The sequence below is a fragment of the Drosophila suzukii genome, chromosome 3 (assembly GCF_043229965.1).
Source record: "Drosophila suzukii chromosome 3, CBGP_Dsuzu_IsoJpt1.0, whole genome shotgun sequence".
Classification (NCBI taxonomy): domain Eukaryota; kingdom Metazoa; phylum Arthropoda; class Insecta; order Diptera; family Drosophilidae; genus Drosophila; species Drosophila suzukii.
The window spans coordinates 26604549-26812500 of record NC_092082.1 but is presented as its reverse complement, the minus strand read 5'-3'; the positions used below and the strand labels follow the sequence as shown (position 1 = coordinate 26812500).

At 41.3% G+C, this 207952-nt stretch overlaps 2 protein-coding genes across 6 annotated transcripts; one reads left to right on the top strand and one right to left on the bottom strand.

Moving 5' to 3' along the window:
• Window positions 1-37160: 37160 nt before the first annotated feature.
• On the bottom strand, window positions 37161-45587 carry Spf30 (Splicing factor 30). 5 transcript variants are annotated; one of them, XM_065864364.2, is made up of 4 exons: window positions 45408-45464; window positions 45129-45149; window positions 37581-37999; window positions 37161-37528 (listed from the first exon to the last, which is right to left on the bottom strand). In XM_065864364.2, the coding sequence occupies exons 1-4, from the start codon at window positions 45447-45449 to the stop codon at window positions 37258-37260; spliced, it is 753 nt and encodes a 250-aa protein (XP_065720436.1). In that variant the 5' UTR covers window positions 45450-45464; the 3' UTR covers window positions 37161-37257. The 5 variants fall into 5 exon arrangements, with proteins under 5 accessions (XP_065720436.1, XP_036671621.1, XP_016940159.1 ...); XM_036815726.3 differs by lacking the exons at window positions 45129-45149; window positions 45408-45464 and adding an exon at window positions 45498-45587; XM_017084670.4 differs by lacking the exon at window positions 45129-45149 and having other exon boundaries at window positions 45408-45559.
• An 11778-nt stretch (window positions 45588-57365) lies between these two features.
• On the top strand, window positions 57366-207283 carry spok (spookier). Its single transcript, XM_065864197.2, has 2 exons — window positions 57366-57927; window positions 205816-207283. Exons 1-2 carry the CDS (start codon window positions 57525-57527, stop codon window positions 207120-207122), a joined length of 1710 nt encoding a protein of 569 aa, XP_065720269.1. The 5' UTR covers window positions 57366-57524; the 3' UTR covers window positions 207123-207283.
• Window positions 207284-207952: the final 669 nt, after the last annotated feature.

Here is a 207952-nt window from a genome sequence, read left to right as displayed (position 1 = left end):
GATCCGAATACATACATTCCACAGCTAGTTAGTGTTTCCAGACGACTAATTAAAAAAATCGGGACGCTGATATTTGAGTAATTAATGAAAACAGAATATAATGAACTCGAATGGATAGCAACCAAGGGTTACAATTTTAACAAAATATTAAAATACAAAGGGGAGTGTGGAGTAAGGATACTTAAAGGGCAAGTATAGTTTGTGGCTTTAGCGACTAAGTGGCTCGTTTAAAATGCGAGCCGTTTTTAATAAAGATACGTCGAGATCGCTGAAATCAGCAATCGCAATGGGCCAACTGGTGGGTCCTTTGAGCATCGTTTAAACTTCAAAACGCAACCCTTCGACAGCCGACGGAAGTGAACCAGAAGCTATTAGCCCATGTGGTGCAGCTTTCCACACCAAAAATATTGAAGCATCCCACCTATAAACACTAAAACACTCACTCAGTAAGGGTAAGTAATGAAAAAAGTAACTTTTCATTTTTTAAGACCCTGGAAGATCAACAGGACGAAAATAAAACAAGAAATCTCATAAACAATAACACCGATTTTTTTTCATCAAAAAAAATAAATAATTTTAAAATTAAGTTTTTTTAGTATACGTATATGTATTTAAAAATTTGACATTCACTTAATTGCTGAAAAATCGTATTTGCTTTAAACCTTTCTGTTAGATTTTATTGATTACATTATTCCTTCTTCAATTTTATGAACCTTTTTAAAGTCCGGACTGATTCCAAATGAAAAGATTTGTCTACAAAAAGCGTTTTAGTTTTACATTTAAACAAGGTTGTTAAACTACTTTTCTTATTTCGTTTTCAAAATTATCATGCGCGTTCTGCTCTACGTGTACTGTTATTTTGGAGTCTGAAATTAAAAGAACCTCATTACTTGTTGTCTCAGCATGACCAGCTCATCTTTGTTCCCGAAACGCCAAGAACAAAAATTACCTAAACTCGTAAAAAATACTGAAATTAAACTCTGAAATACTGAACTGATTTGCGTGTTCGGTCCCATTTTCCGCTAATGCGAATTGTAGCGATTTTTCCCGTCCTTTTCCTACACGTGTATTTCTTATGGACGAAAAAGTCGCTGAAGCGATAACCCCCTCTGCGTGATAGGCCTTAAAACTATCGTGCTATTCTGAAAAATATCGATGGCGGAAGATGGCAGCGGTCTATTATATTTAAAAAATATTGCCTTTATATTTGGCTACTTTTTGAGTACAACCCACACGTATGTTTCCCTTTTCCTGGTATTCTGCAATTATTTACTTTTGAACATTTTAGAAAAGAACCTTGGGGCTTATTTTTCATGTGGGAACTCAGGTTGCTGTGTTTCCGCTTCTATTGCTTTCCATTCCGATTTTGCGGATGTGGGCTTAAAGTCTTTGTCGAACTCTTTTTACGATTTTTCTTTTGTATTTTTACCGGCTTAAGAGTGACCAATTTAAAATGTAACGCGTATGCATGTATATTTCAGAAAATCACCGAAGGTAAGGGTGACCAGCGACAGCAACCGACGATGCAAAAAGATTTTTGGGATGGAATATTCCGTATTCCACAGCCCCGAAAAAAGGAGTCTCTAAAAAACGCATGCTTTCTGGGACACCTAAATATTTTGCTGTTTTATGTGAATTGGATAAAAAAGATTACTACTAAAATAATAGCTAGGGCGTTATTTAAGCGACTCGGACGAAACCAATGAAAGCCTAAAGCCTAGTACTCAGATCGGCTAAAAGTTTCACTAGTCGAAAAGTCGTATTCTTTGTAGTGTGACCGAAGTTTTCAAAGTTCACCCGCAATGCATGTAGCATGGTCTTACTGTCAAGCAGTTGGGCTTGAAATTGAAATTTAAAAAGAAGGAGTCTGCTGGTACACAATTAAATTAAAATAAAAATAAATGGAATGTTCAACGAATGTTTTTATTTATCTAAATTAGTAGTTTAAAGCTTCATTCTCGTCCCACGGATGCTGCGCCGTCTTTCCCGCTCCACCGCAGTTCAGCTCCGAGTCCCAATAGGCATATTGGACCTTGAGAAAGTGGGAGCCGGATTGGGAACAGGGTTGATCCGCTGATGCTGCAGGAAGTCGCCCAGCATCCTGGAAGTGGCTGGCTAAGGCTTCTCCAACTGTTCCCTAGCGGGCGCTACATTTTCCACCTCCCTATAGAAGCCAGCGGGTCTTTCAGCTCCGTTTAAGCTGCCAAGTAGCTGGTGGTGGTGGTGTACGGAGTACTAATGGAGAGGTCGTCGGAGATCACTTTCTTTGGCAGGATGTCCATGTAGAGAGCCAGGTCCCACTCGGCATATTCCTTCCCACTGGGATTCTCTAGTGGATTTCCTCCAGCACTTCAACAATTCTGCGGATTTGCCCCTGTTGTTTTGCTTTCTGCCGGTGAAATCCCACAATAAAGGGCAACAGCGTGGATTAGGCGTTCTACTTCATCTGCACTGACCTCCTGCATCCTATTTTGGGGTTTTCCTTTCATTTTTAATATTTAGTTTCCACATCGCCTTTGCACGAACACCGCCAAAGATTAAATTTCTTATTCTTTGGGCCGCGGCTAACGGTGTTCATCGAAAATTTACTCGCGAAATCTGGTATTTTGTCTGGTATTTCCTTAGCTCATCTGAGTACCGCGCTCAAAAACAGACCCGACGAAAACCTTTAGCCGCCTGGTTGCCTCTCGCTCACTCCTATGGTTAGCTCGCGGTTTTCGTCGATCTGAGTACTAGGCTTAAGCCATGTCACCGCGTCCCTACTGCAGAATTGAAGGGCAGTAAAAAGACCGACAATTTGTGCACGTATGTCTTTCTGTTTCCCATTAGTCTACGACTTACTATCGTATGGCGAAACCCGTGTGCCTAATACGTTTTTTTGCGAATCGAATCGTGTTCCAATTTTAGAACGGTCATCTTAAGATTTTAACTTAGCTCTTATCAGTTTTGAATTTAAGAGCTGAGTAACGGGTATCTGACAATCAAGACACTCGACTATAGCGTTCTCTCCTGTTATGCATTAGAGTCTGGTAGTGATTATACCCGTTACTCGTAGTAAAAGGGTATACTAAATTCGTCGGAAAGTATGTAACAGGCAGAAGGAAGCATTTCCGACCCCATAAAGAATATACATTCTTGATCAGGATCACTAGCCGAGTTGATCTAGCCATGTCCGTCTATCCGTATGAACGCTGAGATCTCGGAAACTATAAGAGCTACAATACTGGGATTAGGTATGCAGATTCCTGAGATTCAGCATACCTATCGATTTACCCAAAAAAAGTTTGCCACGCCCACTCTAACGCCCATAACGCTTAAATCTGTCTACCGCCGGTATCTGATAGTCGACGAACTCGACTTCAACGTTCTTCCTTGTTTTTTTGGTACAATTAATAGTGGAATATTATATACTGAGACTAAAGATTCTACTATATTTTTAATTAATTTTTCAACTTGTCTTTCTACTTATTCTTTTTGACATTGAGGAATTCTCTAGTTTTTGGTGTATACTGGTTCATCATATTTTATCCTTATCTTTTGTTTGTAAAAGCTATTGGTAGATATTTATTCTGATTCTATACCAAATACGTCTGTATATTTGGTACACAGTTCTGTAAGTTTTGATTTAAATTGAGGTGGAAAATTTGTAATTAGTTTGGCTAGGATCTCATTATGGTTTGTGTTTTGATTGGGTTTTATTAAATTCTAGTCTTCTAGTGATTCATTCTTTATGTGTTTAAATGAACTATTATATTACTTTTGGTTGTGTGTAGGAATCGGACAAAGCTGTTTCCAGAGTCTGTAATGGAGTTTCTAATGAAAGTTACATTTTCAATTTCTTGATGTGAAATAAATAAATACATCTCTGCTGTTTATACCCGATACTCGTAGAGTAAAAGGGTATACTAGATTCGTCGGAAAGTATGTAACAGGCAGAAGGAAGCGGTTCCGATCCCACAAAGTATATATATTCTTGATCAGGATCACTAGCCGAGTCGATCTAGCCATGTCCGTCTGTCCGTCTGTCTGTCCGGATGAACGCTGAGATCTCGGAAACTATAAGAGCTAGGCTATTAAGATTTGGCGTGCAGATTCCTGAGCTTCTTACGCAGCGCAAGTTTGTTTCAGCAGAGTGCCACGCCCACTCTAACGCCCACAAACCGCCCAAAACTGTGGCTCCTACAGTTTTGATCCTAGAATATAAATTTTAACTGAAATGTATTGTTCTCATCAATACCTATCGATTGATCCAAAAAATTTGCCACGCCCACTCTAACACCCATAACGCTTAAATCTGTATACCGCCGGTAGGTGGCGCATTTTAATCTCGCTTTGCTGCTTGCATATCTCTATTTAGCTGAGTAACGGGTATCTGATAGTCGAGGTACTCGACTATAGCGTTCTTCCTTGTTTTATATTTTGTTTATTTATTTTTTGGGCGACTTCGGATCTAGCTGGCAAAATGTAAAGTATTTTTTGGAGTGTATGATGTATTAGAATGTTAGTTGTTATACCCGTTACTCTTAGAGTAAAAGGCAATACAAGATTCGTCGGAAAGTATGTAACATGCAGAAGAAATCGTTTCCGACCCCATGAAGTATATATATTCTTGATCAGGATCACTAGCCGAATCGATCTAGCCATGTCCCTCTGTCCGTATGAACGCTGAGATCTCGGAAATTTGAAGAGCTAGGCTATTGGGACTTGGCATGCAGATTCGTGAGCTTCTTGCGCAGCGCAAGTTTTGATGCTAGAATAACAATTTTAACTGAAATGTCTTGTTCTCACCAAAAAAAAAGTTTGGCACGCCCACTTCAACGCCCACAAGCCGCACACAAACTTCAAAAAATCGTAAGTATGAACGCGATTATCTCGAAAACTATGAAAGAAAGAGAATTGGGATTTCAGATTTAGATTCCGTAGCCTTGTACGCAGCTCAAGTTTTTTCGCAAACATGTCATGCCCACAAACCGCCCAAACCTGTGGCGCCCTCAATTATCATGCTGATAAAAAATTTTAACTGAAATGTATTAGTATTGTCAATACCTATCGGTTTACCCAAAAAATAGTTTGCCACGCCCCTCTAAAGCCCATAACGCTAAAATCTGTCTACCGCTTACATATCCATACATTGAGACCGCGGGTAGGTGGCGCATTTCAATCTCGCTTTGCTGCTCGCATATCTCCATTTCCCTTTGGTCCCTTTAGCTGATAGTCCAGGTACTCGGCTATAGCGTTCTTCCTTGTATTTTTTCATGAAGTCTATGCCTATTGTTCCAACACATGGAATCTGAAATTCAGCATCTACTATATGGAAATTATTTGGTTCTATTGATACTATTCCTTTCAAATTGGTTGTTCCTTTTTTAGAAAGACAAAATTGTTGAGATTAAGATTTAAAGAGTGAACCGTATGTTCTGATGTTTTTCCTATCTTAAGGATCTTAACTCGGCAGTTTTTCCTTTTTTGGTTGTTTTCTCATTTTTGCTTTTGCACGTCGGATGTTTCACCGACTAAAGTCTCTTGCATCGTTTGTATAATGGTGTTTATAGTAGTTTCGTTTTGGACTTTGTTAAATGTATCTTTAGTGTTTGTTACACTTGTGATTGAGTCTTACCCTTTGTCTTGTATCTCCTCTTCTGTTTTTGCTTCTCTTTCCGGAAATGTTATTACCGCAGGAATTATCAGATCGTGTAGATCTTTTTCTTTTATATCAATATCAATATCAATTCCTTCTAAATCTTCTTCTTCTAATAGATCTATTTCTTTCTGCGTTGGTTCTTCTCGTTCTTCACTGGGATCTATTGTCAATATTGTCGGTATTGTCTCTCCTTGACCTTTGAACGTAATTTGACCAATAATTTAGATATTTTGAAAAGATCGTTATAGTTATTGTTTCCTTATTTTGATGCACTAATATTCTTGCTTTATTAAATTATTCGACATGTAATTTTGCATGATTATTTTTTGTTACGTTTTATATAACCCTGCTTTAGCTTACGCATTTATAAGATTTATCAAATGTTTCTATTATTTCACGGATTTGGATAACTATTTGCTCCCATTGCATGCTATTTCTTTATTACTATTTCTTTTATAGCCGAAAGCTCCAGACCGGTATAAAGACCCTAGCCAAATAGATAAGACAGACCGAATTTATTTTGATCGCCCTGGCACTTACAACCAAGTCATCAAAGCTACTCACCAGCTCCGACGATTTAAGGTAAAGTACAAGGTCCAGCCGTAAAATCTGGCCTTCTTCATAGACTGGATGAATGGGATCCATAGGAGTATAGGCATTGATGAGGAGAATAAAAAAATATGTATAAATAAAAAAGTTTTTTTAAAATATATATATCTAAAAAAATATATATATATTTATACCTTCTTATATTTTATCGGTAAATGCGAAACTTTTTTCGCAATGCAGCTAAGTAGCCCCCGGTTAAAACCGTGGTAATCACACTCAGCATTACCTTTTTATACCCTTGCAGAGGGTATATTGATTTCAGTCAGAAGTTTGCAACGCAGTGAAGGAGACGTTTCCGACCCCATAAAGTATATATATTCTTGATCAGCATGACTAGACGAGTCGATCTAGCCATGTCCGTCTGTCCGTCCGGTTCTACGCAAACTAGTCTCTCAGTTTTAAAGCTATCCGGCTGAAACTTTTGCAAAAGTCTTATATCTTTTGCAGGTAGTATATAAGTCGGAACCAGCCGGATCGGACAACTATATCTTATAGCTCCCATAGGAATAATAGGAAAAACAAATTTTTAGCATATAACCTCCTAAGCTTGGAAATAGCATTTTTTAATTAGTTTTGAATTTCGAGTTAAATTTTATCAAGATCGGAGGACTATATCATATAGCTGCCATAGGAACGGTCGTAAAATTGGTGGAAAAATAATATGAAACAAATTATAGCTTCGGTGTTTTTCAACATTTAACCTCCAACGCTTGGAAATATCATTTTTTAATTAGTTCTGAATTTCGAATTTAATTTTATCAAAATCGGACGACTATATCATATAGCTGCCATAGAAACGATCGGAAAATTGGTAGGAAAATAATATGAAACAAATTATAGCTTCGGTGTTTTTTAACATATAACCTCCTACGCTTGGAAATAACATTTTTTAATTAGTTCTGAATTTCGAATTTAATTTTATCAAAATCGGACGACTATATCATATAGCTGCCATAGGAACGGTCGGAAAATTGGTAGGAAAAAAACATGAAACAAATTATAGCTTCGGTGTTTTTTGACATATTATCTTATACTATTGGGAATATAATTTTTTGTGTTTTTAAATTTAATAATTATAGCTGCAAGGGTATATAAGCTTCGGCTTGCCGAAGCTAACTTTCTTTCTTGTTTTTGCTTGTTATTATTGTAAACATTCATATATATTTTTCTTTTGCGCTATATTTTCTGTTTACATGTTCAGGAAATAATTAAATAATAAAACAATTAAAGTAATAAGCCCGACTAGCTCTACAATCTAAAACTGGCTTACAGGAGTCGGTCGAGGCCAGACGTAAATTGGCGCCTGAAAACAAAACGGAACAAACAACTAAGATCTTTCGCAGATTTCTTTAGGGAAGTCATTCCATGCCTCTCGATACAAAAAATTCACATAGAGACGCAACGACGAGTCTTGACTCGAGGACGGGCGCAGTTGACTAACCTGACTCTGACTGATAAGGGAAGACGAAATTGCAAATTCGGCAATTCACGGGTGTCGCGTGGCCAGAACAACGGCCACGATCGACCTGCGGGTAACCATACCCCGGCAGCTGGCTAAGTGCACCATCCGTCCATTGACTCCTAAGATAGGGGAAATAGCGAAATGTAAGCACCAATGAACGAAAGTTCTGGTGAAATCTCGCCAAAGGACCCCAAGATGGGCAGCAAAACATCCAACTTCTCCTAGTTCACACTCACAACATTACGGCCTGGAGAACAGGACCGTCGCAGCAAAGTTCACAAAAAGACAATAAGCTAACAAAATGCGAATAATTTTCTATGAATTACAAGCAAAAGCGATCCACCGAAACAATTAAAGGCAAACCGCTAATTCAGGCATTTATGAATGCAAGTGCAATAGAACCAACATGGGCATTGAACAAGAAATTAAAGCTGCAGCGAAGAGCCCCCACCCCCGTGCCATAGGAACCGAAGTGTGCCGCATTGGAACTTCCATACGATGCATGCATTCATACATATTTATACTGCCATAGTGTTATGTTTTTGTGTAACATAGTTTTTGTATTATGATTTTTTGAACCGCAAACTAATATCGCACGTACATATATATATAAGACCATTATAAGCGTCGAGATCTCATCGCCCTAATTTAAAAGAAGGGTAAGTGTGTCGGAACGAGGTTCCCATTTTACATAAACTCTTATATACATATATATATACTTTACTTTCGACAATAAATACTGAATTCTTACATTGAACTGTGGATCTTTATATATATATAAGAGTTTTTGTAAAATGGGAACCTCGTTCCACAGTTCAATGTAAGAATTCAGTATTTATTGTTGAAAGTAAACTTACCGATAACTATATGCGAGTTGAAGAATTTATAAATTGAGACCTTCCGTCTAGATTTTTCACCTCTCATACATTGCAAAGAGGTTGACAAAGCTATTTCATCATCTTCAGAAGCCAAAGTCATTGTCCTTTCTCGTTTTGATATAAACATATTGTTGGGTAATGTTAATTCGTTCATAGTTAAAATCAGGAATTAATATCTAATAAATAACTTTTATATATAGTAAGCATATTTTTATAAATGTACATTTTAATATAATTAAATATTAACTTTTTAGCGGCGAGTATCAGCTTTGTAGTTGCAACTTGCTACTGCCCTCAGAGCGATATTTGTAGTCGTGGCTAGACAGCGTTTTGCTGATGTGTTTACCTTTATAGGTGGTAACTTCGATACTCTCCGATAATAATAATACAAACAAGTCGCCCAACGACACCAAGCACGTGCTTGTTACGCGCGGGGCCCTTTTATCAATTTGGGAAAAAAATAAGAGTTCGCGAGGAAGATACAAAAAACAAATAGAGACGGGACACAAATGAAAATAAAAGAAGCAACTAAGAATGAAGCAAATGAGTTAAAATGTTAGTTTTTAATACCGGGACAGAAGTTGAAGTGCAAATTAAATGGTAAAGGTTGTTATAATTATAATTATAATACATAGAACGCGAAAGGGCTCGTGCAGACAAAAATTAGATGTACATCGTGGCAAATTTAGGGTATAATAATTTCGTGTTAGTCTAAAAGGAACATTGAAAGTTAGGCGGTTTACAAGTTCTACAGAATCAATATCACCTCTTATAAGATTTTGCATAAAAATAGTACCAAGCATTGTTCTACGATTTGCAAGGGTAGGTAAATTAAGCAATAGTAATCTACTCTGATAGGAAGGTAGCCTTATGTTTTGATCCCAGTTCAAACTACGAAGGGCAAAAAGAAGAAATTTTTTTTGTACCGACTCAATACGGTCAATATGCACTTGATATTGTGGACTCCAAGCCGAAGAACAATATTCCAAAATAGGACGGACAAGGGAGGTAAATAATAATTTGGTTGTATAAGGGTCATCAAATTCTTTTGACCAACGCTTTATAAACCCAAGAACACTCATGGCCTTGCTGACAGTGGACATTATGTGGCAGTCAAATTTAAGTTTTGGGTCCAGAAGAACGCCTAAGTCATTAACTGAATATACACGGTCGAGTGGCGTATTTTGAAGAGAGTAACTAACAAAAGTAGGAGTACCCCTATGAAAAGTCATAACGTTGCACTTAAGGCAGTTCAAATTTAAAAGGTTATACTCCACCATCCCTGAAAACAATCAATATCTGACTGTAAGTTGAAACCCGACGCTTTATCATTATGTGATAAACAAAGCTTAACATCATCAGCATACATTAGTACACGAGAGTGTGTTATGATAGAGGGAAGATCGTTAATAAACAAAGTAAACAGCAAAGGGCCCAAATGACTACCCTGAGGCACTCCAGATGTCACATAAATCAGTTTTGAGGCAGCGTTCTTGAATATAACCCTCTGAGTCCTACCATTCAAATAACTTGAAATCCAAGTTAATAGATTACATGGAAACCCAAGCTGATTTAATTTGAATAAGAGAAGAGAGTGGTTGACAGAGTCAAAGGCCTTACTAAAATCTGTGTATATAACGTCAGTCTGCATTTTATTCGTAAATCCATTTATTACAATAGATGACAATTCCAGAAGGTTGGTGGTGGTCGATCTTCGCTTAACAAAACCATGCTGACACGGTGATATTAGCGAGGAACATAAATGTTGTAAATGAGAAGTAATAATACGTTCAAATGCTTTAGGAATTGCCGACAATTTAGAAATACCTCTGTAATTCTGGGCATCCGCCTTCGCACCCTTTTTGTGAAGTGGAATGATAAACGAGTCCTTCCAGATAGTAGGAAAAACTGACGATGATATAGACAAATTAAAAAGTTTAAGAATCGGTTTACATATGATTGACGCACAAAACTTAAGCACACTCCCGGGAAGTCCATCAGGATCGGGAGAATAAGTTGGCGTTGTTTTTTCTAAGTCTCTTACGAGAGAAATTTCCGTAATTTCAGGGGTAAAGATACAATTTGCCTTATTTAAGGGATTAGGGTAGTTAGAATTTGACCAAGCAGCCGAACTATAAGTAGTTTGGAAAAACTCGGCAAATAAATCAGCAATTTCAGAATCCGTCGATGCCTCCATTGAGTTAAAACGTACCGATGAAGGCAATGCTGACGACTTACGCTTGGCATTGACAAAGTTATAAAACTGCTTCGGATCATTTGAAAATTCAAATTTACATCGACTTAAATACATAGAATAGCAATGACTATTGAGAACATTAAAATCCGATCGAGCCACCACATTTTTCGAAAAATCAGATGGCTTACCCGATTTCTTATACTTTTTATAAGTGTTTGTCTTAAGGTTTTTAAGTCTTTGAAGCGCATTGGTAAACCAAGGTGGCCTGTTTGTCTTTGAAGGAAACCTATCAGGAACGCATTCATTAAAAAAGGTATTTAACACTATATAGAAGTGTTCAGTGGCACTTTCAATATCCATACAATTGTACAATTCGGTCCAATTATATTGAGAAATCATGTCGTTAAGTTTTTTATAGTTACATTTTCGGAAACATCTCACTTTAGTTTGAGAAACTAAAGGAGAGAGGGTATCAACGCATGGGAGGCAGATTGTCAATTCCATTGTTGGATGATATCGGTCTTCAGGTACAACAAGAGCGTCAATTCTAGATACCGTGACTTCAGACGGGTCTGAAACAAACACAAGATCTAGTTGTCTATTTAATGAATTCCGTATAAAGCTTACTTGCTGTAACGATAATTCTAGAAGACCATCTACAAAATCATGGGCGGATAGAGGTATAGCGACTAGTGAGTCAGTAGGAGGAGACCAAGAAATATCAGGGAGATTAAAGTCACCCAAAACAATCAAAAGGTCACTGTTAGAAAGAAGGGATAGAACAGATTTTATCGCAGACAGGTGGTGCTCATAAATTATTAAATCAGAGCCAGGTGGAATATAGGAACATGTAACAAATATTGAGAATGATTCCAAGGAAACTTTCACACTAACAAATTCAATTTCATTAGGAGTATCAGAGTGAATTCTCTCGGATGTTAGGCTAGTGCTAACGGCAATCAGCACACCGCCTCCCCTGCGTGAGGAGCGATCGGTCCTATAGTCATTAAAATTGTTTGACAGAACTTCATTGTCAGATATCTCTGGTTTCAGCCAAGTTTCCGTAAAAGCCAAAATATCAGCAGTAAATGCAGAGGAGTCAGCATAAAGCTTGGGTAGCTTCATATTTAGTCCCCTAACATTTTGATAAGCCAAAAATAAACTTTTTAGTTTTTTGGCGCAGTGGAAGGTCTGTTATTTGTTCTCGGTTTATTGGGAACAAATTCTTTTATTACTAAATCATCATTAAGCCAAAAGCTTTCAGAAAGTAGTACCTTAAACACATCAGGCGGAGCAAATATTTTAAAAGACGATATACTACGAGCATATGAAAATCTAAATTGCTCAACTGAAATATTCTCGGATGGGAATTTTTCTCGAATAAATTCCAAAACATCCTCAGATGTGGTATCTGGGGTGAATGTCGAAACAAATAATTGTTTTCGATGTGGAACAACTGATAATTTCTTACGTCCCCCAGTAGCAGATTGCACCTCACTAAGCTGAGAGCCAGAAACGGTAACTTCTGTACCTATAGGTACGGTCGGCACCGTAGCCGGCACTGAAGGTTTTTTTACCACCCGACTTCGAGAAGCAGTGACTTCACCTAAAACAGCTGTATCCATAGGCGCAGTAGGTTCACTTACCACAGTGTCAACAGAGACTGCTGCAGCCACCAAGTTCGGATTTGGGTTGGATACCGTGACCGTATTAACTGCCGCTAAGCTGGTTTTTTTACGTTTAGGCGACTCAGTTAGTAATTTTTTATTATTAAATTGGGCACAAACGGAATTGAACCCCTCATTGAGCTGTTTAAAAGCACCAGAGGGATTCAAAAGGCTGTCTCGAGTCTGCTTCATAAAGCCGCTCATCTCAACAACCATTTCCTTGCAGGATCCACATGACCACATGAGTCCAGAATTCTGATCAATAAAGTCTTTGACTCTGCCAGTAAATCCTGCGCATTTAACGTGCATCATCGATTCGCAGAGCCAGCAGAAAATATAAGGGTCTTTAGTTGAAGATGAAGGAGTACAATTTTTCTTAGAGCAGACAACAGCCATTTAAAGGAAATGAAATAAAATAAAATAATATATGAAAAATACCTCAAGTAAATTTGGCACTGGGATCAAATTCCAAAACCACAAAGGCACAAAACACGAAAAAAAATAAGAGCGCGAGATCGCGTAATAATTTAAATGTAAGGGAGCACGAGAGAAAAAATCTTCTATCGATTGAGCGTTGCTTGTGGGACACTGACAACTTTACGCAGGAACAGTTACCATGTAAAGCAAGCAAGAGAGAGAGAGAGAGAGAGAGAGAGACAAGAGAATAGCACACCAAAAGTCTACCAGAAATTTTGCAGGTTCAGGGAGAGTTTAAGTTACAGTTGTAATATAGAGCGGGAGAGAGAGTGAGAATCAAAGAGTTTTAGCAAGTTTAGTGAGTATAAGAATTACACTAACAAAGCTAGGAGATTAAACGAATCTAATATAAATGTTAAAATAACTATAATCACTGGGAGATCTAGTAAAAAACACTAAACACACTAACCCAGCGGTTAGACTAAGCTTTGTTAATAAAAAAACACAAAACACTCGCAAAAGAATCACAGAATAGACAAAAATTCAGAGCACAAGAGTAAACACAACCGTTCACAAGCGACGCTAAATCGACGATAACATAGTTATCAATTTTATCTTTAGCCGCTACTACGTTACTCCTCCACGGCCAATAAACTAATAATAACTAATAATGTGAAAATGTGCAAAACCTTTAACAACGGGGGTGTGCTGACGCAAGAAGTGGAGTAGATTAAGATCAATGACTTAACTTTCGTGGGACAACCTTGACCATAGGGGATCGTATTGCACTACCCACGACGATCCATTTGGCACACGAATGTGTGAAGGGGAGGGAATATGGCTGAAACACAGCCCGATCGTATTACGATCAAGCGACAGCTAAGCTTGTGATGCATTGTGTACTGCCGACTGACGAATTTTACGCACTAATATTATATTCCAGGCACTCTAAATATTTATTCTCGTTATGTTTGCTTAGCGCAACTCGATATATAATTAAATACATGAAGATACCATAATTTTCATAAAAAAATGTTTAAAAGCAAAATTATTTATTAATAATTTTTTTTAACCTTTTTTTGTTATCTACTCTACCAGGAACTACCATCATACTTCTTGGGTCATTTTGGCTGTAAACTAGTGTATTCGGTGACGACAGTTGATTTGTACTGACATTGGAAATAATAAATACCTACACTGAAGTTTCAAAACCAGATGTACATGACGAGAGCAAGCATTGAACTAGTTTCTGTGTTTATTTTTCCTCCGATTCCAGATATCTCAATCGGTAATGGCATTTCCCGATGGAATAGCAGTTCTGCCATCTTTCTTGCGATAAGATAAACCTGTGATCCGGAAACTAGTACAGCGCGACAAGTTTGTATGGGACCGGTTGGCACCTGTAATTATATCTTGGCGGTCAGTTCATTACAAACAACTATTGTTAAAACTTACGACAATAAAGAATACATTTAAATTACAACCTATAGTGTTAGATTATTAATTAATTGTTGTCGAAAAAGCTCGGCAGCTTAGAACATTTTGGTGTCCTCGACATCCGACATGATATCCGTGGAACTTTGCATTTACTTAAAACTTTAACAATTTACACTCACAAAATGAACACTTAAAAAAAGGCACTAAATAAATAAAAGCTTCCTCGTTTCCGCGTTGCCGCTAGTTCCGTTATCTGGTCTTGTGCAGTACTCCTTGCCGTTTGTTTTGCTGGCGAATTTCGCATTGAATGAAGAAAAGGAATCGCAAGCGATTTAACGGAAATTAAAAACTACTTAGTAGCACACCAATGGACACAAAAATAGTTCAGTCACGATTTTAGAAATTTCCAATCGAGCCTTAAAATAATAATTTCAAAAGAAAAATGGCTGATGGGAATATTCCAACTCAGGGTGGCGGATCTGGTATCCTCCCAGCCAATTGACGTAGGGCAGTTTCGGTCGTAGATGAGTATGATTTGAAAGTTCACCTGGTATCCCTCAACAAGTTGGAGTCTTGTTTTGGCATCGCTCAATCTAGCTTGGAGGAATAAGATTGTTATTCCATAGGCTAATAACCCTTCAATCGACTTTGCAAAGGGAGCAGGCAAGCAAAAAAAAATCATTGTTCAACGATGGGATCGAACGCAGCTGACGCGCCGTCAATTATGGTTCAATTATTATCCCGCTTGCCTCAATTGAAACATCTTAAAACACGGATCACATAACTTTACATCTTCGGGCAATGAATTCTCTTGCCATTAAGGAGGAAATTACTGGGTGCGTTTTGGTTCTCGCCTTACATTGGAAACTCGACGTAGTTCCATTATGCCCGTCGCGGCACTTGCCTCGCCATCAGTGTCAATGTCCGTCTCGTCATCCGCCTCGCAACCCCCTGTATCTCAATATTCCGTTGAGCTGGTTGAGGCACCGCCGTTGTCTTAATTAAGAACCACGCAGGCTTTTAAGTACCCTGTCGTACGCTGTTGAACTCAGGATCTCAAGTTCATTTAATTACAACTCTCATCGTCAATCAACTTAAACTTAGAAAAACCAAATCGTTGACCGCAATAACTAACAATGGAGATAATAGCTTTTCAACGGAAGGATACTCAGTCATCGTAACTTCGAGAGTAACTGATCAACAACCTATTCACGCACTTGCCACTGACTCGTGGAACATCCCGTCGAACGTACAGCTCGCTGATCACTTCTTCTTTGTACCGCAGTGCATTGATCTACTGATAGGCGCGTATTTGTTGCTATGTGTCGGCCAGATTCACATCTATGTTGAATTTTGTCTGGAGAAGGGCAGAATGCCCCAAAACATTCGTCATTCATTGCACCTAATCGCTTATTGAAAGAGCGTGGTAACATTTCATTAGACGAGCGCGCAGCTCAAAGTCCTCAAATAAAATGTACCTACTCTACCTTTATAACTATTTCCTCCCGCACCATTGCGTTTTTAAAGAAGATAGCACGTCCCCTAAGTTGAGGGTAGTATTTGATGGATCGGCAAAAATTTCATCTGGGTTCTCGTTGAATGAACTTCTCTTATCGGGACCTACAATCTAAGCTAGTCTTTTCGACATTTGCAAAATGTACCGGTGTGTACGCGTTGCACCCCCTAATGCCATGCCTCAGTAAATCTGAAACTCTACACTGGCGTATTCTATTGATGGTCTGATTCGATCTATCATGGCTTCGCGAAGAGCTTGCAAAGTTTAATGTCTTCGTCGCAAATAGGATCGTAACCGTACAGCAACAAGCAAAGGATATAGATTGAAAATATGTCAACAGGATAGGATCGCCTAACCTTACTGTGGAGAATGTACAGTACAAGAGTACAAAGTCCTACATAAAGGAAAAGCGTAGGAATCTTCAAGCAGCATTTCTTCATTGTGGCTCGTGATTCTGTGATTTTGCCTAAGGATCGTCCAATAACGAACTCAAGACTGTATCGCGTGCACTTGCATGCAACAAAGTCTGATGGAGTTCATGTCACCTCTCATCAGACCATTCGCCAGTGCTAATAACTCGTCTTCAAAGCCCAAAAACTACAGATCACCCCTCAGGCTGACATCGCACAAAACCAACTGCTTAAAATATAAAAAGTATGTAAGTTCACACATCAAAGTAACCCCTCAGTTCAACATCGAAGCGGACATAGACTGCTCTACCGACACTCTTGAAGAAGTATTCGTGGAGGAAGCCACTATCTCAACACCACAAGGCAGGGACGTGAGTAGATAGGTAATACGGGAGCTGGCTCACTAGGTAATAAATCATGTCAAAAAAGGAGGTGGGGGTGACCCTAATTAGTCACGCATGGTTGCACACAGGTGTTCTTATGACCTAATTAGCATAATTAAGTCAAAAAGGGGGGTGTTGCTGACCCTAGTTAGATGAGCATGGTTGCACACAGGTCACTTAATGAGGTTAGAAAGTGGTGTGTAGGAGTGTGAGAGAGTGGTGTTTTGATATGTCTTGTTTTGTCTTGTCTTTTTCTCACGCTAAAGGTGCGTGTGTGATAGGGGTGTTTTGTCATGCGTGGGATTTTGTGGAGTGCAATGGTTGCACACAGGTCACTATGTTGCTTCTAACTTGGGTTAGAAGGCGTTATGCGTGGGCGTTTTGTTGAGTCAATTAGGGTTGTAGGTGACACCTGGCTTGCGTGTGTGATAGGAGGTGTCTTGTCATGCGTAGGATTTTGTGGAGTGCAATGGTTGCACACAGGTCACTATGTTACTTCTAACTTGCGTTAGAACCCGTTATGCGTGGGCGTTTTGTTGATTCAATTAGGGTTGTAGTGACACCTGTCTACGGTCTTGTAGTCAAAAGGTGTTGGTTTGAGGGATATTAGACCGCATACATTTGTGGTGTTGGTTTGAGGGATATTAGACCGTATACTTTTGTGGTGTGAAACAAGCGTGAGTTCGGTAACCTTCTCCTCTTTAGCGAGCATTATATGGGAAAGTGGGCGTAGGAGTGTAAGAGGGGTGTTGTTGGTGGTGGCTCCTAACAAAAACGTTGTTTTGTTATGCGTAGGCGTTTTGTTGATTCAATTAGGGATAGTTTTAATAGGTTAGATTCAATTAGGGTTGTAGTTGACATCTGTTAGTGTAACCTGTCTACGGTCTTGTGGTAAAAATGGTGATTGTGGTGGTGGTTCCTAACAAAACAAAAACAAATGAGATCGTTTATTTAGTCAAATACGTTTTTCTTTAATCAAATTTGAAAATTTTTTCTCACGCGCTTATAGAAAGAGAAAACGGTTACCTTCTAAGTTTTCAAAAATGTATGTGTTAAGGAAAAATGTGGATAGTAGTTCAGTTTTAGAAAACTATTCGTTTTACAAGGGGTGTTTTGTCATGCGTATGAATTTGTAAAATTATATTTAGGCGGAGGAGGAGGAGGAAGGGAAGTTGTTTTGTTATGCGTGGGCGTTTTGTTGATTCAATTAGGGTTGTAGGTGACATCTGTCTACGGTCTTGTGGTCAAAAGGTGTTGGTTTGAGGGATATTAGACCGCATAATTTTGTGGTGTGAAACAAGCGTGAGTTCGATAACCTCCCCCTCTTTAGCGAGCATTAGATGGGAAAGTGAGCGTAGGAGTGTAAGAGGGGTGTTGGTGGTGGTGGTGGTTCCTAACAGAATATACACAAAAACGTTGTTTTGTTATGCGTGGGCGTTTTTTTTTTTTGTTTCAATTAGGGTTTTATATGAAATCTATTAGTGTAACCTGTCTACGGTCTTGTGGTCAAAATGGTGGTGGTGGTTGTGGTTCCTAACAGAATATACATAAAAACAAATGAGATCGTTTATTTAGTCAAATACGTTTTTATTTAATCATATTTGAAAAGTTTTTCTCATGCGCTTACATGAGAGAGAAAACGGTTTCCTTTTAAGTTTTCAAAAAATGTATGTGTTAAGGAGAAATGTGGTTCTACGTTCTGACTTTTCCTGGTTGATGAGTTTACAAAACCTAAAACAGTACAAAATTTAAATCGAAAGACAAAAGATGACTGAAATCAACAGCCAAATCAACCACTCTGACTTTAAAATAAATGAAGATTTGTTGATTGAAATAAAAATCTTTAAGGAAATTTTAAAGGTTTCCAAGGAGTTGCGACGGTAATTCGGTAGTATCTATTACGATACTATAGAAGAGTTGGAAATCCTGAAATGGCGCTTGGTGGATTTGCAGAGCGAAAACAATATCGATTCCCATCTCTTTGATATTGAAAACGTGGAAAATCGAATCACCGAGCTTATGATGGAGACAACCAAATTACAACACCAAATTGATCTTCACGATGCGGAAATCGAAAATAATCCGCTGTCACGACTGCTACTGGAAGTTAAGGAGATGATTTTTCGTATAAGGGATTCAATATCAGACTTAGAATGTCTTAAACTTAATGGTGAGGCAGACCAATGTGAGTTGGTCAGCGCTATGTCTCGCGAGGACGACCCTATCTTAATATTTAATCTTAAAAATCTTAATCTTAATCTTAATCTTATTCATGCAATATCATGTAATATTAATAATTGGGAAACTCTATTGATAAATCTAAAAAATTGTAAGATATATTATGAATATTATTTGAATGCGATTAATGAATAATTTTCTGAAATAAATAATTTTGAAAATATACAAAGAAGAATTATGTATTATTCATGGGATATTATCACAAAAACATTATTATCTCTGTTGGCTTAATAATTTTTAATAATTTAATTCTAAGAATAAAATGAACCCCAAAACCAGTTTTTGAAATTTTTTAATATTGATTAGAAGAAGAGAGACGGAAATATATTGTGCATTACAGATACCTTGAGAGTCAGTTCTATGAGGTTGTAAACCAGTGTCTGAATGGTATGGAGTTGGCAGCCATTTGTTAAAAATTGGTATTTACCAGCGGGAATCTGTGAAATCAATAGATTAGAAAATTAAACTGCAAATACTAAACTCTTCTCCAGGGATTGTAGATGGTAAATTGAATAGTAGGTAAATCTTGTCTTTTTAGAGTCTGATATTTTTGACTATATTCTGCTAGTTACATGTTATGAGTTATTATCTGGGATTTCGGGTGCTCAATAATCCCATAAAATTATAAAAGTTTAACAACCTACTGTTAGGAAAAGATCAGAAATATAACGAAAATAAAGTAGAGGATGCCATAAAAGAGGGAGGTCAGAACCAGTTTACAAATTGTGTACATTGCTTAGAAAGAAAAAGAGAAAATCAAAAGAAATGTACAGTTTAGGTAGCTGGGGCAGCCATTGGAAAAGTGAAATCTGTTACAGTGGTGGTTGTGGCTAGGGGTTGAAGCATGCAATACAATTCTAAACCTGTTTACATGATGGATAAAAGGATGTTAGTTAGAGAAGGATGGAAATATCTTAAATATGAATTACAAGTATCCATCTATGTTGCGGAGGTTGGTCGGGGTTGACAAACCATCATTATTAAATATGAGGAACATACATTTCACCGGTGGGGAATAAGAGGCATCCAAAAGATCAATTTTATGAGAGAAGACTAATATTGTTTTTGGTAAATTTAATAGACACATGAAAACTTATTACTTCATTAGTTAGTTGAGAATAGTTAGAGAGTTAGTTAGTTAGAGAATATCATACAACTAGATTTATCAAGCATTTTGATGGAAAAATCAAAGCATTGAATTAATATATATTTTTTTATTATCCAAATAGAAGAAATTTCGTATTTGGTCAAGGGATAATATTCCATGAATTTTTCCATTACCTTGACCTTGCGCCTGCATCAAGGCATTTTAGCAATCCTTTGTAACAACTATTTGTGTTGTTGGTAACAGTTATAAATTGTTCGCAAATAAAAAATAATTTCCTAATTATATATTTTATGACCTCTTTTATGAAGGGATAATATTCCATGAATTTTTTCCAATACCTTGACCTTTGCGCCTGCGTCGAGGCATTTAAGCAAATCCTTTGGAACAGTTATAAATTGTTCGCAAATAAAAAATACTTTCCTAATTATATATTTTATGACCTTTTTTTTATGACCTTTGCGCCTGCGTCGAGGCATTTTAGCAATCCTTTACATCACCATCGGTGTTTATTGTAGGTAACCAACTTGACTCTGGGGTTATGGTACGGTTAGCAATGGGTGGTTTGCTTAATGGGATTTAAATTATCAGTGACATTTTTGGAGAAAGGATACAATTGGTCATTTAGGTGTGGGTATACACATTTGTTATGGTGATAGAAAATGGGATAATCACAGTGTTTATTGTTTTTTACTGTATTACGTCGGAGCGATTTCAATTACTTTCACAATTATAGTTAGTTTTAAATCGTTTTTGACATTCATATATTTTGTTCTTTCTAGACATTTTATTGTAGCTAATAACTATAGTTATGGGATGTAAGGCTAGCTATCGTAGTTAAGATTTAATTTATTATACCTACATAAGATGAAAGAACATTAAAAATGGAAATGTTTTATTTTAACAATATACTAGTTAAAGTGGATGATATTAATATATATTCTTAGTATCTGTCATTATGAATCAAAATTGTTTATCAAAACAGCTTCTAAACAGCTTTTAGACAGCTTGTGAACAATTTATTTCTTAATTAGTTTTACAATCACAGGATACATCTTCCCCCAACATAATCGGATATGTTCCTCTAAGTTTTATATATAAATCTTGAGATATTTTGGCTTTGCGTTCTTTCTCACGTACATAGCAAACACATTGAAAATCAGAGTGTAAGTTTTTACTTCACATCGAAAGTCGTCTAGTGATCAGGAATTTTTGATCGTTCTTAACAAAAGACTACAAAAGCTCGTAGACGTTAATAACAACTTGTAACCAGCTAATAATAATAAGTAAACATCAAGTAAACAGATACTAAACATATAGAAACCAGATACTAAACATCTAGTAAACAACTTGTATACATCTACTAAACATATAGAAACCAGATACTAAATAGCTAGTAAGCAACTTGGATACATCTGGTAAACAACTTGTATACATCTACTAAACATATAGAAACCAGATACTAAACATCTTGTATACATCTACTAAACATATAGTAACCAGCTAATATAAACTAGTAAGCAACTAATAGACATCTACCAAGCAGATAGTAACCATCTAAGAATAGCTCATAACAGTTAATAACAGCTAGTAATCAAAGTCCAAGCAGCTCATCATGAATCACGAAAACCAGATGAGTATTGTAATTAAAGAGTTTATTAAACTTATTCAGAATCTTAGACAATGATGTCATACTCATACAAATAGTATACAAATAGAATAGAACTAGAAAACTAGAACTAGAAAAATAGTTGACATCTGAGAAAGATTACATTGTGAGAACTATTTTACATCTATCTATGGGAACCAAGCGAAAATCTGCGTTTGGAACGAAGATTAATAACCGACATGTTTCTTACAGAGGGATGGAGTAAGAAAATTAATTATATACAAATATATATTAAATATAATTAATTATGAATTTAATGAAATATGTTTACAATAATAAAATATATAAAAAAATATTGAGTGATCCTAAAAATTTTGTTGCTGACTGTAATTAAAACTACAGGTACAAATGAAGGGGAAGTATTTTATTCAATGTCCTTGGGTCTTGGACATGTGACTTTGATGACGGTAAGGTAATGATAGTTCACTGCAAGTGTGATTGGCTAACACATCTTAGAAACTTTAACTTGTGTACTTTGATAATTCTTAATAAGAGACTATAGCAACTATAATACTTGTTAACATTTAGTTACCATCTAAAACCAAGTACTTTACAGATACTGTACAGATAGTAACCATCCAAAACCAAGTACTGTACAGGTACTATACAAAAGTAACCATCCAAAAACAAGACTAAACAGAAAGTAACCATCAAAATACTGCTAGGTAACAACTAAATACAACGTGTTCAACGTGTCAAGTCGATGTCAATATGAGTACTACCCTAAAAAATTATATATCTCTGGATAATCTTCAAAGTCAAAATCTATTAAATTCCGGATGGAGCAGTGGAAATGAAATTTTGTACGGGACCCACCTTTAACTTTTCTGTACCATTAAAAAATTTGTTGGGATTTGCTGAGGATTATAAAAAAGTTTTGTTAAATTGTAAACACGAACTAGTGTTGATGCTAACTAAGAATCTCGGTAAATCTTGAACAAACCAGAAATGAACAAACTTTTAAACTGGAAATTACGAATAAAACCTGGAAAATTCCCCATGTAACTCTGAGCGATTTTACAAAAATTAAGATGTACGATATTATTAAAAGTGGTCTAAACCTACCAATCGCATTCCAGAGTTGGGATTTACATGTTAACCCCAAATTGGGTATGGGAGTCAACAGAGCTGGAATGTGAAATTGTCGGCTAACCGCGAAAACCAAGATTTTCCATACTTGGATTTACACTAAATGGAGAACTTATCACAAATAACTTATCAAACTTGAAAGTTCACTTGAATTCTGAGTCATATCCATATGATAATCTGAATGTTGATTTTAGTAAGAATCAGTATGCTCAGCTGTATGAAATGTATACAAGATTTTAATCTAGTTACTATAGTCGTGAATCACAACCATTTTTGACCCCAAATGAATTTAAATTGAAGAACCCTATTATTGTGGTTGATCTTTCATATCAAAACGAATCAGTAAAAATTGGTCTTATTGATGTGAGAATTTCAATAGAACTAAAGACACCAAGTCATGAAAATACCCAAATAGTACAACGAGTTGTTTAACATTAGAAAAATGTTGAAAGATACTGTTTCGATTGATGTTCAAGGTTTCTTTGATAATAATAATAATTTAATTCTAAAGGAAATTGGAATTGTATTCAAAAAGATCCAAGCTTGAATAATAGTTTTTTAATAGAACCACCATATGATTTTACTTTGCTAAATACAAAATCTCGAAAGACTGCAATTTGGTTAACCAATACACATCACAAAATTTTTTGGAACGATGGAGAAAATATTTTCCACAAACTCGAAAGTATCTAAGGACAATTACAAGCGGAAAACAAATTATTTGTAAAGGTGTGGAAAAGAAACGATTTCTACAGACGTTTTTTAGGAGTCGTCAGCTCATTAATATCGAGGAAATGGGCTGTCCGTCATTAAACAGGTTTAAAGGAAACCGGTTTCCCTATTGTGAAACACACCTTAAGGGCGGAGTTTGTGCTCTTAGCAATGCATACATTATTTTGACATTTCTTAAAAGTAGCCCCAAAACAATAAAAAAATTTTTTTCATACGTCATTTTGAAGTGGAGACTAGATGTGTAAGGCCCTGTAAGAAAATAAAATTAATTTAATGAAATTTCATGAGGAAATTGACCAATTTATTATACAATTTGATATTTGTTAAACGTTGATGCACTAAGAGCAGTACAAACAAGTGGCCCAAACGACACCAAGCACGTGCTTGTTACGCGCGGGCCCATTTTTATTTCGGGCAAATACGGTTCGCGAGGAAGGTACATAGATCAAACAAGGACAGGACAAAACATAGATCAACAAGACTAAAGCAAATGAGCTAAGATTTTAGTTTTAATACAGGGATAGAGGTTGAGGAACAAATTAAATGATATAGGTTGTTATAATTATTACAAAGAACGCGAAAATGCTCATGCTGACTAAAATTAGATGAACATCGTGGCAAGTTTATAGGATAGTAGTTTCGCATTAGTCTAACAGGAACATTGAAAGTAAGGCGGCTTACCAAATCTACAGAATCAATATCGCCTCTGATAAGATTATTCATAAAAATAGTACCAAGCATAGTTCTACGGCTTACTAGACTAGGCAAATTAATTAAAAGCAATCTACTCGAGTAAGAAGGCAACCTGACGTTTTGATCCCAGTTCAAACCACGTAAGGCAAAAAGAAGAAATTGTTTCTGTACGGACTATATACGGTCAATGTGCACTTGATACTGAAGACTCCAAACGAAAGAACAGTATTCCAAATTTAATTTAAAGGGCAGATTGGTCGATTCTAAATCAAGAATGAGATAGAAAAGGGAGGGTTAGTTTACCTCAAGGTAGAAAAACTCGATCAAAAGTTATTCTAACTCACATTTAAAAACCACCTGCAAACAGTCTCAACCTAAAAGTTTCAAGCTAAAACGTTCCTCAACAGCTACAACTGCTAAAAACAGCTGAAAACAACAACAAAACAGCTACATCTGCTAAAAAACAACTAAAATTAACAACAAAAACAGCTACAACTGCTAAAAACAGGTAAAAGCAACAACAAAAACAGCTACAACTGCTAAAAAAAACAGGTAAAAGCAACAACAAAAACAGCTACAACTGCTAAAAACAGCTGAAAACAACAATAAAACAGCTACATCTGCTAAAAAAAAACAAGTAAAATCAACAACAAAAACAGCTACAACTACTAAAAACAGGTAAAAGCAACAAAAACAACGAAAACAACTAAAAGAAGAAACAACTACAAATGGTCGATCCGGGAATGATGAAAGTACTCAAGGATTTTAATGGTAACGCACCAAAACCTATTTTAACAAAGACGAGGATGGAATCGGAGGTGTACTACCCTATTCGACGAGCTCAACGTAAGAAAACCACTTACCGGAACGATACTCAACTTTAGAGGATTCAACAATTGAATATATAAAGGATAATCTTTTTTGTATTATTTAAAGAATTGATAACAATCTCTATTTAGAATTAAATAAAGCTTAAAATGTATTCATTTTTAATATTATTAAAGTATCTTTTTTGGTAAATAAAAATAAAAATAAAATTTCATAAAACTCAAACTCCAACCCTTTGTTATAAATATTTAAATTATACTACATATTTCCCAGTAGCACATGAGTATAAAAAAAAACGACAACAATGAAGAGTAAACTTTTAGAACAGTTGACGAAAAGTAGAAATTCATTAAAAAGAAAATTTGATGAATTGAAACAAATAAAAAATTAGAACGTATCAAATTTGGAGGAAACTTTTAAACCTATTACAGAACCTTTACATGAATTACTCACTGAAAATAAAAAATTGAATAAAAAAGAATATATAAATGATACACATGATATTAAAATAAGAGTACCTAAAAGTTAAAAAGAAAAAAGGGTTGTTATGTAGATAGTCTAAGGTTTTACAGGTAGTTATGAAGTTTTACCTGTACTTAAACCCTGAATCTGTTTTCGGTTTGAGTTGATATTCATATTTCATAATATTTATTATCATCATTATATATAATCACCATTTTCAACAAATATCATATAAAATATAAATAAATAAATGCATATTAGTATAAGTTCACTACTATCGAAATAGTAGTTCCTTTTAATCTGGTAATTATTTGAATGCGATAATTGAATAATTTTCTGAAATAAATAATTTTGAAAAAATAATTTATTATTATTCTTGGTGTTCGGGTGGGGTGGCTTGATTGCTTAAATTAGAACAACGGAGTCCCAAGAACGCAGGTACGAAACACACGGGAGTACGTTGGGGTTCTTAATGTCACTTTGAAAATTGAACTAGTAAAGCCTTACATAATTAAAGCGCTCCAGAGCGGAGCATAGCTTAGGGGAGAGATGGTGACGGAGAGCAGAGGGCAGTGCGAGCACGCGAGTTGTAGACATCTGGATAAATCTGCCGCTCGTCACTGCCCCCAGAAATTAAACACCCTTTTGGTTTGAACACTTAGGATATTAACACAAAACAAAATGATAATATATTTCTCTCTCTCTATTGGTTTAATGATTTTTCCTAATTTAATTATAAGAATGAAATTATCTCCAAAACCAGTTTTAGACATTTTTTAACATTGATAGAAAAGAGACGGAAATATTTTGTTCTATGACGCTGTAAATCATGATTCAATTTAGGAGTAAATGTGTCTAAATGGGATGGAGTTGGCAACCATCCTTGATATAAATTGGTATTCATCGGTGGGAATCTGTGAAATCAATAAATTAGAAAATATAACTGCAAATATTAAACGGTTCTTTTCTTTAATTGTCTGATATCTTTGATTATATTCTGCTAACTACATGTTATGAGTTAGTATCTAGGATTTGGGGTGATCAATAATAATATAAAACAAGAACGGAAGTTAACTTCGGCTAGCCGAAGTTTGTATACCCTTGCAGTTATAATTATTAAATTTAATTCGAAATTCTGAAAAATACAAAAAATGATATTCCCCAAGTATGTCAAAAATACCGAAGCTATAATTTGTTTCATATTACTTTCCCACAAATTTTCCGATCGCAGCTATATGATATAGTCTCACGTTTCTGAAATCAATTATGGATTACATAACGTAGTGTTCACCATAATTCGTAGTCTTGAAATCATGTCACCTCGATTCATGAACATAGTTTTTGTGTTTAGAAGGTGTTGAAAGTGCTGACCAATTATCTACCCTTTAAATTGTATAATAAATTGGTCAATTTCCTCATGAAATTTCATTAAATTAATTTTATTTTCTTACAGGGCCTTACACATCTAGTCTCCACTTCAAAACGACGTATGAAAAAAATTTTTTTATTGTTTTGGGGCTACTTTTAAGAAATGTCAAAATAATGTATGCATTGCTAAGAGCACAAACTCCGCCCTTAAGGTGTGTTTCACAATAGGGAAACCGGTTTCCTTTAAACCTGTTTAATGACGGACAGCCCATTTCCTCGATATTAATGAGCTGACGACTCCTAAAAAACGTCTGTAGAAATCGTTTCTTTTCCACACCTTTACAAATAATTTGTTTTCCGCTTGTAATTGTCCTTAGATACTTTCGAGTTTGTGGAAAATATTTTCTCCATCGTTCCAAAAAATTTTGTGATGTGTATTGGTTAACCAAATTGCAGTCTTTCGAGATTTTGTATTTAGCAAAGTAAAATCATATGGTGGTTCTATTAAAAAACTATTATTCAAGCTTGGATCTTTTTGAATACAATTCCAATTTCCTTTAGAATTATATTATTATTATTATCAAAGAAACCTTGAACATCAATCGAAACAGTATCTTTCAACATTTTTCTAATGTTAAACAACTCGTTGTACTATTTGGGTATTTTCATGACTTGGTGTCTTTAGTTCTATTGAAATTCTCACATCAATAAGACCAATTTTTACTGATTCGTTTTGATATGAAAGATCAACCACAATAATAGGGTTCTTCAATTTAAATTCATTTGGGGTCAAAAATGGTTGTGATTCACGATTATAGTAACTAGATTAAAATCTTGTATACATTTCATACAGCTGAGCATACTGATTCTTACTAAAATCAACATTCAGATTATCATATGGATATGACTCAGAATTCAAGTGAACTTTCAAGTTTGATAAGTTATTTGTGATAAGTTCTCCATTTAGTGTAAATCCAAGTATGGAAAATCTTGGTTTTCGCGGTTAGCCGACAATTTCACATTCCAGCTCTGTTGACTCCCATACCCAATTTGGGGTTAACATGTAAATCCCAACTCTGGAATGCGATTGGTAGGTTTAGACCACTTTTAATAATATCGTACATCTTAATTTTTGTAAAATCGGTCAGAGTTACATGGGGAATTTTCCAGGTTTTATTCGTAATTTCCAGTTTAAAAGTTTGTTCATTTCTGGTTTGTTCAAGATTCACCGAGATTCTTAGTTAGCATCAACACTAGTTCGTGTTTACAATTTAACAAAACTTTTTTATAATCCTCAGCAAATCCCAACAAATTTTTTAATGGTACAGAAAAGTTAAAGGTGGGTCCCGTACAAAATTTCATCTCCACTGCTCCATCCGGAATTTAATAGATTTTGACTTTGAAGATTATCCAGAGATATATAATTTTTTAGGGTAGTACTCATATTGACATCGACTTGACACGTTGAACACGTTGTATTTAGTTGTTACCTAGCAGTATTTTGATGGTTACTTTCTGTTTAGTCTTGTTTTTGGATGGTTACTTTTGTATAGTACCTGTACAGTACTTGGTTTTGGATGGTTACTATCTGTACAGTATCTGTAAAGTACTTGGTTTTAGATGGTAACTAAATGTTAACAAGTATTATAGTTGCTATAGTCTCTTATTAAGAATTATCAAAGTACACAAGTTAAAGTTTCTAAGATGTGTTAGCCAATCACACTTGCAGTGAACTATCATTACCTTACCGTCATCAAAGTCACATGTCCAAGACCCAAGGACATTGAATAAAATACTTCCCCTTCATTTGTACCTGTAGTTTTAATTACAGTCAGCAACAAAATTTTTAGGATCACTCAATATTTTTTTATATATTTTATTATTGTAAACATATTTCATTAAATTCATAATTAATTATATTTAATATATATTTGTATATAATTAATTTTCTTACTCCATCCCTCTGTAAGAAACATGTCGGTTATTAATCTTCGTTCCAAACGCAGATTTTCGCTTGGTTCCCATAGATAGATGTAAAATAGTTCTCACAATGTAATCTTTCTCAGATGTCAACTATTTTTCTAGTTCTAGTTTTCTAGTTCTATTCTATTTGTATACTATTTGTATGAGTATGACATCATTGTCTAAGATTCTGAATAAGTTTAATAAACTCTTTAATTACAATACTCATCTGGTTTTCGTGATTCATGATGAGCTGCTTGGACTTTGATTACTAGCTGTTATTAACTGTTATGAGCTATTCTTAGATGGTTACTATCTGCTTGGTAGATGTCTATTAGTTGCTTACTAGTTTATATTAGCTGGTTACTATATGTTTAGTAGATGTATACAAGATGTTTAGTATCTGGTTTCTATATGTTTAGTAGATGTATACAAGTTGTTTACCAGATGTATCCAAGTTGCTTACTAGCTATTTAGTATCTGGTTTCTATATGTTTAGTAGATGTATACAAGTTGTTTACTAGCTGTTTAGTATCTGGTTTCTATATGTTTAGTATCTGTTTACTTGATGTTTACTTATTATTATTAGCTGGTTACAAGTTGTTATTAACGTCTACGAGCTTTTGTAGTCTTTTGTTAAGAACGATCAAAAATTCCTGATCACTAGACGACTTTCGATGTGAAGTAAAAACTTACACTCTGATTTTCAATGTGTTTGCTATGTACGTGAGAAAGAACGCAAAGCCAAAATATCTCAAGATTTATATATAAAACTTAGAGGAACATATCCGATTATGTTGGGGGAAGATGTATCCTGTGATTGTAAAACTAATTAAGAAATAAATTGTTCACAAGCTGTCTAAAAGCTGTTTAGAAGCTGTTTTGATAAACAATTTTGATTCATAATGACAGATACTAAGAATATATATTAATATCATCCACTTTAACTAGTATATTGTTAAAATAAAACATTTCCATTTTTAATGTTCTTTCATCTTATGTAGGTATAATAAATTAAATCTTAACTACGATAGCTAGCCTTACATCCCATAACTATAGTTATTAGCTACAATAAAATGTCTAGAAAGAACAAAATATATGAATGTCAAAAACGATTTAAAACTAACTATAATTGTGAAAGTAATTGAAATCGCTCCGACGTAATACAGTAAAAAACAATAAACACTGTGATTATCCCATTTTCTATCACCATAACAAATGTGTATACCCACACCTAAATGACCAATTGTATCCTTTCTCCAAAAATGTCACCGATAATTTAAATCCCATTAAGCAAACCACCCATTGCTAACCGTACCATAACCCCAGAGTCAAGTTGGTTACCTACAATAAACACCGATAGTGGTGTAAAGGATTGCTAAAATGCCTCGACGCAGGCGCAAAGGTCATAAAAAAAAGGTCATAAAATATATAATTAGGAAAGTATTTTTTATTTGCGAACAATTTAACTGTTACCAACAACACTAATACTTGTTCCAAAGGATTTGCTTAAATGCCTCGACGCAGGCGCAAAGGTCAAGGTATTGGAAAAAATTCATGGAATATTATCCCTTCATAAAAGAGGTCATAAAATATATAATTAGGAAATTATTTTTTATTTGCGAACAATTTATAACTGTTACCAACAACACAAATAGTTGTTACAAAGGATTGCTAAAATGCCTTGATGCAGGCGCAAAGGTCAAGGTAATGGAAAAATTCATGGAATATTATCCCTTGACCAAATACGAAATTTCTTCTATTTGGATAATAAAAAAATATATATTAATTCAATGCTTTGATTTTTCCATCAAAATGCTTGATAAATCTAGTTGTATGATATTCTCTAACTAACTAACTCTTTAACTATTCTCAACTAACTAATGAAGTAATAAGTTTTCATGTGTCTATTTAATTTACCAAAAACAGTATTAGTCTTCTCTCATAAAATTGATCTTTTGGATCCCTCTTATTCCCCACCGGTGAAATGTATGTTCCTCATATTTAATAATGATGGTTTGTCAACCCCGACCAACCTCCGCAACATAGATGGATACTTGTAATTCATATTTAAGATATTTCCATCCTTCTCTAACTAACATCCTTTTATCCATCATGTAAACAGGTTTAGAATTGTATTGCATGCTTCAACCCCTAGCCACAACCACCACTGTAACAGATTTCACTTTTCCAATGGCTCCCCCAGCTACCTAAACTGTACATTTCATTTGATTTTATCTTTTTCTTTCTAAGCAATGTACACAATTTGTAAACTGGTTCTGACCTCCCTCTTTTATGGCATCCTCTACTTTATTTTTGTTATATTTCTGATCTTTTCCTAACAGTAGGTTGTTAAACTTTTATAATTTTATGGGATTATTGAGCACCCGAAATCCCAGATAATAACTCATAACATGTAACTAGCAGAATATAGTCAAATATATCAGACTCTAAAAAGACAAGATTTACCTACTATTCAATTTACCATCTACAATCCCTGGAGAAGAGTTTAGTATTTGCAGTTTAATTTTCTAATCTATTGATTTCACAGATTCCCGCTGGTAAATACCAATTTTTAACAAATGGCTGCCAACTCCATACCATTCAGACACTGGTTTACAACCTCATAGAACTGACTCTCAAGGTATCTGTAATGCACAATATATTTCCGTCTCTCTTCTTCTAATCAATATTAAAAAATTTCAAAAACTGGTTTTGGGGTTCATTTTATTCTTAGAATTAAATTTTTAAAAATTATTAAGCCAACAGAGATAATAATGTTTTTGTGATAATATCCCATGAATAATACATAATTCTTCTTTGTATATTTTCAAAATTATTTATTTCAGAAAATTATTCATTAATCGCATTCAAATAATATTCATAATATATCTTACAATTTTTTAGATTTATCAATAGAGTTTCCCAATTATTAATATTACATGATATTGCATCATATCTATTTTTAAGATTAAATATTAAGATAGGGTCGTCCTCGCGAGACATAGCGCTGACCAACTCACATTGGTCTGCCTCACCATTAAGTTTAAGACATTCTAAGTCTGATATTGAATCCCTTATACGAAAAATCATCTCCTTAACTTCCAGTAGCAGTCGTGACAGCGGATTATTTTCGATTTCCGCATCGTGAAGATCAATTTGGTGTTGTAATTTGGTTGTCTCCATCATAAGCTCGGTGATTCGATTTTCCACGTTTTCAATATCAAAGAGATGGGAATCGATATTGTTTTCGCTCTGCAAATCCACCAAGCGCCATTTCAGGATTTCCAACTCTTCTATTGTATCGTAATAGATACTACCGAATTCCCGTCGCAACTCCTTGGAAACCTTTAAAATTTCCTTAAAGATTTTTATTTCAATCAACAAATCTTCATTTATTTTAAAGTCAGAGTGGTTGATTTGGCTGTTGATTTCAGTCATCTTTTGTCTTTCGATTTAAATTTTGTACTGTTTTAGGTTTTGTAAACTCATCAACCAGGAAAAGTCAGAACGTAGAACCACATTTCTCCTTAACACATACATTTTTTGAAAACTTAGAAGGTAACCGTTTTCTCTTTCTATAAGCGCGTGAGAAAAAATTTTCAAATATGATTAAATAAAAACGTATTTGACTAAATAAACGATCTCATTTGTTTTTATGTATATTCTGTTAGGAACCACCACCACAATCACCATTTTTACCACAAGACCGTAGACAGGTTACACTAACAGATGTCAACTACAACCCTAATTGAATCTAACCTATTAAAACTATCCCTAATTGAATCAACAAAACGCCTACGCATAACAAAACAACGTTTTTGTTAGGAACCACCAACAACAACACCCCTCTTACACTCCTACGCTCACTTTCCCATCTAATGCTCGCTAAAGAGGAGAAGGTTACCGAACTCACGCTTGTTTCACACCACAAAAGTATACGGTCTAATATCCCTCAAACCAACACCACAAATGTATGCGGTCTAATATCCCTCAAACCAACACCTTTTGACTACAAGACCGTAGACAGGTGTCACTACAACCCTAATTGAATCAACAAAACGCCCACGCATAACGGGTTCTAACGCAAGTTAGAAGTAACATAGTGACCTGTGTGCAACCATTGCACTCCACAAAATCCTACGCATGACAAGACACCTCCTATCACACACGCAAGCCAGGTGTCACCTACAACCCTAGTTGACTCAACAAAACGCCCACGCATAACGCCTTCTAACCCAAGTTAGAAGCAACATAGTGACCTGTGTGCAACCATTGCACTCCACAAAATCCCACGCATGACAAAACACCCCTATCACACACGCACCTTTAGCGTGAGAAAAAGACAAGACAAAACAAGACATATCAAAACACCACTCTCTCACACTCCTACACACCACTTTCTAACCTCATTAAGTGTCCTGTGTGCAACCATGCTCATCTAACTAGGGTCAGCCGCACCCCCCTTTTTGACTTAATTATGCTAATTAGGTCATTAGAACACCTGTGTGCAACCATGCGTGACTAATTAGGGTCAGCAACACCCCCCTTTTTGACTTAATTATGCTAATTAGGTCATTAGAACACCTGTGTGCATCCATGCGCGACTAATTAGGGTCACCCCCACCTCCTTTTTTGACATGATTTATTACCTAGTGAGCCAGCTCCCGTATTACCTATCTACTGACGTGCAAACCAACATCTATTTCCCTACCACCATTGTTTCAGCCAAAGGAGATCTCGAAAGTCATCGGAAAACTGAAACCGAAAAAGTCCCCGGGCGGTGACATAACAACCCCAAAAATGATAATTAAACTTCCAAACTCTGCTATTATGGTTATTTGTAATGAAACGCTTGTTTAAGATAATAGATAGTTTAGCAGCTACATCTGTGGGTCGGTTTAAACCCAGCAGTGGCGCCACCTTTGGCAGGCCTAAAAAGGGGTTATAGGTAGCTAGTGGGTCTAGGAGAGTAACAGCGGCAAATGTCAAGCGCCCCTGGAACTTCACCTTGCCCCACGACCGAGGTTACCGGTGGGTCGGCAGCGGCGGCTGCTGTCTTTCCATTTTCGGCAGCGGCAGAGTACGGACGTAGATAACCTCAGTTTAGTTCGCGATCTTTTTAATTTGCGGTTGGATCGTGCCAAGACTGGTGAGTCTATGAAAGAAAAGGGAATGTTTAGGCAGTTTAGTTTAGCCGGAAATTATTGTAGGCGGTCGGCTCGAAGCAATTCTGGAAGTCCCCGAAAAGGCGCTGGAGAAGGAAATAATAAGCGGATGTGGATTTTGGTGCCAAACGCAAGCCTGGAAAATCGGTGGCCAAGATGGAAATCCGGCGGCCAAGCTGAGAAATCGGCGGCCAAGCTGAAAAATCGGCGGCGACATCGTTGGGAAACATATATTAACATTACATATGAAATTTCACCGTAACCTGACCAAACTTTAACCAGCTAGCTGTGACCCCATAACCCGCGGCGGTACAGGCCGCGCATAAAAAAAAGAGAGGAGAATTCTAGTTTAGATATTCGCAGCTTTAAAAGTTACAAATAAAACAATAAAGTTACAATAGAACTTAAGTTAAGCCATAAGAGACGCTGCTATCGGTTTTGAGGGCAAAGAGAGGCGGAGCTACGAATGCGCGGGAGCCTTCAGTCTTCCGCACAAATTAAACTACGCAAGTCGCCTTCGTTGCGCTCCGCCGCGAAAACGAGAACTCAGCAGACATAATTAATTTACGCAAAAGTAAACGCTTTTTGCACCAGCCGAACGCGCCAAGGGAGGCCTAAAGCCACCTCCCGCGAGTTTGTTGGCGACGGGAAAACGGTTTAAGTAAATTAAGTCTTAGAGTAGTTTTTTTGATTGTGCTTGTCAATATGTGGGCGTATATTCATATATTCATTACATAAAAAAAAGGGAGTAAGAACGAATTGAAATAAATCGAAGGGTGAGATGTAAGAAGGAGAGAATAGAAGGGACGGCCGAGAGAGCAAGCAACCAGGAGAACATGAACTAAAAAGCTGGATCGCGTGGATCCCAAGCTCTTTATTTGCTTTGAGTTTCATTTTATTTGCCAGTCGACGAATTTGTCTGACAATTTTCATTAAAATTTAAATTTGCAATGTTCGACGTAAATTAGGCAAAGTCCACCAAGCAAGACTGTAAAATCTCTCACTAGATTTTTTCGTCTAAATATCTTTAATATTGGAATTTTGAATATTCGTCTACTTATATGGAATTTTATATTGTTCACCGTATGTTAAGTTATGTTTGTATTTCAAAATGAGTAAAAAGTTTATAATGTGCTGAAAGTATTTTGTGTTGGCCGCGGCTGACGTTGACTTGTGATGTAGGATAGCCCTTAGAAAAAGGGGTCGCTCAGGCTGTTAAGCGCTGAGGGTAAGTGCGACCATTGGTAGATTTCGAGGTGACATCTGGCCTAGAATTTTTCTATAAGTGTAGCGGTTCGTTACGGTAAGCTCTTCAATGGGATCATAAGTCTTTTATATCTATCATAATGATACCAAAGCACGGAAAATACCACACAATTCCGTCATCCTTACAGACCAATAAGTTTATTATCGTGTCTGTATAAGTTGTTCGAAAAATGCCTTCTAACTCGCATAGTACCAAATCTAGGAGCACACAATGTTACCCCCGCTCATCAATTTGGCTTCCGTCAAAGCCATGGAACAATCGAACAAGTTAACAGAATAACATCAGAAATTCGCACAGTCTTTGAGCTTCGGGAATACTGCAGCGCATTGTTCCTCGATGTATCCGAAGCCTTCGATCGAGTATGAATCGATGTCCTTATGCACAAAATCAAAACACACTTGCATGATTACACTCACAAGCTACTTAAATCGTATCTCTACAACAGAGTCTTCGCAGTAAGGTGCAAAACAACATTTCTTCACCGTGGATATCCATACGAAGGAGCAGCTAACAACATCATGTTCGAGGTCTCCAGGCAACAACCCAGCTAGCCAATCACCTCCTCGTAGCATCCAAATCGTCTCGAATGAGGCTCGACATAGGTTTCCAGCAGATCCCGCCTACAACGCAACGACCTCCCAACCCAGCAATAACTAACAATATTAGTCATATGACTGTTACTTACGTTAATAGTATACGATTTGACACACTTATTGTTAGTATCCAAAAGGAGAAGATTCAATAATTAAATAGCAAAACAAAAATTTGTTATTACAGAATTTGTTGTAGATCTATACCTCGTCTCATCAAACATATCATGATCTGCCGAAAGTCCGCATGCAGGGAGCGCCCGCATTGGCAAGCGGTCTTTGCGTTTTATACCCCCCGCTCTCCACCCTTCGAAGTTTTATGGGAAGCCGCCGTAAAAATGGCTAATGGATCGCTCGTTGGGATCATCTATCTTTGGTTTTGATAAGCTACGCACCCTGGTTTGCCAGATCCAGGCGATAATTAATTCCCGTCCTCTTCCACCACTTTCAGATAATCCTGACGACCTTGACGTGATTACTCCAGGACACTTTCTCGTTGGGAGACCTCTCGAGCGTGGTTAGAGTTGCGGTTCTACGTACTTCGTCCGGCACAACAAAAATAGCGGTTACCAAGATTTGCGTCCTGCCAACGGGCAGGACTCAACGGAGTCCAGTGTTGAATACCCAGATCTTTCAACAGGGGGAGGATGTTCTGAGCTGCAGCTGATACAACTCTCTGTAAATAGCGCATCAATCCGCTCTTTCTACCACTCATCCGAAAGCTCCAGTTAAGTCTCTCTCTCTCTCTCCTACTGACTGTCGTAAGTTCTCTCGCAGAGCAGTTGCAACTCGAACGCAGAAGCTGCTAACGCGCGATAAAGGAAATTCTACGGATCATCAGAAAAACTATTGTTAAATCTAACGAAAATAAAGAGTATATTTAAACTACTACCTAGAATGTGTTAGTTTATTAATTGATTGTTGTCAAAAAAGCTCGGCAGCTTATAACACAAATCGTTAAATAAAAATATATGTATAATAATAAATAATAATAAACATATTAATTTTTTAAGAAATGCAAGTATTTTAAAACCCACGCAAATTATTGTATTTACATTAAGGGAAAATATCGCACTATTCTAAAGGCAAGGGTGCACAAAAGTCTAACTATCTTAATTGTTGGGCCTTTACCCACATATTTCCAGCGGAGACATGGCGACAAGGAGAGGAAAAAAGTACTTTTTGTGCGCTCTGACTGAGAGCGAGTCTGCTTTGCCGCCGTTGCGCTCAGCTCTGGCTGCTATGCCGGCGTCGCTGGTTGCTCAGCCGACGTCGCAGTCGACTTCGTGATGATTGGGAGCTTGTGCTCAATTGTGGAACTGCATGCAAGTTTATTTTGAAGTTGGTTAGATGAGTAACGGGTATCTGATAGTTGATGCACTCGACTTTAGCGTTTCCTACTTTTTTGTTTCTATAACAACAACAAATATAAATATCTAAGTGTTTTTTACATTTTATTTTAACCGAAATTAAAGACCCTTTCTATATTTTTCGCCCACAGTAAAATCAGTCATTCCTTTTCCTGCAGTCCCACACGTACCGACTCCTACTCTGCCGCTTACGTTATCTGGAGAGGCGAATATACTTTTTGCCTTTATACCGTTTTTTTTTTGATTTTTAGTGGTGAAGTTTAGCCATTTATTTTTGTCGGATTCACGTTCCTCTTCCAAGTCCTTGAATCGCTGTTGTTTTTTTTGCTTCCGTTTTTTTAAGTATTCTTTTTGATTGGGCCTATGACGCCTGTAAAAAATGAGTTACAAACATACTTTTGATAGCTGATATAATGTAATACTTGTTGGAAGGAAAAACTTCGTTGCGAGTAGTGCGTTCTCGCAGCTCGTTCACATTTGTCGTAGATCTATTTTGATAGGCATCAAATATTACATTGACTTCGCCTTTGCTTGATATATCTTCAATAGTTGCGTCGTAGTACTGACGATCTTCTTTCCATTTAGCTTGACACTTGTCCCCAATCTTCCAAATCTTAGCAGCTGAGACTAATTTTTCTGCTTCTAAAAGTGCAGCTTCAATTTCGTCGAAATAATTAGAGGACGCTGTTTTACTTGAAGACGGCTCCACATATGAGGATTTATGTTGTTCTTCTAGTTGAGTTTGTATTAGATCGCGAGTAAGAGTAATGACTTCGCCAAGATCACTTCTGAGTTTTAAAAGTTCGTCATTTTCTGGGTCAGTTTGAAGAGCTGCTTCAACCTAAAAATTAGAACATTTTTAAATGAAACTTATTTTTATTTTACATTTTTATAATAATAATTGGTACCATATGTAGGTATTTTTCCACACAAAGAAATATACTCCCCTCACCATACGGTAAGAATTTTGGACGAAATATTGAATTCTAAAAAAATCATCTTGATGTTGAGCCCTTTATATGTTATATTATCTTGGGATAAAGTTACGTAAAAATAAAAATATATTCTTATCATCGTATAGTAAAGAATACAATATTCAAAAGAATATTGAGGTATCAATTTGATGTTTTTGCTTATTAGACATCACTCAATAGTGTTGAGTCAATACCCAGCGGGAAAATAACTATAGGATAATGTCACGCTTTTCCCCTAACAATGCCTAAGCTGGATGGACAAAAAACCCATTGCATCCTTATCCCTTCTGCTTGCGAAATCGCAAAGTTGACACAAAAAATCAGGGTATGTAAGGATGTTTTCTGGCTGCTCGAAGCAGGCCTTGCAGTTACAGATTTTCCACACCTACTGCGAACATTTTTTTCTCTTCCCTGCAGTGGCTGCTGTTACTCTTCCTCGCATTATCTGCTTTTACACTCCCTGGCATTATCTTCTTTTTATACCCGTTACTCGTAGAGTAAAAGGGTATGCTAGATTGGTCGGAAAGTATGTAACAGGCAGAAGGAAGCGTTTCCGACCTCGTAAAGTATACATATTCTTGATCAGGATCACTAGCCAAGTCGGTCTAGCCATGTCCGTCTGTCCGTATGAACGCTGAGATCTCGGAAACTATAAGAGCTAGACCATTGGAATATGGCATGCAGATTCCTGAGCTTCTTGCGCAGCGCAAATTTGTTTCAGCAGGGTGCCACGAGCACTCTAACGCCCACAATCCGCCCAAAACTGTGGCTCCTACATTTTTGATGCTAGAATTAAAATTTTAACTGAAATGTATTGTTCTCATCAATACCTATCGATTGACCCAAAAAAGTTAGCCACGCCCACTTTAACGCCTACAAACCGCCCACAAACTTCAAAAAATCGCAAGTATGAACGCGGATATCTCGGAAACTATCAACGCCCACAAACCGCCTAATCTTTGTATGGCGATGATGCTCCATCCTATACCACTGTGAAAAGCTGGTTTAATGAACTCAATCGTGGTAAACGCTCGCTCGAAGGCGAAGGACTTCGAGTCATCCTTGGGCATTACATCATCATACCATCATACATTCGCTATTGCATGAGCACATGTCAATTGGATTGGTGGCTCATTGACTCAAGTGGATTGGTGCAAAGAAATCGAAACAGCATTCGACCGTGTGGGTCTCGAAGACGATCCAAATCCAACAAAAGTTGTTCGTAGAAGAAGCACTTCAAAGCAAAAGTTTGCTAGTTTCTTCCGCTTGAGGAGGTCAATTTTGAGTGGTACACCACAATTTGAATGACTGAAGTCTTCGGAAATATTCGAAAAACGAACAAGAGAAGACGGATCATTGTGCACCATGACAATTCGAGCTCTCAGACATCTGCTCAGACCAGCGCCCTTTTGACCGGGAAAACATCAAATTGATCGGTCATCCGCCGTATTTCCCTGAGGCTGGCTTAATCGCTGAAATAAAGGAAATCCGAGGAAAGAAGGTACAAACAAGACGGGAGTACTTTAGGGTTGTTGCGCGACGTGTGTGTTCTTCTTGTGACACTTTAAAATAGGATCTGCTTAAGCCTAACTTAACTAATGCGCTCTTGAGCGGAGCGGAGAGTTGGGGAGAGTTGGCGTGGGAGAGCGGAGGGCAGTGGGAGCGAGCGCAATGAAGCGTCCTTTCGGCGTGAACAATACTCATAATTTAACTTACTTCATGTACATTTTGGCATCAATGGAAATGTTTTTTAAATTCCGTTTGAATTGTACAAGACTTATCTTAAACCATATAGAACTTATTGAAATCGATGAATTTTTGTGAAGTCTACATTTTGAACATTTTTTTAGGCTTCAATAAAATGTGTTTGATGCAAAAAATATGTCCAAACAAAACTAATAGTTACTCCAACATTAAAAATAACAATCGAAAAGTGAACGAAAAATTATTGTGTTTTGCGAAATACAGCAATCTATACACAAATAGGAACTTTTTTAAAATACTAGCAAGGTCGTCCGCAGCTTCGCCTGCGGAAATCAGAATTGAAAATGTCGCGAATAGATCGGCTATATCTTGTCTGTGCCACGTAAATCATTCCTCATCTTTGCTCTGCTGATCTAAGTTGACTTGACTTTAACGCTTTTGTCTGCCGCATCCACGGTAATCACTCTGCTGTTCCACAGCCTAATAACGCACTTTTAATTCCTGAAATAAAGCCTTTGGTTAGGCAGAAGAGCTCTTTATGATGCTAAGTCGGACTTTTTCCCCCGTAAACTTAGTGCTATCGATCCGGATGCTGATCGAGGCTTCGAGCTCTGGAAATGCACTTACGGGCTTAAGCGACAGCCTCTAAGAAGTTTTTCAAAATAAAGAAGATGAATTAGGTAAGGAACTTGCTGATTGTGGGAGATAGATTTAAGCCTTTTGAATTGGCCACAGATGAAGAGACTGGTCCTGCTTCTGAAATTATACTTATTGATACAGAAGAAGTTAAAGACTAAATTAAGCAGACATGCTAGAGTTCCTCAAGGAAGAGTGCTCTACCCTGTCCTATATACCATATTCACCTCGGATCTTCCCTCGACCAGAAGCAGGCATGTTCTAACATCTACTAATGCAGATGACACTGCATTTCTGGCGACAAGTGATCTGCAAATAGGGGCGATAGATTTGGTGCCAGACATGTTCAATAAGTTTGAGGACTGGCGGCGAGGTGGAATATCGGTGTTAGTCCTGCAAAATCTCAGCATGCCAACCATTGTGAGGTTGCCCAAATGTTGCAGAAACCAATAAAGAAAAAACTGCGAACTAAACCAGAAAGGAAGTTAACTTTGGCAAGCCGAAGTTTGTATACCCTTGCAGTTATAATTATTAAATTGAAAAATACAAAAAATTATATTCCAAATATTGGGTTGGCAAGAAAGTCATGTCGTTTTTTTTCAATATTTTCAAAGATGATTTATTTATATCAGGACTTATAATTAATCAATTATGTATTGGCCGTTTTGTTCGACCACTAATGACCATCTCTCGGGCAGCTGCATAATTCCGCGCTCGAAGAACTTTTGGTCTTTTCCAGCAAAGAATCGAGACAAGTGGTTTTCGACAGCCTCATCTGAATCAAAGTTTTTACCATTCAAAGAGTTTTGAAGAGAGCGAAACAAATGGTAATCTGAAGGTGCTAAGTCCGGACTATAAGGTGGATGTGGTAGCACTTCCCAATTCAGCTCCGTTAATTTTTGCCGAGTGACCAAAGATGTGTGGGGCCTAGCGTTGTCATGGTGAAAGACTATACCCTTGCGATTAGCTAGTGCCGGCTCCTTTTCTTTAATTTTTTCCGCCAAATTGGATAGCTGGCGACAGTACACATCTGAATTGATGGTTTCATTCCGTCCCAGCAGCTCAAAGTGCACTACACCCTTCCAATTCCACCAAACAGACAGCATAACTTTCCTCTGATGGATATCGGCCTTTGATGTGGCTTGGGCTGGCTCATCTTTCTTGCTCCATGATCTTTTTCGTTGGACATTATTGTAAACAACCCACTTTTCGTCGCCAGTAATGATCCGCTTCAAAAAAGGATCGTTTTTAATCCGTTGCAGCAGAGAATAGCAGATGTTGATACGCTTAGTTAGGTGAATTTCCTTTAAGTTATGCGGAACCCAAACATCGAGCTTGCTTACGTAGCCAAGTTTCTTCAAATGGTTTTCAACCGTTGTATGCGACACACTGAGCTTCTCTGACATCTCCCGCGTTGAATAGCGCCGGTTTTCATCCAGCAAAGCCTGAATTTGTTCGTCAAAAACGGCCGATGGTCGACCAGAACGTGGGGCGACTTTAACTCCAAAATCTCCAAGCCTGAATTTGGCAAACCAGCGCTGACATTGGCGATCACTCATGGCATCTTTACCATACACTTCGCACAATTTTTCGCGAGCTTCGACCGCTTTTTTTCCTTTTCGGAAGTAAAAAAGCAAAATATGCCGAAAATGCTCACTTTGGTCCTCCATGTTTAATTTGCTATAGCTTCCACAAATGTTATCGAATAATTACCAAATTTTCGTCGATAGTACCTAAGACAATAAGCTTTAAAACGATACTAAAAAGTGTGACCCTGGTGCTCGATTAGTCGTAAATAAATTAGATTAAAAACGATTACTAAAAAAAACGACATGACTTTCTTGCCCACCCAATAGTATAAGATAATATGTCAAAAAACACCGAAGCTATAATTTGTTTCATATTATTTTCCCACCAATTTTCCGATCGTTCCTAAGGCAGCTATATGATATAGTCGTCCGATTTTGATAAAATTAAGTTCGAAATTCAGAACTAATTAAAAAATGCTATTTCCAAGCGTAGGGGGTTATATGTTAAAAAACACCGAAGCTATAATTTATTTCATATTATTTTCCCACCAATTTTCCGATCGTTCCTATGGCAGCTATATGATATAGTCGTCCGATTTTGATAAAATTAAATTCGAAATTCAAAACTAATTTAAAAATTTTATTTCCAAGCTTAGGAGGTTATATGCTAAAAAAACACCAAAGATATAATTTTTTTAAATTTGTTTTTCCTATTATTCCTATGGGAGCTATAAGATATAGTTGTCCGATCCGGCTGGTTCCGACTTATGTACTACCTGCAAAAGATATAAGACTTTTGGGAAAGTTTCAGCCCGATAGCTTTAAAACTGAGAGACTAGTTTGCGTAGAACCGGACGGACAGACGGACAGTCGGACAGACGGACATGGCTAGATCGACTTGTCTAGTCATGCTGATCAAGAATATATATACTTTATGGGGTCGGAAACGTCTCCTTCACTGCGTTGCAAACTTCTGACTGAAATCAATATACCCTCTGCAAGGGTATAAAAATAATTTGTTTCAGGAAGTCAAGAACAGGGCGGAGAGCTCGAAAGGGGATATGTAAGTATTAAAATCGACATCTGGCTCATTTTCCTCTTTCATATGATTAAAAATTCCTTTCGGCAGGCTTAAGGCTTCGATATGTTAATTATGCAGTATACTTACAGTGTCAAACTTAAGTGTTGGCACACTTTGCATCTTAAACTTCAAGTACGCTTTTTTTAACAAGATTATTTTGAACTAAGCGAATATTTAACAATCAAATTAATTTTGTTTCATTTAATTATCTGGGTATTCCCTAAACTGTTGAATTGCTGAATTGTTGAATTTTGATCAGCTGTTAGTCAGCTGTTCCATACAAAGTCAACTGTCAGAAATTTCAGCAAATCAACAGCCTCGGGGCTGTTGAAAATTTTGTTTAATTGCTGAAAACCAGAGTTGTCGCTGTTCTCGACTAAAAGTTAGAGGGTAACTCTGGTCACTTGTAAACATGGAGGAATTGCAATCGTATAAAATATGCAAATAAAGGATATCTGATAGGATGCTGCCTGTTAGCAGTTCTAATAGTTTTATTTTTTTTGCTTATTCTCGGCGTTTTCCTTAATTTTAAACATAATCTTTGGTAAACACAGCCTGGCAATTTGACAATCTGACAAACAGCAGACATCTTAAAACTTTTAGGGACGTTCCCTTAGTTGCCGAAAATTTATGTTGAATTTTCAACAATTCAACAGTTTAGAGAATACCCTGTATATCGTAACACAAAATTTTTAAAATTAAAATACCAAAAAATATGCAGGTTTCGCCGAACAAAAATTTTGTCACACTTGTGTTTTTAATAACTACATATTTCGTTAAAACTTAACCGATTTGGTTGACAAAGCCACATTGTCTTTATATCTTAGTATCATAAAATCGTTTTAGTTCCCTAAATTACACTAAAAAAGTTATATATAAAAAGAAAAAATAAATACCCTTATCTCTGCGAAAAACAATATTATATTTTCAGGATCAGGGTCAGTTGTGAATGGGTGCCCTTTTTTTATCGTTAAGAGCCCTTAATGGCGTTCTAAGGCACTCTAAACATGCAAAAATGCAAGGCCCTTAGGACGAGATTTCTAACGTGGCTTGAGTTGCCAGGGAGGCGAAAGGACCACATAAAAGAATAATGACAACCTTCAGATGTACTCAGCACTGATCTAAGTTTAGGATAAGAAGTCTTTGGCAACGATATTTGCCCAGCAGCCTTCCAAAAGGTCATGACAAGTGCTATGTACAAATTTTTTGCAGCTAGAATAAACCAACGATAATAAAGGTTAAGAATATAAGCATTTATGAATCGAAAAACGGTATCTATGTAGCACCTGACATGACCTTTCGAAAGGGTACTGCGAAAGACTACGATTATACCCTTTCCAAAGACCTTATTGTTCCAATCTTAGACCAGGCTGAGTAGATCTGAGGGTTGCTATTATCCTTTAAAGTGATCCTTTCGCCTACCTGGCCACTCAAAGCTTTGTATCGTCCTATGGGCTTTGCATTTTTGCACGGTTAGAAACCTTTAGAACGCCATAAAAGGCTCCCAACGATAAGAACTTAATATATAAAAACGATTTTATGATACTAATTTAGCATTATACCATTTAAGCTACCACTTAGGGGCAAAGCGGATTTGGCAAAAAAAAAAAGCAAAACTAATCGGTGAAGTTTTAACAAAATAGGTTTTAAAGACACAAGTGTATCAAAACTTTTGTTTCCCTTAATTAAAAATAATTTTCTTGAATTTTATAATAAATTTATAGAGGAAGAAAAGCGCACTTAAAGTTCAAGATGATAAGTGTGCCAACACTAAAGTTCGGCACTGTATGTACATATGTATGTATGTTCAATGAACACTGTACATTCGTATGCGGTGATATTGATAAGCAAAATGAGTTATTCGATTATATAGTCTTATAAGACTGTTATAACAATACCCTGCAGTTCTAAAATTCATCACTGGCACAAAATCATCACGCAGTCGACCGCGACGTCTTAGAGCTGAACGCACCGCAGGCAACACGCTTTTTAGTGATTAAAAGGTGATGAAGTGTAGGACATGCTTATGTTACCATACCAGCATACCATGTACCATGCTGAATTGTTCTGCAGGGTAGATAAATATCAAAATAAGAACGGACTATAACCAAACACAAATGTCTCAATATATTATTTTCTAACAGCGAAAGTAGTCATCTTAAAAAAAACAGTTTCGGGGGTGCCACAGAATTCGCAGGGAGCCCATTATATGCAAGTTTTTTATGTACATCAACACGACTTAACGCTGAAATGGGTTCTGTGGCACCCCTGTATACAGACAATTCAATGTTATTGTTATAATTACAATTAGGGAAATATACAAACCTGTTGCAACTGCAATTTGTAGTTTTGTAAATCGTCCGCCATTTAACTAATTATAATTTTAATTAAAAACAAGCGCTAGACGCAACAAACCTTATGAACAGCGTGACCGCACTTATACAGATAAAAATTCCATTTAATGTAAAAATAAATACCATTGAACTCCATTTTAGTTTTAAAAAATACCATTTTTGTACGATTCATTTATTCATTTAAATATTAATTTAAACAATTTTTTCGCACTGATACTTAGCAGGTAAAGACTAGTACTCACATCCACAAAAACCGCTAGCTAACAATAGGAGTGAGCTAAAGTCATGTTACATGTTTTGAAAATTCAAGAGGAATACTTTTGAAAATATACCAGATTAAACGGGTGAATTTCGATGAACGCCGTTAGCCGCGGCCCAAAGAATAAGAAACTTTATTCTTTGGCGGTGCTCGTGCTAAAGCGGTGTGGAAACTAAAGATGAAAAATGGAAGGAAATTAATTTTCTTATTCTTTGGACCGCGTCTAACGGTGATCACCCTTGTACTCACGTCAACGAAAACCGCAAGCTAACCATAGGAGTGAGCGAGAGGCAAATTCGCGGCTAACGCTTTTCGTCGGGTCTGTTTTTCAGCGCAGTACCCAGATGAGTTAACGAAATACCAGGAAAAATACCACATTTAGCGAGTGAATTTCGATGATCGCCGTAAGCCGCGGCCCAAAGAATAAGAAATTTAATATTTGGCGGTGTTCGTGCAAAGGGGTGTGGAATTTAAAAATTAAAGTCAACGAATTTCCACGAGGAGGGTAGGGTGGTGTTGAGGTAAATGTCCACGGGTGTTAGTTAAAAATCCAAGATTGTCCACGATGGTAGGAGGGGAGGTCAAAAAAAGCTTAAAATTTGTCCACGTGGTATATGGACGGCCCCTAACGCATTTCGTCGGGTCTGTTTTTTCATCGCGGTACTCAGATGAGCTAAGGAAATACCAGAAAAAATACCAGATTTAGCGAGTGAATTTCAATGAACGCCGTTAGCCGCGACCTAAAGAATAAGAAATGTAATCTTTGGCGGTGTTCGTGCAAAGGCGGTGTAGAAACTAAAAATTAGTCGACAACCTCGACTATCAGATACCCGCTAATGGAGATATGCTACCAGCAAACCGAAATTTATTTGCGCCACCTACCCGTGATCTCAATATATGGTTATGTGGGCGGTAGACAGATTTAGTGTTATGGGCGTTAGAGTAGGCGTGGCAATCATTTTTTTGGGTCAATCGAAAGGTATTGACGAGACTAATACACATCAGTTAAAATGTTGTATCTAGCATGAAAATTGTGGGCGCCGCAGGATTGGGCGTTTTGTGGGGTAACAAACTTGCGCTGCGTACACTGCTACGGAATCTAAATCTGAAATCCCAATTCTCTATCTTTGATAGTTTCCGAGATATCTGCGTGCATAGTTACGATTTTTTGGAGTTTGTGGGCGGATTGTGGGCGTTAGAGTGGGCGTGGGACCATGCTGAAACAAACTTGCGCTGCGCAAGAAGCTCAGGAATCTGCATGTCAAATCCCAATAGCCTAGCTCTTATAGTTTCCGAGATCACAGCGTTTATACGGACAGACGGACCTGGCTAGATAGACTCGGCTAGTGTTCCTGATCATATACTTCATGTGGTCGGAAACGCTTTCTTCTGCCTTTTATATACTTTCCAACGAATCTAGTATACCCATTTACTCTACGAGTAACGGGTATAAAAATGGTGCAATGGTGCAGATGAAAAAGGACGCCTAATCCAAGCTGTTGGCCATTATTGTGGAACTTCACCGGCAGGAAACAATACCACAACAGGAAAAATCCGCAGAATAGTTGGAGTTCTGGAGGAGACCCACAAGAGGATCCGAGTGGGATTTCGTTCTCTACATGGACATCCTGCCGGGCGCGTCCTCGTAAGGTTCTGGTCAAGGGAATTTGGTTACGTTGTACTAATAAAAGTATCTTTTTCGCACAACCCCCAGAACGATCTTCGACGAGCTCTCCATTGGAAAACCACGGACGCGCTGGCTTCTATAAGGATGAAGAAAAGGGGGCAAAAATGGGCGCCCTTTAAGAGGCACCTGGAGGAGCCATTAGCAGCCATTGCCGGAATGCTGGTCGACATCCTGCAGCATCAAGCGGAACAACCCCGTTTCCAATACGGCTCCTACTTCCTCAAGGTCCAATATGCCTATTGAGATTCGGAGTTGGATAGATAGGGCGGTAAAGATGGCGAAGCATCCGTGGGACGAGAAGGAAGTTTTATACTACTAGTTTACATGAATAAAAACATTCGATTAACATTTCATTTATTCTTATTTTAATTTCTTTGTGCACGGGCAGACTCTTCTTGTTTTTAATTGCTCCAATTGGACTGTTTTCCGTTTGGCAACAAACCCAGCTGCTTGACAGTAAGACCATGGCTACATGCTTTGCCGGTGAACTTTGAACACTTCGGTCACACTTTAAAGAATACGGTTTTTCGACTAGTGAAACTCTTAGCCGATCTGAGTTCTAGGCTTTGTTCTTTGGGCCGCGGCTAACGGCGTTCATCGAATATATTTCAGTAGCTGATCTAAGTACCGCGCTGAAAAACAGACCGGACGAAAAGCGTTAACCGCCTATTCGCCACTTGCTCACTCCTATGGGTTTCGTCGCGGTTTTCGTCGATTGGAGGTACTAGGCTTAGGCTAATTGTTGAAAATTAAACACAAAATTTCGGCAATTGAGTGAACGATCCTAAATTGTTCCTGTTGAGTTTTCAAAACATGTAATAGTAGAGTGAAAGGGTATACTAGATTCATTGGAAAGTATATAACAGGCATACGGCCAAAGAGCTAGTGGGATGGATCCTCCAGGGTAGCTACGAATAAGCGTGGATGTTGGTACGGCCTGGCAACCCGTTAGCCCCAACATCAAGCGTAAATAAGTAGCTCCGGACAATCGCGCTTGTGCTGCCGCCTCCGCCAAATAGCTCACACACAGCCCCCTCCCCACACGCTAAACCTACCACTTTTCTACCTCGGGCTGGACTAAAATGTCACTCGTACCGTGCCGAGAGTCAATCCGGCTGCGAGCCCGAGTCAGCAAATGACTAAGTCTCAAACGGTGGGCGCAGGCAAGTGGCGACCGGCTGTTCAAAGTCAGCCGTACCCGGGTAGTACGTATCTCTGCCCGGGTGGACCTGTCCTTTCTCCCCAGCTCGTGGGAATCATTATGGAAGATTCAAATAAAGTAAATAATGCAACCCCAGAGTACGACACTTTCAAAAAGTCCGAAGTCGCAACCAGCGACGACCAGAAGAGCGTGGGTATCGTACTGAAAGCCCACATTTACTGCTCTTAGTTCATCAACGTTCAACAATATATTTAAGCAACCTCTACACCAGCCAAGGCCGGCGGACAACGCAGCCGACTAGCTCCGAAACCCCGCAAGGACCAGCCAGTCCAACGTGACGGGCGTGCCAAGGCTGATCTTATGGTAAGCACCAGGGCCAATGAGTTTAAGGGGACACAACCCAACCAAGCAGGACCTCTGGAACGAAAGAAGGCGTACCGCATTCTCAAACGTCAGGCCACCAACCCCATACGGGAGGACCAGGCGTCGGCGGAGGATTACTAGAAAATCCAAGAAGATATAGCCTGGGCAAAGGTGGTGATCCCAGACTTCGACATCGCTAAGACACCAAGCGACATCAACAAGCGGGAGAGGTCGATGGAAGTAGCTCAACCAGCGAGCAAGAAAAACAAAACAGCCGCGGCACATGGTATAGATCCTTTGCGGAAGTTGTAAAGGATCAGAAGATCATTAGCGTCATCGACAAGAACGATGAAGGTGGCAGGATCCCAAGAAACCAATGGGCTCGGGTTTTGGACGAAAACGCAGGACCGCCCCCCTGACTGCACAGAAGCGGAGTGGTACCAGGGCAACGCGAAGCTGATCGCCTGTAAGGACGAGAGATCGGCAGCACGCTACAAGGCTATCATCACCAAGGTTGGCGAGGTCTACCCCGGGGCCGGGTATCCCGACCAAGGGACCAAGGGAATAGCCCGAGGCTATTCTTAGCCTCTTGACAAGGTTTAACCCGGTTAAGGTAGAGAGCACCGGGAAGTACAAACACAAAAGAAAGGGTTGAGTTACTCTATGACTATCTCCTTCAATTGAATCTTCTTAATTGCAATAAAGGTAATGACCATACTTTCATAACTAGAAATAGGAGGAAAGTCTTAGACATTAGGGGTCGAACACTCATTCTCAGACACAGAATTTACCATAACTGTAGAATGCCCTCCCGCCGAAAACATTACAAATCTAAGACTAAATAACTGGGGTAACTTCAAAAAACTCCTCAACAGTCAATAATTAGATAGCTTTGTAAATACTTTCACTGAGATCTGCAGTGAAACCATAAAAAAGGCTTGCCCAAGCAGAGCAGTCAAAACAAAGGACAAACTGCCTTGGTGGAACAGTACAAGTAAGTACAACAACAGCGAAGCTTCCTGGAACATATACCATACAAAGCTAAGCTTATATAAAAAGGAAATTAGTCTATCGAAACGTAGAGAATGGGCTAACTTCTCCAGTAGCATAGGATCTACCGCGGAGGCATCCAGACTCAGAAGGATCTTAGCGATCTTACTTGGACGTTTATGTACTATGGTTAGTACAAACAAGTGGCCCTTACGACACCAAGCAATGCGCGGAGCCCTAAACCGATTTGGGCGAGTAATCGAAGTCGCGGACATGGAAAAAGACGAAATAACAATAGACAGTTTAAAATACATGCTCACATAGAATGGTTAGCAAGATAGAAATTTTCAAAATACTGAAAGATAGAAAATACTTAAGTTTACCGTAATTAGTTGCATTGGGGCTATCAAACAGTACGACGTGAAACAGTCCATTATAATCGTCACAAAGAACACGAAAAGGATCTTGAAGGATATAACTCCATGACACTTTCTACGATGGTTTAGGGTAGGTAAGTCCAGCAGGCCAACCTCGCATGATTAGAGGGCAATCAACTTCCTGGGTCCCAGTTTAGTCCTCTCAAAGCAAATAAAAGGGACTCTAGCATATTTTGGTAACAGCTAACTTGAGGTGACCATATACACGAGCACTATTTCATAGTCGGACGAACAAGAAATACATACAAAAGCTATGTTGTGTATAGATCATCAAACTTCCTTGACCAACGCTTGATAAGCGCAAGGAGACTTCTGGCTTTGTTAGATATAGTGGATATATGGTCCTCAAAACTAAGTTTATAATCAAATAAAACGCCAAGATCGTGAACTGAAAAAATACGTTCAAGGGCGATATTTCCGATTAAATAAGAATACAGAGATGGATTACAACGATAAAAGGTCATAAAGTAACATTATGAATAGAACAAATTTAACATGTTAATCATGCATCACGTATACAAACAATCAAGATCTAATTAAAGCTCATTATATTAATTAGGTAAACACATGAACCAACATAGCTTGGCATCATCTGCATGCATTAATACAGTTGATGATTTTATGACATAAGGTAGATTAATCATAAAGCCAAAAAGTAAAGGTCCCAGGTGGCTACCCTGTGGCACTCCAGAAGTAACATTAATTATTTTGGAAATGTTATTATTAAAACAGACCACTTGAGTTCTATCAGAAAGGTAGGAAAATATCCACTCTAGTAAGTTGAGAGGAAAACCTAAAAGGGACAATTTATAAATAAGAATCAAAAGCTTTAGAGAAATCGGTATAAATCACATCAGTTTGATGATGTGTCAGAAAACCTCTAGTAATTAAAGACGCACATTCAAATAGGTTTGTAGAAGTAGAGCGACATATAGTGAAGCCATGTTGACAAGGTGAAATAATAGACCAGCAATGATGCTGCAACTAACAGGTAATCATTTTTTCGAAAAGTTTAGAAATATAACTGAGTTTAGCAATACCACGATAATATGAGATATCGTACTTGTTCCCTTTTTTAAACAATGGGACAATAAAGGATTCCTTCCATATGGATAGAAATCTACTTTGACTTAGGGACAGATTAAATATCAATGTTAAGGGAAGAGCAAGATAGGATGAACAATTCCTGAGTATACAACTTGGTATTCTGTCAGGACCCGATGAAAATGAGAGGAATCATAAATCTCTGGTTTGAAGATAGAGTTCAAATGAGGTAGTGGGTATGGATAATCTTTATTAATAACACTATTGCATTTCGTATATGACGTTTGAAAAATCGGCCAATAAGTTGGAAATATCATTATCATCAGATGCTACATTATTATTGAGAAATAGAGAAGGATGGAAGCAGTTAGATTTCCGTTTAGAATTGACCAAAGAAAATAGAAGCTTAGGATTGCTTTTGAAATCACGCTTACAACGAGACAGGTAATTTTTGTAACAGTCAGAATTATACTGGACAAATTCCGCCTTAGCTGAAATATATTTGGTGAAGTCTGTCTGCAAGCCGGATATTTCGAGCCGTTTAAAAAGTCTGGTTCTTTTTATTCCTTAGATAAGATAGTTGACGGGTAAACAATGGAGAGCTGTAAGAATTCTTCATGGAGGAAAGAGGGAAATGTTCATCAAATGGACGGTAAAGGACCTCATAAAAGTACCCAACTGCATCATCAACAAGAAGGTCAACTAGATAGGACCAGCGTACTGTCGACAAAGATTTCAGTAGTTTGCCGTAAACACACGTAAACACGTCCTCCTAAAACACAAACTAGGCTGTACATTTATTGCTTATTAAATTGTTTATTGATTATTAAAAAATCTATTAATACAGAGGTGAAGGGTAGGATGATAACAATCTTCAGGTAAAGATAGTGGCGGAATACGACTAACTTCAGCAACGCTACTATCAAAAACAAAGATTAAGTGAAGAAGACGGCCAATATGATTGAAAATTCTGTTAACTTGCTGCAAAGATAGTTCAACAAAATCATTAATAAAATGTTCTCATCAATACCTATCGATTAACCCAAAAAAAAGTTTGTCACGCCCACTTTAACGCCCACAAATCGCCCAAGCCTGTGACGCCCACAATTTTCATGCTAGATTAAAAACTTTAACTGAAATGTATTGGTCTCGTCAATACCTATCGATTGATCCAAAAAAATTTGCCACGCCCACTCTAACATTCATAGCGCTTAAATTTGTCGCCCGCCGGTAGGTGGCGCATTTTAATATCGCTTTGCTGCTTGCATATCTCCATTTCCCTTTGGTCCCTTTAGCTGAGTAACGGGTATCTGATAGTCGAGGTACTCGACTATAGCGTTCTTCCTTGTTTACATTATAAATTTATTGAATAATATATTTCGGAGTGCACCGTGGATAACTAACATAATATTGGCTATTATGTATCGATTTATCACCTGGGCAGGTGCGCACATCAGCAAAACGCTGGCTATTCACGGCTACAAACGTCGCTCAGAGGGCTCTTGCAATTGCACATACAATTACAAGACTGATACTCGCCGCTAAAAAGTTTATTGTAGTCAATAAAACTGTCACTGATACGGATACTGCACGAATATTTATATATGTATTTTTATATGAAAGGAACCGTGATCCGACAAACTTACCCCCTCTTTAAAGCCTGGGCGATGAGATCTCGACGCTCGGGATCCTGGGCTTTGGAAAATATTATATTGGATATACATATAAATATACGTATATAAATACGGCTGTTCTTAAATATACCAATTCACCTAAACACAAAACATATAGATGTATTATGCCTGAGGCATGCGACTTCTTCAACGGCTGGTGGAAAGACTCTTCTTCTCTAATTGTTTATCATGACTCGCACTTTATCTATTGTTTCGGTTGGTTTAAATGTATTTCAATGCATGTTTGAATGCTTCCAACGTTTTTTTGATTTTCGCTTGCTCTGCAATTGTATTATTTGAGGATATTGATATTTGGTTATGCATAAGCTCCACAAACATCATAGCATGCCGGGTATCCTTATTGTTGATCCTCTTCACGCTCTTTGATGACAATGGCGGCGCTAGTCCGACACATAAGATTCTTTCGAGCTGCGACTTGTGTCCTCCTCAAGTACTTTGGATATGGTGGCTGGTTCTGATGGCAGAAGACTACGTGGTTAACTACCCATTGGGAAAGTCGCCTTCCCTCAGAGCTGCCGGCTTCCGTCAGCAAGACACCCAAATAGATTTTCTCCTTTTCCCTAATTGTCTAAGGTCTTTTATACCAGACTAGTGCTGTTACTTGGCTGCCGGTATGGACCGGATTAAGGAGGTGTTCCCACCTAGGATTACTATTTCTGGATATCTGATATCTTGGGAGTCAACGGCCGGCTGTTGCACTTTGCCAGCTACCGGAGTATGGTTACCAGTAGGTCGATCGTGGCCGTTGTTCTGGCCAATTGCGTTTTCTTCTGCCTTTACAAGTCTGAGTCTGCTATTCAAATGCACCCCTGCCCCCGGCTCAAAATTTGTCTTTGTTTCTGTTCGTACCCAAAGGTGCTCAACATGACCACACCTAACAAATCAAGCAATAGCCAAGTTGGGAACAGTACCAGGCGCTCAGTAGCACCCACTGCATATGAGAATTGCTGATCAGCATATTATATGTCTCATTAACTTAACGTCTCACCGACTCAACAATGCAGTCAGCACATTTTGCAGTGCCAAGCCAACTACACAAGCTGCTACCATAATCAAAACTCCCTGACCTACCTACCTACTTTAGAATAAAGCGCACTTCACTAATCATTACACTAAACTGTTACCAAATGAAGAATAAATCAGTTATCAACACACCTCTTAACTCCGCGGCTCTACTTCCTACATCTGGGTATAGGGCGCGTAATACACTATCTCCACTAGCAGCTAACCTACGTTAGCTCTGCCTCAGCGCAGATCCGCATCGCCTGTGGTCCGGCAACGCAGTAACCATCGTTACCATTGCCGCGACGCGATCGTCCTGCCATCATAGCGTCCCCGTGCCAGCGACAAGTGCTCATTACCCCCTTGTCCCGCGGTGTGACCCGAAAGTGTCTTCTTCGGTTAGGCACAAACATTGGTGACCCCGACGTGATCCTTTAACAACAAAGGATCACACTCAAGCAAACCCCTTCCCACCAAAGGCTGAACCTCTGACTGGTGAGAAGACCCTTTAAGTTCACTACATCCACCCGCCCTGGAAACCATAACTCATCCAGCTTCACAGGATACTCAGCTTAATCCAGTTTTACTGGATACTCAGCTTTATCCAGCTTCACAGAATACTCAGCTTCATCCAGCTTCCCAGGATACGCTTCTTCATCCAGCGTCACAGGATCGTCAGCTTAATCCAGCTTCACAGGATACTCAGCTCCATCCAGCTTCACAGGATATGCTTCTTCACCTAGCGTCACAGGATCATAGGTTTAATCCAGCTTCACAGGATACTCAGCTTCATCCAGCTTCACAGGATACTCTTCTTCATCCAGTGTCACAGTATCGTCTGCTTAGGCCAGCTTCACAGGATACGCTTCTTCATCCAGCGTCACAGGATCGTCAGCTTAATCCAGCTTCACAGGATACCGAGCTTCATCCGGCTTCACAGGCTACTCAGCTTAATCCAGCTTCACAGGACTTACAGCTTCATCCAGCTTCACAGGATTCTTTGGTTCCAAGACACACAATATGTCTATTTCATTCATAGAGAAAAAGAGTCACACAAGATTCGGTTAACAGAATCGATTACTAGACAACCAAAATGAGCTACAAGTACAGATCCAACAGCTCATAAAGAATTATGCCAAGGATTCGGTCTAACGTCGCCACCGAGACGGCTATTATTCTGTAAGCTAAATCAGCTAAACGATCTCTGGCAGCAGTTTTGCGACCTAGATAAAGAAGTCCAACAATCGGCATTACCCACTGGAAGTGAGTACTCTTCACGACTAGTAGCATGCCGACTGGAAGCGGACTCCCGAAGGCCCCCCGACGAACTTCGGCCAACTTCAAGATCACAACAGGAGATCAAGTCAAAGGAGACTCCGCAATTGACAAGGTGGTCCGACAGTTTCAGAGAAGAAGCAACGAATTTTAATCATCATTAACATTAGCTTCTAATGCTCCAGCGGTCACCCCAGCTCTACAAAGCCACCTGGATCTCCATTGGGCGTTACTGAGGCAAGCGACGCTGGAGACGATAAGCGCTCAACCTACAGCAACATTCCGCCATCAGTCAGTTCACAACGAAGAGAGCTTTAAGATTTGTCACCTAGAACCACATCATCTTAGAGCATGCAGCCGTTTCCAGGAAATGGACCCCAAAACAAGGCGCCAAGCCGTGTTTGTCTACCGCTCATAAGGTTGAAAACTGACTAGCAATTTAGTGGCCGGCGCAGCAACCATTGGAGGCTACGACAACTCTAGAGGGTATACTCTGCTCGCGACCGCCAAAGTAGCATTACAAGGGCCAACCGGTCAACTGCAAACAGGGTTTGAAACACTAGTAAAGGTATATATTATGCCCACAGTCATTACAGATCAACCGTCAGTACCGATTGCAATCGATCTTAATATTTCCGAGGGACTGCCGTTAGCAGATCCTGATTTTCGGCAACCTGGACCCATTGACCTAACCTTAGGGGTTGAAGTATTTCTCGTAGAGCTAATAAACCTTTGGCACAAGGCACAAGGCTTGGTTATGTAATAACAGGTTTTCTCGATAAAGAAACATTATCTGATACGGAAATCAACCCAATTCTGGTAGAAGACAGAGAGGATTTTGATGAAAGATAAAAATCCGATGAATGATTTAGAAGAAAGCAAACGACAGAATGAGATTTCACTCGATGAAGAAGGTATTCATTTAACGACCTTAGCATTGATCGATCATAAAACCAAAGAGTCCGAAGATGTATGTAGCCAATCAAGAACTAGAGACACTGACTCGTCCGATCGAAAATCAACCGCTACATATAATGGTTCATTGCAGCTGACTGAACTTTATACTGCAAGAGAAAAACCAATTGATATAGAACCGATCAATTTAAAACCTAGAAGAAGTCTGACTTTTGCTCAACATATCTAAACTTAACCAAGAAATGTCTTAGTTTTGTTGCAGAAAGTCCACATATCATAGACGTGTCAAATGATCAAGTTCTACGTGGGCACAATTTCAGACGGTAATGTCAATTTTATCGCAAAGGGGAGTGTTGAACTAAAAAGCTTTTTTATTAGTTATTGCTAAATTAAAATACGAATTTCAGGTTGCTTTAGGCTTGTTAACAATTTATAGCAATTTCTCGAGACGAGAATGCATTTGATGTCGAGATCAGAATTCGTACTGATTTTACAAAGGGACAGCCAGCCGAATGCTGGGCCCAAAAATGCAAGTACACAAAAAAAACGAAAGAGCTACCTTTCGCGATGCAATGAAAATAAGGGATCGAAATAAGTTAATTAGCTGCTGCGGCTGCGTGACCCGACAGGGAGTGTTAAGCAGCATCAAGAAGATATGAAGGACCTGAATCACAAACATCAACCTCAACTAGTTTTCAGTATTCTTATTTTTATTAGTTTTCAACCTGGACTAGATTTTTTTGCAATTTTTCTTAGTTCTTTTTTAAAATCACCTTTAAAATAGTTCATGAGGTATTTTGTTAGTATGCGGGCTATTTCCATAAGCCTTGCGCTGCGCAAGGAAACGCTTCCTCACAAACTTTCCGACGAATCTAGTATACCCTTTTACTCTAGGAGTAAAGGGTATAACTAGTGTAATATAAGCCTAGAACTCTTACGAATTAGGCACCATCTTAAAACTTAAAGTCATGTATAGAATCGTACCATTTTTATTCGTTTGAATTGGATCTTTCTTTAAAATCCCGTGAGAATATGTATATATGTTTTCAGATATATGTATGCGCGTGTTCTCGTATATAACAGCATCCGTATCCATATTTTGAAATAAAATCTGTTGAAAACTTTTGAGCCCAAACATTGAAATAGCTTGTGCGGTTTATTGCTTTTAAATTCCAATAAAATTTTCTGTTAGCGATATAAGTTCTATAAGCAACTTACAACTATATTTTTCTTGAAAACAAAAAAGGACTAAGGCGGAATATGATTATTTTCGTGTTTAATATGATTATCTGTATTGGGATAAGCATCGTAACGATTTCATACACTCGTTTACTTTTAAGGGGTAAAAAAAAAGCAATGGCTTCAATCGTTTACCAAGGAAAAGAAATTCGAAAGTTTAATCAGGCACCTGGGCCACATCCATGGCCAGTAATCGGGAACTTGGATATACTAGGTCGATTTCAATACAACCCCTTCCAGGGTTTTGGTGCATTGACAAAAAAGTATGGTGATATTTACTCCATAACTCTTGGACACACCCGCTGCCTAGTAGTGAACAACATCGATTTAATAAAAGAAGTCCTAAACAAAAATGGGAAATTCCTCGGCGGACGTCCGGATTTTTTTCGATATCACAAACTTTTTGGAGGTGATCGGAACAATTGTGAGTTCATTAAAAAATATATAGATTTAAGTTTTTGTTACTAAGTCATGTAACAGGTAGCGTTTTCAACGCTATAAAGTATATATATTCTTAATTACTAGTCGACTCTGTCCGTATTAACGATGTAGAAATTTTTGTCTGTCCGTCTATCTATCCGTCCGTATGTCCAAATCTACGCAAACTAGCCGCTCATTTTCACAACTATTGTTCACAAAAGTCTTATTTCTATTGCAGATAGTATATAATATAATATAGTATATAATATAGTTTATTTATTTTATCGAAGGTTATATCATTTGTCGTCACAATAGTTGATATCAGAAAATTTTGTTAAAGGCGCGTTCGCCACTACTTTTTACCTCGTTAAGAGTTGTTTTTTTTATATCAGAAGTTTTTTTTTGCACAAGAGTTTAAGTACCCCAATACCATGACTAGGAGTCGTCCCCATGAATATTAAACTTTTTAATAACAAGTTTTATCGCTTCAATTACCTATTTTAATAGCACAAGCTTGGAATCTCAAGGACTGTATAGTTTCAGATTCCAAGAGAAACCTGTCGTTTCTTATATTTCCCGCCGAACTAGCGGGGTTTTCCAAAGGGGTAGAACAAATAGATCAAGTTTCCTATTTCGATTAGCTTCATGCAAGTAAAAGCCCCTAAAACCATAACAGATTTTCCGTTTGAAAAAATCTAATAAGAATATTGTTCATCAAATTGGTTTTTTCTTGTTTATTCCAATAAGAATGAAATATTGCATATTGAAACGAGTTGCACTTTTATCGTTTAATATCTTCCAAACGGTAATTTTTATTGCAAAAAGTGTTATAGATCAAAAGTTGAGGAATCTCAAGAGCTATATGATTTGAAATTTAAAAAGAAATCGTTCTACTCGATTTTGAGAAAATAGTCAAAAAGTGGTTTTAAAAAATAACTTTTTGTCATAACTTGAAATCTATTATATTCAGACAACCTTACTATATGAAGAGTATTTAACAAATTAAATTATCTTTTCAGAGATACACATTTCTGTAGCATTAGTTGTTTAGATACTATAAGCATTTTAAATCTGGCTTTTTTTTGATTTTCCGCTAAACTAGCGGGTTTTTCCAAAAGTCGTAGAACAAACGTTTTCTAAATCAAGCTACTTTTTACACCCATAGGGTTTCCAAAACCCTAAAACTAAGATGGGATGCACACAAACCCACAAACATTTCATTTTCATTTTGGGAAGAAGAAGAAAATCTTGTTTTTTGAATTACTTTTGAACGGGATATCGCATTTCAAGAAATGGGGTGTCATTCGACACGTATTCTCAGTAAGAATAAAACTAGCTAAACAGCCGGGGGCTTTAATCCCCACCGTATCCAGCAGCTTCACTTTTGTAACGGCGCCTGTAGCGACTGGCGAACCTAGGTTCAGCCTGAAAGCCTACTATACAGGGTCCGCTTAAACCAAAGCTTGACCTAGTGTGGCCACCTGTGTCGGACATTCGATATTTCGATAGTTTTGAACAGCTGAGCCAGGGTTGTCTTGGAAAGTTCTAGTTTTGACACCTGTCGGTCGTCATATGATATATATTTCCGCCAAAAGCCTCGCTGGTATCCAGCCGATTCCGGTTAAGTTCTTCTTATTTGAACCAGCAAGAGAAGCGGACGTGCCAACAGCTCGAAATTTAATTTTTTTATTAAAAGTCTAAAAGCCCGAAATATATATTTTTGAGTGGCATCCAGTATTTTTGAGCGGCTTCCAGTATTCTAAGTGGTGTTTAGCACTCAGTGCGGCTGCCAGCTATAAAAGCTAGCCAGCGAATAAAGCTTAAAGTAAGTGCAAGTGCATTTGTTTAGAAATTGGTGCGTGTTTAACCTCCAACAAAATTTCACTACAGGTATTTTTTTTAAATGGGTGGAAAACCCAGCCAGTGCTGCCACAAGTTGCCGCCAAAGGCGCATCTTATTGATTCGGCTTTACCACCTCAAGAAGGCCAAAATCAAATCTCGGGGCCCAATCGTCAGGTTGGCCCGCGAGGAATGATTTGGAGAGATTAGTGCCCTGAAGTACCCCTATCTACTATCTACCTATCTACGGGTCATGTAGTGCCGACCAAGAAGAGCAGTTTATATAAAGAGGACCGATGGCAATTTAATTCAATTATATATGCTGCATCCGTACACCATCCGAGTTTTAAGGGGTGCGCGTATCCGTTTGGGAGGTTCCCGAGTGGAATATCGCTGCCGCAGATTTAGGGATTTATACCCTTTTTTTTTGTAAAAGCGCCGCGTGTGTGAACGGCCTTAACCTAGCATGGCGCACTAGCCAACTGGGTTTAACCTTAATGGAGATAAGAACTCTCTTTCGTATTGGATCAGTCCTAACCCTGTTATATAACCAATGTGCTTTGAAAACCCGAGTTTAAGAATTAATGTGAAAAGAAAATCAATGAAATCAAAGATATGTAAGCCTTAAAGCGAACCATAATTTCTCGTAAAGCCTCAAGTGGCAACGCCATGTAAAGCAATAGTTATATTTAACAAATTAAAAGAAATTAACAAGTCGATCGGGTCTAAAGAGATAATGCACGCCGAGAAGCATTAATTTAATTTAAGAAGAGTTATATTTTTTTTTTGGTTTAAATGAGAAATTTGTTATTGCAAAGTATTCAAGGAAGTACGATAAATTAGGTACGGGTTACAAGTTTAGTTTAAATCGTTTGCGCGTCTAAGAGAAATGAGAGAAATGTTTATTTGCCCTTTAAATTCTACATGGCGAGAAAAATCGCTACCCCTTAGATTACAGCCTACCCATCGCGTCCGGAGATCGATCTTCAACGTTGGAGAAAATGCCGCGAGTCACACTAACTAATCACATATATATATATTTTTATTCACATTTCTCGCCGATCCGTAAAGTGAACGAAACTTGTTTAAAAATAAACCCCGAACTAAAAACAATTAATTAATTAAAAAGCCTTGATTTAATTGCATTCTCTATGAATTAATTTGCGATTTTCAAAAGAAGTTGAATATAAATTACGATCGCCTATTGTTAAGTCTTAAAGTCTCTAATTGCCTAAAAACATGAATTGATAAATTTTAGAGAAAGTCCTTTGCAGACGTATTTTTAAACTAAAGAAAATAATACAGAATACCTAGAACGATCGGAAAACTATTTCTTTAAGCTAAAATTTATATTTAGTAAAATACATTGTTATATCATGAATATTATCTTCCTATGCCTTATATTTTTTTAAATACCCTATGTTCTTTTTATATATATTAAATATGACTTGTACCGCTATCCACGGAAAATGAATTACCTTTTCGAACAGAAATAAAACCATGGATCTATAAATAACTTTGAACTGAACTAGCTGATGATTTCTCGATCGTAGGGTATCAAAGGGGTCACCGAAGCCATGTTTTAAGGTGGTGATCATATGTTGGGAGGGCCATACGCGACCACAATACCATCCGTGGATTCGCATAGCTAACTTTCTCCAAAACTTTTCTGTCCCTATAATACTTATTCCTGAATTTATTTATCGTTCTCTTCCGGTTTCAGTTTACTATTCTCTCTTGTCGCTAGCACGCTTATTTCTGATTTTAGTGATAATAATGTGTAGTCAGTACGCGAATCTGTAGGCGCAAGACCTCCACCCCCAAAGCCGACGAGCGAGTGCCGGACCCTAATAGCGTGCCCCGCAACTGCAGATTCCCGATTTCGTCCAACCGTTACTCGCTACAGATATAATTTATTATTATTAATAAGAAAAGTGGCGCTCAACGTGTGTGGCCTTAGTGAGTACAGTAATCACTCATTAAGACTCACCGGTAATTAAATTCGAATTCTTTTTTATACTTCTTTAATTTCAACTTTTAATTTATTCACTTCTACAAAATACCTTTCTTTGATCTTTAATTCTTTTGGAAAACAGAGACAAAGAACATTAGTTTTCTTTCTGGCAAAAATTAATAATCAGAGTTAGGATTTTTCTTTACTTAGTTAGTGGTGTTTAGAAAACTCAGTCCGAGGAAAATACAGAAAGTATCCAACTACGGTAGATCTTCTGACCCTTTCTGATTTGCTACATCATTACCTTAACCACACTTTGCAAATTTAAAGGTTTCTATAGGCTCAAACGTTTTGGAAAATAGGTACAACTTCAAGTGGTACACTATCCACGAAAGACCTGTAGAAATTTTAATTTCGTTTAGCCTAAGAGCGATTACGTTTTTTATTAGTGAAGCAGGAATACAACAGTATTAGTTCTCGAACTATACTCTGTCCGCAATACACTTTATGAAATCTAACCGTCTCCCTACATGGATTTAGTTTTATTTGAGAAAACGAGAAGTCCGATTAATCTGTCTCTTATTATTTTTCCAAAAAAAGTTTAGCAGCTAAAAAAAAAATAATTTAGTTATCCTACGATACGGGAAACATCAAGCAAAAGTTCAGTTTTACTAATTTTTTGGTTTATATATCGAGAAGATATTAGTTTTATATCTACTACATTGGATTCTCTTTGGTTTTTGTGTTTCTTAAAATTTAATTATTTCTAAACTATTCTAAAAATGGGGTTAGACCGATCCCCAGGAAAAGGCTCTCAGGAAGCCACCAAGCCAGTTTGTCCGATATGCAAGTCCGAAATTAAATCATCTTCCCAACTTTTCGAAACCATATGCCGTCACGAGTTTCATAAGAAGTGCATTGATGCGCATTTCAAGAAAAGCGACTTGTGTCCAGTATGCAAAGTTTCTTGCAGGCCAGTGGTCGGAAAGTGCTTACAAACTCGGTCTCGATCTAAAGGTCGCCAACAAGGAATTAGCGGTAATACCCCGGGTTCATCTGGAAGCGCTCAGAGCAACAACAATAGCGTTACTGATCAAGCAACCGCAATAAACACGGTCACAATGGTGTCCATGGAGCGAAGGCTTTCAGAGAAAATGACCGATTTAATCCAGAATTCAGTAGAAGAAAGTGTACAGAGACTGATCAGAACTCCGCCAAATTCCGCTGTAAGTGGCGAGGAAAGATCAGCAACTCCTCCTCCAGTAGACGAGGAAAATAACGAGCCAGCTGTTGTCGAGCAAATTCAAAACAGACATCGGGTCCTGCCTAACATAGGTTCTCCTGGTTCTCACCGAAACGACTTTTCCGATCTCCTAACTAGACCCGACAAGGTCGTTCATATTTTAAACGGATGGAAAATTAAATTTTCGGGATCAGGTGTTTCAGTAGATAACTTCATTTATAGAGTTGAGGCGCTGACGCATCAAACGTTAGATGGGAATTTCTCAGTCCTTTGTAGGAACGCCAGCGTTCTCTTTGAGGGCAAGGCCAACGAATTTTTTTGGCGTTACCATAGATCGGTAACTGAAGTCCGCTGGGATAGGTTATGTTCTGCTTTACGATTACAATTTCGTCAGAAAAGGGATGATATTGATATCGAGGAATTGATCCGCAACAGGAAGCAGAAGCCTAGTGAAACCTTCGATAGCTTTTACGATAGCGTAAACATTTTAGTCGATCAACTAGAGATATTATGGAGCTCGAGAAAACTTGTCCGAGTTCTCAAGAATAATCTGAGGCCTGAAATACGACTTGAGTTATTGAATGTCGATATTTCAACAGTCTTAGAGTTAAGAGAAACCTGTCGTCGACGCGAAGCTTTTCTCGACGACGTCAAACGCGCTCACGGTTATAGTAAAAGTAGCCCATTTAGACGCGAAATATCAGAACTGATTCTAGAATCTGAATCTCAGAAAGGTTCGGAGTCGGAAAACGAGTTAGAAGTAGACGCGTTTACCTTAAAATGCTGGAATTGTCGCAAAGATGGCCACATTTACCAGGATTGTTTAGCCGATAAAAGACTTTTTTGTTACGGCTGTGGAGCAGATAACACTTACAAATCGAACTGTGCAATGTGTGCAAAAAACTCCAAGTCCGGCGCTTCGAAGTTGCCGTACAAACCGAAAACTTCGAGTGCCTTTCGCAACCAGTCAACGATGACCGATTAAATGTGGATGTACCGTTCGTTGCACCACAAATTATCCCTGACGTTCCGGAAAGCAATGCCAGCTCTTTACTGCATTGTAAAGTTAAAAATTTACCTGACATTCCAAATCCAAAATTTTGTCTTAACCCTCTCTTGGAAAGATTTAAATCTCGGAGTTCTAAAAGAATCAAATCCTTTTGGCAAAATATTAGAACCTGTCGGCTAGGACTAAAATATATTTGTTCTGTTCCGCCAGAAACAAGAGATCCTCGACCGTTTTTGCCGGTTCGTTTATTAGATCGTACCGTGTACGGGTTACTTGACTCCGGGGCATCTATAAGTTGCTTTGGCGGTGATTTAGCCAGCGAACTCGTGAAGAATAATAGTGCTTACAGGTCGTTAAACGTTAGTGCTACCACGGCAGATGGAAGCCCACAACGAATAGTAGGTAAGATGATAGTTAACATAGAATATGGAAACATTCAAAAGATTTTAAACATTTATATTGTACCATCACTAAAGCAAGATCTATACTTGGGCATAGATTTTTGGAGGCTGTATGATCTTCTTCCCAAAAATCTGCATATATCCGAGCTAGAATCTGAAAGGTCTAGCAAAGTTAGCAGCGACGTCGAGGCAGATCAACACGACTTGTCTGAAGCAGAAAAGTTAAGATTAGTTCATGTTATCAATTCTTTTCCTTCATTCACTCAGGAAGGTCTTGGGTAGACTAGTTTGATTACACATACAATTGACGTGGGCAGTGCTAAGCCAGTTAAACAGCGTCATTTCCCCGTCTCACCTGCCGTTGAGAAGAGTATGTACGCAGAAATAGACCGAATGTTGCAATTAGGGGTCATTGAAGAGTCGGAAAGCGCATGGTCCTCTCCCATCGTCATGGATACTAAACCTGGCAAAGTGAGGATTTGTTTAGATTGCCGAAAGGTCAATAGTTTCACCGAGAAAGACGCATATCCACTTCCACAAATCAGTGGCATCTTAAGTCGGTTGCCAAGAGCCGAGTATATTACTAGTCTTGACTTGAAAGATGCATATTGGCAAGTGCCGTTGGAAGTTCAATCCCGAGACAAGACTGCATTTACAGTCCCCGGTAGGCCACTCTACCAATTTAAAGTAATGCCTTTTGGGCTTTGTAATGCCACCAGCACAATGTCTCGCTTGATGGACAAAGTCGTCCCACCGCATCTCAGGAACGAGGTATTCATATACTTGGATGACCTCCTGGTAGTATCGTCAAATTTTGAGAATCATCTTAACGTACTTAGGGAGATCGCCGTTCACATCAAGCGTGCAGGATTGATCCTGAAAAGGTGAAAGCAATCACCGAGTTTCCCGTCCCGAAAACCCTGCGAGGTTTGAGAAGTTTTATGGGCTTATGTGGCTGGTACCGCAAATTCGTTCCGAATTTTGCATCACTCGCTTCTCCTTTAACTGATTTAATGACAACCAAACGAAAGTTCAGTCTAACTCCAGAAGCACTAAAAGCCTTTGAAATCTTGAAGACTCGTCTTAGCGAAGCTCCGGTGTTATGTAGCCCGGACTTTTCTAAACCATTTGCTATCCATTGCGATGCTAGCAAGTCTGGTGTCGGTGCTGTGTTAGTACAGGTATTCCGGTTAAGTTCTTCTTATTTGAACCAGCAAGAGAAGCGGACGTGCCAACAGCTCGAAATTTAATTTTTTTATTAAAAGTCTAAAAGCCCGAAATATATATTTTTGAGTGGCATCCAGTATTTTTGAGCGGCTTCCAGTATTCTAAGTGGTGTTTAGCACTCAGTGCGGCTGCCAGCTATAAAAGCTAGCCAGCGAATAAAGCTTAAAGTAAGTGCAAGTGCATTTGTTTAGAAATTGGTGCGTGTTTAACCTCCAACAAAATTTCACTACAGGTATTTTTTTTAAATGGGTGGAAAACCCAGCCAGTGCTGCCACAAGTTGCCGCCAAAGGCGCATCTTATTGATTCGGCTTTACCACCTCAAGAAGGCCAAAATCAAATCTCGGGGCCCAATCGTCAGGTTGGCCCGCGAGGAATGATTTGGAGAGATTAGTGCCCTGAAGTACCCCTATCTACTATCTACCTATCTACGGGTCATGTAGTGCCGACCAAGAAGAGCAGTTTATATAAAGAGGACCGATGGCAATTTAATTCAATTATATATGCTGCATCCGTACACCATCCGAGTTTTAAGGGGTGCGCGTATCCGTTTGGGAGGTTCCCGAGTGGAATATCGCTGCCGCAGATTTAGGGATTTATACCCTTTTTTTTTGTAAAAGCGCCGCGTGTGTGAACGGCCTTAACCTAGCATGGCGCACTAGCCAACTGGGTTTAACCTTAATGGAGATAAGAACTCTCTTTCGTATTGGATCAGTCCTAACCCTGTTATATAACCAATGTGCTTTGAAAACCCGAGTTTAAGAATTAATGTGAAAAGAAAATCAATGAAATCAAAGATATGTAAGCCTTAAAGCGAACCATAATTTCTCGTAAAGCCTCAAGTGGCAACGCCATGTAAAGCAATAGTTATATTTAACAAATTAAAAGAAATTAACAAGTCGATCGGGTCTAAAGAGATAATGCACGCCGAGAAGCATTAATTTAATTTAAGAAGAGTTATATTTTTTTTTTGGTTTAAATGAGAAATTTGTTATTGCAAAGTATTCAAGGAAGTACGATAAATTAGGTACGGGTTACAAGTTTAGTTTAAATCGTTTGCGCGTCTAAGAGAAATGAGAGAAATGTTTATTTGCCCTTTAAATTCTACATGGCGAGAAAAATCGCTACCCCTTAGATTACAGCCTACCCATCGCGTCCGGAGATCGATCTTCAACGTTGGAGAAAATGCCGCGAGTCACACTAACTAATCACATATATATATATTTTTATTCACATTTCTCGCCGATCCGTAAAGTGAACGAAACTTGTTTAAAAATAAACCCCGAACTAAAAACAATTAATTAATTAAAAAGCCTTGATTTAATTGCATTCTCTATGAATTAATTTGCGATTTTCAAAAGAAGTTGAATATAAATTACGATCGCCTATTGTTAAGTCTTAAAGTCTCTAATTGCCTAAAAACATGAATTGATAAATTTTAGAGAAAGTCCTTTGCAGACGTATTTTTAAACTAAAGAAAATAATACAGAATACCTAGAACGATCGGAAAACTATTTCTTTAAGCTAAAATTTATATTTAGTAAAATACATTGTTATATCATGAATATTATCTTCCTATGCCTTATATTTTTTTAAATACCCTATGTTCTTTTTATATATATTAAATATGACTTGTACCGCTATCCACGGAAAATGAATTACCTTTTCGAACAGAAATAAAACCATGGATCTATAAATAACTTTGAACTGAACTAGCTGATGATTTCTCGATCGTAGGGTATCAAAGGGGTCACCGAAGCCATGTTTTAAGGTGGTGATCATATGTTGGGAGGGCCATACGCGACCACAATACCATCCGTGGATTCGCATAGCTAACTTTCTCCAAAACTTTTCTGTCCCTATAATACTTATTCCTGAATTTATTTATCGTTCTCTTCCGGTTTCAGTTTACTATTCTCTCTTGTCGCTAGCACGCTTATTTCTGATTTTAGTGATAATAATGTGTAGTCAGTACGCGAATCTGTAGGCGCAAGACCTCCACCCCCAAAGCCGACGAGCGAGTGCCGGACCCTAATAGCGTGCCCCGCAACTGCAGATTCCCGATTTCGTCCAACCGTTACTCGCTACAGATATAATTTATTATTATTAATAAGAAAAGTGGCGCTCAACGTGTGTGGCCTTAGTGAGTACAGTAATCACTCATTAAGACTCACCGGTAATTAAATTCGAATTCTTTTTTATACTTCTTTAATTTCAACTTTTAATTTATTCACTTCTACAAAATACCTTTCTTTGATCTTTAATTCTTTTGGAAAACAGAGACAAAGAACATTAGTTTTCTTTCTGGCAAAAATTAATAATCAGAGTTAGGATTTTTCTTTACTTAGTTAGTGGTGTTTAGAAAACTCAGTCCGAGGAAAATACAGAAAGTATCCAACTACGGTAGATCTTCTGACCCTTTCTGATTTGCTACATCATTACCTTAACCACACTTTGCAAATTTAAAGGTTTCTATAGGCTCAAACGTTTTGGAAAATAGGTACAACTTCAAGTGGTACACTATCCACGAAAGACCTGTAGAAATTTTAATTTCGTTTAGCCTAAGAGCGATTACGTTTTTTATTAGTGAAGCAGGAATACAACAGTATTAGTTCTCGAACTATACTCTGTCCGCAATACACTTTATGAAATCTAACCGTCTCCCTACATGGATTTAGTTTTATTTGAGAAAACGAGAAGTCCGATTAATCTGTCTCTTATTATTTTTCCAAAAAAAGTTTAGCAGCTAAAAAAAAAATAATTTAGTTATCCTACGATACGGGAAACATCAAGCAAAAGTTCAGTTTTACTAATTTTTTGGTTTATATATCGAGAAGATATTAGTTTTATATCTACTACATTGGATTCTCTTTGGTTTTTGTGTTTCTTAAAATTTAATTATTTCTAAACTATTCTAAAAATGGGGTTAGACCGATCCCCAGGAAAAGGCTCTCAGGAAGCCACCAAGCCAGTTTGTCCGATATGCAAGTCCGAAATTAAATCATCTTCCCAACTTTTCGAAACCATATGCCGTCACGAGTTTCATAAGAAGTGCATTGATGCGCATTTCAAGAAAAGCGACTTGTGTCCAGTATGCAAAGTTTCTTGCAGGCCAGTGGTCGGAAAGTGCTTACAAACTCGGTCTCGATCTAAAGGTCGCCAACAAGGAATTAGCGGTAATACCCCGGGTTCATCTGGAAGCGCTCAGAGCAACAACAATAGCGTTACTGATCAAGCAACCGCAATAAACACGGTCACAATGGTGTCCATGGAGCGAAGGCTTTCAGAGAAAATGACCGATTTAATCCAGAATTCAGTAGAAGAAAGTGTACAGAGACTGATCAGAACTCCGCCAAATTCCGCTGTAAGTGGCGAGGAAAGATCAGCAACTCCTCCTCCAGTAGACGAGGAAAATAACGAGCCAGCTGTTGTCGAGCAAATTCAAAACAGACATCGGGTCCTGCCTAACATAGGTTCTCCTGGTTCTCACCGAAACGACTTTTCCGATCTCCTAACTAGACCCGACAAGGTCGTTCATATTTTAAACGGATGGAAAATTAAATTTTCGGGATCAGGTGTTTCAGTAGATAACTTCATTTATAGAGTTGAGGCGCTGACGCATCAAACGTTAGATGGGAATTTCTCAGTCCTTTGTAGGAACGCCAGCGTTCTCTTTGAGGGCAAGGCCAACGAATTTTTTTGGCGTTACCATAGATCGGTAACTGAAGTCCGCTGGGATAGGTTATGTTCTGCTTTACGATTACAATTTCGTCAGAAAAGGGATGATATTGATATCGAGGAATTGATCCGCAACAGGAAGCAGAAGCCTAGTGAAACCTTCGATAGCTTTTACGATAGCGTAAACATTTTAGTCGATCAACTAGAGATATTATGGAGCTCGAGAAAACTTGTCCGAGTTCTCAAGAATAATCTGAGGCCTGAAATACGACTTGAGTTATTGAATGTCGATATTTCAACAGTCTTAGAGTTAAGAGAAACCTGTCGTCGACGCGAAGCTTTTCTCGACGACGTCAAACGCGCTCACGGTTATAGTAAAAGTAGCCCATTTAGACGCGAAATATCAGAACTGATTCTAGAATCTGAATCTCAGAAAGGTTCGGAGTCGGAAAACGAGTTAGAAGTAGACGCGTTTACCTTAAAATGCTGGAATTGTCGCAAAGATGGCCACATTTACCAGGATTGTTTAGCCGATAAAAGACTTTTTTGTTACGGCTGTGGAGCAGATAACACTTACAAATCGAACTGTGCAATGTGTGCAAAAAACTCCAAGTCCGGCGCTTCGAAGTTGCCGTACAAACCGAAAACTTCGAGTGCCTTTCGCAACCAGTCAACGATGACCGATTAAATGTGGATGTACCGTTCGTTGCACCACAAATTATCCCTGACGTTCCGGAAAGCAATGCCAGCTCTTTACTGCATTGTAAAGTTAAAAATTTACCTGACATTCCAAATCCAAAATTTTGTCTTAACCCTCTCTTGGAAAGATTTAAATCTCGGAGTTCTAAAAGAATCAAATCCTTTTGGCAAAATATTAGAACCTGTCGGCTAGGACTAAAATATATTTGTTCTGTTCCGCCAGAAACAAGAGATCCTCGACCGTTTTTGCCGGTTCGTTTATTAGATCGTACCGTGTACGGGTTACTTGACTCCGGGGCATCTATAAGTTGCTTTGGCGGTGATTTAGCCAGCGAACTCGTGAAGAATAATAGTGCTTACAGGTCGTTAAACGTTAGTGCTACCACGGCAGATGGAAGCCCACAACGAATAGTAGGTAAGATGATAGTTAACATAGAATATGGAAACATTCAAAAGATTTTAAACATTTATATTGTACCATCACTAAAGCAAGATCTATACTTGGGCATAGATTTTTGGAGGCTGTATGATCTTCTTCCCAAAAATCTGCATATATCCGAGCTAGAATCTGAAAGGTCTAGCAAAGTTAGCAGCGACGTCGAGGCAGATCAACACGACTTGTCTGAAGCAGAAAAGTTAAGATTAGTTCATGTTATCAATTCTTTTCCTTCATTCACTCAGGAAGGTCTTGGGTAGACTAGTTTGATTACACATACAATTGACGTGGGCAGTGCTAAGCCAGTTAAACAGCGTCATTTCCCCGTCTCACCTGCCGTTGAGAAGAGTATGTACGCAGAAATAGACCGAATGTTGCAATTAGGGGTCATTGAAGAGTCGGAAAGCGCATGGTCCTCTCCCATCGTCATGGATACTAAACCTGGCAAAGTGAGGATTTGTTTAGATTGCCGAAAGGTCAATAGTTTCACCGAGAAAGACGCATATCCACTTCCACAAATCAGTGGCATCTTAAGTCGGTTGCCAAGAGCCGAGTATATTACTAGTCTTGACTTGAAAGATGCATATTGGCAAGTGCCGTTGGAAGTTCAATCCCGAGACAAGACTGCATTTACAGTCCCCGGTAGGCCACTCTACCAATTTAAAGTAATGCCTTTTGGGCTTTGTAATGCCACCAGCACAATGTCTCGCTTGATGGACAAAGTCGTCCCACCGCATCTCAGGAACGAGGTATTCATATACTTGGATGACCTCCTGGTAGTATCGTCAAATTTTGAGAATCATCTTAACGTACTTAGGGAGATCGCCGTTCACATCAAGCGTGCAGGATTGATCCTGAAAAGGTGAAAGCAATCACCGAGTTTCCCGTCCCGAAAACCCTGCGAGGTTTGAGAAGTTTTATGGGCTTATGTGGCTGGTACCGCAAATTCGTTCCGAATTTTGCATCACTCGCTTCTCCTTTAACTGATTTAATGACAACCAAACGAAAGTTCAGTCTAACTCCAGAAGCACTAAAAGCCTTTGAAATCTTGAAGACTCGTCTTAGCGAAGCTCCGGTGTTATGTAGCCCGGACTTTTCTAAACCATTTGCTATCCATTGCGATGCTAGCAAGTCTGGTGTCGGTGCTGTGTTAGTACAGGTATCTCAGGAAGGAGACGAACGTCCTATAGCATTTATCTCGAAAAAACTAAATCGAGCTCAAAGAAATTATACTGTGACCGAGCAGGAGTGTCTGGCGGCAAAAGTAGCCTTGAAGAACTTTAGAGCTTACGTGGAAGGACATGATTTCACGATTATAACTGACCACGCCTCGCTTAAATGGCTTATGTCTAACCATGATCTCAGTTCTCGTTTAGCTCGATGGGCGTTAGCCTTGCAAAGATATCGATTTAAAATTGAGCATCGTAAGGGTACTATGAACGTGGTACCTGATTCCTTGTCCCGCGTTAACGAGGACGAAGTCGCGGCGACAGATTTGCGGGAAGGTTTGTTGGTCGATATGAACTCAAACCACTTTAAATCTCCTGCTTACAAAGATCTAGTAGCTAAGGTTGAAGAGAAGAAAGATAATTTCCCTGATCTTAAAACAGAGGAGGGGTATTTGTATAGAAAAGCAGAACATTTAACTGGAGAACAAGTACACGATGAATACGCATGGAAGCTTTGGTTACCATCAGAGCTGATCCCCGAAGTTCTTTTCCAAGCCCATAACAGTCCATTGGCTTCCCACGGCGGGATACATAAGACTGTCGAGCGCGTTAGGAGGTATTATTTTTGGCCTCGCCTCGTGCCTGACGTGAAAGCATACGTAAATGCATGTGAGACATGTAAGTCGACTAAACCACCTAATCATGTTCTCAGACCACCGCTAGGAAAAGCGCCAGAAACTGTGCGACTTTTTCAACGAATTTTCATCGATTTTCTCGGACCTTACCCACGTTCGAGAAGCGGGAATATCGGGATTTTCATAGTCCTAGATCATTTCTCTAAATTTGTATTTCTAAAACCTGTAAAGAAGATTAATGCTAGTGTTGTTATTAAGTACCTCGAAGGCGAGCTCTTCATGACTTTCGGTGTCCCGGAAACTGTCGTATCAGACAACGAATCACAATTCCGTTCTGAAGCGTTTCAGAAACTAATGAAGACGTATGAGATTTCACACATGCTGACGGCTGTTCATTCGCCTCAAGCTAACGCCTCTGAGCGAGTCAATCGTTCTGTTATTTCAGCGATGCGAGCTTACCTTCGTCCAGATCAGAAAGATTGGGATGAGTATTTGAATAGGATATGTTGTGCCTTAAGATCCTCGATCCATGCCAGTATCGGTACAACGCCGTACTATATGGCTTTCGGCCAGCATATGGTAACTTCCGGTTCTACTTATTCCTTGCTAAGGAGACTGAACATGCTAGATGATCGTTCTTTGATGTTTAATAGGCAAGATTCATTTGAAATAATCCGAGAGGAAGCGACTAAGCAAATGCAGAAAGCTCACGATAGGAACGAAAAGCGTTATAACTTGCGCTCGAGAGATGTTTCCTACGCTGAAGGGCAAGAGGTATTTCGACGCAATTTTAAGCAAAGTTGCTTTCAGACCGGCTATAACGCCAAGTTTGGTCAATCATTTGTAAAAGCCCGAGTTCGAAGAAATTTGGGAAGATCTTATTACGAACTAGAGGACTTGCAAGGTCGACTCTTGGGTAACTATCACGCGAAAGATATTCGCCAGTGATGCGACTCCAGGCGGTAATCTGTCTAGGGTATCTAGAGCCAAATACCCAAGCCTGATTCTAGCGGGGGGGTTTTGAAACGGCGCCTGTAGCGACTGGCGAACCTAGGTTCAGCCTGAAAGCCTACTATACAGGGTCCGCTTAAACCAAAGCTTGACCTAGTGTGGCCACCTGTGTCGGACATTCGATATTTCGATAGTTTTGAACAGCTGAGCCAGGGTTGTCTTGGAAAGTTATAGTTTTGACACCTGTCGGTCGTCATATGATATATATTTCCGCCAAAAGCCTCGCTGGTATCCAGCCGATTCCGGTTAAGTTCTTCTTATTTGAACCAGCAAGAGAAGCGGACGTGCCAACAGCTCGAAATTTAATTTTTTTATTAAAAGTCTAAAAGCCCGAAATATATATTTTTGAGTGGCATCCAGTATTTTTGAGCGGCTTCCAGTATTCTAAGTGGTGTTTAGCACTCAGTGCGGCTGCCAGCTATAAAAGCTAGCCAGCGAATAAAGCTTAAAGTAAGTGCAAGTGCATTTGTTTATATTATTATATTTTTTTATATTTTTTTTTTTGGTTTAAATGAGAAATTTGTTATTGCAAAGTATTCAAGGAAGTACGATGAATTAGGTACGGGTTACAAGTTTAGTTTAAATCGTTTGCGCGTCTAAGAGAAATGAGAGAAATGTTTATTTGCCCTTTAAATTCTACATGGCGAGAAAGATCGCTACCCTTTAGATTACAGCCTACCCATCCCGTCCGGAGATCGATCTTCAACGTTGAAGGAAATGCCGTGAGTCACACTAACTAATCACATATATATATATTTTTATTCACATTTCTCGCCGATCCGTAAAGTGAACGAAACTTGTTTAAAAATAAACCCCGAACTAAAAACAATTAATTAATAAAAAAGCCTTGATTTAATTGCATTCTCTATGAATTAATTTGCGATTTTCAAAAGAAGTTGAATATAAATTACGATCGCCTATTGTTAAGTCTTAAAGTCTCTAATTGCCTAAAAACATGAATTGATAAATTTTAGAGAAAGTCCTTTGCAGACGTATTTTTAAACTAAAGAAAATAATACAGAATACCTAGAACGATCGGAAAACTATTTCTTTAAGCTAAAATTTATATTTAGTAAAATACATTGTTATATCATGAATATTATCTTCCTATGCCTTATATTTTTTTAAATACCCTATGTTCTTTTTATAAATATTAAATATGACTTGTACCGCTATCCACGGAAAATTAATTACCTTTTCGAACAGAAATAAAACCATGGATCTATAAATAACTTTGAACTGAACTAGCTGATGATTTCTCGATCGTAGGGTATCAAAGGGGTCACCGAAGCCATGCTTTAAGGTGGTGATCATATGTTGGGAGGGCCATACGCGACCACAATACCATCCGTGGATTCGCATAGCTAACTTTCTCCAAAACTTTTCTGTCCCTATAATACTTATTCCTGAATTTATTTATCGTTCTCTTCTGGTTTCAGTTTACTATTCTCTCTTGTCGCTAGCACGCTTATTTCTGATCTTAGTGATAATAATGTGTAGTCAGTACGCGAATCTGTAGGCGCAAGACCTCCAGCCCCAAAGCCGACGAGCGAGTGCCGGACCCTAATAGCGTGCCCCGCAACTGCAGATTCCCGATTTCGTCCAACCGTTACACGCTACAATTTTCTAAGTTTTTACTTTTACACTTTCACCGTTTTTTCTCCCAAACAGTTCTATATTTCGAAAGACTTGGTATGCAATCTTCTAATTTTTTGCGATACCTTTCGATTGCTGCATCACTCGTTACGATCGGGTTTTTCCAAAAGTCGTAGAACAAACCTTTTCTAATTCAAGCTACTTTATACACCCATAGGATTTCCAAAACCCTAAAACTAAGATGGGATGCACACAAACCCACAAACATTTCATTTTCATTTTGGGAAGAAGAAGAAAATCTTGTTTTTTGAATTACTTTTGAACGGGATATCGCATTTCAACAAATGAGGTGTCATTCGACGCGTATTCTCAGTAAGAATAAAACTAGCTAAACAGCCGGGGGCTTTAATCCCCACCGTATCCAGCAGCTTCAATTTTCTAAATTTTTACTTTTACACTTTCACCGTTTTTTCTCCCAAACAATTCTATATTTCGAAAGACTTGGTATGCAATCTTCTTATTTTTTGAAATACCTTTCGATTGGTGCATCACTCGTTACGATCGGACCATAATGGCAGATTTTCAATTCTGCGGTTGTCTTCGCACGCTCTCTTGTGCGCTTCGCCACTGCGTGTACTGCCGTCCACAGTGATTATTGCATTTTTTTAATATTTTAGAATTTGGTAAGCAAGGGAGATCGCTATAGTCGATGCCATCGATTATTTAACACACGTTACTCAACTAAGGGAAGTGCGAGGGAGATGGAGATATGAAAGCAGCATGGCGACTGTAAACAAGATTGCACACTTAATTATAAGGGTATACTAGATTCGTCGGAAAGTATGTAACAGGCAAAAGGAAGCGTTTCCGACCCCATAAAGTATATATATTCTTGATCAGGATCACTAGCCGAGTCGATCTAGCCATGTCCGGCTGTCTAGATGAACGCTGAGATTTCGGAAACTATAAGAGCTAGGCTATTGAGACTTCGCGTACAGATTCCTGAGCTTCTTACGCAGCGCAAGTTTGTTTCAGTAGACTGCCACGCCCACTCTAACGCCCACAGCCCGCCCAAAACTGTGGCTCCTACAGTTTTAATGCTAGAATAAACATTTTAACTGAAATGTATTGATATCTTCAATATCTATCGATTGATCCAAAAAAAAATTGCCACGCCCACTCTAACGCCCACAAACCGCTCAAGCCTGTGATGCCCACAATTTTCATGCTAGATAAAAAATTTTAAATGAAATGTATTGGTCTCGTGAATACCTATCGATTGATAAAAAAAAAACTTGCCACGCCCACTCTAACGCCCAGAGCGCTTACGTCTGTCTACCGCCGGTAGATGGCGCATTTTAATCTCGCTTTGCTGCTTGCATATCTCAATTTCCCTTTGGTCCCTTTAGCTGAGTAACGGGTATCTGATAGTATAGGTACACGCCTATAGCGTTCTCCCTTGTTTTCTTACTAACAAGGTCGCCCGCAGCTTCGCCCTGGGAATTTTTTTTAAATAAATCGATACTATACGATCCTATACTATTCAGTTGCTCTTATCTTTGCTACTTAAACTAAATTTTAAACATTCCTCTTTTTCACACCACCATAGAGGTAGAGGTTTTGGCGCATTTATTTTTGTGGTTTCCCCAAGGACCTATTCCACAATGCAAATATTTAATTAAACTCTTATATTTTAATTTCAAAATTGTATGATTTCTGAAAGATGCTAGTTAGTAATTATATACATTTTATTTATAAAAATGTAGCGAGAAGGTGTGAGGGAAAGCCGTGAATCTTTTTTTTAAGCATATTTATGTTTTTTTTTTAAACTAAGGGATGCAATTTTAACTCGAAAATAACACACAGACGCACGCATATTTTGTTTTCATTCTTATTTTCATTAGTTTTCCATTTGGATTAGATTTATTTTAAAATTTTCTTAGTTCAGTAACCGCCTTTTTAAAAACACCTTTAAAATAGTTCATTTCCATATTCCAGAGAGCGAGACTAGGGACAAGGCGGAATAGGAAAACATTGGGGAACTTGGTAAAGGAGGCTTAATTTCTAAAAAATGTATGCAGTTACTTGCGGTTATGCCTGAAGATTATGAACAGATCATTTTAAAACCGCTTTTGCAAAATTTATAACAGAGAAATGGCAAAAGAAAAATTTAAAAAAGCAAGGGAAATTTTGGGGCATTTAGTACGGATATCTTTTTAATAAACGTTCCGATTTCAACAACTTTTTCATGTAGATGTACATATATTGACAAACAAAACAAAATTTACACATTATAAAACCATCAAATTGTAGGTGCAAGACAGGTTTTAGCATCATGGGCGTTAAAGTGGGCGTGGCACCCTGCTGAAATAAACTTGCGCCAACTCTCATGCTTTTATAGATTTCGAGACCTAAGCGCTCATACCCTGCAGTTCCACAATTGAGTTAAGCGCCCAATCATCACGAAGCCGACTGCGACGTCGGCAGAGAAGCTAGCGACGCCGGCAGAGCTGAGCGCAACGGCGGCAAAGCAACGCACTCTCAGTCGGGTCCGCAAAGAGAACGCACAAAAAGTAATTTTGGGATCTTCCTCTCTCGCCATGTCTCAGACGGAAAAGTGCGTGTGAAGGGAAGGAGGCCCAGCAACTAAAATATATAGACTTTTGTGCACCCTTGCCTTTTGAATAATGCGAAATTTGTTCGTAAATGATAAAACAACCATTTAAAATATTAGGTTTCTGTTTTGAAATATTTGTATTTCTTAAAAAATTTATAGGTTTATTAATATTATTTAATAATATGTGAAGTTTTAAGAATATATTTTTATAAACCGATTTGCATAGTCGGATATGTCTATTATTTATAGACATGCTTTTATGAGCAAGATGCATAGACCAAACGGGACATGCCAAAAAAGCAGAACAACAACGGATTAGCGGAACCGTTGTTGTTGTTGCTTGTTGTTTTTCTGGAAGGCACGCGACTTTTTTCGTCTTTTTCACTTGCGTTTACTTATGTGAAGGAGCTAGAATTGCACGCAATTACGTAGTTAAATAAAATAAACCAGTGGTTTAAAAGTGATACCTATACTAGTCGTTATACCTCTATCCGCCCATGATTTTGTAGATGGTCTTCTAGAATTATCGTTACAGCAAGTAAGCTTTAGGTCTTGTGTTTGTTTCAGACCCGTCTTAAGTCACGGTATCTAGAATTGACGCTCTTGTTGTACCTGAAGACCGATATCATCCAACAATGGAATTGACAATCTGCCTCCCATGCGTTGATACCCTCTCTCCTTTAGTTTCTCAAACTAAAGTGAGATGTTTCCGAAAATGTAACTAGAACTAACTAGGCAAAACAAGAAGAGGCTCAGCACACGTTGAGCTATCTATTAAGCAGCGGAAAAAGCACACATTCAGCACATGTTGAGCGCTCATTCAAGCAGCGCAAAAGCGCACATTCAGCACACGTTGAGCGCTTAGCAGCAAATAAAATTTCAGTTGTAATTTTTATTTTTATTTGTTTATTTTAAAATTTGAGCTCAGGGGTTTCCGGTGTTTTTGGGGTCGCTGGCACCTCCTCCTCAGCATCTGGTGCCGGTGTTGCCTTTTTTTTGGTACAACTCAAGTTTTTAACGCACCGCATTGCCTTCTGCAGCGCCTTTTTGGGAGGCTCCGAGGACTCCACCAGGCCGATTGCATCTAGTATTAGAAAAAAATTAGTTTTAAAAATAAAACAAGACGAGAATAAAAACGAGTGACCGAAAGTAATCGTTATTTGTAAGATTTATTTATAATAAAAGAAGTGTTATCTTTGGCATTCAATGTAAAAATCCCAGAAGTCTTTTAAAAATTAAACTTACAAACAATAGTTACTTTCAGCCTCAATAAAAACTTACTTAATAAGGCGCGGACGAAATTTGGGTAATCTTAGCTTCTTCTTGTTTTGCCCCCCCCTCCAAGTTGTGGGAAAGAACAAGTTCCTCGGATCATATGCTTAAGATGGAACGACTTAGCCTTCAATTTTTTTATAGACTTACCATCAGCCTTGTCTAAAAATATAAGAAAATTAAAAAAATATCGAGAAGAAATTTGCAAACTTTTTTTTTCGGTCACTTGATTTATTTTATTTTGTTGTAAAAAATTATTTCTGTATTTTTTTATTATATATTAAATTTTTTATTTATTTTGCAGATTTGGAAAAATATACCACTTTTCCAGGGACGGAAAATTAGAGATGTTTGAGATTTTTATTTAAATAGCCATGTTTGTTTACTTACACAAAAATAAAAATTGTGCTTTAATGTTATTAATACAAAAAAACATAAGTTAGAAAAACAAACATCTCTTATTTTTGGTCCCTAGGAACTTAGCACTCAATAAGATTTTCAAATTTTTTCACAGATTCATTCATTTGTTTGTTTATATGCATCATTTGTTGTTTTTCACGTCAAAAAATAATATTTTTCACAGCTATTTTTTTCCGCCACGTGTTTTTTTGGGAATCTTGTATTTTTCATTTTTTTAATATACATTAACTTGTTTTTACTCTCACTGTTTAAACAAATATTGGTCTGCGACAGACTTACCTGGGAATCGTGTAGGTACCACTTTTAAACCACTGGTTTATTTTATTTAACTACGTTAATTGCGTGCAATTCTAACTCCTTCACATAAGTAAACGCAAGTGAAAACAAGGAAGAACGCTATAGTCGAGTACCTCGACTATCAGATACCCGTTACTCAGCTATATGGAGATATGCAAGCAGCAAAGCGAGATTAAAATGCGCCACCTACCGGCGGTATACAGATTTAAGCGTTATGGGAGTTAGAGTGGGCGTGGCAAATTTTTTTTTGGATCAATCGATAGGTATCGACGAGACCAATACATTTCAATTAAAATTTTTTATCTAGCATGAAAATTGTGGGCGTCACAGGTTTTCGCGGTTTTTGGGCGTTAAAGTGGGCGTGGCAAACTTTTTTTTGGGTCAATCGATAGGTATTGATGAGAACAATACATTTCAGTTAAAATTTTTATTCTAGCATCAAAACTGTAGGAGCCACAGTTTTGGGCGGTTTGTGGGCGTTAGAGTGGGCGTGGCACTGTGCCGAAACAAACTTGCGCTGCCTAAGAAGCTCAGGAATCTGCACGCTAAATCTCAATAGCCTAGCTCCCATAGTTTCCGAGATCTCAGCGTTCATCCGGACGGACAGACAGACGGACAGACGGACAGACGGACATGGCTAGATCGACTCGGCTAGTGATCCTGATCAAGAATATATATACTTTGTGGGGTCGGAAACGCTTCCTTCTGCCTGTTACGTACTTTCCGACGAATCTAGTATACCCTTTTACTCTACGAGTAACGGGTATAAAGACGAAAAAAGTCGCGTGCCTTCCAGAAAAACAACAAGCAACAACAACAACCGTTCCGCTAATCCGTTGTTGTTCTGTTTTTTTGGCATGTCCCGTTTGGTCTATGCATCTTGCACATAAAAGCAGGGTATTTATAGACATATCCGACTATGCAAGTCGTTATATAAAAATATATTTTTAAGACCTCACATATTAATAAATAATATTAATAAACATATACATTTTTTTAAGAAATACAAATATTTTAAAACCCAAACATATTATTTTAATTGGTTGTTTTAACATTTACGAAAAAATGTCGCATTCTTCAAAAGGCAAGGGTGCACAAAAGTCTAGCTACCCTGCAGTACCATTCAGCGCTTATTGAGCTTTCAATCACTGCAAAAAGTTCATTACTGAGCTCTCAATGAGCGCACAATTTATATTAGTGCTTAAATTAATTAGTGCTTAAATTAACATAGGTATGTCCTAGGGTTCATCAGTGCTCAAAAACTAGCACGCATTGAGCGCTTTTTTAAGCACCCTTTCTAGCGCTTTTTTGAGTAGAAGAAAATGCACAAGTTTGGCACACGTTGAGCGCTTGTTTAGACAGAAAAAAAGAGTAGAGGGGTAAACTATATTGGTCGGAAAGTATGCAACAGGCAGAAGAAAGCGTTTCCGACCCCATAATGTATATTTATTCTTGATCAGGATCACTAGCCGAGTCGATCTAGCCATGTCCGTCTGTCCGTCTGTCCGTATGAGCGCTGAGATCTCGGAAACTATAAGTGCTACAATACTGGGATTAGGCATGCAGATTCCTGAGGTTCCTGTGCAGCGCAAGTTTCTTTCAGAAATGTGCCACGCCTACTCTAACGCCCACAATCCGCCCAAAGCTGTGGCTCCTAAACTTTTGATGCTAGAATAAAAAATTTAACTGAAATGTATTGTTCTCATCAATACCTATCGATGTACCCAAAAAAGTTTGCCACGCCCACTTTAACGACCAAAAACCGCCCACAAACTTCAAAATATCGTAAATATGAACGCGGATATCTCGAAAACTATCAAAGATAGAGAGTTATATTCTGGCCAGAGAGCATCCTTACAATTCAAGTGAACTTTCAAGTTTGATAAATTATTTGTGATAAGTTCTCCATTTAGTGTAAATCCAATTATTACAAATCTTGGTTTTTTCGCGGTTAGCCGACAATTTCACATTCCAGCTGTGTTGACTCCCATACCCCAATTTGGAGTTAATATATGAATACCAACTCCGGAATGCGATTGGTAGGCTTACACCACTTTTAATAATATCGTACTTCTTAATTTTTGCAAAATCGCTCGGAGTTACATGGGAAATTTTCCAGGCTATATTCGTTATTTCCAGTTTAAAAGTAAGTTCATTTCTGCTTTGTTTAAACACATCGCCAAGATTCGCAGTTAGCATCAACACTAGTTCATGTTTACATTTTAACACAACTTTTTTTAAAATCAGCCAATCTCAACAAATTTTTAAATGTTACAGAAAAGTTGAAGTGGGGTCCCGTAGAAATTTCGTCTCCATTGCTCCATCCAGAATTAATAGACCGTGCAACAACGTGCAACGACGTACAACATTGAACAAAATACTTTCCCTTCATTTGTACTTGTAGTTTTAATTACAGTCAGAAACAAATTTTGTAGGATCACTAAATATTTTTTTATTTATTTTATTATTGTAAACATATGTTATTAAATTCATTATTAAATATATATTATATATATATTTGTATATAATTAATTTTCTGACTCTACCCTCTGTAAGATATATATGGTTAACTGTACATTGTTAAGTGTTATGAGCTATTATTAGATGGTTACTATCTGTTTAGTAGATGTATACTAGTTTCTTATTAGATGTTATTAGCTGGTTACTATATGTTTAGTAGATGTTTACAAGTTGTTTACTAGATGTTATTATTTACTATTAATAGCTGTTTAGCGTCTGGTTTCTATATGTTTAGTAGATGTATAAGTCGCAGATTATTTTAAACATTCAAATTATAACGATTATTTGTTGGTATACACTTGTTTTATTTCCTAGTGTTTCTCCATTCTTTCGTGCGACGCAGATACATAATTCTGTCAACGTAGTTTGGAAGTGGGCATGAGTGAGACAGATAGTGTTCTTCATAACTCACCACACTGTGCGTGTGTATTGGAGGGTGAGAAGGAATTGAAAAGGAATCAACAGTTGTAGAGTCAGTCTGGTTGTGAAATTCAAAAATCATGCCACGCGTCAAAAAACGTTTCGCCGAAAGTCCGACGGAAGAGTCGGAGAACGAATCCACGTCATCAGAAGTGGGATTACCCCCGCCTCCAGTCAATGATGCAAATCTTTTGTCGATTTTGGAGATGCAAAATAGTAATTTCGCTGACCTAATAAAACAAGTGCAGTGCTCTCAAATTGAACAAAAAGATGCCAAAAACAGTGTACTGCCAAAGTTCAACCCTGATCGTGCAGGATCAGACGCTCTGTCCTGGTGTTCAACGGTCGACTACAACTTGTCTCAAAACCTGCTAGTGGGCAGCGCTCTTGTAATGGCCGTCAGCAAATCACTGGAAGGCACCGCATCTCACTGGCTCTCGCAGACTTGTTTTTTGGCTGCAACCGTTATGAATTTGCTAAATGCACGCCCAAACGAAGAAGAGTGCTTGTCGCTGTATGGAAGCAGAATGGTCACATCACTTATGGCCCGTTGGAAGTCACTCAACGCCGAGCAGATTGCAGTATCGGTTACGTTGGCACATGCAGCTGGGATAGACAAACGATTGTGCCGTTTGGTTTTTACGACGGATATCAAAACCAGAAACGAACTGCATCAAGAACTCAAAGCCTTTTCGTTTGACGCCAGACAGAGCCAGCATTCGAGTGACAACTTATCAGCACCACAAGGAAAAAGAGTCAGGACTACGTTCTTTTGAGATCTTAATTCACGTAGTTTTAGATTATCATATCAAATACGACGCTCTGATTGGTCGGTAAATTTTGAGCCAGGGCATCGGCGTGACAATTACATCAAGCGCGCTTACTATGTTTAAGGAAAAGTCTGTATTACCTGTCGTAGTCTCTGAATGCACTCCTGACGGGGCTGGTGTCGATACCGAGTTACATGGACAAGATAAAGATAAACTGCTATCAATATTACAGGGGTATTCAAATTCGTTCATAAACGGTATACCACAGAGCCGCGTGACTACGGGACAGCTAGAGATTCGCTTGACTGATCAAAATAAGACGGTTCAGAGGCGCCCTTACCGATTGAGTGTGGAAGAAAAAAAAAAGGTTAGACATTCCATTCAAGAGCTGTTGAATGCAAACATAATTAGACCCAGTTCCTCTCCTTTCGCGATTCCGATGTTACTTGTCCGTAAGAAAAATGTTACAAACCGTCTGTGTGTTGATTATCGGGAGCTTAATGCCAATACTGTTTCCGACAAGTACCCGTTGCCACTTGCATCTGACCAGATAGCTAGGTTGAGTGGTGCTAGGTTTTTCACTTGCATTGATATGGCGAGTGACTTCCATCAGATCCCAATACATACAAGCTCTATTGAATGGACAGCGTTTGTAACCCCAGAAGGGTAATGCCTTTTGGGCTTAAAAATGCGCCTTCTGTGTTCCAAAGGACTATTAATCGTGTCCTAGGTGATCTGACTTATACATATGCCATCGTTTAGATGGACGATGTAATGATAGTTGCACGTACAAAGGAGGAAGCTTTCGACAGACGAAAAATTACTTTACAAGCACTCGCCGAAGCAGGATTTTCTTTCAACATCAAAAAATGCTCCTTTCTTAAATCTTGTGTAGAATTTTTGGGCTTCGAAGTTAGAGCGGGTGAAATTCGACCGAATCCTTGGAAAATACAAGCTCTTATAGATTTACCGCCCCCGCAATCTGTGACTCAACTGATACAAATTATTGGACTGGTTTCGTATTTTCGTCAGTTTGTACCCAAGTTTTCACAGTTACTGAAACCTGGCTATGGCGCAATTTTGTTGCTTTAGTAAACGGACTTCGTCAGCGGAATCGCGCTATCAGTCTAAAGAGTTGGAAACACTAGCAGCTTTTAATCCTATTAAGCATTTTCGCCATTACTTGCATGGTCGACATAATGTCGTTTTTACCGATTGTAATTCGCTCAAGGCATCTCGCACAAAAGCAGAACTGACTCCGAGAGTCCACAGGTCAGGCCAGGCAATTTGTGTTATTGGTAACAGTTATAAATGGTTCGCAAATAAAAAATACTTTCCTAATTATATTTTTTATGACTTTTTTATGAAGGGATAATATTCCATTAATTTTTTTACCTTGACCTTTGCGCCTGCGGCGAGGCATTTTAGCAATCCTTTACACCACCACCTGTCTGGGGTTATGGTACGGTTAGCAATGGGTGGTTTGCTTAATGGGATTTAGATTATCGGTGACAAATTTATAAGTGAAAGTCACAGACATTTTGGACAAAGGATTCAATTCGTGATTTAGGTGTGGGTATACACATTTATTATGGTGATAGAAAATGGGATAATTACAGTGTTTTTTGTTTTAACTGTATTGCGCCGTAGCGATTTCAATTACTTTCCCAATTATAGTTAGTTTGATATCGTTTTTTAACATTCATATATTTTCTATTTTCTAGACATTTTATTGTAGCTAATAACTATAGTAATGGGATGTAAGTCTAGCTATTGTAGTTAAGGATACACTTATTATACCTACATAAGATGAAGGAATATGAGAAAAGGAAAGGTTTTATTTTTACAATATACTAGTTAAAGTGGATGATATTATTATATGTTCTTAATATCTGTCAACATGAATCGAAATTGTTTATCAAAACAACTTCTAAACAGCTTTTAGACAGCTTATGAACAACTATTTTCTAAAATAGTTTTACAATCACAACATAATCGTACATGTTCCCATAAGATTTATATATCAATCTTCAGATATTTTGGTTGTGCGATATTTCTCACGTACACAGCAAACACATTGAAAATCAGAGTGTACGTTTTTACTTCACATCGAAAGTCGTCTAGTAATCAAGAATTTTTGATCATTCTTAACAAAAGACTATAACAGCTCGTAGAAGTTAATAACAACTATAACCAGCTAATAACATCTAGTAAACAACTTGTATACATCTACTAAACATATAGAAGCCAGCTAATAGCAGCTCAACCGCCATCATGAATCACGAAAATCAGATGAGTATTGTAAGTAAAGAGTTTACTAAACAGCTACAAGTCTAGTAAACAACTTGTATACATCTACTAAACATATAGTAACCAGTTAATAGCAGCTCAACCGCCATCATGAATCACGAAAACCAGATGAGTTTTGTAAGTAAAGAGCTTATTAAACTTATTCAAAACCTTAGACAACGATGCCTAACTCATTCAAATAGTACACAAATAGAATAGAACTAGAAAACTAGAAATAGAACAAGGAAGAACGCTATAGTCGAGTACCTCGACTATCAGATACCCGTTACTCAGCTATATGGAGATATGCAAGCAGCAAAGCGAGATTAAAATGCGCCACCTACCGGAGGTATACAGATTTAAGCGTTATGGGCGTTAGAGTGGGCGTGGCAAATTTTTTTTTGGATCAATCGATAGGTATCGACGAGACCAATACATTTCAGTTAAAATTTTTTATCTAGCATGAAAATTGTGGGCGTCACAGGTTTTCGCGGTTTGTGGGCGTTAAAGTGGGCGTGGCAAACTTTTTTTGGGTCAATCGATAGGTATTGGTGAGAACAATACATTTCAGTTAAAATTTTTATTCTAGCATCAAAACTGTAGGAGCCACAGTTTTGGGCGGTTTGTGGGCGTTAGAGTGGGCGTGGCACTGTGCTGAAACAAACTTGCGCTGCGTAAGAAGCTCAGGAATCTGCACGCCAAATCTCAATAGCCTAGCTCCCATAGTTTCCGAGATCTCAGCGTTCATCCGGACGGACAGACAGACGGACAGACGGACAGACGGACAGACGGACAGACGGACAGACGGACATGGCTAGATCGACTCGGCTAGTGATCCTGATCAAGAATATATATACTTTGTGGGGTCGGAAACGCTTCCTTCTGCCTGTTACATACTTTCCGACGAATCTAGTATACCCTTTTACTCTACGAGTAACGGGTATAAAAATAGTTGGCAACAAAAAACAGATATTACCAGGTCACAACACCTCTATCATAAACTTGAATCAGAAATTAAATTAAAAGACGCTCCTATGCTACGTAATGATGCCTTCGAAATATTTTATAATGTTAATATGGGTTGGAATAAATGAATGCTTTAAAAATAATCCAACGTCTGAGAAACATTAAATTGTGAGAATTATTTTACATATATCTACCAAGTGAAAATATGCGTTTGGAACGAAGGTTAATAACCCATATATTTCTTACAGAGGGTGAAGACAGAAAATTAATTATATACAAATATATATAATATATATTTAATTATGAATTTAATGAAATATGTTTACAATAATAAAACAAGGAAGAACGCTATAGTCGAGTACCTCGACTATCAGATACCCGTTACTCAGCTATATGGAGATATGCAAGCAGCAAAGCGAGATTAAAATGAGCCACCTACCGGCGGTATACAGATTTAAGCGTTATGGGCGTTAGAGTGGGCGTGGCAAATTTTTTTTTGGATCAATCGATAGGTATCGACGAGACCAATACATTTCAGTTAAAATATTTTATCTAGCATGAAAATTGTGGGCGTCACAGGTTTTCGCGGTTTGTGGGCGTTAAAGTGGGCGTGGCAAACTTTTTTTTGGGTCAATCGATAGGTATTGATGAGAACAATACATTTCAGTTACAATTTTTATTCTAGCATCAAAACTGTAGGAGCCACAGTTTTGGGCGGTTTGTGGGCGTTAGAGTGGGCGTGGCACATTGCTGAAACAAACTTGCGCTGCGTAAAAAGCTCAGGAGTCTGCACGCCAAATCTCAATAGCCTAGCTCATAGTTTCCGAGATCTCAGCGTTAATCCGGACGGACAGACAGACGGACAGACGGATATGGCTAGATCGATTCGGGTAGTGATCCGGATCAAGAATATATATACTTTATGGGGTCGGAATCGCTTCCTTCTGCCTGTTACATACTTTCCGACGAATCTAGTATACCCTTTTACTCTACGGAGTAGCGGGTATAAATATTAAATGATCCTAACAAATTTGTTTCTGACTGTAATTAAAACTACAAGTACAAATGAAGGTAAGTATTTTGTTCAATGAGGTACGTCGGCTACTTGCGAGTTGTTGCATGGTCGTAACTTCATCTCTTATTAATGGTCTTGAGATGTATGATCTTATAAGACGTACTGCGCCTTGGGTCTTGGGCATTGACTTTAATGACGGTCAGGTAATTATAGTTCACGGCAAGTCGGTTTGTATGCTTTGATAATTCTAAATAAGAATCATAACACTTGTTAACAGCTAGTTACCATCTAAAACCAAGTACTTTATAGATACTATACAAAAAGTAATCATCCAAAACCAAGTACTTTACAGGTACTTTACACAAAGTAACCATCCAAAAACAAGACTAAACAGAAAGTAACCATCAAAATACTGCTAGGTAACAACTAAATACAACGTGTCCAACGTGTCAAATCCATGTCAATATGACAACTACCCTAAAAAATTGTATATCTCTGGATAATCTTCTAAGTCAAAATCTATTAATTCTGGATGGAGCAGTGGAGACGAAATTTCTCCGGGCTCCACTTCAACTTTTCTGTACCATTAAAAAATTTTTTGGGTTTCGCTGAGGATTATAAAAAAGTTTTCTTAAAATGTAAACATGAACTAGTGTTGATGCTAACTACGAATCTTGGCGATGTGTTTGAACAAAGCAGAAATGAACTTACTTTTAAACTGGAAACGACGAGTATAGCCCGGAAAATTTTCCATGTATTTCCGAGCGATTTTGCAAAAAATTAAGATGTACTATATTATTAAAAGTGGTGTAAGCCTACCAATCGCATTCCGGAGTTGGTATGAGTCAACACACAGAGTTGGGGTGGGAGTCAACACAGCTGGAATGTGAAATTGTCGGCTAACAGCGAAAAAACCAAGATTTGTAATAATTGAATTTACACTAAATGGAGAACTTATCACCAATAATTTATCAAACTTAAAAGTTCACTTGAATTGTAAGGATGCTCTCTGGCCAGAATATAACTCTCAGTCGGATCCAGAGGTCCTTTTACAACAAATTTGTAAAGTCACTGAGACATAGGGCTAGAGAGTAACATTCGCGGGGCGAACGATGATTTCTGATCAATTATCCCGGAGATTCTACGTCTATCCGCTTAAAGGGAGGGGTATTCCAGGACCTATGAGGTTACGGCACCGTCAGAATACCAAGTCCTTTCGTGGCCAAAAATCCCACGGGCTGGACCTTCGGGCGAGGCCGCAGCCGGGTTCTATCTTACGTAGCCGAGGGATAAGGCTTGCGGGGCCAAAAATTCCACGGGCTGGACCTTCGGGCGAGGCCGCAGCCAGTGTCTGTCGTGTTTGGGCCGGCTGAAAACAAGTTCGATTAGTCAAAGTCGGAAGGGTCTGCTCTTCCGCTACGGTGTGGGAGTTAACAGGACACGAAGGGATCTGCCGCCTCGTGGGGGGTTAATAGGGCACGAAGGGGTCTGCTACCTCGTGGGGAGTTAACAGGGCACGAAGGGGTCTGCCACCTCGTGGGGAGTTAGTAGGGCACGAAGGGATATACCACCTTGTGGGGAGTTAGTAGGGCACGAAGGGATATACCACCTCGTGGGGAGTTAATAGGGCACGAAGGGATCTGCCACCTCGTGGGGGGGGGGGGATTAATAAGGCACGAAGGGATATACCACCTCGTGGGGGGGGGGGGGGGTTCATGCGGGAATGTGAGGGGGTCTTTCGTCTCACTGTGCAGGTAGGTTAGTGGGTGAGTTTCACAAGATCGGGATGCTATATATATGTCCGACGTAACTAATTTACCGCTTCCGATTGGGTCATCGATCGTTAGTAGCCGGTCTCGCTCGGGGAACAAAGGGTGCGAGAAGGGGGGAACAAAATCCAATATGTCCATCAATATCGCTCGCCCTTTCTTTTTTCAATTTTATTTCTCGTGTTTAATCTTTCCTGGGTTTCACTGCGCCGATTACACTGATTCACTAACCTTACTTCCTACCGACCGGGCTTTCTTTTCTCCGCGTGTTTTCTTGCCTATTCTTTTCCGCGTGCGCAACCATTCACCTTCCGATACCCGAGACCAGAGAGCCCGGAAACCCCCGTGTGCCCATTTCATCCTTCTTCCCTTTGCCTTGCCGGATCGGTTTGGTATTTTCTCTATTTTCTAGTATTTTTCCCTATGGTTGCCACCTCGGGCGGATGGTGCGGAACCAAACCTGACCTATTTTGGTTTTGCACCCCAAAAATCCATATGTTCGCTTTCCACTTAATAAATCATAATCCTTCATTTCATATCACTTACGTACTAATAATAACAATGGCAAACTTAGTCAACTATCGCTTATATCTATATATTGTGACGGTCTAGCCGTCGGGCAGGATCGTCACAGAATTCTGAATCATATCCATATGATAATCTGAATGTTGATTTTAGTAAGAATCACTATGCTCACCTATATGAAATGTATACAAGATTTCAATCTAGTTACTATAATCGTGAATCACAACCATTTTTGACCCCAAATGAATTTAAATTGAAGGGCCCTATTGTTGTGGTTGATCATTCATATCAAAACGAATCAGTGAAAACTGGTCCTATTGATGTGATAATTTCAATAGAACTAAAGCCACCAAGTCATGAAAATACGTAAGCATACTGTACCCTCATACACGACCGGTTAGTTGAATATAATCCATTAAACGAACTAGTACAACGAGTTGTTTAACATTAGAAAAATGTTGAAAGATACTGTTTCGATTGATGTTCAAGGTTTCTTTGATAATAATAATAATTTTATTCTAAAGGAAATTGGAACTGTATTCGAAAAAGAACCAAACATGAATAATAGTTTTTTAATAGAGCCACCATCTGATTTTACTTTGTTAAATACAGAATCTCGAAAGACTGCAATTTGGTTAAGAAATACATATCACAACATTTTTTGGAAGGATGGGGAAAACAGTTTTCCACACTCGAATGTATCTATGGATAATTACAAGCGGAAAACAAATTATTTGTAAAGGTGTGGAAAAGAAACGATTTCTACAGACGTTTTTTGGGAGTCGCCAGCTCATTAATATCGAGGAAATGGGCTGTCCGTCATTAAACAGGTTTAAAGGAAACCGGTTTCCCTATTGTGAAACACACATTAAGGGCGGGGTTTGTGCCCTTAACAATGCATAAATTATTTTGACATTTTTTAAAAGTAGCTCCCAAACAATAAAATAATTTTTTATATAAAGACCTACAAGAAAACATAATTAACAAAATGAAATTTCATGAGGAAATTGACCAATTTATTAAACAATTTAAAGAACAGATAATTGGTCAACATTTTCAGTACCTTCAAAATACAAAAACTATGTTCATGAATCGAGGTGGACATGATCTCAAATCTGCGAATCGCCGGAAAGAAGAATATTAGTTTCAATATATAATAAAACATGTTTGCAATACCAAAATAAATGAATAAATGTATTATTATGCTACAAAATAAACCTCTGACTTTTTATTTCTAGTTAAAATTGCAGGTACGGAGAATGGAAAATATTTCCTTTACTGAGATATGTCGGCTACTTGCGAGTCGTTGCGCGGTAGTGATTTCAACCCCTATTATGGGAGGTATTAGAGCTGTCAGCCGTGAGGTCGTTGGCGTGAGGCCTATGATCTTGTCAATAAGCGTGCGCCTTCAGGCTTGTGGATGTGCTCTTTTATTGCGCTTGTCAATGAGCATGCGCCTTCAGGCTTGTGCATGTGTCCCTTTTATTGTGGTCAGGTAATGGACAGGTGCGCATGTTTGGGTAGCTCTTGCTTGAATCCTTTTTATGACATGTTTATGACCCATTTGTGGAAAGGAGACAATCTTAGACAATTTACCAGTTAAACGATCTGGGGCGGAAACAAAAATGTGTGTTTGAAAATATTCCACATCTGAGAATCATTAACTTGTGAGATTTATTTCATTGGGGTTCTTTTGATTTCTAAACTAGTTTTACAATCATAGAAAACGTTATGCCTTAACATGATCTCTAAGATAACCATCTTTGAATACTTTGGGTGTGCGACCTCACGTGCACAGCAACACCTGTGGTAATAAGGCAAAGGGGTACGTGATCACACCTTTCCCCAACATGATCGGATATGTTCCTCTAAGATAACAACCTTTGCATACTATAATTGTGTGACCTTTCTTACGTGCACCTTTCTCACGTGACTATTAATTGCACATAATGAGGGGAAGGATACATGATCAATATTGTCACATGGGGATGTGGGGGCGATGGGGGCAATTAAGTATACTCTTTATGGACACGATCGTGACATTTTTATGACTTCAAGGCCCATTAAAATCATTTTATTATTGGATTATGCTAATTGTCCTAGAACCCGCATATGTTAATGAGGGGGAAGGGGGGCCATTAATATGCTAATTGTCCCAGAAGCCGTGTTTCCATACTACTTAGTTATTGACACACCGAAACGTTAATGGGCGTTATTACATTAACATTAAATTACATTGATCCCATTACCCTTCCCGAGAAAGTAATGATCGGATACGAAGTAGGCTTTGCTTACTAAATATCCTAAAACCACACAATTTACAAACAAGAAAGCTACATCTGAAGTTCATAAAATATACAAATAGACTCATACTAAACACACCACTTAAACCGAACAATGCCACAGAGAACCAAATGGAATAAGCTGGAAAAACAACCAACTGAAAATAAGGTTCCAGTATACTTTAAAGCTACAGAAAAATTTGCTACTATTATACTTTTCGTGCTATGTCCATAATCAGAAAATAACCTTTTCCTAAATTAACAATCTCACCACCAAGTGAGGTCAACACTCAATCCTTACCAACAATTACATCAAATTTCAAACCAGCAAACAAAAATTTTGACAAAACTCAACAAAACAACACAATAAAAACATGAAGTCGATTCACAACTTCAAGGAAAACGCATGGCTTACGAATGGATACCCTACGTTGTGCAGATCCTCATCAACAAAGCAAACGCGTAAGTTACCGAATAATTTGAATTGAAAACAAGGAACAATTTAATACTCTTACAAAAACCCTAAGAACAAGACACATTTATTTAAACGATCATAAGACAGACTTCAAAACTAAGACCTAACCAAAGTGATGACGATGACAAAGAACTATAACTTAAGTAAAAATATGTCATTTAAAACAATAAATAATATAGAACATAATAATACAAATAAAAAGAAACAATTACCACGAACCTCTCATCTTTGTTTAAAAAAAATCACCCCATGTAATATGCCTTCAAGAAATACACATACTTTCCACACATAACTTATCAATATACATTAACTACACATTAAAAACAAGGAAGAACGCTATAGTCGAGTACCTCGACTATCAGATACCCGTTACTCAGCTATATGGAGATATGCAAGCAGCAAAGCGAGATTAAAATGCGCCACCTACTGGCGGTATACAGATTTAAGCGTTATGGGCGTTAGAGTGGGCGTGGCAAACTTTTTTTTGGGTCAATCGATAGGTATTGATGAGAACAATACATTTCAGTTAAAATTTTTATTCTAGCATCAAAACTGTAGGAGCCACAGTTTTGGGCGGTTTGTGGGCGTGGCACTGTGCCGAAACAAACTTGCGCTGCGTAAGAAGCTCAGGAATCTGCACGCCAAATCTCAATAGCCTAGCTCCCATAGTTTCCGAGATCTCAGCGTTCATCCGGACGGACAGACAGACGGACAGACGGACAGACGGACATGGCTAGATCGACTCGGCTAGTGATCCTGATCAAGAATATATATACTTTGTGGGGTCGGAAACGCTTCCTTCTGCCTGTTACATACTTTCCGACGAATCTAGTATACCCTTTTACTCTACGAGTAACGGGTATAACAAACACAGCAACAAACAGATTTGAAGGGGTAGGTCTTCTAATCCACAAATCTGTCCAACATACGCAACACATCATCAATAAAGACTTTAAGGTAATATCAGCTATAATTAAATCAAAACAAACCGTAATAACTAACCCTAAATATATAACACCAAAAAAGACATTTTCACGCAGTAACCTTAACTAACTCGTAACAGGGACTTTATCTTCCACCAACTGTGGGATCACCTCACACAAACGGAAGAGGCAAAATAATTTTCATCCATCTTATACTCTTAAATGATAAAACTCCTATTCATTGAACCACACACAAAACTTTTACTCACACAGACCTAAATTTCTTCTCTTCCTTCTTAACCCCGTTTGCAAATTGGACAATCTCTGACGACCTTTTCGGGAGAGATCATATTCCTTTCCTTACATCCCCATTTTCTTGTCGAATCACAAAACAGCTACAACTTAAGAATCCTATTGGAAAAAATCTGTAAACTTACCACAAACCTCAAAAGGATATACCCCATAAGAACACACATCAACAAAGAAGCAGCCACCTTTAAGAAAATATTATTTCAAAGCGCCCACTTTAAGGTACCACAACCATCACATAATCAACACTTACACAAAGGTTCTCGGTAGAACAAAAAACTAACACAAATGCATCAAGCTGTTACGTGGGCATATTAGTGCCCGAGTCCTGACAGGGACTTGGGTCGTGGGAGAGGCACCCGATGTTCAGGCACCATTTGCCGGCATATGCTACGTCATATTCGTGTCGTGGGATCTTGGTAAGCCTCTCTTCTCTCCAACATAACGAGAATAAATATTTAAAGTGCCTGGAAAATAATATTAGTTCATGAAGTTCGTCAGTCGTCAGTCCACACTGCCCCACAAGCTTAGCTGTCGCTTGATCTCAATACGACCGGGCTGTGTTTTGGCCGTATTCCCTCCCCTTCACACAATCGTGTGCCAATGGATCGTCGAGGGCCGCGCAATGCGATCCCCTATTGTCAAGGTTGTCCGTCGAAAGATATTCGATTGTTCTTGACCTCCTCCACTTCTCGCGTCAGCACACCCCCCTTGTTCGAGTTCTAGCCCACCATGGTTTCGAATTTTTTCTCACATTATAAATTTATTAGGTAATATATATCGGCGTCCGCCGTGGATGAGTAATAATAGGCTAATTCATATGGAATTAATTTAATTGACAATTATTCTGTTAGCGGAGAGTATCGCATTTACCACCTGTGAAGGTGCACACATCAGCAAAATGCTGACTACTCAAGACTACAATCGTCGCTCAGAGGGCTCTTGCAATTGTACATACAACAACAAGGCTGATACTCGCCGCTGAAAAGTTTATAGTAGCCAAGTGTTCATGTAGGATACTGCACGAATATTTATATATGTATGTTTATAAGAAAGGAACCGTGTTCCGACAAACTTACCCCCTCCCTAAATCCTAAGCGATGAGATCCTGGGCTTTGGGAAAATATAATATTGGATATATATATATAAATATACGTGCACCAAAAAAAGGATTTTCCTATGTATACCAATTCACTTAAACACAAAGTATATATATATATATTATGCCAGAGGCATGCGACTTCTTCAACGGCTGGTGGAGAGATTCGACCTCTCTAATTGTTCATCACTTTGTCTATTGATTCCGTTGGCTTAAATATATTTCAATGCATTTTTAAATGCTTCCAATGTTTTTTTGATTTTCACTTGTTATCCAATTTTATTATTTGAAAATATTGGTTTTTGGTTATGCATGAGTTCACTTTAGCTTTCGTTGGCTCGATTAACATATTTATATTGCATCACTACTCTGAACGGATGGCTCCTGAACAAATTTTAGGAGCATGAGGATCACGGATACTGCGTCCACAAACATCACAGAATGTCGGTTGTCGTCCTTGTTGTTGATCCTCTCCACTTTCTTTGATGACAATGGCGGCGCTGGTTCGACACATAAGATTCTATCAAACTTCAATTGTGTTCTCCTCAAGGACTGTCGGATATGGTGGCTGATCCTGGTGTCAGAAGACTCCGTGGTCGACTACTCCCTGGGAAAGTCGTCTTCCCTCGGAGCTGCCGGCTTCCGTCAGCAAGACACCCAAGTGGATTCTCTCCTTTTCTCTATTTGTCTAGGGTCTTTTATACCAGACTAAAGCTTTTACTTGGCTCCCGGTATGGATCAGATAAACTATGTGTTTTCACCTAGGATTACTGGATTAGGAGTCAACGGCCGGCTGTTGTCCCTTGCCAGCTATCGGAGTATGGTTACCAGTAGGTCGATCGTAGCCGTTGTTCTGGCCACGCGACACCCGAGAATTTCCGAATTGCATTTTCTTCTGCCTTTACCAGTATGAGTCTGGTTAGTCACATGCACCCCTCCCCATGGCTACAGATTCGTCGTTGTTGTACGTTGTACGTAACAAAGCCAAAAACAACGCCTGGAAATCACTTAACAGAGACATTTCACAAACCAACAAAGTTAGCTATCGTAAAGCAAACGCACTTCTGAAAAAAAAAAAATATAAATCAGAAAAAGAAGCCGCCAACGCCATTACATCGACTATTCTAAGTACCACACCAACATCGACAATATGGAACTACATTAGACGATTCTGTGGTCTACAGCAATCTAAACAAAATTTAAATAATACATTACACACAACACTAGACCAACACAATACATACAACACAATTCACGTCCCAAAAATATAAACCAATAGCTTTAAAGCACACCCCATCCACATCTGCAACAGAAATAGAAAAAACAAGGAAGAACGCTATAGTCGAGTACCTCGACTATCAGATACCCGTTACTCAGCTAAATGGAGATATGCAAGCAGCAAAGCGAGATTAAAATGCGCCACCTACCGGCGGTATACAGATTTAAGCGTTATGGGCGTTAGAGTGGGCGTGGCAAATTTTTTGGATCAATCGATAGATATTGACGAGACCAATACATTTCAGTTAAAATTTTTTATCTAGCATGAAAATTGTGGGCGTCACAGGTTTTTGCGGTTTGTGGGCGTTAAAGTGGGCGTGGCAAACTTTTTTTTGAGTCAATCGATAGGTAATGACGAGACGAATACATTTCAGTTAAAATTTTTTATCTAGCATAAAAATTGTGGGCGTCACAGGTTTTCGCGGTTTGTGGGCGTTAAAGTGGGCGTGGCAAACTTTTTTTTAGGTCAATCGATAGGTATTGATGAGAACATTACATTTCAGTTAAAATTTTTATTCTAGCATCAAAACTGTAGGAGCCACAGTTTTGGGCGGTTTGTGGGCGTTAGAGTGGGCGTGGCACTCTACTGAAACAAACTTGCGCTGCGCAGGAATCTCAGGAATCTGCGTGCCTAATCCCAGTATTGTAACTCTCATAGTTTCCGAGATCTCAGCGTTCATACGGACAGACGGACAGACGGACAGACGGACAGACGGACAGACGGACAGACGGACAGACGGACAGACGGACAGACGGACATGGCTAGATCGACTCGGCTAGTGATCCTGATCAAGAATATATATACTTTATGGGGTCGGAAACGCTTCCTTCTGCCTGTTACATACTTTCCGACGAATCTAGTATACCCTTTTACTCTACGAGTAACGGGTATAAAAATAACAAAAATAGAAAATTTCATAGCCTTACAATCTTTGAAAGAATCGAATAGAATTTCATACCCAATGATACAAAATAGAATAGTATTCCAATTTAACGTAATTTTCAACAGTTACATCCCACAATCATACAAAACGAGCCTTATATTACCCATACTCAAACCAAACAAAGTCAAAGCAGACATCCTACAGATCCATTTCTCTTAGCTGCTGCATAGGAAAAATATTGGACAAAATAATATCGCAGATTATGGTGGTTCCTGTCCACTAACAAAATCAAAATTAATAAAAATCCATGGACCATTGACACCCACATCAACGCTCCCATCCGTGCACTCTCCACCAAACTCAACATCATAAAATGTCTTGCCAGTTCAGGACTTAAATACAACACACATACACTGATAAATGTCACTGTTCACGCCAAAAGGGCGCTTAATTTCAGGAGGCAGTGGCGAGCGGCAGTTTTATCCAGATGTCTACATCTCGCGCGCTCGCACTGCCGTCCGCTCTCCCTCTCCATCTCTCCCCTAAGTCTCCGCTCTAATCTGGAGCGCTTAAGTTAAGTTAGGCTTAAGCAGTTCTTGTTTCAAAACGATACAATAAACATCTACGCACGTCGCGTAAAAACCCCAAAATACTCCCGTGTTTTTTGGGTATCATTCAATCTTGGGGCTGCAACTATTTCATCGATCAAGCCGCACCGCCCCAACATTTTGGTCCTTCGAGCCGGATTTCAAAATCTTTGGACTTTCCTCTCCTGGAGGTTCCTTTGATTTTGTCCCAGCAGGCTTGAAACACTCCAGATAAGTTCCGCTTACTATAATTGCCGGTCATACAGCCAGTTTTTCGAACCCTATTTCGACTAACTTTCTGTATGATATATTGTCTAAATCCAAAAGAGATTAATCCGACGCAACGGCATTTAATATATGTATTTCAATTCCGTTACTTGTGCCCGACAATATTCCAGTTTCCTTTGCCCACAGTTGCACACTTGAAACAATTCAAGTAAATATTTCAGTGCTACTATTCAACGAAAATATTTGTCAAATATATTTTCAATTCCAATCGTGTGTAAAATATAACTCAGCCGCAGTAAAAAATTCCCGGTCATAAAATTTTTCCTTAAGATTTGCACTCTTTATTTTTTACTGTGTTCCAGCTGCGTGTGTATATTTACATAAATATTCTAATACAGTCCACTCTAACTACTCTTTCTAATACAGTCCACTCCAACTACTTTTCTCGACCTACAAATACGGCTAAACTATTTCTAAAATTAATAGCAATTAAAAGCAATTCTGGTATCAAAAATTGACCACGGACTTCTCACATATGGACACTAAGGCGGTCCACATTTGTATGAAAACTGTTTAGGTGCTACTCTCTACCTATAAGGTACGCATTGACGAATTTAAGGAATACCAAAAGCAATTTTTTGAAAAACGCGATGTAGGGTCTGCGGATTGGTTTTAAAGTTTATACCTCATACGCACTGTTGAGGTTGATCACATATATTATTATACCCGTTACTCGTACAGTAAAAGGGGATTCGTTGGAAAGTAAGTAACAGGTATAAGGAAGCGTTTTCGACCCGAAAAAGTAAATATATTCTTAGTCAGGATCAATGCCCGAGTCGATCTAGCCATGTCCATCTGTCCGTCTGTCTATCCGTCCGGATGAACGGAATCCCCGGATCTCGGAAACAACAAAAGCTAAAACGTTGAAATTAGGTACGCAGATTCCTGAGCTCCTTGCGCAGCTCAAATTTGTCTCAGCGCGGTGCCACGCCCACATTAACGCCCACAAGTCGCCCAAAAACTTAAAAAAATCGAAAATATGAACGCTGATACCTCAGAAACTATCATAGATAGAGAATTGGGATTTCAGGTTTAAATTCCGCAGCCTTGTACGCAGCGCAAGTTTTTCACGCGAATGTGCCAAGCCCACTCTAATGCCCACAAGCCGGCCAAAACTGTAGCGCCCATAATTTTCATGCTAGGAAAAAATTTTAGCTAAATATATTAGTCTCGTAAAAACTTATCGATTGCACATTAAAAAAGTTGTCTACCTTTCATAACGCTTAAATTTGACTGCCGCCCACATAACCATATATTGATATCGCGGGTAGATGGAAGTTTCGCAAGGTCTAAGACTCAATAAAAAAGTTTAGTTTTTGAATACATTTTTTAAACACTTTAATAAACCATGTGAAGGGGTGAGAACAAGATTTAATGTTTTGGACTGCCCGACATACCGACATTTTCCTCACCTGGTAGGAGAGGCTTGGTGGTGCCCTGCCTGGCTAATTCGTCCGCTATGCAGTTGCCTACGATGTCCCGGTGACCCGGAACCCATATTAGGCTGATAGTAAACTGATTTGCCATCTCGTGGAGAGATCTGCGACAGTCTGCTATTGTACGGGAGTTGGTGTTTGTCGAGTAGATCGACTTAATAGCCGCTTGGCTGTCACTATATACGAGTATGTTTAGGTGTCCTCTCTGGAGGCTAAGGTTCCCTAAACAGGTTAGTGCTCCTTTATAGCGTGGACCTCCGCCTGAAAGACGCTACAGTGGTCCGGGAGCCTGAAAGACTTCCTGATATCTAATTGTTGTGTATACTCCGTGTCCTTCTAATTTGAAGCCATCTGTATAGAAACAGATTGCGTCCGTCGTGCCCGGTCGGCCCTGTTCCCATTCCTCTCTATCAGGAATCAGGGCCTCAAAGGGTGTGTGACTATATTCAATAGATTTGCATAGATCCGTGATCTTCGGAATCGATTTATCATGCTGGAGAATTTTAGCATGACCATAAAATTGGGCTTTCCACTGCTCTGTGTCCCTCAGTCGAATAGCTGCCAATTTGGCCCTTTCCATGCCTGCTAAGTCCAGGCTAGGGAGGTTCAAGATCGCATTCAGCGCTTCATTCGGGGTGGTTCGAAGGGCTCCACTAATACACAAAGCCGCCATTCGCTGTACTTTGTTTAGAGGAGTCAGTATGCATTGTTTGTGCAAGGCGGTCCACCACAGAGCCACTCCGTACAGTAGGATTGGCTTGACTACCGCTGTGTATATCCAGTTAACTATTCTTGGGGACATTCCCCATCTTAGCCCGATTGCTTTTTTACAGGAGTAAAGTGCAATGGTCGTTTTTTTGGTTCTCTCTTGGTTGTTTAAGCCCCATTTGAGGCGTTTATCTAGTACTAACCCCAAGTACCTGAACAAACTAAAACAAGACAAAACGCAATGCTCGATGGCCTCGAGAAATAGATACCCGTTTCTTAAGTGAAGGGAGTGCGAGAGGGTCGTATATATGCTTGAGGCAAATCTGATATTTTCATAGCGAAACACACCTAGGCTATAGAGCCACCTAGCGTATAGCGCCATCTAGCCTATATCGCCCCTAGCGGTTTGGTGGCGTTTTAGTGAAAACAGCTGATTTTCTGCTTTTGGGTGCAATATCGATTTGCAAAATATTGATTAGTATTTGGCTTAAACTTTTTAATTAATGGTCCGACCTCAATAGTTGTAAATGGGTAAATCTTTTAGTGTTATTGCCGCTTTTGGGCGTTACCGTGAGCTTGGCAGCGTTCTGAAACGAACTTGCGGTGCGCAGAAAGCCCAAGAATCTGCATGCCAAGTCCCAAAATTTTAGCTTTTAGCTTTTCCGAGATCTTAGCGTTCATACGGACAGTAGGACATGGCTTTATCGACTCGGCTAGAGATCCGGGAAACGCTTCCTTCCGCCTGTTACATACTTTCCGACTAATCTAGAATACTCTAGTACTCTAGTAAACTCTCGGTACGGCACACTTTCAAATTCATACCTCCGAGGGAAGTTTCGAAAATTTTAGAGCTTTGATCGACAGTGGATCTCAAAGCACAATAATTTTAGAAGAATTTGATCAACTTTTGAAATTACCCAAAATTCGGTCTTCAACAGAGATCTCGAAGCACAAGATTAATCTTTCAATCAAAAGAAAGAATTTTCAAAAAACGATTAAAGTTGAATTATTAATATTTCCAAAATTATTGAGGTCTCTTCCAGTAAACACAGTTTATGTTGACAAATCGAAGTGGGAGAAGTACAACTTGGCTGACCCAGACGTTAATAAACCGGTCGTGTAGATCTGATAATTGGGGTAGATCTTGTGAGGAGTTGAATAACTCCCCACAAATAGAAGCAGCAGCAGATGGCCGGCCGCTTACCAGATACGCGGCGAATTCGCGTAGTAACGGCGCGGCGAGGAGAACGAGAGAGTTTGGAGACCAAGGGTGGAGATCGAGAGAGTTTGGAGACCAACGAGGAGAACGAGAGAGTTTGGAGACCAATGAAGGAGACCGAGAGAGTTTGGAGACCAACGAAGGAGAGCGAGAGAGTTTGGAGACCAATGAAGGAGAGCGAGAGAGATTGGAGACCAAGGATGGAGATCGAGAGAGAATGGAGACTTCTCGAAAAGGGGATAACGGAACTCCACGGGACTTTGGACTCTCCCGTGAACTTTGGACCGGGAGAGGAAGTGCCACATCTCGGCAGTGGAGCGGCACACAGGCGTGCCACAAGCGGCCCGGGAATCAGCGGGACTGCAGCAGTGGGCGGAGCATCGATGGAAAGCGGTACGTGAATGAGAAGTGGGTCATCCAGGAGGCACGGACTTTGGACCCAGAGTGGAGAGATCCAGCGGGCCGTTCACAAAAGGGAAATAACGGTGCTTGGAGGCCCTATATAAGGCCGCAGAGCGCTGGCAGCTGGATCAGTCGATCATGAGGAGTCAAGCCTTCAAGATCAGTCAAAGTACCAAGTGAGCAATCAATCAAGCAAGTAATCTACGAGGGAGCTACAACCAAGCGAGTCGTCGGAAGCAGCGCCGTGGGAAGCACACAAGGAGCAAGATCGCCACGTCGAGATGTTCGGGATTAGGACATCAGGAATCTCCGAATTGAGACACAGGTGGCTGAGTTCTGAAAGGCATCACGCGGCTAAGTCAAGGCGTTTGTTTTCTATCTTTGTCACGACCACACCCTGGCGAGTCGCCCGGCGGGTCTGTCAGAGACAAGCAAAAGAGTCCTACGACGAAGAGCCGTCAGCTTGGGGAGGAAAGTTGTCTGCGACCCAGCGTACCTTGCCCGACCAAGCAGGACCTGGCGTGACGGACGAGCGGTAGATCGATTTGCGGTTTCGAAAGGCGTCAGCCTGGAGAGCCCTGCGATTACCGGCGAAGTTCCCGAGCAGCGACCGCCCAGCTCCCCGAGCGCCAGAACATCGAGATACTGGTCAGAAGACAGCGCAGAGGACATCGACAGCGACGCCAGCAGAGATTTCCGGCAGCCACGTTACCATCGCCGCGCGGAGCTCATTGGGGAGCGCAGGAGCGTCGCGGACGTCACGCATTAGGGTGAAGCCGGGTGGAACGTTCGTCTGCGCTAGGCGTAAAGCGAAGTGAACCGCTAGACAGCCTCCGGGCGGCAGCCTTGACTGTCAGCGCGAACTGAGCAAGAACCTAGCGGGACCGTCCGGGACAGAGCAAGGGACAGGTATTGCCTCGAAAGGCGTCAGCCTGGAGAGCAAGGCTTGTTCACCCTAGTCTGAGAACGGTGACGCTTCCCTAAGCCCACAAGGCCGAACTCTCTGCGGGTCTAAGGCGCAATAAGCGACCCCGAGGCAACGCGTCGGCAAGCAAGCAGAGGCGGCCACTACGAGCGTCCCGAGACCCAGGATCCAGAGGAGGACGAGTCAACGCGTCGAGGAGCCAGAAAGAGGAGCGCCAGCAGCCGGCGAAACCAGAGCCAAGAGATACCGATGCCAGCCCAGCCACACACCCGCTGTACTAATACCACGAGAATAAATCCCACTGTTACCATTTGAACACTTTGTTTTCTCACTGATCTACGGGCAATCACGTCATATAAATTTGGTGGGACGAACGCACAATCTTCTGAGCTAGCCGCACGAATCTCGTAGCGAGCAGACATACAAAATCAGTTCGTTACATCTGGCGCCCAACGTGGGGCCAGCGATCTCAGCCGCAGAGAGGCGAGCGGGGATCGCACAATGCCACCTCTCCAAACTAACGGGCGAGCTAATCGAGGAGGAGCAGCAGTTGTCCGCAGCTGTGATGATTGGTGGGAAAAGCTACAAAGCCACAATCGACACCGGAGCAACGGCAAGCTTCGTTAGCGAAGAATTGGCGGACAATATTGCTGCTCTAGGAAAGATTACCAGGACGAGACGGCAAGTTAGGTTGGCAGATGGAAGGTGCGGCGGAATTAATGCGCAGCTCGAGGTGGAGGTCAAATTCGGCAACAAACAAGTGACCATGAGCCTGTTGATTTTACCCGGGGTAGTGGATCCATTAGTGTTGGGATGGAACTTCCTGAAACAAGTCGGAACCTAGATAAGGTGTGCTGGACACGAAATAATAATACCAGCCAGGAACCGACACAATGGATGGCTCGAGGAGAAGCTATCAGTAGCAGTCGTTCAACAAGTAAACGAGTTGGACGATACTACAGCGTTCCTTGAAACAGAGCTGGCAGACTTCAGCACAATGTCGGGAACATCGAATATGGCAGAACACCAGATCAAAATGAAGGACGACAAGCCAATCAAGCAGAGATACTACCCAAAGAACCCAAAAATTCAAGGGGAAATCAACGCAAAGGTGGACGAGCTTCTCCAAATGGGGTTCATAGAGCATTCAAAGAGCCCATACAGCTCTCCCATCGTGATGGTGAAAAAGAAGACAGGCAAGTGGAGACTGTGTGTCGACTTCAGGCAGATCAACGCGAAGTCAGTGAAGGATGCCTACCCAATGCCCCGCATAAACCACATCCTAGATCAACTAAGAGAAGCGCGGTACATCAGCAGTTTGGACCTGAAGGATGGATACTGGCAGATCCCACTAGAAGAAAGTAGCAGGCAATATACAGCATTTACGGTACCAGGCAAAGGTCTGTTTCAGTGGAGGGTAATGCCGTTCGGACTTCACTCGGCGTCGGCAACGTTTCAGCGAGTCTTGGACCAAGTAATCGGCCCCGAGATGTCACCTCACGCATTCGCTTACCAGGATGACATAATAGTGATCGGTTGCACGCTGGAAGAACACAAAAGAAACCTGAAGGAAGTGTTCCGGCGTCTAAAGGAGGCAAATCTGAGGCTGAATCCAGAAAAATGCCAATTCTTCAAAAAGGAGCTGCTGTACCTGGGTCATCGAGTGACTAGCGAGGGAATAGGAACAGATCCAGAAAAAGTAGCCGCCATCGCCGAACTAGAACCGCCATCGACTGTCAAAGAGCTCCGGCAATACCTAGGAGTAGCGTCGTGGTACCGCCGGTTTGTACCAGATTTTTCCAGAATCGTCAAACCCCTGAACGACCTGCTACGCAAAGGCAGTAAGTGGGAGTGGACACCAGAGCACCAGATGGCGTTTGAGGAGGTTAAGGCAAGACTCGTGGCAGATCCAGTGCTAGCATGCCCGGACTTCAGTAGAACTTTCATCCTGCAAACAGACGCCAGCGACTACGGCATCGGAGCGATACTGACCCAGGACACCGAAAAGGGCGAAAGAGTAATCTCCTACTCGAGCCGAACACTGAACGGCGCGGAAAAGAACTACTCGACAACGGAGAAGGAGTGCTTGGCGATCGTCTGGGCGATCCGGAAGCTCAGGCCATATCTGGAAGGTTACCACTTTAAAGTAGTAACCGACCACATGGCCCTGAAGTGGCTTAACAGCATCGAAAGCCCTTCAGGAAGGATCGCCAGATGGGCCCTGGAGCTACAACAGTACGACTTTGAGATAGCGTACAGAAAGGGCCAGCTAAACGTGGTGGCCGACGCATTATCAAGACAACCACTACCAGAGACGCTACGAGGAGTAAAAGAGGCATCGGCAACAATAACCTCAGGAGAGTGCAGCTGGATCAAGGACATGGGCGAAAAGATAAGGACCCAACCGCAGAAGTACCCGGACTATGTTATGGATGGTGAGACACTGTACAGAAACATACCTCACCGAGCAGGCAGTGAAGACGTCGCGTCATGGAAGATGTGCGTCCCGAAGTCGCTACGAGAAACAGTGTTGAGGGAAAACCACGACGCACCGTCCGCGGGACACGTAGGAAGCCGAAGGACAATTGCACGGTTGGCAGCCCGATACTACTGGCCAGGCATGCATAGAGACGCCCGAGCCCACGTACGAAAATGCGAGATTTGCATGCGGTTTAAGCCCAATCAGATGCAGGCGGCTGGGAAGATGTTGACCCAAGTGCCGGAGGAACCATGGGCCACGGTATGTGCAGACTTCGTTGGACCCCTACCAAGATCTAAGCACGGGAACCAAATGCTGCTGGTCATGATAGACAGGTTTTCGAAATGGACGGAACTGGTGCCCCTACGCAGTGCAACGGCAGAGTCGCTCAAGAAGGCGTTTAGGGAGCGCATAATCGCAAGGTACGGGGTCCCGAAGGTGGTCATAACAGACAATGGAGTACAGTTTGCAAGCCGCATATTTAAAAATTTCCTGGCTGAGATGGGTATCAGTCAACAATTCACCGCGCCATATACACCGCAAGAGAATCCAACCGAACGAGCAAACAGAACGGTCAAGACCATGATTGCGCAGTTCGCAGGGCAGGACCAGAGAAACTGGGACGAGAAGTGGCCGGAGATTATGCTAGCAGTGAACACGAGCACATCGGAATCCACTGGCCATACACCGGCGTTTCTTACCCAGGGAAGGGAACCACGTCTACCCAGCAGCCTATATGATAAGGAAACCCTAGGCACTGGACGAGCTACGGAGACCCCTGAGGAAAATGCCAACAAACTAAAAGAGGTATTCGAGATCGTGCGGCGAAATATGGAAAAGGCGTCCCAGGACCAAGCCAGACACTACAATCTGAGAAGGAGGCAATGGTCACCAGCGGTGGGCGACATAGTGTGGGCCAAGGAACATCACCTGTCCAAAGCGGCCGAAGGATTCGCTGCAAAACTAGCCCCGAGGTACGATGGCCCTTACCAGGTTGGAGATTTCGTCTCTCCAGTGATCTGCAAAATTCGCCACACACAGTCGAAGAAAGAAAAGACAGTTCACGTTGGCGAGCTCAAGCAACAAGTAAACGAGCAGACAGCAGAAACATCAGATGTCTAACAACGGGTACGAGGCGGCAGGATTAGGCGTCAGGCCGAAGCGAGAGTCATCCATACGCCACACGGAAAGGACAATCAGGATAGAACAAGGACATGGATAAGGATCACACGTTGATCCAGACTGCGAGGCCACAGGATTAGGCGTCAGGCCGAAGCGAGAGTCATCCACACGCCACGCAGAAAGGTCAACCATAAGGGTAGGGCACAAGGACGTGGATAGGGATGAATGGTGATCCCGACCGCAAGGCAACAGGATTCAGCGTCGGGCAGTTGCCAGAGTCATCCGCGATAACGCCAGGCGGAAGGGACACTTACAAAACGGCACAAGGATACGGGTAACGTAGAAGAGAGTATGCGCGGAAGGAGACAAGCAACACAAGACGCGCAGTCCAGACATACACCGCAGCATCCGGAGATTCTATACGGAATGCGCCGGACGAGCTCGTCTAGTTGTTACCCGAGGAAAAGGGGAGGACGGTGCAGAATCAGATCTACACCGTAGCCAGCTGGTCACAAAAAAAAAAAAAAAACAGAAACACGCACCACACCAACAGTTGACTAAAAACAAGAAAAGGAACCGGGCATGCATGGACCGCACCAGCAACCTGAAATTTAAAGGGGGCTTAATGCAGGAAGCAGAAAGACATCATAAATACTTACCGGCTGTCCTGGTTGCGAAGCGAATGCGAAGTCCTCTCCGCAACCGCTCTCAAAAGCTGCCAATGTGGAGTCAGATGCTGCCAACAGAGGACGAGTGAAGGGCGAGAGAGGACGAAAGGATGAGATGAAAAGGAGTGAAGGAAATGCAAAAGAAACTTACCTATGAATTTCATAGTATGAAAGTTGCAAAATCACCACGAGCCAGGGAAGGGGGCGCCTCGATAGGCGATCGATTGGCACTGGACGATAGTGCGATCGATGGGCACACGACAATGGAAATATCGGCCAAGGTGGAAATATCGCAAACGAGCAGGTGGCAACGCCGCACCGTCGGTATCGATATGCGAATAAATATCGATCACGCACGAATGGTGTGACCAGGCGGAGGAAACACGGAAAGGAGTGAGACGCAGCAATGAGCAGCGAGCTGGGGATCGATAGCCCAGGAGTATCGATGTCCCAGTGGGAACACAGGAAATATCGGCGCGGGAGATTTAAAGTTGCTACGAGGAGGATGACCCCCGCTGTAGAAACTCAAGGGAGTTAAGAGCGTCGAGGGAGCAGCGAGGGAGCAACGAGCGAGCGCCGCGGGAATCACAAGGACTCAAAGGCTAGGATAAGCAAGAAAACGCCGGAGAGTAGGAACCAGTCTTAAATATTTCCCGAAGTAAGGGGGGAATGTGAGGAGTTGAATAACTCCCCACAAATAGAAGCAGCAGCAGATGGCCGGCCGCTTACCAGATACGCGGCGAATTCGCGTAGTAACGGCGCGGCGAGGAGAACGAGAGAGTTTGGAGACCAAGGGTGGAGATCGAGAGAGTTTGGAGACCAACGAGGAGAACGAGAGAGTTTGGAGACCAATGAAGGAGACCGAGAGAGTTTGGAGACCAACGAAGGAGAGCGAGAGAGTTTGGAGACCAATGAAGGAGAGCGAGAGAGATTGGAGACCAAGGATGGAGATCGAGAGAGAATGGAGACTTCTCGAAAAGGGGATAACGGAACTCCACGGGACTTTGGACTCTCCCGTGAACTTTGGACCGGGAGAGGAAGTGCCACATCTCGGCAGTGGAGCGGCACACAGGCGTGCCACAAGCGGCCCGGGAATCAGCGGGACTGCAGCAGTGGGCGGAGCATCGATGGAAAGCGGTACGTGAATGAGAAGTGGGTCATCCAGGAGGCACGGACTTTGGACCCAGAGTGGAGAGATCCAGCGGGCCGTTCACAAAAGGGAAATAACGGTGCTTGGAGGCCCTATATAAGGCCGCAGAGCGCTGGCAGCTGGATCAGTCGATCATGAGGAGTCAAGCCTTCAAGATCAGTCAAAGTACCAAGTGAGCAATCAATCAAGCAAGTAATCTACGAGGGAGCTACAACCAAGCGAGTCGTCGGAAGCAGCGCCGTGGGAAGCACACAAGGAGCAAGATCGCCACGTCGAGATGTTCGGGATTAGGACATCAGGAATCTCCGAATTGAGACACAGGTGGCTGAGTTCTGAAAGGCATCACGCGGCTAAGTCAAGGCGTTTGTTTTCTATCTTTGTCACGACCACACCCTGGCGAGTCGCCCGGCGGGTCTGTCAGAGACAAGCAAAAGAGTCCTACGACGAAGAGCCGTCAGCTTGGGGAGGAAAGTTGTCTGCGACCCAGCGTACCTTGCCCGACCAAGCAGGACCTGGCGTGACGGACGAGCGGTAGATCGATTTGCGGTTTCGAAAGGCGTCAGCCTGGAGAGCCCTGCGATTACCGGCGAAGTTCCCGAGCAGCGACCGCCCAGCTCCCCGAGCGCCAGAACATCGAGATACTGGTCAGAAGACAGCGCAGAGGACATCGACAGCGACGCCAGCAGAGATTTCCGGCAGCCACGTTACCATCGCCGCGCGGAGCTCATTGGGGAGCGCAGGAGCGTCGCGGACGTCACGCATTAGGGTGAAGCCGGGTGGAACGTTCGTCTGCGCTAGGCGTAAAGCGAAGTGAACCGCTAGACAGCCTCCGGGCGGCAGCCTTGACTGTCAGCGCGAACTGAGCAAGAACCTAGCGGGACCGTCCGGGACAGAGCAAGGGACAGGTATTGCCTCGAAAGGCGTCAGCCTGGAGAGCAAGGCTTGTTCACCCTAGTCTGAGAACGGTGACGCTTCCCTAAGCCCACAAGGCCGAACTCTCTGCGGGTCTAAGGCGCAACAAGCGACCCCGAGGCAACGCGTCGGCAAGCAAGCAGAGGCGGCCACTACGAGCGTCCCGAGACCCAGGATCCAGAGGAGGACGAGTCAACGCGTCGAGGAGCCAGAAAGAGGAGCGCCAGCAGCCGGCGGAACCAGAGCCAAGAGATACCGATGCCAGCCCAGCCACACACCCGCTGTACTAATACCACGAGAATAAATCCCACTGTTACCATTTGAACACTTTGTTTTCTCACTGATCTACGGGCAATCACGTCATATAAATTTGGTGGGACGAACGCACAATCTTCTGAGCTAGCCGCACGAATCTCGTAGCGAGCAGACATACAAAATCAGTTCGTTACAATCTATACACCACAGTTTGCAAAATTGAATGTTCTTAATTAATGGCCTCCTCGGTCAAAAAAACGATTTCGCGTAGATTGTCTCTGGATGCAAAAAATAAAAAAATAAAAAGACAATTGTAGCAACTACCAGCGAATTGATATGGATCGGTGCTGGGAAGTGATGAAAATGATATGGAATCTGAAATATGTAAAAATCCTTTCATAAAAACTAAAAAAAAAAATTCTGATGGGCTATACATTGTGTCAATTCCATTTAAAGATGACGTCACCCTAGGAGATTTAAAGAAACAGGCAATGGCACGTTTCATGAATGTGACCCTTTGGGATAGTTGGCTCCTGTGAATATTTTAGGAAAAATTTTTACTAAAAACCTTTGGATAAATAATAGTGAATGGGAACAAGAATAATCCAAAAATGAAAAAGATTATTGGGTAAATTATAAAAAAATGTATTGCTTTTAGAAAAGATTCGAGTCCCAAGTCCCACTTCCGAAAGGGCATATGCAGCTGTATTATCCTGCAGATGTAGCATATAGAGAAATCAGTTCTAGCCAATTGACCACCTGTGATTTTTAGTGGAAAGGTCCGAAATGTGCCAAGAGATCATTGGCCTCCACAGTTATCCCAAGAAAATGTAGTTTTGATAAATTCAATTTTAAATGACAAACCTAAACCAGAACATGGCAAAGGTTGTCCGATCTCAACTGTAACGACGAGCACAAAGGGGACAACGATTGCCTGGAACGGTGCTTCTTACTGAGAGACATACATATTGGAAGTCAAAACGACGAGTACAAAAAAGAAGGCGATAACAAAATAGTGACGTTCTTCCAGAACCGTACAACGGAATAGCTCGCACGTTGAGCAAATAGGTAAGTGTTTGTGGGCACTTTGTTATTTTTTGGCGATCAGAGCATCTACAATCATCAAGTATGGTGGTCGACAAGCCGGCAAAATCGACGACAGCTGAAACTTGTCCATCGATCGACGAGTTAGCTACTGTGCAAAAAGATATTGAGCTACGATTACAAAATCTCCTCCTTCGCCGAACAATACTAACGCCCAGATCACAATGGTAGCCGCAACATCATCTGTACAGTTACCCAAAGGGCCTGTACCAACGTATACTTTACCCAACTTATACTCGAAAAAAAAGATCTGTCTGACATACAGAAATTTCATTATCTAAATCAAGCGCTTCCGTCGAGCCAAGACGAAAATGTTCATCAGGTGATCCTCACTGCTGTGAACTATGCGACAGCCTTTCCTGTTATTGTCCAACGGTATAACAACCCACGACTACAATTCATGTACCACATGAATTCGCTGTGTGATCTGCAAAATTTTTCAAAGGAAAAGGCTGCTGACCTGATCATATGCTCAACGTTACAAGGGAATGCATCACCGCACGCACACAACTCAATATTGATTGTTCATCACCTGGTAAACAAGCTCCCAGCTTCAACTGTTCAATCCTGGAAGTGCAACCTTGGATTCTCAGTCCACATTCCAACGTTCTCCCAATTAAAGATCTTTTTCAACAACCGGATCGTCAGTATCGAAATTTTGGGAAATCGATGATCATCTGTACCGGTCAAGCACTCCCAGCAGACCCGCCAACATCTCCGTGTATAGGGGTAATAGTTTCCACACTATGACTCCGCATTACTGCGTAGCATGCACTGTGAAGGGCCTGACATCCTGCGTCGCTGTCCAGATTTTCTACACAAGAATTCCATTGCCTGGAAGTCCACCGTAGACAGATGTAAAGCCAGCCTTAACTGTCTCAGAAACGCGCATACACTATCGCAATGCCTGAGCAGTCGAAAATGCATAAAATGTGGTCAAAGACACCATACTTTGTTGCACTTACCTAAACACACTGCGAACAATACAAAGTCGCCGGGAAGGTCTTCCGCCGGTACAGACCATAACTCTCATTCCAGTGAACTTCCGCCGTCTGTAGCTCCAGTCTCGTCGGTGGAGACACATACAGCTCAACTCTCAGCAACAAACGCTTTGCATCAATAGTCTCGGGCTAAGCTCCTCGAGACTGCTCTCGTAAGATTATATAACAACATAAATGACCAATCTACGACGGCACAATCATCACGGAACGCGTAGTACAAGCCCTCGGGTTGAAACTATACGCTGCTGCAGCCAAAAATGCTGGAGTTGGAGGTCTGACAGCTAACCGATGCAGATACACTACATAGCTCACAATAACTTCGTGTACGGAGTCAGAATTCTCAGCAGACTTTAAAACAGATTTCATTCTCAATTCTCTTACAACTCATTTACCAACTCATTGACGATAACCATGCATAACTGTCAGCATCTACAAGGTCTAGTCCTCGCAGAATCTAACTTTTTACAATCGCGCCGAATCGACCTACTGCTGGGGGTAGACGTTATCCAATCCAATCCATTCTTCCAGAAATACGCAAAGGATTAAAGGCCAGGTTACCAAAGTGGCTGCTCCTACTTTGGCGATAAAATCGCAGCATATGCACTTGGAAACCCTAGTGCAGCTTATTTAAAAGGAAAAGTGGTGTAAGGATCACTTTCGACAAGCAAATGGGAAATATATGGCGAGGGTACCGTTAAAACGTCTGTTCGACTTATTGATGACTAAAGGCAGATCGCGACGGATCGCACTAAACCGCACTAGGTCGTTTACGACGCCTCATGCAAGCCTTCTAATGGTAAATCTCTTAAATCTATCTGCCTGGAATTGTTTTAAACTGGCTCACCCATCACTTTGTGTTTGATGCCGATATTCAGCGATATGCATCACAGCGTTCTTCACTCAGCAGGAATGGAGCTGAAGAAAACGGGCTGCCAATAACCCTTCACTGTTACATTGCATAAGAACCTCGCACTTTTTAAATCGGACAACTTTAGAATTTGACACTCAAGACTCAATAAAGACAACAGGAATTTTTTTGCACCCTCACCTCGATTACTACTACATATTAAGGGCTTGTGCAAAACTCAAGTGCAGCATTAAGACGGAGACTTGACACTGCTACATTGAGACGAAACAATCACAGGGCCCCTAAAAGACCGCTGGAGGTATCCGAGTACCAAAATTGTTTGGGTTCAATGGCAAGGATATCGACACTCTGCAACTACAATGTTCGTATCCAAGGGTGCTCAACATGACCAGCACCCAACAAATCAAGCAGTAGCCAAGTTGGAAACAGTACCAGGCGCTAAGTAGCTTCCACTGCAGATGAGAATTGCTGTTCAGCAAATTATATGTCTCACTAACTCACCGTCTCACCGTCACACTGGTACACTGACTCGCCAATGCAGTCAGCACATTTTGCGGAGTCAGCCGAGCCAACTTCGCAAACTGCTACCATAATCAAAACTCCCTGACCTACCTACCTACTTTAGAATATAGCTTATTTCACTAATCATTACACTAAACTTCCGTGTTCCAAGTAGTATATAAAAATGTATCAAATGAAGAATAAATCAGTTATCAAGGCATCTCATAACTACACGGTTCTACTTCCTACCTCTGGGAATAGGTCTCGTAATACACTATCTCCACTAGCAGCTAAACTTAGCACTTCCGCCAATTAGCATTCCGGAGTTCAACGGCGAGTATCTAGACTGGCCACGGTTCCATGATCTTTTTGTGGAATTGGTACATAATAAGCCATATTCGGCCAGTCAAAAACTACATATTCTACAGAGCTCGCTTCGTGGTGAAGCGAGGAACGTCTTGACAGAAAAGCCTTCTCACAGAGTGTCTATGACGACACCTGGTTGCGATTGAAGGCCAGGTACCAAAACGGCAAAAATTATTGACCATAAGCCTATAAACGGCTCCCCTCCCCAACTAAGGGCCTTACATGACACTACCAAAAACTCAATGAGTACTCTTAAAAACATCGATGTCAGCACAAAATCCTGGGATCCAATCCAGTGTTTTATTATCAGAAGAAAACTAGACCAGCAGTCTCTAGCTCCTCTACAAAATTCAGCGGATGCACCAACGGAAATTCCAACGTTAAGGAGTGTACTGACGTTTACTGAGCGGCGCGCTTGCATTCTGGAGACGATAAGCGCTCAACCTACAGCAACTCTCCGCCATCAGTCAGTTCACAACGAAGAGAGCTGTAAGATTTGTCATTTAGGACCACATCATCTTAGAGCATGTAGCCGTTTCCAGGAAATGGACCCCAAAACGCAGCGCCTTAACCATCGTTACCATAGCCGCGACGCGGTCGTCTCCCTAGTGTCTACTTCGGTTAGGCACAAACAGACATTTTTTCTGTGCCGGATTTTCTACAGCTTATTCGGCGAGTGCATGTATACGAGCAGAACCTAGTAACCGTCCACACGTGTTAAGATGCCTGTCGCAGCCGGGTAACACCAACGAAACCATTGACTATCCTTCGGGTGGATGTTTCAGGTGCGGTCCTGGCCACTACTTTGGCAAAATGGATCTCATCGCAACTGCGCACGATTCAGAATCCATTGTTCTATTTTGGGTGAACGGTAATCCATTACGATGGCAGACATTCGACTCCAATCGGGTTGGTCAGATTGTTTAAGTCAGCAAGCCAATAGAGGCACGTGTCCACGGAAACAAAATTAGCTGACTGTGCTACACAAGGTCTCACTCCTCAGGAATTAGCCGCACATCCGCTTTGGTGGAATGGATCTGGTCAGCGGGGTCATTTTCAACCAACGACATCGATAGGACCACAACCGATGAAAGATCAACAATGCGGATGCACACTACGCAGATTTTTGACTATTCGGAGAATATTACCATCCGTTTCTCATTCTATGACAAGGTTTTGGCCGTTACAGCATACATGTTCAGATTCATCTACAACGTACAACGCAAATCGGAGCCACAGTATGTCGGTTCTCTTACCGTAAAGGGATTAAGAAACGCTTTAATCGTAATCGTACGGATCGTCCGAAGGAAGTTTACGGCACGGAGATATCTTTATTGTCTAACACGAAAGCTTTACCAGGGAAAAACAAATTATCCCAACTAGTTCCAGAGACCACAACAACATCTTACGCATTTGCGGAAGACTTCGAAACGCCGCCCCTCTCTCAATCGGTGAAAGGAAAGCAATGATCTTACCGCCCGATCATCAATTCACAGAGCTTATTATTAGAAATTCGCACCGTTTAACTTTACACGGTGGAACTGGTCTAACACTGGCTACGATTAGACATCAGTTTTGGATTGTCAACGGAAGACAAACGGATAAACGTGTACTCAAAGGCTGCATTTAGTGTTTCCGACACCGCCCTAAATACAGTCAACAATTTATGGCTGACCTTCCGATGCACAGAGTTACTCCACCAAGTCGTCCTTCATTGCGACGGGAATAGATTATATTGGAGCCTTCGAAATCCGAGGGTTGCGACTGCGAGGGCACGCAACATACAAGGCGTTCACAGCTGTCTTCCCCTGCCACGCAATGGAACGGACGGATCCCTCCAAAGTTGGCACCGACAATTTCGCAAGCAAGTCAACGACATTTTCGTCCCGGAATTAGCTGCAGAGCAGATTCAATGGCGTTTTAATCCGCATTGTAATGACCTTTAAGCAGCTAGCTACCATGCTTAGGCAAATTGAAGCCGGTTTAAATTCTGGGTCATTATGCTCTTTTACTGATGAACCAAATGATTTGGCGTTATCAACCCCAGCACATTTCTTGATTGGCGACTCTCTGCTAGCACCGCCAGATGTTTCGACAAAGGATGTTCCTCTCAGCACACAGTTTATGGATGGTAAAAGGAATTGGCGGAGTAAATTCTGAAAGAGATGAATTGCTTTCTCACTTACAAGCACTCCCGAAATGGAGACATGAGTTATTCAAGTTAATGACGTTGATTTAATCATAGATAACCGAATTCCTTCGGCAGAATAGAAGATTGGTAGAATAATTGAAGTCCAACCGTCTATTAAGACCAACGTTGGAATTTACTGTAGTGTTTGTCTTCCTTCTCATTAGATAATTAGATTTGGTTTTAGTGGCCATCAGCCACGGTAAGATCTTTATTCTTTGATGATCACTGTGGACGGCAGTACACGTAGTGGCGAAGCGCGCAAGAGAGCGTGCGAAGACAACTACTATATATAACCGCAGAATTGAAAATCTACCATTATGGTCCGATCATAACAAGTGATACACCAATCGAAAGGTATCGCACTAACTAAGAAGATTGCATACCAAGACTTTCGAAATTTAGATTTCTTTGGGAGATAAAGCTGTAAAATTGTAAAAGTAAAAATTTAGCAAATTGGAGCTGCTGGATACGGTTTTATTCTTACTGAGAATACGCGTCGAATGACCTCTCATTTGTTGAAATCCGATGTCCCGTTCAAAAATAATTCAAAAAACAAGATTTTCTTCTTCTTTCCAAAATAAAAAAGTTTGTCCCTTTGTTTGTGGGTTTGTATGCATCCCATCTTAGTTTTAGGGTTTTGGAAACCCTATGGGTGTATAGAGTAGCTTGAATTAGAAAACGTTTGTTCTACGACTTTTGGAAAAACACGCGAGTTTAGCGGAAAATCCAAAAAAAAAACCAGATTTAAAATGCTTATAGTATCTAAAACGTGGTATATATCTCTGAAAAGATAATTTAATTTGCTAAATACCCTTCATATAGTAATCTGAATATAATAGATTTCGAGTTATGACAAAAAGTTATTTTTTAAAACCACTTTTTGACTATTTTCTCAAAATTGAGTCCAACGATTTCTTTTTCAACTTTTCATATATAACACTTTTTGCCCTAAAAATTACCGTTTGGAAGATATTAAGCGATAAAAAGTGGAACTCGTTTCAGCACCGTATACGAAATATTCAATACTTATTGGAATAAACAAGAAAAAAACCAATTTGATGAAAAATATTCTTATTCGATTTTTTCAAACGGAAAATCTGTTATGGTTTTAGGGTCAACCGGATCGTCAGTATCGAAATTTTGGGAAATCGATGATCATCTGTACCGGTCAAGCACTCCCAGCAGACCCGCCAACATCTCCGTGTATAGGGGTAATAGTTTCCACACTATGACTCCGCATTACTGCGTAGCTTGCACTGTGAAGGGCCTGACATCCTGCGTCGCTGTCCAGATTTTCTACACAAGAATTCCATTGCCTGGAAGTCCACCGTAGACAGATGTAAAGCCAGCCTTAACTGTCTCAGAAACGCGCATACACTATCGCAATGCCTGAGCAGTCGAAAATGCATAAAATGTGGTCAAAGACACCATACTCTGTTGCACTTACCTAAACACACTGCGAACAATACAAAGTCGCCGGGAAGGTCTTCCGCCGGTACAGACCATAACTCTCATTCCAGTGAACTTCCGCCGTCTGTAGCTCCAGTCTCGTCGGTGGAGACACATACAGCTCAACTCTCAGCAACAAACGCTTTGCATCAATAGTCTCGGGCTAAGCTCCTCGAGACTGCTCTCGTAAGATTATATAACAACATAAATGACCAATCTACGACGGCACAATCATCACGGAACGCGTAGTACAAGCCCTCGGGTTGAAACTATACGCTGCTGCAGCCAAAAATGCTGGAGTTGGAGGTCTGACAGCTAACCGATGCAGATACACTACAGAGCTCACAATAACTTCGTGTACGGAGTCAGAATTCTCAGCAGACTTTAAAACAGATTTCATTCTCAATTCTCTTACAACTCATTTACCAACTCATTGACGATAACCATGCATAACTGTCAGCATCTACAAGGTCTAGTCCTCGCAGAATCTAACTTTTTACAATCGCGCCGAATCGACCTACTGCTGGGGGAAGACGTTATCCAATCCAGTCCATTCTTCCAGAAATACGCAAAGGATTAAAGGCCAGGTTACCAAAGTGGCTGCTCCTACTTTGGCGATAAAATCGCAGCATATGCACTTGGAAACCCTAGTGCAGCTTATTTAAAAGGAAAAGTGGTGTAAGGATCACTTTCGACAAGCAAATGGGAAATATATGGCGAGGGTACCGTTAAAACGTCTGTTCGACTTATTGATGACTAAAGGCAGATCGCGACGGATCGCACTAAACCGCACTAGGTCGTTTACGACGCCTCATGCAAGCCTTCTAATGGTAAATCTCTTAAATCTATCTGCCTGGAATTGTTTTAAACTGGCTCACCCATCACTTTGTGTTTGATGCCGATATTCAGCGATATGCATCACAGCGTTCTTCACTCAGCAGGAATGGAGCTGAAGAAAACGGGCTGCCAATAACCCTTCACTGTTTCATTGCATAACAACCTCGCACTTTTTAAATCGGACAACTTTAGAATTTGACACTCAAGACTCAATAAAGACAACAGGAATTTTTTTGCACCCTCACCTCGATTACTACTACATATTAAGGGCTTGTGCAAAACTCAAGTGCAGCATTAAGACGGAGACTTGACACTGCTACATTGAGACGAAACAATCACAGGGCCCCTAAAAGACCGCTGGAGGTATCCGAGTACCAAAATTGTTTGGGTTCAATGGCAAGGATATCGACACTCTGCAACTACAATGTTCGTATCCAAGGGTGCTCAACATGACCAGCACCCAACAAATCAAGCAGTAGCCAAGTTGGAAACAGTACCAGGCGCTAAGTAGCTTCCACTGCAGATGAGAATTGCTGTTCAGCAAATTATATGTCTCACTAACTCACCGTCTCACCGTCACACTGGTACACTGACTCGCCAATGCAGTCAGCACATTTTGCGGAGTCAGCCGAGCCAACTTCGCAAACTGCTACCATAATCAAAACTCCCTGACCTACCTACCTACTTTAGAATATAGCTTATTTCACTAATCATTACACTAAACTTCCGTGTTCCAAGTAGTATATAAAAATGTATCAAATGAAGAATAAATCAGTTATCAAGGCATCTCATAACTACACGGTTCTACTTCCTACCTCTGGGAATAGGTCTCGTAATACACTATCTCCACTAGCAGCTAAACTTAGCACTTCCGCCAATTAGCATTCCGGAGTTCAACGGCGAGTATCTAGACTGGCCACGGTTCCATGATCTTTTTGTGGAATTGGTACATAATAAGCCATATTCGGCCAGTCAAAAACTACATATTCTACAGAGCTCGCTTCGTGGTGAAGCGAGGAACGTCTTGACAGAAAAGCCTTCTCACAGAGTGTCTATGACGACACCTGGTTGCGATTGAAGGCCAGGTACCAGAACGGCAAAAATTATTGACCATAAGCCTATAAACGGCTCCCCTCCCCAACTAAGGGCCTTACATGACACTACCAAAAACTCAATGGGTACTCTTAAAAACATCGATGTCAGCACAAAATCCTGGGATCCAATCCAGTGTTTTATTATCAGAAGAAAACTAGACCAGCAGTCTCTAGCTCCTCTACAAAATTCAGCGGATGCACCAACGGAAATTCCAACGTTAAGGAGTGTACTGACGTTTACTGAGCGGCGCGCTTGCATTCTGGAGACGATAAGCGCTCAACCTACAGCAACTCTCCGCCATCAGTCAGTTCACAACGAAGAGAGCTGTAAGATTTGTCATTTAGGACCACATCATCTTAGAGCATGTAGCCGTTTCCAGGAAATGGACCCCAAAACGCAGCGCCTTAACCATCGTTACCATAGCCGCGACGCGGTCGTCTCCCTAGTGTCTACTTCGGTTAGGCACAAACAGACATTTTTTCTGTGACGGATTTTCTACAGCTTATTCGGCGAGTGCATGTATACGAGCAGAACCTAGTAACCGTCCACACGTGTTAAGATGCCTGTCGCAGCCGGGTAACACCAACGAAACCATTGACTATCCTTCGGGTGGATGTTTCAGGTGCGGTCCTGGCCACTACTTTGGCAAAATGGATCTCATCGCAACTGCGCACGATTCAGAATCCAATTGCAACATTTGTCTTGTAAGATGCGACCATTGTTCTATTTTGGGTGAACGGTAATCCATTACGATGGCAGACATTCGACTCCAATCGGGTTGGTCAGATTGTTTAAGTCAGCAAGCCAATAGAGGCACGTGTCCACGGAAACAAAATTAGCTGACTGTGCTACACAAGGTCTCACTCCTCAGGAATTAGCCGCACATCCGCTTTGGTGGAATGGATCTGGCCAGCGGGGTCATTTTCAACCAACGACATCGATAGGACCACAACCGATGAAAGATCAACAATGCGGATGCACACTACGCAGATTTTTGACTATTCGGAGAATATTACCATCCGTTTCTCATTCTATGACAAGGTTTTGGCCGTTACAGCATACATGTTCAGATTCATCTACAACGTACAACGCAAATCGGAGCCACAGTATGTCGGTCCTCTCACCGTAAAGAATTAAGAAACGCTTTAATCGTAATCGTACGGATCGTCCGAAGGAAGTTTACGGCACGGAGATATCTTTATTGTCTAACACGAAAGCTTTACCAGGGAAAAACAAATTATCCCAACTAGTTCCAGAGACCACAACAACATCTTACGCATTTGCGGAAGACTTCGAAACGCCGCCCCTCTCTCAATCGGTGAAAGGAAAGCAATGATCTTACCGCCCGATCATCAATTCACAGAGCTTATTATTAGAAATTCGCACCGTTTAACTTTACACGGTGGAACTGGTCTAACACTGGCTACGATTAGACATCAGTTTTGGGTTGTCAACGGAAGACAAACGGATAAACGTGTACTCAAAGGCTGCATTTAGTGTTTCCGACACCGCCCTAAATACAGTCAACAATTTATGGCTGACCTTCCGATGCACAAAGTTACTCCACCAAGTCGTCCTTCATTGCGACGGGAATAGATTATATTGGAGCCTTCGAAATCCGAGGGTTGCGACTGCGAGGGCACGCAACATACAAGGCGTTCACAGCTGTCTTCCCCTGCCACGCAATGGAACGGACGGATCCCTCCAAAGTTGGCACCGACAATTTCGCAAGCAAGTCAACGACATTTTCGTCCCGGAATTAGCTGCAGAGCAGATTCAATGGCGTTTTAATCCGCATTGTAATGACCTTTAAGCAGCTGGCTACCATGCTTAGGCAAATTGAAGCCGGTTTAAATTCTGGGTCATTATGCTCTTTTACTGATGAACCAAATGATTTGGCGTTATCAACCCCAGCACATTTCTTGATTGGCGACTCTCTGCTAGCACCGCCAGATGTTTCGACAAAGGATGTTCCTCTCAGCACACAGTTTATGGATGGTAAAAGGAATTGGCGGAGTAAATTCTGAAAGAGATGAATTGCTTTCTCACTTACAAGCACTCCCGAAATGGAGACATGAGTTATTCAAGTTAATGACGTTGATTTAATCACAGATAACCGAATTCCTTCGGCAGAATAGAAGATTGGTAGAATAATTGAAGTCCAACCGTCTATTAAGACCAACGTTGGAATTTACTGTAGTGTTTGTCTTCCTTCTCATTAGATAATTAGATGCTGGACCCAGAAAAATACCTAGATTTGGTTTTAGTGGCCATCAGCCACGGTAAGATCTTTATCCTTTGATGATCACTGTGGACGGCAGTACACGTAGTGGCGAAGCGCGCAAGAGAGCGTGCGAAGACAACTACTATATATAACCGCAGAATTGAAAATCTACCATTATGGTCCGATCATAACGAGTGATACACCAATCGAAAGGTATCGCACTAACTAAGAAGATTGCATACCAAGACTTTCGAAATTTAGATTTCTTTGGGAGAAAAAGCTGTAAAATTGTAAAAGTAAAAATTTAGCAAATTGGAGCTGCTGGATACGGTTTTATTCTTACTGAGAATACGCGTCGAATGATCTCTCATTTGTTGTAATCCGATGTCCCGTTCAAAAATAATTCAAAAAACAAGATTTTCTTCTTCTTTCCAAAATAAAAATGTTTGTCCCTTTGTTTGTGGGTTTGTATGCATCCCATCTTAGTTTTAGGGTTTTGGAAACCCTATGGGTGTATAGAGTAGCTTGAATTAGAAAACGTTTGTTCTACGACTTTTGGAAAAACACGCGAGTTTAGCGGAAAATCCAAAAAAAAACCAGATTTAAAATGCTTATAGTATCTAAAACGTGGTATATATCTCTGAAAAGATAATTTAATTTGCTAAATACCCTTCATATAGTAATCTGAATATAATAGATTTCGAGTTATGACAAAAAGTTATTTTTTAAAATTACTTTTTGACTATTTTCTCAAAATTGAGTCCAACGATTTCTTTTTCAACTTTTCATATATAACACTTTTTGCCCTAAAAATTACCGTTTGGAAGATATTAAGCGATAAAAAGTGGAACTCGTTTCAGCACCGTATACGAAATATTCAATACTTATTGGAATAAACAAGAAAAAAACCAATTTGATGAAAAATATTCTTATTCGATTTTTTCAAACGGAAAATCTGTTATGGTTTTAGGGTCTTTTACTTGCATGAAGCTAATTGAAATAGGAAACTTGATCTATTTGTTCTACCACTTTGGAAAATCCCGCTAGTTCGGCGGGAAATATAAGAAACGACAGGTTTCTCTTGGAATCCGAAACTATACAGCCCTTGAGATTCCAAACTTGTGCTTTTAAAATAGGTAATTGAAGCGATAAAACTTGTTATTTAAAAGAATAATATTCATGGGGACGACTCCTAGTCATGGTATTGGGGCACTTAAACTGTTTTGCAAAAAAAAACTTCCGATATCAAACAAAAACACCTCTTAACGAGGTAAAAAGTTGTGGCGAACGCGCCTTTAACAAAAATTTCTGATATCAACAATTGTGACGAAAAATGATATTACATTCGATTAAATAAATAAACTATATTAAATGTATGTATTCGGCACGCTACCACAGAAAATTTACGTGTAGGTAAATAAATATTTACTGTTGCGGGCCGAAATCATACATTTAATATAGTTTATTTATTTTATCGAATGTAATATCATTTTTCGACACAATTGTTCATATCAGAAATTTTTGTTAAAGGCGCGTTCGCCACTACTTTTTACCTTGTTAAGAGGTGTTTTTGTTTGATATATATATGTATATGTTCTTGATCAGGATCACCAGCCGAGTCGATCTAGCCATGTCCGTCTGTCCGTCTGTCTGTCCGTCCGGATGAACGCTGTGATCTCGGAAACTATAACAGCTAGGCTATTGAGATTTGGCATGCAGATTTCTGAGCTTTTTACGCAGCACAAGCGTTTCCGACCGTCTGTCTGTCCGTCCGAATGAACGCTGACATCTCGGAAATATTCTATATATATTCTTGATCAGGATCACTAGCCGAGTCGATCTAGCCATGTCCGTCTGACCGTCTGTCCGTCTGTCCGTATGAACGCTGAGATCTCGGAAACTATACAAGCTACAATACTGGGATTAGGCATGCAGATTCCTGAGTTTCCTGCGCAGCGCAAGTTTGTTTCAGCAATGTGCCACGCCCACTCTAACGCCCGCAAACCCTCACAAACTTCAAAAAATCGTAAATACGAACGCGGATATCTCGGAAATAATCAAAGATAGAGAAATGGGATCTCAGATTTGAATTTCGTAGCCTTGCACGCAGCGCAAGTTTACTACGCGAATGTGCCACGCCCACTCTAGCGCCCACAAACCGCCCAAGCCTGTGGCGCCCACAATTTTCATGCTAAATAAAAAATTGTACTAGAAATGTATTAGTCTCCTCATTACGTATCGATTGATTAGAAAAAAAGATTGCCACGCCCACTCTAACGCCCAAAAACCGACCAAACCTGTGGCGTCCACAATTTTCATGCTAGAAAAAAAATGTTAACTAAAATGTATTGGTCTCGCCAATACCTATCGATTGATCCAAAAAAAGTTTCCCGCAACCACTCTAACGCTTATAACGCTTCAATCTGTCTACCGCCCACATATCCATATTTTGAGATCACGGGTGGGTGGCGCATTTCAATCTCGCTTTGATGCTTGCATATCTCCATTTCCCTTTGGTCCCATTAACTGAGTAACAGGTATCTGCTAGTCGAGATACGCGACTATAGCGTTCTTCCTTGTTATACCCGTTACTCGTAGAAGAAAAGGGTATACTAGATTCGTCGGAAAGTATGTAACAGGCAGAAGGAAGCGTTTCCGACCCCATAAAGTATATATATTCTTGATCAGGATCACTAGCCGAGTCGATATAGCCATGTCCGTCTGTCCGTCTGTCTGTACGTCCGGATGAACTCTGAGATCTCGGAAACTATGAGATTTGGCGTGAAGATTCCTGAGCTTCTTACGCAGCGCAAGTTTGTTTTAGTAGAGTGCCACGCCCACAAACCGCCCAAAACTGTGGCTCCTACAGTTTTGATGCTAGAATACAAATTTTAACTGAAATGTAATGTTCTCATCAATACCTATCGATTGACCCAAAAAAAAAAGTTTGCCACGCCCACCCTAACGCCCACAAACCGCCCAAACCTGTGACGCCCACAGTTTCCATGCTAGATAAAAAATTTTAACTGAAATGTATTGGTCTCGTCAATACCTATCGATTGATCAAAAAAAAATTTGCCACACTCTAACGCCCATAACGCTTAAATCTGTCTACCGCCGGTAGGTGGCGTATTTTAATCTCGCTTTGCTGCTTGCATATCTCCATTTCCCTTTGATCCCTTTAGCTGAGTAACGGGTATCTGATAGTCGAGGCACTCGACTATAGCGTTCTTCCTTGTTTTTTGTTTCTGTTTATGAGATTTTAACATTAATCTAGCTCTCTTAAATGCTTGTTCTCGTCTAAGCTTGGATTCTTTACCTTAGTCAACTATATTATATAGTGGTTTTATTTTGTCTATACTATTAAAATGTTTAGGTAAATTTGAAGTTTTTCCAAAAACTAACTCATATGGACAATAGTCATGTGCCATAGAGGGTGTTGTGTTGAAACAATATACGAAGTATTGGAGCCATACATCCCAATCTGTTTTATCTACTGAGATTTATGAGCGGGTGAACTCATTTAGTGTTCTGTGGCTTCGCTCCACGGTTCCCACAGTCTGGTAATGGTATGCGGTAGAAGTTATGTTTAAGATTTTTACATAAATCTTGAATTATCAAATTTTTATATTCTGTTCCCATGTCCGTTATGAACGTCTTCATTGGACCGTACTTCAGAATAAAATCTTCGAATAACGCCTTTCCTACTGTTTTTGCACTTTTGTTTTGAATTGGTATTGCCGCAAGGTATTCAGTTAAATCGCAGATTAGAGTTACTGCATATTCATTTCCTTGTTCGGATTTAGGTAGTGGACCGATCGTATCTACAATTACCCTGTCAAAAGCCATTTCTAACCCCAAGTACCTGGTGTGATCGCTAAAAGAGAGATTACAATTGTTTAAATGGGTGGGTTAAGTTGTGGAATTCTGTACATATTTGTAAATAGAACAAGTTCTGTTTTCGAGGGATTTACCCCGGAGTCAGTTCGCTATCGTCCATTCCGATCATAAGATCGCAAAGTGTTTGTGGATATTTTCCATTAAAGATGATGGCGAAGTCGTCTGCGTATGCCACGACCTTACAACGTCTTCCCTTCAGAATCCACAGTAGTTTATTTACTGCGATATTCCACAAGAGGGGTGATAGTACACCTCCTTGCGGGGTGCCTCTGTTCACTAGTCTAGTCTGGGTTGAGGTCCCTAGTGTGGCTGTGACCATTCTGCTTATCAGCAATTTATGGATTAGCCTCACCATTGGCGGCTCAACCCCTGGTTCTGTGAGAGATTCTGTTATAGCAGTGGGGAGCACGTTATTGAAGGCTTCCCTCCAGGAAGGCGATCAGTGTGTATTCCTTGATGCTGAGTGATTTCTCGATGCTGCTTACCACCAAGTGTAGCTCCGATTCGGTTAACTTACCTTTGGTGTAAGCGTGCTGTTCTTCTGATATTTGTGTCGGGTCTACGGTGGCCCTTATGCGTAGGCTTATCATTCTTTCAAAGCTCTTAAGCAGGAATGATGTTAGGCTTATTGGCCTAAAATCCTTTGCTGTGGTGTGAGTGGCCTTCCCTGCCTTGGGAATGAAAACCACCTTTGTTTCTTGCCATGCTGTTGGTAGTTCTCCTATCGCCAGGATGGATTGGAAGATTTTTTTCAACCAGTTTAAGGCTATTTGTCCTGCTTGTTGGATGTGAGCCGGTGTTATCCCGTCCGGTCCCGGCGATTTGTATGGTTTGAAACTATGAATGGACCATTTCATGTTGCGGTCTGATAGGAGTGGATCTAATTCGATTCCCTCTCCTGCTCCTCTTTCAGGAGGATGACCTGCTTGTTGGCTCCCCGGGAAGTGAGCGTCTAGGAGCAGGTCCAAGGACTCTTTACTGGAGTCTGACCATGATCCATTTGCTTTTTGAAGATAGCCCAAAAGGCGCGGATGTCTTAGATAGTAGTTTCCTGAGCCTTGCGGCATCAGTTGTTTTTTTGCCATGCCGTTCGTTTTGCTCTTCTAATGGTCTTTTTGTAGGAGGCTAGTTCATACTTGTAGTTCAGCCAATTAGTGTCCTCATATCCCGCCTTTGCTCTGCTAAACAGGCATCTGCAGGTGGTTCTGAGGATAGATAGTTGTTGGGTCCACCAGGGGGTTTTCTCCTTCCCCTTGGTTTCTCTGTGGGTCATGCCACTTTGAAGGCAGTGTTGCATGCCTCTGTGAATTTGTATACTGTTTCGTCCAGCTCCTGTGGGCTTGTGATGCTTTCTGACGGTTCCAATGGGAGGATATTTGTCAGAACTTCTATGTACCTGTGCCAGTCGGCTCGTCTGGGGTTAGCGAAGCTGACCGTCAAGGGCAAATCAAGGGACAATACAATATCTATGAATCTATAGTCCGAAAAGGAGTGCTCGTCAGAGACTGCCCAGTTTTTGACTGCGCCTACGAGTGTATCTGATACCAAAGGTAGATCTATGATCGTTTGGCAAGCTTTAGTTATGAAAGTAGGGACATAGGTTCGAATTTAGAATAAAATCAAAAAGAGACTCACCTCTGTCGTTGTTGTTTGGGCAACCCCACTGGGTATGATTGGCGATAACGAACGTTATCGACGAACAGATCGAGCAATGGTTGGACAAAGTTATAATCGAGGAGTCGGACTCCGAATTCACAAGCCCGGTGTTGCTTGCGAAGAAAAACGACGGATCGCAACGACTCTGCGTAGATTTCAGGCGTATAAACAAGGTAATCGTAAAAGATCATTTTCCGTTGCCTCTGATTGACGACCAGCTCGACCGCTTGCAAAAAGCATTGGTATTCAGCACAATCGATTTGCGGAATGGCTTTTTCCATGTGCCATTCGCCGAATCTAGCAGGAAGTACACCTCATTCGTGACGCAGAGTGGGCAATACCAGTTCCTAAAGGTGCCTTTTGGTTTGTCAAACTCACCAGGTGTGTTTCAGAGACACATAAATGCGATTTTACGAACTCTGTCCCGTAGAGGAATCGCTCTCCCTTATGTAGACGACATAATTATTCCAGCGAAGGACGAAAAGGAGGCGGTGTCGAATCTCAAAGAAGTGTATATCAACTTGCAGCGAATATGGTCTCGAGCTTAACCTAAAGAAATGCCATTTTCTGCAGACCCGTATCCAGTTCTTAGGTCACATTATCGAACAAAAAGCCATTTCTCCGACTCCTCAGAAGATCGACGCAGATTCGAAATTTAAGACGCCACAGAACCTAAAGCAGCTAGAAAGTTTTCTAGGTCTCACAGGATACTTTAGAAAGTTTATCCAGAATTATGCTCTGATTTCGAAACCCTTGACTGATCTTACCAAAAATAAAGCTGAATTTGTTATTGGCCCTGACGAAGAGAACGCTTTTGAATCCCTAAAGAAATACCTGACTTCCAAACCTTAGCTATTTACAACTCGAAGTACGAAACAGAGGTACAAACTGACGCCTCCATAGACGGGTTTGTCGCCGTGCTTTTGCAGAAATCAGCTGACGACGGCCAATGTCACCCAGTCTACTTTATGAGTAGGAAAACCACGGATGCGCAGCGTAAATATTCCAGCTACGAGTTAGAGGTGCTAGCGATCATCGAAGCTATAACCAAGTTCAGAGTTTATCTCCTTGGCATCCCATTTAAGATTGTCACCGATTGCAATGCATTCACCAAGACGCTGGACAAGCAAAGTCTGTGCACTAGAGTGGCACGTTGGGTATTATTGCTTCAAGAGTACGACTACAAAGTTGAACACCGTTCTGGTACATGTATGAAGCACGATGGCGCTCTCTCCAAATACCCAATAATGACCATCGTTGTCGACTCCGTAGCCCTTGGTTTTAAACAAGCTCAAGAAAAGGACGAACACTTGAAGGCTATCTGCAAAATAATCAAAGTCTCTGACTCACCCTACGACGACTATTTTCTTAAGTCCGGAATCTTATACAAGATAGTCAACGACGCAGAACTTCTTGTTGTTCCCAGAGACATGGAAACACAGATCATAGCCAGAGCAAACGACCGAGGACATTTCGCCGTCAAAAAGACGAATGAGATGATTTACAATGAATATTTCATCTAAAACATTGAAGAAAAAATCAAGAAATTCATCGACTGATGTATTCCGTGCATTTTAAGCAACCGCAAGCGTGGCAAGCAGGAGGGCTGGCTGCATCCATTGCACAAAGAAGACTTTCCATTGCACACCTACCACATCGACTTCTTTGGTCGACTAGATTCTACAAGCAAGAACTACAAACACATACTCGCCGTCATCGATTCTTTTACGAAGTTCTGCTGGCTTTATCCTACAAAGTCAACGACCGCAACCGAAGTCATTACAAAGCTACGAGGACAAAGTAATTAGGGTATTCAATTGCGTTGCAAAAGTGTAAACTTTGTAAGTTTGCCAGACGAGAATTGTAAACGCCCTCTATTTTAAAACATCGTTGCAGGATATTGACGTACAAAAGAAAGCCAACTTTTAAATTTTTGTGAGAAGAAGGCTATGATATTTTCAAATTTGTTTCTTTCCTTTCACTGTCATTACCATGGATTTAAACCCAACTTTTCAGTATATTTTTAGTATTTTAGATAAAATTCCTACCCATTATTAACCCCCTATTTCTACACAAGTACAACAGATTTGTATACATAGGCTGGGGTGTTGTAGGCATTGAAAACTATTTTGTATGGAAATTGTTGTTGGAACTGCTTACACTTTTACACTTTTCAAACGTTTGCAACGCAATTGAATACCCTAAATGTGTTTGGTAACCCAGATTGTATCATTTCGGATCGAGGTTCAGCTTTCTTAGCCCAAGATTTTCTCCAGTATTGCGACGATGAAAATATAAAGGTAGTCAAGTCTACGACAGGTCTACCACGGGTTAACGGACAAGTAGAGCGACTCAATGCCATAATTATCCCAGTTTTGTCAAAACTCAGTGTGGATGATCCTACAAAATGGTACAGACACGTTGATCGAGTTCAACAAGCCATTAACTCTACTTTCTCGAGATGCATCAATGCCACACCTTTTGAGCTTCTAATCGGTGTTAAAATGAGAAACAAAGATGACCATCAGCTCCATGAGCTAATCAACAACGAAACCATAGCGCTTTTTCAGGACTCTCGAAACGACCTAAGGCTAAAAGCAAAATCACAAATTTTAAAGCTTCAATCGGAAAACAAAAAGACATACAATCTGCGACGCAAACCAGCAAGGCTTTACAACGTTGGCGACATAAAGCGCACACAATTTGGCGGAGGTCTCAAATTAAAGCCGAAGTTTTTGGGTCCTTACCAATCACGAAAGTCAAGCACAACAACGCCTACGATGTCCAGAAAGTCGGCAACTAAGACGGTCCAAAAATTTCTTCAACCTGTACCGAATATCTCAAGCCATGGCCCACCCACGATGACAACGACGAAACATTCGAGGCGAATCTTTGATCAGAATGGCCGAAAGTGGGAGTGATATTACGAGAATCACCCTAATAATTCCGATCTAGACAACGAGAACGACGAGCAGTAACACACATTCCAGAAGAAGACGACCCAAAAAAAGTAAAGGACGAGAACAAAGACGATAAGACGAGAACGACGAGTGGAGGCAGTATTTGACGAGATCTGATCCAAAGAAGACGTGCTTGTGTGAAAAGCAAAACGACGCGACGACGGTCTTAATTATACTCACACTGTGACATACCACATTTAATCATTTAAATAAATACTTAAACTTATATACTTTAAAAATAATAAAAACCCCACATTTGGGTGCTCGTCCGGGAGGTATCCGAGAAAGGTGAAAGTGATCAGTGAAAACTTTGTACGAGGGTAAAGAGTGGACACATAATCCCATCGTGAAACATTCACTTTTTCAATTATGGCGTGTCTAAACGATTTAATTTCTAACAATTTGAAAAATGCGTCAGAGGGAAGCATTTGTGCTTTGCACAAATTTGCCTTTGAAAAAGAGGGAGACAGGAATAATCGCAAACGACTTCGCGAATTTTCTGGTTTCCAATACGACGAAAATGACGCAGTTTATAAATCCAAAAGTGTATACGTGCAGGCAAAACTGACTGAAAGAGATTTAATTTCAATATGCCTAATTTTGAATATAAGCCACGACGTCGAAAACATGCAATTGCATATATTTCAAAATCTTCGATTTGACCAACTTCTTGGTGGCAACGAAGTGGAAGATCCAGAGGAATCTGATAAAGACAGAGAATACGACGAAGAGAATCAAAGCGACGACGAAATCGAGAGTATGGTTGCAAATTCCGCAGGAACAAATCCAACGAGTGAAAGAGACCAAAAGAATAATTCGCAACCAGTACCAATTCAATACAATGAAATGCCGTGTTTCGCTTTAAGTTTTCGCGATATAGAGGAATCTATAAAACAATTCGAGGGCACAGACGAAATTCCAGTCGACGTCTGGATAAGTGATTTTGAAGACCAAGCTGTACTTATGGGTTGGAACGATATGCAAAAGCTAATCTTTGCCAAAAAATCGCTTAAAGGTGTCGCGAAATTGTTTGTTTTTAGCGAGTTCAGATCGAGAGTGAGCAGCAAACAAATTCACAAGCAACTTGGAGAGAGAAAACGACGCGGAAACGAAAGTGTACAGGAATATTTTTACCGTGTGAAAGATATTGCCTCGCGGGAAAATGTTGAAGAAGACGCTCTCATCCAATACGTGATCGACGGTATTGAACTCTCAATTAACAAATTGATGCTTTATGGAGCTAGAAACATGACCGAATTCAAATACAATTTGAAGGACTACCAAACGATCAGTGCAAAATCCCATTTCAGCGAAAACAGTGCTAAAGAAAAGAAAGCTCAAGCAGTGCACGGTGGTTCGAAAACTGGCAAGAAAGTAATCGTTTGCTACAATTGTGGTCTGCAACAACAAAGAAAAAGGCAGAAAGTGTTTTAAATGCAATTGTGCGAAATTTAAACATTCTTTGCGAAGAAAACATCCCATCTAACTTGCTAGAAATTAACACGGTTATTAACAACGATGAACTTGATATAAACGAATCAGCTGGTGAGTGCGCGAAGCAAGAAGTAAGTGAACTTATAATGAATTACAAGCCGCTTAAATCTTAGTCGACAAACATTGAAATGAAAATCCTTCTAAACGACGAATCGCCAATTTTCTCGCGTCCGCGCAGCTTCGCTTTTGCTGTAACGAACGTTAGGTTAGGTTAGGGCGGCTGTCGGACTATAGTCCGACACACTTAGACCTCAATGGGTCCATTGTGATACCGCGTGATCTCGTTTTTTCCTTCTCTAGGGTCCCGTTTCTAGTAGTTCCAGCCTGTGTTGAGCTGATCAGCATGTCTTTCACCCGGAAGATTTAATAAAGGCACTTATGTTTTTGAGATTAATCTCCGATAATTCGGTAAGATCGTCGATGAAGGGACTTCTTAAGTGTTTCAGTCTGAGTCTGCATAGGGCTGGGCAGAAGCAGAGAAGGTGTTCTACCGTTTCCACTTCTTCCTCATCCCTACAGCTTCTGCATAAATCATTTTGCGGGGCTTTTAGCCTGCCGGCATGTGCGCCAACAAGCCAGTGGCCTGTAAGAGCTCGAATCAACATGCCACAGTCTGTGCGGCTGAGTTTGAGTAACTCCGAGGTTTTTTTGTTGTTTATCACAGGCCATGTCTGGTGAGAGATGCGACACTGTGGTTCGTTTTGCTAATGGGTGTTGGCTAGTGTGTTGAAGTGGTTTTTTATGTTTAGCTTGCAAGTAGCCATGGGCATACCGACATTTTCCTCTCCTGGGAGGAGAGGCTTGGTGGTGCCCTGCCTTACTTATTCGTCCGCTATGTTGCCTACGATGTCCCGGTGACCCGGAACTCATATTAGACTGATAGTAAACTGATTTGCCATCTCGTGGAGAGATCTGCGACAGTCTGCTATTGTACGGGACTTGGTGTTTGTCGAGTAGATCGACTTAATAGCCGCTTGGCTGTCACTATATATGTTTAGGTGTCCTCTCTGGAGGCTTAAGTTCCCTAAACAGGTTAGTGCTTCTTTTATAAAGTGGACCTCCGCCTGAAAGACGCTACAGTGGTCCGGGAGCCTGAATGACTTCCTGATATCTAATTGTTCGGAGTATACACCTCCGCCAACGTGTCCTTCTAATATGGAGCCATCTGCATAGAAACAGATTGCGTCCGTCGTGCCCGGTCGGCCCCGTTCCCATTCCTCTCTATCAGGAATCAGGGCCTCAAAACGTGTGTGACTATATTCAATGGATTTGCATAGATCCGTGATCTTCGGAATCGATTTATCATGCTGGAGAATTTTAGCATGGCCATAAAATTGGGCTTTCCACTGCCCTGTGTTCCTCAGTCGAATAGCTGGCGATTTGGCCCTTTCCATGCCTGCTAAGTCCAGGCTAGGGAGGTTCAAGATCGCATTCAGCGCTTCATTCGGGGTGTTTCGATCGGCTCCACTAATACACAAAGCCGCCATTCGCTGTACTTTGTTTAGAGGAGTCAGTATGCATTGTTTGTGTAAGGCGGTCCACCACAGAGCCACTCCGTACAGTAGGGTTGGCTTGACTACCGCTGTGTATATCCAGTTAACTATTCTTGGGGACATGCCCCATCTTAGCCCGATTGCTTTTTTACAGGAGTAAAGTGCAATGGTCGCTTTTTTGGTTCTCTCTTGGTTGTTTAAGCCCCATTTGAGGCGTTTATCTAGTTCTAACCCCAAGTACCTGGTGTGATCGCTAAAAGAGAGATTACAATTGTTTAAATGGGTGGGTTAAGTTGTGGAATTCTGTACATATTTGTAAATAGAACAAGTTCTGTTTTCGAGGGATTTACCCCGGAGTCAGTTCGCTATCGTCCATTCCGATCATAAGATCGCAAAGTGTTTCTGGATATTTTCCATTAAAGATGATGGCGAAGTCGTCTGCGTATGCCACGACCTTACAACGTCTTCCCTTCAGAATCCACAGTAGTTTATTTACTGCGATATTCCACAAGAGGGGTGATAGTACACCTCCTTGCGGGGTGCCTCTGTTCACTAGTCTAGTCTGGGTTGAGGTCCCTAGTGTGGCTGTGACCATTCTGCTTATCAGCAATTTATGGATTAGCCTCACCATTGGCGGCTCAACCCCTGGTTCTGTGAGAGATTCTGTTATAGCAGTGGGGAGCACGTTATTGAAGGCTTCCCTCCAGGAAGGCGATCAGTGTGTATTCCTTGATGCTGAGTGATTTCTCGATGCTGCTTACCACCAAGTGTAGCTCCGATTCGGTTAACTTACCTTTGGTGTAAGCGTGCTGTGCTTCTGATATTTGTGTCGGGTCTACGGTGGCCCTTATGCGTAGGCTTATCATTCTTTCAAAGCTCTTAAGCAGGAATGATGTTAGGCTTATTGGCCTAAAATCCTTTGCTGTGGTGTGAGTGGCCTTCCCTGCCTTGGGAATGAAAACCACCTTTGTTTCTTGCCATGCTGTTGGTAGTTCTCCTATCGCCAGGATGGATTGGAAAATTTTTTTCAACCAGTTTATGGCTATTTGTCCTGCTTGTTGGATGTGAGCCGGTGTTATCCCGTCCGGTCCCGGCGATTTGTATGGTTTGAAACTATGAATGGACCATTTCATGTTGCGGTCTGATAGGAGTGGATCTAATTCGATTCCCTCTCCTGCTCCTCTTTCAGGAGGATGACCTGCTTGTTGGCTCCCCGGGAAGTGAGCGTCTAGGAGCAGGTCCAAGGACTCTTTACTGGAGTCTGACCATGATCCATTTGCTTTTTGAAGATAGCCCAAAGGCGCGGATGTCTTAGATAGTAGTTTCCTGAGCCTTGCGGCATCAGTTGTTTTTTTGCCATGCCGTTCGTTTTGCTCGTCTAATGGTCTTTTTGTAGGAGGCTAGTTCATACTTGTAGTTCAGCCAATTAGTGTCCTCATTTCCCGCCTTTGATCTGCTAAACAGGCATCTGCAGGTGGTTCTGAGGATAGATAGTTGTTGGGTCCACCAGGGGGTTTTTTCCTTCCCCTTGGTTTCTCTGTGGGTCATGCCACTTTGAAGGCAGTGTTGCATGCCTCTGTGAATTTGTATACTGTTTCGTCCAGCTCCTGTGGGCTTGTGATGCTTTCTGACGGTTCCAATGGGAGGATATTTGTCAGAACTTCTATGTACCTGTGCCAGTCGGCTCGTCTGGGGTTAGCGAAGCTGACCGTCAAGGGCAAATCAAGGGACAATACAATATCTATGAATCTATAGTCCGAAAAGGAGTGCTCGTCAGAGACTGCCCAGTTTTTGACTGCGCCTACGAGTGTATCTGATACCAAAGATAGATCTATGATCGTTTGGCAAGCTTTAGTTATGAAAGTAGGGACATAGGTTCGAATTTAGAATAAAATCAAAAAGAGACTCACCTCTGTCGTTGTTGTTTGGGCAACCCCACTGGGTGTGATTGGCGATAACGAACGTTATCGACGAACAGATCGAGCAATGGTTGGACAAAGTTATAATCGAGGAGTCGGACTCCGAATTCACAAGCCCGGTGTTGCTTGCGAAGAAAAACGACGGATCGCAACGACTCTGCGTAGATTTCAGGCGTATAAACAAGGTAATCGTAAAAGATCATTTTCCGTTGCCTCTGATTGACGACCAGCTCGACCGCTTGCATTGGTATTCAGCACAATCGATTTGCGGAATGGCTTTTTCCATGTGCCATTCGCCGAATCTAGCAGGAAGTACACCTCATTCGTGACGCAGAGTGGGCAATACCAGTTCCTAAAGGTGCCTTTTGGTTTGTCAAACTCACCAGGTGTGTTTCAGAGACACATAAATGCGATTTTCCGAACTCTGTCCCGTAGAGGAATCGCTCTCCCTTATGCAGACGACATAATTATCCCAGCGAAGGACGAAAAGGAGGCGGTGTCGAATCTCAAAGAAGTGTATATCAACTTGCAGCGAATATGGTCTCGAGCTTAACCTAAAGAAATGCCATTTTCTGCAGACCCGTATCCAGTTCTTAGGTCACATTATCGAACAAAAAGCCATTTCTCCGACTCCTCAGAAGATCGACGCAGATTCGAAATTTAAGACGCCACAGAACCTAAAGCAGCTAGAAAGTTTTCTAGGTCTCATAGGATACTTTAGAAAGTTTATCCAGAATTATGCTCTGATTTCGAAACCCTTGACTGATCTTACCAAAAATAAAGCTGAATTTGTTATTGGCCCTGACGAAGAGAACGCTTTTGAATCCCTAAAGAAATACCTGACTTCCAAACCTTAGCTATTTACAACCCGAAGTACGAAACAGAGGTACAAACTGACGCCTCCATAGACGGGTTTGTCGCCGTGCTTTTGCAGAAATCAGCTGACGACGGCCAATGTCACCCAGTCTACTTTATGAGTAGGAAAACCACGGATGCGCAGCGTAAATATTCCAGCTACGAGTTAGAGGTGCTAGCGATCATCGAACCTATAACCAAGTTCAGAGTTTATCTCCTTGGCATCCCATTTAAGATTGTCACCGATTGCAATGCATTCACCAAGACGCTGGACAAGCAAAGTCTGTGCACTAGAGTGGCACGTTGGGTATAATTGCTTCAAGAGTAAGACTACAAAGTTGAACACCGTTCTGGTACACGTATGAAGCACGATGGCGCTCTCTCCAAATACCCAATAATGACCATCGTTGTCGACTCCGTAGCCCTTGGTTTTAAACAAGCTCAAGAAAAGGACGAACACTTGAAGGCTATCTGCAAAATAATCAAAGTCTCTGACTCACCCTACGACGACTATTTTCTTAAGTCCGGAATCTTATACAAGATAGTCAACGACGCAGAACTTCTTGTTGTTCCCAGAGACATGGAAAGACAGATCATAGCCAGAGCAAACGACCGAGGACATTTCGCCGTCAAAAAGACGAATGAGATGATTTACAATGAATATTTCATCTAAAACATTGAAGAAAAAATCAAGAAATTCATCGACTGATGTATTCCGTGCATTTTAAGCAACCGCAAGCGTGGCAAGCAGGAGGGCTGGCTGCATCCATTGCACAAAGAAGACTTTCCATTGCACACCTACCACATCGACTTCTTAGGTCGACTAGATTCTACAAGCAAGAACTACAAGCACATACTCGCCGTCATCGATTCTTTTACGAAGTTCTGCTGGCTTTATCCTACAAAGTCAACGACCGCAACCGAAGTCATTACAAAGCTATGAGGACAAAGTAATTAGGGTATTCAATTGCGTTGCAAAAGTGTAAACTTTGTAAGTTTGACAGACGAGAATTGTAAACGCCCTCTTTTTTAAAACATCGTTGCAGGATATTGACGTACAAAAGAAAGCCAACTTTTAAATTTTTGTGAGAAGAAGGCTATGATATTTTCAAATTTGTTTCTTTCCTTTCACTGTCATTACCATGGATTTAAACCCAAATTTTCAGTATATTTTTAGTATTTTAGATAAAATTCCTACCCATTATTAACCCCCTATTTCTACACAAGTACAACAGATTTGTATACATAGGCTGGGGTGTTGTAGGCATTGAAAACTATTTTGTATGGAAATTGTTGTTGGAACTGCTTACACTTTTACACTTTTCAAACGTTTGCAACGCAATTGAATACCCTAAATGTGTTTGGTAACCCAGATTGTATCATTTCGGATCGAGGTTCAGCTTTCTTAGCCCAAGATTTTCTCAAGTATTGCGACGATGAAAATATAAAGGTAGTCAAGTCTACGACAGGTCTACCACGGGTTAACGGACAAGTAGAGCGTCTCAATGCCATAATTATCCCAGTTTTGTCAAAACTCAGTGTGGATGATCCTACAAAATGGTACAGACACGTTGATCGAGTTCAACAAGCCATTAACTCTACTTTCTCGAGAAGCATCAATGCCACACCTTTTGAGCTTCTAATCGGTGTTAAAATGAGAAACAAAGATGACCATCAGCTCCATGAGCTAATCAACAACGAAACCATAGCGCTTTTTCAGGACTCTCGAAACGATCTAAGGCTAAAAGCAAAATCACAAATTTTAAAGCTTCAATCGGAAAACAAAAAGACATACAATCTGCGACGCAAACCAGCAAGGCTTTACAACGTTGGCGACATAAAGCGCACACAATTTGGCGGAGGTCTCAAATTAAAGCCGAAGTTTTTGGGTCCTTACCAATCACGAAAGTCAAGCACAACAACGCCTACGATGTCCAGAAAGTCGGCAACTCAGACGGTCCAAAAATTTCTTCAACCTGTGCCGAATATCTCAAGCCATGGCCCACCCACGATGACAACGACGAAACATTCGAGGCGAATGTTTGATCAGAATGGCCGAAAGTGGGAGTGATATTACGAGAATCACCCTAACAATCCCGATCTAGACAACGAGAACGACGAGCAGTAACACACATTCCAGAAGAAGACGACCCAAAAAAAGTAAAGGACGAGAACAAAGACGATAAGACGAGAACGACGAGTGGAGGCAGTATTTGACGAGATCTGATCCAAAGAAGACGTGCTTGTGTGAAAAGCAAAACGATGCGACGACGGTCTTAATTATACTCAAACTGTGACATACCACATTTAATCATTTAAATAAATAATTAAAATAAATACTTTTAAAATAATAAAAACCCCACATATATGGTCGAAAATAATTTATCGCCCAGTGGATGGCTGCTAACTCTTGTTCAGTTGTATTTTTGTTGCTTTCTCCTTTAGTAAATGATCTTGATGAATAGGCTACTGGTAGCTGGGTGTTATTGTAATCTTGAGTAAGAACAGCTCCACACTCTTGTTTTCTTGCATCTCTTGTTATACAAAATTCTTTATTTAAATATGGATATTCCAGTAGTGTGGGTTTCATCAATTGAATTTTAAGGTACTCGAATGCGTTTGGACATTCATCTGTCCATTCAAATTTAACATTATCTTTAAATAATCTAGTTATGTGACTTCAGTAATAGGACAATTTTTTTTAAAAATGCAACGAATCTTCCAGCGCTGCCTGCGTCCGTTAAGACTGGGTATTTTTCTATTACATCATATTTCCTTGTGTCCAAGAAAGGTCACTTCGTGTCTGAAAAATGTGCACTTTTCTGCGTGCAATTTAAGGTTGTGCTTCCTGCATAAATGAGAAACGTTTATAAGATGACTATTAGGTCATCCATATACAAGAATGGCTGTAACGGTTCGATACCTGAAAATGCAATTGTAATCATTCTTTGGAAACAATTTTGCGCTATTTTTAAACCATAAGGAAATCGCGTTAAGCGATAGGAGCCATTGCTCGTGGAAAAGGCCTTTATATTTCTGGACGTGTCTTCAAGTTCTATTTGATGAAATCCTGACATCAGATCTAAACATTAAAAGTATTTAGCTCTACCTATTTGGTCAAGAATATCGTCTATTCTTGGTAGTGGAAATTTATCTGACAAAATTTGTTTGTTATTTTGGCGGTAATCAATTACTAAACGCCATCTCTAGTATCGCAATCTGGTAATGATTTTTTTCGGAACAATTAATAATGGACTGTTGTATTCAGAAACTGAAGGTTCTACTATTTTGTCTTTAGTTAATTTGTCTACTTGGTTTTCTACTTCGTCTTTTTAACTGTGGGGAATTCTATAATTCTTTATTTTTTGTTTGTACAAATTATTAGTTGTTATCGATTCGGATTCTACTCGTATTCCGAACATATCTGTGTATTTCGTGCATAATTCTATAAGTATTTCTTTGAACTGAGGTCAAAAATTTTTGTTCAGTTTGTCTAAAATTTCTTCCTTGTTTATATTTTTATTAGATTTAATTATGTCATAATCATCCAATGGTTCAACTTTCAGTGTATTTAATTGAACGATTGCAGTTTTATTAGCTGAAATCGAAAATTGGACAAAAGTACTTTTAGAATCTGCAATGGAATTTTCAATGAATAAGCCATTTTAGATTTCTTAGTTTGGTATTAATACAAGCGTATACCTGGTTGCTGAATTTATAGCAATTTTTCGGACTATTTCGGATCTTGCTGGTAAAATTGTCAAATTACTTTCGAGTGTATGGTTTATTGGAATATGAATCGGATTATAGAGGTTATCTGATCTCAGTATGAGCCAAACATTTTCTGGTTTTAAATCTATTTGACAATTGAATTTTTTCATAAAATCTATGCCTATAATTCCATCACATGGAAGAGGAAAATTTCATGTTACTTGTTACGTGGGCATATTAGTGCCCGAGTCCTGACAAGGACTTGGGCCGAGGGAGAGGCGTCCGATATTCTGGCACCATTTGCCGGCATAAGGTACGTCGTATTCGGGTCGTGGGATCTTGGTAAGCCTCTCTCCTCTCCAACATAACGAGAATAAATATTAAAAGTGCCTGGAAAATAATATTACTTCATAAAGTTCGTCGGTCGTCAGTCCACACTGCCCCACAAGCTTAGCTGTCGCTTGATCGCATTACGATCGGGCTGTGTTTTGGCCATATTCCCTCCCCTTCACACATTCGTGTGCCAATGGATCGTCGCAGGCCGCGCAATACGATCCCCTATTGTCAAGGTTGTCCGTCAAAAGTTATGTCATTGTTCTTGACCTACTCCACTTTTCGCGTCAGCACACCCCCCTTAATAAAGCTTTAGCACACCATGATTTCGAATACTTTTTCACATTACAAATTTATTGGATAATATTTAGGTCGGCGTGTGCCGGTGTTGAGTAACATAATTTTGGCTAATTCATATGGGGGTTAAATTAATTGACAATTATTGTTTTAGCGGAGAGTATCGATTTGACCACCTGTGAAGGTGCACACATCAGCAAAATGCTGACTATTCACGACTACAAACGTCGCTCAGAGGGCTCTTGCTATTGTCATACAATTACAAGGCTGATACTCGCCGCTGAAAAATTAACATTTAATTAATATGTATAAAAAAGGTATAAAAAGAAAAGTATATCTAAATAATTATATATATGAAACAATTATTATATGTGGATATTATATATTATTACATGTATTCCTAACAGATTAATTCTTTGTCTTAACTAGGAAAGTATTAACATTGCCCAAAAACAAATTCTTATCCAGACGGGAGAGAACAATGACTGTTGGAACGGTAGAGATAATGATAGCTTTTTCGGTCTTATTACAGTGGACAAGTGGTGAAAAACCAGACGGAAGGTCTCAATATATAAGAACTCTAATTCACTCACTGTTATTGGCAGTTTGGCTTTGGATAACAAGTATAAAACTCTTACGGTAAATTGTGGATCGGTGTCTATTGTTTTTGCTAAAGCTTCTGATGTAATCATGGCGCACGGATATATATATGTATGTATAAGAAAAGGAACCGTGTTCCGACAAACTTACCCTCTTTTTAATCCTGGGCGATGAGATCTCGACGCTCCGGATCCTGGGCTTTGGGAGATTTTAGAATTGGTTTATACATATATATACGTGCAAGACTTGAAGGCGGCTTACAAAAACAAAACACAAAAATTATGTTACACAAAAAAAATAACACTATTGCTGTATAGATATGTATGTAAGCATGCATCGTATGCGAGTTCCACTGCGGCGCAAGTCGGTTCCAATGCTCGGGCTGGGGCTGGTCGGTGCAGCTCCAATTTCTTGTTCAGCGTATGTATTTGGGGGTTCTGTTTACACTTGCATTCAGAAATGCATGTACTCGCAAATTGTTTGTGATTGTTTCTGGGCGATTCACTTTTTTGTTTATAATATTGGAGTGCAATTTATTTATTATTATTTGTATTGTTTCTATTGTCTTTTTGCTGCTTTTATTGTCTTTTTGTGGTTTCACTTCACTGTATCGGCTCGGCTTATGCTCCAATGTGGGTCACCACTTTCTCCAGGGCATGATGTTGGTCGCGGCGTCTCTGGACAGAGCGCTTGTAGATCTTTACAACCTTAAGGAGCACTATAGCCAGGAGTAGTCCAACGATGAGCTTCATGGTCTTGTTGACATCTTGAATATCATCTTGGTGGTCAACGATCTCTACTGTGTTAATCACATTGGCGGTGCTGCCGGCCACTTTAGACGTTTTGCTACCCATCTTGGAGTCCTTAGGCCATTCACTTGGTTGGCTAGTTTTGATTTTGCAGGTTGACTTCCTCCAGATTGTGGTCGATCGCAGGACCGGTTATCGGGACTTCCTCCTGGGTGAATTTGGTTCTAGGGAAACGTCAAGACATCCTTCTGGACACCAGCCTTCTTCCAGTCGTGGTCTGTGTTGGTGGGAGTTGCACTTCTAGACCACCGTCATGGAGAGATCAGAACAATTTCTGTCCCTTCTCCATTTGGCTGGGGTCTTTTATACCGGACTAGAGCTTTCGCTAGCCCCCATATTGGATGAATTAACTAGGTGTTCCCACCTAGGGGTACTGTTTCTCCATTTCCCCTATTTTAGGAGTCAATGGCCGGCTGGTGCACTTTGCCACCTTACTGGAGTACGGTTACGAGCAGGTCGATCGTGGTCGTTGTTCTGGCCACGCGACCCCCATGAGTTGTCGAATTGTTTTTGCTGTTTTACTTTTATCAATCGCAGTGTGGTTAGTCATTACGGCCCCTACCCTCAACTAATGGCAGTTGTTTTGCCGGGGTTAATCTTGGTATGGGGGAGGGCGTACGTAACATACTATATGAAAACAAGGGAGAACGCTATAGTCGAGTACCTCGACTATCAGATACCCGTTACTCAGCTAAAGGGACCAAAGGGAAATGGAGATATGCAAGCAGTATAGCGAGATTAAAATGCAATGGCAAACTTTTTTTGGTGTCAATCGATAGGTATTGACGAGACTAATACATTTCAGTTAACATTTTTTTCTAGCATGAACATTTTCGGCGCCACAAGCTTATGCGGTTTGTGGGTGTTAGAGTGGGCGTGGCAAACTTTTTTTGAATCAATCGATAGGTATGAACAAGACAAATACATTTCAGTTAAAATTTTTTATCTAGCATTAAAATTGTGGGCACCACAGACTTGCACTGCGTACAAAGCTTCGGAATATAAATCTGAAATCTTAATTCTCTATCTTCTATAGTTTCTGAGATATCCGCGTTCATATTTACGATTTTTTGAAGTTTGCGGGTGGTTTGTGGGCGTTAAATTGGGCGTGGCAAACTTGTTTCTTGGGTTAATCGATAGGTATTGATGAGGACAATACATTTCAGTTAAAATTTTTGCTCTAGCATCAATACTGTAAGTGCCACAGTTTTGGGCGTCTTGTGGACTAATCCTTTTGAAGTGCTTGATCCTTTACCAACATCTGATATTTCGGTAATATTTTTATAATCAGCATTGTTAAATGAGTCCGAAGATTCTTTTATTAAAGAGATGTGTGCACCTGTATCAACTAATAATGTATATAATTTATTTGTGTGTACATTTTTAAATTAAACGAAAAGATAGTATGAACCGTATTTTTTACTGGGTTTTTTATCTTAAGGGTCTTTATTGGTTTTTCAACGTGGTTTGTACCTGTCGGACTTATTATTGTTTTGTCTATTTATACTTGTATTGGTTTTGTTGTCATTGTATCTGATCCTATTGGTGTTTTCACCACGCTTGTTTCCTCTATAATAACCACGACCACTATAATTGTTGTTGGTCTGGTTACTATAGTTTCGGTTATAACCGTTGTTGTTACCGCGATAGTTGTTTCCTCTTTGAGAGTACAATATTTAATTTGCTTTGCCCGTCATTTCAGTACTGCATTGTATGCAATTAGTTACGGCTTCATTCATAGTTGTGAAGTTGCCTGCCTCTAAAATTATTTTTAGGCGGCCATGCTCACAATTTTTAACCATTGTGGTGATGGCTTCTTTTGTGCTGAATTTGTCAGCGTTTTCGGCTGGTAGGCCTTCGCCAATGTACGAAGCTTCAAGGAGCTTTCGTAAGTGGTCCATTTCTGATGTGAATTTTTCGGCTGTTTTGCCTTTCTGGCTTGTTTTCGCCATTTTGGCTTTGACTGCGTCGGATGTTTCGCCGACTATAGTGTCTTGCAATTTCTTTATGATTGAATTTATTGTTATTTCATTCTGTACCTTGTACAGTGTAGATCCTATAATTTTTGATTTAATGACTTCTACAGCCAAATCTTCGAATGTGCCTTTACTCAAATTAACCAACTTCAAGGCTGTTATAAATCTTTGAAGATGTATCTTTTACCAGTTAAATTCTGGGATAGTATTTGTTATATCCTTAATATATGACCGTTGGGCAACAGTATCGTCCGTCATTGTTGTTATTTGGTGTTGTTCGATTTCGCAATCGGAATCAGCTGTTTCGTGATCTGTTAGGTCAGATTGAAAAACTACAGCTAGAATTGTAAGATTATTTAAATCTTTCTCTTCTACTTCTGGGCTGTCAAATTCAGATTCTTCTACCTGTACTGGGTCGACTTCTGGTGAATCTGATGATTCCAATTTGTCCCCAGTTTCTACTTTCAAAAGGGTGTTCAGAAACATATATAAATTTTTTAACTCGTAGATAGTAGTCGGGGTCGTTGAGAACAGTGTAATTATTCTTTTACTAAAATGTTGATCCCTCATATAGGTATTAATAACTGCCTCTACGTTCATTATTGTTTTGTTTATCTACCTATACTTGTAGCCATAATAAATAAAATATTAACTTATTTTATTTATTATTAAATAAAATATTAACTTATTTTATTTATTATATTAAAAAGAAATTTTTCTTTTACTTTCAATAATGCTTGAAATTATAAAAGGCAAGTACATTTTTGTCTCTTTCTTTTTTAAATTTTGTTCAGGTCGTTTGCTCGACACTGGAATCTCTTCTTTAAACACCTTTTGCTGACATTATAATTAAGACAAGGAAGAACGCTATAGTCGAGTACCTCGACTATCACATACCCGTTACTCAAAAAATTGGGACCAAAAGGAAATGGAGATATGCAAGCAGAAAGCGAGATTGAAACGCGCCACCTACCGGCGGTAGACAGATTTAAGCGTTATGGGCGTTAGAGTGGGCGTGGCAAACTTTTTTTTGGGTCAATCGATAGGTATTGACGAGAACAACACATTTCAGTTAAATTTTTTATCTAGCATGAAAATTGTGGGCGCCACAGGCTTGGCCGGTTTGTGGGCGTTAGAGTGGGCGTGGCACATTGCTGAATCAAACTTGCGCTGCGTAAGAAGCAATAGAAAAAGTTAGCCGCGCACTTTGCTCTCTCTGAGCGCCGGCAATGCTTTTTTCTTTGCCGCTAAGTTCGGCCGGCAACTATTTACATACACACACATACACGCGTAAAAACATTTCGCATTGTCTGGCTCTGACGTCATAGCTTTTTTTCTTGGGAGGTTTGTGGGCGTTAGAGTGGGCGTAGCAAAATTTTTTTTGGGTCAATCGATAGGTATTGACAAGGCTAATACATTTCAGTTAAAATTTTCTATCTAGCATCATAACTGTAGGAGTTACAGTTTTGGGCGGTTTGTGGGCTTTAGAGTGGGCGTGGCAGTCTACTGAAACAAACTTGCGCTGCGTAAGAAGCTCAGGAATCTGTACGCCAAATCTCAATAGCTCTCATAGTTTCCGAGATCTCAGCGTTCATCCGGACAGACAGACGGACAGACGGACAGACGGACATGGCTAGATCGACTCGGCTAGTGATCCTGATCAAGAATATATATACTTTATGGGATCGGAAACGCTCCCTTCTGCCTGTTACATACTTTCCGACGAATCCCATCTTGGGAATATTTTCCCAAAATGCTATATTTTATGCCAAGTATATATGGCAAATTATTATTTTAAAATTCTTTTACTTTATTTATTCTGTTATTTATAAATAAAAACAAGGAAGAACGCTATAGTCGAGTGCCGCGACTATCAGATACCCGTTACTCAGCTAAAGGGACCAAAGGGAAATAGATATATGCAAGCAGCAAAGCGAGATTAAAATACGCCACCTATCGGCGGTAGACAAACTTAAGCGTTATGGGCGTTAGGGTGGGCGTGGCAAATTTTTTTTGGATCGATCGATAGGTATTGACGAGACCAATACATTTCAGTTAAAATTTTATATCTAGCATGAAAACTGTGGGCGTCACAGGTTTGGGCGGTTTGTGGGCGTCAGAGTGGGCGTGGCAAACTTTTTTTAAGTCAATCGATAGGTATTGACGAGACCAATACATTTCAGTTAAATTCTAGCATCAAATCTGTAGGAGCCACAGTTTTGGGCGGTTTGTGGGCGTAAGAGTGGGCGTGGCACTTTGCTGAAACAAACATGCGCTGCGTAAGAAGCTCAGGAATCTGCACGCCAAATCTCAATAGCCTAGCTCTTATAGTTTTCGAGATCTCAGCGTTCATCCGGACAGACGGACATGGCTAGATCGACTCGGCTAGTGATCCTGGTCAAGAATATATATACTTTGTGGAGTGGGAACGCTTCCTTCTGCCTGTTACATACTTTCCGATGAAATTAGCATACCCTTTTACTCTACGAGTAACGGGTATAATTAGGAAAGTAAAGAAAGTCATTTTTTCACATGTCAGGTTTTCAATGTGTCGCTCTGTCCTACTAGATAATTAAAATATCTGCCATATGATTTTAGTACAAAGCCTAACAGGGGTTAGTAGTTTTCAAGCAGCGTTTTCACGCACCGGGTTGAGTGTAAGAGTTTAATATTAAAGGTAACTTAGGCATTGGCAATTAATGCAGCCTTTGTTACGTTACTTGGCTTTCAATTTTAGCCAGCTCGGAATTGTGTATTGCTGCTTTTCCAGGTGTCTCTGGCGTCGGGACTAACTCCTTAGCCAACCTCCGATGGCGCAAGAGTTGAATCCTCTTGCCGCTCCTCTTCTTTTTGGTTTTGGTCTTCTTCTGTTGCAGTGCCCTGTACTCAGCTATTGCGAGGGGGCATGTTCCATCGTTTGGATACACCTCTAGAGCTTCTTTTAGGCTTGGTGCATCTTTTTGCTCGACAGGAGCAGCTTTATCTAGTCCAACGTCGTCGTTTATACTCATTAGATTTCCCTCGTAGGTGTAGGACGATTTGCCATGCCTCCCACACTTTTTATCCTTCTACAGTTGTCCTTGGCCTATGGGTTTAGGAAGCGTTAGTGCTGGTCCTCGCACAGGCAGTAACTGTTATTCAGTTTTGTTTTATATTTTATTTATTTTGTAGTCGTAGGCGCTTGCTTTTCCTTCTGACCAGTAGATTCTCTCATCAGCATTTGCATTTCTGTAACACTTGTAAAGTAGCGAGGTTCCCAATACCAGCTCCAATGATCGCCAGAAACTTTGGCGTCAAGTAAAGTCAATAATGGACCCAGATTTGTGGGCTGCATGGACAGTTTTGTCGGGTGCGATGTAAAGCGACCTAAACAGCTGATAAGCTGGTCGCTTTTTTCATTACCTCTTCAATTTTTAGATTCGCTCAACTCTGAATTGTATTTCATTAAAAGAAAGTAATTTGATAACATTAAGCCCATCCATCGTATAGATTCATTATTTGTGAAACTGTAGCAAAGAAGTTTCACAACAATTTTCAGTTCGCCTAAATACAGAGTTATGATTCTTAAGTACTGGAATAGATAACGCAGTTTCCTATTTTGCTAGAGTCCACGAAGCATCTTTTGAAACGGGTAATAGGGAAATATAGTCTGATATACTAAGAGATGTCAACACGTTTATATCAAAAAGAAGCATGCGTGAATTCAAGACAATTTTACACTTCTGAAAATGAAATAAATAAACCTATGAAATAAATGCACCATATCACTTCCTGATTGGTAGACCACCGTTAGAGATTGTTGAACCAATTGGAAATCAGAGAATTGGTAATTTATACAGGTGGAAATTAATCCAAACAAGGAAGAACGCTATAGTCGAGTACCTCGACTATCCGATACCCGTTACACCGCTAAAGGGATCAAAGGGAGATGGAAATATGCAAGCAGAAAAGCGAAATTGTGATGCGCCGCGATCTCAACATACGAGGGCAGTCCGATAAGTACTTAGTCTCACCACCCGATGGCGTCACTATCGCAAGAGAAATTTACTATCGTATAGTACATTCTCGTAGACGGCTACTGTTGAAATTTCAGCCGAATCGGACTCGTAGTTATACCCGTTACTCGTAGAGTAAAAGGGTATACTAGATTCGTCGGAAAGTATGTAATAGGCAGAAGGAAGCGTTTCCGACCCCATAAAGTATATATATTCTTGATCAGGATCACTAGCCGAGTTGATCTAGCCATGTCCGTCTGTGCGGATGAACGCTGAGATCTCGGAAACTATAAGAGCTGGGTAGAGTAAAAAGGTAAACTAGATTCCTCGGAAAGTATGTAACAGGTAGAAGGAAGCGTTTCCGACACTAGCCGAGTCGATCTAGCCATGTCCCTCTGTCCGTCTGTCCGTATGAACGCTGTGATCTCGGAAACTATCGGAGCTAGGCTATTGAGATTTGGCGTGCAGATTCCTGAGCTTCTTACGCAGCGTAAGTTTGTTTCAGCAAAGTGCCACGCCCACTCTAACGCAAACAAACCGCCCAAAACTGTGGCGCCTACAGTTTTGATGCTAGAATAAAAATTTTAACTGAAATGTATTGGTCTCGTCAATACCTATCGAGTGATCCAAAAAAAAAGTTTGCCACGCCCACTCTAACGCCCATAACGCTTAAGTCTGTCTACCGCCGGTAGGTGGTGTATTTTAATCTCGCTTTGCTGCTTGCATATCTCTTTTTCCCTTTGGTCCCTTTAACTGAGTAACGGGTATCTGATAGTCGAGGTACTCGACTATAGCGTTTTTTCCTGTTTTTTATTATACCCGTTATTCGTAGAGTAAAAGGGTATACTAGATTCGTCGGAAAGTATGTAACAGGCAGAAGGAAGCGTTTCCGACCCCATAAAGTATATATATTCTTGATCAGGATCACTAGCCGAGTCGATCTAGCCATGTCCGTCTGTCCGTCTGTCCGGATGAACGCTGAGATCTCGGAAACTATCGGAGCTAGGCTATTGAGATTTGGCGTGCAGATTCTTGAGCTTCTTACGCAGCGCAAGTTTGTTTCAGCAAAGTGCCACGCCCTCTCTAACGCAAACAAACCGCCCAAAACTGTGGCGCCTACAGTTTTGATGCTAGAATAAAAATTTTAACTGAAATGTATTGGTCTCGTCAATACCTATCGAGTGATCCAAAAAAAAGTTTGCCACGCCCACTCTAACGCCCATAACGCTTAAGTCTGTCTACCGCCGGTAGGTGGTGTACTTTAATCTCGCTTTGCTGCTTGCATATCTCTTTTTCCCTTTGGTCCCTTTAGCTGAGTAACGGGTATCCGATAGTCGAGGTACTCGATTATAGCGTTCTTCCCTGTTTTTTATTATACCCGTTATTCGTAGAGTAAAAGGGTATACTAGATTCGTCGGAAAGTATGTAACAGGCAGAAGAAAGCGTTTCCGACCCCATAAAGTATATATATTCTTGATCAGGATCACTAGCCGAGTCGATCTAGCCATGTCCGTCTGTCCGGATGAACGCTGAGATCTCGGAAACTATCGGAGCTAGGTTATTGAGATTTGGCGTGCAGATTCCTGAGCTTCTTACGCAGCGCAAGTTTTTTTCAGCAAAGTGCCACGCCCACTCTAACGCAAACAGACCGCCCAAAACTGTGGCTCCTACAGTTTTGATGCTAGAATAAAAATTTTAATTGAAATGTTTTGTTCTCATCAATACCTATCGATTGTTCAAAAAAAAAGTTTGCCACGCCCACTTTATCGCCCTCAAGCCACGAAATTCTGTGACGCCCGCAATTTTCATGCTAGATTAAAAATTTTAACTGAAATGTATTGGTCTCGTCAATACCTATCGATTGATTTAAAAAAATTCTTAAATCTGTCTACCGCCGGTAGGTGGCGCATTTTAATCTCGCTTTACTGCTTGCATATCTCCATTTCCCTTTGGTCCCTTTAGCTGAGTAACGGGTATCTGATAGTCGAGGTACTCGACTATAGCGTCCCTTTAGCTGAGTAACGGGTATCTGATAGTCGAGGTACTCGACTATAGCGTTCTTCCTTGTTTTGGTTTGACTGCGTGTGGAATCGGACGTGTCCGCGGATTTTAGAAAAATGGAGAAAGAGCAATATCGGTCTGCGATTCGATTATTGTTTTTGGAAGGGAAATCGCGCAGCGAAGTCAAAGAGCGCTTGGATGCTGTGTACGGTGACTCTTCTCCTTCGATGGCGACCGTCAAAAACTGGTTTAACGAGTTTCAACGTGGTCGCACGTCGGTTTTTGATGAGCCACGCCCATGTGCCCCGAGAACGGCTACCACGGAGGATAACGTGACAAAAAACCCCTAATTTCGTATCGGCAGACCGCCGATTGAATATACGCTATATAGCTGAGACAGTAGGCATGTCAAAAGACCGCGTGGGTCATATCCTGCAATAAAATTTGGGCATGAGAAACCTCCGGACAACAAACGCAACCGTGAGACCACTTCAGAGCAGTGTTTGACGCTGTTTAAGCGCAATCCGAAGGAGTTTCTGCATTGTTTCGTGACCGTCGACGAAACATGGATCCACTGGTACACACCAGAGAGCAAGGAACAGTCGAAACAGGGGACTTCACCCGGCGAACCTGCTTTGAAGAAGGCTAAGACTGTCCCAACGGCCACAAAGGTGATGGCCACCGTTTTTTGGGATTCACAAGGTGTGATCTACATCGACTACCTGGAGAAGGGCAAAACGGTCAGAAACTTTGGCATCAAGTAAAGTCAATACTGGACCCAGATTTGTGGGCTGCATGGACAGTTTTGTCGGGTGCGATGTAAAGCGACCTAAACAGCTAATAAGCTGGTCGCTTTTTTCATTACCTCTTCAATTTTTAGATTCGCTCAACTCTGAATTGTATTTCATTAAAAGAAAGTAATTTGATAACATTAAGCCCATCCATCGTATCGATTCATTATTTGTGAAACTGTAGCAAAGAAGTTTCACAACAATTTTCAGTTCGCCTAAATACAGAGTTATGATTCTTAAGTACTGGAATAGATAACGCAGTTTCCTATTTTTCTAGAGTCCACGAAGCATCTTTTGAAACGGGTAATAGGGAAATATAGTCTGATATACTAAGAGATGTCAACACGTTTATATCAAAAAGAAGCATGCGTGAATTCAAGACAATTTTACACTTCTGAAAATGAAATAAATAAACCTATGAAATAAATGCACCATATCACTTCCTGATTGGTAGACCACCGTTAGAGATTGTTGAAGCAATTGGAAATCAGAGAATTGGTAATTTATATAGGTGGAAACTAATCCAAACAAGGAAGAACGCTATAGTCGAGTACCTCGACTATCCGATACCCGTTACACCGCCAAAGGGATCAAAGGGAGATGGAAATATGCAAGCAGAAAAGCGAAGTTGTGATGCGCCGCGATCTCAACATACGAGGGCAGTCCGATAAGTACTTAGTCTCACCACCCGATGGCGTCACTATCGCAAGAGAAATTTACTATCGTATAGTACATTCTCGTAGACGGCTACTGTTGAAATTTCAGCCGAATCGGACTCGTAGTTATACCCGTTACTCGTAGAGTAAAAGGGTATACTAGATTCGTCGGAAAGTATGTAACAGGCAGAAGGAAGCGTTTCCGACCCCATAAAGTATATATATTCTTGATCAGGATCACTAGCCGAGTCGATCTAGCCATGTCCGTCTGTCCGGATGAACGCTGAGATCTCGGAAACTATAAGAGCTGGGTAGAGTAAAAGAGTAAACTAGATTCCTCGGAAAGTATGTAACAGGCAGAAGGAAGCGTTTCCGACACTAGCCGAGTCGATCTAGCCATGTCCCTCTGTCCGTCTGTCCGTATGAACGCTGAGATCTCGGAAACTATCGGAGCTAGGCTATTGAGATTTGGCGTGCAGATTCTTGAGCTTCTTACGCAGCGCAAGTTTATTTCAGCAAAGTGCCACGCTCACTCTAACGCAAACATACCGCCCAAAACTGTGGCGCCTACAGTTTTGATGCTAGAATAAAAATGTTAACTGAAATGTATTGGTCTCGTCAATACCTATGGAGTGATCCAAAAAAAAATTTGCCACGCCCACTCTAACGCCCATAACGCTTAAGTCTGTCTACCGCCGGTAGGTGGTGTATTTTAATCTCGCTTTGCTGCTTGCATATCTCTTTTTCCTTTTGGTCCCTTTAGCTGAGTAACGGGTATCTGATGGTCGAGGTACTCGACTATAGCGTTCTTCCCTGTTTTTTATTATACCCGTTATTCGTAGAGTAAAAGGGTATACTATATTCGTCGGAAAGTATGTAACAGGCAGGAGGAAGCGTTTCCGACCCCATAAAGTATATATATTCTTGATTAGGATCACTAGCCGAGTCGATCTAGCCATGTCCGTCTGTCCGTCTGTCCGGATGAACGCTGAGATCTCGGAAACTATCGGAGCTAGGCTATTGAGATTTGGCGTGCAGATTCCTGAGCTTCTTACGCAGCGCAAGTTGGTTTCAGAAAAGTGCCACGCCCACTCTAACGCAAACAGACTGCCCAAAACTGTGGCTCCTACAGTTTTGATGCTAAAATAAAAATTGTTCAAAAAAAAAGTTTGCCACGCCCACTTTAACGCCCTCAAACCGCGAAATTCTGTGACGCCCGCAATTTTCATGCTAGATTAAAAATTTTAACTGAAATGTATTGGTCTCGTCAATACCTATCGACTGATTAAAAAAAATTCTTAAATTTCCCTTCCATTTCCCTTTGGTCCCTTTAGCTGAGTAACGGGTATCTGATAGTCGAGGTACTCGACTATAGCGTCCCTTTAGCTGAGTAACGGGTATCTGGTAGTCGAGGTACTCGACTATAGCGTTCTTCCTTGTTTTGTTTTAACTGCGTGTGGAATCGGACGTGTCCGCGGATTTTAGAAAAATGGAGAAAGAGCAATATCGGTCTGCGATTCGATTATTGTTTTTGGAAGGGAAATCGCGCAGCGAAGTCAAAGAGCGCTTGGATGCTGTGTACGGTGACTCTTCTCCTTCGATGGCGACCGTCAAAAATTGGTTTAACGAGTTTCAACGTGGTCGCACGTCGGTTTTTGATGTGCCCCGAGAACGGCTACCACGGAGGATAACGTGACAAAAAAACCCCAATTTCGTATCGGCAGACCGCCGATTGAATATACGCTATATAGCTGAGACAGTAGGCATGTCAAAAGACCGCGTGGGTCATATCCTGCATGAAAATTTGGGCATGAGAAACCTCCGGACAACAAACGCAACCGTGAGACCACTTCAGAGCAGTGTTTGACGCTGTTTAAGCGCAATCCGAAGGAGTTTCTGCGTTGTTTCGTGACCGTCGACGAAACATGGATCCACTGGTACACACCAGAGAGCAAGGAACAGTCGAAACAGGGGACTTCACCCGGCGAACCTGCTTGGAAGAAGGCTAAGACTGTCCCAACGGCCACAAAGGTGATTGCCACCTTTTTTTGGGATTCACAAGGTGTGATCTACATCGACTACCTGGAGAAGGGCAAAACGGTCACAGGGCTGTACTATGCCGAATTATTGGGCCGATTTGCCGCCGAATTGCAGAAAATACGGCCCCATTTGGCGAAGAAGAAAGTGCTCTTCCATCATAACAATCCATCAACGCCAAGGACAAATTGGTCGAATTGGGCTACGAACTGCTACCCCATCCACCATATTCTCCAGATTTGGTCCCGTGTGACTTCTTTCTTTTTCCAAACTTGAAAAAGTCACTCGCTGGACAGAAATTTGCGTCGAATAAGGAGGTCGTCGCCTCTACAGAGGCCTATTTTGCAGACCTCGAGAAAACGTATGTTTCAGACGGGCTAAAGAAGTTGGAGCATCGCTGGGTGTATCGAGCTAAAAGGAGATTATGTTGAGAAATAAATAGCTACTTTTCCAAAATTTTCGTTTTTCTTTTGGAGGCTAAGTACTTATCGGACCACCCTCGTATAATTATGTGGGCGGCAAACAGATTTAAGCGTTATGGGCGTTAGAGTGGGCGTGGCAAACTTTTGTTAGGTCAATCGATAGGTATTGACGAGACTAATCCATTTCAGCTAAAATTTGTTATCGATCACGAAAATTGGGGTCGCCACAGGTTTGGGCGCTATGCCGGTGTGGAATATTCGCTTAACCAACTTGTGCTGCTGATACGGCTACGGAATCTAAATCTGAAATTCCACTTCTGTACGATTTTTCGAAGCTTGTGGGCGGTTTGTGGGCATTAAAATGGACGTGTCAAAAGTGAAAAAAGGCAATGCAATTAAAACTTGTATTCTAGCATTAACACTGTAGGAGCCACAGTTTTGATCGGTTTGTGAGCGTTAGAGTGGGCGGAATCTCTAGAATCTGCATGCCTAATCCCAGGACAGGAGCTTTTATAATTTCCGAGATCCCAGCGCTCATACGGACAGACGGACATGGCTAGATCGACTCGGCTACTGATCCTGATCAAGAATATATATACTTTCTGGGGTCGAAAAATCTTCCTTCTACATATTACATACTTTCCAACAAATCTAGTATACCCTTTTACTCTACGAGTAACGTGTATAAATAACACCCGAGAGTTGTCTGTTGTAACTCCGAGTCAAGAACAATTTAAGTGTATACTTTTTCCGATTACATTGGTTTTGCAACAAATATTAAAAAATCTGGGCGCTAGACGGGTCTTAGTGTTATACTCGTTTGTGGGCGTTAGAGTGGGCGTGTCACACTGCTAAAACAAACTAGCGCTGCGCTATAAGCTCAGGAATCTGCATGCCAATAGTCTAGCTCTTATATTTTCCGAGATCTTAGCGTTCATACGGACGGACGGACAGAAGGACAGACATCTTTCTCCGTCGGGCAAGGCGCACTGGGCTTAGACGAGTTTCCCCCCGAGCGCACGATGCCTCGTCGCAGGACTCTATCGCGCGACTCTGACGGACCCAACGGACGATATGCGAAGGTGTGGTCGCGATAATGTAGGAAATAAACCGCCTTGACTTAGCCGTGTGATGCCCTCTGGACCTCAGCTACCTGTGTTTCAATTGGGAGATTCCAATCCCAAACGTCTCGAACTAGGGATCTTGCTCCTTGTAGGCTTCCCACGGCGCTGCTTCCGACGATTTGACTTGTTGTTATTGACTTGGTTTTTTAACCTTTGATAATTGACTGATCTTGACGGATTGACTCCTCGTGATCGACTGATCCAGCTTCCAGTGCTCTGCGGCCTTATATAGGGCACCCGGGAACCGTTATTTTGCGCTCGTCCAAAGTCCACGGATCTTGTTGGGCCCCTTGTCCTAGACCCACGGCAACCACCTGGAGTCCTATGTGGCACTCAAGCGCGAGGACCCGCTGCTGAGATTTGGCACTTCTTCTACTGGTCCAAATTCCACTGCAGAGTCTAAAGTTCTGTGCTTTCCGTTATTTCACTCTGCCCTCAAAGTCTTACACTCTCTCCAACCTCTCGTTCTCCAAACTCTCTCTCTCTCTACAACCTCTAGTTCTCCAAACTCTCTTTCTCCAACCGCTCGTTATCCTACTTTTCGTTCCCTAAAATCTCTTTTTCCAAAATCTCATCTTCCATCTTCTCAGTCTCCAAACTCTCCGCAATGTTGTTACTACGCGCCATGTATAATTGTCGCTGCAATTTTTGGTGAGTTATTCAACTTTTAACAATGTTTACCGAAAACGAAATATAACGGTCTATGTATTATCGAACAAAAACACATCTTAACGAGGTAAAAAGTAGTGGCGAAAGCGCCTTTAACAAAAATTTCTGATATCAACAATTGTGATGAAAAAATGATATTACATCCGATAAAATAAATAAACTCTATTAAATGTATGATTTCGGCCCGCAACAGCAAATATTTATTTACCTACACGTAAATTTTCTGTTGTAGCGTGCCGAATACATAAATTTAATATATTTTATTTATTTTATCGAATGTAATATCATTTTTCGTCACAATTGTTGATATCAGAAATTTTTGTTAAAGGCGCTTTCGCCACTACTTTTAACCTCGTTAAAAGGTGTTTTTGTTCGATATCAGAAGTTTTTTTTTGCACAAGAGTTTAAGTTTCCCAATACCATGACTAGGAGTCGTCCCCATGAATATTAAACTTTTTAATAACAAGTTTTATCGCTTCAATTACCTATTTTAATAGCACAAGTTTGGAATCTCAAGGGCTGTATAGTTTCAGATTCCAAGAGAAACCTGTCGTTTCTTATATTTCCCGCCGAACTAGCGGGTTTTTCCAAAGTGGTAGAACAAATAGATCAAGTTTCCTATTTCGATTAGCATCATGCAAGTAAAGCACCTTAAAACCATAACAGATTTTCCGTTTGAAAAAATCTAATAAGAATGGTTTCATCAAATTGGTTTTTTTCTTGTTTATTCCAATAAGTATGAAATATTTCGTATACGGAGCTGAAACGCGTTCCACTTTTTATCGGTTAATATCTTCCAAACGGTAATTTTTAGGGCAAAAAGTGTTATAGATCAAAAGTTGAGGAATCTCAAGGGCTATATGATTTAAAATTTAAAAAGAAACCGGTTGACTCAATTTTGAGAAAATAGTCAAAAAGTGGTTTTAAAAAATAACTTTTTGTCATAACTCGAAATCTATTATATTCAGACAACTTTTTTATATAAAGGGTATTTAGCAAATTAAATTATCTGTTCAGAGATGTATAGCACGTTTCTGTAGCATTAGTTGTTTAGATACTATAAGCATTTTAAATCTGGCTTTTTTTTTTATTTTCCGCTAAACTAGCAGGGTTTTCCAAAAGTCGTAGAACAAACGTTTTCTAATTCAAGCTACTTTATACACCCATATGGTTTCCAAAACCCTAATACTAAGATGGGATGCATACAAACCCACAAACAAAGGGACAAACATTTTCATTTTGGGAAGAAGAAGAAAATCTTGTGTTTTGAATTACTTTTGAACGGGACATCGGATTTCAACAAATGAGGTGTCATTCGATGCGTATTTTCAGTAAGAATAAGACTAGCTAAACAGCCGGCGACTTTTATCCGCACCGTATCCAGCAGCTCCAATTTTTCTCCCAAGAAAATCTATATTTCGAAAGTCTTGGTATGCAATCTTCTTAGTGCGATACCTTTCGATTGATACACCATTACGATCTGACCATAATGGCAGATTTTCGATTCTGCGGCTATATATAGTAGTTGTCTTCGCACTCTCTCTTGCGCGCTTCGCCTCTACGTGTACTGCCGTCCACAGTGATTTTGACATTAATTATCCAATCATTCCATTGTCAGCTATATGCTAAAGTGGTGCGATTTATTTTAAATGTTACTACAAATTGTAAAAATATTTAAAGATTGATCTCATATATTATATGGGAGCTATAGGATATAGTTGTCCGATCCGGCTCGTTCCGACTTATGTACCTTCTGCAATAGAAATAAAACTTTTAGGAAGGTTTCATAACGAAAGCTTTAAAAATGAAAAACTAGTTGGCGTAGAAACGGACATACGGACATGGCGAGATCGATTCGTCTTGTGATATATATATATATTCTTTATTGGGTCGGAAACGACTTCTTTACTGCATTGCAAACTTCTGACTGAAATCATTATACCCTCTGGTATAAGGGTATAAAAATATGATCTAATAACTAACTACACCGATCCGTCCGATGCAGATAAATCAAGAAGACTCCTAGATTTCTATAACTACTATTATTCAAGACACATAGGTAAATTTGCAAGAAAAATGTAAAGTACGATTTAACTCAAGAACGTTAAAGAGCTTTGGAATATCTGTAAAACGCATAAATTCAACCTACTTTATTACATTAAAAATTTTGTATCACAACATATGCTAGTAAGAAAGCATGCGGAGCAGTCTTAAGGGGTTATATACTCGTACCTTTTTTTCAAAAAAACAAAAAATTTTTTTTTTGCTGAATCCTAAAGTATATTTTCTAGAGAACATTTTCCCAAATTTTCATAGAGATCCGAATAATAGTTCGACGATGACTTGTAAGTTTGTCTGCTCGACTTCAATAGTTGCATATACTCAACGTAAAACTTTTAATGCGATTATCTCAAAGTCGTGTTTTTCCAAAAGTGCCTTTGCTGTGACCGCGCTTGCACAAGAACTATTTGATCGATCTTCTTCATGTTTTTTTTTAATTATTCGCCAATTTTGATTTTGCAGATCAGAATTTTTTAATAAAATTTTTAGAACTCGAAAAATCAACTTTTTGGAAAAATCGTTACTGTATGCAGAAAAAACCAAATATTCTTGAAAATAATCGTTCACGAACTGGAAATAATACTATACTAATAAACATTTTTTGGTTTTTTGATATCAGTTGACTTGCTGGAGTTCCATCGTGGTCACCGCAAGCCGCTATAAAAAAAAGGGTTCCGAGAGAATTGCCATAACTTCGTAAATTATTTATACTTTTTCAAGAACAAACGCTTGTTGTTTCGATAAAAACATATACTATCAATAAATAATAACTTCAGTGTCACAAAAAAATTGCTACACACCTGAAAAAAAATCCAAAGTTCCCTCAATTTTTTCGCTCAAAAAGGTATATAACCCCTTAAACCAATCACATGATGGATTAGACCTTCCGGTAGCATACGCCTCACTAACATTTACAAAAGTCGAAAGTAGTAAATCAACAACCAAACAGGAATAAACAGCGATACATTGGGCAGTTAGTCATTTAAGACCATATCCATATGGCAAGCCCTTTACTATAAAAACTGATCATAAACTATTAACATACTTTTCAATGAATCCCATATTCCAAATTAAAAAGAATGAGATTAAACTTTGATAAATATCAATTCACAGCACAATACCTTAAGGAAAAATTACGTGACAGATGCCTTATCAAGAAAAGCATCGAAGAAATAAAAGACCTAAATAGGCAAATAATAAAAGTCACTAAGAGATTTCAAAGTAGACAGAACAAAAAGTACGCAGCTTTACAATATAGTTCGGATTTGGAAAAGCAACCGACATCTTCTAAGCCCAATATATTTAACGTAATTCGCAACGAAGATGTTAAGAATGTAGTGTTTTGTATTAGTGCATTTAACAACATCGAAATGTTTCCTTAAGAGAAAAAAAAGATAAGTTTGAAAAAAACAGATGGTATAAATAATATCAGTCAACTTAAAATGGTCCTGAGCAAGTAAATCTTTAAGTACATTCCATTAGATAAATTTAAAATGAGGGCAATGAAATATTAACAAATTTAAGAGTAGCGCTACTCCAGGCGGTGACCACAATAAATAAAGAAAAATATGTTATACTGTATACACTACATGATGATCCAATAGAACGCGAACATACATGAATAACAATAAAAATTAAAATATATTTTAAATGGAAAAATATGAGAGAGACGTTGCAAGCCACGAAAAGAAATTTCCTAAATACGATCGGTTTAACAAAATACCTTATTACCATTCCTATGCCAGGCAAAAGTGCGAAATGAGAAACGAAAGCTATATTTGAATTATTTATTTTAAAGTACGGTACAACAACAATAACTGAATATAAGAATTCTATTATCAACGATTTATGTAAATATTTTAACATTGATAACATAACATCAAATGCACTGCACCATCAGTCTTTAGGAATAGTAAAAAGAAGAAACAGAATATTTAACGAATACGTTAGACCATACATCTTGTCTGACAAAACAGATTGGGATGTTTGGCTTATATACTTCACCCTTTATGGCACAAAAAATAGTTTAGATAAGATAGAACCACTATAAAATACAGAAGACAACGATAAAAAATGGATATTTCGACTAGAACAGCCAGAGCCAGATTAATGTTAGAGGCAAATAAACAAAAACCCAAAATATTTATGACAAAAATATCTTAAAGTTTGAACTTAAAATATGAGTCCTTAAGTATACCGGGCCATATAAGGAAGGAAGTATGAAAAACGACGATAACATTACGATTTCTAAAATAAGCAAGAAAGGAACGTAACTTCGGCAAGCCAAAGGTCGTCCACGTGGGATTCGGATTTTTGGAAACTAAAAAGGAAGTAAGGAATTGAGTTGAGGAGATGTATTTATTACGCGGTCTATTGTGCTGGGGTATCTATGGCGTCTTTTCGTCGGTTTGGTAAGGTTTTTGAAAGGTGCATCATTGAATTTCAATACGATTTTTATTAAGTTAGGTTAGGTTAGGGCGGCTGTCGGACTATAGTCCGACACACTTAGACCTCAATGGGTCCATTGTAATACCGCATGATCTCGTTTTTTTTCCTTCTCTAGGGTCCCGTTTCTAGTAGTTTCAGCCTGTGTTAAGCTGATCAGCATGTCTTCCACCCGGAAGACTTAATAAAGGCACTTATGCTTTTGGGATTAATCTCCGATATTTCGGTAAGATCGTCGATGAAGGGGCTTCTTAAGTGTTTCAGTCTGAGTCTGCATAGGGCTGGTCAGAAGCAGAGAAGGTGTTCTACCGTTTCCACTTCTTCCTCATCCCTGCAGAAATCATTTTGCGGGGCTTTTAGCCTGCCGGCATATGCGCCAACAAGCCAGTGGCCTGTAAGAGCTCGAGTCAACATGCCACACTCTGTGCGGCTGAGTTTGAGTAACTCCGAGGTTTTTTTGTTGTTTATCACAGGCCATGTCTGGTGAGAGATGCGACACTGTGGTGCGTTTTGCTAATGGGTGTTGGCTAGTGTGTTGAAGTGGTTTTTTATGTTTAGCTTGCAAGTAGCCATGGGTATACCGACATTTTCCTCTCCTGGGAGGAGAGGCTTGGTGGTGCCCTGCCTGGCTAATTCGTCCGCTATGCAGTTGCCTACGATGTCCCGGTGACCCGGAACCCATATTAGGCTGATAGTAAACTGACTTGCCATCTCGTGGAGAGATCTGCGACAGTCTGCTATTGTACGGGAGTTGGTGTTTGTCGAGTAGATCGACTTAATAGCCGCTTGTCTGTCACTATATATGTTTAGGTGTCCTAAACAGGTTAGTGCTTCTTTTATAGCGTGGACCTCCGCCTGAAAGACGCTACAGTGGTCCGGGAGCCTGAATGACTTCCTGATATCTAATTGTTCGGAGTATACACCTCCGCCAACGTGTCCTTCTAATTTGGAGCCATCTGTATAGAAACAGATTGCGTCCGTCGTGCCCGGTCGGCCCGGTTCCCATTCCTCTCTATCAGGAATCAGGGCCTCAAAGGGTGTGTGACTATATTCAATGGATTTGCATAGATCCGTGATCTTCGGAATCGGTTTATCATGCTGGAGAATTTTAGCATGGCCATAAAATTGGGCTTTCCACTGCCCTGTGTCCCTCAGTCGAATAGCTGCCGATTTGGCCCTTTCCATGCCTGCTAAGTCAAGGCTAGGGAGGTTCAAGATCGCATTCAGCGCTTCATTCGGGGTGGTTCGAAGGGCTCCACTAATACACAAAGCCGCCATTCACTGTACTTTGTTTAGAGGAGTCAGTATGCGTTGTTTGTGTAAGGCGGTCCACCACAGAGCCACTCCGTACAGTAGGATTGGCTTGACTACCGCTGTGTATATCCAGTTAACTATTCTTGGGGACATGCCCCATCTTAGCCCGATTGCTTTTTTACAGGAGTAAAGTGCAATGGTCGCTTTTTTGGTTCTCTTTTGGTTGTTTAAGCCCCATTTGAGGTGTTTATCTAGTTCTAACCCCAAGTACCTGGTGTGATCGCTAAAAGAGAGATTACAATTGTTTAAATGGGTGGCTTAAGTTGTGGAATTTTGTACTTATTTATAAATAGAACAAGTTCTGTTTTCGAGGGATTTACCCCGAGTCCGTTCGCTATCGTCCATTCCGATAGTATTTTAAGTTTAGCGGTCATAAGATCGCAAAGTGTTTGTGGATATTTTCCATTAAAGATGATGGCGACGTCGTCTGCGTATGCCACGACCATACAACCTCCTCCCTCCAGAATCCGCAGTAGTTTATTTACTGCGATATTCCATAAGAGGGGTGATAGTACACCTCCTTGCGGGGTGCCTCTGTTCACTAGTCTAGTCTGGGTTGAGGTCCCTGTGACCATTGTGCTTATCAGCAATATATGGATTAGCCTCACCATTGGCGGCTCAACCCCTAGTTCTGTGAGAGATTCTGTTATAGCAGTGGGGAGCACATTATTGAAGGCTCCCTCTATATCCAGGAAGGTGATCAGTATGTATTCCTTGATGCTGAGTGATTTCTCGATGCCGCTTACCACCAAGTGTAGCGCCGATTCGGTTAACTTACCTTTGGTGTAAGCGTGTTGTGCTTCTGATATTTGTGTCGGGTCTACGGTGGCCCTTATGCGTAGGCTTATCATTCTTTAAAAGCTCTTAAGCAGGAATGATGTTAGGGTTATTGGCCTAAAATCCTTTGCTGTGGTGTGAGTGGCCTTCCCTGCCTTGGGAATGAAAACCACCTTTGTTTCTTGCCATGCTGTTGGTAGTTCTCCTACCGCCAGGATGGATCGGAAGATTTTTTTCAACCAGTTTATGGCTATTTGTCCTGCTTGTTGGATGTGAGCCGGTGTTATCCCGTCCGGTCCCGGCGATTTGTATGGTTTGAAACTATGAATGGACCATTTCATGTTGCGGTCTGATAGGAGTGGATCTAATTCGATTCCCTCTCCTGCTCCTCTTTCAGGAGGATGACCTGCTTGTTGGCTCCCCGGGAAGTGAGCGTCTAGGAGCAGGTCCAAGGACTCTTTACTGGAAACTGAGCATGATCCATTTGCTTTTTGAAGATAGCCCAAAGGCGCGGATGTCTTAGAGAGTAGTTTCCTGAGCCTTGCGGCATCAGTTGTTTTTTCTATGTCAGAGCAGAAGGTCTGCCATGCCGTTCGTTTTGCTCTTGTAATGGCCTTTTTGTAGGAGGCTAGTTCATACTTGTAGTTCAACCAATTAGTGTCCTCATTTCCCGCCTTTGCTCTGTTAAACAGGCATCTGTAGTTGGTTCTGTTGTTGGGTCCACCAGGGGGTTTTTTCCTTCCTCTTGGTTTCTCTGTGGGGCATGCCACTTTGAAGGCAGTGTTGCACGCCTCTGTGAATTTGTATACTCTTTCGTCCAGCTCCTGTGGGTTTGTGATGCTTTCTGACGGTTCCATGGGGATGATATTTGTCAGAACTTCTTTGTACCTGCACCAGTCGGCTCGTCTGGGGTTAGCGAAGCTGACTGGCAAGGGCGAATCAAGGGACAATACAGTTTCTATGAATCTATGGTCCGAAAAGGAGTGCTCGTCAGAGACTGCCCAGTTTTTGACTGCGCCTACGAGTGAATCTGATACCAAAGTTAGATCTATGATCGTTTGGCAAGCTTTAGTTATGAAAGTAGGGGCATTGCCCCTATGGCATAAGAATAGGTTAGAATTTAGAACAAAATCAAAAAGAGACTGACCTCTGTCGTTGTTGTTTGGGCAACCCCACTGGGTGTGATGGGCGTTGGCGTCACAGCCTATTACCAATCCGTTCTTGAGCTTTTCGCATTCCTCTGCCAGTCCTCTGACCAGCGCATCTGGGGGGTTTTCCTTTTCAAAGGCCAAGTAGGCCGATAGGACCCTTATAGAGCCACTTTGCAGCTCCAGGCTTACTGCGGTGTTGTCTCCGTTGCTGTAATGCAGGTTGTTGGCTAATTGCAGGTTCGAATTTTAACTTCTTTGGGGTCAAACAAAAGCTTGTATTCCTTTGTTTCTAGTCCAGCAACCTTGCTGCAGCGGACGCTGCTTTACTGTGGTGAAGGTTTGTTTGTAGAAGTCTTAGGGACATCTACAGCTACAACCTCCACCACAGTGACGTCAGCCTCCTCTGTGTCGCTGAGGTTTACGTCCTCGATAGCCGGTCCGAGCGCTCGCATCTCTCTGCTTAGCGACGAATCGGTAGAGTAGTCATCCTCCGGCCCACCAGGTGCCTCCAACTCCTCAGCAAGCACCTGCTCAGCTGGATTGCCGGCAGAGCTAATAGCGGCGTTGGAGTCGCCCTTATACACCTTGATGTGTATCGCACTGAGCCCGAAGTTCAGCACTCCTCGAGCAGTCTCGATCGGAGCAACTGACTCCTTGTTCAGGACCAAAACCGCCTGGTTGACATCCCCTTCATGCTCCTCCACCTTGACGACTTTCCAGTCCTTCGTGGGGAGGTGCGGGTTGCATTCTTGCAACATGAAGAGGATGTCCTCCGGCGCCTGGATCGCTGCAGGAAGCCAGATCCTGGCTCGGGGTCTAATGGGGACATCGCACCAGTCAAGCGCAACGATGTTCGCCCCTTCGTATACCTCGCCGAGCTTGCTCGTCGCCTGTTTATACATGTCAGCCGACCGCTGACTGTCGCAGGCCACCACCTTGACGCTGCCCTGGTACCAGCCCGCGTCCATGCAGCAGGGCGAGGTGCCTGGCTTCTCTCGTACCATGCGCAGGCAAATGAAAGAAAGTTGGGACTCCACTGCCTTCCACTTGTTCCTGGGGATCCTGCCCTCTGGATTTCCCCTGTCAATCAGGCCGAGTAGGTCACGGTTCTTCGTGATTTCGGCGAAAGAGACCGATGGCTGGATCTTAGATCTCTTCGCCGATGGCCTGGGTAGTTCGAGGGATCGCTACCTTTTCGCCTGAGTCCCTTCTTGAGTGGGCTTTTCTTGCCCGTCGTTTGGAAGCACCTTCCTTGCCCACTCTACCTTCTTTAGCCATTCAGGCGAAGTCGTGGCAACGGTGCTCCTGGTGTGTGAGCGCAGAGTCTGGGCGGCAGTCCGCCTTTCTGCGTATGTGAATTTAGCACCAGCGGGTGGCCCGAGCGCCTTGGCAGTGCCTACCGCTGCTTTCGGTGCAGATGCGCACGTGGCGGAGGCATTTGCGGCTGGCATTCTGCCACCCATCATCCCCAGTTTGGGATGCGGCCCTTTCTGGACCGTGCTGGTATGGAAGGTGGAACCAGTGTTCATCATATCCATGGGTTTTTTAAGAGTACCCGTCTCTGTGTTTTTTATTAAGTTTTTAAGTTAAAAAGTGTGGCTTGTGTGCGGGTGCGTGTCCGTAAATTGGAAGACAGTAGTTTTTTTTAGCAATAATAAATGATTTAATGACTTGTATGAGAGAAGCGGTGTTGGTGCTGTACTTGTGGGAAGCAAGGTGTTTAACTATGTCTAAAGGCTAGGAAAGCACAGTTTTTAATTTGGATATGTGTGAGTTCCATTTGTATTTGTTGTTGAATGTAAGTCCTATTATTTTCAAGGTGTCTGTGATTAGCTATCAAATGCCAAAATGCCAAGATACCAAGATACAAAAATGTACACAGGCGGCGGTTTTTTTGCAAAAAAAGCTCACACGTATTGAAATTTATTTTTAGAGTGCCGTTACTTTGCTTGTCTCTCTCTCTCACACTTGCTTTCTCGCTGCCGAAACTTCGCGCTGTCAAAAAGTCAAAATTCGTTTATTGGCTCATTTGTAAATTCTGGAATTACTATGTCGACGAAAAGGAATCGACATAAAAGGCACATTGGGCTGTGGCTTATTCCGTAAGTTGGTGGCCCGCGGATAATGCTTTTGAGGTTCAATTCCACTCTGAGGATGGATTTCGTTTTACTATATTTTCTTTATTCTAGCTATGTTTGATTGCTAAGGGGTACGGTATTCGAGAGATAGGCTTTCTACTATTACTAGATTACTGGGTTCCTCGGAAAGTATTTAGCAGGTAGTAAGAAGCGATTCCATAAAGTATATACATTCTTGATCAGGATCACTAACCGAGTCGAGGGTGCCATGCCCACTCTAACGCCCACAATTGACCACAACACTAAAACCCGTCCACCGCCCACATTTTTAAATAACTTGTAAAAATGTAAATGAGTGTTCGTTCGTATTATCAAAACTCATCTACATCCCAAAAATAATTGATCGATTGATTTTTAATCGGATCATTTATTAAAAGGTTATATCCAAATCAAAATCAATATTTTTCAAATTCAATCGAGATTGCACACCACAAGTAGGAAATCAGCTTTTTTCACGAATACGCCACCAAGCCGCTAGGTCGCTATGGACTAGTTGCTGTTATAGGCTAGTTAAGGCTAGGTAACGATGGCACTTGCTCTCTTTCGCTTCAATTGCTCGTCCCTTAATCTAAGGAGAATGTGGCGTCCCCCCTTGCCTGCCGGGGGCTGATAAAAATCTGGCCGTTGTCCCATACCACGATGACGTAGCGAGTAGATCCTCCCTTGACGGCAAACCGAACGCGGCGACCTCGTCCGACTAGATCCGCTAGCTTCTTGGCAATCTGGTTGCAGGTCGCCCTGCCCCTTCCGGCAACAGGCACAAATTGTCGGTGGGCATCGTAGGGATGTCGGCCATTCTAGGGTTTCCTGCAGCGAGTGTTGATGCGACTGATCCTTCCGCGAAGAGTCCATCCCAACCCGTCCCTTGCATGTCCTCCAAGACTTGGTCGAGGACAATATTGGCACAGCACGGTGGGTTCTGCTTCGTACACTTGCTGTCGTGATTCCGATCGAGCCGCCGGAACAATGTCCTCGCCCTTGTTGGACACTGTCGAGCGTCTGGTGCGTCGTCGGCTATTGGAGACGCCTTGGCTGCTCGGACATCTGGCGTCCTGAAGGGATGTCGATCGAAAATCGGTCCTTCCCGCAAACACGTCCTCCAACGTGCAACGCGTCATTCCCGAGCGTCATTCAGTTTCCTTGCTGTTCGCGCCGCCGCCTTCCAAAGCGAGAAGCGGTGGGGGTGAAGGGGGTTCCTCCACGTACGGACCCTCTGAGCGTACACCTGGCACCTTAAACTCGAACGACTTGATGTCCATGCGCATCAAGGAAAAGGGTCCTTCGTACCTGATGACCTCATCTTCGACCGCGCGATGGTACTGATGGTCGAAGGAAAAGAGAGGGGTATACTTAGCGTACCGTGGGTGGCCATCCCGCGGGTCCAAGGCTGCTCCACGCCTAGATGTGACCTGGAGTTGTCCTCGATGTGGTATGACGGCTGAGGAAGTGAGTCGCCGGGTCTGGGGCTTCACGCATTCGCGCGGAACCCTGCGGAACGGGATGGACGGGGTCCTTCAGATCCTTGGTCATCGGAGATGTCGTTTGTGTTTCCCGAATTGTACGCGTGTCGTGCTTCATCACTCCCGTGCTCGTCTTCAGATCTTTGACCGTCATATTCCTCAAACCCTTCTGCGACGCACTCGTCACGATCAGAGAGATCGTGGTGGAAACTCACGGTATTGTCGGAGTCGTCCGCCAAAACGATGACGTCATCCATCTAAAAGAGCGTAGACTAAACTTTTTGGTACGTAGCCTTAACCATTTTAACTCCCTACCTACCAGTGCAATGGAACCCTAGACTTAACTTAGACTTGTCGGAGTCGTCCGCCAAAACGATGACGTCATCCATCTAAAAGAGCGTAGACTAAACTTTTGGGTACGTAGCCTTAACCATTTTAACTCCCTACCTACCAGTGCAGTTGAACCCTAGACTTAAAGTTCTTAACTATTACATTGTGTGTGTATACATTTTTGTCTTATAAACTACCACGCGCCCTTTTCTCTTTCTTCCCCAACCGCATTTCCGACTCCCCTAGTCTGGTCGTGTTCTTCTTCAGAGTCACAAAAGGATCAGGTTAGGCGATGAGAGCTTGGTGACAATGTAGGGCCCGTTGTACTTAGTGGCCACCTTGGCGGCAAATCTTTCAACTGCTTTCTAGAGAGGGTGTTGCCGTACCCATACCTGGTCTGTAATTTTCGGACTCCAATCCCGTCGTCGAAGATTGTAGTGTCTCGCTTGCACTTTAGACGCTCGTTGTAGGTTAGACCGGAAAGTTTCGAAGGTTCCACTTAATTGAAGCGCTTTGCCTTCCGGATTCTTAGTTTCAACGGCCGATCCGTGGGTTACCTCATCGTACAGCATGGTGGGTAGCTCTCTTCCTTGGGTCAGGAAAGCAGGGCTGTGTCCGATACACTAAAGTTGATGGCAAGCGCTATTTCTGGCAACCAATGATTCTAGGAACTTAGATCACCTTCCGACAGTTGGGCTATCATTGTCTTCACGGTGCGATTTGTCCTTTCGGTAAGGTTTTCTTGCGGGCATTATGGAGCCGTATACTAGATTTCGACCAGAAGTGCGGTGAAAAATTCCCTCAAAGGCCTTCTGGACCTGCGCACTTAGAAAAAGTATCATGGAAAACGAGGAGCATGGTATTCTCCTGCTTTGACAGTGGTAAAGGGGCCCACAAAGTCCGCCCACAATATATCAAGAGCTCGTTTGTCACGCGAGTTAACTCTTACCTGCCGCCTTTGTCTGGGCAGTCTTAAATCTGTGGCATGACCAGCAATGCTATACGTAGCGCTTCGCAACATTAAACACACCTGTCCAAAATTATTTTTGAGTTAGCCGAGTGATTGTCTTCTTTTAACATTCTTGGAGAACCTGAATCCTACTTGTAATTGGAATACAGAGCTTCTACGGGAAGTAATCCTCGTCGTCGACTCTGTTTCCCAAATTGCGGTGCAGCTGCCCATTCTCCATCGTATAATCAGGAAATTTCTCGGGACTGTCACGTATTTTGTTTTTCATACTCTGAATCCACTTACATGTGTTTTCGTCTTTGGTCACTTGCTGCAGAACTTCACACGGCTGCCGGTATAAGGCATCGGCTACTACGTTTAACTTTCCTCGGCGGTAGAGTACGTGGAACTGAAATTGTTGTAACTCCAAAGCACACCGCGCTATCCGACCGGACGGACTTTTGATCGATTTCAACCATTTGAGCGCTCGATGGTCAGTGATTATTTCGAACCGATAACCCTCCAAATAACATCGCATTTTCCGAACAGCCCATATAATGCCAGACATTCCTCATCAGCCGTTGTGTAATTAACCTCGCTGGCAGTAAGTCGACGACTGGCGTTAGCGAAGACTTTTTCTTGACCATACCCAAGCCCACATAGCTACCGTCTGTTTGTAGCACAAACTTCTTGCCGAAATCGGGGCAGCTTCACACTGGAGCAGTGGTTAGACTCTGTTTTATCTCCTCTAGGGCGATCTGCTGTTCGGGGCCCCGAAACCACCTCCGACGCTTTTTTAACAGCGTTGTCATAGGTTGTACCACGGTTGCGAAATTTGGGAAGAATCGACGGTACCAAGGTACCCAGCTATTGTCGAAGTTCCTTAATGTTGGTAGGGGCTTCCATATTGGAGATAGCCGCTACTTTCTCGGGATCCGTTTGGACTCCCTCGTCTTTGGTCACCAGTAGATAAACCAGTTTCCGCAAAAAGAACACGCCCTTTTTGGGATTCACCTTCAAGTTAGCCACAAGAAAAGTGTGCTCCTCCTCCTATGACGATAATATCGTCCGGATAGGCGAAGGCAAACGGGCGCATATCCGCTCCGATCACACTATCCAGGGCGCGTTGAAATGTCGCACAGGCTGAGTGAAGTCCGAGAGGCATCACGTTCCATTGGAACAATCCCCAATGGCACGGGCCATCGGTGTTTGCCAATAACCGTGTTTTAAATTCAACGTGAAAATATATCTTGCTTATCGTAATCTTTCCAAGATATGGTTGATTCTTGGGACGGGGTATGCGTCAGGCACTGAGTTAGCGTTCAATTGTCGATAATCAAAGCACACACGCCATTCGCCCGTCTTCTTTTTGACCAATACTGAGTAAACACTGTGTGGACTTCATGACGGTTCGATGGCGTCTCCCCGAAGTAGTTCGTCCACCTGCGTATCGATCACATGCTGCATTGCAGGGTTCCTAGGATAGTACACTTGCTTTAACGGTTTATCATCGCGCATGACTATTCGGTGTTCCGCTACATGTGACACCCCTCGAAGTTCGTCGAAGAGGGCTACTCTCGTGCTACGAATTCCCTTTGGTCACGACTTAAGTTATCCTCTTCCGCTGCCCGCTGGTCATACTGCAACTCGTAATCTTTGCCTGGTCGCGAATCCTCTGGGGTTCTCGCCGTTTCCTCGTCTGTTGACCCGTTTCCAGCCTGACGGTCGACCTCTCCAAGGATGGTCACCTGGTGCATAATCCTGTTGTTGATAGGGTTTTCGTGCGCTTAACTTGTTGCAGTGATCTCGTCGTCGTTTGACGCTGTCGGAACGGGTTGACTCGGCAGTAGTCGGGGATCTTTCGCCGAAGGACCTAATGTTACCGTAAGCGTCGTCCCTCCGCACTGTATACGTGTCCCCATTGCGGCCAAGAAGTCCATGACTAATATAACGCGACCCAAGGCAATGGGCATAACGAGCAATGGCATTACTACTTGCCTGCCAGCTAATTCCACCCGAGTTCGCCATAACTCAGTTACCCCTAAGTTGGATCGGTCGGCCAACGCAATCGGCCACCCATAGATCTCCGATCAGTACGGTAGCCGTGATCAGACCATTGTGTAATCTTAGCGACACGTTTCTTGTGGTCGGGTTTCTGACTCGTACGTCTCCACTGTTTCCGGCTGTTGCTCGTTTCCCGGAGAGTCTGGCCGGCGACACTCGATGGTCAGAATGCCTCTGTGACCGCAATCCCAACAAAAATTCAACCGAGGATTCGAACAGCCCCGTCTGAAATTTCCGACCTCACCACATCGGCCACACGCTCGGTGTACATCAACGATCGGCATTGGTTGCCCGATCATGCGATGAGTAGCATCCCTTCCTTGCATAGAAAGGCCGGCATTCCGGAGAGGCAGGCTAACAGGTTAACTGTGCTAACGTCGTGAAGTCATGTCGCAAGCACAGCGATAAAGGCTAACGGATCGTAGTCTCCGTTAAATCGCTAGTTCCATTTCAGCGTTTGTTCGGGTAATAAATGCCAGGGAGTGGTTACCGAAACCTTCAGTCCCGGCGGGTCAATAGTGCCATTGGTGGGAACAAGGTATCTTGCGCCATACCAGGATGGGATCGTCGCTGCGTAACAAGCCTCCGAGATGACGATGCGTCGGCCATCGTTTGGGTATGCAATTGGCTAGTTTGATTGTATTAGTCCTACGCCTTTGCCTTTTCGGTTGGGGCCTCGAGCCCAATAACTGTAGTGATTTTGTAATTGTGCATATTATTAATTATATATACGGCGCGCGTAAATCTATCGTATCCCAACGCCCGGGAATCAGGATCACTAGCCGAGTTGATCTAGCCATGTCCGTCTATCCGTCCGAATGAACGCTGTCTTGGCATGAAGGTTCGTGAGCTTCTTTCGCAGGGAAAGTTTGTTTTAACAGAGTGCCACGCTCACTCTCACGCCCACAAGCCGCCAAAATCTGTGGGGACCAGCGTTTTGATACTAGAAACAACATTTTAACTGAAATGTATTGTTCTTATCAATACCTATCGATTGACCTAAAAATTTTTGCCACACCCACCTTAACGCCCACAAACTGCCCACAAACCTTTAAAAACCGTAAGTATGAACGCAGATATCTTGGAAACTATCAAAGAAAGAGAATTGGGACTCCAGATTAAGACTCCGTAGTTTTGTAACCAGCGCAAGTTTGTTACGCGAATATGCCACGTCCACGCTAACGCCCACAAACCTCCTAAACCTGTCGCGCCCACAGTTTTCATGCCAGAAAAAAAATTTTACCTGAAATGTATTAGTCTCGTCAATAAATATCGATTGACACAAAATAAGTTTGCCACGCCCACTCGAACACCCATAACGCTTAAGTCTGTCTGCCGCCCACATAACCATATTTTTGCTTATATTTGCTTTGCTGCTGGCATATCTAAATCTCAATTTGGCCCCCTTAGCTGAGTAACGGGTATCGGATAGTCGAGGTACTCGACTATAGCGTTCTTTTTTGTTAGTTTTGAAGTTAAGTTAACTTATGAAGTTAGGTAAGTGTTGATCTATTGTAACTTATTTTTCTACCCTTGCAGAGGGTATTATGATTTCAGTCAGAGGTTTGCACCGCCGTGAAGGAGACGTTTCCAACCCCATAAAGTATATATATTCTTGATCAGCATCAATAGACGAGTCGATCTTGCCATGCCCGTCTGTCTGTCTGTCCGTCCGTTTTTACGCAAACTTGTCTCTCAGTTTTAAAGCTATCGGGCTTAAACTTTCCCAAAAGTATTCTTTATTTTAAAGGTAGTATATAAGTCGGAACCAGCCGGATCGGTCAACTATATCTTATAGCTCCCATAGGAATAATCGGAAAACAAAATTTTAAAAAATGATATCTTTGGTGCTTTTCAACATATCACCTCCTACGCTTGGAAATAACATATTTTAATTAGTTCTGAATTTCGAATTTAATTTCATCAAAATCGGACGACTGTATCATGTAGCTGCCATAGGATCGATCGGAAAATAATATAAAACAAATTATAGCTTCTTTGTTTTTGTGACATATTACCTTAGACTATTGGCAATATCATTTTTTGTCTTTTTAAGTTTAATAATTATAACTGCAAGGGTATACAAACTTACCTTAGACTATTGGCAATATCATTTTTTGTATTTTTAAGTTTAATAATTATAACTGCAAGGGTATACAAACTTTGGCTTGCCGAACTTCCTTTCTTGTTGTTGAAGGTTGTTGTTGCGTTAGTAAGGTTTTTTAGACCAGATTCCTGTAAGAGGTTGTTTTTAAAATGGAAGGTTTTTTCGACTTCTATTACTTTTTGAAAGCTTAGTTCTTTTAATATATTTTCTTTTTCCATGTTACGTAGATCATTAGAATATATAACTCCTTAGGAAGTGTTAAGTGCTTTGTGTTCGCATGTGATGACCAGGAAGTTAAGGAATTGGGTAAGCCTAGGCAGTCCTTGTGCTTGGACGCCTAGTTTTGACTAGAAGCTCTTCATCTCTGGTTTTTTTACCGAATCAGCTCCACTAACGCATTGCAAATCGATTACTTTCTTGATAATGAAGGTTATCTTGACGTGAAATTATAATGCATTCAGGTTCTGTTATTAATTTTTTATCCCATTGTAACCGGTCATTTAAGTCCGGTGCTCGAATTGGTTTTTCTCTTGGGCTGCTGCCCGGTGCACTTGTTTTGTGACGTTTATATTAGGTTTTTGTGCTTTCTGCTTTTATTTGTTTTTGGGATATCTGGATAAGTGTTTGTTGTTTTCGGTGTTTTTGTCTGTCTTCTACGAAGCAATGATTGAGCAATTTTAAGGAAGTGTATTTATTTAGTCGAATTTATAATCATTTTTCGTCACAAAATTCGAAATCAGTAGTTCTGTATGTTGAAAGTGCGATCGTCACGACCCGTTAATTAGTTAAGGTCGTTTTTTCCAAATATCAATCTTTAATGAAGCAAAGGCCTCTTTCAAAATCTAATCTTCATATACACTGACGGATCTCAACAAAACGGTACAACAACATTCGCAACCACCACAGAAACAGAAACCTTATCTTACGGAAGCTTGCCTCACTACCCTTCAATACAAACATTCAAAATCTTCGCCATCTTTGAAGCCCTAAAAATAATCCAAGCAAAAGAAAAGACTATAGTCGATGGCCTCGACTATAAGATGTCCTTTACTCAGATTAAGGGATTGCAAGAGGGATGGAGATATGATTTAAGCAACTCAGCTTTTTCTCTAACACACCAAGCCTATAGTGCCTTGATCAGGATCACTAGCCGAGTCGATCTAGCCATGTTCGTCTGTCCGTCTGTACGACTGTCCGTCTATCCGCATGAACGCTGAGATCTAGGAAAGATTCGTTTAGATTCTTGGGCTTCCTGCGCAGCGCAAATTTCGGATTTTCGTCGTCTTTTGAAAGAAATAGTTCGCAAGCACCTGCTTCACATTCTCTTGCGCTGCTCGGTGCACTGTTATATTCGGAAATGGCTATCTCTTTCTGTTCTGACTTATCTGATTCGTCGATAGCTAGGTATTTGGAGTACCGAAAAACCGTTGATGGGAACTGGGTACAGGAAGCTTGCAATGTATTGAGTGTACTATATGAAAATTTAGCTGCCTCAATTACTGTTTGATTTCTGAAGCAGTTGATGGGCAGTTATGTCTTTTTAGGGCGTTTGGATTTTGTCGCGACAAAGCGTCTGCTACCAGGTTTTGCTTGCCTGGTCGATGTTTGCGTTATGTTCCATCGTATTATCTTGTCGTTTGCATTTTTTGGGGACACAGCGATCGTGAGATGCTTATGGTCCGTAGAAATAGTGTAGGGTTTCACTCCATATAGGGAATTTCGTAGGTTCCTAGGAACCATACTATAGCTAAAAGTTCTTTCACGTTTGCGGCCATGTGATCTTCATCCTTACGGATTGTTTTAGAAATCATGGTTAAGGGTCGCTTGTTTTAAGATAGCACAGCCCCGAGACCATGCTGTGAAAATCAGGATACATAAACACTACATCCACACTTATGCTAAGATGATTTTTAACCTATTAAAGACCTCCAACTGGTTTTTGGTTAGATCAAACGGAATTTTCTTTAACTGATTCGTTAGAGATCTGGGTGTTTAAAAGTTTAAAACTGCTTTTACCTTTTCAGGTGACATCTTAATTACACCCCGAGACACAACGAACCTAGCTAACATTTTTCATGTGATACCGCGCATGCCAGCATAGCTTAGCTTTTTTTAAGACCCAATACACATGCACGATGTATTCCCCCTTACATTCCGAGAAAATTATAGCGTCGTCAGCACATTTGTCCGGTTTTCTCTCTGTTCACGCCAGAAGGACGTTTCGTTTCTGGAGGCAGAGGCAAGCGTCAGTTTTCTCCAGATGTCTACATCTCGCGCATTCGAACTGCCCTCCGTTCTCTCTTTCCATCTCTCCCCCAAGTCTCCGCTCCACTCTGGAGCGCTTAAGTTAAGCTAGCCGTAAGCAGTTATATTTTCCAAGTGTAACGATAAGTTCCCAAGCACGTCGCTTAAAAAACGCCAAAGTTCCCCGTGTTTTTTGTACCGTCGTTCCTGGGACTTTATCTATTTTAGCGATCGAGCCGCCCCGCCCCATCATTTGGTCCAGTCAAAGCCGGATTTAAAGATCTTTGAATTATCCTCTCCTGGAGTTTCCTTGGATTTTTCCGGCAGGCGTGAACCGCTTCAGATAAGTTCCACATGTTATTATTTGCCGGTCATACAGCCAGTTTTTCGAACGCTATTTCGACTAACTTTTTGTATGATATATATCTAAATCCAAAAGTAATTAGTCCGAAGCAACGGCATTTAATATATGTATTTCAATTCTGTTATTTGTTCCCGACTATATTTCAGTTTACTTTGCCCACAATTGTACACTTTAAGCAATTGCAGTAGATAAGTGCTAATATTCAAGTCATATATTCCAAAAATCTGTTTTTAGTTCCAATTGTGGGTAAAATATAACTCAGCCACAGTAAAAAATGGCCGATTCTAAAATTGTTTCCTTAAGAACTGCTCTTTTCATTAAATCCGTTACTCGTAGAGTAAAAGGGTCTATTATATTCACTAGATAGTCAAAAAGTATGTAACAAGTAGAAGGAAGCGTTTCCGACCCCATAATGTATACATATTTTCGATCAGGATCACTAGCCGAGTCGTATGTGCGCTGAGATCTCGGAAACTACAAAAGCGAGAAAGTTTTGGATTTGTTTTCTTTCCACGCCCACACTAACGCTCATAACGCTTTAATCTGTCTGCAGCCCACATAGGAGACACATTGAGATCGCGGGTAGGATGCGCATTACAATCTCGCTTTTCTGCTTGCATGTCTCCATCTCCATTTGGTCCCTTTAGCTGAGTAACGGGTATCTGATAGTTGAGGTACTCGACTTATCGTTCTTCCTTTTTTTTTTTTATTTATTAAGGATGATAGTACATTTTACAAAACCAATAATACTATTACTAGTGCTACTGCGGGCCTTTAATATTTATGATATGTTTTTGATGTTTTATGATGTTTTTGGTTTATTATAGGTTTATTTTATACTTAATTTTAGGGATGTGAGAAACATTTTTTAATGTGTTTCTAGATGTTGTGATATAATTGTGATTCTTTTAAAAATTGAATTACTGTTTCAATGTTTTCTATTTCTTAGATTTTTAGGTTATGTTTGGTGTTAATGTTTTAGAGCATCTTTAGATTAGCTTGGGTGATCCATGTTAATTGGGGCGTGTGTATGGCAAATTGGTTAGTTTCTTGGGTGGTGCGACCCAAATAATATTTAGAAGTAAGGTTTGAGTGTCCCAAACGCGGTCGAGTGATTTTAATTTGATCAGGACGGGTTATTTCTTCCTGTGTTATGTTTAAGTATAAAGATGTGTGTGTGCCTTTTGTGTCCAAAAGATTTTGAATTGTAGTCTTTTACTGTTTCGTGGGTTTTTAATGGCTCCTAGAGAGTCGGAGCATGCTATGCATTTGCCGAGAATTTTTATACCTGTTACTCGTAGGGTAAAAGGGAATACTATATTCGTCGGAAGGTATGTAACAGGTAGAAGGAAGCGTTCCGACCACATAAAGTATAAGTTAACACCGAGAGCCCAGCGATCGGAAACGGCAACTGTGAAAGTGCCACCGTCAGCTATCCAACAACGACGCGTGTGAGTACAGTGACCGCCACCGACTTCTGCTAAGAACGCTGCTATAAAACCTAGGGGGCCTGTAGTGCCAACTAAGGGTGGTTAAGTTAGTCTTAAGGGAACGCCCAAACTAACGAATTCCAAAACGGGATGGTGTAGTTTACCTTTAAATCCCTTACGGGATACTGTATGTTCCTGTTCTTTAAACTGCCTAACGGGATACTTTTAAACGAAAGGATAAAAAATTATAAGAAAGAAAGTTCCATCCGATTTTCCCTTCATCATGCCGGATTCCAATCCAGGCTTAACTGCCCAAATCTGAGATCAGCAGCAACAACTCGAGGGACTTCGTCCAATGTGCCTGGTAACAAGGATGAGACTACTCGCACACACACATGTACGACTGTCCACTTGCCAAAGTTCGCACATAGCAACCCTCAACTATAATTGGCGCAAATGGAGAGGTCATTTCGATTGCACCAGATCGTCTACGACACAAAAAAGGTCGACCTTGTGACCCCTTACCTGGAGGAGGGTGTACTTTTGGCAGTGGAAGATTAAGTCATTCGACCACCCAACGAAAACAAGTAGGTAGCTATAAAAAATCGCAAGGTGGAGGTACATCCGGCTTAAAACCATCTGAGATTTTAGCCAACATGCGATGACTAGCTCCGGATGCGGGCAGCGAGAACAATATTCTAACTCTTCTCCTGGCAGAGATGCCGGCCTCAATTAATAAATTCCAATAGCTTATTGATCCTAAAAACCAACGCTTAATCGACTTGATTACTTGTCTATCCACACCCTGATGTCTTGCACATGCGAAGCACATATCACTATCCACAGTGAAGTGTATTTTCAAATTTCAGAAACTCCTAAGTCGACGTGACAAAGCCATCAATAAAAGTAGCCACGCAACACGACGCCTCTCCGGTGAAAAGCTTGTCACTGCCAAGAAAGAAATAAACTTCTTGATTGGGCAAGGCATAGGTCGCCCGTCAAAAAGACTTTGGTCCTGTCCATTACACAAGGTGACCAAAACAGAGTGTTGCTGGCGGGCATGTGGAGATTATCGAAAGGAAAGGAGATTTTTTAACGCTCGATTTGATTAAAGCATAGTACCGAATTCCCATGGCAGAAAACGATACCCATAAAACAGCAGTGTGCTTGTTTGTGTACACGCCGATTGGATTAAAATGCGGCATGGACTTTGTTTATTTTTACATAGGCGCCACACTTATAATGTCGCAGTCCACCGTTGAACATGAAGAACATCTTCGGGCTGTCTTGTAAGTACTTCAGAAACATAGCCTAATCATCAACCTGAAAAATGTCAGTTTACGCAATCTCAAATAAACTTTCTCAGCTGTACAATCAACGAATTTGGAATTAAACGACCTACCGAACCCATAAATGCCGTTCTTACTTACTGAATCCATAAGCCAACATGGTCGTTTCTTGGGCGTTATAAATTGCTATCGCAGATGTTTGGCTCGATTATCACACATACAAGCACAGCTGAGTTGGTAAAAGATGCTTAAAAAATAACAACCGTAAAGTTGAATGGACATCAGAGCTCCATGACATGACATGCGATGTATCTACAAGAAGCGTTTGGACAACAGTCCGTCAAGTCCACAAGAAGTTCGTATAGCCCTCGATGAATAAAGATGTCCTCAAATGGTGCAGGTTTTATCTACCTTGCCAGCGCCCTAAGATCTATAAAAACACCCATCTCTCACCAGAAAAGATCGAGCAGCCAAACGGTAGATTTGAACACGTTCACCTTGACATTGTAGTTAAGCCAATACAACAAAACTATCGGTACTGTCTGACGATGATTGATAGATTCACGCGATGCCCAGAACTTGTACCTCTCTCAAATGTTATGACCAAGACAATAGCTACAGCGTTCTGGACTCGCTGGATATATTTTCCTTTTAAGTCATCTTTTATGTGGAACAAAGGTACTCCGTGGCCGGATTCTTTTCTGAGCATCATGCAGAAAGTGCGCCCGACATTAACAGCACATCATACAAAGCAGAGGATGTTCTTATTAAAAGGGATCGATTTATGTACGCATGTATTTCTTGGAGCTGACGCCGTAAAGCAGCCTCTGGAAACCCCTTACACTGTCCCTTATGAGATTGTCAGACGCGAAATCGATCGTGTCTTCACTATTAAAATCAATGGCCGTGAGATTGCAATATCAGTTGATCGCCTCAATCCAGTTGGATTTAGAAGACGTTACCCCTAGACCCAATAAACTTTTATGTCAAACATACCTCGCCATACTTCCTACTGCGAATCAAAGCTCGGTAAAAATGGATGCAGAGCAACTCGCAAGCATGGAGCGCGCTATTAATCACGCCCTTGTAAAGCAGGCCCTGAAGTTCAAAGAAAAATTAAAGTCTGTTCTTGGCCAGATTAACAAAAATACCCCCCGATAGAAACGTATTCCGACGTCAATATAGTAAGCAATGCAAAATGCAAGGAACTACTAGATATTATTAAGTCTATCCCGGACTTCGAGGGAAAGCAAGAATGTTATGTCTCCTGGAGACCAGCGGCCTGTGAGGCATACAAGGTAATCCAACCGTACAACGGAAGCAGCAGGTATTACCAAGCGGTGGCCGCTAGCGCCGTTCTATCGTCATTCAATTCGGTTTTGAGTTTCGACGCAATAATAACGCGCCTGGATTTAAGGAATGCGGACTGGACTCCTACATATGTAATTTAAGAGAAGATAAGCCTGTTGAGGTAACGGGATCTAAGCCTTCTTACCAACAAGACAAATGTGTCTCATGATACAGTCTCAGCAGCAGTATTTAATAAGAAATTCAAAAATGACGCCTTACACACATTAGTGATAGGGATAACAAAATCTTAAATAATGTCAGTTTTCCTGCGCAACCGAGAGATTTGGCAACAGCCTTGACCTTGGCTTTGGGAAAACAGTAACCAAGTTGGTAACAGTACCAGGCGCTCTTATGTGCCTCAGTAACTCACCGTCTCACCGACTTAACGGAACACTGACCCGCCAATGCAGTCAGCACATTCTGCAGTGTGTCATCCAAACCAACTACTCAAAATACTACTATAATCAAAATTCCCTGACCTACTCGTACTTTAGAATACAGCATATTTCATTTATTTAATTTAATTTATTTAAAGATTACACTAAACTTCCGTGTTCCAAACGAGGAATACATCAGTTATCAACGCAACTTATAACTCCGCGATACTACTTTCCACCTCGAATTTGTGCACGTAAAAGCAATGTAAATCTTTCTCTCGTATGGTGAAACCAGTGTGCCTTATGGAATTTTTTTCGAATCTTCGAAGCGTATTTTAATTTTAAGGCGGTCATCCTAACATTGTAACTTAACTTTTATCAATTTTCAATTTAAAAGCTAAGTAACGGCTATCTGATAGCCGAGACACTAGACTATAGCGTTCTTTCTTGTTTTCATTTCAAATTGCCTTACGGAATTTAATAGAACTGTGGGGCTCGATCTTCTAAAAAAAGTCGATGCCAAACTTGATCTTAATAAATATTTAATTGAATAGAAAACCGGTTCGGAACTCCTTCAATTTGCAATTTTTTTAAAAATTGACAATTAAATGATTTTAATGAATATCAAGAAGTCTATTGAGAAAATAATTAGCTAAAGACGGAAGGCATTTGCGGACCCCAATGCATCCCTGCCTTACAATATAAAGACGAGGGACCTGTTTATTCCAAACTATACTCTTATCCCAAAGGGGTAGCCAATTTGGTCAACTCAGAGGTTAAACAACTTCATGCCAATGTCATGGTCGATGAGGATAGACAGAAAACGAAGAGAATGGTTATAGCATTACGAAAGTTGAACCAACCAACCGAAGATGACAGGTATCCGACCCCAAGCATTTTAGTAATACTGAAAAAAATGGGTAAAGCCCAGTTGTTTACGACCTTGTATCTTAAATCCGTGTTTCACTAAAATATTCTGGCCGAAAAGAACAGTGTGTTGGGGTGGGGTGGTCGCTGAAAATAGATAAAATCCCAAAAAAAAGGTACGAAAAACACCGGGTACATTGTGGTATTTTATGCAAAGTGAGTGGGTGCTTATTGTTACACTTGGAAAATATAACTGCTTAAGGCTAGCTTAAGCTAAGCGCTTCAGAGCGGAGCGGAGACTTAGGGAGGAGATGGAAAGGGAGAGCGGAAGGCATCAGAAGAAAACTGCCGCTCGACACTACCTCCAGAAACTAAACCTAGTCGTGAACGAATTTAATTTTGAAACTTCTGCCATTCGATGTGTGTTTTTAAACTGGACGTGGAAGGAATTGGCGGAGCGGAAGCTATCCACGGCCTCAAGGGTTCGACGGCGCTCAGTCAAAAATTAATCAAGCTCGAGCCACGTTAAAGTTTCGGTTTTATATTCGATGGATTGCTCCCATAATGAGAGCGTGCGCTTTGGTTGCTTTGACGAGCACATCTAAACCAGGATAGGGTCCAAATTCTCAATGCTAACGCCGTAAAATTGTACGGAAGCTAAGCAACCTAGAATAGTGCGTTTAAGTTCCTTTAAGGCTGCTTCAGTCTTCTGTCCTATTGATCGCACATTGAAGAGAGTTTTCATGTGACTGTTCACCTTCACTCGGATTGTCTATGATATCGCCGTGAAAAGGTCCGGAAAGTTGGCCAGCGAAGATAATTGATAGGAGGGAGCCGGCATCCATAAGACGTGGAATTTTGGGACGGATTTACTGGAGCTTGAGGTATTTGGGAGGAAATACTTGGATTTAAGTATGGATTTGTTCTTTGCGGCTCTGTCGCCTGCAGCCACAACGCAATCGAAGCATATGTTATTTGGTGCCTTTACCGCTTGCAACAAGAATTTGAAATAATCGCGAGTGGCCTCAATTTGGATCAGACTGTTAGCCTTGGCCATAAATCGGGCTAAGGCGGATTTTGCTGATGTTTCCGTGACGGAAAATGATTTGGAATTTTAATTCAGAAGTAAGGAAACGGAAAAGATTTAATACATTTTAGTTATATTGGATGGTCGGATTTATGTAAAGAATTACGGACTTTATTTATGTTTCTTTGGAAGGAACATTTATTGTGACCCCTTGACCCATTGTGCGCTGGAGAAAATGTCGAAATATTTAATTTATAATGTGGGGATATTGTAAATTTGTTTTTAGATTTAGAAATAATTTAGCCGTAATTGTGGGTCGAGAAAAGAAGTTGGAGTGGACTGTATTAGAAAGAGTAGGTAAAGTGGACTGTATTAGAATATTTATGTAAATTTAAACACGCAGCTGGAACAAAGTAAAAATCAAGGAAGAACGCTTTATCCGAGTACCTCGACTATCAGATACCCGTTACTCAGCTAAAGGGACCAAAGGGAGATGGAGATATGCAAGCAGCAAAGCGATATTGTGCGCCACCTACCCGCGATCTCAATATATGGTTATGTGGCGGTAGACAGATTTTTTTTGGGTAAATCAATAGGTATTGACGAGACTAATACATTTCAGTTAAAATTATTTTCTATCATGAAAATTGTGGGCGCCACAGGTTTAGGACGGCTTGTGGGCGTTAGAGTGGGCATGGCATATTCGCAAAACACACTTGCGCCGTATAAGGCCACGAAATCCCAATTCTCTATCTTTGATAGTTTTCGAGATATCCGCGTTCATACTTACGATTTTTTGAAGATTGTGGGTGGTAAAGTGGGCGTTGCAAAATTTTTGTTAGGTCAATCGATAGGTATTGATGATAACAAAAAAATGGAGTAAAAATTTTTATTCTAGCATTAAAACTGTAGGAGTTACGGTTTTGGGCGGCTTGTGGGCGTGTCGCCCTGCTGAAACAAACAAATCCAAACTTTCTGGCTTTTGTAGTTTCCGAGATCTCAGCGCACATACGACTCGGCTAGTGATCCTGATCGAAAATATGTATACATTATGGGGTCGGAAACGCTTCCTTCTACTTGTTACATACTTTCCGACAAATCTTGTATACCCTTTTGCTCTACTGTATGCTGATCAATTTATTTAACATTTTTTAACTGAGACCCAAGTATTTTAAAAAACTATTTTTTGAAACTTATGAGTCACTGTGTGACTGGTCGCAATTACAACAAATGCGGAGAAACTTAACATGACGACATTGCTCTCCTCGAGAAGTTTCTTATATTTTCCTAAGATGCCTTCGATCGGAGTCCTTGAAATGAATAATTTATTGGACCAGCTTAATTACATGTCTTTAGTACATTCGTTTGTAATAAAAACCTATAATTCTTATAGCCAGCGCTAATATGTTTTGTCAATATATGTTCAGTTCGTTTCGATTACAACGGTAATGACTTTTAAGAAATAATAAAATACTTTGGTAAAATATTTTTGGAAATTAACCAGGGCAATTCCATTGATTTCTTACTTTGGTTTATACCATTTTATACAAATCACATAAAAAACAAGGAAGAACGCTAAAGTCGAGTACCTCGACTATCAGATACCCGTTACTCAGCTAAAGGGACCAAAGGGAAATGGCGATATGCAAGCAGTAGACAGATTTAAGCGTTATGGGCGTTAGAGCGGGCGTGGGAATTTTTTTTTGGATCAATCGATAGGTATTGACGAGACCAATACATTTCAGTTAAAATTTTTTATCTAGCATACAAATTGTGGGCGTTACAGGTTTGGGCGGCTTGTGGGGGTTAAAGTGGGCGTGGCAGACTTTTTTTAAGTCATTCCATGAGAATTGATGAGAACAGTACATTTCAGTTAAAACAAGGAAGAACGCTATAGTCCAGTACCTCGACTATCAGATACCCGTTACTCAAAGGGAAATGGCGATATGCAAGCAGCAAAGCGAGATTAAAATGCGCCACCTACCGGCGGTAGACAGATTTAAGCGTTATGGGCTTTAGAGTGGTCGTGGCAAATTTGTTTTTGAATCAATCGATAGGTATTGACGACACCAACACATTTCAGTTAAAATTTGTTATCTAGCATGCAAATTGTGGGCGTCACAGGTTTTCGCGGTTTGTGGGCGTTTAAGTGGGCGTGGCAAACTTTTTTTTAAGTCAATCGATAGGTATTGATGAGAACAATACATTTCAGTTAAAATTTTCTATCTAGCATCAAAACTGTAGGAGTTACAGTTTTGGGCGGTTTGTGGGCGTTAGAGTGGGCGTGGCAGTCTACTGAAACAAACTTGCGCTGCGTAAGAAGCTCAGGAACCTGTACGCCAAATCTCTATAGCCTAGCTCTCATAGTTTCCGAGATCTCAGCGTTCATCCGGACAGACAGACGGACAGACGGACATGGCTAGATCGACTCGGCTAGTGATCCTGATCAAAAATATATATACTTTATGGGGTCGGAAACGCTTCCTTCTAGTAATAGTGAAAATAGCTTATTCGCAGCATGTGGTGTGCAATCACAATTAAATTGCAAAATGTTGATTATACTTTGGCTATAACTTTTTATGGACTGGTCCAATCATTTTCGGTCCGATTTCGATTATTTTTAACATGTAGATGAGTATTGATAATAAAAACAGCCCCTCACTTAAATTTTACCAAAGTATTTAAAAATGTGGGTGCTAGACGGGTTTCAGTATTCGGTCGATTTTTGTAAGATAGGATACAGTCCGGCCAGGGTCCTTTACAGTTAAATTGGTAGAAACACAGGACGGACCACTGGGCTTGGGTCTCCACTTTTACGCAGAGAAGGCAGCTCGGAGACGCAACGTGGTTATTCGAAGGGAAAAACTTGCCGGAAGGGGACTGTTGGAGGTGATGCGGAGTCTAACGCGGCACAGAGAAGGCGGTTCGGCGGAGCTGCGTTAAAAACCCGACCACCAGGATTTTCCCTGAGGGCGATCTAATAATACTGTGAAGACTTTCCGTGTCCAGCACCCTTTGCTCGTGACGGTCAAAGCTCACCGATATATTCACAAGTGTCGAGTGTTTTCTTTCACTAATCCTTTCTTTATTTCACTCTGATTTCCTAACCTTCGCACTCAAGTTGGCTATTTCAATAATCTAACTTACTTCGGGGACCCTTTACGATTTGCCTTCGCCGTGTCCTTCCGCTGCTTGTCGCTGTGGTCCGTCCACCTCCGCTGCCGCAAATGAATGAGAACGAGCTTCTCGGATCGCTGTTCCACGTGAGTTCGGCTTTCGCCTGAGAGCACGGAGTTTGCGCTTAACATCACGAAGTTTGCGCTTTACAGCCCAGTTCACGCTTTACAGCCCAATTTGCGCGTTACAACCCATTTCGCGCGTCTACAGCCCGCGATAACTTATCGATACTATCGGCATTGATCCCGACTGGTCAGCTGACCGATCTTGCTGACCAACACTAGCGAACCTGGCGCGCGTGTATTAGAAACTAGGATGACTTAGATTTTAAACTTAAATATATATTTGAGATCTACATAGTTTTACGCCTTAAAGGGCCTGAGATGCTCTTTTTTTTTAATGCTTTGCTATTTTTTTATTGAATCTTCTCCCTTTGGATACTAACAATAAGTGTATCAAATCTTATACTAATTAATCTAACTAACAGTCATATGACTGGCATTATGCTAAAGGGGGCCCCAAAGTTATTGCTGGCTTGGCAGGTCGTTGGGTTGTAGACGTGATCGGCTGGAAACCCAAGTCAAGCCTCTTGCGAGCCGATTGGGGTGCACAGAGAGTTTTTCATTGTAGGACGTTTTTTGTTTGTCTATTTCATCCTTTACGGTAAGGATGCCTAGGTCCCTGTGGATGTTTTGGTTGCGAATATACCATGTAGTCCCAGTGATAGTTCGCAGGATTTTTGATTGAACGCGCTGTATAATGTCTATGTTGCTGCTGCTGGCGTACCCCATAGCTGGGAGCCATATGTCCAGATGGGCTTTAGAGTGGAGTTGTAGAGCAAAACCTTGTAGTCCAGACGCAGGGGCGAACGAGCGTTAAGAATCCAGTGGAAGCTGCTGGCTTTTAGTTTTAGATGTACTTTTTTGCGTTCGATGTGTCTTCTCCAGGTTAGTCGTCTGTCAAGGTGGACGCCGAGATACGTTACATCGTTGACTTGGGGAATCTGCGCATTATTCAATGATAGTGGAGGACATGTTTGCCTGTTGAGAGTAAACGTTATGTGTTTACATTTTTGTTCATTTATTTTAATCCGCTAGCTGTGATGTGGCTCGGGCGCCTCGAGTGACTTAAAATTGCGGTGTCGTCAGCGATCGTAGATGTTGTTAGCTGCTTGTTCGTGGGAATATTTGCTGTGTATAGGAGGAAATAAAGAGGCCCTAGCGCGCTTCCTTGCGGGACTCCAGCTTTGATAATGTAGTCGTCGGATGTTGTTGTGTTGCACCTTACTGCGAAGGTTCTGATGTATAGATACGACTCAAAAAGCTTGTGAGTGTTTCTTTTTTATATTCATTTATTCTCTACAATTATATACAAAGTAAAAGTAAGTACGAGAACAGGAGTAGGGGGCCTTGGTTGCGCGGGATCACCGCAAGGTATTGCTTCGCGCAATGGTAGCCACCTAGGCTGTAGCTTCTCTCCTCTCGTTATCGGTGCGACGCAGCGTCGCTACCCAATTCGCCTCCTTCAGCAGCGTGAGGGGCACAAAAGTTTTTGGCCGAACCCTTGCCCCGGTGGTCTCCATGAGTATTTGGCGGTCATAGCCAAAGCGGCGACATTCAAAAAGGACAAGCTGAACGTCCTCGACATTACCACTGCCGCACTCTGGGCAAATCGCCAGTTTGAGTGCCTTCTTGCGGTTTGCGGTGCCTCTCGCCCTTTGGACAAACCTCCTGGCTCGAAGGCAGGTCCTGCGCAAGCTAGCGATTTCCTCGCTCCACCAGTACACTAGCGCGTGGTGCTTCCGAATGGTCTTACGCTGCTGCATGCTGTGGTCACAGGCTTCCTGCTGGCTGCCAATTTGTTCGCTGCTTCACCTGCCTAGTCTAGCTCAGATACAGCCAATCCCTCCAGTGCGCTGGCGAAGGTCAGCTGGCTTTCACACTGTGAACCGCCAACTGTCAGCAGGATGGCCTCATGGTCGCTGGCCGTGAACACCTCGCCTATCTTCCAGCGTGTGCTATGGGATAAGGAGCTGCTCGCGAACGATAGGTCTATGCTTGAACCGGCCCCAGCTCTGTTGCTGATAGCCCTCGTTCAACAGGACGATGTCCAGCGACGCAATAGCTTCAAGGATGCCCCATTCCTCGGCCCAGGCGTTAAAGTCGCCTCCGATCACCACGTTGCTCCTTCCTCTCAGGTCGCTGATCAGCTCGTCCAGGATCCTTCTAAAAGACGCCAGTGATAGACTGGTGGCCAGGTAGCAGCTGTAGATCCATGTGCCGCCTACGTTCGCTCGGACAAACCCCTCTGCTGCCCTCATGTCCCGCATGAGTGGTGCACCCACTCCGCAGAGCCACAGTGCCGCTTTGCCTGTGCGATCCGTGGCCCAATCGTTAGTGCTCTCCACTCTGTAAGGCTCACTGAGTATCGCCACCTCTGAGCCCAGTTCGCGCAGGCTTCGGGAGGTCCTGCGCGGCCCTGCAGTGGTTCAGGTTTAGCTGGATCAACTGCATGTCGGTCGAGGCCTCCCTGTCCCGCTGGTTGTGGCTGAGCAGAATCTGCTTCCTGCCTGGTGCCTGGTCTCCTTCTTTCCTGCCGCAGAGCAGATGAAGCATGAAGGCTCCTTGCTGCACTTAGCTGCCTTGTGCCCTTGCTCACCACATCTTATGCAGCAATCGCTCCTATCCACTAGGCTCTTGCAGTTAACTGCAATATGCCCGGGTTCCAAGCATTTGAAGCATCTTGGGGGGCCTGTTCTTTCCCGGGTCCTCCAAATGGTCCATCCAATCCGCACCTCGCCACGATGAAGGACGGCTTTCCTCAGGGAGTAGGGCAAGCTGATTACTGCCGACTGCGACTCCGCGTTGCCTCGGGGCAGACTCCGGACTCTGATGCGCTCCGCATCGATGCCATACAGGCTCGCAATCGCAGCGCAGATTTCGTGCTCCGTCGCGATGGAGTCGATGTCTCGTATCTCCAAAACGAGCAGTTTAGCCTCGTCCGACATGGCTCGCACTGACGCTGCGTCGGCTAGCACCCTCGCGATGCTCTCCTTCATGGCTTCCGCGCTTTCTGCGCTGCCTTTGGCCACCTCGAGCAGTAGATTTCTGATAATGGTGCGGCGTACCTTGGATACACAGCTTCCCAGGTCCGACAACTGTTTGTCTTCCCTTCGTGTCACCATGGCTAACACCTCGCTGTAAGATTTGCCGCTCGCCTGGACAACGACAGCGTCGGGTCTGGCGCGACGCGTGGCCCTCGGCTTTTTCCTGACCACCTCCCACCCAGCGACCGGAATTGCGTGCGCCTCTCTTTCTTGTGGCCCTTTTGGAGGGTTCATTAGGGTGCTCCTGGTAGCTTTGGCACTTTTCTGCTGCGTTAGGCGCGTGGATGGTGGGGCCAGTTGAGCTGCGGATCCTCCAGCCACAGTCGGCTGGCTTATCGTTCGCCAAGGCTCCGTTTGCGCTGCAGCATCTCTACTCCAGACGGGCGTTGTCTGCTATTCCTTATCGGGGCTCTGCAAGCTTCGAGAGCATTTCGAGCACACGATACCAGCATCCTGGCCGTTCTCCCTGATGCTGTCGTCCTTGCCGCCCCCTCTGTTCGCCTCTAGGATGCTCGTGTGAAGCGCCTTCATGCGCACGAACGTCTCTCTCGTGGCGACGGTTATATGGCGTGCCGTTTTGTCCATCATCTTGGTGGACATCTCCTGTAGGAGCTTGCCCAGCTCCAAGAGATCCTCAAGGCAGGTTGCCTCGTGGGAGGCCTTGCTCCTTTTGGCCGGCGTTGTTCTGTGCGAGTTTGCTGGGTTTGCAGGATCACGCGTCCTCTTAGGGGTTTCCTTCACTTCCTCAGCATCTCCAATCAGCTCATCAACTTGTGTTGACGAAGGTGCGGGGAGATCTTACCACTACTGGTCTGCCCACGAAGGGGTTTTCAGCCTCCTCCATCTCAGGCTTCCCGGCTTGCTCGAGGGAGGCTCCCGCGCTGGCCACAGGTTTCCCCTTGACTTACGATGGGGGATATACTGCCCCTTTTCGGTCCCCAGTGCCCCTTTTGATAGGCACCGCCGCGGCGGAGGGGTTGGAATTTAGCCCGATCCTTGGCCCTCTGCCCTTTGCCGTCCCTGTATCCAGGTCCAGAGTTTGGAGAATTTCGAAAATTCAAAATAACAGAGAGGGCCCGCGTTTATGGCGCTTTCCAACACTATGTACTGTTAAGCGCGGGGATCCACGCTGTTAAGCTCCTACGCCCCACGTTGTTAAACAGCTGATTTTGATGCTGTGCGCGTGAGAGAGATTTCGTGGTGAAAGACTCTCACTCGATGGGCGCGGGAGAGGATCCCCCCCTGGCCCACGAACCAACAGCAGCCTCACCAGTCCAAGACTGGAACAGTGTCCTGATGCGTACCTCTAGTCCCGGAGTGTCTCACACTATACACAGTTCACTTTTTAGGTAATGACCTTCGCTACACTGACTTTGAAAGAGAAAACTTCAGATCACTCTCGACTATGCAACCGCCTTCCGCGAGTGGGTTTCTGGGTCTGAAGCTTGTGAGTGTAATCAGGCTAGTGTGTTTTGATTTTGTGCATGAGGCCATCTATCCATACTCGATCGAAGGCTTGAGATACATCGAGGAACATTGCGCTGCAGTATTTCCGATGCTCAAGTGCTGTGCGTATTTCTGATTTTATTCTGTTTACTTGTTCGATTGTTCCATGGTTTTGACGAAAGCCAAATTGATGAGCACGGATAACATTGTGTGCTCCTAGATATGGTATTATGCGAGTAAGAAGGCGTTTTTCGAACAACTTAGACAGACACGATAATAAACTGATTGGTCTATAGGATGACGGAATTGTGTGGTCTTTTCCGGGCTTTGGTATCATAATGATAATAGATTTTTTCCATTTTTCGGATAGTAGCCGAGAGTTATGATCCCATTGAAGAGCTTACAAATAACCTCAATGGCAGAGTTTGGAAGTTCAATTAACATTTTTGGGATTATTTAGTCACCGCCATGGGCCTTTTTCGGTTTCAGTTCCCCAATGACTTTCGCGATCTCCTTTGGCTGAAACAATGGTGGTAGGAAAATAGATGTTGGTTTGCACGTCCCTGCCTTGTGGTGTTGAGATAGTGGCTTCCTCCACGAATACTTTTTCAAGAGTATCGGTAGAGCAGTCTATGTCCGCTTCGATGTGGAAGTGAGGGGTTAATTTGAAGTGTGAGCTTACATACTTTTTATATTTTAGCCAGTTGGTTCTGTGCGACGTCAGCCTGAGGGGGTGATCTGTAGTTTTTGTGCTTTGAAGAAGAGTTATTAGCACTGGCGAATGGTCTGACGACAGGTCCGAAAGCGAATTTCAGCATGACCATAAAATTGGGCTTTCCACTGCCCTTTCCATGCGTGCTAAGTCCAGGCTTGGGAGGTTCAAGATCGCATTCAGCGATTCATTCGGGGTGGTTCGAAGGGCTCCACTAATACACAAAGCCGCCATTCGCTGTACTTTGTTTAGAGGAGTCAGTATGCATTGTTTGTGCAAGGCGGTCCACCACAGAACCACTCCGCACAGTAGGATTGGCTTGACTACCGCTGTGTATATCCAGTTGACTATTCTAGGGGACATGCCCCATCTTAGCCCAATTGCTTTTTTACAGGAGTAAAGTGCAATGGTCGCTTTTTTGGTTCTCTCTTGGTTGTTTAAGCCCCATTTGAGGCGCTTATCTAGTACTTAACCCAAGTACCTGGCGTGATCGCTAAAAGAGAGATTACAATTGTTCAGAATGGGTGGGTTAAGTTGTGGAATTTTGTACCTATTTGTAAATAGAACAAGTTCCGTTTTCGAAGTATTTATCCCATTCCGATAGTATTTTAAGTTTAGCGGTCATAATTCGATTTAGCGTCGCTTGTGAACGGTTGTGTTTACTCTTGTGCTCTGAATTTTTGTCTATTCTATGATTTTTTGCGAGTGTTTTGTGTTTGTTTATTAACAAAGCTTAGTCTAACCGCTGGGTTAGTGTGTTTAGTGTTTTTTACTAGGTCTCCCAGTGATTATAGTTATTTTAACATTTATATTAGATTTGTTTAATCTCCTAGCTTTGTTAGTGTAATTCTTATACTCACTAAACTTGCTAAAACTCTTTGATTCTCACTCTCTCTCCCGCTCTATATTACAACTGTAACTTAAACTCTCTCTGAACCTGCCAAATTTCTGGTAGACTTTTGGTGTGCTATTCTCTTGTCTCTTTCTTTCTCTCTCTCTCTTGCTTGCTTTACATTGTAACTGTTCCTGCGTAAAGTTGTCAGTGTCCAACAAGCAACGCTCAATCGATAGAAGATTTATTCTCTCGTGCTCTCTTACATTTAAATTAATACGCGATCTCGCGCTTTTATTTTTTTTCGTGTTTTGTGCCTTTGTGGTTTTGGAATTTGATCCCAGTGCCAAATTTACTTGAGGTATTTTTCATATATTATTTTATTTTATTTCATTTCCTTTAAATGGCTCTTGTCTGCTCTAAGAAAAATTGTACTCCTTCGTCTTCAACTAAAGACCCTTTTATTTTCTGCTGGCTCTGCGAATCGATGATGCACGTTAAATGCGCAGGGTTTACTGGTAAAGTCAAAGACTTCATTGATCAGAATTCGGGACTCATGTGGTCATGTGGATCCTGCAAGGAAATGGTTGTTGAGATGAGCGGCTTTATGAAGCAGACTCGAGACAGCCTTTTAAATCTCTCTGGTGCTTTTAAACAGCTCCATGAGGGGTTCAATTCCGTTTGTGCCCAATTTAATAATAAAAAATTACTAACTGAGTCGCCCAAACGTAAAAAAACCAGCTTAGCGGCAGTTAATACGGTCACGGTATCCACCCCAAATACGAACTTGGTGGCTGCAGCAGTCTCTGTTGACACTGTGGTAAGTGAACCTACTGCGCCTATGGATACAGCTGTTTCAAGTGAAGTCACTGCTTCTCGAAGTCGGGTGGTAAAAAAACCTTCAGTGCCGGCTACGGTGCCGACCGTACCTATAGGTACAGAAGTTACAGTTTCTGGCTCTCAGCTTAGTGAGGTGCAATCTGCTGCTGGGGGACGTAAGAAATTATCAGTTGTTCCACATAGAAAACAATTATTTTTTTTCGAGATTCACCCCAGATACCACATCTGAGGATGTTTTGGAATTTATTCGTGAAAAATTCCCATCCGAGAATATTTCAGTTGAACAATTTAGAATTTCATATGCTCGTAGTATATCGTCTTTTAAAATATTTGCTCCGCCTGATGTGTTTAAGGTACTACTTTCTGAAAGCTTTTGGCTTAATGATGATTTAGTAATAAAAGAATTTGTTCGCAATAAACCGAGAACAAATAACAGACCTTCCACTGCGCCATAAAACTAAAAAGTTTATTTTTGGCTTATCAAAATGTTAGGGGACTAAATATGAAGCTACCCAAGCTTTATGCTGACTCCTCTGCATTTACTGCTGATATTTTGGCCTTTACGGAAACTTGGCTGAAACCAGAGATATCTGACAATGAAGTTCTGTCAAACAATTTTAATGACTATAGGACCGATCGCTCCTCACGCAGGGGAGGCGTTGTGCTGATTGCCGTTAGCACTAGCCTAACATCCGAGAGAATTCACTCTGATACTCCTAATGAAATTGAATTTGTTAGTGTGAAAGTTTCCTTGGAATCATTCTCAATATTTGTTACATGTTCCTATATTCCACCTGGCTCTGATTTAATAATTTATGAGCACCACCTGTCTGCGATAAAATCTGTTCTATCCCTTCTTTCTAACAGTGACCTTTTGATTGTTTTGGGTGACTTTAATCTCCCTGATATTTCTTGGTCTCCTCCTACTGACTCACTAGTTGCTATACCTCTATCCGTCCATGATTTTGTAGGTGGTCTTCTGGAATTATCGTTACAGCAAGTAAGCTTTATATTGAAAGTGCCACTGAACACTTCTATATAGTGTTAAATACCTTTTTTAATGAATGCGTTCCTGATAGGTTTCCTTCAAAGACAAACAGGCCACCTTGGTTTACCAATGCGCTTCAAAGACTTAAAAACCTTAAGACAAACACTTATAAAAAGTATAAGAAATCGGGTAAGCCATCTGATTTTTCGAAAAATGTGGTGGCTCGATCGGATTTTAATGTTCTCAATAGTCATTGCTATTCTATGTATTTAAGTCGATGTAAATTTGAATTTTCAAATGATCCGAAGCAGTTTTATAACTTTGTCAATGCCAAGCGTAAGTCGTCAGCATTGCCTTCATCGGTACGTTTTAACTCAATGGAGGCATCGACGGATTCTGAAATTGCTGATTTATTTGCCGAGTTTTTCCAAACTACTTATAGTTCGGCTGCTTGGTCAAATTCTAACTACCCTAATCCCTTAAATAAGGCAAATTGTATCTTTACCCCTGAAATTACGGAAATTTATCTCGTAAGAGACTTAGAAAAAACAACGCCAACTTATTCTCCCGGTCCTGATGGACTCCCCGGGTGTGTGCTTAAGTTTTGTGCGTCAACCATATGTAAACCGATTCTTAAACTTTTTAATTTGTCTATTTCATCGTCAGTTTTTCCTACTATCTGGAAGGACTCTTTTATCATTCCACTTCACAAAAAGGGTGCGAAGGCGGATGCCCAGAATTACAGAGGTGTTTCTAAATTGTCGGCAATTCCTAAAGCATTTGAACGTATTATTACTTCTCATTTGCAACATTTATGTTCCTCGCTAATATCACCGTGTCAGCATGGTTTTGTTAAGCGAAGATCGACCACCACCAACCTTCTGGAATTGTCATCTATTGTAATAAATGGATTTAAGAATAAAATGCAGACTGACGTTATATACACAGATTTCAGTAAGGCCTTTGACTCTGTCACCCACTCTCTTCTCTTATTCAAATTAAATCAGCTTGGGTTTCCATGTAATCTATTACTTGGATTTCAAGTTATTTGAATGGTAGGACTCAGAGGGTTATATTCAAGAACGCTGCCTCAAAACTGATCTATGTGACATTTGGAGTGCCTCAGGGTAGTCATTTGGGCCCTTTGCTGTTTACTTTGTTTATTAACGATCTTCCCTCTATCATAACACACTCTCGTGTACTAATGTATGCTGATGATGTTAAGATTTGTCGGGTTTCAACTTACAGTCAGATATTGATTGTTTTCAGGGATGGTGTGAGTATAACCTTTTAAATTTGAACTGCCTTAAATGCAACGTTATGACTTTTCATAGGGGTACTCCTACTTTTGTTACTTACTCTCTTCAAAATACGCCACTCGACCGTATATATTCAGTAAATGACTTAGGCGTTCTTCTGGACCCAAAACTTAAATTTGACTGCCACATAATGTCCACTGTCAGCAAGGCCATGAGTGTTCTTGGGTTTATAAAGCGTTGGTCAAAAGAATTTGATGACCCTTATACAACCAAATTATTATTTACCTCCCTTGTCCGTCCTATTTTGGAATATTGTTCTTCGGTTTGGAGTCCACAATATCAAGTGCATATTGACCGTATTGAGTCGGAAAAAAAAAATTTCTTCTTTTTGCCCTTCGTAGTTTGAACTGGGATCAAAACATAAGGCTACCTTCCTATCAGAGTAGATTACTATTGCTTAATTTACCTACCCTTGCAAATCGTAGAACAATGCTTGGTACTATTTTTATGCAAAATCTTATAAGGGGTGATATTGATTCTGTAGAACTTGTAAGCCGCCTAACTTTCAATGTTCCTGTTAGACTAACACGAAATTATTATCCCCTAAATTTGCCACGATGTACATCTAATTTTTGTCTGCACGAGCCCTTTCGCGTTCTATGCAATAATTATAACAACCTTTATCATTTAATTTGCACTTCAACTTCTATCCCGGTATTAAAAATTAATATTTTAACTCATTTGCTTCATTCTTAGATGCTTCCTTTATTTTCATTTATGTCCCGTCTCTATTTGTTTTTTGTATCTTCCTCGCGAACTCGTATTTTTTGCCCAAATTGATAAAAGGGCCCCGCGCGTAGCAAGCCCGTGCTTGGTGTCGTTGGGCCACTTGTTTGCACTTCTCGTAGTACATCAACGTCCATCATTATTGAAAAATAAGATCGCAAAGTGTTTGTGGATATTTTCCATTAAAGATGATGGCGACGTCGTCTGCGTATGGCACGACCTTACAACCTTCTCCTCCAGAATCCGCAGTAGTTTATTTACTGCGATATTGCACAAGAGGGGTGATAGTACACCTCCTTGCGGGGTGCCTCTGTTCACTAGTCTAGTCTGGGTTGAGGTCCCTAGTGTGGCTGTGACCATTCTGCTTATCAGCAATTTATGGATTAGCCTCACCATTGCCGGCTCAACCCCTAGTTCTGTGAGAGATTCTGTTATAGCAGTGGCGAGCACGTTATTGAAGGTTCCCTCTATATCCAGGAAGGTGATCAGTGTGTATTCCTTGATGCTGAGTGATTTCACGATGCTGCTTACCACCAAATGTAGCGCCGATTCGGTTAACTTACCTTTGGTGTAAGCGTGCTGTGCTTCTGATATTTGTGTCGGGTCTACGGTGACCCTTATGTGTAGACTTATCATTCTTTCAAAGGTGTGAGTGGCCTTCCCTGCCTTGGGAATGAAAACCACCTTTGTTTTTTGCCATGCTGTTGGTGGTTCTCCTACCGCCAGGATGGATTGGAAGATTTTTTTCAACCAGTTTATGGCTATTTGTCCTGCTTGTTGGATGTGAGCCGGTGTTATCGGCGATTTGTATGGTTTGAAACTATGAATGGACCATTTCATGTTGCGGTCTGATAGGAGTGGATCTAATTCGATTCCCTCTCCTGCTCCTCTTTCAGGAGGATGACCTGCTTGTTGGCTCCCCGGGAAGTGAGCGTCTAGGAGCAGGTCCAAGGACTCTTTACTGGAGTCTGAGCATGATCCATTTGCTTTTTGAAGATAGCCCAAAGGCGCGGCTGTCTTAGAGAGTATTTTCCTGAGCCTTGCGGCATCAGTTGTTTTTTCTTAGTCAGAGCAGAAGGTCTGCCATCCCGTTCGTTTTGCTCTTCTAATGGCCTTTTTGTAAGAGGCTAGTCATACTTGTAGTTCAACCAATTAGTGTCCTCATTTCCCGCCATTGCTCTGTTAAACAGGCATCTGCAGTTGGTTCTGAGGATAGATAGTTGTTGGGTCCACCAGGAGGGTTTTTCCTTCCCCTTGGTTTCTCTTTGGGGCATGTCACTTTGAAGGCAGTGTTGCATGCCTCTGTGAATTTGTATACTCTTTCGTCCAGCTTCTGTGGGTTTGTGATGCTTTCTGACGGTTCCATGGGGAGGATATTTGTCAGATCTTCTTTGTACCTGTACCAGTCGGCTCGTCTGGGGTTAGCGAAGCTGACCGGCAAGGGCGAATCAAGGGACAATACAGTTTCTATGAATCTATGGTCCGAAAAGGAGTGCTCGTCAGAGACTGCCCAGTTTTTGACTGCGCCTACGACTGAATCTGATACCAAAGTTAGATCTATGATCGTTTGGCAAGCTTTAGTTATGAAAGTAGGGACATTGCCCCTATTGCATAAGAATAGGTTCGAATTTAGAATAAAATCAAAAAGAGACTGACCTCTGTCGTTGTTGTTTGGGCCACCCCACTGGGTGTGATGGGCGTTGGTGTCACAGCCTATTACCAAACCTTTCCTGAGCTTTTTGCATTCCTCTTCCAGTCCTCTGACCAGCGCATCTGGGGGGTTTTCCTTTTCAAAGGCCAAGTAGGCCGATAGGACCCTTATAGAGCCACTTTGCAGCTCCAGGCTTACTGCGGTGTTGTCTCCGTTGCTGTAATGCAAGTTGTTGGCTAATTGCAGGTTCGAATTTTAACTTCTTTGGGGTCAAACAAAAGCTTGTATTCCTTTGTTTCTAGTCCAGCAACCTTGCTTCCTACTACCCAAGGTTCCTGTACAAGGACTAGGTCGGCTCCGCCTTCGGTCAGGCGAAGCAGAAGTGCAGCGAACGCTGCTTTACTGTGGTGAAGGTTTATTTGTAGAAGTCTTAGGGACATCTGCAGCTACAACCTCCACCACAGTGACGTCAGCCTCCTCTGTGTCGCTGAGGTCTACGTCCTCGATAGCCGGTCCGAGCGCTCGCATCTCTCTGCTTAGCGACGAATCGGTAGAGTAGTCATCCTCCGGCCCACCAGGTGCCTCCAACTCCTCAGCAAGCACCTGCTCAGCTGGATTGCCGGCAGAGCTAATAGCGGCGCTGGAGTCGCCCTTATACACCTTGATGTGTATCGCACTGAACCCGAAGTTCAGCACTCCTCGAGCAGTCTCGATCGGAGCAACTGACTCCTTCTTTAGGACCAACACCGCCTGGTTGACGTCCACTTCATGCTCCTCCACCTTGACGACATTCCAGTCCTTCGTGGGGAGGTGCGGGTTGCATTCTTGCAACATGAAGAGGATGTCCTCCGGCGCCTTGATCGCTGCTGGAAGCCAGATCATGGCTCGGAGTCTACTGGGGACATCGCACCAGTCTAGCGCGACGATGTTCGCTCCTTCGTAGACCTCGCCGAGCTTGCTCGTCGCCTGTTTATACATGTCAGCCGACCGCTGACTGTCGCAGGCCACCACCTGGTACCAGCCCGCGTCCATGCAGCAGGGCGAGGTGCCTGGCTTCTCACGTACCGTGCGCAGGCAAATGAAAGAAAGGTGGGACTCCACTGCCTTCCACTTGTTCCTGGGGATCCTGCCCTCTGGATTTCCCCTGTCAATCAGGCCGAGTAGGTCACGGTTCTTCGTGATTTCGGCGAATGAGACCGATGGCTGGATCTTAGATCTCTTCGCCGATGGTCCGGGTAGTTCGAGGGATCGCTGCCTTTTCGCCTGAGTCCCTTCTTGAGTGGGCTTGTCCTGCCCGTAGTTAGGAAGCACCTTCATTGCCCACTCTACCTTTTTTAGCCTTTCAGGCAAAGGTGTGGCAACGGTGCTCTTAGTGTGTGAGCGCAGAGTCTGGGCGGCAGTCCGCCTTTCTGCGTATGTGTATTTGTTAGGTCCAGCGGGTGGCCCGAGCGCCTTGGCTGTGCCTACCGCTGCTTTAGGCGCAGATGCGCTCGTGGCGGAGGCGTTCGCAGCTGGCTTTCTGCCACCCGTCATCCCCAGTTTGGGATGCGGCCCTTTCTGGAGCGTGCTGGTATGGATGGTGGAACCAGTGTTCAGCTTATCCATGGGTTTTTGAGAGTTCCCGTCTCTGTGTTTTGTGTTGTGTTGTTAGTTTGCTTTTTATGTTCCATAATTTGGTCCCACGAGTTGCGGAGAAGGGGAAAAGTCCGCCCGGGCAGAGATCCGCGATGCCCGGGTAAGGCGATAGTTAGAGATGAGATGTTGTTTGGGAGGGGAGATGGGAAGGTGTTGTGTTGGGAGTGGGTTTGTGTAAAGCAACTATTTAGATGCGGCTGAACAACTCGCATCGTCGGTATTGCTTCGTTGCAAAATACCCGCTGGCTGTCCGGGACTGTTTATTTACTGGGGTTTCCGTCCACGATTCCTTGCTTGACTTCTCCCACCAGCTTATTCACAGTTGGCCTCGAGAGAGGTCGTCCGCTATCCGCAACCTGCGACCCGCTCGGTTGCCCCAGCTAGGCGACTTTTTGGGGTCATATTTGTTGGCAGGGCAGTTAGCCGAATTGTGGAAGTCTCCACAAGCTACACAAACTGTTCAAACTGACAATTTGTGCATTGCACTGGGCCGTTCCTTTTATGTGGCTCTTCCACGTTGATTCTTCGGTGCAATAAGTATTGCAGGTTATAAATGGGGTGCACTTCATTTTTCTTCAAGACTCTGCTGTCTGGCTCCAGCTCGACCCTGAAGAGTGGTTGCGGCTCTTTTTTCCTGTTTATAATGTTACTGACGTTCATTGCAGAAAACCATTTTTCCTTGAGAGCATCGATAACTTCCTTGGCGGTTACGTCGGTCGCGATTCCTTTTAGTACCACTTGCAGGCACTTGCTGCTTTTTAGTTGGTACGTGTAGTAGCTTTTCCTAGCTTCCTCCAGGTAATTGGATACAGCTCGGAAATGTTCTTCAGATTTTGTCTGAAGCTTGGTTTCATGAATATCCCCTTTTGTGACCGGAAGAACATGAAAGTTTCCGTCCCCGGTCAGGGCAACAATTTTGTTGACCAGGGCGCTCGCGATTTTCTCCCTAATGTGAATTGGTGGGGGCTTAGGTTTCGGTTGGGTCTCCTGAGCCTGTTCTGGTTCATTTTCATCTAGAAATCTGTTGCTGTTGGATCTCCCGGGTAATTTATGTTCTATTTGGACAAGGTTCATTTTTGACTTGTTACCTACCCCGGTATTCTGCGGGCTAAGCTTACGCTTGATATGGATGCACCGATGTACTGAATTTTGTTTTGGTTTTGATTTGTTGTCGTGGTTTTTGTTTCCGTGGAATTTAGAGCTGCGGTTGCAGTCGATTCCGAAGTAATAGCCGTAGCTGTAGTTGTTGCTGACAAATTTAGTGCGGATGCAGAAGTTTTACCGTTGCATGTTGCTTGTGCGCCAGGGGTCGAAACTGATGGGGGTTTTGCATTGTTGACACCACGCCGTCGGAGTGGGGGTAGCCGTAAGTAAGCATGGTTAGCAAGATCGTGCTCTTTGGCTACCGACCGACAGTAGGGTCGTTTTTTGCACTTCGCTATCACGCGTTGAGACATACGAAAAGTAACCGTCTCTTCGGCTCGCGGAGCTTAGTCGCTCTTTATTTTGTTCGTAGTTCATTGAGCCTTTATTAGCGTGGCACTTATTTATTATTATAAGATAAAATAATTATGTGCTACTTTAAGTCATTACACCGATTTTGTGAGTTGAAACATATGTTGCATAGGGTTTTAGCAGGGCTGATATTGAATGAAATTTTAGGTGCCTGACACCTCCCTCTACTTCGGGGTGGTTAAAGGGGTGCCGCTGGCGGAGGGATGCCATTCCGTCCCGTCGTGCTGTAATTTTGATGCGAAACTTGGCGCCGTCCTTGTAGCGGAGATACCGCACGATCCTGCGCCTGGATGGACGCGATGAGAGCTGGAGGCAGACGGCGTTCGTGGGTGTCCACCCTCCAGTCAGCGGCGGCCTCGACCCACTGTGACTCGTTCAAGACTTGGTTTGCGTCTGGGCACTCTCGGAGATCCTCTAATACTTCGTTCTCCTCTCCGCCGGTCAGGAAGAGTTGTAGGTCCAATTCCTCGACCCCATCTGGTCCAGGCCAACTGAGGGAATCGTCCGCCCGGGCTTGAGTGGCGTGGCTCATAAGCAGGGTCCAAGGCCTAGCGATAGCGAGCACGGCGACAGCTCTAGGGGTCGCCGGACGGTGCTCTCTGGGGTACGAGGGGAGCTTTGTTTGCTGCGCCTTGGCGTGGATCGCGGTGTGGCACGCTCTGGTGTGGGGTACGTGAGGGTTCTCGGCGGTTATGGGAACGTTTTCATTGAAGCCTTCTGGTCCGGGTGCGACTTGTTACTCCTGGGCGTTCCCGTCCGGCATGACGTCGGGAGTTGAACCCACTCTCCGGCTCCGACTCCGTGGTCTTCCCACGATCTGTTCGCCTCCGTTAAGGCACGTTCGAGTGGGACTCGCGGTCTATCCGCCCAGAACCGGCCATCGTCCCCGACGGATGAGTCGTCGAGGAAGTCGTGCTCGCGGGGGGACGCTGCTGGGCCCCCCAGAGGCATTGCTCCAGATGTCCGGGTGCGAACGTGTTTCAGTCCTGGCTTTGCAACCAGGCGCAAACCGAGACTTGGGTGGTCGAGGTCCCGGGCTCCGTCGGCCACCTGTAGCCGGGCCAGGCGGGCCACCGTGTGGGTGGTTGGCTCCTCGTCCTCGGTTCTGGGCTCGAACACCTTCGGGGCCTCCCCGCTGACCGTAAGGGCAAGGTCGACACAGAGTCGGTGTTGCCGGGGGAGTGTTGCCAGCGAATCGTTCCGGTGTACCCAAGCCCCGCCACGGGATGAAAGGGGGTGGAGTCGGTCTGCGGCTGGACTAGACCGAACCGTGGCCTTGCGAATCGCTGCCGTCGGCGTCCGAGTCCTCGCGATAGTCGATCGGTTGGTAGACTCCCTCAAGCCGGTAGCGATCTTCGGGCTCAACTTCCGTTGCTTAAGGTTTTTTTCAAAGGTGCTTAAAAGTTAGCCTAGGACTACGTTCCTAACCTGCCTAGCCTGACTGCGAAGATTAAATTATTTTAAACTAGCCTAGTCGGTACAATTTCCCGCCTAAAGTTTGCTTTGTCGCCTGGTACGCCACTTACGTCTGACCTTGTAGAGTTGTATCTGCCACGTTGTCGAGTATGCGTTGATGGTCATTCCTTCCGGAGTCTTCCGTTGGATCGTCTGGTTGTTTCTCGCGCGAATGATACTCCTTCAGATCGGCCTGCCTCTTACGACCTTCCACTTGCTGTAACCTTACGACGTTCGGCGAAAGGAACTGTTCGTACCCAAGGGTGCTCAACATGACCAGCACTCATCAAATCAAGCAGTAGCCAAGTTGGGAACAGTACCAGGCGCTCAGTAGCGAGGGTTCCAAGAAGTATATAAGCATATATGAAATGATGAAAAAATCAGTTATCAACGCAACTTATAACTCCGCCGTTCTATTTTCTACCTCCGGAAGTAGTGCTCGTAATCCTACACCCTCTCAACTAGCAGCTAACCACGTTAGCTTAACCTCAGCGCAGTTCCCGCATCGCCTGTGGTCCGGCATCGCAGTAACCATCGTTACCATTGCCGCGACGCGATCATCATGCGAGTGTTTACTTCGGTTAGGCACAAGCATTGATGACCCTGACGTGATCCTTTACCAACAAAGGATCACACTCCAGGAACCACCTTCCCACCAATAGCTAAACCTTTGACTTGTGAGAAGACCCGCCCTGGAAACCATAGCTCATCCAGCTTCACAGGATTCACAGCTTTATTCAGCTTCAAAGGATACACAGCTTTATCCGGCTTCACAGGATTCTTCGTTTCCAAGACACACAATATGTCTAGAAGTGAAAACGCTTCATGTCAGCACAAAATCCTGGGATTCAGACCTGTGTTTTATTATCAGAAGATAACTAGACCAGCAGTCTCTAGGTGCACTGGGTAATTCAATTCAACGGAAATCCCAACGTTAAGAAGTGCACTGACGTTTATTGAGCGGCACGCTTGCATGCTGGAGACGATAAGCGCTCAACCTACAGCAACATTCCGCCATCAGTCAGTTCACAACAAAGAGAGCTGTTAGATTTGTCACCTAGAACCACATCATCATAGAGCATGCAGCTGTTTCCAGGAAATGGACCCCAAAACACGGCGCCAAGCCATTCTTCAAGTAGGAGCATGCACAAATTGTTTGTCTACGACTCATAAGGTTGAAAACTGTGGATGACCGGCCACTTGTCGAGTCTGCCAACAACAGCATCATTCACTGTTGCACCAAGGACCGACTAGCAATCCAGTGGCCGGCGCAGCAACCATTGCTACGTCAACCCTAGAAGATATACTCTGTTCGCGACCGCCAAGGTATCATAACAAGGGCCAACGGGTCAACTACAAACATGACGCGCTGTAATAGATGGTGGATCACAGGTGAATCTTATCTTAAAGAGGATGGCACATCTGCTAGCTCTTAAGGAAATGTCGTCACCGATTGAAATATCTGGAATCGAATGAAAAATAACAACAGCAATTAGATCAATACTTAAGCTCTCATCAGATACATCAGGTTTTGAAACACTATTAGGGGTATTTATTATTCCCACAGTCATTATGGATCAACCGTCAGTACCGATTGCAACCCATCTTAATATTCCCGACGGACTGCCGTTAGCAGATCCTGACTTTTGGCAACCTTGACCCATTGACCTAACCTTCGGGGTTGATGTATATTCTCGTGTAATAACTGGTGAACTTCTTAGACTAGGACCTACTAAACCTTTGGCTCAAGGCTTGGTTATGTAGTCATCGGTTTTCTCAATAAAGAAATCTCATCTGATACGGAAATCAATCCTATTTTGGTAGAAGTCGCAGATGATCTTGCAGGACCGAACGCTGCTTATGAACCAACGAAAGATATATTTCCGGTGAATGATAATAAATTTGATATAGAAAATAGCAAACGGCAGAATGAGATTTCTCTCGATAAAGAATGGATTCATTTAACGAACTTAGCATTAATGGAACATAAAATAAAAGAGCCTGAAGATATATGTAGACAATAAAGAATTAGCGACACTGACTCGTCCAATCGAGAATCAACCGCTACATATTATGGTTCATTGCAGCTGACTGAACATTATACTGCAGGAGAAATGGCAATTAATACAGAACCGACCTCTCATAAACTTAAAACCTACATGAAGTCTGACTTTTGTTCAACATTTCTAAATTTTTCCAAGAAATACCTAAGTTTTGTAGCAAAAGGTCCACATACCATAGACGTGCCAAATGATCATATTCTACGAGGGCACAATTCCAGTCGCCAATCGCCGTGGTAATGTCAATTTTATCGCAAAGGTGAGTGTTAAGCAGCATCAAGAAGATATGAAGGGCCTTAATCACAAAAATGAACCTCCGTAGACAGACAGACAGACAGACAGACAGACAGACAGACAGACAGACATACAGGCAGACAGACAGACAAACAGGCAGACAGACAGGCAGACAGGCAGGCAGACAGACAGACAGACAGACAGACAGACAGACAGACAGACAGACAGGCAGACAGACAGACAGACAGACAGACAGGCAGACAGGCAGACAGGCAGACAGGCAGATAGACAGACAGACAGACAGACAGACAGACAAACAGACAGAAAGACTTTCAGACATTCAGACAGACACACAGACAGGCAGACAGGCAGACAGGCAAACAGACAGACAGACAGATAGACAGACATTTTGACAAACAGACAGACAGACATACAGGCAGACAGACATTCAGACAGGTAGACATTCAGACAGACAGACAGACAGACAGACAGACATTTAGACAGACAGACAGACAGACAGACAAGCAGGCAATCTGTCTGCAATTCCTAAAACATTTGAACGCAACATTTGTGCTCCCCTTTGATATCTCCATGTCAACATGGTTTCGTTCAGCGAAGATCGACCACCACTAACCTGCTCGAATTGACATCTTTTGTAATAAATGGATTTAACAAAAAATTGCAGACAGACGTTATATATACATATTTTAGAAAAGCCTTTGACTCAACCACTCTCTTCTTTTATTCAAAGTAGCCAAGTTGGGAACAGTACCAGGCGCTCAGTAGAACCCAGTGCATATAAGAATAGCTGATCAGCATATTATATGTCTCACTAACTCACCGTTTCACCGACTCATCGGCACACTGACCCCCAATGCAGTCAGCACATTTTGCAGTGTTAGCCGAGCCAACTACACAAAGCTGCTACCATAGTAATAATTCCCTGACCTACTTTAGCTATAGCTTACTTCTCTAATCATTACACTTATCTTCCGTGTTCCAAGTAGTATATAAGCAGGTATCAAATTAAGAATAAATCAGTTATCAACGCACCTCATAACTCCGCGGTTCTACTTCCTACCTCTGGGAACAGGGCTCGTAATACACTATCTCAACTAGCAGCTTACTACGTTAGCACAACCTCAGCGCAGCTCAGCATCGCCAGTGGCCCGGCATCGCAGTAACCATCGTTACCATTGCCGTGACGCGATCGTCCTGCCAGCAAAGCGTCCCCGTGCCAGCGACATGGGCTCATTACCCCCTTGTCCCGCGGTGTGACCCAGAAGTGTCTTCTTCGGTTATGCACGAACAACAACCTTTTGAATTTAAACTATCTTAAAAGCAACGTTATGACTTTTTATAGGGGTTCGCCAACGTTCATGAGTTACTCTCTTCAGAACATGTCCCTGGACCGAATATACTCAGTAAACGATTTAGGTGTTGTCCCAGATCCAAAACTTAAATTTGACTCCCACATAACCTTTACTGTAAATAAAGCTATGAGTTTTATTGGGTTTATAAAGCGTAGGTATAAAGAATTTGATGATCCACACACTACCAACTTATTATTTACCTCCCTTGTCCGTCCTAAATTAGAATACTGTTCTTCCGTTTGGAGTCCTCAGTATCAAGTGCATATTGACCGTATAGAATCCGTACAGAAACAGTTTCTTCTTTTTGCCTTACGAGGTTTGAACTGGGATCAAAATGTCAGGTTTCCTTCTTAATTGAGTAGATTGCTATTAATTAATTTACCTAGTCTAGTAAACCGTAGAACTATGCTTGGTACTATTTTTATGAATAATCTTATCAGAGGCGATATTGATTCTGTAGATTTGGTAAGCCGCCTTACTTTCAATGTTCCTGTTAGACTAATGCGAAACTACTATCCTATCAACTTGCCACGATTTCCGTCTAATTTTAGTCAGCACTAGCCCTTTCGCGTTCTTTCTAATAATTATAACCACCTATATAATTTAATTTGTTGCTCAACTTCTATCCCTGTATTAAAAACTAAAATCTTAGCTCATTTGCTTTAGTCTTGATTATCTATGTTTTTTCCTGTCTTTATTGGTTCTATGTACCTTCCTCGCGAACCGTATTTGCACAAAATAAAAATGGGGACGCGCGTAACGCATTTGACGAGGCGAGAGCTGACGAAGCGGGCTTGTGTTCTGCGCCCTCCGACGCTTTCTTCTCTAATTCCTTTTTCATCGGTCTTCCCGGTGAACGGTGCGGCTGGTGTATGCGCGCGGGTGACCGCTGTTGTTGCGCCTCCGGGTGGGCGTCACGCGGATGCTGGATGCTGAGGTGGGCGCGGCTGGGCCTACCGAAGTGCGATGCGGCTGGGCAGTGCGTGAGTTGCGCTGATATTGCACCTCCGGTGCACGTGCGTCACGGGGCTGCTGGATGATGAGGTGGGAGCGGCTGGGCCTCCCGATAATGCGGCTGATTAGCACCTGATGTGTGCAATCGGTGGTGGCGCAGTGGCGAGTTTCCTGGCGGTGGGTGATCCGGTGAGCGTGGCAAGTGGTGCGATCGCGCCGTTTCCCTCGTCGCGGTGGGCGCTGCTGAGGGCGTCTCGATGGCGATGCTCAAGGCGCAGCGGAGCTCCAAGTTGCTCCTGGTGCGGGCGGTATCTGGGAGCGCTCGGTGGACGGCGCAGTTGGGCGGGGCAGTTAAGCCGTAAGGGTGCACCTAATGGCTCGGATTCCGATGTGAAAGCGTCGTGGGCACCGGAGCGTGTGCGCGGCTTTAGAGCGGCGTAAAATGGACGGAATTCCCTATTCCACCTGAACTAGCTAAGCCTTTACTTTGTTTCCTCAAGAAAATCACAGCGGGTGGACATGGGTCGTGACGGTCAGACAGCCGCGTTGCGTAGAGAAAACGGCTCGGTGACGCAACACGGTAGCTTCGCCGACACGACCTGACTCCCAGAAAAGCCGCAAGGCCCGGTTGAGAGAGAGAGAAAAGATCGATGAAAGTGATATTTTGCCGTCTTTTTTTTCATAGTCAGTCAGGCGTTCGTATTGCGCAGAAAAAACGGCTCGGAGGCGCAACCCGATATCTTGACCGACACGAATTAGCGCACGGGAAAATGCCGCAAGGCCCGAGGGACAGAGAGATGGTGAACGTGGGTAACCGAAAGTGATCCTTTTCTCAGCGCTCCTCATGGACAGTTTGGCGGCCGCGTTGCGTAGATAAAACGGCTCGGAAACGCAATATGGTAACCTAGCTGACACGAGACACCGCTCAAAGCTCACCAATACATTCTCAAGTGTCAGGGGTATTTTTTCACTAATCCTTTCTTATATTCACACTGATGTATAACCTTCGCACTCAAGTTGGCTATTCCAATAATCTCACTTGTCCTTCCGTTGCTTATCGCTGTGTTCCGTCCACCTCCGCTTCCCCAAAAGAATGAGATCGAGCTTCTCTGATCGCTCGAAGTTTTGCGCATCACGACCTCACAGTTCATGGTTTCCGAGATCTAAGCGTTCATTTCGACTGACGGACATGGCTAGATCGACTCAGCAAGTGATCCTGATCAAGAATATATATACTTTATGTGGTCGGGAAACGCTTCCTCCTACCTGTTACATACTTTCCGACGAATCTAGTATATCCTTTTACTCTACGAGGAATAAGTATAAAAGTCCTGGGAATTTCTATTGGGGTGACACCCAGACTTTAGCGTTATAGGCTTTGTACATGGTCGTTATAGCTTTTATAGTTTTAAAGATCCTAGAATTCATACCTCTTACATATGTCCGATGATTACAATTTACCCTTTTCTTCTACGAGCGGGTATAAAAAGTTTACGACGTTACCCCACTTATGAAAATCAAAATATATTTAATTTAACATATTTTAACTTAAGCCCAAGTATTTTAGAAAACTTTATTTTAAGACTTATGAAATCCTTTTCTTCTATTTAATAGCATTGGCCCTGTGTGACTGGTCGAAATTACAACAAAGGCGAAGAAATTTAGCAAGACGACATTGCTCTCCTCGAGAAGCTTCTTCATATTTTTCTAAGATGTCTGCGATCGGAGGCCTGGAAATTAATCATTTATTGGACCAGCTTAAGATAATGTCTTTAGTAAATTCGTTCGATATAAAACCTATAATTCTTAAAGCCAGCGCTAATATGTTCTGTCAATATATGTGTTCAGTTCGTTTTGATTACAACGATAATGATTTTAAAAAAATAATAGAATACTTTGATGAAATATTTTGGGAAATTAACCAGGGCTATTCCTTTGATTTCTTACCTTGGCTTATACCATTTTATAGTAATCACATAAAAAAAATAGTGCATTGGTCAACTAATATACGGAAATTTATTTTAGATAGAATTGTCAATCGTCGAGAAATAAATATAAATTTGGATGATCCCGACAAAGATTTTACAGATGCTCTGCTAAAAAGTTTGAAAGAAGACCAGAATGTATCCCGTAATACAATAATTTTTATGCTGGAAGACTTTATTGGAGGGCACTCCGCAGTCGGGAATTTGGTAATGTTGGCACTGACATACATAGCCAAAAATCCAACGATTGGCCAGCTTATTAGGCAAGAGGTAGATATTGTTTCCAATAAGGGATTAAAAAGTATTACCCTTTACGATATGAATGTAATGCCATATACAATGGCTTCAATTTTAGAGGTTCTACGACATTCCTCGTCCCCTATTGTACCGCATGTAGCAATGGAAGATACAGTGATATCTGGATATGGCGTTACAAAGGGTACAATAGTTTTAATAAATAATTTTATTTTAAATATGAGCGAAAATAACTGGAATTATCCCGATCAATTTGACCCTGCCCGGTTTCTAGAAAGAAAGTATACAAAAAACAGAAGCTGTTCGTTAAAAACCAATGAATATAATAGGTCCACAAAAAGTTCAGATTACGGTGTAGAGATGGATAAGGAAAAATACGACAAATGTGTTTTCAATCAATTTATCAAAAATAAAATGAAACAGAACAAAAGTGTTAGTAATGGGCAAGCATTTCAGCTTAAAAATAATATTCCACATTTCTTACCATTCAGTGTAGGTAAGCGCACATGCATTGGGCAAAATCTGGTAAGAGGATTTGGGTTTCTTCTACTTGCAAATATTATACTAAACTATGATGTTAAGTGCTCTGACTTTTCAAAAATTAATCTACAAAAATCCAGTGTGGCCTTACCTACAAACTGCTTTGAGCTAATTTTGCGGCCCAGAAATTATTGTTTATAATTTTTGTTAAGTAACCATAACATAAATGTGATACATTACTAAACAATTTTCATATTCTTTTTATATACATCAACGTATTGAAAGACTGAAGCAATTTTCATGTGTGTAATTAATTATAATTTTGTAATACGAATGGAAATAAAATGTCATAAATCCTTAAATTGTTTTCTATTTATAGGAATCGTTGTAAGTTTTCTTTAAAAATATTGAATGGTTCGGAGCTTAGACATGTAATGGGCGCGTAACAATATACTAAAAAACAAGGAAGAACGCTATAGTCGAGTACCTCGACTATCAGATACCCGTTACTCAAAGGGAAATGGAGGTATGCAAGCAGCAAAGCGAGATTGAAATGCGCCACCTACCGGCGGTAGACAGATTTAAGCGTTATGGGCGTTAGAGTGGGCGTGGCAAATTTATTTGGATCAATCGATAGGTATTGACGACACCAATACATTTCAGTTAAAATTTTTTATCTAGCATGCAAATTGCGGGCGTGGCAACTTTTTTTTAGGTCAATCGAAAGGTATTGATGAGAACAATACATTTCAGTTAAAATTTTCTATCTAGCATCAAAACTGTAGGAGTTACAGTTTTGGGCGGTTTGTGGGCGTTAGAGTGGGCGTGGCAGTCTACTGAAACAAACTTGCGCTGCGTAAGAGGCTCAGCAATCTGTACGCCAAATCTAAATAGCCTAGCTCTCATAGTTTCCGAGATCTCAGCGTTCATCCGGACAGGCAGACGGACAGACGGACAGACGGACAGACGGACATGGCTAGATCGACTCGGCTAGTGATCCTGATCAAGAATATATATACTTTATGGGGTCG

Excerpts from the sequence above, each read along its gene's own strand:
- Spf30 (XM_036815726.3), bottom strand. The coding sequence starts at position 45,572 with ATGGAGTTCAATGGTATTTATTTTTACATTAAATGGAATTTTTATCTG. Across the intron at positions 38,000-45,497 it reads GCGGTCACGCTGTTCATAAG|GTTGAAGCAGCTCTTCAAAC; the intron begins GTTTGTTGCGTC and ends TCTAATTTTTAG. Across the intron at positions 37,529-37,580 it reads GAAGTTTTTCCTTCCAACAA|GCGTCATAGGCCCAATCAAA; the intron begins GTATTACATTAT and ends CATTTTTTACAG.
- spok (XM_065864197.2), top strand. The coding sequence starts at position 57,525 with ATGATTATTTTCGTGTTTAATATGATTATCTGTATTGGGATAAGCATC. Across the intron at positions 57,928-205,815 it reads TGGAGGTGATCGGAACAATT|CATTGGCCCTGTGTGACTGG; the intron begins GTGAGTTCATTA and ends TCTATTTAATAG.